This window comes from Rhinoraja longicauda, chromosome 1 (genome assembly GCF_053455715.1).
Source record: "Rhinoraja longicauda isolate Sanriku21f chromosome 1, sRhiLon1.1, whole genome shotgun sequence".
NCBI classification, from domain to species: domain Eukaryota; kingdom Metazoa; phylum Chordata; class Chondrichthyes; order Rajiformes; family Arhynchobatidae; genus Rhinoraja; species Rhinoraja longicauda.
The window spans coordinates 95,017,227-95,305,584 of record NC_135953.1 but is presented as its reverse complement, the minus strand read 5'-3'; the positions used below and the strand labels follow the sequence as shown (position 1 = coordinate 95,305,584).

General features: G+C 43.1%; 2 protein-coding genes across 2 annotated transcripts; one reads left to right on the top strand and one right to left on the bottom strand.

Moving 5' to 3' along the window:
• Positions 1–117,446: 117,446 nt before the first annotated feature.
• On the top strand, positions 117,447–184,489 carry LOC144595257 (2-hydroxyacylsphingosine 1-beta-galactosyltransferase-like). The gene is made up of 6 exons (XM_078402540.1): positions 117,447–117,563; positions 151,008–151,831; positions 167,644–167,786; positions 178,103–178,179; positions 180,688–180,907; positions 182,098–184,489. Exons 2-6 carry the CDS (start codon positions 151,010–151,012, stop codon positions 182,450–182,452), a joined length of 1,617 nt encoding a protein of 538 aa, XP_078258666.1. The 5' UTR covers positions 117,447–117,563; positions 151,008–151,009; the 3' UTR covers positions 182,453–184,489.
• Positions 184,490–188,543: 4,054 nt separating this feature from the next.
• On the bottom strand, positions 188,544–242,818 carry LOC144600042 (EF-hand calcium-binding domain-containing protein 14-like). The gene is made up of 11 exons (XM_078411398.1): positions 242,462–242,818; positions 239,241–239,410; positions 217,111–217,208; positions 209,151–209,246; positions 205,804–205,917; positions 202,248–202,421; positions 198,731–198,820; positions 196,605–196,800; positions 194,550–194,636; positions 190,524–190,700; positions 188,544–189,502 (listed from the first exon to the last, which is right to left on the bottom strand). The coding sequence occupies exons 1-11, from the start codon at positions 242,578–242,580 to the stop codon at positions 189,498–189,500; spliced, it is 1,326 nt and encodes a 441-aa protein (XP_078267524.1). The 5' UTR covers positions 242,581–242,818; the 3' UTR covers positions 188,544–189,497.
• Positions 242,819–288,358: the final 45,540 nt, after the last annotated feature.

Below are 288,358 nucleotides of genomic sequence, written 5' to 3'. Positions count from 1 at the left end.
CTGCAATGTAACTTTACAATTTTGGAAAGTTGTGTCATGACTCGGAAATGGCTGCTGACATCCTAGTCGCACCCAAATCAAATACACCTTATTCATACAGTGCAGCAGAAAGCATGAAATAATGTAATAGACTTACTTCTGAGGAAGCACTCAACATCATCTGGCCAAGCAGTCATGTACTTTAATGTCATTAAAAAATAATCAGTTTTAGATTACATTGGGAAGAGAATGTGTTCTTGCATGTGTTAGGTTTTAAAAATATTGTTTTCAAAGCTGCTTGAATGGGAAACTGATGCGGAGGCAATAGTGGTCTACACCATAACAGACCCTTAGATTAGTTTAAGATAGACACAAAATGCTGGAGTAACTCAGTGTGACAGTTTAGTTTAGTTTAGTTTAGAGATACAGTGACCCTTCGACCCACCGAGTCGGCACCGACCAGCGATCCCCGCACATTAACACTATCTTATACACACTAGGGATTTACACTTATACCAAGCCAATTAACCTACAAACCTGTACGTCTTTGTAGTGTGGGAGAAAACCGAAGATCTTGGAGAAAAGCCACGCAGGTCAGGGGGAGAACGTACAAACTCCATACAGACAGCACCCGCAGACAGGGTATCACAAAATGCTGGAGTAACCCTTAGTCAAGATCGAACCCGGGTCTCTGGCGCTCTAGCGCTACGCCGCCGTGCCATCCTAATCAAAAAGATTCGAGGGTTAAGAAATGAACAGAGCAAAGTTTAATATCTGGGCATATTTAAAATCATAGCCTGGTACTGAAAAATAAATAAAAAGAGAAAATTCCGGATGAAGAAAGGGAGGGGAAGGAAAAGTTAAATAACATATTTACATAACATAACATAAAGGGACATGTTGCATTTTAACATCCATATCACCCAAATTACTCAATCTATAATTACTCAAAGAATTGAGAATGACCGATTTATAAATGTCACTTTTTGGGTGTGAGGGGTTATTGTCAACATTTAAATGCTTCATGTTTTAAAAGGTACTTCTACTGATAATTGCTGGACTTAACTTGCTGCAGAGACTTTCATGGTCAATGATATGGTTTTGCATCAACTTCAAATTAGCAGGGGAGATTGATGAAAAATGCTGTGTTTTGCACTTTGCCTTGATGGTGACGTAGTTGCAGTTCACCTTCGCCATATTATTGGGTGATCTGTGCACTAGTAAAGACATATGTCATTAAGGCACCATTACGTTTCCGCAAAATCCAGGCCATTACTTACTCTTCTTTCAAATGACCCCGTTTAATGCCAGAAATTGTATAAGAGGAGAAGAATTTGTAGCCGGAGATACATGAGACTGCGGATGCTGAAGGGGGGAAGGGAGGGGTGGAGTTGGGAGTTTGTGACAGGTGGGTTGATGGATGAAGGCAATCTGTAGAAGTGTTCAGACCTGAAACATCTTTTGTTCATCACCCTCCACAATTGCTACCTGACCTTCTAAGTTCCTCCAGAAGTTTGTTTTTTGGCTTAAGAATTTGTAGCTGGCAGTATTTTAGCTGCCTTGATTCTCCAATTAGCGAAACTCTGGTGGATCCTTTGTGACAAAACCCTGTCGGCAGAAGGAGAACACATGGAGAGGCCACAATAAGGTCCCTCCTTCCGACAGAGGAGAAGAAAACATTTTGACAGCTGGGTAAACCATGCTACTTCACAGAATTGCATCTGTCAAAAACAAAATGTTTCTGAGAAATTCTGACGTATGTGCATAAACAAAACTATTAAAAATCAATTAAATTATTAAATCAATTAAACTATGGAGCAACAAACAACGTTGGAGGAACTCAGGAGGACAAGGGGAGAATTGTAGATGTTTTGGATCGAGACCCTGCACCTGAACTAAGAGTGGAGAGGAGAGCGGTGAACAAGATCTAGAGGTGATAGAATGATAACGGGCAGATGCAACCCAGTAGTGGAGGGAGGGTTGAAATGGAGGCAATCTGAAGAAGGATTCTGACTGAAATGTTGTCTATCCATCTCCCTCCACAAATGCTGCCTGTTGAGTTCCTCCAGAATTTTGTTTTTGGCTCAAGAATTTGTAGCTGTTTCAATTTCAGTTTTAGTTTAGTTTATTGTCACATGTACCGAGGTACAGTGAAAAGCTTTAGTTGTGTGCTGACCAGTCAGTGGAAAGACAATATGTGATTACAATCGAGCCATTTACAGTGTGTAGATACATGATAAGGGGATAATGTTTAGTGCAAGGTAAAGCCAGTAAAGTCCGATCAAAGATAGTCCGACTATGTGGTAGATAGTAGTTCAGGACAGCTCTCTAGTTCTAGGAGGATAATTTAGTTGCCTGATTATAGCTAGGAAGAAACTGCCCCTAAATCTGGAGGTGTGCGTTTTCACACTTCTATACCTTTTGCCCAATGGGAGAGGGGAGAAGAGAGTGTCCAGGATGTGACTCGTCCTTGATTATGCTACTGGCCTTGGCGAGGCAGTTTGAGGTATAAATGGAGTAAGTGGAAGGGAGGTTGGTGTGTGTGATGGTCTGGGCTGCGTCCACAATTCGCTGCAATTTCTTGCGATCTTGGATGGAGATGTTCCCAAACCAAGCTGCGATGCATCCCGATAAAATGCTTTCTTCCAATAGAAGATTGGCGCATCTGTAGAAATTCTATGGCGCATCTGTAGAAGTTGGTGTGAGTTGTTGCGGACATGCCAATCTTCCCAAGCCTTCTAAGGAAGTAAAGGTGTTGGTGTGCTTTCTTGGTCAACAGTTTTAATATGGGTGGTCCAGGAAAGGTTGTTGGTGATATTGGCTCCTAGGAATGTGAAGTTATCAACTATCTAGACTGGGCGCCGTCCATGGAAACTGGGGTATGTGTACCGCTACGCTTCCTGGCAGTATTTTGCCTGCCTCGATTCTCCAAGCAAAGGAAAGCCTGGTGGATTCTGTGCAACAAGATCCTGCAGCAGAAAAAGACCATGTGGGGTGGCCAAAAACAAACTGTGCAACAGAGGAGAAGAAAACATTTTGGCACCTGGGTTAGCCCTGCCACTTCACTGGATGTGTCAAAGCAAAATGTTTCTGAGAGATTTGGGCATATTTGCATAAACAAAACTTAAAACCTATTTGAACAATGGAGCAACATACAATCTTTTGGAGGAACTCAGCAGGTCAAGCAGTATCTGTGGTGGAGGGGGTGGTAGAAAGAATTGTCAACATTTCGGGTCAAGACCCTGCATGAGGACAATATGGGGGGGGGGGGGAGGCTGAAACAAGCCAGAGTTGATCAAAGGATGATGAGCTGAAGGAACCAGGTAGGGGAGGGGAAGGATGGAATTGGGAGATGGGGGCAGATGCAAGGATGATGCATCAGAAATAAAAGGCAGTTGTGGCCGGGTGGGAAGAGTAGAGAATAAAAGTGGAGACCACTGCTGGAACGTGAGAAGCAGGAACACAAGAAATTGTAGATGCTGGAACATTGAGCGAAAAACAAACGGCTGAAAACTCAACCAGTCAGTCAGCATCTGTGGAGGGAAATGGGCAGACAACATTTTGGGTCCGTTCCCTTCACCAGGCTGATGAGTTCAGAATCAGATAAGTGAGGAAGGTGATAATAGGAGTCATTAGGGAGGAGATGAGGGGCAGATAGAGCCAGAACCAGATGGGTGTGGAAGTAAGTGGGGGGGGGGGGGGGTAAATGCAACCAGGTGAAGGTGATGAAAAAGGGGGGAAAAAGGGAAGAATTGGAAGGAGAGAGAGGAGGGGAAACACACTGGAGGGTGTTACTATTGAACCATCGCTGTTTAACTTTCCACCCAACTTGCATTCATCCATGTCCTCGGGCATATCAAGACCTCTTCGCTTTTTTCTCCACTGAAAAAAGTGAGCCTAAAGCTTTGGGTGTGTTGGAACTTGTGTTGATGAATATTCAACGAGTATATCAAAAAGCAGCTTTGTTTGCTCAGACTTAAACTCTATTCAGGGCACTTGGAATTGACATGGCAATTTGGGAATACAAGTCCCTTCAGTTTTTCACTCTTATTCCATCACACATACCTTCAGTCAATTTGGCTTCCTCTTTTGGAATTTCCTCTCTAAAATCCCTATTTCAACACTTTAAAAAAATGCTCCATATTACCAACCTCTGTGCATTGTGAATTACTCATAAATACCTTCTTTTGTTTTACTTATAACAGGAAGAATGTCAGGTCATTAAAGATAAATATAACGTTGTTGATGGAAACATGGAGATCATCTGGTTACTCCTCATCTAAACACAGGTGACCCACAACACAAACTCAAGCAACGGGCTATGGTTTTAATGTCCTGCTGACAATTCATCAATTTCCAATTGTGCCCAATGGCATGAGGTGTCATTAATGTAATCATGGGGAATGTACTCAAACTCATTATGGGTATGGGGAATATGAAATAAAACATGGAGGGGCTAGAGAAAAGGATTAGAGTAATGGTCTCTCTTACAGCTCACTGCTAATTTTGAAAAGCACATCAATAGCAGTTCCATATATTTTGTACTCCAAACATTACTGATGGATCTGGATCAGGAAGTGAGCCAAAGAATGGCAGATGGAATTTAGCTCAGACAAGTGCAAAAACCACCTCTGTAAGCTTTGGTCCCAGAACCAAACTGCCCCAGGCATTGGCACAACAAGCTGACATAAATGTGCTGGAAAATAACTCAGTCTGAAGAAGGGTCTCGACCCGAAAATTCATCCATTCTTTCTCTCCTGAGATGCTGCCTGACCCGCTGAGTTACCCCAGCATTTTGTGTCTACCTTCAACATAAATGTGCTAGTCAGCTCACTTTCAAACACCTACAGGTTAAATTCTACTCCAACACATGGGAAAGTGGTGGGTGACACAGTGGCGCAGCGGTAGAGTTGCTGCCTTACAGAGCTTGCAGCGCCGGAGACCCGGGTTCAATCCCGACTACGTCTGTATGGAGTTTGTAAGTTCTCCTGTAACCGCGTGGGTTTTCTTCGAGATCTTCGGTTTCCTCCCACACTCCAAAGACATACAGGTTTGTAGGTTAATTGGCTTGGTGTATGTGTAAATTGTCTCCAGTGTGTGTAGGATAGTGTTAATATGTGGGGATCACTGGTCGGTGCGGACTCGGTGGGCCGAAGGGCCTGTTTCCGTGCTGTATCTCTAAAACTAAAACTAAAACCATGAACGTCACTTCAGGTAAAATTAAAAATAGTGGATTATCTGTGGAAAAGAATCTGTGTTACAGTTCATTCTTCCTCTGGGAGATGTACTGAGGATCTTTCATGACCTCAGTATGTCCCAGGCTCTTCATAGCCAGAAGAAAGTTTCAAGTGCCGTCAGTGATGTGGGAAATGTCGCAGCCGTATTACTCTCATCCAACAGAAGGTGAGAAGAACAGAGCTTTGTTTTGACGTTAGTTTGGAGACAGATGTCCACCAGCATAAGACAATCAGATGGAGAAACTCAGCAGTACAGGCTGCATCTGTGGAAGGAAAGGAACAAACAATATTTTGAGTCTGGACTCTTCTTCAGATTATCCAACTAAATGTCAACCCGTTTCCTCCAAATAATGGTAAAGCTCTTTTGCCCTTGTCATTGCTGCATCATTCAGTTAATAATTATGTCTCTGATAGTGGAAATGGCCTGAAATGAAGTGCCTGCTCAGGTTATATACTTGTCTTTGGAGTGGTTTGAACCCATGACAACTGCTGTAGAGGTGAGAGTATTACTACTGAGTTAAGAGCAACTAAGAAATGCCTCTCTGACCTTCCTTAGAATTAGGAAAATCAGGGGCAGGTCAGGTCAGGACCCTTTTTCAGCATTAGCATGAAGAAAGGTTCCGATCTGAAATGTCACATATCCATCTTCTCCAGAGATGCTGCCTGACCCGCTGAGTTACTCCAGCACTTTGACTTTTTGTAATTCAGCATCTGCAGTTTCTTGTATCTCCCCAGTCTTTATACATTGCTCTACACAACAGACTCCAAAGCATGCGAATGGCAATTTATGTACATTATTTGTAGAATTGTACAAAAATAGTTTTTTGAAAATAAATCACGAGTGTGCAAAATTCCAACAAGAGTGTTGAGCCAGCTATTTTGGAACTAGTGAATAAATTAAGGCTAAGACAGAAGATTCTACAATAAGTTCGGTTTGTATGTTATTTATAAACCTATAATCACGTTATATCGATGTGTACATGGACAGGTGTGTTTAGAGGGATCAGGAGGTTCCTTCACAACATTTAATTACATGGTGGTGCAGCAGTGGACCTATAGTGCCAGAGACCCAGATTCGATCTTGACTACGGATCTGTACGTCTGCGCTTTCTGTTTGGAGTTTGTACGTTCTCCCTGTGACCTGCGTGGGTTTTCTTTGGTTTTCTTCCGAACTCCGGTTTCTTCCATCACTCCGAAGACGTACTGGTTTGTAGGTCAATTGGTTTGGGTAAAGAAATTGTAAATTGTCCCCAGTGTGTTAGTGTGCAGGGATTGCTGGTCGTCGTGGACTCAGTGGGCCGAAGGACCTGTTTCCGTGCTGTATCTCTAAAGTAAACTAAACTAAAACAAAAAAATCATTTTAAGGGATTAATGCTTTTCATTGTGCTTCCCCATCTTTGCATAAATTCATGGATTCTGCGCAATTTGTGATCTAGAGTTCTCCGCTCTTCGCGTTTACGGTGACATTTTGAACTGTAGGGATCAGCAGAGCCTGTTTAAAGGTGGTAAGGCTACAGGTAATGTCAAATGCATTTAATTGTCAGATCAGCTCCCTGTGTCTCATTAATGAACAACAAATACAGGATCGCAAGATCTGTTGAATATTTGTTTCAGTCTGATGCTGACAGAATGGTGCTTCTGAGATAAAAACTCTTGGCCTAGATTTTGAGGTTAGCTGAGAACATAGTTGGGTTACCCTTGTCGGTTGAAGTAAACCAACATCTCTCTGCAATCTTCCCAGCAGGAACCTTTGGAAAGCACCAGGAACCTTTGGAAAGCACCAGGAAGAATCCTTGGTGGTGAGATGCTGCGTTTTAAAAATGGGGTCATGTGGGATGGCAAAATAAGTCTTAATCGCACAAAAGTATACACTTCTGAGACAATTGCAAACATCCAAAAGCATTAAAAAAAATAAAAGATAAAATAAAATCAATAAATGACAAAACACACTCGAACACTTTGAAAGACTTCTTAATGCTTATATTTACATTTAAACATCAAGAAACACTTGAAAAATCTAACTTGGAAATTATCTTCAAAGTAGTGAAAAAGCTTGCCTGTAAATGTATCCACGATCAGTAGCGTCGCATGGTATTCACATTCCTCTTATTCTGCATGCATAGCCTACAACCCAATGGCATGAATATTTCATGTAAACCCCCCAAACTCCTTTCTCAGCCCTGTGTGCACACCTTTCTCCTACTACCCCTGTCACCCTGTTCATTTTCCTTTCTCCTTAGGCTCATCTCCCACCTCTCCCTTCTCTTATCACCCTCTTTCCCCTCTCCCTGTCCCCAATCACCAATATTACCCCCTCAAGCTTTGTATTGAATTCCACCTCTTTCTTATTTCACATCCTCTTATCTCGTTTTCACCTCTAGCCTTTGTCATTTACTCCACCCATCTGGTAATCACAGCCCCCCCCCCCCCCTTACCTGTATCCCCTATCTGCATTAATAGAAACATAGAAAATAGGTGCAGGAGGACGCCATTTGGTCCTTTGAGCCAGCACCGCCATTCATTGTGATCATGGCTGATCATCCACAATCAGTAACCCATGCCTCCCTTCTCCCCATATCCCTTGATTCCGCTAGCCCCTAGAGCTCTATCTAACTTCAATTGGACCATCTCCGACCCTTCCGTCCCCTTTCTTGATCTCACTGTCTCCATCACAGGAGATTTACTATCAACTGCCGTCTATTACAAACCCAATGACTCCCACAACTATCTCGACTACACTTCTTCCACCCTGCTTCCTGCAAAGATTCTATCCCCCTACTCCCAATTCTTCCGTCTACACTGTATCTACGTCCAAGATGAAGTGTTCCATACCAGGATGTCTGAGATGTCTTCATTCTTTAGGGAATGGGAGTTCCCCTCTTCCATCATAGATGAGGCCCTAACATGTGTCTCCTCGACACCCCGCAGCTCTACCCTTGTTCCCCCGCCCCCTAGTCGCAACAGGGACAGAGTCTCCTAGTTCTCACCTTTCACCCCATTAACTGTCGCGTACAACACATAATTCTCCAACATTTTCACCACCTCCAACGGGATCCCACCACTACTCACAGCTTCCCATCTTCAGCCCTTCCACCTTCCGCAGAGACCATTCCCTCCGCAACTCCCTGGTTAACTCATCCTTTGCCAACCAAACCACCCCCTCCCCAGGTACCTTCTCCTGCAACCGCAGGAGATGCAACACTTGTCCCTATACCTCCTCCCTCGACTCTGTCATTTCAGGTTAGGCAGAGGTTAGGCAGAGGTTCACTTGCACTTCCTCCTTGCACCTCATTTACTGTATCTATTGTTCAAGATGTGAACTCTTAAACATCGGTGAGACTATGGGTGATCGTTTCGCTGAACACCTTTGCTCAGTCCGCCTGGACCTACCTGATCTTCCGGTTGCTAAACACTTTAATTCCCCTTCCCATTTCCACACTGACCTTTCTGTCCTAAGTTTCCTCCATTGTCAGAGTGAGGCTAAACTTAAATTGGAGGAACAGCATCTCATATCTTGCCTGGGCAGCTTACAACCCAGGGGTATGAATACTGATTTCTCTAACTTTAAGTAACCCCTGCATTTCCTCTTTCTCCATCCCTCTCCCACCCAAGTCACACCAACTTCTCGTTCTCACTTAGCAAACAGCTAACAATGGCCTTTATCATTGTTACTTTGTTTTTCTTTCATTCATTTGTTCTATATCTCTCTACATCATCGGCTATATGTCTCATTTCCCTTTCCTGTGACCTTCAGTCTGAAGAAGGGTCTTGACCCGAAACGTCTCCCATTCCTTCTCTCCCGAGATGCTGCCTGACCCGCTGAGTTACTCCAGCATTTGGGGCTACATTCCACCTATCTCTTGCCAGGCTTTGCCCACCCCTATCACTCTTTACCAGCTTTTCCCTCTCTACCCCAACATTCTGAAGACTCCATTTCCTTCTACAGATGCCACCTGACGCACTGAGTTTCTCCAGCACTTTGTTCTTCTGTTCACAGTTCTGCAGTCTCTTGTGTCTCCAACATTGTGCTTTGCCTCCAGTTTTCATTCAGTTGATGCCAATGGAGTGACTTTTTAAGGTCATGTTTTTTGCACTGGGGGTGTAACAGGTTTAGAGCTTTTGGCAGAGGATAAGTCTCTAAATGAGTTAGTTCATGTTAAGAACCAATATAACAGCATTTTAAACTAAGCAATACTGATCAGAGGATCTCATAATTGTTTTCAGCAATTCAAGAAAAAAGGACTAATTTTGTTTTCTCCAACCAACCACAGGATTCTTTACCAGCAGTAAAACATATACAGATGGCCTCTTGCCGATGTTTCAGCTCCAACACTGGGAACCACTGCAAGCACAGCTGGTTACCCAGAGCCAAGTCATTGCCAGCGACTGACAAATTTCCTTGAACATATGTATCTGCTTGTAAATGTAAAAGATTCCAACACTGGCATATGTTCTGTCAATGACTCTTATAGATTTGCTGACTTATTCCTGCAAGTTCTGGGCCATTATCTCAGTAAATGAGAGCTGCAAGCAATTATGCAATAACAACAGAATTCTAAATTTGGAATGATGTAGAATGCCATCTCATTATTCTTGGGGAGTCATTGATACTGGCCCAGAATTTTCTGTTAAAATATCAGGGGTGTCAATAGTATTCACTGTAACCTAAAGGCAAATTATGCAGAAAATTTGGGATATGGTTCAAATGTATTTAAAATCAGAAGTTGTGCTGCCTCATTTTTGGTTAAGTGTAAATTGGCATTTGGCATCTTGCCATCCTCCTCATTGTTGAAATGCATTAGACATGCCAGGGGGGGGGGCTTTCATTTTGCAATCAAAATGAGACTGACTTTGATTTGTCGTGAGAAAACTCTCCACGCTGTGCCCAAGTTATGGCCAGGGCTTGATCCACCTGAGTGACGCCTAGATAGAGCTCTTAAGGATAGCGGAGTCAGGGGGTATGGGGAGAAGGCAGGAATGGGGTACTGATTGAGAATGATCAGCCATGATCACATTGAATGGTGGTGCTGGCTCAAAGGGCTGAATGGCCTCCTCCTGCACCTATTGTCTATTGTCTATTGAACTCAGTTTGTCAAATAAAGTTTCATGTAAAATGTAAAATCTTTCATTACTGTTCACATTTTGTTTTTCTTTCGCTCACGTTATATAGTCTTTCTTTCCTTCTCCTTATTGGTCTTTTCCAGACTTGACTGTCGAACATGGTTCAGTAGGTTGCACTTTCATTTCGCAAATCATGCGGATTCAAGTGCCACTTCAGGCTTCCATTGCGGTGCACTCTTGAGGGATTGCTGCAGTGGCAGGTATTGTCGTTCCAATGATGATAATGATGATGATGATGATGATGATACTTTATTGTCATTTGCATCCAGCCAGGTGCAGTGAAATCCTTCGTTTTTGCATACAAAGTACACAAAAGATTTGCCACAAAGGCGCTGACAAAGTTACAAAAAGTACTCATCCCTTCATCTCCCACCAGGTCCCCCGTTGTTCTCGACAACGCGGCCCATCCACCTCGGCCCATGTCTCATGGCAATGAGACATGAAACCAAGCAACAGTATGGTTTCTCAACAGGAAGTACAGGACCTCAAAGTACGATTCTGATGAAGAGCCAAGGAGTATCCCAGTGTCCTAGCCATTATTTCTTATGTTAGTAATATCCCTCAAACTGATTATCAAATCATTATCATTTTCTTCATTAGATCTTGCCACACCCAAGATGGTTGCCACTTTCCCGAAGTTCTAATAGTAATAACAATAATAACTGGAATTTTAAAAAAAATAGGATTGTGACTTATAAAGCATTTTGAGAATTCAATTGTGCTAAAGGTATGTGATTAATTCATTAATTCACTCATGTTAATTTACAGTACTTGCTCTGTGATTTTTAATAATAAAAAGGGAAAATGTAGCCTACATTAGACAGCTCACCAATTTAACAGTTCTAAAGTCATACAGCCTGAAACAGGCCCTTCCGCACAATGTCCATGTCGACCGAGATGTCCCATCTAATCTAGTCCCATTTGCCCGCAACTAACCCATATCCGTCCAAACCTTTCCTATCTCTGTGCCAGTCCAAGTGTCTCTTAAACACTGTTATAGCATCTGGCTCAACTACCTCCCCTGGCAGGTTGTTCCATATATCTATCAAGCTCTGAGGGATAACATTGCCTCACAGATTACATACTACAGCACAGGAACAGGCCCTTTGGCCCACAATGTTTGTGCTGAACATGGTGTCAAATTAAACTGGATACACTGTATACACTGGAATTTAGAAGGATGAGGGGGGATCTTATTGAAACATATAAGATAATTAGGGGATTGGACACAGTAGAGGCAGATAACATGTTCCCAATGTTGGGGGAGTCCAGAACAAGGGGCCACAGTTTGAGAATAAGGGGTAGGCTATTTAGAACGGAGATGAGGAAGAACTTTTTCAGTCAGAGGGTGGTGAAGGTGTGGAATTCTCTGCCTCAGAAGGCAGTGGAGGCCAGTTCGTTGGATGCTTTCAAGAGAGAGCTGGATAGAGCTCTTAAGGATAGCGGAGTGAGGGGGTATGGGGAGAAGGCAGGAACGGGGTACTGATTGATAGTGATCAGCCATGATCGCATTGAATGGCGGTGCTGGCTCGAAGGGCTGAATGGCCTACTCCTGCACCTATTGTCTATTGTCTATAAACTGATCTCATCTGCCTGTACATGATCCATATCCCACTATCCTCTGCACTTCCATTTGCCTATCTAAAAGCCTCTTAAACACCACTATCATACCCACCTGTACCTCCACCCCTGGCAATGCTTTCCAGACCCCACCACTACCTGTGTAAACAAAAACCCCACATATCGCCATTAAACTTTCCCCCTCTCATCTTATAACTATGCCCTCTAGTATTGGACATTTCCACTCTGGGAAAAAGAATGGAAATATCCAACACTAGAGGGCAAAACCCTATCTAAACAAGAGATATGGAAGGGTAAGGTGTGAAAATGAGAGATTTCCCCCTGCCCTTACCCATACCACACCTTACCCTTCCACATCCTTTGTTTCCCCCTCTCCTGATTCTCAGTCTGAAGAAGGGTCTCAACCCAAAACATCAACCATTCTTTCTATCCAGAGATGCTGCCTGTCCTGCTGAGTTACTTCAGCATTTTGTGTCAACCTTCAGTATAAACCAGCATCTGCAGTTCCTTAGTACACATGCTTATGGATAGTGGTACTTGTACTGAACTGTATACAAAAATGAATTCCACTGTAATTTTTCCTGACCAGAGCCTCAATCCATCTTGTCATCCAGGGTTCCTTACTCCCAGCTGCCTTGTCCTTCGCTCTAACCGGAACATGTATGTCTTGAACTCTCAACCCTCACCCTTTTAAAAGCATCCCACTTTCCAGATGTCCCTTTGCCCGCAAACATCCAATTCCAAACAACATTAGCAAGTTCCTGACTAATACCATCAAAGTTGGCTTTGCCCCAATTCAGAACTTTATCTTGCGCGGTACTTATCCATAACTATTTTAAAGCTAATAGAACTGTGGTTGCTGGTCCCAAAAGGCTTGTTCACAAACACCTCAGTCACTTGGCCTTCCCAATTTCCTAACAGTAGGTCTAGCTTTACCCTCTACCTTGCAGCGTCCTCTACATATTACCTAAGGAAACTTTCATTAACGCATTTGACAAATTCCATCCCGTCTAAGCCCTTGGTACTATGGCAGTCCCAGTCTATATTGGGAAATGTAAAATCCCCTACTATGACAACCCTATTAGTTTTGCAATCTTCCCTATTAGCTGTCTCCAATCACCCACCATATTTGCCCCCCTAATTCCCTTTGACTATTTGGTGACCTTTTGTACACTCCCAACATTGGTGATCATTTTATTTCTCAACTCCATCCATATAGCCTCACTGGATGAACCATCAGTCATGTCATCTCGGACTGCTGAAGTGACATTTTCCTTAAACTATAAAGCAACTCCCCCTCCTCTTTTACTCCAAGCTCTGTCTCATCTGTAGCACCTGAACAATGGAACATTAAACTGCAAGTACTGTCCCTCCTTATCCAGGTATCTAATGGCTATAACATCCCAGTCGCTCATACCTCTCCAAGCCCTGAGTTCATCCACCTTATCTGTCAGCCATCTCGCATTAATAAATGCATTAATATATAAATGCATTTGAACCAACTGGCTTTCATCACCTTACGAACCGAGTTCCAGCCTCTCACCTGCCTCAGTCCTGCATTCAGATCCCATCCTCTAACAATCTAATTTGAATGGTCCAGTGTAGCACTTGCAAACTTACCCGCTAGGATATTGGTTCTGCTCCAGTTCAGGTGCAGTGCATCCCCTCTCCCCCAGAAGAGGTCGCAATGGTCCAGTAATCTGAATCACTGTTTCCTGCACCAACTTCTCAGCCACAAATTCACGTGCCCTGTCTTCCTTTTTTACTCCTCACTAACATGTGGCTCCGTGAGCATTGCAGAGATTACTAACCTCAAGGTCCTGCTTTTTAACCTTTTGCCCAACTCCCTGTATTCATTCTGCAGGACTTCATTCTTTTCTTACCGATGTTATTTGTGCCAACGTATGCAATGACTTCTGACTTCTCACCCTCCTTCTTGAGGATGTTCTGCTGCCGTTCCAAGATATCCTGAACTCTGGCTCCTGGGAGGCAACCCACCATCCTGGAGACTTTCTTGCTGCTGTAGAATGTCCTGACTGTCCCCCGAACTAATGATTCTTCTATCACTATGGGTCTGTCTGTCGCTACCCTTCTTTGCAGTACCACAAGGCTAGGCTAGATGCCACAGACCTGACCACCGAATGTTGTTGGAAGGAACTGCAGATGCTGGTTTAATCCTTAAATAGACACAAAATGCTGGAGTAACTCAGTGGGACAGGCAGCCATCTCTGGAGAGAAGTAATGGGTGTCGTTTCGGGTCGAGACCCTTTTTTAGACTAGTTGAAGGGTCTCAACTCGAAACGTCACGCATTCCTTCACTCCAGAGATTCTGCCTGTCCCACTGAGTTACTCCAGCTTTAGGTGTTTATCACCGAATGTTGTCTCTGTTTCCCTTTCTACCAATGCTGCCCAACCATGAAAGTGTTTCCAGCAATTCCAGCAGAAGTTGTGCTGCCTCATTTTTGGTTAAGTGTAAATTGGCATTTGGCATCTTGCCATCCTCCTCATTGTTGAAATGCATTAGACATGCCAGGGGGGGGGGCTTCCATTTTGCAATCAAAATGAGACTGACTTTGATTTGTCGTGAGAAAACTCTCCACGCTGTGCCCAAGTTATGGCCAGGGCTTGATCCACCTGAGTGACGCCTAGATAGAGCTCTTAAGGATAGCGGAGTCAGGGGGTATGGGGAGAAGGCAGGAATGGGGTACTGATTGAGAATGATCAGCCATGATCACATTGAATGGTGGTGCTGGCTCAAAGGGCTGAATGGCCTCCTCCTGCACCTATTGTCTATTGTCTATTGAACTCAGTTTGTCAAATAAAGTTTCATGTAAAATGTAAAATCTTTCATTACTGTTCACATTTTGTTTTTCTTTCGCTCACGTTATATAGTCTTTCTTTCCTTCTCCTTATTGGTCTTTTCCAGACTTGACTGTCGAACATGGTTCAGTAGGTTGCACTTTCATTTCGCAAATCATGCGGATTCAAGTGCCACTTCAGGCTTCCATTGCGGTGCACTCTTGAGGGATTGCTGCAGTGGCAGGTATTGTCGTTCCAATGATGATAATGATGATGATGATGATGATGATACTTTATTGTCATTTGCATCCAGCCAGGTGCAGTGAAATCCTTCGTTTTTGCATACAAAGTACACAAAAGATTTGCCACAAAGGCGCTGACAAAGTTACAAAAAGTACTCATCCCTTCATCTCCCACCAGGTCCCCCGTTGTTCTCGACAACGCGGCCCATCCACCTCGGCCCATGTCTCATGGCAATGAGACATGAAACCAAGCAACAGTATGGTTTCTCAACAGGAAGTACAGGACCTCAAAGTACGATTCTGATGAAGAGCCAAGGAGTATCCCAGTGTCCTAGCCATTATTTCTTATGTTAGTAATATCCCTCAAACTGATTATCAAATCATTATCATTTTCTTCATTAGATCTTGCCACACCCAAGATGGTTGCCACTTTCCCGAAGTTCTAATAGTAATAACAATAATAACTGGAATTTTAAAAAAAATAGGATTGTGACTTATAAAGCATTTTGAGAATTCAATTGTGCTAAAGGTATGTGATTAATTCATTAATTCACTCATGTTAATTTACAGTACTTGCTCTGTGATTTTTAATAATAAAAAGGGAAAATGTAGCCTACATTAGACAGCTCACCAATTTAACAGTTCTAAAGTCATACAGCCTGAAACAGGCCCTTCCGCACAATGTCCATGTCGACCGAGATGTCCCATCTAATCTAGTCCCATTTGCCCGCAACTAACCCATATCCGTCCAAACCTTTCCTATCTCTGTGCCAGTCCAAGTGTCTCTTAAACACTGTTATAGCATCTGGCTCAACTACCTCCCCTGGCAGGTTGTTCCATATATCTATCAAGCTCTGAGGGATAACATTGCCTCACAGATTACATACTACAGCACAGGAACAGGCCCTTTGGCCCACAATGTTTGTGCTGAACATGGTGTCAAATTAAACTGGATACACTGTATACACTGGAATTTAGAAGGATGAGGGGGGATCTTATTGAAACATATAAGATAATTAGGGGATTGGACACAGTAGAGGCAGATAACATGTTCCCAATGTTGGGGGAGTCCAGAACAAGGGGCCACAGTTTGAGAATAAGGGGTAGGCTATTTAGAACGGAGATGAGGAAGAACTTTTTCAGTCAGAGGGTGGTGAAGGTGTGGAATTCTCTGCCTCAGAAGGCAGTGGAGGCCAGTTCGTTGGATGCTTTCAAGAGAGAGCTGGATAGAGCTCTTAAGGATAGCGGAGTGAGGGGGTATGGGGAGAAGGCAGGAACGGGGTACTGATTGATAGTGATCAGCCATGATCGCATTGAATGGCGGTGCTGGCTCGAAGGGCTGAATGGCCTACTCCTGCACCTATTGTCTATTGTCTATAAACTGATCTCATCTGCCTGTACATGATCCATATCCCACTATCCTCTGCACTTCCATTTGCCTATCTAAAAGCCTCTTAAACACCACTATCATACCCACCTGTACCTCCACCCCTGGCAATGCTTTCCAGACCCCACCACTACCTGTGTAAACAAAAACCCCACATATCGCCATTAAACTTTCCCCCTCTCATCTTATAACTATGCCCTCTAGTATTGGACATTTCCACTCTGGGAAAAAGAATGGAAATATCCAACACTAGAGGGCAAAACCCTATCTAAACAAGAGATATGGAAGGGTAAGGTGTGAAAATGAGAGATTTCCCCCTGCCCTTACCCATACCACACCTTACCCTTCCACATCCTTTGTTTCCCCCTCTCCTGATTCTCAGTCTGAAGAAGGGTCTCAACCCAAAACATCAACCATTCTTTCTATCCAGAGATGCTGCCTGTCCTGCTGAGTTACTTCAGCATTTTGTGTCAACCTTCAGTATAAACCAGCATCTGCAGTTCCTTAGTACACATGCTTATGGATAGTGGTACTTGTACTGAACTGTATACAAAAATGAATTCCACTGTAATTTTTCCTGACCAGAGCCTCAATCCATCTTGTCATCCAGGGTTCCTTACTCCCAGCTGCCTTGTCCTTCGCTCTAACCGGAACATGTATGTCTTGAACTCTCAACCCTCACCCTTTTAAAAGCATCCCACTTTCCAGATGTCCCTTTGCCCGCAAACATCCAATTCCAAACAACATTAGCAAGTTCCTGACTAATACCATCAAAGTTGGCTTTGCCCCAATTCAGAACTTTATCTTGCGCGGTACTTATCCATAACTATTTTAAAGCTAATAGAACTGTGGTTGCTGGTCCCAAAAGGCTTGTTCACAAACACCGCAGTCATTTGGCCTTCCCAATTTCCTAACAGTAGGTCTAGCTTTACCCTCTACCTTGCAGCGTCCTCTACATATTACCTAAGGAAACTTTCATTAACGCATTTGACAAATTCCATCCCGTCTAAGCCCTTGGTACTATGGCAGTCCCAGTCTATATTGGGAAATGTAAAATCCCCTACTATGACAACCCTATTAGTTTTGCAATCTTCCCTATTAGCTGTCTCCAATCACCCACCATATTTGCCCCCCTAATTCCCTTTGACTATTTGGTGGCCTTTTGTACACTCCCAACATTGGTGATCATTTTATTTCTCAACTCCATCCATATAGCCTCACTGGATGAACCATCAGTCATGTCATCTCGGACTGCTGAAGTGACATTTTCCTTAAACTATAAAGCAACTCCCCCTCCTCTTTTACTCCAAGCTCTGTCTCATCTGTAGCACCTGAACAATGGAACATTAAACTGCAAGTACTGTCCCTCCTTATCCAGGTATCTAATGGCTATAACATCCCAGTCGCTCATACCTCTCCAAGCCCTGAGTTCATCCACCTTATCTGTCAGCCATCTCGCATTAATAAATGCATTAATATATAAATGCATTTGAACCAACTGGCTTTCATCACCTTACGAACCGAGTTCCAGCCTCTCACCTGCCTCAGTCCTGCATTCAGATCCCATCCTCTAACAATCTAATTTGAATGGTCCAGTGTAGCACTTGCAAACTTACCCGCTAGGATATTGGTTCTGCTCCAGTTCAGGTGCAGTGCATCCCCTCTCCCCCAGAAGAGGTCGCAATGGTCCAGTAATCTGAATCACTGTTTCCTGCACCAACTTCTCAGCCACAAATTCACGTGCCCTGTCTTCCTTTTTTACTCCTCACTAACATGTGGCTCCGTGAGCATTGCAGAGATTACTAACCTCAAGGTCCTGCTTTTTAACCTTTTGCCCAACTCCCTGTATTCATTCTGCAGGACTTCATTCTTTTCTTACCGATGTTATTTGTGCCAACGTATGCAATGACTTCTGACTTCTCACCCTCCTTCTTGAGGATGTTCTGCTGCCGTTCCAAGATATCCTGAACTCTGGCTCCTGGGAGGCAACCCACCATCCTGGAGACTTTCTTGCTGCTGTAGAATGTCCTGACTGTCCCCCTAACTAATGATTCTTCTATCACTATGGGTCTGTCTGTCGCTACCCTTCTTTGCAGTACCACAAGGCTAGGCTAGATGCCACAGACCTGACCACCGAATGTTGTTGGAAGGAACTGCAGATGCTGGTTTAATCCTTAAATAGACACAAAATGCTGGAGTAACTCAGTGGGACAGGCAGCCATCTCTGGAGAGAAGTAATGGGTGTCGTTTCGGGTCGAGACCCTTTTTTAGACTAGTTGAAGGGTCTCAACTCGAAACGTCACGCATTCCTTCACTCCAGAGATTCTGCCTGTCCCACTGAGTTACTCCAGCTTTAGGTGTTTATCACCGAATGTTGTCTCTGTTTCCCTTTCTACCAATGCTGCCCAACCATGAAAGTGTTTCCAGCAATTGGTGTTTTATGTCAGTTCTCCAGCATCTATAATGTGTGCTTTCATTATTCTTAAATCTGCTGAGTTAAGATATAAGGATGCCTGCTCTGTTGAGAGGCTATGAGCTTATAATAATAATAATAATAATAAGCATTTATTTTATATAGCGCTTTACCAGGTGCTCAAAGCGCTTTACAAAAACAGTCATAACATAAAAACAAACAGACAAACTATCCTGACGGAGAAGCGGCGAACAAACAGCGCCAGCGTCCTCTCACGTCAGGGTCCGGCAGTAGACAACAAAAAGCACAGGACACACAGATACAATTTGAACACAAACAGCCATCATAGTGATTGCTCCAGGCATACCCTCACTGTGATGGAAGGCAAAGAAAAGTCATTATCTCCTCCTCATTCTTCTCCCGTGGCGCCACGAGGCGATCGAGGCTCCCAACTTTTGAAGCCCCCACCGGGCGATGGAAAGTCCCAGGGCCGAGCCGAGCAGGCCGATGAAGGTCCTGAGCCCCCACCGGGCGATGGAAAGGGCCGCGGCCGAGCCACGCAGGGCGATGAAGGGCCTGCGGGCGGGTCGATCGTACCTCGCACTCCAGGGCGGTCGAAGCTGCTACGGCTGGAGCTCCCGAAAGCCGGTCGCCAGCCAGGGATCTGCGAGCTCCCGATGTTGCGGTCTGCAGGGCCCACGGCTGAAGCCTCCGAGATGGTAAGTCCAGGCCCTGTGACCGGAGTCTTCAAGGTCGATCCCAGCTGGAGGCCGCCGACTCCACGGTGTTAGGCCGTAGCGCGAACGGAGACACGACACGGTAAAGGTCGCATCTCCGTTGAGGAGGAGATTAGAAAAAAGGTTTCCCCCACCCCCCCACCACCCGCCACATAAACAGAGTTAAAAATAGAACAAAACGTACATTAAACGATGACAATAGACAAAAAAAACCCAAAAAAAGACAGACTGCCGGTGAGCTGCAGCTGCAGAATGCAGCCACGCCCCTTAATATCTTGAACAATCAGCTACATGAAAATTAAATAATGTAACTGCGCAATAACATTTTTGAAGCAAGGGAGTCAGGTGAATCATTGCGGAAAAAAATGTATCCCAGTTACTAAGTGTATCGCCAAAGTGCAAGAACATTTTTACCCAAACTGGCTGGAGATTGGGAAAAAACATGCATGATAATACTACATAATGTGAGAATAGTACTCTGCCACCACACCACAAGACTTGAAATAGAGGAAATAACTTCCAGACTATCATGACTGGAAAACCTTATTTATTTAAATATATCTAATAATTGACGAACCACCCTTATTAGTCATCATTTCAGGCATGGAGCCCAGTTGAATCAGTAAAAAAATAACCTTAAGGTGATGTCAAGGCGATTGCACACACAATATTTCTTCAACATGTATGAATTACGTTTAACTGGGATTGAAAACATTTCCCAGAACAGAAGAAAAAAATATTCATAAAATAAAACTTTTCCTCTTTCGGCATATCTATTTTAAGTTCTTATGTTGTGAATTACGATCTCAAAATTTCTTAAGGATTAGCTTGCTCCCAAAGGATTTGTTCAAACTTGTTCGTTCAAAAAAAAGTCCACATAAATGAATAAGATTTGTGAATCTCAATGGATAGAAGTTAAAGAGTGAAGCACTTTATATATTTATATATATATATATATATATTGTTGCCAAATTAGATATTTTTGGAATTATATTGAGACAGTTGAAGAATGTATTCCCTAAATACTATGCAGGAGAGTTTCTGCTGTAAAGATTCATTGGCAAATAATACACTTTCAGCTGTCGATAAACCCACAAAATATGACTGGAAAATTGGACAGCACCTGCAAGGAAGATCTGGCAGGAAGCTTGTCACCTGCCCTACACTCAGTAATTAACGTAACTGATCATAAAAGTTACCCCACTGCCTTAGAATAGAGAAACGTTTCTCAAAAAGAACTTCACAATGTGGGGTCATTTGAATGATGGTATAGGAAATTTGGATTCAAAGCTGTCTGACCAAAGGAAACAAAGGGTAGTGGTGGAGGGTTGTTATTCTGGCATGGCATTGTTAGTCTAGCAGTAATCAGTGCTGGGACATTTGTTGTTTGTGATATGGCCATCACAAAGTCTAACAGGGACTTCCGCTCTAAGCTGGAGGATGGGGCGGATGTTCAGCAACTGTGGCAGGGCTTGAATGCCATCACCTCCAACAAGGCAAAATCAGGGGGCAGCTCAAGCAACAGCAAAGCATCACTCCCAGACCAGCTCAATGCGTTCTACGCACACTTTGGTAGGGAAACGCCGACGTGCCTTCCCGTAGCCCCATAGCTCCTGATGGTATTACAATCACAGTCACAGACGTCAAAGATCCTTCGGGAGGGGGGGGGGGGGGGTGAACCCTCGGAAAGCGTCTGGACCTGATGATATACCCAGTCGTGTTCTTAAAACCTGTGCAGACCAACTGGCTGGAGTTTTTGCGGATATCTTCAACCTCTCATTAATGAGATTCCAAGCTGTTTTAAGAGGGCATCAATAATATTGGTGCCCAAGTACGGTGACATACCTCAGGTGGCACTAACGTCCTTGGTGATAAAGTGCTTTGAGAGATCAGTTATGGTACATATCAACTCCTACCTCAACAAAGAACCTCCTCTCCACACCGACCAGCGTTCCTCGCACATTAACACCACCTTACACACAGTAGGGACAATTTTAGATTTATACCATGCCAATTAACCCTACAAACCTGTACGTCTTTGTAGTGCGGGAGGAAACCGAAGATCTGGGAGAAAACCCACGCAGGTCATGGGGAGAATGTACAAACTCAGTACAGACAACCACCCATAGTCAGGATCGAACCCAGGTCTCTGGCGCTGTAAGGCAGCAACTCTACTGCTACGCCACCATGCCATCGGGTCTCTGCCCATCCCTCTGCAACTGGATCCTGGACTTCCTCGTCAACAGACCACAGTCTGTATGAATTGGCAGCAACACTTCTTCCCTGATAACCATCTGTACTGAAGCACCTCAAGGCTGTGTGCTCAGCCCCCTGCTCTACTCACTCTGTATTCACGACTGTGAAGCTGGACACAGTATGAAGTCCTTCTTCAACTTCTATTCTCATTTCCTTGACTGATTAAGGTGAATGTGCAAAAAGCCTTCATCAACACCCTACCTACCTGTAACACCATTTTCAGAAAGCTGTGCACTTGTACTCCTAGATCCCCCTGCTCTTCCACATGACCCAAGCAAGACCCTATCATTCACTGCGCAAGTCCTACCCTGGTATCACTTCCCAAAATGCAACACTTCACATGTAAATGCATTGAGTTATCGAGTCATACAGCACGGAAACAGGCCTTTTAGCCCAACTAGCCCTTGACGACCAAGATGCCCTATCTGCACTAGTCTCACTTTCTTGCATTTGGCCCATATTCCTCTAAACCATATATCTGTCCGAATGTCTTTTAAATATTGTTATAGTGCTTGCCTTAACTAGCTCCTCTGGCAGCTTGTGCCACATATCCACCACTCTTTGGGTGGAAAAGGTTGCCCCTCAGTTCCTATTACTATTCATCTTTCCCCTCTCACCTTAAACCGTTGTCATCTGGTTCTTGATTCTCCTATTCTGGGTAAAAGTATGTGCATCTACTCTATCTATTCCCCTCATGATCATATACACCTCTATAAGATCACCCCTCATCCTCCCGAGGTCCTAGCAATGAAGTTCTAGCCTGCCCCACCGCTCCATATAGCTCAAGCCCTCAAGCCCTGACAACATCCTCGTAAATCTTCCCTGCACTCTTACCTAAATTATCTCTATTTTTCATTCCTCAGCCCTCTTACCCAGCTGATCAAGAGTTCATAAGTGACAGGAGCAGAATTAGGCCATTCGGCCCCTCAAGTCTACTCTGCCATTCAATCATGGCTGATCTATTTTTCCTTCTTAACCCCATTCTATTGCCTCTCCCCATAACCCCTGACACTAATCAAGAACCTGTCAATCTCAGCTTTAAAAATACCCACTGACTTGGCTTCCACAGTCTTCTGTGGAAGAGCCATTTGTAATTCTCGATAACCATCTTCACAGTCTATGATAGCACTTACTTTAGTGAAAACTGCAAACTTACTAATTAAATCGTTGATATTGGTGACAAACAGCAATGGTCCCAGCACCTGTCCCTGAGGAACACCACTAGTCACAGACTTCCAGTCCAAAAACCAACCTTCAACCAGCACCCTCTGCTTCCTACTATTTAGCAAGCTCTCTTTCTAGAAGTCAAGGCATAATTATCAATGCATTTAACAGAATCACAGTGAAATGGATCTGAACAATAGACTTTTATCTGTGTGTCAAAATCCCTTTTATATTGAAAGGAACAAATTGAAGGAGATTCACCCGAGCGAACTTAACGTTTGTCATCTTGCCTTGAAAATGTATTTATTTTTCAGAGAAGCAGCACATCTGGTTTGATCTGCCTCATCAGTGATGGTTTGAGGCAGGTTTTCTGCAGCATTAACTTGGTTATTTTCCACAGAAATTATAATCATATGCAGGTAATAAAATAAAATGAATAACATGATATTCCAGATGTTTGAGTCTCACCATATGTTTTCTGTTGCCAGCTGACACTGATACTCAGACTGTGCAAATACTTTGACAGTGGACTACATGGGACATTTAAAATCCAAAAGCACAACGTGCCATTGCAAACTGTAAAAGATGTAATAGATTCCTCAATGTTTCCGAGTTCCAAAACAAACAAGCTGCTCAGAGGGACCTATTCTGATACATGGAACACTGTTAAGAAAATAAATACGCCAATACACAAACCAATGAATTTTGCAACTGTGTAACAGTGAAAATATTTAAAAACCAAAATTGAAGATCTTGGCCTGTGTGTGCGTGTATGTGTATTTTCCAATGCACTAGCAGCTTAAATCATATATAAGGTATTGAAAAAGGTCAGTTGAGAATATCTCAGTGGAAATTAATGCATATTGTTCAATATCAGCAAAAATGCATTTCATGGCAATTTCAGTATATCTTCCTACAGGTGCTTAAGATCAAAAATAAATTAATTAAATTTATATACCTTACTGTGCAGGTCTCAGGTTACCTGGTTGAAATATTATAGCTGTCATTGACTGCACGAGGGCTTATTGAAACTGAAATGTGATCACATATATTTAGAATGGAAGAGCTGGACTAGATAAGGTTTTATTCAAATGCTTTGTTCCTTCAGCCATTTAGACCTGAGTGAAATAATAGTCTGATTACATTTTTATGTTATTTAATAGGTTGCTTTCATTGCTAATGAAATATCACAAATCCATTTCTCCAAACGTGTTGCAGCAGGGGTGGCACGGTGGTGCAGTGGTAGAGTTGCTGCCTGACAGAGCCAGAGACCCGGGTTCCATCCTGACTATAGGTGCTGTCTAATGGAGTTTGTACGTTCTCCCCATGACGGCGTGGGTTTCCCCCGGGGTCCTCCGGATTCTCCCTCACGCTGTAATTGTACGTTATTTGGCTTCGGTAAAGATTATAAATTGTCCCTAGTGTGTAGGATAGTGCTAGTGTATGGGGTGATCGCTGGTCAGAGCAGACTTGTTCTGCCAAAGGGCCTGTTACCGTGCTGTATCTCTAAACTAAACTAAACTAAACTAAACATGGATTAAAAGAGTAAAAAACCAACATACCATAACATCAGCATTGAAGATAGGACTGTGCCCATAGGTGGTCTCCAGCCTTGTATCTGTTGGGGTAAATAGAATGGGAGAAAACATACTCAGAGTAGGTTTCACTCAGAACAGAGACTGCTCAGCATTAACATCCTTCATTGGTGTCCAGGTATGGACATTGTGTGCCACATGCCCACATTGGTGTCCAGGTATGGACATTGTGTGCCACATGCCCACATTGGTGTCCAGGTATGGACATTGTGTGCCACATGCCCACATTGGTGTCCAGGTATGGACATTGTGTGCCACATGCCCACATTGGTGTCCAGGTATGGACATTGTGTGCCACATGCCCACATTGGTGTCCAGGTATGGACATTGTGTGCCACATGCCCACATTGGTGTCCAGATATGGACATTGTGTGCCACATGCCCACATTGGTGTCCAGGTATGGACATTGTGTGCCACATGCCCACATTGGTGTCCAGGTATGGACATTGTGTGCCAAATGCCCACTTTTTCCATTCACAAAGGAGTACCCCTCTTCCTTCACATATTGCCTGACGACGAACAAAGTAAATGGTGCTAGCTCAGCTTTAGAGACCTTGACTTGAGCTGACCTCAGCTTTAGAGACCTTAAGTGCCATCAACTCTGTATTGCTGGCTTTGTGCAGAGGAGGGTTTCATTTATTTATTGCAAGGATCTAACTACTGCAAAAGGCATGGTGTTTTGCAATAAATAAGTTTGGCACAAATGGGCACGGTGGCGCAGCGGTAGAGTTGCTTCCTTACAGTGCCAGAGACATGGGTTCGATCCTGACTACGGGTGTTGTCTGTACAGAGTTTGTACATTCTCCCCATGACCTGCGTGTGCTTTCTCTGGGATCTCTGGTTTCCTCCCATATTCCAAAGATGTACAGGTTTGTAGGTTAATAGGCTTGGTATAATTGTAAATTGCCCCGAATGTGTGTAGGATAGTGTTAGTGTACAGGGATCACTGCTCGGCGCGGACTTAGTGGGCTGAAGAGCTTGTTTCCGTGCTGTAGCTCTAAACTAATCTAAATTAAACCAATCACTTAGGATTAATGTATTTTTTTAGCTATGACAGAATCAGCGACCTTGTAACTTAACGTGATATCTCATGTTATCTTATTTTCAGGAAGACGAAAGTTTGGATTCAGGTAGAAGTGAGAGCAATTTAGTGAACAGTTGACCAAGTGGAAGCTTCTAAACAGCAAGCACAGATATATAAAATCTGAAGAAATTGCCATGGGAGGAGAATTCCAGAGAATGGGAACATAATATTGGAAGTGTGTAGAAAGGAACTGCAGATGCTGGTTTACACTGAAGATGAACGCAAAGTGCTGGAGTAACTCAGCACTAGCTTGAAAGTAGATAAATAAAGGATGTATAAAACCATATTCTGCATGTTCACATCTTTTCCCCAAATCCCTTGTAGTAGTCGTAAGAGGAGTGGTCAACTGAGCCCCCGAGGGACCAGTCAGTGACTGTATTGATCCCAATAATTATGAGCAAGGAGCTGAGGGAGGGGGGGGGGGGAGGGGCAGGTCTGGTCAGGGGTGGGAATATGAAAATGGAGGAAAGATGGTGGATTCATAGAATTGAAGAGCTGGACTTCAACTAACGTTTTGTTCAATTTGCAGCCCAGCTGGTTGCTGTCTGGGAAACAGGGTTGCCAATGTAAAGTCAAGCCTGATGTTCAAGTTTGTAGCCAGGGAAAAGTATGCAGATATTGGCAATAAAACAAGCTGCTAGAGAAACTTAGTTCTTTAGGCAGCATCTATGGAGGGAAAAGGAGTCATGACGTTTTGGGTTGGGACCTTTCTTCGGTCCGATGGTGATACAGAGAGAAAGGGAGGGGGAGAGATTGCAAGGAAACAGAGTTATTGGAGTAAAGAGGTTACAATGGGTGAAAAGGATGCAGGAGAACGAAATCATGGGGAGCAAAGGCTGCAGGGTCGAAAATTGCAGGGGGACATATGGCCAGGAAATCTCTTCCCTCAGAGGGTGGTAAACATGTGGAATTCCCTCCCACATAAAACTGTGGTGACTCAGTTGCAGGATTAAATGCAAGTAGGATTATAGATAGGTTTCTAGACGCAAAATACATCAAGACATTTGGAAAAAGAACAGGAATATAACATAGAGATAGCTCATTCGTGTTCATAACAAACATTGGAGTAGGATTAAGTAGCATTATATTTGAGGAAAGATTGTCAGCCAGTGCATGGGAGGGTATGAAAAAGGCAGGGAGGTAATAGGCAGAACTAGATTGGGTACCTTGAGGAAAGGGGGTGGGGGGGGGGGGGGGGGGGGTGGGGAATGATTTGCAGGTGGAACCAGTAAAGGGAGGGGAAGAGGCAAGGATACGTGGGAGGAGACAATGGGAGTTTTTCATTATACCTGGGTACACGTGACAATAAACTAAACTGAACTGAGTAGGGTGGGTTACCCAACATTCGAATGTTCAATGTTTATACAATTTAGTTATAAGCTACCCAAATGGAAAATGCACTTCTATTGTAAGTTTGGCCTCGCTCCAGCAATGGAGAAGGCCGAGAAGAGACATGTGAGGGAGTGGGAAGGAGAGTTAAAATGACATACAATCGGAAGCCTGGGATGCCCATTGCGTTAAAGCACAGGTGCTCCATAAAATGGTCGCCTCGACCCCACTTGGTTTCACCAAAGTAGAGACTGTATATTGTGAGCATTGAGTGCAATGGGCCAAATCGGAAGAGCTTGGGAGACACAGTGGCATAGTGGTAGAGTTGCTGTCTTACAGCACTTGCAGCACCAGAGACCCCAGTTCGATCCTGACTACGGGTGCTGTCTGTACGGAGTTTGTACGTTCTCCCCGTGATCACATGGGTTTTCTCCGAGATCTTCGGTTTCCTCCCACACTCCAAAGTTGGTTAATTGGCATGGGTTTGTATACTTGATATGTGTAAATAGTCCTGAGTAGCCTGTGTGTAGACTTGTATTAATGTGCGGGGATCGCTGGTCGGTGCGGACTTGGTGGGCCGAATGGCCTGTTTCCATGCTGTATCTCTAAACTAAACTAAACTAAAAGAGTTGCAGTTGGGTCATAGAGTCATACAATGGAAATAGGCTTATGATTGGCCCATGTTCCTCCAAACTTATCCTAACCATGTACCTGTCCAAATGTTTTTTAAACCTCCTCTGGCAGCTCATACCATATACCTCCACCCTTTGTGTAAAAAGTTGCCCCTCAGGTTCCACCATAAACCTATGTTGTCTGGTTCTTGATTTCCCTTCTCTGGGTAAAAGACTGTGCATTTCCCCTATCTATTCCTCACATGATCCTACGCACCTCTATTAGATCGCTCTCTAATAGTGTTGCACGGTGGTGCAGCGATGGTGCTGCTGCCTTACAGTGCTTACAGCACGAGAGACCTGGGTTCAATCCTGTCTACGGATGCTGTCTGTACAGCTGTGTGAGTACCACCACCTTTACAAGGGCTATTAATGATGGGCAATGAACATAGTCCTTAATATTGATGCCCACAACCTGAAAAGGAACTAAAACATCTTAAACTCAACACAAAGACATGATCAGTAAGCTCTTAAATAAAACAGATACATTTGCTGCTTAAATAAAACTGTTATTAAGAGAATACTCGTAGTTGAAGGCAGTAACTGTTATCTAAACAACAGTAACAACATTAACTTGGCATCATACCATGCAGGAGTACATAACATTTACGTAACATGTACGACCAAAGGCGTGCTGGTTTGTAGGTTTGTGGAATGTAGGTAAGGCACAGGAAAGTGGGACTAGCATGGTCTGCCCCATGTTGCATGGCTCTATGACTTAATGTTATCCACAGTAGTAAAACGTTTATTAAAAAGTCAATCAAAATCCTTCATCACTCACAGAAACCTTTGAGCGATGACGGACTTTGATAGACTTTTATAACAGAGGAACTGTTTGATTAACCTTCAGCCAGGTTGAACATAACTTCCCGACTTTATTTCTTTGCCTTCAGAAATAAACTCTTGGTCGGTTTACTTTTATGATACAGGTACTCTTACATCTATATACATCAGATGCACAGTGGTGCAGCGGCAGAGTTGTTGCCTTACAGCACCAGAGACCTGGGTTTGATCCTGACTACAGGTGGTTGTCTGTGTGGAGTTTGTACGTTCTCCCCGTGACCTGCGTGGGGTTTCTCCGGGATCTCTGCTTTCCTCCCACACGCCAAAGACATACAGGTTTCTAGGTTAATTGGCTTGGTATAATTATAAATTGTCCCTCGTGTGTAGGATAGTGTAAGTGTGCGGGGATCGCTGGTCAGCGTGGACTCAATGGGCCGAAGGGCCTGTTTCCGCGCTGTATCTCTAAACTAAATTAGGTCCTTCAAACAAATGTTCTGAGCAATCAGCCAGCACCATCCAATGATCACATCATGATCTCCACCACACATGACCGACTCCTCCTCCCTCCTTGCTGCTTTCCTCTGAGTTTTCTGATCTTCACTGATTGCCCACAGCGGTCTCTGGTTCAGGCTTCCCAGTGGGCAGCTAGCCAGTCACTCCATGTGGCCTGCAGACATGCTGGAAACTGGCTAATAAAATTGTTTAATTTGGCAGGATCTCGGAACTCACAGCATTTTTGTGTTTTTCTCCACCCATGCGAAAATGAGTGGACGAAAACACAAATATATTGTAAATGCAGAGACCCTGTATTTACAATGTTCGGTTCCACACCCAATTCCCCTTGGCTTCAGTGAACCTTTCTATGAATGAATGTTCCAACTACAGCAGGCTCGGTTAGGAGGCAGAAGCGATCCGTATTAATTCAGACAAATGCAAATTAGATAGATTATTGGGGGGAAAAAAAGTGTTGGGGCATGACGTCCTAGTAATTTGAGAGTCGGGAAGTTTAACAAACTTGGCAGGTGTATGTGATCTTGGGCATTGCTCTTTGCAAGCTGTCCAGCTCCAAGAGCAGGTGTTAAAATACTGTGATGGACCATTGCAACCACCACCTAACTCCACTCTCATTGAAGATAGACACAAAAAGCTGGAGTAACTCAGCGGGTCAAACAGCATCTCTGGAGAAAAGGAATGTGACGTTTCGGGTCGAGACCCTTCAGTGTTTAAATTTATACAACATATTTATGAGCCTATTCCTAAGGGTCTCACAAAAAGTCGACTAGACCTGAACATAGTAAGTACGTAAGTGTTGTAATTTAAATTGAACTCTGAGGGAGTGGTGTCCAGGGTTGTCTCTGCTTGCCTGCAGAAGGTGCCGACTGCCTTTGCTGCAGATCTGACCCTATTGTCACAGTCATAAGTCAATAGGAGCAAGTGTCCAACCCAAACTGGGCTTCTGAAGTAAGTTTTCTGGCTTTCAGCTCCTTTAATGGCCTTGAACGTAAAGCTCCCTCTCTCTCAACTTTGATCATAACTTGATCAGAGCAGAAAAGATGTATGAGGATGATGGCAGGATTTAAGGGACTGAGTTATAGGGAGAGATTGGCCAGGCTAGAACTTTATTCCATGGTGTAGGAGGCCAAGGAATATAAAATAATGCGGGGGTAGTCAGGGTGCATACACATTCATTCGAAGCAAAGCATTTGACAAGATTCCACATGGTAGGCTGCTCTGGGAGAGTAGATCGCATGGGATCCAATGAGAGATGGCTGAATGGATAGAAAATTGGCTTTGTGGAAGGAGGCAGAGGGTGATGGTGGAAAGTTGCTTCTCGAACTGGTGGTGTGCCTCAAGGTTTGGTGCTGGGCCCATTACTTTTTGTCATCTACTTCAATGATTTGGATGAGAAGTACATGGCAAGATTAGCAAGTTTGCAGATGATACAAAAGTGGGTGGTATTGAAGATAGTGAAGATGGTTGTCGAAAATTACAGCAGGATCTTGATCAATTGGGGAGGTAGGCTAGGAATGGGCAGGTCCTACACAATGAATGATAGGTCTCTGGAGAGTGTATTAGAGCAGAGGGAACTAGGAGTGCAGGTACATATTTCCTTGAAAGTGGCATTACAGGTAGATACAGTGGTCAAAAAGGCTTTTGGCACAATGGCCTTCATCAGCCAGAGTATTGAGTATAGAAGTTGGGAGGCCATATCACAGTTATATGACATTGTTGAGACAACATTTAGACTATTGTGTTCACTTTTGGACACCATGTTATAGGAAAGATGTTATCAGGTTGGAATGGGTGCAGGGAAGATTGTTGAGGATGTTGCCAGGACTCGAGAGCCTGAGTTATACGGAGAGGTTGAGCAGGCTAGCACTTTATTCCTTGGAGGATGAGGGGTGATGTCATAGAGGTGTACGAAATCACGAGAGGAATAGATGGGGTCAATGCACAGAGTCTTTTACCCAGAGTAGGGAAATTGAGAACCAGAGGACATAGGTTTAAGGTGAGGGGGGAAAGACTTAATAGGAACCTGAGGGGTGACCTTTTCACACAAAGGATGGTGGGTGTATGGAACGAGCTGCTGGAGGCGGTAGTTGAGACAGGGACTCTTGCAACGTTTTAGAAGCATTTAGACAGGTACATGCAAAGGACAGGTTTAGAGGAATATGGGCCAAATGCAGGTAGGTGGGATTAGTGTGGATGGGGCATGTTGGTCAGCATAGGCAGGTTAGGCCAAAGGGCATGTTTCCATGCTGTATACTGTAGCACTATGGCTCTACTCCCTGAACAGTTTCATTGTCCTTAGCTTAGTTTACAACCCCCAATGTGTTTTATTAGTTTAGATTTTAGATTTTTTAGATTTTTTAGATGTAGAGATACAACACGGAAACAGGCCCTTCGGCCCACCGAGTCCGCGCCGCCCAGCGATCCCCGCACATTAACACGATCCTACACACACTAGGGACAATTTTTACATTTTACCCAGTCAATTAACCTACATACCTGTACGTCTTTGGAGTGTGGGAGGAAACCGAAGATCTCGGAGAAAACCTGAGTCTCAGGCGCTGCATTCGCTGTAAGGCAGCAACTCTACCGCTGCGCCACTGTGCCGCCCCCTACCTATCTACTGTAATAATTTTCCCCGGACCTTCTCACACCAGTTCTCTTCCTGAACTTTGGCTTGTGGCTCATCAAAGTCACTGAGAGTGGATTCAAAAAGTGGGTAAATGCACTAGCACATAATCCCAGGTTTTCTTGCTGACCACAGATGGAAAATAATCTGTTTAACTTCCCATTATTTGTTTCCATATGTGAGTCTCTGGTTAAGCATGCAACATTGGAATATTTTCTCTGAGGAGTCTAATTAATAACAGGGCGGAAGGAATTACCCAGTTTTGAAGTGGATATGAATGGAAAGCGAGAATTACTCTTCAAACGCGTAGAAAGACTGGTCAATGGGAAATAAGAGGAAATTATTTTTTTTAAGTTTCCAAATCTAAGTCCTTAAATCTGGAAGCATTAAGAATAAAGCACTAGAAATTGGAAGCTTATGTAGGGGAAATCATTATGACCTTGGAGAATATATTTGAATTCAAAAATAGGTGGATATTATTTAGGAATTCAGAGGTAGAAGAAAGGAAATACAGGTGGATTTATGTGTTCATGATAATGTGAAATGCAAGGAAGTTTTTTCTCTGTAGCCAAAAATTATACAAATTTCAGTTGGAACACCAACAGTATGAGATTCTGCAACCTCTCTGGATGGAAGCACTGATCAGGGGATAGAGATGAAGGGTAGTCCAGTTCTTTCATGGCAAGCCTATGTTTCCAGCCTGTCAAATCGAGGCGAGTCTCCTGAATCTACTAGTGGGCACATTGAGTTTCTGTTTTTTGAGACTATGCACTACAATATTGCATCTCACCTGCCAGAAACCAAAAGCTTTGAACTGCTTTGACTCCTTCAGTCACAATGGTAAAAGTGGAGATGTTTATTGATTATTGCACAATGTCTTACAGGTTGTGGTAGAGTTGATCCTGTGGTGGTGCAGTGGTAGAGTTGATCCTGCCACCATCAACTCTGCGTTGCTGGCTTTATGCAGAGGACGGTTTCATTCCTTGCAAGGATCTATCTACTTCATTAAGCAGGGCAGTGTTTTGCAATAAATAAGGTTGCTACAAATCGGCACGGTGGCGCAGTGGTCGAGTTGCTTTCGTACAGTGCCAGAGACCCTGGTTCGATCATGACTACGGGTGTTTGTCTGTACGGAGTTTGTATGTTCTCCCCGTGACCTGCATGGGTTTTCTCCGGGATCTCTGGTTTTCTCCCACACCCAAAGACGTACAGGTTTGTAAGTTAATCGGCTTGGTCTGATTGTAAATTGTCCCTAGGTGTGTGTAGGATCATGTTAATGTGTGGGGATCGCTGGTTGGCACGGACTCGGTGGGCCGATGGGCCTGTTTCCGCGCTGTATCTCCAAATTAAATCAAACTAAATTTTTGATTCCACATTGAAGTGAAGCAGTCCACATCCACGTAGCATGACCCAGGCAATATTCAGGTATGCACTGGCTGGTTTTCATGTTACTTAGATGCCAAGCAATGGCCATCTCCAACAAGAGCTCCACCAATCCTGGATTTACATTCAATAATGTAACCATTGGCTTACTCCCCAGCGTTAATTGATATGAAACAACTAGAACTGCCAAGCACTGGCTAGCAAACCAATATGGCTCAGAGGCTGGGTTCCCATAAAAGTAAGTAATTTCTAACACTCCAAAGCATTTTCACCATCTACCAATCAAGCATTTGATGAATCATCCAATGTAATCCAAATGTACAGTGATTTTAGATCACCAGCAAGCATGCACAGACCTATTCCTTTACATTAGTCTAGAATTAATACAGGTCATGTTATTCATTTCACAATGTTACATCCATTCCATCCGTACCATACAGGGCAACAATCCGACCAACCCTTGCTCACACACTCTGAGTGATCAAAGATAGACACAAAAAGCTGGAGTAACTCAGCGGGTCAGACAGCATCTCTGGAGAGAAGGAATAGGTGACGTTTCTGGTTGAGACCTTTCTTCAGACTGAGAGTCAGGGGAAAGGAAAACAAGAGACATAGATGGTGATTTAGAGAGATGAATGATATAGAGATATATAACAAATGAAAGAAGGATATGCAAAAAAGTATGGATGATAAAGGGAACAGGCGAATGTTACCTGTGGCCTAACTGAAAACGAGTTACAGACAATGAGACCCAACAAGACGGCTTGGAAGCTAGTACAACAACGTTTGTGTGGGAGGGGCAGAGAGAGAGGGGATGCAAGGGTTACTTGAAGTTAGAGAAAACATAATTTACACCGCTGGGTTGTAAGCTACCTGAGCGGAATATGGCGTGCTGTTCCTCCAATTTGCGTTTGGCCTCACTCTGACAATGGAGGAGGCCTAGGACAGAAAGTTCAGTCTGGGAATGTGAAGAGGAATTAAAGTGTTTGACAACTGGGAGATCAGGTAGGCCCTGACAGACTACGCTTGGTCTCACCATCTCATTGTCTGAAACCCGTTTTCATGAAATGGCCTGTTCCTTTTATCAACTTTTTGTTGCCTACATTAATGTCTTGGCTCTGGATGCAGAAATCTGTGGTGAGCTTCAGAGATATGAACACCCAAGTAGTTGAAGTTGTTGACTCTCTCCACCACCGGCCTGTTTGTAGATCCTCAGCCTCCCTGTTCTAAAGTCAACAATGAGCTCCTTAGTCTTACTGGCATTGAGAGCAGGTTGTTGTTCTGGCACCATTCAATCAGGCAATTGATCTTCCTCCCAAACTGAGACATCATTATCCATAATTCATCCACCATGGCACTGTATGATACAATAGGATAGAACTATATTTACCCCAGGAAATTGGTCTGCCAAGTCATAAAATACAAGAAGATACATGAAATTAAAGAGACGAGTGGAAAGTCCAGGATTGGGAATGTGCAAAGATTGGGGTGGGAGAGGGAGGGGAGTCAGTCTACCCCATGACAGAAGGGGGAGGAATTGTACAGTTTGATAGCCACAGGGAAAAAGGATCCAAATATGGAGTTGGATCTGTGTGCGGTTACACCATCACGGATAGAGAGTGAGTAGAGCAGGGGACTGAGCACACAACCTGCGGGTGTGCCTGCACTGATGATTATTGAAGAGCAAGTATTGCTGCCAATTCTTATTGATTGTGTTCTGTTGGGGTATGGGGAGAAGGCAGGAACGGGGTACTGATTGAGAATGATCAGCCATGATCACATTGAATGGCGGTGCTGGCTCGAAGGGCCGAATGGCCTCCTCCTGCACCTATTGTCTATTGTCTATTGTCTATTGATGACAAAATCAAGGATCCAGTTGCAAAAGGATACACAGAGATTCAGTTCCCTGATCTTGGTATCAAGTTTGCAAGAGATGACGGTGTTGAACGGTGAACGATAGTCTGTAAACAATAGCCTGAGATATGTGCTTTTATTTCCCAAGAAGTCCAGAGCAGAGAACCAGCAAGATCTAACCCTCCCCCTCTCCCTTTGATTTATTATGGCAGTAGGCAAAATTGCAATGGAACCAGCTTCTTACCGAGGTAGGTGTTGATTTGCACCACAATCAACCTCTCAAAGCACTTCATCTTAGTGCCTGAGTTGTTAGTGCCTTGGAGGTCAGATAAGGTGAAGGCACTTCATTGATGCAGTATTAACCTGGAATACTAGTGGATTCATTCTAATAGACATTTCAATCTCAGGTGCTCAGCAAATGTTCCAAGTGCAAATGCAGAAGGTTTAAGTGCTCGCATTAAATGATACATTAAAGAGAGCATGCCTGGCAGCACAGCGCCACCAAATGTTTGAATGTGGAACTGCTGATACAATTATATTCTATACGATGAATTGAGCACAGACTTTCTCCTTTGCCCTCACCCATCTCCTTCTCCCCAACTCCCCGCAAAACAGCAAAAGTAAGTGGTCTGGAGGTGAGGGATTTCCCACAGGCAATATATATATATATATATATATATATATATATCAATGGCCAAATGCTGCTAGAGCTGCTCAACTTTTCATTTTAACAGTAACTTGCCTGGTACCAGGGTCCAAGATGTCTCGGACCGATTGCTGGGAATCCTAGAGAGGGAAGGGGAGTAGCCGGGCGTGGTTGTGCATGTCAGCACAAACACCATTGGGAAGAAGAGGAAGGAGGTTCTGCAATGTGAATTTAGGGATTTAGAAAGAAGGCTGAAAAGCAGGACATCTAGGGTGGTTATCTCTGGTTTGGTTCCAGGGGATCTGAATGGGTGGCTGAGGGGCTGGTGCAGGGGGCAGGGATTTAGATTTATAGACCACTGGGATCTCTTCTGGGGTAGGGGTCAGGGCCGTTTTTACAGCATTATGGGTCCCCGGGCAAAGCAGTGTACTGGGGCCCCTACCGTTACTCTCCCCCACCCCCCTTTCCCTACCAGCCCCCCCCTATCGTGCCGGCGAAAAGCACTTACCGAAAAGCACTTAGCGATGGACTTAGGGTGCTACATTATTGCGAAAAGCACTTACAGATCGCTGTGAGAAGCACTTAGGGATGGAAAATGTTGCAAAAAAAGCACTTATTGAACCTACATTTTTAAAGTAGTATTAATTTATTGCAAGTCACTTAACATACACAGATCAGCATGGGGCCCCTATGCTCGTGGGCCCCCGGGCAAGTGCCCATCAGGCCCATGCGTTAAGACGGCCCTGGTAGGGGTGACCTGTACAAAAGAGACAGGTTGCACCTTAACTGGAGGGGGACCAACATTCTGGCAGCCAGGTTTGCTAGTGCTACATGCGTGGGTTTAAACTGAATAGCGAGGGTGGGGGGTGGGGGGGGGGGGGGGGGGGGGGGGAGGGGTTGACAAATTGGAAGTATAAGGATGGAGTTAAAGGGGAAGAGAGTACAAGAAAAGTTACAAAAGGCACCCGAATTAATGGGACGGAAAGTTCAAGAAGGGATAAGAGAGCGGAGTCAGGTGAAATAGGAACCGGTGTGAGAGGGGAGGTGAATACGGAATTAAAAGTGTGATACAGGTGCTCCTCAGCTTACGATGGGGTTTCGTTCCGAGAAACCTATCGAAAACCGAAAATATTGTAAGTCGAAATGCATTTAATACACGCGATCACATGCCCGGAAGCGAGCTGCGGCTCGCTATGGGTCACTGCCGTTTGCACCATCGCAAATTGAAATATAGCAAGTCGAAGCATCGTAAACCAGGGAGCATCTGTATACGAATTAGCGAAGTATAAGAAATAAAGTGGAGGAGCTTGGAGCTCGGTTAGATATTGGTGGGTATGATGTTGTGGGAATTACAGAGACATGGCTGCAAAAGGATGGGAGCTGGGAACTGAATATTCAGGGGTATACGTCCTATCGAATAGACAGACAGGTGGGCAGAGGGGGTGGGGTAGCTCTGTTGGTAAGGAATGAAATTCAGTCCTTTGCAAGGGGTGACATAGAAACAGAAGATGTAGAGTCATTGTGGATAGAACTGAGAAATTGTAAGGGCAAAAATACCTTAATGGGAGTCAACTACAGGCCCCCAAACAGTAGCCTGGATATAGGGTGCAAGTTGCATCAGGAGTTAAAATTGGCATGTAACAAAGGTAATGCTATGGTGGTCATGGGAGATTTCAATATGCCGGTAGACTGGGAAAAATCAGGTTGGTACTGGACACCAAGAAAGGGAGTTTGTGGAGTGCCTCCGAGATGGAATCTTAGAGCAGCTTGTACTGGAGCCTACCAGGGAGAAGGTAATTCTGAATTTAGTTTTGTGTAGTGAACTGGATTTGATAAGGGAACGCAAGGTAAAAGAACCATTAGGGGTTAGTGACCATAATATGATAAGTTTTAATCTGCAATTGGAGAGGGAAATGGTAAAACCAGCAGTTGAACAAAGGGGACTATGGAGGCATGAGGGAGGAGCTGGCCAAAGTTGACGGGAAAGGGACCCTAGCAGGAATGATGGTGGAACAGCAATAGCAAGAATTTCTGGGAATAATCCAGAAGATGCAGGATCGTTTCAATCCAAAGTGGAGGAAAGATTCTAAGGGGAATAAGAGGCAACCATGGCTGACAAGGGAAGTCAAGGACAGTATAAAAAAGAAAAAAGACACATGCATAGCAAAGATGAGTAGGAAGCCAGAGGATTGGGAAATGTTTAAAGAACAACAGAAGGTAGTTAAAAAGGCAATATGGGGAGAAAAGATGAAGTAAGAAGGTAAGCTAGCCAAGAATATAAAGGAGGATAGTAAAAGCTTCTTTAGGTTTGTGAAAAGATTAGTTAAGACAAATGTGGGTCCCTTGAAGACAGAAACAGGTGAATTTATTATGGGGAACAAGGAAATGGCAGACGAGTTGAACAGGTTCTTTGGCTCTGTCTTCACTAAGGAAGTCACAAACAATCTCCCAGATGTACTAGGGGACAGAGGATCTAGGGTGATGGAGGAACTGAAGGAAATTCACATTAGTCAGGAAATGGTGTTGGGTAGACTGATGGGACTGAAGGCTGATAAATCCCCAGGGCCTGATGGGCTGCGTCCCAGGGTACTCAAGGAGGTGGCTCTAGAAATCGTGGACGTATTGGTGATCATTTTCCAATGTTCTATAGATTCTGGAACAATTCCTGTGGATTGGAGGGTAGCTAATTTTATCCCACTTTTTAAGAAAGGAGGGAGAGAGAAAGCAGAGAATTATAGACCAGTTAGCCTGACATTGGCGGTGGGGAAGTTGCTGGAGTCAATTATTAAAGATGTAATAGTGGCACATTTGGATACCAGTAACAGGATCGGTCCTAGTCAGCATGGATTTACGAAGGGAAAATTTTGGTGGACTAATCTTCTGGAAATTTTTGAGGAAGTTACAAGTAAAATGGACAAGGGAGAGCCAATGGATGTAATGTATCTGGACTTTCAGCAAGCTTTTGATAAGGTCCCACACAGGAGATTAGTGGGCAAAATTAGAGCACATGGTATTGGGGGTAGGGTATTGGGGGTAGGGTATTGACATGGATAAAAAATTGGTTGGCAGACAGGAAACAAAGAGTAGGAATTAACGGTTTCCTTTCAGAATGTCAGGTAGTGACTATTGGGGTGCCACAATGCTCAGTGCTAGGACCACAGCTCTTCACAATATATATTAATGATTTAGATGATGGAATTAAAAGTAACACTAGCAAATTTGCAGATGCGGCAAAGCTGGATGGCAGTGTGATCTGTGAAGAGGATGCTATGACTTGGATGCAGGGTGACTTGGACAGGTTGGGTGAGTGGGCAGATGCATGGCCGATGCAGTATAATGTGGATAAATGTGAGGTTATCCACTTTGGTGGAAGAACAGGAAGACAGATTATTATCTGAATGGTGTCAGATTAGGAGAAGGGGAGGTGCAACGAGATCTGGGTGTGCTTGTACATCAGTCACTGAAAGTAAGCATGCAGGTACAGCAGGCAGTGAAAAAAGCTAATGGCATGTTGGCCTTCATAATGAGAGGAGTTCAGTATTGGAGTACAGAGGTCCTTCTGCAATTGTACAGAATCCTGGTGAGACCATACCTGGATTATTGTGTGCAGTTTTGGTCTCTTAATTTGAGGAAGGACATTCTTGCTATTGAATTATTAATGGATTGGACAAGCTAGATGTAGGAAACATGTTCCTGATGTTGGGGCAGTCCAGAACCATGGGCCACAGTTTAAGAATAAGGAGTTGGCCATTTAGAACTGAGATGAGGAAAAACTTTTTCACCCAGAGAGTTGTGAATTTGTGGAATTCTCTGCCTCAGAAGGCAGTGGAGGCCGACTGATTGTATGCATTCAAAAGAGAGTTAGATAGAGCTCTTAGGGCTAGTGGAATCAAGGGATATGGGGAGAAGGCAGGTACGGGGTACTGATTGTGGATGATCAGCCATGATCACATTGAATGACGGTGCCGGCTCGAAGGGCCGAAAGGCCTACTCCTGCACCTATTTTCTATGTATCTATGTAAGTGAAAATAGCAGAAACACGCGAGCAAGTCACATGTTTCCCTGGTGTGATTAATGGTGCAGAGTGTTCTGGGTTTGTGCGCTGAAATGTAACTGAACAAAATGAAACAAAACAAAGTAGCAAATAAAGCAACGTAATCATGGCACATTAGGCAGCTGCTGCACAATGTGGGAGTTGCCAACATGGTATTTTAAGACTGTTCTTTGCAGAAAATAACTTATGGAGCCTGTTAAATTTAGACAGAGATGGGGGACTTTTCAGTGTGGAATTAGGATTTAGTATCAATGTTCTTGTTGCAACTTAGAGGTGGTGGTGAAGGAGGGTCAAAGCTATGGTGCTAAATCAGACCCACCCCGGACTATAGGTTCCGACAACATTGGAAGGAGATGCAATACCTGTCCCTTTACCTCCCCCTTCGACTCCATCCAAGGACCCTGACAGTCTTTTCAGGTGCGGCAGAGGTTCACTTGCACCTAGGGTTGCCAACTGTCCCGTATTAGCCGGGACATCCCGTATTTTGGGCTAAATTGGTTTGTCCCGTACGGGACCGCTCTTGTCCCGTATTAGCCCCGTGGGGCGCTGTAGGCCCGGACGCTGTAGGAAAAAAGCTGTATATAAGGGCATATAAGGAATCAAAACAGTGGACAACCCTTCAATGCACTAACCATAAATATCCATTGAGGCTCGCAGTTTGCTGGCCACGTAGATATTGGCGCTGTGTGGCCTCAGGAGATCCAGTGGCGTCTGGATACTTTGGATGTTGAGCCAGGCTGCAGGTTTCTCACCAGGGCCAGGGGATATAGATCACCCATTTGGCTTAAACGATGATCTTGGAAAGAATGGAACTTTGAAAATTGATTTCCACATTGTGAATTACCTTGGGTCCATCCATGATCAAAACGTTTGGTCTCACCTGGAATTTTTTGCCATCATTATTTTTTTGGTCCCCTTATGAGGTGGGCACAGTGGCGCTGGGGTAGAGTTGCTGCCTTACAGCGCTTACAGCGCCAGACACACAGGTTCGATCCCGACTGCAGGTGCAGTCTGTACGGAGTTTGCACGTTCTCCCCGTGATCTGCATGGGTTTTCTCCGAGATCTTCGGCTTCCTCCCACACTCCAAAGACGTACAGGTTTGTAGGTTAAGTCGCTTGGTATAAATATAAAATTGTCCCTGGTGTGTGTAGGATAGTGTTAATGTGCGGGGATCGCTGGTCAGTGCGGACTTGGTGGGCCGAAGGGCCTGTTTCTGCGCTGTATCTCTAAACTAAACAAAGTGGTTGGGATGCGGAATGGGGGTGCAGATGAGGAAAATATCTTCTTGTCCTGGTGATGGTTTCTGTGTCATTGGTAAGCTATCCTAGCTTTTGCTGCCCTGCATAACTGATAGACTTCAAAGATGGGCTCATGATGGTGTGGGTATTGCCGTTGCCAGGTACCTGCTGGGGTGACAGCTGAGATTGGCAAAGCTTGCAGGAGAGCAAGGCTGAAAGAAAGCAGTCGTTGGCCTTCTCACATGAATTCTACACAGAATTAACATACTTCATCATTCTCCGTAAACCTTTTCTTTATTATGCCAAGTTTATTTCAGAGCCACTGTTAAAGTCAGATTTAACTGCAATAAAACTTTATACCATCTAATACAAACATCACTGTGGGTCATTTATCATTTCTCTGTGGAACAGTAAAATTTCTGTTTCAATCATGGCATGAAACTCTCAAGAGATCAGGCTGAGACAAATGAATTTTGAAGTTATTTAATAAATATTAAAGCAGTAAGCAATGTCCCAGTGAACTGCATCAGAACGCAGAGATATGAAATGAAGGATAGAAGCAGCAGGTTGAAGCACTTTCACTGGTCTGCTTATTTTCATCTATTCCAGTGGCTAAACAAATGAATCTACTGGGTAGCTAAATCAAGACATGTAGATCAGTCTCAAGTCCCAATCGCTGTTAAATAGCTTAATGTAAGCCTGAGACAGAGGCAGAGACACTAATTTGGTTCAATGCTTGAAAAGAACACGCATTTGGGAACAATACTGGAGAGTGGGTGATGCCTGCAGAACACATTGCATCAAGAAGTTGCAATGCATTGATGAAAAGAAGTTGGCTTCCCTTAGGCACAGAGATTTAACTGTAATTAACACATGCATTAATAGCTTTGAAGATTTCCCCTTTCCTTCTTTCATTATTAGAAGGAAGGAACTTGCACTTATCGCATCTCACCAAACACCTGAAAGCCAATTAATTACTTTTTGAAGCACAGTTCACTGCTGTGACATTGGCAAGCAGCACTCTAGCACTTGAAAGGCAACGTGGTGAAACGAAACAAATCTGATTAAAATGCTTTCACTTCCCTTTCAAGTTGTTTTTTTCTCTTGCCAATGTTGATTTTTATTTTAGGAAACAGATAATACCAGTTTTAAGGTCATACAGACGAGGGATTTGATTTAAGGTTACTTCCTTCCTTCAGGTAGCATTTTTTTAACATAAATTTGCCTAAAAATATAGCATCATCTTACTATAGACAATAGATAAAGGACAATAGGTGCAGGAGGAGGCCATTCGGCCCTTCGAGCCAGCACCGCCATTCAATATGATCATGGCTGATCATTCTCAATCAGTACCCCGTTCCTGCCTTCTCCCCATACCCCCTGACTCCGCTCACCGTCCGGCGCGGCCTGGAATAGGCCGCGGGATTTTCTCCGCCCGGCGGGGGCTTCAATGTCGGGAGCCCCGACCGCCCCGACGTGGCAACTTCAACAGCCTGACCGCGGGACTCTCTACCTTATCTATGCCTCCTATAATTTAATATACTTCTATCTGGTCTCTCCTCAACCTTCAACACTCCAACGAAAACAATTTAAGTTTGTCTAACCTCTCCTTAAACCGAGCAGCCTCCAATCCAGGTAGCATTCTGATTAAACTCTTCTGCATCCGCCCTTTGTCATTAGCTTCCCCTTGCATTCACCTTCCCAAAGTGTGCTCGGATTAAACTCCATCTACCATTTCTCCACCAATATCTGCAACTTGTCTATATCTTGGTTTATCCATTGACAGCTTCCTTCATTGTCCACAATTCTGCAAACTCAATAACTAACCTATCTACATTTACAACCATGTTGTAGTGGTCACAGATCTCCAGGCAGAATAACACCCTTCCACCACTACGCTGTGTTTGCCTTTGGGTAAACTGGTTCTGAATTCAAACCGCAAGTTACTGTGGGTCCATGCATTTTAATCTTCGGGATCATCCTACCTTGAGGGACTTTATCAAATGACTTACTAAAATCCACTGTCCCAGTCTCATCAATCACCTTCATTATCTCCAAAACCACAATCAGATTAGTAAAACGTGACCTGCTGCTGTCAAAGCCATGTTGATGTTCCCTATTTATCCCATTCTCTTTCGAAGACAAATAAATCTTATCCTAAAGAATCCACTGCAATAGCTTTTTTTCCACTGATGTGGGCTCACTGGCCTATAATTTCTGGGATTATCTCTACTTCCCTACTTAAACAAAGGAACAACAAAGACTACTCTCCAGACCTTTGGGACCTAAGCTGTGGCTAGAAAGGATACCATGATCTTCATCAAGACCCCTGCAATCTCCTCACTTGCATATCTCAATAACTGGGGATAGATCCCATTAGGCCCTGAGAAACTATGCTGGTTCAAAGGACCCAACAACACGTCGTTCTGCCAGAGCATATTATTGTACTCAACGCTGTTCTCACTGTACTCATTCCAGTTCAGTTCAGTATAGTTTATTGCCTTTTGTACTAAGATACAGTGAAAAGCTTTTGTTGCTAGCTAACCAGGCCTTCTCCTTGGTGAATACAGATGCAAAGTCCTCAAAGTTTCTCATCTACATCTTCTGACTTAGAGCATAAATTACTCATTTTATCCCTGAGTGGTCCCACCTTTTCCCTGTTGGATTTTTGTAAGTCTGACTTGCAAATTACATTTCATGAGGCTTGTTGACTCTTTAACTACCTGCTTGAGTTCTTCCTGCTTGCTTTATATTCCTTAAAGGCCCTGTCTGATTTCATCTTCCTAAGCTTAAAAATGCTTCCTTTGTAGCGACCATAGAGAGTGGTCCTGGTCGTCGAACCCTCAGATTGGTCAGCAAGGTCACGTGTGGGCGCGACCGTAGGGATTGGTCCAGAGAGCGACATCGCTGATTGGACAGCGTTGTCATGTGCGCTTTTGGCGCCCGAAAAGAGTTAGTTCGGAGACGTCTTTGAAGAAGACTGTGAGTTTTTGATGGTTGTCCGTTATCTTGTTAAGAAACCTTTGTAATCGAATATTGCTGTCGCAATAAACTTCTTCAACAAAGAACAAGTTTCCGGACTCGCCATATTGGTGACCCCGACGTGATCTGGGCGATCACCGACTATGAGCGAACACGACGCCCCGTTGTTGACTGCTGCGCATGGCACACCGGAGTTAAGCGCAGTAAGCGTCCACCTTCCGTCATTTTGGACACATCAACCACAATCTTGGTTTGTCCACACCGAAGCCCAGTTTCATTTAAGAAACATATCGACAGACGCGACGAAATATTACTACCTCGTCAGCGCTCTATCGCCGGAGACGACCACACGCGTGATGCGGTTCATCGTAAATCCTCCTGCGGAAAGCAAGTACGAGGCCATGAAGGCACTGTTACTACGAACCTTCGGGTTCCATAGGCATGATCGCGCTAAAAAACTTCTGCACCTACCGGATCTCGGAGATCGACTGCCGTCCGTTCTCATGGCCGAGATGATGACGCTAGCCGGTGAACATACGGATTGCCTCATGTTCGAGCAGGCATTCCGAGAGAAGCTTCCCGAAGATGTCAGACTTCTGCTCACGGATTGTTCTTTTAAGGACCCCGAAGCATATGCAGAAAAAGCTGATGCGCTCATGGCGGCCAAATCGAAGGGAAGCGGTTCGATCAACAAGGTCTCGACATCAGCGACCACGCCACAGCGACATCAAGATGGCGCCGCGTCTCCCGCCAGTCCTCCAAAAGCCCGGCAAAAAGATCCGCACAAGCGCGGCTGGTGCTATTATCATCTACGATGGGGTAGAGAATCCCGCAACTGCCGCTCACCTTGTACTTTCGCGGGAAATGCCTCGGCCGATCGTACATAGGGGCAGTTGCGATTGGCCAGAACCGACGCCTCTACGTCCGAGATCGATTCACGGACACAGAATTTTTGGTGGACACGGGAGCCATTGTCAGTATAGTGCCACCGACCGACCTTGAGACCACATCGGGTAAGACAGGTCCTACCCTCATCGCGGTTAATGGCAGCCCCATCCGCACATATGGTACGCGGAAAATGTCCCTGGTTTTAGGCCTCCGCACGTATGAATGGCCATTCATTATAGCAGACGTCAGACAAGCGATCCTAGGCGCAGATTTTCTCTGGGCCTTTTCACTGGTCCCTGATGTCCGCGGTAACGACCTCCGACCCTCCGCCAGCGAGGAGCCCGTCGCTCCGACAATCGCCTCCCCGCCCAGCCCTACTGTCCAGGCCGTCGTCTCGTATGCTGAGGTCCTGGCGGAGTTTCCAGAGCTGCTCATCCAGCGTTTTGACGCCCCTTCGGCCAAGCACGGCGTGGTCCACCACATTCGCACCGAGGGCCCTCCCGTTTTCGCTCGGGCCAGGAGACTACCGCCCGACAAACTGGTGGTGGCGCGGGCGGAATTTAGGAAGATGGAGGAAATGGGCATTGTCCGTCAGTCCGACAGCCCGTGGGCCTCGCCGTTGCATATGGTCTCCAAGGCATCTGGGGGGTGGAGACCATGTGGCGATTATCGGCGTCTCAATGCTGTCACCACGGCTGATCGCTACCCCATACCGCACCTGCAGGACTTTTCGTCTGGGCTGGAAGGAGCGGTGGTGTTCTCCAAGATCGATTTGGTGCGAGGATACCACCAGATTCCCGTGCGGCCGGAGGACATACAAAAAACTGCCATGATCACTCCGTTCGGGTTGTTCGAATGGTTGCGCATGCCTTTCGGTTTAAAGAACGCGGCACAGGCTTTCCAGCGACTGATGGACCGTGTGGGTCGAGGTTTACCCTTTGTGTTTATTTATTTAGACGACATCCTGGTCGCCAGCCCCTCAGTGCAGGAACACCAGGTCCACTTGCGGACTGTGTTCCAGCGGCTCCAAGACCACGGGCTCATTATCCAACCCTCCAAGTGTCAATTCGGCCTTCCTTCTCTCGATTTTCTAGGGCACAGAATCACCCTTGCTGGCGCCACCCCTTTGCCCGAGAAGGTGGAGGCTATCCGGGCATTCCCCAGGCCCACCACAGTAAAAGGGCTGCAGGAGTTCGTAGGTATGGTTAACTTCTACCATAGGTTCGTTCCGGCAGCTGCGCGGGTCATGCGCCCGCTCTTCCAGTGCCTTGCGGGTAAACCGGTAGAGTTGATATGGTCCCCGGCCGCAGAGTCGGCTTTTACAGCAGCTAAGGCAGCCTTGGCAGACGCCACCATGTTGGTCCACCCGAGCGCCTCCGCCCCCACGGCCCTGACGGTTGATGCGTCTGACGTGGCGGTGGGTGGGGTTTTGGAGCAGCAGGTCGGTGGCCTTTGGCAGCCCTTGGCGTTTTTCAGCCGGCAACTGAATTCGGCTGAGCTGAAGTATAGCGCATTTGACCGAGAGCTTCTGGCCCTCTATTTAGCTGTTCGTCATTTCAGGTATTTCCTTGAGGGCCGCCCATTTGTGGCCTTTACGGACCATAAACCATTAACATTTGCATTTTTCAAATTGTCTGACCCATGGTCGGCCCGCCAGCAGCGGCACCTGACTGCCATCTCCGAATTTACCACCGATGTCCGTCATGTTGCGGGTAAGCTTAATGCCGTTGCTGACGCCCTGTCTAGGCCTGCTTGTTCCCCCATTTCGGCGGTGGACTGCGAGGTGGATCCCCAGGAGCTTGCGGAGGCACAGCTTCTGGCGGATACCGCCTCGGCATACCAGTCCACCACTTCGGGGTTGAAGTTGGCTCAGGTAGCCTGCGGGTCGGAAGGCACAAAAGTCTGGTGTGATGTTTCCCTTCCCCGTCCCAGGCCGGTAGTGCCGCCCTCCCTTCAGCGCCGGGTTTTCGATGCCATTCACGGGCTGGCGCACCCGTCCATCCGCTCCACCTCTGCGTTAGTAGCCGCTCGGTTTGTCTGGCATGGCCTGCGTAAACAGGTAGCTGGTTGGGCACTTTCCTGCGTTCCCTGCCAGACCGCTAAAGTCCAGCGCCATGTCCAGCCCCCCGTACAGGAGTTTGAGGTCCCAGCAGTTCGTTTTTTCCACATTCACGTGGATTTAGTCGGGCCCTTGCCTTCCTCCCGGGGCTACACCCATCTCCTCACGGTGGTGGATCGGTTCACCCGGTGGCCAGAGGCTTTCCCATTGTCCGATATCTCGGCAGCCTCTTGTGCCAGGACTTTGGCCCTCCATTGGGTAGCACGTTTCGGGGTTCCGGCGGTTATTACCACCGACAGGGGGCCGCAGTTCACTTCGTCCCTCTGGGCCACGCTAGCCGAGCTGTACGGTTCCCGGTTACAACACACTACAGCGTACCACCCCCAGGCTAATGGGCTTGTGGAGAGGTTCCACCGTCAACTCAAGGCGGCCCTCAGTGCGAGGCTTGAAGGCCCGGACTGGGTAGACCAACTCCCCTGTGTCCTTCTGGGCATCCGGACTGCTCCTAAGCAAGATCTCGGTGCTTCGTCCGCGGAGCTAGTATATGGCTCGCCACTTCGAGTACCCGGGGATTTGCTTCCGGACCCCTCCGACCAGCTGCCTCTAGTCCCATCAGTCTTAGCATCGCTCCGGGCACGGGTGGGTTCCCTGGCCCCAGTTCCGACTTCACGTCATGGGTGTCCCATGGTACACGAACCGCCTTCCCTGAAGGACTGTGAGTTTGTATTTTTGCGAAAGGATTCCCATCGTGCCCCGTTGCAGAGGGTCTATGAAGGGCCGTTCCGGGTTTTGCGTAAGGGGACGGTTACTTTCACCTTAGACGTGGGCGGCAGGAGTGAGCTCGTCTCGGTGTCCAGGCTCAAACCTGCACACTTGGATCCGGACCAACCAGTCCTGGTCGGCCAACCACCTAGGAGAGGCCGGCCTCCGGCAGTTCCGATCAGTCCAGGACCCCCCGCTCTGGCTTTTCCACCAAGTCCGGAATCCCCTGCTCCTGTGGTTCAGGCTGCCCCTCTCCTTACTCGTTCTGGTCGCGAAATCCGGCTCCCTGCTAGGTTCCGTACCTCGGGTTCTGGGGGGGGTCATGTAGCGACCATAGAGAGTGGTCCTGGTCGTCGAACCCTCAGATTGGCCAGCAAGGTCACGTGTGGGCGCGACCATAGGGATTGGTCCAGAGAGCGACATCGCTGATTGGACAGCGTTGTCATGTGCGCTTTTGGCGCCCGAAAAGAGTTAGTTCGGAGACGTCTTCGAAGAAGACTGTGAGTTTTTGATGGTTGTCCGTTATCTTGTTAAGAAACCTTTGTAATCGAATATTGCTGTCGCAATAAACTTCTTCAACAAAGAACAAGTTTCCGGACTCGCCATACCTTTATCTTTTTATCCAAATTTATAATTTCCCTAGTCATCCATGGGTCCCTTACCTGACCTTATCTTCCCTCCTTACAGGAACATGCAGGTCCTGAACTCTGATTAGCTGGATTTTAACTAATGATTCCCATGTGTCTGCTGTGGATTTATTGAATAACAGCTGCTCCCAATTTACTCTCCCAAGCTCCAGCCTAATAATGTTGTAATCTGCTTTTCCCCAATTTGTTATTTTTCCCCAAGGTCCAGACTTATCTTTATTCATAACTTATCTTATAAAGTGATCAGTTCCCAGAATACTCTTCCACTGAAACATCAGTCGCATGGCCATGTTTGTTCCCCAACACAAGATCCAATATGGTTACATCTCAAGATGGTTTGAATGCTACAGTTCCTTCTTATCCCACATGGATAGGAATGGATCTTGTGCAGGGAGAGGAAATTTAAATGGCATCATATTTGGCCCACACTGTGTTACTTTATGTTCTATCCTGTCTTCTGAAAGGACTATGTAATACCTTCCCAATTTCTCTGGTTTCCTACACTAGTCTACTGATGACAATTGTGAGCTCATGGAACAATCTGCATATTGCAGCCCTCAGGACTCAACATCTAATTCAAATTGCACTAAACATTATTCCCTTATCATGTATCTGTATGCTGTGAATGGCTTGATTGTAATCATGTATTGTCTTTCCGCTGACTGGATAGCATGCAACAAATAGCTTTTCACTGTACCTCGGTACATGTGACAATAAACTAAACTGAATTGAAATAACCAGCTTTTTTCTCATAGAAAGAATCCTACTGAGATGCATCACAGCTGGATGTGGCAACTGCTCTGCCCAATCTGCTGAGTTTATACAGCACTTCGTGCCATTTTATCTTAAAACTAGGCGATGGTGTCTCTGGTCTGCACAAGCGAGCCCTTCTTCACTGGTTAACGCGACTATTGTTGCAGCTCACGTTGTAGCCACTGGGGACAGCGCTTTATTCAGGCCGCCACCACCGACAGGACGCGTTCGGTCACCGTGGGGCTCCCTGCTCTCTCACCCAAAGTGGAGGATTTTGGCGACTCTGAGGGGAAGGAGGAGGAAGTAGCGGCGGTCGACTGGAGAGCGGACAAAGTCACCACCGACAACAAGAAGCAGCAGCAGGTGCGAGGAGAGGGACCCCCCGGTAACCGAGTGTGCCCTGTCGTTGGCGGCGGCCTGAAGTAAGTGCTGTCTCCAGGGGCTACAACGTGAGCCACAACAACAGCCGTATCACTGGACCATGTGGTGGGTGCAGAAGGGCTCGCTGGCGCTCCTTGTGAGTTAGGGCTGGCATTGGAAGTCGGGGCTCCGTAGGTGGGCGAGCCGGAGGTGGATCGGCAGGTCTGTCTGCTCTATCTGAAATGATCTTAAAATGAAGGTTTACTGTACCTCATAATTCTTAAAATCTCCAACATAAAAAAAGGCATTCAGAGACTTGTGCAGGTGTGGAGGTGAGAATTTGGATTCCCACCTTGACAAACATTTGTAGTAAAACTTCTCAAACTAGTGAGCTTTGGAAAAGCTCTTAGTACCAGTTAATTTACAATTGATAAAATACCTGTAATTTATTTATTTTTACATTCTATCGTCTTATCAGCTGGGGGAGCAATTCTCCAGTGTAGAAGGAAGACAGGAGCACTAGGTGTCTTCCCCCTCAGGCCTGAAGAACAACGGCTCTGTACTTCATACTTTGCAATCATTCAGCTGACTGTAAACTTTAAGAGATGACAGGTACAAATACGCATCCGCTGTATATTCCAAAGACGTACAGGTATGTAGGTTAATTGGCTTGGTAAATGTAAAAATTGTCCCTAGTGGGTGTAGGATAGTGTAAATGTGCGGGGATCGCTGGGTGGCGCGGACCCGGTGGGCCGAAGGGCCTGTTTCTGCACTGTATCTCCAAATCTAAAAATCTATATTTCAGATATCATAATATTGGAGATGAGTAACTGAATTGCAAGATTTTTAAACGTATTGAGCGATACTTTGACACTGATTCCAGTGAAATTATTATTTCACGTAAAATAGCAGTGAAACACCAGCATCTTTATGATTATGGTACTGGGGCATTCCAAGCTTGTCCCGTGATAAACAATCTGTAAGCAGGTAATGTGGACCTTTACCGAAGGAGAACATTTTCTAAATTATACATTTTAATTTAACACTGTGCATGATGAATGATTTACCAGCACCAAGCTGTTTCTCAGTGAGTTAGTACTTATCAAAAGGGTAGTTCCATTGGAGTAAATATTACACCAATTATCATAAGCATGGACTATTGAAGGAATAATTCAGTCATGATGTCTCTTATAGTTTGCTTTCAATGGCCACTTCTGGAAATCATGAGATGAAATGTCTAAGTGGTTCCTGAATGACAGCCTCATTTGTTCACACTCAACTGAATAGGATTCAACCCAACCCTTAAAAATAGTTTTGCAATGACTCTGAATTATTGAAGATCCAGTGGTGTTAACGTGTGGACACACAGCACCATCAACATCTCATCTTCCACGGCTGTCTGCTCGGATAGTGCTGCCTTTATAATTTCCACAACAATAAAAACAACGGAAAGTGCAAATCAGCAGAAAGGTTTCATTTAGTTTAGAAATACAGAGCTGAAACAGGCCCTTCGGCTCACTGAGTCCACGCCAACCAACGGTCACCCATTCCCTAGTTTTATCCAACACTCTAGGAACAATTTACAGAAGCCAATCAACCTACAAACCTGCTCGTCTTTGGGATTTGGGAGGAAATCAGAGCACCCGGAGAAAACCCATGTTGTCACGGGGAGAACGTACAAACTCTGTGCAGACAGCCCCCGTAGTCAGGGTCGAACCCGGGTCTCTGGCACTGTTGGGCAGCAAGTCTACCGCTGCACCACTGGCATAAGTTCTGGTGCAAAATTCTGTTTCGTGCAAACTATAAGAGAATACAATTACAATAACAGAATAACCTAATGAGTCAAGTCAAGTCAAGTCAAATTTATTTGTCACATACACATACACGATGTGCAGTGAAATGAAAGTGGCAATGCCTGCGGGTTGTGCACAAAAAGAATTACAGTTACAGCATATAAATAAAGTTAATAAGTTACTATTAGTGTCGACAAAAATTTAGTCTCTGGGGTTATAAAAGTTGACAGTCCTGATGGCCTGTGGGAAGAAGCTCCGTCTCATCCTCTCCGTTTTCACAGCGTGACAGCGGAGGCGTTTGCCTGATCGTAGTTGCCGGATGCCAGACCGGAGTTGTAAGCAGCGGTGCGAGCATTCAAGGCCACGCGAATAGACCTGTCCACCCAGGGTTTTTGGTTAGGGAAGATACTGACCCTTACCGTGGGGATGATGGTATCAGCTATTGTGGCAATGAAGTCCGTAACCGCTTCCGCAAACTCATTTATGTCTCTGGAACTTGCTTGGAACATGTTCCAGTCGACTTCGCTCAGTGCATCCTGCAGCATGGCCTCTGAATGGTCAGCCCACCGCTTTACGTCCCTCGTCACTGTCGCTTCCCGTACTATCCGTTGTTTGTACTCCGGCAGCAGGAAAATGGCAGCATGGTCAGATTTCCCAAAAGGAGGGAGAGAAACGGCCTTGTAGCCTTTCCTGAACGGCGTGTAGCAGTGGTCCAAAGTTCTTTCCCCCCTGGTGACACACGTGATGTGTTGGTAGAAGTTGGGCATGACCTTTTTGAGATTTCCCCTATTGAAGTCTCCAGCCACCAGCACAGCCGCATCAGGGTTCTTGTTTCGGTGTTGACACAACACATCGTGTAGGGTCGACAGTGCCACGTCGGTGTCCGCATGCAGTGGGATATAGACGGCTGTGATGATCACCGAGCTGAACTCCCGGGGTAGATAGAATGGTCGGCATGAGATAGTTAGATGTTCCAGGTCCGGCGAGCAGGAACGAGAAAGCGTCTTAATATTTCCAGGATTACACCAGTTATTATTGGTCAAGAAGCAAACTCCTCCACCCTTGGATTTCCCGGATTCTTCCGTTCTGTCCGCACGGAAAACAGTGAAGGACTCGGATGGGCAGATCACCTGGTCAGGCACCAGCGGGGTCAGCCATGTTTCAGTCAGACAAAGGATGTTACAGTTCTTTATGTCCCTCTGGAATCTGATCCTTGCCCTCAGGTCATCCAGCTTGTTCTCCAGGTTGGATTAAGAGTGAGAGTTCTTGGCAGCACCTATGTGAAAGGGGTGTGAAAGTGGTGTTTGGTTCAGAAGTCAGATGTCAGTGGGGAAGAAGCGGTTCTTGTCTGGACATCTGAGCTTTGAAGGTGTGCGCTGTCCATGAAGCACTAATTTATAGCAGTTATATATGCACTGATCCAATTTTATTCTCCCCACATCCCATCAACTCCTCTCAGATTATATCACTCAACTTTATACTTGAGCACATTTACCATGGCAAATTAATCTTCAAAACCCTCAAATCCTGGGAATGTGGGAATGAGTGCAGACTCCAATGTGACAGCACTGAGGTGAATGAATGATACTTGATTATCACATGCGACGTGTCACAGTGAACTTCTTTGTTTTGCACACCATACACAACAAAGTATGCAAAGAGTCACCACATAGAGGGGGCCAACAAAGTTACAAAGTGTTCGATGCAGTCCCAATGGTCCCTTTTTGTTTTCGGCAGCTCCCCCACTCCAGGTCCCTCTTTATTCTCTCGGTGGTGCGTCCTCCAGCACTCACCGTGAACCTGCCCCACCTCCAGCACTCATCACGGACCTGCCCCACCTCCAGCACTCACCGTGAACCTGCCCGACCTCCAGCACTCACCGTGAACGTGCCCCACCTCCAGCACTCACCGTGAACCTGCCCGACCTCCAGCACTCACCGTGAACGTGCCCCACCTCCAGCACTCACCGTGAACCTGCCCGACCTCCAGCACTCACCGTGAACCTGCCCGACCTCCAGCACTCACCATGAACCTGCCCGACCTCCAGCACTCACCGTGAACCTGCCCCACCTCCGGCACTCACCGTGAACGTGCCCGACCTCCAGCACTCACTGTGGACCTGCCCCACCTCCAGCACTCACTGTGGACCTGCCCCACCTCCAGCACTCACTGTGGACCTGCCACACCTCCGGCACTCACCGCGAACCTGCCCGACCTCCAGCACTCACCATGAACCTGCCCCACCTCCAGCACTCACCACGAACCTGCCCGACCTCCGGCACTCACCGTGAACCTGCCCCACCGGCACTCACCGCGAACCTGCCCGACATCCAGCACTCACCACGAACCTGCCCGACCTCCGGCACTCACCGTGAACGTGCCCGACCTCCAGCACTCACTGTGGACCTGCCCCACCTCCGGCACTCACCGCGAACCTGCCCCACCTCCAGCACTCACTGCCACCGAGTCCTTGGATGACATTGCATAGCTTGCCGGGAGCTTCGGATCGCCTTCCTCACACATAGACGACCCGCCCCACTCCTGGATGACCCACCTCACTCCTCAATGACTTGCCTCACTCCTCAATGACCCGCCTCACTCCTCAATGACCCTCCACACTCCTCCATAACCCACCCCGCTCTCGGCGGTTGCTCACAGGTCCATCCTCGCCCTCGCGGTGCGGTTCCAGCCGACGTCCACACCGGGAACACTCCCGGCCACGCTGCTCGCTGGGATTGAACGAAGATTGCTGGTACTGTGAAGCAGCAGGTCTACTAGTTACGCCCCATGCTATGTCAACAAAGTTTAAATGGCCTCCGAAATGTCAAAATGAATGGCAACACTAGATAATTAAATTGAAAACCATTCAGGCTTGGCTGGGCATTCTCCATGATAGCTGCATGCATTCACTGTTTGGATTTGTACGTGTGCTAAGCTCTTCACAGCAAAGTTACAGGAAACTGCTTGTCTCTCTTGAATTAACAGACAAACCACTAGAGGGAAGCAAGATATTGGGCCAATGGGAGAGCCAGCAGCACCCTATACTCTCTGCACAGAGCATTACCTTGCAGCAGGCTCCTGTGAAGAAGTTCACAAAGTTCACAATGATCAATCAACTATATCAATCATAATAACGAGTAATTAAATGCAAATCGATATCAGCTTGAAAATGTCCACCATTTAAACATCCACACCGATGGCTCTCCAACAGGCCTCAGGCACTAAATCATCTCAAATCTCTCATATGCAACTTTGAGAAAAAAACCTAAATGAGAGACCACTTCCTCATCTTCACGGAAAAGATATATCGGAATGGACATGCAGAATTAGCTCCTGCACGATTAGAGGGAGAAGAACGGTGATATTTACCTATGTTTGGTGTGTATCACACAAAGAGGCCAAAGCAAATCTGAGTTGTGTTTGACTCCAGCATGCAGTATGGTGGAGTGCCACTTAACGATGTCCTGTTAACTGGGCCTGACCTGAATGACCCACTGCTCGGAGTACTCATACGCTTCAGAGAGGAAGCCATTGCCTTCACAGCAGACATTTTACTGTCTTTTGGTGCAACTTCAGGATGCAGTTCTCTAGGACGTTGGTTAGCAGCACAGATAGCTACAAGGAGATTCAGCATTGCCTTGGCAGACATTGGCATAAGTGTTTGATGAAACAGTTGCCTAGTCTATGCGCGGTCTCGCCAATGTAAAGGAAGCCAAATTGGGAGCAGCAAATTCAGTAAATGAAGTTAGAGGAGGTACAAGTGAACCCTTGTCTCACCTGCTGCAGTTCCTGGATGGATCTGAAGGGGGAGATGTAGGGACAGGTTTAGTTTAGAGATACAGTGTGGAAACAGGCCTTTCGGCCCACCAAGTCCATGCCGACCAACGATCACTGGTTCTATGTTGTTCCAGTTTTGCATCCTACACACTAGGGGCAATTTAGAGATGTCAGTTAACCTACAAACTTGCACGTCTGCATGTAGTCCACTAAAGGTGGCAACACAAGTAGATGGGGTGGTAAAGAAGGCACATGGTATGCTTGCCTTCATTTGCTAGGGGCATTGAGTACAAGAGTCAGGAAGTCAGGTTGCAGTTCTCTTGTACTTTGGTTAGGCCACATTTGGAATATTGCATGCACTTTTGGTCGTCCTATAATAGGAAAGATGTGGAGGCTTTGGAGAGGGTGCAGAGGAGGTGTAGATGGGCAAACAAAGATTAGCAGGGATATGGTGAGCTGACTGCTGTTCCATTTCTGTGCTGGATGATTCAATGACTCCATAACTTTATTGGTTAAGCTACCCAAATCCTTTCGCAATCATTGTCAATAAAGATTTATCAGACTCAGCTACCAAATGAACCAACGAACCATGGGGTCAAAAAACACGAGTCAGATGATGCAGAATCCAGCCCATCACTCAAACTCAATTGCATGCTTATCTCGCAGCTGCACTCAGCCTTTGTGGCTCTGCAATACCTATGAAACTCAAGGCCTGTGTCCCAGGCAACACAGGACTGTGTGAGGCGACACAGGACGGAAGGTGGTGCTAGGCCTCAGGCTGTGGAATCTGATGCCCCACTCCAGCTCTTTTAACTCACTGACGAAAAAGGCCTTAGTACAGTCTCTGAAAAATTAAAAAACTATTCAAAGAAAAATAATAGGAAATATAAACCGATTTAAAAATATCAAAATATGAAGTAAAATAAAAACAAGCTCTGCATTTGGCTTTACAATGAAGGTCAATTGTCCTTTCAAATGAATGGGGTTACGTTATGTACAGACTGGCAGAAACCTGAGGAGCACGATGCTTAAAGCTTTGCCCCTGGATCTAGTTCTCCAGTTCACCAACAAAAGATAATTATGTTTAATTTTACCAGCTGGTACCTTAACATTGCTGATATGGTACAGTGCTGGAGCTACCTGTAATGTGAATGTACACACAGCTAATGTAAGCATCTGGATGCGTACTGTTTCGTGAAAAGCCTTCTTGATAACCATCTAATTAATTATCAGCTTCAAAAAGGTTTTGCATGGTGCGAGAAATTCATTCTTGCAAGGAGAATAAATAATAGCCACTTTCACAGCTGACACAAATGGGACTTACTGCGGGTGTGTGACAAGCACAGATAAGTGTGACCTCTACTCCGACTAACAACAGTGTGCTTTCAGTTACCAACATTATATTCTGAGGAAAGCTGTCCGGATGTCATGAAGGAGTTTCTGTTTCATTTGGATCTGACTGGAGAATTGCTGGAGAAATCTTGTATTGTTCTTCATAACAATGCCTGTAACATATTGTGGGTTGTTTGTAACAGGTAATGGGGGCGAGGATTTCGCATTGTGCATGAAATGGGCAGTAAGTTAGGGCTAACGGAATCAAGGGATATAGTGAAAAAGCAGGCGCAGAGTACTGATTCTGGATACCCATTCCTTCTCTCCAGAGATGCTGCCTGACCCACTGAGTTACTCCAGCATTTTGTGTCTACCTTCGAGTTAAACCAGCATCTGAAGTTTTTTTTCCTGCTGATTCTGGATGATCAGCCATGATCATATTGAATGGCAATGCTGGCTTGAAGGGCCGAATGGCCTACACCTGCACCTGCTTTCTATGTTTCTAAATTGACAGACTATTTCATCTGCACATTAACTGTGTGTGTGTTTGTGGCTCAAGTCAAATTTAGTGGCTGGCTCAGTTGCATCAAAGTGGCAAGCTGGAAGATGTAAAATAGATGCTGCATGCAAATGATCAGATTGGTGTTGGAATGACCCACAGGCAGACCTGTTCATGATCTTACAGCCAGTACAGGACCCAATTTCATTGGTAAGCTGCCTAACACCTATTGTAAATGATTGGGCTTGTCACCCATCAAGAGGTAGGAGGCCTTCATTAACAGTTTTCAACTCAAAACAATCATATTCAGGAATACAATAGTTGGCCAGGAATTGATTTATTCCTCACAAATATTTTGAATGGAATTTATGATTATTTGCATAATATAGGAGGTATTTTTAAAACGAATCCATCCTGTGGGAGTCAGGGTGAATCCAATAACACTTATTAAAGTTACACCTACATGATGTTACATTCAGGCCAATGATCCATGAGCCTTAAAGTTGGAAAAAAAAGTGCAACTGGTGGAACTCAGTGGGTCAGGCAACATTCGTGGAAGGAATGGACAGATGATGTTTTAGATTGGGACCTGAACGAAAATGTCTCCTGTCCATTTCCTCCCCCAGATGCTATCTGACCCTTCTGAGTTCCTCCAGTACTTTGCGTTTTGCTCAAGATTCAGGCATCTGCAGTTCCTTGCATCTCTAAAGTTAAAGGAGCTTTTCAATGTGTGGAAATATCAGCGGGGAAGCTGCCAGGGGAACTGTTGGTGTTGCGCATGCTCAGCAATATCAGGGCTTCCACCCATGTGTATGTAAACACAGAATTTGCTGCCAATGATTTGCTGCTGGGCAACGGGTAAGAGAACTGTGTACACCTCTGAACACAACACTACAGTAAAGATGTAATTACTCGAGAGAAGGTTTGTGAGGTGTTGCCAGGGCTGGAGAATTTTACTTATTGCGAATTAGGAATGATTGGCCCAGCTCTTCAGAATAAAAGAGGGAGATTTAATTTGGTAGTATAAAATTATGGGAGATAGATAGATTAGAAAGGAAGGATATACTGGCAAAGCAGCAATAGTCAAGGGCAGAGTGTAAAATTATTGTTACATTTGGAGAGGATTGAAGGGTGAAATAATTGCATAGATATGGTGTTGGAGGTCTGTAATTCACTGCCTTAAAGAGTGATGGGGCAGAACCTTTAAAGCACATTTGAAAGTGTTTGGACATATAGTACATTACAGAGGGGTTAAGATGTATTCTTAGAGCTGAAAAGAGGGATTAGCATAACATCAGTTGGACTGGGTGGCCTTTTCAGTGTTGCTATTTTCCATAATTTTAAGACTGCTCAGCTTCACCCCTCATCGCAGTTGGTGCACGCAAGTGTAAAGGGTGATTGGAAGTGACATTACCACAGTATTTTTAACAAGTGTAGTGCTAAGGAGTATTAGAGAAATTTTTGAATTGACTGAAAGGTAAACATGGGAACAGGCTCTTCAGCCCACCACATGCACTCTCACAACCATGGATCACCTGTTAACACACTAGTTCTATGTTATCCCATTTTAGGAGCAATTTACAGAGGCCTATTAACTTACAGCCCCACATGTCTTTGGGATGTGGGAAGAAACCAGACAACTCAGAGGAAACCCAAGCAATCACAGGGAAAACATGCAAACTCCACATAGACAACACCTCAGGTCAGAATTGATCTGGGTCTCTGGCACAATGAAGCAGTGGCTCTACCAGCTGTGGCAGTTTGCCACCCAAATGGTTGAATCCACTCAGGAAGGAAGACATGCAAGCTGTGCAGGAAGGAACTGCAGATGCTGGTTTAAACCAAAGATAGACACAAAATGCTGGAGTACCTCAGCGGGACAGGCAGTATCTCTGGAGAGAAGGAATGGGTGATGTTTCGGGCATTATTATGCAATCCTGTCAGCTCCAAGACCTTGTTGCATTAGGTCTTCAAGCCAGTGTGCAAAGCCCAACCACCTTCATTTGTATTGTCAGTGATCTTTTTCAAACATTCGGTGAGAAATGGGAATGTTTGCTGATGATTGCATGGTGTTCAGTTCCATTTGTAATTCTTGGTTAATGAAACTATTTCTGCCAGAAAAACATTCAAGTATAGGGTTAAAAGTCACAAGTAAGGTTCACATTAAACAGTAGATTCCTGAAGTTAGAAATCTGCAATAAAAACAAGAAGTGCAGATTTGGCAGCATTTGTGGGGAGTAACATTTCAGGCTACTGATCTTTAATCAAATGGTCTCAGATCAATGTCCTTTCATTATCACCCGAAATGTTGATTCTGTTTCTCTTTTCATAGATGTTTCCAAACCTGTTGAATATTCCTGCAGTTTCTGCTTTTCTAGAGTTTCCTTCTGAGGTGTTCGGGTAATGTTGATGGGGTAAGCTTTCAACCCACTGAAAGTGGAGGCATTTTATCATATCATATCATCATATCATATATATACAGCCGGAAACAGGCCTTTTCGGCCCTCCAAGTCCATGCCACCCAGCGATCCCCGTACATTAACACTATCCTACACCCACTAGGGACAATTTTTACATTTACCCAGCCAATTAACCTACATACCTGTACGTCTTTGGAGTGTGGGTGGAAACCGAAGATCTCGGAGAAAACCCACGCAGGTCACGGGGAGAACGTACAAACTCCTTACAGTGCAGCACCCGTAGTCAGGATCGAACCTGAGTCTCCGGCGCTGCATTCGTTGTAAAGCAGCAACTCTACCGCTGCGCTACCGTGCCTCTTCTGACATTTAATGCATGTATTTACCACAGCATATTCTCATCACTGTTTTTACTAGACTAGATATAGTCTATAGTAAGATATAGTTTATTCTAATTTTATGTTTCATGAAGAAATATTTCGCGCATGCCTTTCGAATTATAGAATGGTTGCGGCCCAGAAGGAGAACATGGGGTCTGAAGAAGGGTCTCGACCCGAAACGTCACCCATTCCTTCTCTCCCGAGATGCTGCCTGACCTGCTGAGTTACTCCAGCATTTTGTGAATAAATCGATTTGTACCAGCATCTGCAGTTATTTTCTTATACATGGGGCCTGCTGGGTCTGTTGCAGCTACTCACTGGTTCCCCAGCTCTGGCTCTCCCTCCATTGCATAGCAAACATTTCATTGTAGTTCCCTCTTGATGACAAAGTTCATATCTACCCCACCACAATAGACAATAGACAATAGATGCAGGAGTAGGCCATTCAGCCCTTCGAGCCAGCACCGCCATTCAATGCGATCATGGCTGATCACTCTCAATCAGTACCCCCGTTCCTGCCTTCTCCCCATACCCCCTCACTCCGCTATCCTTAAGAGCTCTATCCAGCTCTCTCTTGAAAGCATCCAACGAACTGGCCTCCACTGCCTTCTGAGGCAGAGAATTCCACACCTTCACCACTCTCTGACTGAAAAAGTTCTTCCTCATCTCCGTTCTAAATGGCCTACCCCTTATTCTTAAACTGTGGCCCCTTGTTCTGGACTCCCCCAACATTGGGAACATGTTTCCTGCCTCTAATGTGTCCAATCCCCTAATTATCTTATATGTTTCAATAAGATCCCCCCTCATCCTTCTAAATTCCAGTGTATACAAGCCTAATTGCTCCAGCCTTTCAACATACGCAGGCAATGTTCATTCAGATTCCAACTGCACACTACGTAAAAAAGATTTCCCTTGGGTCATTCCTAATTCCTTTACCCTTTATTTACACCTGCAAATTTTGGTCCTCGGAATTATGCAAAACTAGGGAGACCTGATAGCAGTGTGTAAGAGAGGCAGTGAGAGACATAGATTGGGTAGACAGTCTGAACCTTTCTCCCAGGGTGGAAATGTCCAAGACTAGAGGGCAGAGCTTTAAGGTGAGAGTGGTAAAGTTTAGAGGAGATGTGCGGGCTAAGTTACACAGAGAGTGGTGGGTTTCTGGAACAGATGGAGGGGGCAGATATGATGGTGGTGCTTAAGACGCTTTTAGATAGGCATATGAATATGGAGGGAATGCACCTCTCAGCTTAAAGCTATGCCCTCTAGTCTTTGACATTTCCACTCTGGCTTGCACTTGCAGGCAGAGGTTAGTCTAACCTTGACGTCATGTTCTGCATAGGTATTGTGGACCAAAAGACATGTTACTGTGCTGTGTGTTCTATGTTCTATCTCTCTGAAAATGCTCAAATGAACTGGGACTGCCAGTTGTCATACTTAACTAAAGAGCAATTCATTCAATATTGGCACAGTGGTCATACTGCTGACAGCAGCCTGTAACTGGAAGCATTAGGCTAAGTATGTGGTGATTCTTGAAAATCACATAGCAGGAGGCACAGAAATGCTCACATCTGAAAAGTGACACAAGATTGTACCTAGAGCTCATGAAGAAAAGGCATGCATGCAGGCTATTGTTTTCAAAGATAGTCATCACTTAGAGGTGAAACATTCTGCGGGATGACCAAATTGAAGCAGGCATAAATCATTCTGTCCCTCGTTCCTGATCTGTTATTCAATAAGATCATCTGATCTTGTACCTCAGTGCAACCTTTCTGCACTAATCCCATAACTCTTAATATCCCAAATCTCTCTCTTGAATACATTCAATGACTGAGCCTCCATAGCTTTCTTAGTGGAGAATTAATTACCTATCCATTGGATGAAGAATTTCTTCTCAGCCTAGACCCAAATTACCATATTTAAAGATTATGAGCTTGGCGTCTTGGTAACCCAGCCAGGAGTAATGCTATCCCTGCATTTACCCAGTGAAGTCTTGGAAGAATTTTTGAATGTTCCAAAGAGATCGCTTCTCATTCTGTGAAACCCTGCAGGCTATAGGCTAAGTCTGCTTGATCTCCTCTCACTGTCCTAGATCGCTACTTATTTTGAAGCCTAAAGCCACATTAACTGTCCACTTCCTGGCATGTGCATCATTCCATGGAACCACATTTGTCCTGTGCCATACATTTCAGTTTAGTGCCTCATGCAACAGGGATGTTTTTATTCATGGAGGAAGCACCTTGTGTACTTTGACTTTAGTGTGGAGCAGATGGCACCCCAGACACTGGGCTTTGCCACCAAGGTGCAGGCTGCCATTGACTGCACTCATATCCTGGGCTCCCAAAAGAACTCAGAGCTCTTTATCATAGGAAGTGCTTCCAATCCTTATTATGCAAGTAATAGTTGTTCATGTAAAGAGTTTTCTCAAGGGCAATGCCATGTGTCCTGGGAGGTGATATAACTCCTCCATCCTGAGGGAGTCTGCACCACCAGATATTCTCAGCGGAAACAATTGGCTTGAGGGGGACAAGACAGTGAGTTGCATGTGAGCACTTTCACCGCTCCGAGTGAGCATTAATAGAAAACAGACATGAAACAACAAAGAGAAACACGAGAAACTGCAGGTCTGCAACTGAATCTTGAGCAAAAACAAAGTGCTGGAGACCCTTAGCAGGTCAGGCAGCCTTCTTCAAACTTAATGCAAGGCGGGAGAGGGGGCGGGGGCAAGGGGGGTTGGTGTAGCTGGAGACCCTTAGCAGGTCAGGCAGCCTTCTTCAAACTTAATGCAAGGCGGGAGAGGGGGCGGGGGCAAGGGGGGTTGGTGTAGCTGGAGAGGTGAGGGGGTGGGGGGGGGGGGGGGGGAGGAGGCAGTGCAGTGTGAGGCAGGGCCCGGTAAGTGATAGATGGATAGAGGTGAGAGGGGGAATATGCTTGACAAGATGGGTGGAGTAAGTGACAAAAGCTAGAGGTGAACAGGGTGTGTAAAGCCGGAGGGGGTGATATGTTATTTCTTAGTTTAGGTTTTGTTTTGTACTCTACTGTCATAGTTTACTTATTCTGAAATTAATCTCTATTTTGATATGCTGAATGCTGATGCTGCTTGTGAAGATTCGCTATTCACATTACCTTTTTACCCACATTTGGCAACGTTTTAATATTTGCTTCATGAATGTTGAAATTAATACTATGTGATTATGCAACAATGGAACAAATGATTGCAGCTGCTAATTTCCCCCTGGTGATATTCAACAAACATGTTTTAACAGCAGCGGGAGAGAAATAGCTGGAAGTGTAATAAAAACAGGAGTTGCTGATCTGACAGGAGTAATAGGTGTCATCAATTGAGTGCTGTTAACTTTTTTTGGTATCATTCTGTGACGATGTCAGCACTTTTGAATGACAAGCTATTTCTTGGACGCAAATAAATGCTGTCTAATAAAACCAGAATGAAAATTTAAGGGTATTCTGTCCTGTTAGATCCCTTTTGTACCACTAATATACCAGTCTCACCTGATTGCAATGCATGATTAAACTGATGAAATAAATCTCATAGTGAGATTAAATATATCTTGTAGCAACCGAAACAGATGATGAAGCTTAAGAATTAAAAATAAATACTTTACCATGAATTAAAATTGGTAGGATAATGTTTTTGATTGCATGCATTGAATACTTAATTTTGAAGATAAACACGCCTTGGAACCAATGAAGATGGCTTCAAATAATATTTAAAATAACAAAGAATAAGAGTACATGGGATTGATTCCTTGGTGGAATGTTTCCTGATCTGTATTTTCCAATAAAAAGAGAACACTTGGATAATGTTCCTATTTTAACAAACTTTAATACAATTTGGTTTCACAGTGAGGTATTGGTATTATTAAAGGTTTGAATTACTGTAATGTTGGCTGGTACTGACTAGCTGGAGCAAAATGATAAGCAAGAATATCATTAAGACCACATATTCCTAAATTGATAGTAGAAAGGAAGACACAAAATGCTGGAGTATCTCAGCGGGTCAGGCAGCATCTCAGGAGACAAGGAATGGGTGACGTTTCGGGTCGAGACCCTACTTCAGACTGATGTCAGGGGAGGGGGCGGGACAAAGATAGGATGTAGTAGGAGACAGGAAGACAGTGGGAGAGCAGGGGAGGGGGAGAGGAAGGAGAGGGACAGAGGAACTATCTGAAGTTGGAGAAGTCAATGTTCAGACCTCTCGGGTGTAAACTGCCCAAGCGAAATATGAGACGCTGTTCCTCCAATTTGCGCTGGGCCTCACTATATCTAAAGTTGGAAAAGTCAATGTTCATACCGCTTGGGGAGAAGTCAATGTTCATAGGAAGATACTGGTAAGCAGTCTTGATCCATCCAGATGTATACTCGCTCAGAGTGAACCAACAGAATATCAGTGCTGAGCAGAGCAGGAGAATTATATTCAGTGAAATGAAATTGGGGTAGGAATGGAGGAGGGCAATATTTAGCAGGTAGAAGAATTAGTTCTTTGCGATGAGTACGTTTTGAGAATTTTACCTACGTCAAAATGGATCCAATTGGAAAAGAATCCAGATGCATCATGCCAGCTTGTCTCATTTTTTGTCTTTACAAGGTTATCTAGAAGCCTATACCATGTGTCAGTGATGCAGACTAGATTCTGCATGGGAAATAAGGATATATCGCAGAGGGGACGGAGGTGGTCAGAGGCAGGAGCAAAGTGGAGTAAATTGCAGAGTACAATTTTGGATGCTGGCTGATATTAATTTAGACTTTAGACTTTAGAGATACAGCATGAAAACAGGCCATTTGGCCCACCGAGTTCGTGCTGACCAGCGATCACCCCGTACACGAACACAATCCTACACATTAGGGACAATGAACAATTTTACTGAAGCTAATGAACCTATCAACCTGTACATCTTTGGAGTGTGGGAGGAAACCGGAGCACCCAGAGAAAATCCACGCGGTCACAGGGAGAACGTACAAACTCCGTACAGACTGAACCGTAGTCAGGGTTGAAACCAGGTCTCTGGCATTGTAAGGCAGCAACTGTACTACTGCTCCACTGTGCCACCCCAAATGAATGCAAAGGCAATTAATGATTGCTATTTTATTGCTGGTTCCTCCAGATTTATTTTTAGGCTTCCTTCTTTACAAGTCAAAGATGATCCTCCTTACCTATTGGTAGCTGTACCTTTCATCATTACAGAGCAAGCTGATATACTCCATTGAAGCTCAGTGTGTTTTAAGAATCTGTTCATTTATCATTCTGTTGAGCTCCATTGTATCTGGTTTCCCCAGGGAACTGGGGATATGGAAATAGGTTAATCAGGTTTGAAAACACAAATATCTTTTGTGCCCTTGTAGCCAAGTTCTCTTCTGATTAGAAGTAGAAATCTTGAGGGTATATGAATGTATTCAAGAGAGAGCTAGATAGAGCTCGTAATGATAGTAGAGTCAGGGTGTATGGGGAGAAGGCAGGAACGGGGCACTGATTGAGAATGATCAGCATTGATCACATTGAATGGCGGTGCTGGCTCGAAGGGTCGAATGGCCTCCTCCTGCACCTATTGTCTATTGTCTATGGGTGGAGCTGAGAAATAAATAGGGGATGATCACCTTGTTGGGAGTGTACTCTTGGCCCTTAAATAGTCTACGAGAATTAGAAGAGCAAATGTGTCAGGAGATTGCAGGCAGGTGTAAGACGAATAAGGTTGTTATAGTACTTATCTCGCAGGGGAGAATCGGTGGTCACGATGGCCAATCTCCCAGGACAAGATTATCCCATTACACCTCGGGTGTGCTGATGCCTACCATGTCCCAAACATCCTCGACTGCAGTGTGAGGGACTGCATTTGGGTTATTTTTCTTTCTTTTTTTATAGGATTGTACAGTGGTGCAGTTGTAGAGTTGCTGCCTTACAGCGCCAGAGACCCGGTTTCGATCCTGACCACGGGTGCGGTATGTACCGAGTTTGTACGTTCTCCCTGTGACCACGTGGAATTTTGAGGACTTGACCCAGAGTAGAGAAATCAAGAATCAGAGCACAAAGGTTTAAAGTGAGATGGGAAAGATTTAATAGGAACCTGAGCTGTAACTTTTTCACACAGAGGGTGATGGTTATATGGAACGAGCTGCCAGAGGAGGTAACGAGGCAGGTACTATAAAAATATTTAAAAGACATTTGAACAAGTACATGGATATGAAAGGTTTCGAGGGATATGGGACAAACATGTGAGTAGTGCAGATGGGGCATTGTGGTTGGCACGGGCAAGTTGGGTCAAAGTTGATTCCGTGCTGTTTGACTCTATGACTCATAATGTTTTCCCCTGTATATAAACTTGTGAGAGCTGCTGCTGACCTGGAGGAACCATTGTGGTGGGCATAGATCAAGGACATTGAGAGAGTGAAAATCTTTGTGAGGTGTCTTCTTGGAAGATCTGATCCTCAGGTTATAAGAGATAGGAGTAGAATTAGGCCATTCGGCCCATCAAGTCTACTCTGCCATTGAATCATGGCTGATCTATTTCTCCCTTCTAACCCCATTCTCCTGCCTTCTCCCCATAACCTCTGACACCTGTACCTGCGATGGGCATATGATGCCAGAGTCATCGGAATCCTGAAATGGTCACATCATCCTTCTGCATCTTCCTTATGCTCTGACTGCTCCATGGAAAAGCAAACTGCATTCTGTCTGGTTCTATCTAGTACTGAAGCATGGGATATTGCTTATGCACTGGAGATCGGTCTCCGGCCCCTGCTTGGCACATAACCCTCTAAACCTATCCTATCGATGTACCTGTCCAAATGTCTCTTAAATGTTGTCATAGTACCTGCTTCAACTCCATCCTCTGACAGCTCGTTCCATGTACACACCACACTTTGTGTAAAAATGTTACCCCGCAGGTTCCTATTAAATTTCCCCCCCCCTCACCTTAAACGTACATCAACTGATTCTCGATTCCCCTACTCTAGGCAAAACACTCTGCATTTACCCCATCTATTTCGCTCGTTCTATATATGCACCATCCACTGTATGAAGAAATTGTCCCTCAGGCCTCTTTTAAATCTTTCCCTTCTCATCTTAAACCTATTGCTCTCTAGTTCTGGACTCAGCTCTACCCTGTGAAAAAGATTGTGATTGTTTACCTTATCGATGCCTCACATGATTTTGTATTACTCTGTAAGGTCACCCCCTCAGCCTCTTGCACTCCAGGACAAAAAGCCTCTGTGTAACTCAAGCCCTCAAGTTGTGATAAGATTCTTATCTCGACTTCTCAAGGTTAGTTTAGATATACAGCATGGAAACAAGCCCTGCAACCCACTGAATCCACATCGATCATCGATCACCCATTCACACTAGTTCTATGCTATCCCACTTTCTCATCCGCACCCTACAAACTTGGGGAAATTTACTGAGGCCAACTAACCTACAAACCTGCATGTCTTTGGAATAAGGCAGGAATCATATCATACACATACAGCCGGAAACAGGCCTTTTTCGGCCCACCAAGTCCGTGCCGCCCAGCGATCCCCGTACATTAACACTATCCTACACACACGAGGGACAATTTTTTTATTTTATTTTTTACATTTACCCAGCCAATTAACCTACATACCTGCACATCTTTGCACCTCTATAATCATCCGGAACAATCAGAGGAAACTCACATGGTCACAGGGAGAATGTACAAACTCTACACAGACAGTGCCTGAGGTCAGGATCAAACCTAGTCTCTGGTGCTCTTTAATGTTAAGAAATTTCTCAGTCTCTTTTTGAGTTAACTCTTTAGATTTCAGAGACACAGAGTGGAAACAGGCCCTTCGGCTGACTGAGTCTGCGTCGACCAGTGATCACACCATTCACTAGCATTATCGTGCACACTGGGGACAATTTTACAATTTACAGAAGCCAATGAACCTACAAAGCTGTACGTCTTTGAAAAAAAAGGATAGGTGATTTTTGATTAGGACCCTTATTCCGACATTGGATGAACTTGGTGAGCCAGGCAGCATCTGTGAAAGGAAATGGCCAGTTGACCTTTCGGATTGAGACCAATCATCGGGACTGAAAGAACAGAGTGGCGATACCCAGTATAAAAAGTTGAGGGGGAGAGGGGGGAGAGGAGTGGCAAGAGATGGAGCCAGATGCAGAGGGGTTGTTTAGCTGTTAAGAATTAGGTAGGGGAGGGAAGGGTGGGGGTAACAACAGAAGCTGGGAGGTAGACTAGGAGGTTTCACTGTCGTCCGGTTGAGGTTCACTGTCTGTATAACTTGTTATCACATTCCCCACAGCGAATAAAGGGCCATTGTGGGCTCCACCTTTTCTTGATCATTGTTGCTTTTTGCATATCTTTCATTCGTTTGTTCTATGTACCTTCTGTACCTCTCGTTTTTCTTTCCCTTGACTTTCAGTCTGGAGAAGGGTCTCGACCAGAAACGTCACCTATTCCTTTACTCCTAAGATGCTGATTGACTTGCTGAATTACTCCAGCTTTTTGTGTCTATCTTCGCTGTAAACCAGCAGAGAGTCATAGAATGATATAGTGTGGAAACAGGCCCCTCAGCCCAACTTGCCCACACCAGCCAACATGTCCCAGCTACACTAGTTCCACCTGCCAGCATTTGGTCCATATCCCTCCTAACCTGTCCTATCCATGTACCTGTCTAACTGTTTCTTAAATGTTGGGATAATTCCTGCCTCAACGACCTCCTCTAGCCATAAGGGCCACATCTAACTCCTCTTAAATATAGCCAATGAACTGGCCTCAACTACCTTCTGTGCCAGAGAATTCCACAGACTCACATAGTTCCTTCCTATTCAGAAGCTGGGAGGTGATGTGGAGATAACAGAGGACTGCCGATCTCTGCAGGGCTTATAAAGGAGGCATGAAACCAAGTAAGGGAAGGATGGTGGGCGGATGGGAAGCGTGGGAGGAGAGCAAAGGAGATCCAGTGGGAGTAGTGTGTGGGTGATGGGCGGATGGGAAGGGTGGGAGGAGAGCATTGGAGATCCAGTGGGAGTAGTGTGTGGGTGATGGGCGGATGGGAAGGGTGGGAGGAGAGCATAGGAGATCCAGTGGGAGTAGTGTGTGGGTGATGGGCGGATGGGAAGGGTGGGAGGAGAGCATTGGAGATCCAGTGGGAGTAGTGTGTGGGTGATGGGCGGATGGGAAGGGTGGGAGGAGAGCATAGGAGATCCAGTGGGAGTAGTGTGTGGGTGATGGGCGGATGGAGAAGGTGGGGGAGGGGAAAGGAAAGGAAAGATTGTAAAAACTGAGGGGCAGTGGTTGGAAGAGAGAGGTTTGTGAAAGGGCTGAGGTAGATTAGAAGGAGAGGATAAAAAGGAGAGAAGGAGAGAAAAAGGGACAGATGGGGAACAGGCTACCTGACCATAAAATTGTTTGGAGAAACCTCAGATATTTAAGTAAATCATGTAAATGTAACTGTGAGTTGTAATATTAAATTGAGCAACTAATGTTTGAGGATCAACTTCCCTTGAATGTACTGTAGGCACACATTCTATTTGAGTGTGGAAAGTGGGGCATTGGAACCATCATCCCAACCATCTTGCAAATTACTTACATTTCACACCCCACCCACTCACAATTCCTCGCCACACCCACCCACAGGCATTTCGTGTTTCATTTTTCAGGGCATGATATTATAGTCTCTCAATTAGTCTCCTTTCATGGGATTGATTGTTTGTGCATGTTTCTCTGTGCTACTTTTTTTGGAATTAGGTGCATTCATAATGATGCAGCAAATTTCAAGAAAAGTAGCACAGAAACATGCAGAGTCAATCCTATGAAAGGAGGCTAATTGAGAGACTATAAGTGAGGGGATAAGAATAATCTTCTCCATGGCCAATTCCTTACTTTTGTAACAGAGACAAGATCTGATTAACAAAATGTCACCACTAATGCATGGAGGCTACTGAAATGTAAATGTTGTCTCCATGTTTATGCCCAGAACATAGGAGTTATTGTGATGTTACCCTGACATGAGACTTCAATCTGAAAAGATTGTGGATTTTTGTGGTGGCTTCACATTCCTAAACCCTATCCCTTACACATTTTGTGGGGAAAGCTTTAGATTCCTCTCCATTCTCTGTTACAAATTCTTAAAATGTCTCCACACTCTTGATAATGTAACTTGTATGGAACTAACATCTACATAAAACTGCACAAGAAACTCCTCTGTTGGTATTTCTTTGCATATCGTGATGTGTTTCTCAGTCTTCTCAGCCCATTTAATAACAGTGATAACTATTCACTAGACATGAAATATTTTGGCAGATCTCTAAAATGTGATAATATGCTACTGTATTATAAAACAAAAATGTCCTACTTGTTCTCAAGTTATTTAAAAATGTGCGTAGATTTTAGAGTTCATCCTGAATTATATTAGAAAGTCACCCATTTCACAATAGGCATTGGACAAAGTATTTTTGACAATAATGAAATTACAATCCAATTCTGATCCAGTTTTGTAAAACCCATCTGGTTGTTTTTCCTCATGTCACATTTAAAAAAAAAAAAGAATTGGCAACATAAAACAAATAAATATTTATGGAACTTTATGGCTGCCCACTCCAGTTTAAAAATTATGTTTCAAAGGTTTCAAAGGTTTCAAAGGTCTTCTATTGTCACGTGTACCAATTAAAGTACAGTGATATGCGAATTACCATACAGCCATACTAAAAAAGCAACATACAACTACATAAAAGTTAACATAAACATCCACCACAGCGGATTCCCCACATTCCTCACTGTGATGAAAGGCAAAAAAGTCCAAACTTCTTCCTCTTTATTCTCCTATGGTCGGGGCAGTCGAACCATCCGTCGGGGCCATCGAGGCTCCTGTAGCCGGCGGTCGAAGACCCCACGTCGGGGCGGTCGAATCTCCTGTGACTTGGAGTTCCCGAAGTCGGTCTCTGACTAGAGACCATGAGCTCCGTGATGTTAAGTCCATACGTACCCATGGTTGGAGCTCCAAAGTCGATCCCCGGCAAAGGGATCGCGGGCTCCACGATGTTAAAGTCCCGTAGACTCCCCACGGTGGAGCTCTCCAAAGTTGGTCTCCAGCAAAGGCCGCCAACTCCTCGATGTCAGGCCGCAGTGCGGACGGCGATACGATATGGAAAAAAATCACATCTCCGTCGAGGTAAGAATTTATAAAAAGTTTCCCCCAACCCCACCCCCCACATAAAACAAGCTAAAGAACACTAAAAACATGCATTTAACACATACTATTAAAACACAAAGAAAGAAGGGACAGACAGACTGTTGGTAAGGCAGCCATTGCCGTGTTTGAACTACAATTGGCAAAACACCAGATAAAGGGGGATAGTGACAATGCCTGCAGTTCCTGACCATCCACACTCACCAGGCCTGAGCGTGAAGAGCTTATCTTGCTCGGCCTCCGCACCCTGAGGCTTGGCATCAAGGACTCAGCCGCACGTTATCATCAGCAGACTCAGTGCAAAAGCCTATTTCAGAAATTTACCCTTGAAAGATTTTGATAGGAGGTCGAACTGGAATATCTGACCTTCAGAGGAATATTTAAAAACAATAAAAGAATGTGTAAGAAGGAACTCGTTTAAACCGAAGATAGACACAAAAAGCTGGAGTAACTCAGCGGGACAGGCAGCATCTCTGGAGAGAAGGAATGGGTGACGTTTCAGGTCGAGACCCTTCTTCAGACTGGTCCAAACCATAAAAACAATGAAAAACATTATATCAAATTAAAATATGTAACAATGAAAGCACTCCTCTGCTTCCTCATCCACGGGCCTGGAATCTCCTCTGATATTGTTGTTCCAGCATCAGATGCCTTCCTGCAATGTAATGCTGATGAAGCCCACTGAGAGCAGGACTGAACTGTTGCACTCCTGGAGAACAGCAGACCAAAGCCTGCTTGGTTCACCCTGGTATGTCACCTAACATACCTGGTATGTCAGCTAACATAACTGGTATGTCTCTCTGGTATGTCAGCTAACATAACTGGTAACATAATTGGTATGTCAGACCAAAGCCCGCATGGTTCACCCTGGTATGTCAGCTAACATAACTGAATTTAAGATGATAAGAAATTATGGAAATGGTCCCCGACAGAGGAAAGGGGAGGGAAAGATCTGTCTGGTAGAGGAATCATGTTGAAGGTGGCAGAAATTGCACGGTACGATCTGTTAAACACTGAGAAACATACACTCTGTGTTGGAGAACTCAGTAGAGTTAGACAGTGTCTCGAAGGACATTAATAAGTGACATTTAGGGTCGGATTTTTTTTGTTGTAAACTAGCATCTGTATTTCCTTGGGTCTCTCTGTTGAACATTGAGGCTGGTGATTGGGAAATGAAAACTCTATCCTTGCTTTGTCTGAGGAGAGGAACTGAGAGCAGAGTTGTGGAAAATAGATGGGATGCAGTAAATAACTGTCGACTGCGTTAGAGGCGGGTTATGAGGGAGAGATAGATCATCCATGATTGAATGGCGGAGTAGACTTGATGGGTCAAATGGCCTAATTCTGCTCCTTTCACTTACAGATCATGCCCTCAAGACCTGGCAACATTCTCATAAATCTTCCCTGCACTCTTTCCAGTTAGAAAGATCGTTCCTGTAGCAGGGTGGCCAAAACTGACCACAATACTCACAATCAATCACAATCACAATAATACTTTATTAGCCAAGTATGTTTAGTAACATAAGAGGAACTTCATTTGCCATACAGTCATAACAATAAAAGGCAACAGGACACGCAAAATACATTTTAACATGAACATCCACCACAGTGAGTCCTCCACATTCCTCACTGTGATGAAAGGCGAAAAAAGGTTCAACCTTCTTTGTTCTCCCGCGGTTGGAGGCCTCTAACCTTCCGTTGGCGGGACGATCTTGACTCCCGTAGCCAGCGGCGGGCCTTCCTCGACGGGGCGATCAAGCTCCTGCATCGGGGGGGATCTCAGCTCTCCCGCGCCGGAGATCTACCCCGGTTTGGGACCAGTCGAGCCTCATGCAGCTTGGAGCTCCCGACTGGTCTCACTCAACCCAAGACTGCGAACTCCTTGATGTTAAGTCCGCAGACCGCATTGGAGTGTCGATCCCAGGCAAGGATTCGGCTCAGATGATAAGTCCACGCATCTCCGGCAAGGTAAGAGAATGAAAAAAAGTTTCCCCTGACCCCCTCCCCCACCCCCCACATAAAACAAACCAGAGAACTTTTACACAAACTTTTAAAACACACTAAAAATAACAAAAAGGGGTTCGAAAAGGACAGACAGACTGTAGGCGAGGCAGCCATTGTGCGGGGCCCCTTGGGGCCCTACTCCAAATGTGGCTTCACCAATGTCTTGTACAACTATGCCAAAAGTCTTCTTGATCTATCTATATACCTATGATGCCACTTTCAAGGAACATGTACCTACAGGGGTGGGTTTAAATTAAAAAGTGGGGGGTGGAGTCAACAACATGGATGCATATCCGTGCAGCTAATGGGAAAGAGAGTGTAGGAATGGTCACGTTTAAACTAACAGGGCAGGGGGATGGGACCCAATGCAAGGAGGCAGAGGGCCATTAAAGGAGGACAGAAGCAAAAGCTAGAAGGGAGCTAAGAGAAACTAACCTGAAAGCTTTGTGCATTAATACAAGGAGCATTCAAAATAAGGTGGATGAATTGATTGCACAGTTAAGGGATGTGATATAGTTGGAATTTCGGAGACAGGGTGACCAAGGCTGGGAGCTAAACATGTAGGGGTATTTGATATTCAGGAAGGATAGACAGAAAGGAAGAGGGTGGGGTGGCATTGCTGGTTAAAGAGGAGATTAATGCAATAGCAAGGAGAGACATTAGCTTGGATGCTGTAGAATCGGTATGAGTAGAACTGCAAAATAGCCAAGGGCAGAAAACGCTTGTTGGAGTAGTATACAGAACACCAAACAGCAGTAGGGCAGTTGGGTATAGCATCAAGCAGGAAATTAGGGATGTGTGAAGCAAAGGTACAGCGGTTTTCATGGGTGACTTTAATCTACATATAGATTGGGCCAACCAAATTGGTAACAGCGCTGAGGAGGAGGATTTCCTGGAATGTATAAGGGATGGGTTTTTAAACCAATATGTAGAGGATCTGACTAGAGGGCAGGCCATCCTATTGTATAATGAGGAAGGATTAGTTAGCGATCATGTTGTGCAAGGCCCCTTGGGCAACAGTGACCATAATATGGTGGAATTCTGCATTAGGATGGAGAGTGACACGGTTAATTTAGAGACTAGGGCCCTGAACTTGAATAAAGGAGACTTTGAAGGTATGAAACGGGAATTGGCTAGGATAGACTGGCAAATTATTCTTAAAAGGTTGACAGTGGAGATGCGAAGATTTAAAGATTGCATGGATGAACTCCAGAAATTGTTCATCCCTGTCTGGTAAAAAAAGAGAACTGGGAAGGTGGCTCATCCGTGGCTGACGAGGGAAGTCAAGGATAATGTTAAAGCCAAGGAAGAGGCATATACATTGGCCAGGAGAAGCGGCAAACCAGAGGACTGGGAGAAATTTAGAACTCAACAGAGGAGGACAAAGGGGATATTTAAGAGGGGGGAAAAAGAGCATGAAAGAAAGCTTGCGGGGAATATAAAACTTGACTGTAAAAGTTTCTACAGGTATGTAAAAGGGAAAAGATTAGTGAAGACAAATGTAGGTCCCTTATAGTCAGAGACAGATGAATTTATAATGGGAAACAAGGAAATGGCAGAACAGTTAAACGAGTACTTTGGTTCTGAATTCACGAAGGAAGACACAAATAATCTCCCGGAAATACTAGGGGACCGAGGATCTAGTGGGAGGGAGGAACTGAAGGGAATCCACATTGTCAGAAAATGGTGTAGGTGAACTGTTGGGACTGAAGGTAGATAAATCCCCAGGGCCAAATGGTCTGCATCCCAGAGTACTCAAGGAGGTGGCCCTAGAAATCGTGGATGCTTTGGTGATCATTTTCCAATGTTCTCTCGACTCTGGATCAGTTCCTGTGGACTGGAGGGTAGCCAATGTAACTCCACTTTTTAAGAAAGGAGGAAGAGAGAAAATGGGGAATTATAGACCAGTTAACCGTACATCGGTAGTGGGAAAGATGATGGAGTCGATTATTAAAGATGTTATAGCAATGCATTTGGAAAGCAGTGACAGGATCGGTCAAAGTCAGCATGGATTTATGAAGGGGAAATCATGGTTGATTAATCTTTTGGAATTTTTGGAGGATGTAACAAGTAGAATGGATAAGGGAGAGCCAGCCAGTGGATGTGGTGTATCTGAACTTTCAAAAAGCCTTTGACGAGGTCCCACACAAGAGATCAGTGTGCAAAATTAGAGCACAGGGTATTGGGGATAGGATATTGACATAAAGAGAACTGGTTGGCAGACAGGAAGTAGAGAGTGGGAATTAACGGGTCCTTTTCAAAATGGCAGGCAGTGATTAGGGCGGTGCCGCAAGTTCCCAACACATTAAGCTTCCTGTCTGTGTAATCTGTTGTAAATGCTGAGGCTGTGGACATGCCCAGCAAGCCAGACTATATGCCTAGCATAAGAAAAATTAAATTAACTATGACAGGCAGAAAAGGCCAGTTCTTATACAGCCAAAGTGAAAATGTGCACTATGTTAAGTTAGCTTGATATTGTCCAGAAGGTGTTGTTCCTCAACCAATCACCCAATTTGCATGGTTTTCTTCAGTTTATATGAGACTATTTTGTGAACCCTGGGTGCAGTAAACTAGATTGGAAAAAGTTCAAGTGGATCTCTGCTTCACTTGAAAGAACTGTTTAGGTTCCTGAATGGTGTGAGGGCAAAAGAAGAAAGGACAGCTACTGCATGTCCTTTGGTTGCATGAGGAAAGGCCATAAGACAGTAACTAGTTACTGGGACAGGAGAACTGACAAAGGAGTTACTAAGAGAAAGATCACTACGAAATGCCGAAAGGAGAGGATAGTGGAAAATGTATTCGGTGGTGGAATTTTGTTAGAAATTGTGACGCAAAATGAGAGGCTATGGACTTGTAATGAATATTCATGGCTGGTCTAGCTAAGAGAGAAATATCCAGAAAAGGATAGAAGAGTCTGAGATGAATCAGGTAGAGAAAAGTGCAGGGTAGAAACTGGCAGTATAAATGACAGGATTTTTAAGTTCTATGTTAGTGTATGCTCCATTTACAGCCACAGGAAGGATGCCTTTAAACTGGAAACAGGTGCAAAAAAAGATTCACAAGGATATTACCAGCATGTGAGGCTTTGAATTATAAGAAGTGGCTGAATAGGCTTGGACTAATTTCTTGGCATGTAGAAGCCTGAGGGGTGACTTCGAAAGGCATATGAAATCATGAGGGGCATGAATAAGATGAATGGCCACAGCCTTTTTCCTAGGGTAAAAGAGTCTAAAATTAGAGGGCTTAGGTTAAAGATGAGAGATGAAAGATTTAAAAGGGACCTGAGGGGCAACTTTTGCAATACAGAGGGTGGTGCATATATGGAACGAGCTACCAGAGCAAACCCTAGAGGTGGGAATAATTATGACAGATAAAAGGCACTTAGACAGGTACAGGGACAGAAGGGATTGGAGGAATATGGGTCAGGTGTAGACCGATGGGATTAGCTTGGTAGGGGTAAGTTAGTTGGCATGAATGAAATAGGCTGAAGGGCCTATTTCTGTGCTGTACAGCTCTCTGACTCTGAATGTAGGAAGCAGCACCAGTACTGTTAATGATGTAACAGAAAAAATAATTGGGGGTGGTGAAAGAAAGGGTGCTCTATATATCCACACCTTAGGCCGAGGCAAGTGCCCCGGGCTACACTTTTTTAAACAGGCGTTTTTCACATCTGGAGCCATTGTGCACTACTTTCACTTAATAACAGTGTTTCATTGCCAGCAAATGGCCAGAAAGACTTCCTAGCAGATGGCAGATAACTCAAAAATACATTAAAGTGCACTTTGTTTAGCAGGCAATGCTACAAACATAAAATATTGTATCTTATATGTCCCTGGTATATTTTTTATTCAGTTGCATATTTGATAAGAAGCTAAATGAACAAAATGACAAATCAAGTACTTGCAGCACAGTCACAGCTATAACAACACAAAAACCAATGATAAGTTCCCCAAGGACAATAAATTTGGGTCATGCAGCGTCTTTTGTTTGTATAGCCTCTTCATAAATTCTGAACATGTAAATATACATTAGCTTCAAGCCTGCAACAGAGAATGTAGATAAAAGTTAATAATGATTTGTATGCTTCAATTAAGTTTAAAAATAAAGTTTATCTTGTGCCTCCTTCCATCATGTTGCTATGTGAAAAATCTGGCAGTTTTACAGAGGCGGGCATCAAAGACACGCATGAATAGAATGCGTTTGGAGGGATATGGGCAAGGCTATGAATCTAGAAATCAATGAGACTCAATTTTTTGCATGCACAAAACTATCCTGACTATCCCTAATCAACCTCTGTCTTTCCAAATGAATCCATACCTTATCCCTGAGAATCCTCTCTAATAACTTTCCTACCAAAGATGTTAAACTTAAGGGCCTGTCCCACTTAGGCGATTTTTTTGACGACTGCCGGCGACTGTTAAAATCGTAACAGATCACCGAGCTTTTCTTTTACCCGACGACAATGACCACGACAATGCCGAGTCAGGTCGAGATTACAGCGTCTTCGGAAACATCGCGAAAATTCCCACACTGTCAATGCTTCTTTGGTGTCCTGGTTTAACCATATAACCATATAACCATATAACAACTACAGCACGGAAACAGGCCCGTTCGGCCCTACCAGTCCACGCCGACCACTCTCTCTGACCTAGTCTCATCTACCTGCTCTCAGACCATAACCCTCTAATCCCCTCTTATCCATATACCTATCCAATTTACTCTTAAATAATAAAATCGAGCCTGCCTCCACCACTTCTACCGGAAGCCCATTCCATACAGCCACCACCCTCTGAGTAAAGAAGTTACCCCTCATGTTACCCCTAAACTTTTGTCCCTCAATTCTGAAGCTATGTCCCCTTGTTGGAATCTTCCCCACTCTCAAAGGGAAAAGCCTACCCACGTCAACTCTGTCCGTCCCTCTTAAAATTTTAAAAACCTCTATCAAGTCCCCCCTCAACCTTCTACGCTCCAAAGAATAAAGACCCAATGCCCTGTACAATTTTAACATTACATCCCAACTTCTATATTCGATGCTCTGATTTATAAAGGCAAGCATACCAAACGCCTTCTTCACCACCCTATCCACATGAGATTCCACCTTCAGGGAACAATGCACAGTTATTCCCAGATCCCTCTGTTCCACTGCATTCCTCAATTCCCTACCATTTACCCTGTACGTCCTATTTTGATTTGTCCTACCAAAATGCAGCACCTCACACTTATCAGCATTAAACTCCATCTGCCGTCTTTCAGCCCACCCTTCCAAAAGGCCCAAGTCTCTCTGTAGACTTTGAAACTCTACTTCATTATTAACTACACCACCTATCTTAGTATCATCTGCATATTTACTAATCCAATTTGCCACACCATCATCCAGATCATTAATGTAAATGACAAACAACAGTGGACCCAACACAGATCCTTGGGGTACTCCACTAGACACTGGCCTCCAACCTGACATACAATTGTCAACCATTACCCTCTGGTATCTCCCATTCAGCCATTGTTGAATCCATCTTGCAACCTCACTATTAATACCCAACGATTTAACCTTCTTAATCAACCTTCCATGTGAAACCTTGTTTTCGCTGAAATCACTGACAAGTCGGTAAGTACTTGAGAGTTTTGAACTATAACACCTTGTATGGGTTACTTAAAAACCAAGCTTCACTGTAACAAGGAATAAACTGGATTTACTTCCAGTTTACTAATAGCTGTATTAAAAATATATATATTTAAAAGTGGTTCAGTGGATTTTTGTGAAAAGTGTGTGGGCATTCTTTGAAGATGTAAGGGAGATGCATATCTGGTTTCTGGGTTGCATATCTGGGTTTGGAGCCCACTTTAAATGTAATGGCTGAGGCCCAAAACATCGCGAAAATTCCCCCGCTTACCTAACCTTCAAACTGTCGCCTCCAATCTACCTGTCAAATGTCCTGACGGTAAATAAATTTGTTAAACACAAGCATTTTATGAATTTACTTATTTTAATATTATGTGCTTCTAAATGCATCTTAAGAGAACCTATCAAACCTGGGGACAGCAGGCGACAGCGACCGCAATAAGCAACGATACCTGGCGACAAGCCGGCAATCGCCTTAAAATCGCCTAAAGTGGGACAGACCTTTTACTGATCTACAGTTCCCAGGTTTCACTTTGCAGCCATTCTTAAATAGAAGTAAACCATTAGCCACCCTCCAATCCTCTGGGACATCGTCAGTGATTTATATATCGCAGTTAGCTTTCCACAGAGTTCTTATATATTCCTGATCAGCCCAGGAGTTTTATCTACCTTCATACATCTAAGGACATCCAGCACATTCACAACTGTAATATGGACTGTCCTCAAGACATCTCCATTAACTAACTCAAGCACCACTTTGGTTTTTGAGAGGTCCAATTCTTTATCAAGTTACTTTTTTTCCCTTAATATACAGTTCCACCACCGATCTTCCGGCACCCTTGGTTCCAGAGCCTTGCTGGATTATTCATTTTGCTGGACCAACAGAGGTCACAGCCTTCGAGAGGAGTCAAATGGTACCAGAATAGTTTGCCTAGGCCGCAGTGGAGCCAAGATACCGGCCCACAAATCCGGCCTTGGAAGTAGGCTGTGCGAACGGATCTGCTGGCTCTGGACAAGCCGAAGCTCCAGAGCCTCGACCGCCGGGGGCAAATCTAGTGACTATTAGGGGACCTATAGTGCAATATGATCATCCTTTTTTTCCTCAGCTCCACCTATGTAGCCTCATTGGACGATCCTTTGATAATGTCATCTCGGATTACTGCCATAAAATTTGCCTTAATCAGTAAAGCAAGTCCCCTCTTCTTTTACCCTCAACTCTATCTCACCTATGACACCTGATATTGGATGTGAACTGGCTCAAATTCAATGGAATAGGTTGTTTGCAGGCAAAGGAATGTCTGGAAAGTGGGAGGCTTTTATAAGTATGATGACTAGAGTTCAGGCTTGCATGTTCTTGTTAGAGTGAAGGGCAAGGCAGGTGGGTGTAAGGAAGCTTGGATGATGAGAGAAATTGTGGCTCTGGTCAGAAAAAGAAGGATGCATTGGACAGGTGTTGGCAGCTGGGATCAAGTGTATCCCTGAGGAGTTTTGGGAACTGAGGAGCATACGTAATCAGAAGGGTAAAAAGTGACAGGAGATAGCTCTGGCAGATAATATTCAGAAAAATCCAAAGAGATTTTATGTACATTGAGAAAGAGGATAACTAGAGAAGGAATAGGCCGCCTCAGAAACCAATGCAGTCATCTCTATGTTGAGCCGCAAGAGATCCTCAATGAGTATTTCTCTGCTTTATCTTGGAGAAAGATATGAATACTGAGGTACTTGGGACAGTCAATGGAAGTGTCTTGAGGACAGTCAGTATTATGGTCGAGAAGATGCTGAACGTTCTAAGGTGCATGAAGGTAGACAAATCTCCCAGGTCTGATCAGATATATGCGAGGACACTGTGAGAAGCTGTAGAAGCAATTGCAAGCCCTGGCTGAGGTATATGAATCATCATTAAATACAGGCGAGGTGCCGGAAAACCGCTGAAACTGTCTCTCTTCAAAAAAAGGCTGCAAGGAAAAGCTAGAGATCTATTGTCCAGTGAGCCTAGCATCTGTAGTAGGCATGTTTCTGGAGAGTGTTCTGAGGGTTAAGATATATATGCGTTTGGAAAGACAGGGGTTGATTGGGGGTAGTGAGCATGGTTTTGCATGTATGAGATCATTTCTTCTGAAACGGATTGAGTTTTTTGAAGAAGTAACCAAAAAGGTGAGGGCAAAGCCGTAGACGTTCAGCAAGGCAATTGATAAGTCTGCTCTGGAAGGTTAGATTACATGGAATCAAGGGAGAGCTAGCCGACTGGATAGAGAATAGTGCTGGAAGGAAGCACAAGGTGATGGTGGTCGTTCCTTGGACTGGAGGCCTTTGACTAGTGGTGTGCATCAGGGACTGGTACAGGGCCCATTGCTGCTTGTGATTTATATCAATAATTTGGATGAGAATGTAGAAGTCATGATTTGGGTGGTACAATGACACAGTGGTAGAGGAGCTGCCTTACAGCACGAGAGACCCAGGTACGATCAGGACGATGTGCCTCGGTGATGGTTTTGGCTGTACGGAGTTTATACATTCTCCCTGATCTGCGTGGGTTTTCGCCGGGTGCTCAGGTTTCCTCCCACTCTCCAATGATGTATAGGTTTATAGGTTAATTGACTTCTGTAAGTTGTCCCTAGTGTGTACGATAGTGTAGGATAGTGATAGCGTACGGGATAATCGCTCTTTGGAATGAGCTGCTGGAGGAGGTAGTTAGGCAGATACTAGATGTTCAGACAGGTACATGGATAGGAAAGGTTTTGAGGGATATGCACCAAATGCGGGCAGGTGGGACAGTCGTGGCATGGACAAGTTGGGACAAAGGACCTGTTTCCGTGCTGTATGACTCGATGACGTGTCCCATGGAATACTCAGCTGCCAATCCTGTCCCTCCCTTAGTCAGGTTTCCATAATAAAGTTAGTCGCACATCACATTCCATGCCATGAGTTTATCTGCCTAACTTGTCAGGCCTATAGTGTTGAAATAAAATCAATTTAATCCAACCATCTTTCCTCGCTCCTTGCCATCTCCTGCCATCCTGTCCACTGAACCTGCTGTCATTGGCTTCTTTATAGACCTCCAGCCTACCTCACATTTATCTTGGAACAAATATTCTATTTAATCAAAGAGTTCCAGATTTCCTTTACAGTTTATGTGAAGTTAATCCTTACACTACTCCTGAATATTTTGTCCTCTTGTTTTGGATTCTTTCAATTGAGGAAACTTTAATCTATTAAAAAACTTTTAATCATCTTAAATACTAGAATTAGCTTTGCACTTATTCTTTCATTTCCAAGTGGATATAAGGCTAGTTTATGGGAGAAGGTAATTTGAGAATTTTTACAAAACAGTGAAGGTCAAAGATGCACTTAGTTACAATACATCAAAGTGCTACCACCAGTGGTAGGAGCTATTAATCAAAAGACATGTATCCAATAACACTAGAGTACACTTTCTTTATTTTTGAAAGCTCCATTGTAAGGAAATGTGCTCAAAAAATCCAGTCTTATAATTTGCTTCCCTAATGGTTTGTCAAAGCTATACCAATATATTTGAGACAAGTAGGTACATTTCCATCACTGATAGCTATAGAACTGAAGTGGTGCAAGGAGAATGGAAAATCCACCGCAGTGAAGAGATGCCCATTTTGCATTGTCTAATGCTTTAAAACATGAGCAATGAAATACACATCACAGCAAGCGATAATTAGCTTATGCAAAGTAATGCTCAACTCCACCTGGGCATTTAACCACAATTGGCATGAAGGGATTGGAAAGATGCTCACCCGGAGAGCAGGGGTGCAGGCCAGGCTACGGAGGGCTCCACAAAGACCAGCCCTACCAAGCGTCTTTCTCGCAAATGTCCGGTCACTCTCCAACAAGCTGGATGAGGTAAGGCTATGGAACAACACCCAGCGATCCCTGAAAGACTGCTGTGCGATGATCTTCACGGAGACGTGGCTCAAGGCGCTGGTTCCCGACGGGGCTGTGGAGCTCAAGAACCGGTCACTACATCGTGCTGTTAGAACAAAGGACTCTGGTAAGAGCAGCAAGGGCGGAGGGCTCTGTATCTACATTAACAATGACTGGTGCACCAACCACACTGCAATAGAGAGCTACTGTTCCCCAGACCTGGAGTACCTACTGCTTAAATGTAGGCCATTCTATCTGCCTTGGGAGTTTACTGTGGTCATCATTACGGCCGCATACATTCCCCCACAGGCACAGCTGCACTCGGCCATCAGCAAGCAGCAGGATGCCCACCCCAACAGTGCCTTCATTGTTGCCAGGGACTTTAATCAGGTCGACCTACGAGCTGCGCTCCGCAAATTCCACCAGCATGTGCAGTGCCCTACCAGGGGCTCAAACATGCTGGATAAAGTGTACACCAACGTAAAGGACGCCTACAGAGCTCTCCCGTGCCCACCTCTGGGACAATCCGATCACCTCTCACTGTTTCTACTGCCCGCATACAAACCCCTCATCCGCAAGACCAAACCTACAATTAAGACGGTCAAAATATGGCCCGAGGATGCCACCCTACAACTCCAGGACTGCTTTGATCGCACCGACTGGGACCTGTTTGCACAACAGGCCACCTGTGGTTCAGAGGTAGACTTGGAGGAATACACATCCACTGAGCTCTCCTACATCAACTGCTGCGTGGAGAATGTCACAGTGGATAAGGAAACAAAAATGTTCCCAAACCGGAAACCATGGATGAACAAGGTGGTACAGAACCTGTTGAGGGCACGCAACAATGCCTTTAAATCTGGTGATACTTCAGCATACAGTGTTGCCAGGTCAAACCTGAACAAAGGTATAAAAAGGGCCAAAGACACCCACAGGAAACGGGTGGAAAACCACTTCAACACCACGGACACCAGAAGCATGTGGCAGGGTGTCAGGGACATCACTGACTACAAGAGCAGACCTGCCTGCCCCCACAGCGATGCCACACTGGTCAATGAGCTTAACACCTTCTTTGCCCGCTTCAAAACTGGCAAAACCACCTTGAGTGAAAGAACCCCAGCCAAGGCGGAGGGACAGGTGTTAACATTGAGCACACAGGAGGTACAACGCGCTCTGCGAAGGGTCAACCCATGCAAGGCTGCAGGCCCGGAAGGAGTTCAAGGAAGGGTACTTAGGGACTGTGCTGAACAGCTGGCTGAGGTATTCACCAGGATCTTTAACCTGTCGTTATCTCTAGCTACGGTCCCCAAGTGCCTGAAGTCGGCTATCATAGTTCCGGTGCCGAAAAAAACAAAGATCACCAACCTGAACGACTACCGTCCGGTTGCCCTAACTCCTATAATCATGAAGTGCATTGAGAGGCTGGTCCTCTCACACATCAAATCCAGCATCCCTGCCTCACAGGACTCACATCAATTCGCATACAGGGTAAACAGATCCACAGAGGACGCCATCTCTCTGGCTCTTCACACTGTCCTGACTCACCTGGAGAGACAGGGCACATACGTAAGGATGCTATTCATAGACTATAGCTCTGCCTTCAACACGGTCATCCCCACCAAGTTCATCACCAAATTCCACCAGCTAGGCCTCAGCTCGTCGTTATGCAACTGGATCCTGGATTTCTTGCTGGAGCGACCGCAGGCAGTGAGAATGCCACACCTGTCCTCCACTATCACCCTGAGTACCGGCACACCACAGGGCTGTGTTTTGAGCCCCATGCTCTACTCTCTGTTCACACACGACTGTGTTCCTGCATTCAACACCAACACCATTGTCAAGTTTGCAGACTACACAACGGTGATCGGGCTGATCACCAACGGTGATGAAACAAACTACAGAGCGGAGGTGCAGAACCTGGTGGACTGGTGCTCAGATAACAACCTGTCCCTAAACACCTCCAAGACCAAGGAGCTGATCATCAACTTCCAAAGGTCACATAGTGGGGAATATGCTCCGATCTTTATCAACCGGGACAGTGTGGAGAGAGTGTTCAGCTTCAAGTTTCTGGGCACTCACATTTCGGAGGACCTAACATGGTCTAATAACACTGCTGCGCTGGTCAAGAAGGCGCAGCAACGACTGTTCCACCTGAGAACACTGAAAAAGTCTGGTCTGCCCCAACAGCTGCTGCCGACTTTCTACCGCTGCATCATAGGGAGCATCCTAATGCATGGCATCCCTGTGTGGTATCTCAGCTGCACGGAGGCAGAGAGGAGAGCTCTTCAGCGGGTAGTCTATATTCAGAAGATTATCGGAACACATCTACCAGCCTTGGAAGGCATTTATAACACACGATGCCTCAGGAAAGCCACCAGCATTCACGAAGACTCCTCACACCCCTGCAACAGTCTGTTCGAACTTCTACCATCGGGCAGACGATACAAGGCCTTCTACGCCCGCACCTCCAGACTCAGGAACAGCTTCATCCCCAGGGCCATAGCTGCTCTGAACCGGTCCTGCGGAGTCGGATGGTCACATCGCACAGCGACCCGGCACAGACCTATTTGCACTTTATTCTGTTTTAAAACTGTTTCTAATTTTGTTTCTCTGGGTTGTCTAAATTTATGCGGATTAGCTAATTAATTTATTGCTTCGTATGGAAGTCGCATTCCCAATCTCGTTGTACCCCTGCATCAATGGCATTTTTCCATTTTGGCATTTGAAGCTGGAAGCAGTCCCGGTCTCTGGACATTAGGAGGGCAGGGATCACTGGTATCTCGTAGACCATGAGTCCCCAAATGGAACTAGGTTAGATGGGGCATCTTGGTTGGCATGGATGAGTTGTGTTGAAGTGGCTGCTTGGATGCAGTACGACTCTCTGACTCCCAAAGCAGACGCATTATTCTGAGCTCTACCAAGGGAAGAGTTAACCAGATGGACGGAGGAAAAGATTCAGGGATAGGCTTAAATCCTCCTGGAAAAGAAATGCAACATCTCCACTGACTCTCAATTACCGCTCAAAGTGGAGGAGGACTGTCCAGAATGGCACTGAGAGCTTCAGGGCTGTGTTTCAGGAATACATGGAACTTCAGTGTAAATGGTGGAAGGAGCATGCCGCCTGACAAATTGCACACACCCGTATCCCATCGGGCTGTGGTGGAGTCTGTGGGTCCCAGCTTGGCCTCATCAGTCACATCAACACACAGAACCAGAATGTGAGCAAGTCATCCTCAGTCCCAAGGGGATGCCTGCAAACTGACACTGCCTTTCATTCTCCGGAAGCAGCTCGCTGGTGCTGTCATTTCATAGGTGCTGTCGTTTCAAGATTAAAACAGAAAGGGATTTCACACTAATCTATTAAGCATTTTAATGTTTTTCTGCACTAGCAATTCCTAAACTACAATTTCTCCTACAGTATCTCCTATTTTCATTCAAGTATTATTAATTTAAAAGTCTCAGCTTGGTAATTTAATATCACTACTTGATTGCAACAAAATATCAATTGTGCAATCTAAATTAGTATCCTACTTTATCTTGGGAGTTCATGACTAGAACAGCTTGCTTAGTTATACCGCTTAATGTAAATGTAAGTTATCTGGAGAATCAGCAATGGGATGGTTCTACTTATTGAAGGAAGGATAGGAAATGAGAGAAGAGTTGTGCTAAAATATATTTTGTTGCTTAGTTACATGCCAATAAATTGTACCTGCTTGATGCAATCTATTCACAGATAACTGAGTAACAAAATACATCGGTAAAACAGTGATCAAAGTGCTGTGTGATCTAAATTAGGTCATTCTATCTTACAAAGTTATAGAGTTGACAGTGTGAAACAAAATCCATGCAAAGCCATAGATTGTCAACTTTCTAAAGGGAAAGAGCAGGTTTAATTTTCCATTATGAAGGATATGTCATTAAGGACATGTCATATCCTTTTGCAAACAAACATTCCTGCCATCCCACAAAACTAGAAGTCAACCAACCAGCATTTCGCCAATGAGCTATCAAAGCTTTGTCCAAACATTGAGAAAGATATGGTCAGTTAAATTTAAATTTTAAAAACGGTCCTTTGAAAAAGAACACTGCAGCATTAAAGTGAATTCAATTGTTTTGTGTTTGGGCATCAGGTGTCGGATTCACATAAGCATGAATAATGGGCTTATAATCAGCACAGCTCTTAAATCATTAACTAAGCAACCGTTGGGTCGAAGAACATTGTCATAAATAGAAAGAGTATTTTGTAATTATCTTTGTCAAATGAGTACATGAATAAATGCTATCTTTTACTACCTGAAGGAGAATGTTATGTCAATAATTCTGCAAGTTTTCTTTGGAGATTTGAGGATGAAATAAAGGTCTAATTGCACAATAAAAGGCATTTAAACATTTAAAAGGCTGCTGCCTTAAGTGCGTGAACCTCAGGAATGTAAATAACATATTATTGAAAATTATAAAAGATTTCTAGCATGCATTTCTAAAGATATTGTAAACATGATCCAGGAGCTTACTAATATAAATGACATTCCAGTCTCTCCCTATTACGCTCCCTACACAATGAAATGTTTGTGCTTTGTGGGGATGGTGCTAGTGAATGCACAGAATTTTGCTTGTTCTTTTGGAGAAAGCTCAACCCACTCGGTATAATTGTAATCACCAGTTTATCTAGGTTAACCCTTGAAGTATTTGTTATTATTTTTACTTCATTGACAATGGGAAATTCCATCTTATTCTTCAGTGTGAGGGTTACACACTAACAATGGGCTTATTCTCCAAGCAGAGTTTTATTTGATGCCAAGTGAATACTGATATTGTTCACATTATTTTCAATTAAAGGGACCTAAATCATCTGAACTGTAAAATTGAGTTTGAAATTAGGGGCAGATAAGATTCACCTCTTCGGCTGTCACATGCAACGAGAGTTGGGATGGAGGATGACATCAGTGTTGGGGGTTCAAGTGGATCTCTAAATATTGTTTTGTAAAATGCTGTTGAATCTGCACCATTGGATGCAGTAACCGGACAGGCCAGCATATGATCTTTACAGTTGAGATTTTATTATAATTTTATAAGGGCCTTTACGAGCTTCTACAAGTTTTTATAGAAGGCAACCGGCTTTAAGAGTGGGCTTATACACTACAAAGGCTGTGCACATGATACTGTGCAAATGTCCAGAACCAATGATCAAGAAGTTAATTGTAGCAGGCAGAGCTGTTTATTCAGCACTGCTCAACCCACTAAATTCCAATACTATGCACTTAATGAAAGCACAAAATTGTAGCAAGAGTGTGCTTCTCAGTGCTAGAGATCTAGGTTCAACCCTGGCCTCATGTACTGTCCATGTGGAGTTTGCACATTCTCCCTGTAACTGTGCGGGTTTCCTCCAGATGCTCCACATTCCTCTCACACCCAAAGGCAGAAGGTTTGTAGGTGAATTGTCCTCTGTAAAATTGCCCCTAATGTGTTGGGAGTGGATGAGAAAGTGGAATGACAAAGAACTACTGTGAACAGGTGATCGATGGTCGGAGTGGACTCAGTTTGCTAAAAGGCCAGTTTCCATGCTGTATCTCTGAACTAAATCATGCTATTTGGTAAACTGGATTGTGCAATAGCAGATCCATTACATGCAAATTAGGCATTTGGATTTGAAAATTCTTGTGCAATGATGATTTCATATTCTTCCAAGATAAAAAGGTTGTGATGGTCCAGCCAGCACTTTATACTAAACATGTGTGGAGAGTCTGGCATTCAGCAAAGGAAATCATTAACCCCAAATAACTGCACTTGTTTAAAGCATTGCTGAGCGAGTAGCATGCTCTTCAGAGCTTGAATTAAAGATATTCTGGATGTGAAAAAAAAGGTAAAATTTGCTATTTGAAAAAGACATGAGGAAGTAATGGGACTTGAACTAAATCGTTACTGGAGTCTGCACCAGTTAAACAGGCTAAGGGTCTTTGGTTTCTGCATTTCCTAATCTTCAGCATGAAACATTGGAAGCAGAGGGCACCTCAACCTATCATTTGAGAGGAGAAGGGGAGATGAGATGGGCCCATCCTGCTGCAGTACTCATGGAGCTCCAGTCCTGCTTTAACTTGTTAGCAATGCTTGAGGAGATTCTGCATTGCCCATGCAGCGGATACAAACAGAGTGCAAATCATGGGACAAGCAGAATTACTTATTCAGTACTGCTGAACAGATTAATTTCCATTATTGTGTGTGAATATTGTCTGCCATAAATAGAGAACATAGAAATGTACAGCTCAGGAACAGGCCCTTCAGCCCACTATGTCCATGATCCCAAATTGAACTAAAATCTCCTCTTCCTGCATGTGATTCATATCCCAACATTCCCTGCATACCCACATGTCTATCCAAAAGCCTCTTAAACGCCACTGTTATGTCTGCTTCCACCATCACCACGGTTCTAGACACCCGGCACTTTGTGTAAAAATATACTTGCCCCGCACATCTCCTTTAAACTTAACTCCCTCTGACCTTATAGCTATGTGCTGTGTATTTGACATTAGCTATTTTTTTTTACATTTCCACACAGGGAAAAAGTTTTGACTGTACTATCTATAACTCTTATAACAATATAAACCTCTATCAGGTCTTGCCTGATTCCCTTAATATCTAAAAATCTAATGATGTTTGTCTTCAACATACTCAGCAACTGAGCTTCCACAGCCTATTTCATAAGAGAACTTGAAAGATTCTCAAGCCTCTGGGAGAAGAGATTTCTTCTCATGTCTGACCTGATAAACCAACTCCTTAGTCTGAGACCCTGACAGCTGAGTCTAGATATCACAGCCAAGGGAAGTATCAATTCTGTATTTACCCTGTGAAGAATTTATGGCTTTCTGACTGAATACATGTCTTTCAGCAAACTTCCCAAACTTTTGGAATGACTTTCACAGGCATAGAACATAGAACACATCACAGGAACAGGCTCTTCAGCCGGCAATGTCCGTACCAAACATGATGCCAAGACCAACTCTTATCTGCCTGCACATCATTCATATCCCTCCATCCCTGCAATTCCTGCCTGCCCAAAAGTCTCTTAAATGCCACCATCTCCACCACTCCATGCAGCAGCTTCCAGGCACTCACCACACTCTGAGTAACAAACTTGCCCCCACATCTCCGTTAAACTCTGCTCCTCTCACCTTCAACCTATGCCCATTGGTATTTGATATTTCCCTGCAGTTGAAGACAGTGAGAGCCTCCCCTTTAAGAAGGCCAAGTGTCACAGGGCTAGTTAGTCTCATTTGGAAGTAGCAACTAATGGAGTTTTGGTCCAGGGTTTTGTGTCAATGTCATAAACAGAACAGTTAGTACTGCTAGGATGGTACAATTGTGATAATGGTAGCAACACAATTCAAATCTCTAAACTAAACTAAATAGAATTTGATGGGAATAAAATCCTTGAGAGCACAAATGGGAGGATGAATGAAAAATAAAAAGCAGAGACTAGATATAAATATATGTTCTTATGATTGTCAGGATGTAACTTGTGACATTCCACATTGATCTGAGATGGAACATAATTGTTCACAGACATACAAGCAGAATAACATCCTTCCACATTTATTCTTTCTTTCACTTTTTCTGACATTCTTCTGGCAATTATCTTCCACGTGTTCCCTCATTCAGCTTATGTCTATGCCTTATTGAAATCTATCATTAGTCTCCTGCTAGTGTTTATGCTTTCAAATTTTGTTTTATCAGTAAATCTAACAAATGCTCTGTGCATCCAAGTCCATGTCAATAATTTATATCAGACAAAGAGGCACAGTGTGGTGCAGTGATATGAACCACAATTCCACAGTTGATGCATTACAGCACCAGGGACCAGGGTTAGCACCTGACAACGGGTGCTGTCTGTATGGAGTTTGTATGTTCTGCCTGTTACTGCTTGGGATGCTCTGGTTTCCTCCCATATTCCAAAGATGTACAGGTTTGTAGGTTAATTGGCTTTGTAAATTATCCCTTGTTTGTAAGATAGAATTAGTGTAAAGGAGATCACTGGTCAGTATGGACTCCCTGGACCGAAGGACCTGTTTTCACGCCGCATCTCTAATCTAAACTAATTAAACTAAACGAAACTAAAACTGTGTTCTTATCACCAACCCTGGGAGTTCCCTTTTACAATTTCCTCTGGTCTGTATAACGCCAGTTCATTATTATTCACTGTTTCTTGTCACTTGGGCATTTTTCTATTCATTTATTCCACATTGATCACACTTCCCTTATTGACTCCCTCTGTTGTTTCATTAAACATCTATTAAATTGGTTATACATAATTTGCCTTTAACAAATCTATTCTAGCTTTTCTTAGTCAAACCTCACTTAATTATGTGATTACTAATTCTACCCCCGATTAATGTTTCCAAAAGCTTGCCTGCTGCTGAAATTTTCCTGATACATCTTTGTGAATTAGGGTGTACCATTTACAATTCCTTAGTTTTCAAACACCACTTTTATATTTACAGCTGAGTGAAAGATTTTGTCCAGGATTTGTGCAATTTTCACCCGAACCCTTCTCAGTATCTTAATTTTCTAATTTCAATGAAATTAAGGAGGGCATTTTAGACCTAAAGGTGTAAGAAAATGGGGAAAATGGAACCCTGAGTTTCAATATTGCTTTAGTGCACGTGTGATCTTGTTAAAGGCGCTTATGTCATTTCCAACATTGGGTACCAAGAGATTTGTTAAGCAGTTACTTACCACATTAAACGTCCTCTAGGACTTCTTAAAGTGGTTTCATGGTACCTTGATAGTTTCATCCACACTGCCCTGATGGCAACTGTTTGGGAGTGAGCATTCTGTTGATTACAAGCACAATTAAAAGGATATGCATAAAATTTTGGGATGCTCATTAAATTTAATTGCTCATGGAGCTGCAATAAACACATCTGAAACACATTGGTGGAATTACATAGAAACATAGAAAATAGGTGCAGGAGGAGGCCATTCAGCCCTTCAAGCCAGCACCGCCATTCAGTGTGATCATGGCTGATCGTCCACAATCAATAACCCGTACCTGCCTTCTCCCCATATCCCTTGATTCCACTAGCCCTTAGAGCTCTATCTAACTCTCTCTTCAATCCATCCATTGATTTGGCTTCCACTGTCCTCTGTGGCAGAGAATTCCACAAATTCACAGCTCTCTGGGTGAAAAAGTTTCTTCTCACCTCAGTTTTAAGGATTCTCACCTCAGTTTTAAGAATTCTAGGATATGTTGACAAGACTTTAACATCATTCAAGAAATGTTCTACTGATTTCTCTGCGAACAATGGGAAAGAGTTTGCCTAATTATTGGTACCCTGCTGGTGGTTTATTTTGGTCTGAATAACGATTAGGAGAAGACTTTTGTGGTTGGTGTTGATTTGATGGGCAATAAGGAGGAAGGATAAAAATGGCAAGGTAAGGGAACATTGGATGTTCAGAGAGGTTGGAAATTTTGTCAAAAAGAAAAATGAAGCATATGTAAAGTTTAGGAAGATGAAATCAAACAGGGCTTTTGAAGAAAATAAAACAAGCAAAAAAGAACTAAAGCGGGAATTAGAAAGGCCAAAAGATGACATTGGCAAATCAGATTAAAGAAAATTCGAACAATTATATCATCTATCTATATAGTAAAACTCTCATTTGTTTTGTTTGTTTACAAGATAGCATAACATTTTTAGGCCCACCTTATTCACCGTCGTCGCTTTAATGGTAAAAATGGTAGTTTTATTGAAATTGGTGTTATATTCTTAAAGTTATTCACATTTTAAAGTTTTTTAAAACCATCACTTGCGCAGTTGGGGCTGGTCCTCACGTAAGATGGCCGCCAGACCAGCACCTATATGTACGTAAAATGGCCGCTGGGTGACTGCGCAGTTGGGGGGAGGGTTGTAATTTTCGTTCAGCTCCCACTTCCCGCCAGATGCCCGTTTAGTTCCGCGGCCCGAGTGGGGGGAGCGTCACCGCCGCCACTCCAAACCCCGGGCATCTCCATCATGGCCGCCGCTCCGACCTGGAGCCCCCGTCCCGACATCACCGCTCCAAACCACGGGCGTCTCCATCACTGCTACGCCCCAGAGCCCCGCTGATCCATCGCGCCGCCGCCGCTGCTTCTCCTTCCCGCTCTAAACCCCGGGCGTCTCCATCATGGCCGCCGCTGCTCCCGCTCTAAACCCTGGGAGTCTCCATCATGGCCGCCGCTGCTCCCGCTGCCGCTCTAAACACCGGGTGTCTCCATCATGGCCACTGCTGCTCCGCTGCCACTTTAAACCCGGGCTGTTTCTATCGCTGCCGTCACCACTGAGCCCCAGAGCCCCCGCCCAGCCATCACCACGGCCGCCACTGCTGCTCTAAAACCCGGTCGCCTCCATCGCAGCTGTGGCCGACGAGACTTCAGCTCCCGCTCAGCATCACCGCTACTGCTGCCGCTCTTAGCCTCAGGCGTTTCCTTCACCGCTCAGCCCAGGATCCACCGCCGAGCAGTTAAAGGTCAGACTAATTAGACGAAGCAAACCCGTTGGGCCCAAACCCCTCCCGCAATCGCGCAGCGCCGACCCCCCTCCCCCTTCCACTCCTCTACCCTCCACTCCTCCCCCCTCTCTCCCCCCTCCACTCCCCCCTCCTCTCCCCCCTCCTCTCCCCCCTCCTCTCCCCCCTCCTCTCCCCCCTCTTCTCCCCCCCTCTTCTCCCCCCCCTCTTCTCCCCCCCCTCCTCTCCTCTTCCCCCGCCTCTCCTCTTCCTCCCTCCTCTCCTCCTCTCCACTTCCACCCCTCCCTCTCCTCTTCCCCCCTCCCTCCTCTTCCCCCCCACCCTCCTCCCCTTAAAAACTCCCCCAAACCTCCCCTGCATTAACTGAAATTGAGTTAAGGTTGTTTTAAAGAACCCCCCTCACGTACTCCATCCCCCCTCCACCAACTTTATGTCCCCCCCTCCCCCCTCACGCACATAATCTCCCCTCCACCCCTTTTATCTCCCCTCCCTTCACCTGATCAATACCTATCTCTTTTTAACATCATGCCAAGAGGGACGAAGACCGAGGTCATGCAGACCTCCGAACCCTTCTGAATTTGGCAGAAAGCTTCCGCCTTCTTATTTCATTTCTGCCATTCCGATTTCGCCTCACATTTTTCCGGAAAATACATGCCTTGACACTTGCCCCACCGCTCGCCCCACCCCGCCTCGCCCCGCTTCTTGCCTGGCCTCGCAGCTCGCCCGGCGTCACCAGTCCAGGCCGGGCCTCGACGTTCACCGAGCTTCTCCTCGCCGCTAGGCTCACTGGGCTGGGCTTCGAAGCTGGCTGGGCCTCGACTCATCTCGCCACTTGCCGGGCCTCGCCTTGCCACTCACCGGGCCTCGCCTTGCCACTCGCCAGGCCTTGCCTTGCCACCCGCTGGGCCTCGCCGTCTGCCGGGCCTTGCCGCTCGCCTCGCCTCGCCATGCGCCAGGCCGCTCCTCTCAGCGGGCCTCACCTCAGCTCGCCGGGCCTCACCACTTGCCGGGCCTCAAATTGCCGCTCGCCTCGCCACTCGCCGGGACTCTCCGGGCCTCGCCGGGCCCAGGCCTCGCCTCTCGCCGGACCCGTGCCTCTCGGGCTCAGGCCTCGCCTCGCCTTGCTGCTCCCCGGGCCTCGCCTCACCTCGCCGCTCCCCGGGCCTCGCCTCACTTCACCGCCCGCCGTTCCTTGCCCTGCCGCCCGCTGGGCCATTGTGATTTGCTGTTGAAGACCACTGGAGCAAGTATGTCTTCAATGAAATTAGGTAAGTGCAGTTTTAAATGAAACCTGTTTTTCATAACTTAGTCATACATTTTATGATCATTGTTCTTTTATTCAATATCAAGAGAATTGGGATATGTACGGAATGGAATGTGTAGAAAAAACAAAACAAAACAATTTTTTCACAAAATGCTGGAGTAACTCAGCAGGTCAGGCAGTATCTCGGGAGAGAAGGAATGGGTGACGTTTTGGGTCGAGACCCTTCTTCAGACTGATGTCAGGGGGGCGGGACAATGGAAGGAAATAGGTGGAGACAGGAAGATAGAGGGAGATCTGGGAAGGAGGAGGGGAAGAGAGGGACAGAGGAACTATCTAAAGTTGGAGAAGTCGATGTTCATACCACTGGGCTGCAAACTGCCCAGGCGAAATATGAGGTGCTGTTCCTCCAATTTCCGGTGGGCCTCACTATGGCACTGGAGGAGGCCCATGGCAGAAAGGTCAGACTGGAAATGGGAGGGGGAGTTGAAGTGCTCGGCCACCGGGAGATCAGTTTGGTCAATGCGGACCGAGCGCAGGTGTTCAGCGAAGCGATCGCCGAGCCTGCGCTTGGTTTCGTCGATGTAAATAAGTTGACATCTAGAGCAGCGGATGCAATAGATGAGGTTGGAGGAGGTGCAGGTGAACCTTTGTCTCACCTGGAAAGATTGTTTGGGTCCTTGGATGGAGTTGAAGGGGGAGGTAAAGGGACAGGTGTTGCATCTTGTGCGGTTGCAGGGGAAAGTGCCCGGGGTTGGGGTGGTTTGGGTAGGAAGGAACGAGTGGACCAGGGAGTTACGGAGGGAATGGTCTCTGCGGAACGCAGAGAGGGGAGGGGATGGGAAGATATGGATAATAACCTTTATTATTTTCAATACTCAGATTCATTATACCTCAATGTTCAAATTTCAATGAATCAAATCTCTCCTTATAATTTAATCCTTTAATCATAATCTTTTAGTAGTATTCCTACTTGTGTGACATACAGATCAAATACAATACTTTAGATCTGGATATGGAAATGTGCAATATAACTTCCCCCACATTATTAATCTGTTCTCTGATATTTCTATTGTTTTGAATTGCTTTCAATTGTTTGTGATATCTGGGCAATCAAATCAATTCACTACTCCACATGAGCAGTTGAATTGGCCAGGCATAGAAGGCCAACAAAGTGCTGGAAGATGGGATGCATACAGATGACTACCTGCTCTTGGGTGTGGACATTGTGGGCTGAATGTTGTTTTTCCGAGCTACGTATCTGACTCTGTCTCAGCTCTCACCATTTTGAAAATATCGACATTTATATTGCATCTAAAGTGAATTATTTCACCTTTTCCAACATTTATCTATATTTACCGTAGCGTTATTTGAGACTACATACTTGTTGTGGTGACCGTATAAGCAGTGGTCACTCAAAAGCTAATGGGGCGTAACTACAAAAGCATGACCCATAACATGAGTGACACCACTATACTAATCTACATCCCCCCTCTTAAAGAATCAACAACGATACAGACCCATAAACTAAGCACGTCATGTATAACAATTGATGATAAACTGGAGGAAAGTTAAACATAGTCCGGATACTTCACAACCGGCCTGCAAACACGACCAGCACGTGTACGACAGAGACCATCTCCATTCTTCTTATCCGGGGAGAGAGCAGGTGATTCCACAGGTGAGGGAGATTGAATCAACGTCCCTGGAGACAAAGCAGGAAACTGTGGAACAGGCGATGAATATGGAGGCGAAGATGGAACAGGCAGAGGAGCTGTTGCAGACATGGATTGTTGTGCTGGCAAAAGCATGCGAGTGCCACTAGGCGCAAACGGAAGCGAACTTATTCGATCTGGATAATACGGAGGAGGAACTGGCTCGTTCACAGGCAGGATGTGTCGCCTGTTACGTCGGTAGCTACCACCATCGGCACTAACGATATATGAGCGTGGCTCCAAAGCAATTCCAGAAATTACTCCGATATGGTCATGGCCTCTGTTAGTCTATAAGCGGACCACCTGCCCTTTGGTCAGCGGTGGCAGTGGCCTACTTGTCTTGTCAAACCATCGTTTTTGAATGTCATGCTTCTGTTGCAACCTGGATTAAACCTCCTCCGGTGGAAACACTTGTGGGACTAAAGCCCGATTGGCTACAAGCACTGTGGCACGGGTTTGCCTTGACAATAAACGTTGAGCATGTCAACCCACGATGGGGTCACGGGAGATGTTGCGTAAGTTAAGCAGATCCAGGAATATGTCCAATGTTGCTCTGTGCGAACGTTCCATGAGCTGTTTAGCACTTTTGACAGCCCGTTCAGCCAGCCCGTTAGACTGGGGATATTGTTGTGCTGCTGGTGGGGCTGCTGGTGATGTGGTTAAAATTCCAGTGTCTAGCGAACTCCCTGAATTGTTGACTGTTGGAAATAAGATTTCTGTGTTTTTCAGCTTCTGGAAGACAGCTAAACAGATAACGTTGCAGCGCGCTCCCGAGTCGACTTTGAGATAAAGGGTTTTGCCACTAATGAGCAATACGACCTTGGGATCTAGCTGTTGGTGCACTGAATTATACAAAGCATGTATATCAATCTCTGCACTTTCGCCAGCTGTTTGTACAACCATGAGAACTGGGTGTGAGAACTCAGAGATTGAACCTTCATCATGGGCAAACGAATTGACTGACTGTCTCGTTTGAAATCTGTTACTGCGTGATCGACAACACTTAATGAAATGGTTTCGTTTGTTGCAGAATCAACATAGTTTTCCTTACGCAGGGCAACGATCACGAACCGCAGGTCTCCAATTGGAGGTGTGGGTTCGTATCCCACTTCTGACACCATGTTGTGGTGACGGTATAATAACAGAAGCCTTACACCTGGATAACGATCCAAAGACTTTATTAACTACATAGCAAGCACGACCTCACGCCTGCACGTTCCACTTACACCCACCCGAATCTCGCAAGCAGTGGTCACTCAAAAGCTAATGGGGCGTAATTACAAAAGCATGATGCATAAAATGAGTGACACCATTACATTAATCTACAATACTCATGTACTTCCTGCTCCCTCTCACACACATTACTGTTTCCTCAAGTTAACAAAATAGTTGTTCAAAGAAACAAAAAAACTAGCAATGTGAAAATGAAACGTTATGAGGTTCTTCATGGCAGTAATGCTAAACAAGTCAGAGCATTTGTTTAGTTTAGTTAGAGATACAGCATGGAAATGTTTGGCTGTTTGGGTCAGAAGCATAAAGATCTCTATTCACCCGGACCAGCTGGCATGTAGGCATAGGAAATGATAGGAAATGGAAGAGGATTTTGGGAAGTAAGAACTATTTGGCTGTGCAGTTCAAAATGACTGACCAAAAGATCAAAGGGCAGAAAAGGCACTGCACCCCAAAGCTGCTACTGAGAATGTCATTCTTCTTATTGATATGTACTATGTCTTCAACTACCAGCAGCCATAGCAATACAATGGATGAAGCAGTCAGGCAATGCATTAGAAGCAAGACCTATGCGATTTTTAGTTTCTATAAGATGGATATCTTTGATAAGTGAAGATATTCATCTATAAATATTTTCTTGGCTTTATAAAATATTGTTCTGTAAAACGCCATGACAATTATTTCCAGATCATTTTTTATCATTTAGAAAGTTCAGTTGAGTGCTTTTAGTTATGATTCATCTTGTGACACCAACACTATTTGTGGTTTAAGGAGGAATTGGATCACATTAGTCCTTATAAAAAGTTACTTTTAGAGAATTACCAATGATCTTGAAGCATGTTTTTCTTGCAACACTATTTCAAAACAAGGATCCTTCAACTGAGCCTGTTTTGTTGAAATGTCATTGATCTGAAACACTAACTCAGCTTCTCTCGCCAGATTTCGTCTGATCTGTTGAGTATCCCTAGCATTTTTTAATCTTGTTTGAGGTTTTTCAATCTGCAGACTTTTACTTCACATAATGGAGTGAGAAGACAGTGAGAAAGGGTGAATGAGAGAGGCACTGATTATTTCAGAAAATTCAGGATGGAGTTGCATAAATATCTGGAAAATAAATTGAAATGGATGTAATATTTCATTCACATTAGATAAATGAAGGAGATTACAGAGAGTGGTAGTTACTGCCTGGTCCATCACAGGTTCTGATCTTGCCACCATTGAGGGAATGTATGAGAGGTACTGCCTCAAAAAGGCAGCTAATATCATTAACTGCTAAGGCCACATTCATTTTGTTGCTGCCTTCGGTAGGAAGGTACAGGAGCCTGAAAACCATAACCTTCCAGTTCAAGAATAGCTTCATCCCAACAACCACCAGGCTCTTGAACATTATACAACATTGTACAAAATCATGAGAGTGTACAAAATCATAAGAGGAATAGATCAGGTAGATGCACAGAGTCTCTTGCCCAGAGTAGGGCAATCGAGGACCAGAGGACATATCATATATATACAGCCGGAAACAGGCCTTTTTGGCCCACCAAGTCCGTGCCGCCCAGCGATCCCCGCACACCAACACTATCCTACACCCACTAGGGACAACTTTTACATTTACCCAGCCAATTAACCTACATACCTGTACGTCTTTGGAGTGTGGGAGGAAACCGAAGATCTCGGTGAAAACCCACGCAGGTCACGGGGAGAACGTACAAACTCCTTACAGTGCAGCACCCGTAGTCAGGATCGAACCTGAGTCTCCGGCGCTGCATTCGCTGTAAAGCAGCAAATCTACCGCTGCGCTACCGTGCCACCCTTGACATAGGTTCAAGGTGAAGGGGAAAAGGTTTAATAGGAATCTGAGGGGTAACTTTTTCGCACAAAGGGTGGTGGGTGTATGGAACAAGCTGCCAGAGGAGGTAGTTGAGGCTGGGACTATCCCACCATTTAAGAGACAGTTAGACAGGTGCACGGATAGGATTGGTTTGGAGGGATATGGACCAAGCGGAGGCAAGTGGGACCAGTGTAGCTGGGACATTGTTGGCCGGTGTGGGCAAGTTGGGCTGAAGGACCTGTTTCCACACTGTATCACTCTATGACTCTATGACCAACTGTGAACGTCTATGTTCTATGAACAAAAAAGCTTTTCACTGTACCTCAGTACACGTGACAATAATAAAATAAACTAAACTATAGAAACATAGAAACATAGAAAATAGGTGCAGGAGGAGGCCATACGGCCCTTCGAGCCAGCACTGCCATTCATTGTGATCATGGCTGATCGTCCACAATCAATAAGCCGTGCCAGCCTTCTCCCCATATCCCTTGATTCCACTAGCCCCTAGAGCTCTATCTAACTCTCTCTTAAATCCATCCAGTGATTTGGCTTCCACTGCCCTCTGTGACAGTGGAAATAGACTGTCTTCGGTTTTCTGTTGTTTATTACACATTGCCTGTACGTATAGTGTGTGTGCAGACCTGTTATGCTGCTGCAAGTAAGAATTCCGTTGTTCTATTGTAGGTACATATGACAATTAAGCAGTTTTGAAATAGTCTTGCTCCTTTGGTATATTATGTTACTCGCCCATCTGAAGATCTTAAGTTACTTTGCTATTAATTTTTAAATAATTTTACGTAGTCAACCTCTAATTATTTGGTTTGAATGGCTGACTTGACTGTTTTTTGTTTAAACTACTGAAGTCCATGTCACATTTCTGTAAGCATACTTAGGTATCCAGCAAAACAAAGGGTAATAACCAGCTCTTATTCACCAATCTTCACTCCACTTCTCAGAACCAGACTCTGACGTCACATATCTTGATCTACGTGACATCACTGTTGCTATGAGATGTCTTGATCTGCTTATATTTCTAAAGTAGATGCCAGTGAAGCCAGAGAGCTGGTGTCATTTGGTGAGCTGAACAATATCTCCCTGTGCTTCACAGTGAAGCCTTTATAAATCATTCATCCAAAATGTCATGGAGCCTAACTGTTTTCTTTCCTATCTTTCGGTTCCATTTGTCCTCACCCTCACAGACATATACTGTCTTGCAGTTGAAAGCCATTTCCCATTGCTCTCTGAAGGCAAATTGAGTCTCTAAGAATTCATTTTCGGTGGCTGAATAAGCAAACCATAAGCAGAAATGTAGATACAAAATTACATTAAAATGTTCAGAAACAGATCTTTCAATCAAAATGTTTACTTTCCACATGATTTTCTTTCTGTCCTTAATTGTCTAACCCTATCAGCTTTTAGTTTAAGTTTAAGTTTCAGTTTTTAGTTTTAGATTTAAAGGTACAGCGTGGAAACAGGACCTTCGGCCCACCAAGTCCGCGCCGGACAATAATCATCCACGCACTAGTTCTAGGTATCACAAAATGCTGGAGTACCTCAGCGGATCAGGTAGCATCTCAGGAGAGAAGGAATGGGTGACATTTCAGGTCGAGACCCTTCTTCAGACTGATGTCAGGGGAGGGGGCGGGACAAGATAGGATGTAGTTGGAGACAGGAAGACAGCGGGAGAACTGGGAAGAGGGAGGGGAAAGAGAGGGACAGAGGAACTATCTGAAGTTAGAGAAATCAATGTTCATACCTCTGGGTGTAAGCTGCCCAAGTGGTATATAAGATGCTGTTCCTCCAATTTGCAGTGGGCCTCACTATGACAATGGAGGAGGCCCATGACAGAAAGGTCAGACTGGGAGTGGGAGGGGGAGTTGAAGTGCTACACTAGTTCTATGTTATCTCAGTTTGGCATCTTACACACTAGGGACAATTTACAGAAGCCAATTAACCTATAAACCTGCGCATCTTTGGAATATGGAAGAAACCCAAGCACCCTGAGAAACCCCACATGGTCACAAGAAGAAACTGCAAACTCCTTACAGACAGCTCCTATAGTCAGGATTAAACCCGGGTCTCTGGCACTGTAAGGCAGCAACTCTGCCGCTGTGACCTGATGCTGCACAAAGTATGAGCTTCTGTTCCTTTCTGCTTAATATGCTTCAGAAGCTTTACTTACTGGAAATGCATCAATATTATTTGTCTTAACCATTCTCTTTATTAGTGAGCTCCATGTTTTCACTTCCCTTTTTAATGAATAGTTCTGAATTCTCTAATTGATAATTTTGGTGGTTATCATGTACTGATGGACTTGTACTACTCTTTTCCATAAATGGAGACACTTTAGTATAAGGTGCAGTGCTGCACAGAAAAATTCATTTCGGCCCACAATGTCTGTGCTGAACATGATGCAAAGTGAAACTGTTCTCGCCTGCCTAGTTTTGATCCATATCTTTCCATTCCATGCGTTTCCATGTGTCTCTCTAAAAGCCTTTTAAACATCGCTATCATATCTGCTTCCACCACCACCCATGGCAGCATATTCCAGGCACCCATGACATTCTGTGTAAAAAACATGCCTTTCGCATCTCCCCTAAACTTTCCCCCTCTGATCTTAAAGCTATGCCCCCTAGTTTTTGACATTTCCAACCCGAGAAAATGGTTCCGGTTGAATACCCAATCAATGCCTCTCGTAATTGCATATAGAACATATTGTACTGTATATAGAACACTTTAGAACATGGAACGGTACAGTTCGATGTATGGCCCACAAAGTCTGTATTGAACATGATGCCAAGACGAACTCTTATATGCCTCTTCTCCATCCTTTCCAAAGTGCAACACCTCACACTTGCTGAAATTAAACTCTATCTGCCATTTCTTCACCTATTTCTGGAGCTGATCTATATCCCGCTGTATACTCTGACAACTTTACTCCATGACTCCATCAATCTTGGTATCATTTGCAAATTTACCAATTATCTCATCTACGTTTATGTCCATGTCATGTATATGTGTATACTGTATATACCACAAACAACAGAAGTCATTTCACTGTGGCACAATTAGTAGAGCCACTGCCTTACGCTGCCAGAGACTGGGTTCGATCCAGACCTTGGGTTATGTCTGCGAGGAGTTTGCCCATATTCGATTGACCCATGGTTTTCCTGCAGGTGCTCTGGTTTCCTTTCACATCTCAAAGATATACAGCTCTGTAGGTTAATTGGCCTCTGTAAATTGGTCCTAATATGTCGGGAAAGTGGGATAACATGGAACTAGTGTGAACGGGTGATCAATGATCGCCGTGGACTCGGAGGGCCGAAGAGCCTGTTTCCATGCTGTACCTCAGAACTAAACTAAACTCCACTGGTCACTGACATCAAGCCTGAATATTGCCCTTCCATACAACTCTGTCTTCTATCAGTAAGCCAGTTAAGAAGCCATATGACAAAGTCATTGTTAATTCCGTTCAACTTAATCTTCTGGATTTGCCTACTATATGGGCTTTATCAAAAGCCTTACTGAAATCCATGTGAACTACATCAAGGGCCCTACTCTCATTGATCACCTTTGCCACTAGTTTTTTAAACTAGTAAGGCATGACCTGCTGTGTACAAAGCCATGTTGACTGTCTCTAGTAAACCCATTCTCTCTCAAACGGGAGTAAATTCAATCCCAAAGGATCCTCTCCACGAGCTTCCTTACCACTGATGTGAAGCTTGCCATCTTATAATTTCCTGGATTCTTTCCACTTCCCTTCTTAAACATAGGAACATGTTTAAGGAACATAGGAATAGCTAATAAACATTAGCTAATAAACATTAGCTATTCTTCGGTCCTCTGGGACCTTGCTAATGACGAGAGAAGATGCAAAGATGTATAGGCTATTCTCGAGTCCTCCGGGATTACAGAGGAGCTACAGAGGATATAAAGATCTTCATCAAGGCTCCTGCAATCTCCTCTCTTGCCTTTCTCAATAACCTGGGATAGATCCCATCATGCCCTGGAGATTTACCTACCTTATTGGTCTTCAAGAGCCCCAACACCACCTGCTCCTTCATCTCAAACTGCCCTTTAGTTTTAGTTTTCTACTTTTAGATGTACAACCTGGAAACAGGCCCATTGGCCCACTTAGTGCATGCCGACAATAGTCACCAATACACTAGTTCTATTTTATCCCAGTTTCTCATCCTACACACATGGGACAATTTACAGAAGCCAATTAACCCACAAACCTGCACGTTTTTGGAATGTGGGAGGACGCCCATGTGGCCACAGTGAGAATATGCAAACTCTGCTTCGACAGCACCAGTAGTCAGGATCAAACCTGGGTACCTAGTGCTGTAAGGCAGGAACTCTACCTCTGCCCCTCTCTGCCACCCTGCCCTTGCATATTTAGTATTCTCCACACTGATCTTACTGTCCGCCTTGTCCTTATCCTTGGCAAAAACAGATGCACAGTACTTTTTTGACTCCAACCACAAATTTCTCCCTCTATCCTGAGCAGTCATAGCTTCTCCCTGTTTATCCTCTTGTTTAAAATGTAGGTTTGAAAACACTTGGAATGTTCTTTAATCCAACTTGTCAAAGCCATAGGTAGACACAAAATGCTGGAGTAACTCAGCGGGCAGCATCTCTGGAGAGAAGGAATGGGTGATGTTTCGGGTCGAGACCCTTCTTCAGACATGCCAAAGCCATGTTATGGCCCGCTTTGGCCCTTCTTATCGCCTGTTTGAGTTCTTTGCTCCATGTTTTATATTCCTCAAAGATGCTGTCTGATTTCATCTCCTTAAATCTTGCATATCCTTCCATTTTCTTTATGATTAAATTTACAACCTCTTTGTTCATTCACGGTTCCCTTACATTGCCATCCTTATACCTCCTCCTTACTGGAACATGCCAGTCCTAAACTTTGAACAACTGGCCTTTAAACGACTCCCACATGTGGAGTAACCCAATAACAACTAACACCAGTGTACTCGACTAAGCCCATGCCTAATAATGTTGCAATTTCCCTGACTCCAATTTAATACCTTTCTGCAAAGTCCAGACTTATCCTATTCAAAACAATCTTAAAAAGTACGGAGTTGTGCTCCCTATCACCAAAATGCTCTTCACCTGAAACGCCAGTCATCTTGACAGGCATGTTTCTCACCAAAAGATCCAGTATTTTCCCTTCTCAGGTTAGTCTAGCCACATACTGTTTCAAGATACCCCCTCGGGTATACCTAACAATTTTTCCCCATCAATGCCTTTGGCACTGAGCCAGAGGAGCAAATATGCCAGGTGCAAGCAGCTGCAGGACTCATAAAACATTGTTGCAGTCGGGGATTTTAACTTTCCCAGTATTGACTGGGAATGTCATCGTGCAAAAGGTTGAGATGGGGCAGAATTTGTCAAATGTGTTCAGGAAAGTTTCTTCAAGCAATATGCAGAGGGCCCTACATATTTCTAGGGCCTGAGGAAAGGCAGACTTCCTAGACTAAGGAAATTGGGAGGGGCAAGTGAATGAAGTGTTCATGGATGAGTCTTTTGGCATCAGCGACCACTGTTCTATTAGGTTTAAGATAGTTATGGATAAAGACAGGGCGGGCCCATGAGTTAAAATTCTACATTGAGGCAAGGCCAACTTTGAAGGTATTAGACAGAAACTTGCCCAAATTGATTGGAGGAAAAGGAACGTCCTGAAATTAGGATGTTTTAAAAAGTGTGCTGACCAGAATCCAGGATCCGCATGTTCCTGTTAAAGAGAAGGGCGAGGTAAGTTGGCGTAAGAAAGCTTGGATGATGAGAGAAATCAAGGCTCTGGTCAAAAGTAAGAAGGAGGGATGGGCACCTACTTTAGAGGAGTATTCTTTGCATGACCCAATTCCATCAAATTAAAGGATTTTTTTGTTTAATATAATGACATCACAACAGCTGCATTGCAGTATTTAATGGTTGCGTGCAAATTCTCGTATGATTCATATATCAAACAACTGTAGCCTTCAGGCACCAGGATGCATCACTGGGAGAAAAAGTGTGTATTACTGTTTATGTTCCTGCAAAGTAGAATTTGAAAATGGCACTTTATTCTATGGGACTTTGTCATTTGAATGCATGTCGAGTTTATCGTTTTTAAATTTTTTGGCAAGACTATCATCAACGGCAACATCACATATTTCTGCCATTGTAGAATAAAGCTTCTATTCACTGGCACATTCCAAACCATCTTTATGCTTTCTTACATCTAAACAATAGTGACAAAAGGCAAAATGTGTATGGTTTAAAGCAATACATTACATTTTGAAGGAAATTTTGGAGAACATAATGTGCAGTCAACACTCCACGGCACGTTCTGAAAACAGGTTAGTTGTTGTTACCAAAAGGCGGCAAGAACAGGAATGATCTAATTAGATACATGCAGCAGGAAATGCTTAACTCATGGTGAACAAAAAAGATTAGTCCTATAATTTGACAAACACGCTGCAAAGAACCAAAAAAGTCAGTGATTAATTTTTCAAACAGGTTATAAACTAATAAGAAATCCTGAAGCATTTGTTTATAACAATATAATCTTTTGTCTGGACCCCTGAAATGTGGCAATGCCATCAAAGTGCTAAACATTAAAATAAAATTTATTCACCAACCTGTCAGAATATTCATAAGACCAGACTTCCCCATCCAAGATCTTTTACTGTGCTAATGGCTTGACATTAAATTTTCCAAAATGCAATGTCATGGTTTTGCAGCAGGCAACAGGATGAAGATGCTACAATCAAAGGGAAGATTAAGTTAATGAAGTTGTCATGGGTGTGATCTTTGAATTATGAGAAAAAGAGAATTCGGAACACATTTCAGCAATTTACCGAGGAGCTAATCTTCTGGAATTCTTTGAGGATGTAACTAGGAAAATTGAAAGGGGAGAGCCGGTGGATGTGTTGTACCTTGACTTTCAGAAAGCCTTTGACAAGGTTCCACATAGGAGATTAGTGGGCAAAATTAGAGCACATGGTATTGGAGGTAGGGTACTGACATGGATAGAAAATTGGTTGACAGACAGAAAGCAAAGAGTGGGGATAAATGGGTCCCTTTCAGAATGGCAGGCAGTAACTAGTGGGGTACCGCAAGGCTCGGTGCTGGGACCGCAGCTATTTACAATATACATTAATGACGGATGAAGGGATTAAAAGTACCATTAGCAAATTTGCAGATGATACAAAGCTGGGTGGTAGTGTGAACTGTGAGGAAGATGCTATGAGGTTGCAGGGTGACTTGGACAGGTTGTGTGAGTGGGCGGATGCATGGCAGATGCAGTTTAATGTGGATAAGTATGAGGTTATCCACTTTGGTGGTAAGAATAGGAAGGCAGAGTATTATCTGAATGGTGTCTAGTTAGGAACAGGGGACGTACAACGAGATCTGGGTGTCCTAGTGCATCAGTCACTGAAAGGAAGCATGCAGGTACAGCAGGCAGTGAAGAAAGCCAATGGAATGTTGGCCTTCATAACAAGAGGAGTTGAGTATAGGAGCAAAGAGGTCCTTCTGCAGTTGTTCAGGGCCCTAGTGAGACCGCACCTGGAGTACTGTGTGCAGTTTTGGTCTCCAAATTTGAGGAAGGATATTCTTGCTATTGAGGGCGTGCAGCGTAGGTTTACTAGGTTAATTCCCGGAATGGCGGGACTATCATATGTTGAAAGACTGGATCGACTAGGCTTGTATACACTGGAATTTAGAAGGATGAGAGGAGATCTTATCGAAACGTATAAGATTATTAAGGGGTTGACACGTTAGAGGCAGGAAACATGTTCCCAATGTTGGGGAAGTCCAGAACAAGGGGCCACAGTTTAAGAATAAGGGGTAGGCCATTTAGAACTGAGATGCGGAAAAACTTTTTCAGTCAGAGAGTTGTGAATCTGTGGAATTCTCTGCCTCAGAAGGCAGTGGAGGCCAATTCTCTGAATGCATTCAAGAGAGAGCTAGATAGAGCTCTTAAGGATAGCAGAGTCAGGGGGTATGGGGAGAAGGCAGGAACAGGGTACTGATTGAGAATGATCAGCCATGATCACATTGAATGGCGGTGCTAGCTCGAAGGGCCGAATGGCCACCTCCTGCACCTATTGTCTATTGTCTATTGAGCTGTGAACAGAGTTGATTGTCAGTACAGTGTCATGGTGTGAGAAATATTTACATTTAAATAAAAGCTTTCACGGGAACTTTAATCATCCATACAGTCAGAAAGAGGTACGTATTTATATCTGTTGGCTTCCATATCTATTTTGCTGTTGCAAGTAAGAATTTCATTATTCCATTTCAGGACACATGACAATAAATCACTCTTGACAATATGTGTATATGTCATGTTTACCATTCAGATTAAATCTTTGCAAGTACAGAATGTTGAGGTTATATTGTCATACAAGAGTTTGAAATATTTCACATCATATCTTCAGTAATCATTTGTCGTGCTTGTTTAATTTGAATAATATTTTAAGAGCTCTGGGTTGTGGTGTTCTGTGATCCCTGACTAGTTTTGTGCCATCTAGACAGATTCAAATTGAACACAGATTATAGATGTAATAAAAACTACAGGTAGTTCTGCTGCAACACGTTTTCACAACATAAATTGTATGTGACGCAAGTGATGAAGCAGGGAACATTATATGCATTATATGGCTGAATAGGTTATAACGCGATTTCAATCAGAATTACCTATTCATGCGGGGGGGAATTAATTTAGACTATACGCTATGCTCTATTTTCTTTTCATTGATTAGTGTTTGTTATCAATGATTTTATACTCTTAGTTTGATATGATACCTTAAAACTTTCTGTATGTTAGAAAACAGCTTCCTCACCTATGCAGGCAAGGCTCTCCTTTCCCATTTACCAGTTTGATATTGAACATTGAGAATGAAAACTATTTTGACGGAGTTTTTCTTGTGTTTGGAAAATGGTGATTTTCTAAAATTAGCATTGGTGATGTGCTACAAATTAGATTTCATGTTTTATTGAACCACCAAACCAATTATACGTATGTTTAGCATACATACAATGCTATGGATAAAGCTAACATCCAATTGTAATCTCTGCCAGAAAGATTGTCCTGGCAAAAAAGATATGGAGGGAATTCTTCAGTCTGAGGCAGAATCCTGAATCAGAACATCGTTTGTTCATTTCCATCCAGAGATGCAGCTTGAGATCCTCCAGATCTAAGAATACCAACTCATTCAAACAATGCAGAAATATATTTCATGCTATCGCAACATATGAGTTGAAAACAATTGAAAATGGTTACAGTGAGCCATTTCAGTTACTGGCTCAAAGATTCAGTCAGTGATATGTTATCAGGACAGATTGTAGTTACTCCCTGACATTCATCCAGCATGGTCAAAAAATTAGTTTTAGATTTATTATTGTCATGTGAACCGAGGCAGAGTGAAAAGTTTTGTTTTTATTATTCCATCAGATCAGATAATACCATACATAAATACAATCAACTCAAACCCAAGATCAAAGGGGAAGACACAGTTCAGGATATACTGTAGTTCTCAGCATTATGCCGCTTCAATTCTATAGGCTAGGTTCAATGTCAGCAATGGGGTAGAGGTGAATCGGACAATACCTTAACTTATGGAGGGACTGTTCATTTTGAGGCAGTTTTTGTTTCCTAACTAGTGTTTCCTGATCCACCCTAAGTTACCTTTCATTCTCAGCTGTGTTTGATGCCAGCAGTGACACTACTTGATGAAGGACTGGAGAGGTTAGGCATAATTTCCTTGGGAGCGGAGGACGTTAAGAGGGGACATGACTGGAATGTATCAAATTATGAAGGATATTCATGGGGTACACCGTGGGAAATCTTTCTTCTTATCAGAGGTGAATAAAACTGGAGAATGTAAATTTAAGGTAAGGATAAAGAGATGTAGAGAGGATCTGAAGGAAACCTTTATCATCCAGTGTCGAATACCATGTCTGCACTGCCAGAGAGAGTGGTGAAAGCAGAGTTGCTGACAGTATTTGAGAAGGGTCGAGATGAGCACTTAAATCACTTAGGCAAAGATGTTCATGGGCCAAGTGCTGGAAAATGAGATTAATACAGATGAGTTCCCACTAGTCGACATAGATGTGATGGGCCAAATGGCCTGTTTCCATGCTGTATGACTCGATGACTCTATGAATGAGTACATCTTTCAGCTGCATGTTGAAAAGAGCACTTAATTATAGCATAATCTTTGAACTTTGGAAAGTACTTGTGCAGCTTGTAGTCAGTTCTAAAGCTACTCGATCAGGTTTACCAGCATTGATAGAGCATCCATTTAAATGGAATGAACATAACCAACTTATGTTGGATGGGATTTCTATTTTTTATGGTGTCAGGGCAGAAGTAGGCAGCATATGAACAATGATGCCATGAGGTACAAGTCTGATATCAATACACCAAGCATGCTTGACATGAACAGTGCATTGGGAGGGCTCTGTCTGGTTTACCCATGGGCATGATTTTAACTATTAACGATTGCTATGGTAATTTCTCCAAATTAAATTAATTGTTGCCCAACTTGCACATGAGAAATGATTGGCCAATTCAATTTCTGTGCTTGTCTGCTATAAAGGTACATTACTTTCAGCTATTTAAATACATTTGAAATACTTTGTAAGAAATGTGAAAGCTCATCGTAACATAAACTTCCTCATGAAATATCTACTAATGCAGCTGAGAGATGAACATACCAAAATAAAGTTAATAAAATGCTTATTGAGCTTTATGTTATTTCAGTAGAGGCAGCAGAAATAAGCATCAATATAATGAAATGTTAATATGGGCTGAGGCATACTTCTGTGAGAACTAACAATGAACTATTGATATGTTAAGGATTATGCTTTATACCAATGAACCTTTCATCATAACACTGGACACTTGTCCAGTTTCTTTGCCTTTCAGCCTAGAAAATAATTAGTCATCACCCTATAATATGTTTTCCTTTTACTTTACATTGTGAAAGAAAAATGGGTCTTGTTATTAAGTAATCATCAGCTAACTGTCTGACAATTTGAGGAAAAATTCAAGTAAATTTCTCTACTTACCCCACCATTTAACAATAAGCTAATAACAAATAAGCACACAAACATTTTACTCTTCCAAGCAACAAATTTTTAAACGTCATTTACATCATATTCTAAGATTAAAGAAAGGGAAAAACAGAAGAGTACAGAACAAGAACAGGCCCTTGGACCGACGATGCTTGTGTTGAACATTATGCTAAGTTCAACTAATCTCTTCTGACTGCACGTGCTCCCTACCCTTCCATCCCCTGCATATTCATGTGACGGTCTAACATCTTGTATTTAAATATTGCCTTTCAAAATCTCTGAGCTTTGATTGTACCCTATTTGGTATAATCTGCCTGGATAGCAATCAAAACAAAGTTTTTCACTGTATTTCATTACACGTGACAATAATAAACCAATACCAATAAACTATTGTCACAATATAATATTGGAAACATAGCAGCAAATTTGTAAACAGCAAGATCTCTCCAAAAGCAATGTGACCTGTTTTTAAGTTATAGTTATTGGCTGGTTCCCAACAGAATTTCTGGGTTTCTTTCTTAATTAGCAGGGATGTCAGTTGCTCATGTTGAGACTATGAAAAAAGGTTCCTAAGGTCTATTCTAATCAAGCTATCTCTGACAATTCCAATCGTTTCCATTGCAACCCAATATCCTGCTATGAAATCATATATGGCTGCCATGCTGATGCTGTTTCAAAGTTGTCCTGCAGTTTGAATTTGCAACATCCTGAGAATGGCATTGGCTCAAATGGAGAGATACTGCTTCCTTTCTCTCAGACACTCAATCAGTACTCATTAGATAAAACTTCACTATGCCATCTCAAGCAACCGCAGTAAACATCTGGGTTCTCCAAACCAAGGCTATTTGAGGTTGTCCTCCAAGATTATATGAAATGAGAGTTTGTGTGGGAAGGAACTGCAAATGCTGGTTTACACCGAAGATATACACAAAATTCTGGAGTAACTCAGCAGATCAGGCAGCATCTCTGGAGAAAAGGAATAGGTGGCGTTTTGGGTCGAAACTCTATTACAAACCTACTGACTCCGACAGCTATCTAGAATACACTTCTTCACACCCTGCCTCCTGCAAAGACTCGATCCCCACTCCCAATTCTTCCATCTCTGCCGCATCTGCGCCCAAGATGAGGTGTTCCATAACAGGACATCCGAGATGTCCTCATTTTTTAAGGAACAGAGGTTCCCCTCTTCTATCATAGAAGAGGCACTCATACATGTTGCCTCAGTATCCCGCAGCTCCACTCTTGCTCACCCCTCCCCCCCCCCCCAGTCGCAACAGGGATAGAATCCCTCTAGTTCTCACCTTGCACCCCATCAGCGGTCACATATAGCACAAAATCCTCCAACATTTTCGCCACCTCTAACAGTATCCCACCACTAGTCACATCTTTCCATCTCCACCCCTTTCCGCTCTCTGCACAGACCGTTCCTGCACCTCCTCTCTCGATTGCATCCAGGGACCCCGACAGTCCTTTCAGGTTAGGAGAGGTTCACTTGCACCTCCTCCAACCTCATCTACTTTATCCGTTGTTCTTGGTGTGGACTTCTATATATCGGCAGGACCTAGCGCAAACTGAGCAATTGTTTAGCTGAACACCTATGCTTAGTCGCCCTTGGCCCACACGATCTCCCGGTTGCTCCCCATCCCATTCCCACACAGACCTTTCTGTCCAGTGTTTCCTCCACAGTCAGAGTGAGGCCACACGCAAATTGGACAAAACAGCATCTCATATTTCGCTTGGGCAGCTCTCAGTGGTATGAATATTGATTTTCCTAATTTCCAGTAACCTCTGCATTCCCTCTCTCTCCGCCCCTCCCCTACGATAATCGCCCTGCCTGTTCCACTGTTTCTATCTATATATTCCTTCGATATCACCTCTTCCACATCAACAATGGACTGTTGTGGGCTCCACCTTTCCTTGATCATCTGTGCCTGCTCTGAATTGTGCTGAACCTTTTCATACTTCTAGTTTCCCTCTCCCTTTACTCTCTGTCTGAAGAGAGGTTTCGACCCGAAATATCATCTATTCCTTTTCTCCTGACCTGCGGAGTTACTCCAGCATTTTGTGTCTAACTTCTTGAAATTATTGAACAGCCTTGCAGCAAAAAAAGCTACTGAGAAAACTCAGGAAGAAGATGGGATGATGGCAGAAATGGACAAGGCAGGCTGGCATAACCATCAATTGTAATTATTAAACCGATTCATATTTGTGTTATTATTCGTTATTCATTCTCATCTAATCTTTAGTATTGTAATCCGCACGGAGATGGCCGATTGGACCAATCAAATCAGAAAGTTATACAGCACAGTAACAGGACCTGTTTATTCGTCTATGCCAAGCAAGTTGCTTAGCTCTCTCAGTCTCCTACACTTCAGAGAAAAAGGCCCAACCATCCAGCCTCTCCTTATAACTCAAATCCCTCAGACCCAAGGCCCAGTCTGAAACTAAACCCTCTTCCACGACCCTCTTGTCTTCTATTTTCAAGGCATCCGGTAGCTGAGCTCCCCCAGGATCCCATGCGATCTAACTTTCCGGACCAGTGAACTGTCTGGTACCTTGTCAATGGGCATGTGAAAGTTTATGTAGGCAAACTTTCACTCTTCTTTATCAGGTGAGGGAGTAGTCAACAATCATTCTTCTTAATCAGGTGAGAGATTAGTCAACAGTGCAGAGAACATCAATCTTCTTGATCATCTCTAAAAAACTCAATCTGGGCTCCAAAGTTTCTTCCACACTGGTGCCAGATGTGTAGGGATACTGCAGTTACAGAGATTCTTAGTTTTGAGACTCTCCTTTAATCTTTGCTTACTTCATTCTAGCATCTTCCTATAAGCAAACATTTTGTGCGTACACTAAACAGGACGATCCAATGCTTGCTGTTCACGATACTGTGCATCAATGTAGAAACATTTTAGGGATGCTCTAAGACCATGAGATAATTTGACCGCAGTCAGCTCTCCATAAAGAATCGGTTTTGTTATTCTGCGATCAGACATTTCTCTAACGTGTCCCGCCCACCTGATCTGTGATCTGCAATCCCCATCTACCAACACTCTCCTCCGCCTAGCAGAGCTGGTTCTTACTCTTAACAACTTCTCCTTTGACTCCTCCCACTTCCTCCAAACCAGAGGCGTAGCTATGGGCACTCGCATGGGCCCTAGCTATGCCTTCCTCTTTGTCGGGTATGTCGAACAATCCCTGTTCCGGGCGTACACCGGCCTCATCCCCAAACTCTACCTCCGCTACATCGACGACTGTATTGGTGCTACCTCTTGTACCCATGCAGAACTCACTGACTTCATACACTTCACTTCCAATTTCCATCCTGCCCTTAAATATACCTGGACTATCTCCGACATCTCCCTCCCGTTTCTGGACCTCACCATCTCCATCGCAGGAGACAGACTAGTGACTGACATCCACTATAAACCCACTGACTCGCACAGCTATCTGGACTACACTTCTTCCCACCCGGTCTCCTGCAAAAAGTCTATCCCCTACTCCCAATTCCTCCATCTATGCCGCATCTGCGCCTGGGATGAGGTGTTTCACACTAGGGCGTCAGCGATGTTCTCATTCTTCAGGAAACGGGGCTTCCCCTCTTCCATTATAGATGAGGCTCTCATTAGGGTCTCTTCTACATCCCTCAGCTCTGCGCTTGCTCCCCTCCCCCCACTGGCAACAAGGACAGAATCCCCCTCGTTCTCACCTTCCACCCCACCAGCCAGCGGATCCAACAAATCATCCGCCAACATTTCCGTCACCTACAACGGGACCCCACCACTGGCCATATCTTCCCATCCCCTCCCCTCTCTGCGTTCCGCAGAGACCATTCCCCTCCGTAACTCCCTGGTCCACTCGTCCCTTCCTACCCAAACCACCCCATCCCCGGGCACTTTCCCTTGCAACCGCACGAGATGCAACACCTGTCCCTTTACCTCCCCCCGAAACTCCATCCAAGGACCCAAACAGTCTTTCCAGGTGAGACAGAGGTTCACCTGCACCTCCTCCAACTTCATCTATTGCATCCGCTGCTCCAGATGCCAACTTATTTACATCGGCGAAACCAAGCGCAGGCTCGGCGATCGCTCCGCTCAACACCTGCGCTCGGTCCGCGTTGGCCAAACTGGTCTCCCGGTGGCCGAGCACTTCAACTCCCCCTCCCATTCCCAGTCTGACCTTTCTGTCATGGGCCTCCTCCAGTGCCATAGTGAGGCCCACCGGAAATTGGAGCACCTCATATTTCGCCTGGGCAGCTTGCAGCCCAGTGGTATGAACATCGACTTCTCCCACTTTAGATAGTTCCTCTGTCCCTCTCTTCCTCTCCCCCTTCCCAGATCTCCCTCTATCTTCCTGTCTCCACCTATATCCTTCCTTTGTCCCGAAGGGTCTCGACCCGAAACGTCACCCATTCCTTCTCTCCTGAGATGCTGCCTGACCTGCTGACTCCAGCATTTTGTGAATAAATACATTCGATTTGTACCAGCATCTGCAGTTATTGTCTTACACTACTGAAATAATTTGCAGGTCATGTGGAAGTGGTTAGACACTCTAACATGTGTGCTGTACACTGTTCATGTCTCATGAAAATGGATGGGCATGACAGCAATACATCTTCAGTTAGGTCTTTATACTGATCCCTCTTTATTTCCACACTTTACTTCTCAGTTTTCTAAAAGCTGGGCTGACTTTTGCTATCCTGTTGTTTACTTTGTGATTAATGTTGACTGAGAGAATGCTGCCAAGGTATGTGAACTTGAAAATATTTGACCATTCACTAGGATATTTGGTTCTGTGCACGGAGTATTTGGTGCAGGTTGGTGCATAATTTCTGTTTTCCTTGTGCTCTTTGTAAGAGCCAAATTTGCCACAGGCATGGCCACTTTGTCTAAGCTTTTGTGCATATCAGCTTCTGAGTTCGTATTAAGTGCACAGTCATCAGCAAAGAAGTCCCCTTCTGGTGGATTCTTGCACTTTGATTTTGGGACTCCTTAGGTTAAAAAGAGCACTGTTCATCCTGTTTCTAAGGTTGATTCATTCTTTATCAGGTGAGGATTAGTCAACAGAGTAGAGAACATCATATTAAACAATGTAGGGATGAGCACATGGCCTTGGTTCACATCACTAGTGGCCAGGAATGTCTGAAGATTCTCCATCATCCATTGCTCTTGCCATCATATCTTCATGGAGTGGCATATATCAGATTTAGGCAGTCAGGTTCAAGCAAATCCTTCCTTGGGTATAAGAAGTATAGGAGTACACTTTAGAGGACAACTTCAATAATACAATAAATTAATTATCACTATTAGGTAACCAGGCTATAATTGTGCATATTTTAAATGCATGGGGCAACCAAAACATTATCCAAAGTAGATCATAGTTGCTGAGGAAGAACTATAGTTAATGTTATGCAGTGTACAAGAGCCTGATGGATGCTGGGAAGAAGCTGTTCTTGAACGAGAAGGTCACAGTTCCCAGGCTCCTATACCTTCTTCCCAATGGTAGTAACAAGACAAGGGCGTTGCAGAGTGGTGTGGGTTTTTGATATTAGCTACCTTTTTGATGCAATGCCTCTTGTAGATCCATTCAATGTGGGGAGGTCACCACCTGGGATTTATGGGTGATGTCTACCACTGTCTGCAGCCTCCTGCGTTTGCTGGGCATTCGAGTTACTGAACCAGGTCATGATATATCCAGTGAGTAGGCTCTCTACTATACATCTGTGGATGTTCGATGGAGTATTAATCGAAATACCGATTCCCTTAAATTTTCTGAGGAAGTAGAGTCTTTGGTGAGCTTCGTTTGTGATTGCAAAAATGTGTAGGGCTCAGGACAGATTTTCAGCGATATGCACGCCCAGAAACTTGAAGCTGTTGGCACTCTCCAGTCATTGTGTCAGTTTATTTTATTTTTGTTTAGTTTAGACATACAGCGCAGAAACAGGCCCTTCTATGCCGACCAGCGATTGCCGCACACCAACACTATCCTATATACCCAAGGGACAATTTACAATTATACCAAAGCTAATTAACCTACAAACCCGTATGTCTTTGGAGTGTGGGAGGAAACTGGAGATCCCGGAGAAAACCTACGCAGGTCATGGGGAGAAAGTACAAAACTTCATACAGACAGCACCCATAGTCAGGATCGAACCCGGGTCTCTGGCGCTATAAGGCAGTAACTCTACCGCTGCGACACCGTGCTGGCCAAACAGGTGAAGACAGGTTAATGGATCCTTGGCTACCTTTTCCTGAAGTCAACAATCTACTATTTGATGTTCCATACATTGACAACAAAATTGTTGTACCTGGCACAATTGCATCAGATTATCGAATTGTTTCATGTACTCTGTATCATTAGCCGTTATTCGTCTAACAACAGTGATATTGTCCATCATGGGCACAGCCCACCCCACTATCGAAAGCATCTACATGAAATGTGCTTTGAGAAGGCAGCATCTATCATCCTCACCATCTGGGGTGTCCTCTCTTCTCACTGACCTGTACAACCCTAAGGAAAAACAAGGAACTGCAGATGCTGGTTTACAAAAAAGACAAGGTGCTGGAGGAATTCAACAGGTCAGGGAACATAACTGGAGAACGTGTGTAGGTGATGTTTTTCAGACACAACTGGCATGTTGGAGCAGCTGGTAGAGCTGCTGCCTCACAGCACCAGAGACCCGGTTCAAACCTGATCTTGGGTGCTGTCTGTATGGAGTTTGCACGTTCCTCCTGTGACCACGTGGGATTTTCTATGGGTGCTCCGGTTTCCGCCCACATCCCAACGATGTGCAGGCTTGTATGTAAATTGGCCTCTGTAAATTTCGGTGATCTATGATTGGTATAGGCTCACTGTGTCAATGGACCTGCTTCTTCGCTGTATCTCTAAACTAAACTAAACCCCAATCCTACCTTGGCAATGGAATATTATGGGCCACCTCTTGCACAAACATGGACGTGTTCTATTTTGTTGCACCTCACCATGCTTGTGTATATGACTACAATCTTGACTCAAAATTCCCTCCTTCCTACTCCCCATTTCACTCTCCTCTCCCCCATTTCTATCTGCCCCAATCCCCTCTCACCCCACACTCCTCTCCTTCACTTTCATTCCCCTCTTCCCCATTCATTTCCCTCTCCACCCATTGTCTTCTCCCCATTCCCACCCTTATTCCCTCCCCCTCATTTCCAACCCCTCCCCCCTCCATTACCCTCTCCATTCATTCCTCTCCTCCTCCTCCCCGTTCCCCTTTCTCTCTCCCCTCCCTCACCCCCATTCCCGTCTCTCCCCTCCCTCACCCCCATTCCCGTCTCTCCCCTCCCTCACACCCATTCCCGTCTCTCAACCCACACCCCCATTCCCCTTTCCCCTCTCTCACCCCCATTTTCTCCTTCACCCCATCTCACCCCCATTCCTGTCTCTCCCCATTCCCTTCCTCACCCCCTTTCAACCCATCCCTCCCCTCCCTCGCCCCCATTTCTCCCCTCCCTCACCCCCATTCCCTTCAACCCATCCCTCACCTCCAACCCCATCTCTCCCCTCCCTCACCCCCAACCTCATCCCTCACCCCCAACCCCCTCTCCCCTCCCTCACCCCCAACCCCATCTCGCCCGTCCCTCACCTCCAACCTCATACCCCAACCCCCTCTCCCCTCCCCCAACCCCTTCTCTCCCCTCCCTCACCCCCAACCCCTTCTCTCCCCTCCCTCACCCCCTTCTCTTCCCCCCCCCCCCCCCCCCCGTGCTCTGGGTAGTTCGGCACGCGTTCTCGCTGACGTCAGTAGAGGAGGGAGGGGCGAGGGGTGGGAGCGCGCGCGCTTGGACGGGACGAGGCGACGGGCGGAAAAAAGTACCGGAGGAGCGCGAGCGGCGGCGGCGTCAACGGCAGCGGCGCGAGGCGGAGCGCGAGCGGCAGCCGGTAAGTGCGCGGGCGGCCAGGCAGGCGGGCAGGCGCGGACGGAGCCGTCTCCGGCCACTGGAGCCGCGGGCAGTGAGCGTTGGGGGAAAGAGTGTGCCCGGCGCCAGTTCACGGCTCGACACGAACCCGGTGGCCGGAGACCCTCTTAAAAAAAAATCAAACTCAGCGCTCATGAAACAGTAGCAGCTGCATCATCGCCCTCCCGCTCCGTGCAAAGCACCGCTCGCCCGAACTGCGGGGCGATAAACAAGAGTTTACTTAGTGCTTGTAACAGGTGGTGCGCCGCGCTGGCGCCATGTTCCTGCACCTGCACGGGATGGGGGGGGGGGGGAAGAGAGTTCCCTAGGCGACAGTCCCCATCCCTGCCACCAGGTAATCTTACAGTCGGTCCATGATTGCACACCGCAAAATATGTTTGCATTGTCACCCGTAACAAAGTGTGCACTCCACTAGGAGAGTGCATCACTGTATAACATCAATGCAACTTGCGAGGAGTTGTGCAGGTTGTATTATCTGGAGATCGATGCTGCTGGTGAACAGCAGCTGTCCCGTTAAGCTACAGGTTCTCTGTTGCACAGTCGACGTTGAGCCAACATGCTTTCCAGCAACTGCAACGTTCAGAGTCAACAAGTGGCAACAATGTTAGGAGTACTGAACAATATTTTGAATAAGTAGAAACAAGAAACTGCAAATGCTGTTTTATTAAAGCAGACGCGGTGCTGGAGTAACTCAGCGGGTCAGGCAACATCTCCTGAGAACATACATCGGCTACGTTATGCTCCGGGACACCTCTTCAGACTTATTAACACGCTGTTTTCGATCTTTTTTAATATGTCTTTTACGCTGAGCTTAATTTGTAAAAGGACATGTTGGAAGCCGAAGAAATTTCATTTGAAGGCAACATTATTTGAGACTTGGATTTTCTGATCCGATGCTCGGAATTGCGCCGCTCTTTTGGTGCTGGTGTGCTTTGGAAAAGGGTTTTAACCGGCATGAATGAAATCAATATATGTTCAATGTCAATTAGGCATTAATTCCCCTAACCGCGTGAATTATTACCATGAAATTAGTTTGTAGTTCAAACTACAGTTATTGTAGTTCAATAACTAACTTTTTATTGCCCTGCTCGTGTTGTCTCTGTGATTGTACATTATGACTTTACTTATAAGAAAATAACTGCAGATGCTGGTACAAATCGATTTATTCACAAAATGCTGGAGTAACTCAGCAGGTCAGGCAGCATCTCGGGAGAGAAGGAATGGGTGACGTTTCGGGTCGAGACCCTTCTTATGACTTTACTTATTTGGTTTCGTCGGCGAGTTGAACGCCCCAGTTATTCAATTCTGTAGGAATTCATTCAAAGATGATTCTTTCCTCGGTCCTTCATGGTAGCGTTTGCTGGATGGTGACCCACGCTTTTCTTTCCCGTTCCACACTTAGAGTACATGAAGCCATTTTTAGAAAAAAAAATCACAAAGTACTGGAGCAGCTCAGCAAGTCAGGCAGGATATCAGGAGACCATGAATAGGTGACACTCTTCTGACTAAAGCAATTTGTAGAGTAGGCTTTACTCCCAAGCATAAATAATAATTGAATCTACAAAAATGGTTTGAGGTTGGTTATTAGTTCCACTTCATGACTTTCTCTACACATACAGTACTGGGAGCTGCAGTTGGACTGTAGGCAGTGCATTATGAGTTCTTACCTTGTGTAGTTTTTCCCCATAGCTTCTGGATCTTTTGCTAAATGCCTCAAACCTGCCAATGGAAATGGTTTCCATTATTTAAAATGTTCATGTTCATGTAAATGTTTACTGTATGTCGTGTTGTTACTTGCGAGCAAAGCACCAAGGCAAATTCCTTGTATGTATACATACTTGGCTAATAAAATGTATTCAATTCAATTTAAAAATGTGATAATCCCTGTTCCATATTCATTTATATCTTTACCCATTTGTGCCTTCCTGCATGTTCAGAATCAGACAAAATACACCAGCTAAGTTGTATTACATTTTGGCATATTGTATCTTCATGAATTTTGTACCCAGGAGCCTGTGGATTATTAATCTCTCTTACCTTCCAAGATTTTTTTTTGCACACAAGCTCTCTTATCTGTGATCTTATTTGTTTACCATATGCACAGAGCAGTGGGAAGACTAGTATTTATTGTTCATTCCTACTTGCTTTCGAGAGACTGGTGACTTGCCTTCTATATTCTGTAGTCCTGTGTGTCTGGTTTCATGGAGGTTTTGGATGAGTAGAGTTGGACTTCCTAAGGTAGACACGAAATGTTGGAGTAACTCAGCGGGACAGTGTCTGCTGTACTTGGACTCCATGATAGAAGTTCTGGCAAGTGATGCTAGAGTTGCCTAGACAAGTAATCACTGCATTTTGCAGATACAACAGACTGCAATTATAATGTACTGGTAGTGAATGGAGTTTAGAGCAATGGATAGAATGACGATCTGACAGACTGCTTTTACCTGAATGGAGTTGAGCCTAAATACTATTAGAGCTCACTCACCTTGCTTGGCATTAAACGTGTTCCAACACACTACTAGCATTTCTTCTTTTGAAAAAAGGATTTAGAAAATCAATAGCCACAACATTTGAGACAAGTCCAATTGTTTCTGGTGACCCACTAATGGTAATATCAAGTGCAGATAATTGGATTCTCGAGGAAATAATTTCTTAAAGTTCTTTATGATTTTAAAAGCATATTAAGTCTCCTCATCTGTAGAACAACAGCCCCAACATTTATCCATCCATGGAAAAGTCGCCTCTATTCAATTGTCTCTCTTAGTTATCCACGCTAGCCTTCAGAAGCCTTCAAGTGTCCAGAACCAGATGGAATAATCCAACTTTGTTAATTTTTGGTAGAGTCTGCCCTCCTGACGTTTGACCATTGCCTAGTTTTTAATGTGATAAGGATGTTATTTGCTGCAGGCAGCCCATGCCTGAATGTAGTCAAAGTCCTGCTGTATGCAGTCATGGATTGTGTAATTTGCTGAGTTGCAAATGGAATTAAACATTGCTCAGTCATAAACAGATGTCCTTGTTTTTGTGATGTAAGGTAGTTAATGAAGTAACGGAAGTAATTCGACCAAAAGCGCTGTATCGCCGAGTTACTGTAGCAGTGCTCTGATTTTGAGATGATTGGCCTCCATCAACCACAATTATTTTAATTTAGGAGTGGTTTCATTCAAATTTCTATTGTTTTAATCTTAACAGTGGTCCTTCACGCTGCATTCACTAAAATGCTGCCTTTATGTCACTCTTGCCTCACCTGTGGAATTCCTTTTTAGTTTATGTATGGACAAGTCTGTTTTGAAATCGGGAGTCTTGGTTGAACCTAATTAGTGTATTGGAAAATATGTTGTTGATAATTGCCACTTAATAGCATGACCATTCACATCTTCTATCCTGATAAAGACATGGCTATCTGGTCAGTGTTGCTGCTTCAATGCCACTCTTGGTGCATGAACGTCACTCTAAGTGTGATTCATCAAAAAGCATGTTATAGCATAGTGTAATCTAGTATAGATTCCCTGCATAAAATCGTGGTTGTAATTGGCTAGAATGCAGGTGACCCCTGCATTATGTGGAAGGGGGTGTTGCATTCCCAGAAACGGTCCCTATCATGACTTTTCCATTACAAGTGGCCTTGTCATCTGTGCATGTGTCAAGAAATGCATTTTAAAACAAAATTTGTTAATATACTTATTTTTACAAGTTTTGGAAGAGTGAATTTTAACTCAAATTTTGGGGTATTTTGTGAATTCTTTGAGGGAAAAATGTTTGTAACCTGAACAGCTATAATGGGGTGGGGGGCAAGGGGGGGTCACAACTTTGGAAACAAAAGCAAATGTTTCCAGTCAAAAACCCTTTATCTGAACGTGTAATGAGCTGAATTGAATTTATCCTTTTTGTGACTTATTGAAAGAAAACTGTCTTTTAGAATGTATCATCAACATTTCTGGTTATGAATGCATTACCTCAACTTTTGCAAATCAGGTGTTAGTGTCAGTCTTTGAGGATGGGTATATTCCTGGATGCTGCTCCCCATCAGCCATTTAATTGTCTGTCACCATTTCTTATAGACCATGGCAGAATTGATCTTTGATATTATCAGTTTGGATTGCTTAGCTCTTTCTATTACATGTTCTTAATGGCTGTTGAATACATGTCCCGGACAGTTTTGCCAACTTTGTATGTTTTGTTTAGTTTAGAGATACAGCATGGAAACACTTTGGCCCACCGAGGCCATGCAGGCCAGCAATCAATCTTACACAAATTCTATCCTACAGACTAGGGACAATTTACAGAAGCCAATTAACCTACAAACCTCCATGTTTTTGGAATGTGGATATGAAACTGGAACACTCGGAGAAAACCCACAGGGAAAATGTAAAAACTGCGTACAGATAATACCTGTAATCAGGATCGAACCCGGGTCCCTGGCGCTGTAAGGCAGTATCTCTATTGATGCGCCATTGTGCCATATGTACATGCACCTGACACTGCTCATGGCATGTCCTTCTGCATGCCCGATCATTCTGCCAGGCCTTGTCCCTTATTGGTGAAGGGAAGGATATGTTGGGTTGCAAAAGTTTCTGATTGTGGTGGAATATTATTTTTGTTACTGATGGCTCATAAGATCTAATGGATCAATTTAGAATTATAGTAGCATCACGCAACACAATGTTAACTTTGGTATGAAGACAGGATTTTTGTCTCCATAAAGGATCTGCAATAGTTGTTTCTATCAAGGCAGTCATGGATTGATGTATGTACTACTTGGAATATGACAATGACAATGGTGTAGGTGTATCCCTCTTGTGTTTGATCAGCCCTGGTAATGACATGGTCACTTGATCAGTGGTAATGCTCCAATGCATTCTTGGTGCATCAAAGTCACCCAGACTCATCAAAGAGTGTTGTAGAACATTGAGATCTAGAAGTACAGGTTGCATATGGTATGCTTGCCTTCATTGCTAGGGGCATTGAATATAAAATTCAGGAAGTCATGATGCAGTTCCATAGGACTTTGGTTAGGCCACATTTGGAGTATTGCGTGCAGTTCCGGTCACCCCATTAGAGGAAAGATGTGGAGGCTTTGGAGAGAGTGCAGAGGTGGTTTACCAGAATGTTGCCTGGATTAGATGGTTTCAGCTACAGGGAGAGGTTGGATAGACGTGGATTTTTTCCTCTGGAACGCTGGAGGTTGAGGGGATAGTTGATAGAAATATATAAAATTGTGAGGCATAGATAGGGTAGACAGTTGGAACCTCACTCTGAGGTCTGAGGTTCCCACCTGTTTTAAGAAGGCATCAATAATACCAGTGCCCAAGAAGAGTAAGGTGACATGCCTCATTATAATTATCTCATTATATTTACAGTGTACTATGTTTACATATTCTGTTGTGCTGCAGCGTAAGAATGTCATTGTTCTATCTGGGACACATGACAATAAAACACTCTTGACTCTTGACCACCACTAGAGGGCATAGCTATAAGGTAAGAGGGAGAAAGTTTAATGGAGATGTGCGGGGCAAGTTTTTTTTTTACAGTGGTGGTGGCCAGGAACACATTTTCAGGGGTGGTGGTGGAGGCAGATATGAGAGAGGCATTTGAGGTTTTTAGATGGGTGCATGGAATTGCAGGGAATAGAGGAAGATGGATCATATATGCAAGCAGATGAGATCAGTTCACCTAGACATGTTTGACACAAGCTTTGTGGGCTAAAGGGCCAGTTCCTGTGCTTGCTATTCTCTGTATTATGTATTCCCTGAAAGTGCTGATTCAGATGGACATGGTGGTGAGAAAGGTGTTTGACATGCTTGCCTTTGTGGGGAAGGGTATTGAGTACACAAGTTGGGACATTGCAATGCAGCTATGCTAGCTATTAGTGAGATCTTGATGTACTATGTACATATCAGTTGTTGGAAGAATGTCAAGAAGAGATTCACCAGGATGTCACTAGGACTTGCAGGCATCAAATAATGGGAGTGGTTGTGGATTTGCATTTTGTTCTTTGGAGTGTGGGAAGCTGAGGGGTGACTTTATTGGAGTGCACAAAATCATGAAGGGCATGGAGAAAGTAATTGCTTACTCTTTTTCGCTGGAAAGGGAATTCTAAACTTAGAGGGCAGAGGCTTAAGATGAAAGGAGAGATTTAATGGTGATCTCAAAGTTTTCACTCGGAGGGCAGTCCATGTCTGGAATGAGCTGCCTGAGGAAGCTATAGAATAGCTACAATTATAATACAATAGATACAATTATGACTTTCAAAGGACATTTGGACATATATATGAATTGGGTTAAGAGCGCTAAGGGCTAAATGCAGGCAAATAGGGCTAGCCCATAATACAAACTAGGGCAAGTTTGGCCAAAGGATCTGTTTCCTTAGTGTTTACTCTGACTCTAACCAGATTGCATTCTGTGCCTTTGCTACATGTGCCTCCAGTCTTATTTAATTTAGCATAGTTCTGATTTGTCAACTATGGGAGTATGGTAGATATTGCTCAGTCGGTTTCCTTGCTTGTCTGCATTCATGGTAGGTAACTTGTGAAGTCTAGTGGCAGTATTGAGGATCCTTGGGAGAATGCTCTCCTGGCTGCATGCCAGAATGCTGCCAGTTCAGGTGGTTCATTAGCACAGGACATAACCATAGATTGTGATGAATTTTGGGGATATTGGCTGTAAAGTAGATTTTCAATATGTGAAGATGGACACAAAATCCTGGAGTAACTCAGTGGGACAGGCAGCATCTCTGGAGAGAAGGAATGGGTAACGTTTTGGGTTGAAACCCTTCTTCAGACTGATATTTTCAATATGTTTTCAATATGTATTTTTAAGATGTGACTTGGACCATCTGTTGGCCTCTGATTTCCAGACCAGCACCAGTCGCCTGATACTTCTGAGGAGGACTTTGCAAGGTCGATTGGGTGGTGAATGATTTTGCCTTATCAAAATCTGGTGCCAAGGTCAACATGAAAGTCTCTAAGTTACTTTGGAGAGCAGTTAACAGGCAATTTCATCACTATACTTCTGAATCATTGGCCAAAGAATGAAATGATAGAGACCTTTCACCAGCAAGCGCTAGTGAGACAATGTTCACGACAATGTTGCATTTTCATTTTTTATCAATTGCATGTTGAATTGACTGAAATTTAAATTTCTGAGCTGCATGGTCTGGATGTGAACTTTCTCCAGACTGTTAGTTCCGGCCTCTGGATTACTTGTCGAGAAATGTGGCCAGTAACTAGCACTACTCGTATTGGGCTTTCTATAGCCCCGTATGTGAAGAAATAATGCAATGTTCTTTATGCTCCCAGTTATTCACACAACTTTCTATTTAGGTTTTTGCCAGTAAATGTCTTTTATTAATGGCTCCAAACAATTTTCTTTTGTTCTGGATTCGAACAACAGGAAACCTTGTTGAAGTAAGCCCGATATTGCATGGCATACCACACAAAGTTGCACGACTGTTCGCAATTGTACATCAAGACCCTCTGATAATAAGGATGAATGTGCTCTTACGGCATAAAATAGTGTCTATAAATCTGAAATTGCTGAGGGTTGGGTAAGCAGGAGATTTCTACCATAAATGTGGAGATAATAGGAATTGAAAAGTTACTTTTCAATTGGCTTTGCTATGGAGATCAATCAATCTAACTGTAAAAATGTTATTGTTAAAACAAAAATGAAATGCAGGAACTTAAAAAAAAAAAAAAAGAAGAATACCATTATCTAATGTGGAGCATTGGTTTCACTGACCAAGAGTTGTGGGTGAAATATGATTTGAATATGAATAGTTTTTTCAGATATCTTCAGGTTAAGGACTATGTGAAAACGTACATGCAACACTACAACACTGCAAGTCCAGATAAACTTGACGAATGTTTGAATAGACATGCATATACAGAGAAGGTATTTATTCACAAAATGCTGGAGTAACTCAGCAGGTCAGGCAGCATCTCAGGAGAGAAGGAATGGGTGACGTTTCGGGTCGAGACCCTTCTTCAGACTCGAAACGTCACCAATTCCTTCTCTCCTGAGATGCTGCCTGACCTGCTGAGTTACTCCAGCATTTTGTGAATAAATACCTTCGATTTGTACCAGCATCTGCAGTTATTTTCTTACACTGCATATACAGAGAAGTTGATATCCTACATTTACAATGTTCTTCAAAACATCAACTCCCCATCATCTGAGGTTTACAGGTGTGCATGGGAAGATGAGATGGGTCAACAAATTTCCAATGATACATGGGACGAACACATATCCACTCTCAGGGGCCAGCGTAGGCACAGGTGGGAGCGGCCGGGATTGAGGATGCCCATGACGACGAGGCTGGGCCACCTGCACGGGTTGACTGATGTCCAAATGGGCCGGCTTAAGGTGAGCCACCGACACAGTCTCGCGCCGGCCCCCTTTGTCCAAAACGAACTTGGTAGGCCCAGTCTGCAGCACCCGGAAAGGGCCCTCGTACGGCCGCTGCAGCGGCGTCCAGTGAGCGTCACGACGTAGGAACACGTACAGACAGTCCTGGAGACCAGATGGGACGTGGGGACGAAGCACCCCATGGTGAGACGTAGGGACAGGAGAGCGCGTGCCCACCTTCTCATGGAGGTGCTGCAGTGTGGACGAGGACGGCTCCTGCTGTCCGTGCGCTGAAAGAATAAAATCGCCCGGAACTGTGAGCGGAGAACCATACATTAGTTCCGCAGAGGAAGAAGTTAAGTCCTCTTTTGGATCCCAAACAAAACCCTCGCACCGTGGAAGGCCCCGGGAACTGGCGAATGACCTCCATCTTGTCCGGGAGCGGGACCGCATCATGCTGGGTAACGCAATGACCCAGGAAATCGATGGAACTGAGGCTGAACGACATTTGTCCAGATTGATGGCCAGGTCGTGCTCGCTGAGCCGCTGACAGAGCAACCGGAGGTGCACGCAGTTCTCCTGGCTAGAGCGACTGAAAACGAGGGTGTCATCCAGGTAAATGAAAACAAAATCCAGGCCGCGGCTCACTAAATCCATCAGGCACTGGAAAGCCTGCGTGGCGTTCTTAAGACCGAAAGGCATGCGGAGAAATTCAAACAGCCCAAAAGGAGTGATGATGGCCGTCTTAGGCACGTCGTCAGGGTGAACTGGAATCTGATGATAGCCCGCACCAGGTCGACTTTGGAAAAGAACTTAGCCCCAGCCAGATGGGCGTTGAAAGTCCTGCATATGCGGAACAGGGTACGGATCCGCAGTCGTGGCGTCATTAAGTCGTCTGTAATCCCCACAAGGCCTCCAGCCTCCGGACGCCTTGGGCACCATGTGCAATGGGTATGCCCATGGGCTGTCGGAGCGTTGGACAATCCCCATGGCCTCCATCTGGCGGAACTCTTCCCTGGCGATACGGAGATTGTCAGGGGAAGTCTGCGCGCACATGCGGGGACAGATATTGTCCTCTTGCATCTCGTGGAGTTGCGCGTGCCCTATAAAACATTGAACTGGGTGGGGTGAGCAGTGCCAATAGGACATAATAGATGGAAAGGGACTGGAAGCGATCGGTTCAGCCCAAAATAAGGCTAGATGCTAGGTTAGTCCAGTCGGGATGGCGTTATTAACACAGCAAACTGCCAGCACACATGTTCACTCTCATCTCTCTCCACAACCCCTGCTGGAGAAACCCCATGGACTGGGCAGTGCCAGACCCTGTCAGTCTCAGTGCCGAGGGTTCGGCCAAGGAGTGGCCTAACTCTCGGGAGTTGCCACACCCGCATCTGCAGTTCTTTCCTACATATTTAATCTGAAATTAGGTTAACATATGCAAGGGAGTATGAGCACTTGGGTAAAATATTGTTTTATAACTTTGAAGTTCATTTAAAATTTAAAGCATTAGTGTATTTTAGTGACTTTACCTACCTATTGATTATTGTTTAGTTCATTATCACATATCCCGAGGTACAGTGAAAAGCTTTTGTTGCATGCCAGCCAGTCAGCATAAAGACAATGCATGATGTTACCCATGTTATTTATGGAGGTATTAAAAGTCATTGCAGTAATTATCTCTGGTGTTTTAGCTTGATGCATGATAATTTACATTTCCTGGTTGAATGCACCTGAACCAAAACACTAATCTGAGTTATTACAGATGGATGTGGATTGAAAATTACTAATGTATGGCATACTCAATTTACCATTGTTTGTGAGTAAGCATGAGGATTGTCATGTACCCATTCAGAGAAAGAGGAATTATGTGTGATTTCCACTGGGATTAGTGTAATAGGTACTTGATAGTGAACTGACCATAGACTTTGAGCCATATTGATTTGTGCAAAGATGCACAGATATTAGGTTAAAATACCTTCATGCAAATATGCTGAAGATGTTATAGCAATGGAAATTAATGTGTTGTTTTCCTTAAAAATAATATCTGCTAGATCCCTTTCCTTGTAGTTGTACCCTATCTGTACAGACTGATTTATTTTCAATCTTAAACAGTGTTTCCATAGTATATTTATAAAATATTGTTCCTGAGACCCCCTTGCCTTAAGGATGTTCTCTTAATTGTATAATCTCTTGGTGGTTTTAGCCAATTCTTCACCTTGAGAGGCTAATTCTAAGTTATCATTTGGTATCTGAGCATACGTTTCCCTCTCCCCTGACTCAGTGTGAAGAAGAGTCTCACTCTGAAACACCACCTATTCCTTTTCTCCTGAGATGCTGCCTGACCTGCTGAGTTACTCCAGCACTGTGTCTATCTTTGCTGTAAACCAGCATCTGCAGTTCCTTCCTACACAAGTTAGAGTGGCTTATGTCCAGGGACTTCAAAGTAATATTGTGAACTTTTGTATTTCATTCGGAAAGCATGTGCTCTTCAGCCTTCTAAACTTGAGCACCCATTTGTACTTGATTGAAAGATGGGGGTTTAGCAGCTGCTTTTCGACCTGCAACGTATACAGGTATCACAAAATGCTGGAGTAACTCAGCGGGACAGGCAGCATCTCAGGAGAGAAGGAATGGGTGACTTTTCGGGTGGAGACCTTTCTTCAGACTGATGTCGGGAGGGGGCGGAAAATAGATAGGATGTAGTTGGAGATAGGAAGACTGGGTGAACTGGGAAGGGGGAGGGGAAAGAGAGGGACAGAGGAACTATGTGAAGTTAGAGAAATCAATGTTCCTACCGCTTGGGAGTAAGCTGCCCTAGCGAAATATGAGATGCTGTTCCTCCAATTTGCGGTGGGCCTCACTATGACAATGGAGGAGGCCCATGACAGAAAGGTCAGACTGGGAGTGGGGGGGGGGGGGGGGGGAGTTGAAATATTGAACCACCGGGAGATCAGGTTGGTTAAGGCGGACTGAGCGAAGGTGTTGAGCGAAACGATCGCCGAGCCTGCGTTTCGTCTCACCGATGTAGAGAAGTTGACATCTGTTACAGCGGATATCTATAGATGAGGTTGGAGGAGGTGCAGATGTAGTTGGAGATAGGAAGACAGTGGAAAGACTGGGACCTTGGATGGAGTCGAGGGGGGAGGTAAAGGGACAGGTGTTGCATCTCCTGCGGATGCAGGGGAAAGTACCTGGGGAGGGGGTGGTTTGGGTGGGAAGGGACGAGTGGACCAGGGAGTTACGGAGTGAATGGTCTCTGTGGAAGGCAGAAAGGGGAGGAGATGGGAAGATATGGCCAGTAGTGGGATCCCGTTGGAGGTGACGGAAATGTTGGAGGATAATTTGTTGTAAGATGGAGGCGCAGGCAAGTCCCAAGAAAACAGACGTGGCTGTGGTAGTGAGTCTGAGTATCCTATGCAATATATAGGGTAATCTGACCCAATGACATGTCGAATAGTCATACAAAGTCAGAAACTGTTAACACTACAATTAATCAAACTTACTACCTTGTTTCTGAAGATTATAATGCTTGGAAAAACCTTTGATTTCCATTAAATAAAATGAAATGGCCTTCCCTTTCACAGCTAATCCTCTCCATTAGAGTTAATAGAGAGTTGAACCTGCATTAGGTCTAACGTGGAAGGAAGCTGTCTCTGCCGCTGGATTCCTTCGGGAGTTCAAGGCTCAATTGTATTCAAAATCCAAGAGTTCTGAAGTTCCTCAGCTTCCCTAAACTTGATGAGGGAAATACCAGCAGGTCCATGCACAATCTACTTGCACAATCTCTTGTTGCCAGTTAATGGGCACTCTTAATGACATTGAAGAAATGTCATGAACAGTAAGAATTAATGAAGTATTCTTGGATCTGCTAAATATGGGAACATCCATTTAAGGTTAAAGCAGAAGTAAAATTACAAAAAAAACTGTCAGTTACATTTGCAAAACAAAATTAGTTTCAGTGTCACAAAGTTTGCCAAACAGTAATTATGGTTTGGTGTAAAATTTAAGGCATTTCACAATGCAACCAATTGAATTTTTTTTTTAACCACTTTAGGCAAATTCTTTTGGTTACATTAGAAGTTCACAAAATAGTACAGCGTGTCCCGGAGGAGCCAATCATTATTAGCAACTTCACGACTTTGCATGTAAGACTGCAAAGTTAATCCTTATCAATATTGACAAACCTCCAATATTGGAGGACTTCATTGAATGGGTTACCAATGGAAAGAATATGTACACACGTTATGATAATTATTCTTTCTTGTCGATCACATAAAATGATTAGGAAAGATTATCCAGCTATGGCTAAAAGTTTAGTTTGATTTATTGTCACATATTGGGGTTTGAAGGGAGAGATAGATCAGCCATGATTGAATGGCTGAGTAGACTTGATGGGCCGAATGACTTAATTCTACTCCTATCACTTATGAACTTATGACCTTATGTACAGAGAAACCTTTTGTTACGTGCTAACCAGTCAGCGGAAAGACTATACACGATTACAATCGAGCCCTCCACAGTTTACAGACACATGATAAAGGAAATAACATTTAGTACAAGGTGAAGTTTGATTAAAGATAAGACTTTGGGGGAAAAAAAAGTTGGGAATGGGGAAAAAAGAAGTTGGGAATGGTGTTATGAACAAAGAAATGTCTAAAATTGCCAGAAAAAGCTGCAAGCCTAAGGATTCGAAAAGTTTTAGAATTGTACAAAAGGTAAAGAGGAGAAAATGGAGGACGAAACCAAACTTGCAACGAACATCAAAATTAAAGCTAACATCAGTGTGCTAGCTTCTGTACAAACATGAAGAGAGAATAGTAAAATAGGATTCCTACAGTCAAAAACGGGTTGTTATAATTGGGCACAAAGTTTAGTTTAGAGATACAGCACGGAAACAGGCCATTCGGCCCACCAAGTCCGCACCAACAAGCGATCCCTGCACACTTAAACTATCTTGCACACACTAGGGACAATTTTAGAGTTATACCAAGCCAATTAATCTACAAACCTGTACGTCTTTGGAGTGGAAGGAAATCGTAGATTTCTGAGAAAACCCAAGCAGGTCACGGGGAGAACATACAAACTCCGTACAGACAGCACTTGTAGTCAGGATCGAACCTGGGTCTCGGCCGCTGTAAGGTAGTAGCTCTACAGATATGCCACTCTGCTGCCCTAGGAAAGTAACGATAGAAAAATTAAACAAGGAGGACAAGGATATCCTCCAAGATATGTTGAATTAAGAATAGAGCGAGAGGGAGGAATTGAAGGAACCTAGTCTCAGTAAAGAAATGGTACCAGGGAAATTAATAAGACTGACTATTGCTGTGGTCTGATAATGTACATCCCAGAGTTATAAAGTGACCCTAGAAATGTGGATATTTGGTCATCTTCTACCTGAGCACAACTTGCAGTTTGGCGAATGACATTTGTAATTAAAGAGGGAGAGAGGAAAGTACAGCCTAATGTAAGTAGTGAAAAAAATGTTAGAATTGCTGATGGAAAATCTGAGAAGGACACACATAGAAAGCCTTAATGAAATTGGGCAAATTTTACATGGGTTTATTTAAAAGAAAAGACCATGCTGAGAAAAATCTAGTAGGTTTAGTTTATAGTTGTAATTAGCAGAATAAATAAGGGAAATCCAGTGGATGTTGATGGATTTTCAGAAAGTTTGTGACAAGATGCTACATAAAAGACCGGTTGCAAATGGCATGGATTGAGAATTGGTTGACAGATAAGAAGTGGATTGGGTATAAATGGGTCTTTTTCTGGGTGATCAGAGGTCACTGGGATGCCATAGGGCCAATGCTTGCGCCCCAGCTATTCACAAGGCATATCAATGTAACATCTCAAAGTCTGCTGAGCACACAAAGTTGTGAAGTGGATACGAACAGGTTTCAGTATAGAGATAAATTGGGCAAATGTAGTATGAGCGTGACATTTTGATTCTAAACATAGAAAGATTATATTTTCTGAATGTTAATGAATTGGAAAGGGGGAGGTATAACAAGACTCTGTCCTTGCCACCATTTATGAAAGCCAGCAGTTTGGAAGACACATTTTATGTTGACCTTTATTGCAAGGGAATTTAAGAGCAAAAGTGTCTTGCTGTGACTAAATGGGGCTTGGTGAGACATAATCTGGATTTTTGTGCTTGTTTTCATTTCCGAGAAAGGATGTCCTCATCGTGGAGAGTGTGGAACAAAGATCTATAAGATTGATTCCTTTGATGGCAGCACTGATGTAAGAGGAGAGATTGGATTAATTATAATTAGCTCTACATTCATTGGCGTTTACAAGAATGCTAGGGGATCCCACTGAAACACACATTATTCTTAAAAGGATGGGAGAGTTTAGTTGTCAATAGCTGGGAAGTCTAACGAGGATGATTGAATTTGAAAATAGATATGCCTGGTTGATATGAAATTTCTTCACTCCGCTTCAGTGGAATTCTCTACAGTGGAAGGCAGTGGAGACCAACTCAATCAAGGAGGCAGATAAACTTGATGCTAAAGGCAACATCACAGTCTGGTTTGGGAACAGCTCTGCCCAGGACAGGAAGGCCCTGCAGAGAGTAGTGCGTTCGGCAGAACGCACCATGGGAACTACACTCACCCCCTGCAGGACCTATACATCAGGAGGTGTAGATTGAGAGCAAGCAAGATTATGAGGGACCCCAGCAATGGACTGTTCCAGCTGCTATGGTCAGGCAAGCGCCTCCGCTGTCACGCTGTGAAAACGGAGAGGATGAGACAGAGTTCCTTCCCACAGGCCATCAGTTAACTATTATAACTCCAGGGACTAACTTTTGTCTTCTCTGTATTAACTTTAATTTATATGCTGTAACTGTAATTCTTTTTTTGCACAATCCACAGGCATTGCCACTTTCATTTCACTGCACATCGTGTATGTGACAAATAAACTTGACTTGACTTGATATTAAGTGGATGATCAGTTGTGATCGGGTTGAATAGTGTGGAGATTTGTAGGGGAATGCCATTTGGCCTTATTTTATGTGCATGCTGATTTTTTTTGTTTGCTTCACAGCTGTAAAATGCAATGTTTCCAGCAGACGATTTCCAATTAATTCCTTTCAAGCTGATGCAATTAATCCTATGTTAGAAAATTGACCAATTCATGAATTTTTGATTGTTGGCTGCAATCTGTTTAACAATCTTAAACATTTAAAGCAGATTCAAGATGCCTGAATGTAAGAATATACCGTATTAGTAATCAGACAAGTGTGATGCTAATCTAATTAACGGAAATTAAACTAGGACAGTGAATGGCAGGGCCCTGAGGAGTGTTGTAAAACAGGGATGTAGCTATCTAACTGTAGCTTTCTAAAAGTGGCGGAAAAAGGTAAATAGGGTGGTGAAGAAAGTTTATTGTCACTTGCCTATATCTCTCAGGGCATTGAGTACGTTGGTTTGTCATCTTTATAGCTGTTGCTGCAACCACATGCAAACATTGTGTGCAGATCCAGTCACCATCTTTAGATGGGATGTAATTAAGCTAGAGAGGATGCAGAAGGATGTTGGAAACTCGAGAGGGCTTGAGGTATAAGGAGAGACCTGATGGGCTAGGATTTATTTACTTTGGAGCATAGGAGGCTGAGAGGTGACTTTATCAAATATTGTAAAATCATGAGTGACCGAGATGAGATATGATGGATGGTAAGTGTTTTTCCCAGGGTCAGGCAGTCCTAAAGTAGAGTGCAGGTTCTTAAGGTGAAAGAGAAAGATTTATAGGCGAATTGAGAGTCAGGATATTCACATGGGGAATGGGAGGTATATTGAATGAGCTGCCACAGGAAGTGGTAGAGATTGGAATAATTACAATGTTTGAAATACTTAGACATGTAGGAAATGTTTTGAGGGATATGAGGGTAAATGCAAGCAAATTAGACTTGCTCAGGTAGGCACCTTGGTTGGCATGGATGAGTTCGGATGAAGGGCCTGTTTCCATGCTGCAACTATAACTCGATGACCCTATGGAGCACGGTCTGGAGTGTACATCACTGGAGGAAGTGCTCGTGGTGGGATTTGTAATAAATTACTGTTCTCCCAATAGAGGAGAAAAAAAATCTGTATCAGAAAGACTATACTTTACCCAAACGCATCTAATGCACGAAACAATAGTCGTGGAGAATTTACAGTGATGAATCATACACAAAAGTATTCTTTGCATTTTCCAATGAATGGAAAATTATTGTCAATGTAACTGTTGTCTCTAACATATTGCTCGTCCATCAAATAATTTCAAACTATCAAGTCGATTCAGTAATGTGGTATTCCCCCACTCTTTCTCCACTACTTTGACTACGAATGTGCTGCTTCCTGCACCAGTGTGGAACTTGTAAATTTCATCAACTTCATTACCAACATAAACCATTTCCAACGCCTTCTCCCCTTTTGTGATCTTTCCGTATCTATCACGGAGGATAAACTATCCATTGATATTTATTTCAAACATACTAACTCCTACAGCTGCCTATATTCTTGTAAGGGTGCAATCTCCTTCTGTCGATTCCGTTTCATGCAGGCAGAAGAGATTACTTTAACGTGGCATCATGTTACGCATGGACATTGTGGGCCAAAGGGCCTGCTGTACTGTTTTGTCTCCACCATTCTGGGTCTCCGCCACATCTGTTCGTGCGATGAGGCTTTCCATTCCAAGACATCTGAAATGTTCCTTTTCAGGAAATGTAGCTTTCTCCCCCCCCCCCCCCCCCTCTGACATTTCCAGCACTTCTGCTTTCACCCCATCATCTCCCTGCAGACTGAACAGCTACCGAGTTACCCTAGTCTGTGTTTTTCATGACTTCAGCCTCTGCATTCAGTACATCATTCTTCAACATTTCTGCCAGCTATTAACATGATCCCACTACCAGCCACATTTTCTCTTCTCTGCCTCTTTCTGTTTCCACAGGGACTATTCCTTGGACTCCCTGTTTTGTTTATTTCTGCAGACAATTTTCCTTGCAACAATAGGAGGTGTAATAACTGTCCCTACATTTCCTCCCCTAGCTCAATCCACAAATTTAAACAGGCCTTCCAGGTGAGCCAGAGATTCACATGTACCACCTCCAGTCTAATCTATTGCACTTGGTGCTTTCGATATACCACGACATCTGTGAAATGAAGCACAGACTAGATTACTTCTTTGTCAAGCAACTGAGCTTTGTCCACAAAAAGGCTAAAGCTCCAGGTTGAAAACTATTCTAATTCCCCTCCCCATTCCCACATTGTCCTTTTTCGTCTGCCTCCTCCACTGTCAGGTTGAGCCAAATGCAAAGTAGAATAAACAGCACTTTGTATTCCACCAGGATAGTCTGCAATGCAAAGGCATAAATATTTGAATCCTCTGATATCTGGTAACCTGTTGATCCTCTCTTCCTTTCTCTCTTCTACAGATCTACCCTTCCACAATACCCCATCTGCCTATCATCTGTGTTCAGTGCTCCAGATGTGACCTCCTTTACATCGGCGACTACAAGGGTAGACAAGGCGACTGTTTCGCCAAACCCTTATGCTCAGTCCGCTAAGACCTGCGGTATCTCTTGGTTGCTTACTCTTTTAACTCCCCATCCCGTATTGATCTTTCTGTCCTGGGCCACCTCCATTGCCAGAGTGAGACCACACATAAATTGGGGAAATATTGATAGTTTGTATTCCATTACTATGAAAATTGTATTCCCCAATATTTAGGGTGCATCCCCCTTTTTACCCCTCTCTTTCCTGTGCTGCCTTTTTCCACCCGCACTCCACTTCCCCAGGTGCTTACTCATTTCTTCCACTATCTAGCCCCTCTCCACCCACATTCCTCCCTCCAGCTTTGCCTTTCACTCATCTTCTCTTGTTACAGTCCTTTAATTCATTTTCATCTCTCACCTTTGTTCAACCATCTACCAAACAAACCCCCCTTTCAGCAGTGCTCACCTATCACTTGCCAAGCTTTATCCTGCTCCCATCTCTTTTGCAGCTTTCTCTCCCTACCACAAGCAGCCTGAAGATGGATTCCAGCCCAAAACATTGTTCTATCCATCTCCTCCAGGGATGCTGCCTGACCTGCTGACTTCCTCAAGCACTTTGTGTTTTACTCACACACTCCTATCACTGGGTCCTATTTTCCCTCCTCCCACTGTTCCCATCTGTCCATCATCTCTCCCTTATTAATTCGATTCATCCTTTCTTCTCCGGTACCATACTTCCAAAACCCGCAGCCCTTTGGGTCTTCACATCCTCCCCCAGTCTCAGTTGATATGTTCACCCTTTCCTCCTGCACTTGATTCCATCTGCCAAGTAGCCTCATCACACCTATTACTTGTTCCATCCCTCCACCTCAACTCTACTGGCTACTTCCCTCTGGTCTTTCAGTTTAGACCCAAAACGTCGACTGTCTACGTCCCTCTACCGATACTGCCTGACCTGCTGAGTTCTTTTAGCAGTTTGTATTTGTGCTTAAATAGGTCTCTTGATTTTTTTTAAAGCCTTGCCTACATTTCATAAGTGTTTCCACGGACATCTGGGAAACTCCACAAGTCATGAAAGGCACTTTGTAACATTTTTAATTGCCAATGTCCAGTTGGTAAATGTCACTTTGCGACGTATATTGTTGTTGCATGTTTAATTTAGTTTAGAGATACAGCGCGGAAACGGGCCCTTCGGCCCACCGGTACCAGCGATCCCCGCACATTAACACCCACTAGGGACATTGTTTACACTTACCAAGCCAATTAACCGCAAACCTGTACGTCTTTGGAGTGGTTAGAAACAGAAGATCTCGGAGAAAACCCATGCAGGTCACTGGGAGAACGTACAGATAGCACCCATAGTCAGGACTGAACCCGGGGTCTGACTCTGCATTCGCTGTAAGGCAGCAACTCTACCACTGCACCACCATGACCACCATCTCCTTCATGTGTTCTCTCCTTTTTGTACTGGTAGACATTGGTGTTTTCAGCCATTTTGCCCTCGCTTGCAGCGTGCTATCAGACTTCTGCTTTGCAATTAATGAAACCAATTTAGAACGATATCTCTTGATCTCTATTTAATAAATGTAATTGCTTCCCAGATCTCTAAGCTGTGAATTACTTTTATTCCACACAAAATAGTGTTATTGTTTCATGATAGCAAGGATCTCTTATCAAATGACTAAAGAGACTCACTGAAGGCGGTTTTTTGGGAAAGTGGATTTGTAATAGTCAGTTATTCTTCCTTCTGTAAGAATGATTTTTTTAAACTTAAATTTCAGTTTTATCAGTTTGTTTCCTTGTCATTTGGCTGTGATTTGTATTGAAATAAATTGGTATTTATATAACCGTGCAAAGTCAGTTGTTGCTTCCTATTTATATATCCAATTTTTGGAAGTCAGTCTCATTGCTTTTTCCTGGATTGTTTTCAGAACCTGGATGTTGCCCTTGGACTGAACCTAATAGGAATGACCAAGTTTCAGTGAAGTCAGGCTTGAGGGCCTACCTCAGTTATAGTATCCAAATTACTGTGAATGCTGCTGCAAACATGTTTTAATGTGCCTCATTTCCTTATTTTCATTGGCACTATTAATATTTTCCGTTTTTAAGGTGGACTATTGCTTCGAGGCCACTTTTTAAAATTCCAGTCATCGTGATCTTTGCTCAATTTTGCTTTAATTTCTTTATGCATCTTTCGTCATCCCGAATGCTGTAACTTTGGCAAGTAGGCAATTTTTCTGTTGGGTTCTTGTCCGAACACTTTCTGCTGATGCTCTCATTTTATCCTTTAATGAATTCGACCAGTTTACAATGAGACATCTGTTGTACGAAAAATCACGTTTGAATTTGGAATCTTAGTGGCTATTTTACTTATTTTAAACTCCCTATTGAATAATTGAGCTAACTCTTACACAAATGTTCATGGACTTTTAGTGGTTTATTTAAATCAAATATGCCTCGCCCCATGGTCTGGGACACATTGCTGAAGGTAATAATCCTGGTCAAACAGAAATGTGCCACCTTTCTTGCATGTGCTTCTATCGTATTCCAAGCCATTAGAAATTTTCTCTCTGTGGCACGTTTAATCTCTGCTCCTTGACAATTACTCCCAAGGAGACATCAAAGGTGGTGTGCTTTGGCTATGTTTGCATTTGGCTTCAACATTTGGGGAAAATTCTGATGTTGAGAAAGATTTTGAGAGTAACGTTTTCTCTTAGTTACTTGTCACCAGTTGACCATTTTCAGCAAATTTGTCCTCTTGCATCTTGTGGAGTTGCGCTTGCCCTATAAAACATTGAACTGGGTGGGGTGAGCAGTGCCAATAGGACGTAATAGATGGAAAGGGACTGGCACAATTTTGGTGGATTTGATCACCAGTGCTTGGGACACAAGATGTCTGTTGTTGAATAGATGCATCTGTCTGATTTGAACAGGTAAATTGATGTGGCGCTCCCAATTTTGGGGCTTCCAAATTGACCAAATAGTTTGTCTTTTCCAGTGCATGATATTTGGTTATCCAACTGCATTGCAGAAACAACTGTATGTTGCCAACAGCACTGGGAACTGCTAGAAGACTAGTTCCTTGCTCTTTAAAGCTAAGACATAAATATAGGTTTTTTTAAAACACTATCTGCTATAAAAGATGATGAATGGCAAATTTGCCTCCCTGAATACCAATGTTGGATGAAGGGCAGTCATTAAAGGCAGGTGGTTGGCTTGTTCGGAGCACATATGTAACCATTGCCAATAACTGTTGCTGAGTGGTGAATTGCAACTGTGTTGCATTCTTTTGGATAATTTGTAAAAAATATTCAAAAGGATGCAACACATTACATAATGTTTTTTGCACTGCACACAATTTAAATACAGGTGCTCCAAAGTCAATTCTAAATACAATTTAAAGCTTGGCTTTGCTGCTCCCGACATATCCATTGTGCAAGAACTGATGTACTTGATATCTGCGATCCTGAGAATTATATTCTGCTGTGGCATTATGAACTATGCTCCTAGATGGCTTTCTCTACATCTTTCTGTTGCAATTATGCGCCTGAGCAGCAAATTTCAGTTGTTTTAAAATTTTTGTTTGATATTCTGTCATTTCTTAAAGTGAAATTCTGTTGTGATGAATAGTTTTGGAACTTTATAAATAAGATATACATTAATAATAATCATTGGTAGAATGGAATCCTGACAGCCACAAATGGGTATATGCAAAAGGAGCATTGTAGGGCATTGCTTACTCATAGAGTAAGTGATTTAAAAAAAAAAATGCTTAATTAGTGGCTGCTACTTTTTGGTAAATTGAGAAAATCAGATCTTTTAGAAGTAACATTGTTTTTAAACAAAACTTGTTTTTTAACAGCTGCCTCAAAGCCCACCAAAAAGCAGAAACTCCTGATTCAGATTGTATGGTCATAGAATGAGGGTGGGATTCATTTAAAAGTTCAATTTGTAGAACTAATTCCAGGATGGGGTGCGGGCAGAGTTGACAGCAGAATAAGCAAATGCAAATGCTGGAAATCTCTTGCATCTTCTCAATGAAAATTTCAAAATGTCGAGGAACCAACGAGAGAACAGGCCATTCTAGACTGGGTATTGAGTAATGAGGAAGGGTTAGTTAGCAGTCTTGTTGTGCGAGGCCCCTTGGGCAAGAGTGATCATAATATGGTAGTTCTTCATTAGGATGGAGAGTGACAAAGTCGATACAGAAACAAGTGTTCTGAACTTAAAGAAAGGTAACTTTGAGGGTATGAGGCGTGAATTGTCCAAGATAGACTGGCGATTGATGCTGAAAGGGTTGACGGTGGACATGCAATGGAAGGCATTTAAAGGTCGCATGGATGAACTACAACAAGTGTTCATCCCAGTTTGGCAAAAGAACAAACCAGGAAAGGTAGTGCATCCGTGGCTAACAAGGGAAATCAAGGATAGTATTAAAACAAAAGATGAAGCATACAGATTAGCCAGAAAAAGTAGCATACCAGAGGACTGGGAGAAATTCAGAGTCCAGCAGAGGAGGACAAAGGGCTTAATTAGGAAAGGGAAAATAGATTATGAGGGAAAACTGGCAAGGAACATAAAAACAGACTGCAAAAGCTTTTATAGATATGTCAAGAGAAAAAGATTAGTTAAGACAAATGTAGGTCCCTTGCAGTCGGAAACAGGTGAATTGATCATAGGGAACAAGGAGATGGCAGACCAATTGAACAAATACTTTGGTTCTGTCTTCACTAAGGAAGACATAAACCGTCTGCCGGAAATAGCGGGGGACCGGGGGTCTAAAGAGATGGAGGAACTGAGGGAAATCCAGGTTAGTCGGGAAGTGGTGTTAGGTAAATTAAATGGATTAAAGGCAGATAAATCCCCAGGGCCAGATAGGCTGCATCCCAGAGTGCTTAAGGAAGTAGCCTCAGAAATATTGGATGCATTAGTGATAATTTTTCAAAACTCTTTAGATTCTGGAGTAGTTCCTGAGGACTGGAGGGTAGCTAATGTAACCCCACTTTTTAAAAAGGGAGGGAGAGAGAAAACGGGGAATTATAGACCAGTTAGCCTAACATCAGTAGTGGGGAAAATGCTAGAGTCAGTTATTAAAGATGTGATAGCATTACATTTGGAAAGTGGTGAAATCATCGGACAAAGTCAGCATGGATTTACCAAAGGCAAATCATGTCTGACGAATCTTATAGAATTTTTCGAGGATGTAACTAGTAGAGTGGATAAGGGAGAACCAGTCGATGTGTTATATCTGGACTTTCAGAAGGCCTTCGACAAGGTCCCACATAGGAGATTGGTGTACAAACTTAAAGCACACGGTATTGAGGGTTCAGTGTTGAGGTGGATAGAAAATTGGTTGGCGGACAGGAAGCAAAGAGTAGGAATAAATGGGTCCTTTTCGGAATGGCAGGCAGTGACTAGTGGGGTACCGCAAGGCTCAGTGCTGGGACCCCAGTTATTTACAGTGTATATTAATGATTTGGACGAGGGAATTGAATGCAACATCTCTAAGTTTGCGGATGACACGAAGCTGGGTGGCAGTGTTAGCTGCGAGGAGGATGCTAGGAGGCTGCAGAGTGACTTGGATAGATTAGGCGAGTGGGCAAATGCATGGCAGATGCAATATAATGTGGATAAATGTGAGGTTATCCACTTTGGCGGCAAGAACAGGAAAGCAGAGTATTACCTGAATGGTGACCGATTGGGAGAAGGGGAGATGCAACGTGACCTGGGTGTCATGGTGCTCCAGTCATTGAAAGCAAGCATGCAGGTGCAGCAGGCAGTGAAGAAAGCGAATGGTATGTTGGCATTCATAGCAAGAGGATTTGAGTTTAGGAGCAGGGAGGTTCTGCTGCAGTTGTACAGGGCCTTGGTGAGACCGCACCTGGAGTATTGTGTGCAGTTTTGGTCTCCTAACCTGAGAAAAGACGTTCTTGCCTTAGAGGGAGTACAGAGAAGGTTCACCAGATTGATCCCTGGGATGGCGGGACTTACATATGAGGAAAGACTAGATAGACTGGGCTTGTACTCGCTGGAATTTAGAAGACTGAGGGGGGATCTTATAGAAACATATAAAATTCTTAAGGGGTTGGAGAGGCTAGATGCGGGAAGATTGTTCCCGATGTTGGGGGAGTCCAGAACCAGGGGTCACAGCTTAAGGATAAGGGGGAAGTCTTTTAGGACCGAGATGAGAAAACATTTCTTCACACAGAGAGTGGTGAGTCTGTGGAATTCTCTGCCACAGAAGGTAGTTGAGGCCAGTTCATTGGCTGTATTTAAGAGGGAGTTAGATGTGGCCCTTTTTGCTAAAGGGATCAGGGGGTATGGAGAGAAGGCAGGTACAGGCTACTGAGCTGAATGATCAGCCATGATCATATTGAATGGCGGTGCAGGCTCGAAGGGCCGAATGGCCTACTCCTGCACCTATTTTCTATGTTTCTATGTTTCTATACTGGAAATCTAAAATATATTTAAGAAAAGCTGGGGATGCCTGGCATGACATATGTTACTCTTCTAACAGGTGTCTAACTAAATGTTTCCAACATTTTAAACTTTCATATTTTCAAAAAGTGAGTTATTTAATTTAAAAACAATTTTTTTTTTTGTGCAATTTCAATTACAATAAATCTCATAATTCCTTCAAATTTCCTTGAAGTCAGGTTTGAGGGCCTACCTCAGTTATAGTATCCACATTACTGTGAATGCTGCTGCAAACATGTTTTAATGTGCCTCATTTCCTTATTTTCATTGGCACTATTAATATTTTCCGTTTTTAAGGTGGACTATTGCTTCGAGGCCACTTTTTAAAATTCCAGTCATCGTGATCTTTGCTCAATTTTGCTTTAATTTATATTTGAAGGAATTATGAGATTTATTGTAATTGGATACTATAACTGATTATAGTAATTTGGATACTATAACTGAGGTAGGCCATCAAGCCTGACTTCAAGGAAATTTGAAGGAATTATGAGATTAATTTCAATTACAATAAATCTCATAATTCCTTCACATTTCCTTTGAATCCTGACTTGTATGTCATTATCGTGCACGGCTATGACATTTCTTCTGAATGGCAAATAAGACTAGAGAAATACAGCGCGGAAACCAACCCATTGGCCCACTGAGTCTGCGCCGACCAACAATCGCCCCGTGCGCTAGCACTATCCTACACTCGGCACGGTGGCGCAGTGATAGAGTTGCTGCCTTACAGCGAATGCAGCGCCGGAGACTCAGGTTCGATCCTGACTACGGTCGCCATCTGTACGGAGGTTGCACTTAAGGAGGTGGCTCTAGAAATAGTGGAAGCATTGGAGATCATTTTTCAATGGTCTATAGATTCAGGATCAGTTCCTGTGGATTGGAGATTAGTGGACAAAATTAGAGCACATGGTATTGGGGGTAGGGTACTGACATGGATAGAAAATTGGTTGACAGACAGAAAGCAAAGAGTGGGGATAAATGGGTCCCTTTCGGAATGGCAGGCAGTGACCAGTGGGGTACCGCAAGGTTCGGTGCTGGGACCCCAGCTATTTACGATATACATTAATGACTTAGATGAAGGGATTAAAAGTACCATTAGCAAATTTGCAGATGATACTAAGCTGGGGGGTAGTGTGAACTGTGAGGAAGATGCAATAAGGCTGCAGGGTGACTTGGACAGGTTGTGTGAGTGGGCGGATACATGGCAGATGCAGTTTAATGTAGATAAGTGTGAGGTTATTCACTTTGGAAGTAAGAATAGAAAGGCAGATTATTATCTGAATGGTGTCAAGTTAGGAGGAGGGGGAGTTCAACGAGATCTGGGTGTCCTAGTGCATCAGTCACTGAAAGGAAGCATGCAGGTACAGCAGGCAGTGAAGAAAGCCAATGGAATGTTGGCCTTCGTAACAAGAGGAGTTGAGTATAGGAGCAAAGAGGTCCTTCTACAGTTGTACCGGGCCCTGGTGAGACCGCACCTGGAGTACTGTGTGCAGTTTTGGTCTCCAAATTTGAGGAAGGATATTCTTGCTATTGACGGCGTGCAGCGTAGGTTCACTAGGTTGATTCCCGGAATGGCGGGACTGTCGTATGTTGAAAGGCTGGAGCAATTAGGCTTGTATACACTGGAATTTAGAAGGATGAGGGGGATCTTATTGAAACATATAAGATAATTAGGGGATTGGACACATTAGAGGCAAGAAACATGTTCCCAATGTTGGGGGAGTCCAGAACAAGGGGCCACAGTTTAAGAATAAGGGGTAGGCCATTTAGAACGGAGATGAGGAAGAACTTTTTCAGTCAGAGAGTGGTGAAGGTGTGGAATTCTCTGCCTCAGAAGGCAGTGGAGGCCAGTTCGTTGGATGCTTTCAAGAGAGAGCTGGATAGAGCTCTGAAGGATAGTGGAGTGAGTGGGTATGGGGAGAAGGCAGGAACGGGGTACTGATTGAGAGTGATCAGCCATGATCGCATTGAATGGCGGTGCTGGCTCGAAGGGCTGAATGGCCTACTCCTGCACCTATTGTCTATTGTACGCCCTCCCCATGACCTGCGTGGGTTTTCTCCGAGATCTTTGGTTTCCTCCCACACTCCAAAGATGTACAGGTATGTAGGTTAATTGACTGGGTAAAATGGAAAAAATTGTCCCTAGTGTGTGTAGGATAGTGTTAATGTGCGGGGATCGTGGGCAGCGCGGATTCGGTGGGCCGAAGGGCCTGTTTCCACCCTGTATATCTAAATCTAAAAATCTACACTCGTAGTCGGGATCGAAGCCGGGTCTCTGGTGCTGTAAGGCAGCAACTCTACCACGGTGCCACTGTGCTGTCCGTAAACCTGTTTCTCACAGACAGTGAATATGGCAATATATGATTGTGTCCAAGTTGCTGGTGAGTCCAGCTTGGGGCATGTGTGTAGTTCTGCTTGCTCAGCCAAAGGAAAAATGTCATGAGGCTGCAAGTGCTGTAGAAAAGATTTGCAAGGATATTACTGGCACTGTAGAGTTCAAATTATGAGAAGAGGCTGGATAGGCTGGGATATTTGTTTTTTCCTGGAGCAAGGGAGGTTAAGGGTTGCCTTACAGAGTTATATAAAATCGTAATGGTGTAGATGAGGCAGACAGACATGCTTTTTTTTCTCCCCCTGTACTGGGCTTGTCACTTACTGTACATTCAATAGCTCAGGAATATCATTTAAAGAATTTCAGAATTTGCAACTAGTCAACCAATTAATTGTTTTTGTTAAGGATTTTATCATGTGATTTTTAAAAAAATTGCTGGACTTCAATGAATTGAAAGCTTTTTAATCCTGTTCTGGATATCTATTTCAATTGATGTTTTAAAAAGGGGAAATGTTTGTGATTGTTGAAATCTGATAGTTTTTGCTTTTTATGCTTGCAGAGCATATCTTCTGAAAAGGTCACTATGCCTTTTCAGTTCTGACTCTTGGTCTCTGCAGCAAATGGGCAGCTCACTAATTAATTGCACATTTTACAGTTGTGGATGGAGGCTTATTATACAGTGGCCTTTTACCAGAAATTCATACTTGCATTGTTTTTTTCACCCACATCATTTCTTATCCACCTCGCTAAAGTTTTTTAAATAGCTGTGGACACCTACTTCAAATACTTTCACAGGTTTTACAGTTCTGATATGTTGCGATTAAATACAAGATGCAATTAAAATCCCTTACATCTGTAATTAGAAATTAGATCAACATAAAATTATAATTATTACTACTCAAAACAAACCAATGTTCAGTGCATTTGCATTAGATTTAAATAATTTTCATAAATGTACAAAAGTGTGTGATTGAAGGTTAACATTTACACAATTAATACTCGACTTAATCCTCAACTTAATACTCAACTTAATCTCTGAGAAACTTACTTTTGCTGCTGCCTCAATTCCAAAGTTGGTTTTGACTAACCATCTAATTGAGAAGCAGTCTTTCTAAAACAGGATTGTTCAAAAACAAAATTATGCAAAGATGTGACCAAATAAATTATGCAGAGTACAGTGTGAATTTTTCCATGCGAGGGTTGGAAAATATTCATAAGTTGAGAGGCGATGGTGGGCCAAAATGCAATAGGTCATCCGTCCAAACAGAATCATTTTGTCAATGGCCCAGCAACTTTGGAGGAGTGTCTCAATTCTAACCCATGGTCCCTTGCTTACTCATCTTTGACTTAAAGCTCTGTGCGATACCACACTAGGCAGGTATGCATTTTCTTGTACCCAGATCGATTCCTTTCATAATACATTAGCCAATATTGTTCAACCTCATTCTCTTCCCATTCTCCATCATTCTGCCACGCCGAGCTCTGCTGATGACTTCAACCAACCCAATGAAAAATAAGTGTTGAGGTAATATATTATAAACCTGCAATTTTTATCAAATCAGCAAAATAAGAAACTAAAAATCTTGTGAAAGGTCCTGAATATGTTCCCCTTGCAGTTAATTAAAATATCAGTCAAATTTGATTGCAAAGTCATATACTTGGTAAATCTTAGTCTCTGTGAATGGAAATGAGTGCTGGTTGTCTTGCCCCATAATATGATAGTAGGAACTAACATTCATCTCATGTTCTCAAAGTGTTTGCTCATGGAACAGTTGTTTAACATGAATAAAGCATTGGAGTAAAATTTATTATTTGTTTTGAAATCGACTACAAATTATTTTTGGATGCTTATTCGTACATTGGTTAAATTGTAGTCCACAATTTAGATGCAAAGTGTTGAACTATAAGCAAGGAGGAATGACAATATGGATTAAAGATAATGTAGCAGTGTGAGAGGCAAGACATTTTGTAGATTCAAGCATGATTAAAATTGAAAAACAATTAGGATGGAGGAGCAGGAGGAGACTGGTTTGCACAATAGACTGGCTGCATTCTCAACTGCAATTTATTGCTGTTGTACGCAGAGCAATTGCCAAAGCAAATTGTAATGTTTATGCTGCATCTAAAGAAATAAGTAAGAGGAGTTGGAGACATACTAAATTTCATAAGTTCTAGGAACAGAATTAAGCCATTCGGCCCATCAAATCTATTCCGCCATTCAATCGTGGCTGATCTATCTTTCCCTCTCAACCCCCTTCTGCCTTTGACCCATAACTCCTGACACCCGTACAAATCAAGAATCTGTCATAGAGTGATACAGTGTGGAAACAGGCCCTGCTCACGGTGCTGGGAGATCAACAAGTTACAGAGTGTTGATGATCTTCCAGCAGCATTTGTTGCCTGTATCCATGTGAACAGCTGGCAAATCAGAGAGTCCTCTGTTACAGAGCTGTTTGGGATGAACCATAAGGACCCTTGGTAGTAAAGGTGAATAGAAAGAAGGGAATGGAGAATTGCTGCAAACGATGGGAAACTCAGAATTTATGTGATAGATTGATTTGGTTTAGTTTAGAGATACAGCATGGAAACAGGCCCTTTGGCCCACCGAGTCAACCAATGATCCCTGCACATTAACCCCATCCTACAGACACCAGGGACAATTTTACACATATATCAAGCCAATTATCTTGCATACCTGTACGTCTTTGGAGTGGGGGAGGATACCGAAAATGTCGGAGAAAACCCATGCGGTCACAGGGAGAACGTACAAACCCTGTACAGACAGCACCCATAGTCGGGATCGAACCTGGGTCTTTGGCGCAGCAACTCTACCGCTGAGCCACTGATGATGTGGTGATGTTCTCTTGATCGGTGGTGTGTATAATGAAGGAGGACATTATATCATGAACAGCAAATACAATACAATACATTCTTCCAGTTAAGTGTTTTGGTCTCTTGGATTGTGGAAGAACATGTGAAAGGGTGAGCCTAACATTTCCTATACTTGCAAAAAATGGGTACCTTTGGAAGGGAAAGGCTGTTTCAGATTGAGCTGCAATATTGTTGGAAAAATCTGTTTGTTCACCCCAACTAGCCAAACACAAAGTTAGTCTGTGGATTGTGTAGGAAAGAATGAAGTGAGGTTAGTTTTGTAGCAAATTAAATGATCACATTTGAGATCATCATGATGATGCAGGTTAAGTGTTTTTTTAATTGCAAGTCATTTTAGATGCACTGATGTGTGATTTTTCTTCATCTCAAATTCTCTCCATCTCAATGTCTTTTGCTTTTCTCTCAGGCTATTTTTCTTCGCTTCACTAAAGATTGTGCACCTTTGTTGTGCAACCTTTTTTTCATTGCACAGGCTTTTGGGACAAGCTCGAAGCACTTCAAGTGAAACATGTAAATGTAATAAAAAATATAGACCATTATTATTGTATGCAATTCTTTAGGCTGAACATTATTTATTGAGGGGGAAATAATTTTAAGTATTTTACATCATACTTTGGAAGTTCAGTGCCCAGAGTTAAACATTTATAAACAGAATCCATAATAGAAAGGGAATCTCTCCTGAGATGCTGCCTGACTTGCTGAGTTACTCCAGCATTTTGTGAATAAATACCTTCGATTTGTACCAGCATCTGCAGTTATTTTCTTATAATAGAAAGGGAAAGTATTAGAACTTGGAACATATTACAATAAAGGGCATGAACAGACCCTTTATTTAGCTCACAATGTTTGTGCCCAACATGATGCTCGGCTGATCTCATCTGCCTGCACATGATCCATATCCATTCTTTGCACTTCCATGTACCTATCTAAAAGCCTCTTAAACGTTGCACTCGTATCTGCGTCCACCACCACCATCCCAGGCAAAGCATTCCAGGCCCCAACTATTCTCTGAAAATTTGGCCTGTACATCTGGATTAAACTTTCCTCCTCTCCCCTTTTCGCGATGCTTTCTATTGTTGGACATTTGCACCCTAGGGAACATAATCTCTGACTGTCTACCCTATTTATGCCCCTCATACTTTGATAAACTTCTATCATCTACCCTACCATGTTCCAGAGAAAATAACAAGTTTGTCCAAACCTTTCCTCGTGGCTGAAACCCTCCAATGCAGGCAGCATTCTGGTAAACCACTTCTGCACCTTCTCCAAGGCCTCCACATCTTTCCTGTAATGGGTAACCATTGTAATGGGACTTCCTGACTGATACTCAAGGCCCCGAACAATGAAGGCAAGCATAACATGCGCCTTTTTTACCATCCTATCTTCTTGAGCTGCCACCTTTAGTGAGCTATGACCTTGGACTCCAAGGTCCATCTGCACATCAATACTGTTAAGGGTCTTGTCATTTACTGTATATTCTTCCCTTGCATTCAACCTCCCAAATACAGCACCTTACGTTTGCTCATGTTAAACCATCTGCCATTTTCCTGCCCATTTCTGCAGCTGATTTAAATTCTGCTCTATTTTCTGACGGCCTTCCTCACTGTTTGCAACTCCTCCAATTTTGGTGTTGCCAGCAACCTTGCTCAACAACCCACCTACATTTACATCCAAGCCATTTAGGCAGTGGTCCCAGCACAGATCCCTGCGGAACTAAACTGGTCAGAATTCCAGCCAGAATATATCCCTTCCACCACAACTCTCGTATCTAATGCAGAATAAACCAGTTTTGAATCCATGCAACCAAGTCACAGACTCCTGTGGATTTTCATCTTCTGGACTGGCTACCAAAGATCGGATTCACAGGCATCTGATATCTTGCATGATTTATACCTGCACATTGCAGCGCAAAAGTTAGGAAAGTGTTAGAACATAGAACATATTACAATAAAGGGCATGAACAAACCCTTCAGCCCACGATGTTTGTGCCCAACATGATGCTCGGCTGATCTCATCTGCCTGTACATGACCCATATCCCTTTATCAAAATCCATATCTACAATTTCCACTGCCCTACCTTCATCAACCTCCTTTGTCACCACCTCAAAATAAATTCAAATCAATATAGTAAGATATGACCTGTTGCGAGTAAAGCTGTGCTGGTTATCCCCAATTATCTCATTCTCTTCCAAAATTAGCTCATTCTCTTCCAAATCGACGCACATAGTTCTGCTGTTAGTGTACGTGCTGAAATTGCCAGCTAAATAGTCATTGGACTATTGATTTGCTGAAACTTAAATTCTGTCTTTAAAAGCTGCCACAGTTCAAGCTGCCATTCAATTTGCAATATTTGACTTGATCATTTCAGTTGGTGCGAATGTGAATGTTGGCCCCAGTGGTTCTGCAAAATAAATGCTATGGTTATTTTATTAAAGTATGTTTGGGTTAAATTTTATGTGGCTGGTTATCCACTCGTTTTGAAGTCCTCACTGCCATAGCTGATATGATGACCTCTAACTAAGTTTCTAGGGATAATCTCCAATCGATATCTGATTTTTGCGTTTGTTTGATTGTTATCATATGAGTTGATGGCAGTGTCTCGGGTTAGAATGGTTAGAATGAATAGTACGGCTGTCCATGGTTATGGGGAGAAGGCAGGAGAATGGGGTTAGGAGGGAGAGATAGATCAGTCCTGATTGAATTGGGGAGAAGACCCGATGGGCTGAATGGCCTAATTCTGCTTCGATCACTTATGACCTTATAGCCTTAAGGCTTCAAGGAGGGTGACAACTTGCAGAAGGCTCTTTACATTAAAACAATTATAGTTTTAAGCATAGAAGTACAGTTCTAGAAGATTAAAATTATAATTTTTGATTGTGTCACTAAAACAAAATTGGGTAATACTCTTCATAAAGAGTATTGCTGAAGTATGCCATAAAAACAAAATATGTTTAGTTGGAAGAACTGGTCTTTGTGGGCTTGAGCTGTATTGGAGAATGTAAACTAACCTGTGTTGAGGTATTTTTTCAGTAGCTGTGTCCTTTCAGCCCTTGTAGGTGAGCTTTCAAACACTAGCATAAAGGAGGATTCTGGTATTCTAACCATTCTACTTTTTTCTACTGATGTAGCATGGAAGCAGACCCATAGGCCCGAGTCCATACCAACCAAAGATCACCCATTCACACTCAGTTCCATGTTATTCCACTTTCTCATCCACTCCTTACACATTGGGGGCAACTTGAAGGCCAATTAACGTAAAAACCTGCATGTCTTTGTCCGCGCCCAACTCAATCATGCAAACATTTGAACTGATTCACTCTTTTTAAGATATCGCTGTATAAATTGTTGGTCTGAAGAAGTGTCTTGGCTCAAAACATCACCGATTCCTTCTCTCCAGAGATGTTGCCTGTCCTGCTGAGTTACTCCAGCATTTTAGATTGTTTAGGCAACTCAACAATCTAAATTATTGAGATGTCTGATGATAGTTTGGATATTTAACCATATCTGCACCAAAAAAAAAAAAATGGAGTTAATCTTATATTGACTTGTGGGGAGAACAAAAAAAAAATATATAAATATAAAATAAAGTATATGTGCGTTGTGGATATGACGTATATACAGACTTTCATCTTTATTCCTATCTTTTACAGCATTAGATTGGACTTTATTGCCTTCTACCACAGTGAGGAATCCGCTGTGGTGGATGTTTATGTTAACTTTTATGTAGTTGTGTGTCTTGTTGCTTTTTCTTTAGTATGTATGGTAATTTGCATATCACTGTACCTTAATTGGTACACGTGACAATAAAAGACCTTTGATTATATAATTATTAAATGTGTGAGCAAACCATGTTGGTACTAACTTTGCTATTGTTGTATTTTCAGCCATGAAGTTGTATTTCCAAATCCTGACTCTACTTTGCTGCTTTGTGAAAATATCAAAGGCTGCCAAAATTGTGGTTGTGCCGCCGATTATGTTCGAAAGCCATCTCTACATTTTTCAGACCCTCGCTAAAGCGTTGCACGATGATGGACATGAGATGGTGTTTGCCGTATCAGAAGGTAGAGAGATCCCTTCGTCGGATTACTTTAGATTGCTGCGGTATCCAGGCTTCTTCAACAGCACAACAGCAGATGATTTCTTGCAGTCCAAGATGAGGAATATTTTCTCTGGAAGGCTAACTGCTCTGGAGCTCTTTGATATTCTGGAGCATTACTCAAAGAACTGCGATATCATGGTTGGCAGCCATAGTTTCATTGCTCAGCTGAAAGAAGAAAAATTTGACTTGCTTTTGGTGGACCCAAATGAAATGTGTGGCTTTGTGATAGCGCACCTTCTGGGAGTGAAGTATGCTGTCTTTTCCACTGGCCTTTGGTATCCAGCAGAAGTCGGTGCTCCAACACCACTCGCCTATGTACCAGAATTCAACTCCCTCCTTACAGACAACATGAATTTGATGCAACGGATTGCAAATATTGCAGTGTACTTAGTATCTCGCTTTGGTGTGAATTTTCTGTTCTTGCCAAAATATGAGCGAATAATGCTGAAGTACAAAATTGAGCCTGAATGCTCCATGTATGATTTAATTCAGGGTTCCAGCTTATGGATGCTGTGTACAGATGTGGCACTTGAGTTTCCTCGGCCTACATTACCAAATGTGGTGTATGTGGGAGGGATTTTGACCAAACCTTCAAGCCTCCTACCTGAAGTAAGATTTGTTCATTCTTTCACAGCTTGAAAGTTCTGTTGTTTAAACCAGCATGTCGTCAAAGAGGAATGTGGTTCTTAAAGGCTCAAAATGAGTTTGAACAATGTAATAAAAGATTATAAACTGCCACAATGATGCTTATTGAGGTTTCTAACAGATATAGGATATAGACTTCTCTTCATTTATATCTCATGGATGGAGTACCTTGAATGCACAGTGTGACAGTATCACAAGGTTTAAAATATGTTTAACACATTTCAAGTATGCTTTTGTGTAGGAAAAAAAACTGCAGATGCTGGTTTAAATCGAAGTTAGACACAAGATTCTGGAGTAACTCAGCTGGTCAGGCAGCATCTCAGGAGAGAAGGAATGGGTGACGTTTCGGGTCGAGACCCTTCTTCAGACGACTTCTGTCTGAAGAAGGTTCTCGACCCGAAACGTCACCCATTCCTTCTCTCCCGAGATGCTGCCTGACCCGCTGAGTTACTCCAGCATTTTGTGTCTACCTTCAAGTATGCTTTTAGTGAATTGTTAATTGAAATCTAAAAATTCTATTGTCACTTAATGAATATGTGGAAATAATTGGTTTACCTTTTTTCTGTGCACCTTGCAATCCATATATTGAAAGAGCAGTCGGTTATGGTGAAACCACGTGCCGTTTCAAATGTTGCTGCATTCGTGTTATTCCTTTTACAGATCATTATTGCTTGCAGAAAATGGATAAATTAACATACCTGATTTGACGCATGGTTGTATCCCCATTTTAATCTATTTTAAATCTCATCCATCGTGTTGCCCATTTCCTCAGCCCAGCATTGAAATATTGAAGGTATGGCTAGTCGTAGGCGATGTGCGTTGAGGTAGACGTTTATTGTAAGATTAACAACCGTGACAACCAACGCACCAAACGACAGACAACCATAAATCTTACTGTCTCTCTCGGAGTTCTAAACCAGACTGCCCTGTACCTTTTCCTGCGCACCACCTCACCTCTTCTACCAATCAGAGGGTTCGATGGTCTGGACCAATCCCTGTGCCCCTACATGACCCCCCCCAGAACCCTCGGCGCGGTACCGGGCAGGTGCCCGGACCACCAGAGCGGGTGCGGAGAGGAGAGGGAGGCCCCACCGGGGGTGGGGACGGGGAAGCCGGCACCGCGGGAGGAGGGGGAACTGACGGAGCCGGAGGCGGCAGTGGCAAGGCGACCGGGGGAAGAGGAGTCCCGAACGGGGGCAGCGAGGGGGAGAACTGCTGTACGGGAGCCGCGGCCGGAGGGCGGCCACGGCGAGGAGGTTGAGCCGCTGTGACGGGCTGGTCTGGGTCCAAATAGGCAGGCTTGAGGCGGGACACCGAGACGACCTCTTGTCGTGTGCCCACTTCTAACGTGAAGGTGACTGTGCCTTTCTTCACTACCCTGAACGGACCCTGGTAAACCGGCCGGAACAGGGGACGGTGGGCATCGATGCGCCGGAACACAAACTCGCAGTCGCCCAAGGCCGGCGGGACGTGTGAAGGGGGATCCCCGTGACGAGAAGCAGGGACCGGGGCCAGGGACTCCACCCGCGCTCGGAGTGAAGCTAAGAGTGCTGGCACGGAGGGAGGGGGGGTAGAACATTGAGGGAGAACGTCGCCTGGTACCCGCAGGGGCGAGCCATAGACCAGGTCTGCCGAGGAAGCTCCGAGATCGTGCTTCGGGGCCGTGCGGATACCCAGGAGAACCCATGGGAGCTGGTCGGCCCAGTCGGGGCCGGACAGGCGGGCAGTGAGGGACGCTTTAAGCTGCCTGTGGAACCGCTCCACCATCCCGTTGGCCTGGGGGTGATAGGCGGTGGTTTGCTGTAATCGGGACCCGCACAGCTGAGTCAGAGCCACCCACAGGGACGAGGTGAATTGGGCGCCCCGGTCAGTAGTGATGACGTCCGGGACGCCGTAACGGGCAATCCAATTTAGTGCCAGAGCCCGCGCGCAGGAGGCTGGTGAGATGTCGGACAACGGGAGCGCCTCTGGCCACCGGGTGAACCGCTCGACTACCGTGAGGAGGTGGGTGTAGCCCCTGGAGTGGGGTAATGGGCCGACGAGATCCACATGGATGTGGAGGAATCGGACTGCGGGGACCGTGAACTGCTGGACGGGGGGCTGAGTGTGCCGGTGTACCTTGGAGGTTTGGCACGGGATGCAGGAGCGGGACCAGGCGGCCACCTGCCTCCGCAGCCCGTGCCAGACAAATCGAGCCGCAACCAGAGCCGAAGTGGCCCGGATGGACGGATGTGCCAGGCCGTGAATAGTATAGAAAACCTGGCGCCGCATGGAAGTGGGCACTACCGGGCGGGCGCGCGGCAGAGAAACATCGCACCAGAGTTTGGTACGCGTGGGACCACCGGCTACCTGTGCCAACCGCAACCCCGAGGTGGTGTGGGGGTACAGGGAGGGGGTGTCTTCCAGGCGCTGAGCCTCCGCGAGCTCCTGGAAATCCACCCCGGAACTTACCTCGGCAACCGGGGAAACCGCCGGTCTGGACAGGGCATCCGCCACGGCGTTTAGTTTTCCCGCAATGTGCCGAACGTCGGTGGTAAATTCCGAAACGAAAGTGAGGTGTCTCTGCTGGCGGGCCGACCACGGATCGGAAACCTTCAAAAAAGCAAACGTCAGTGGCTTGTGGTCAGTGAAAGCCACGAAAAAGCGACCCTGTAAAAAATAGCGAAAATGACGGATCGGCAGGTAGAGGGCCAGGAGTTCCCGATCAAAGGCACTGTAAGCTATTTCGGGGCGAGTGAGCTGGCGGCTGAAAAACGCCAAAGGGTGCCAGAGGCCGTTAACCTGCTGTTCTAAGACGCCCCCCACCGCCACGCCGGAGGCATCGACGGTGAGGGCGGTGGGGGCAGAGGAGCGCGGGTGGACGAGCATGGTGGCGTTCGCGAGGGCCAGCTTGGCCACCGCGAAAACCGCGTCGGCAGCAGGGGACCACACGAGCTCGGTGGGGTTACCCGCGAGGAATTGGAAAAGGGGGCGCATGATCCGGGCTGCCGCCGGGACGAATCGGTGGTAAAAATTCACCATGCCTACAAATTCTTGTAACCCTTTGATAGTGTCGGGGCGGGGGAAAGAGCGGAGAGCAGCCACCTTCTCGGGCAAGGGAACGGCACCGGCCTGTGTGATCCGATGACCCAGGAAATCGACTGAGGATAGTCCGAATTGGCATTTGGACGGGTGTAGGATCAGACCGTGGTCCTGCAACCTTTGGAATATGGAGCGCAGGTGGGACCGGTGTTCGTGAGCCGACCGACTTGCCACGAGAATATCGTCCAGATATATGAACATAAAAGGCATACCCCGACCCACATGATCCATGAGGCGTTGGAACGCCTGGGCGGCGTTTTTGAGGCCGAAAGGCATCCGCAGCCACTCAAAAAGCCCGAACGGGGTGATCGTGGCGGTCTTAGGGATGTCTGCAGGGCGAACCGGGATCTGGTGATACCCTCGGACTAAGTCCAGTTTTGAGAATACCGTGGCACCCTCTAGGCTGGCAGAAAAATCCTGAATATGCGGGATCGGGTATCGGTCAGCCGTGGTGATGGCATTCAGACGTCGGTAATCGCCACATGGTCTCCACCCCCCAGATGCTTTTGGGACCATGTGTAACGGTGAGGCCCACGGGCTGTCTGACGGGCGTATGATCCCCAACCGTTCCAAAGTGAGGAACTCTTCGCGAGCGACTGCCAGCTTATCAGGGGGAAGGCGTCGGGCTCGGGCGAAAACAGGCGGTCCCTCCGTAGGGATGAAGTGCACGACTCCGTGCTTGGCGGCAGGTGTGTCGAAACGCTGGACTAGGAGTTCCGGGAATTCAGCGAGTATCGCAGCAAACGGGTCGGAGGTCGTGGTGACGGCCTGGACGGTCGGGCTGGATGACACAGAAACCGAAGGAGCGGGGGGGGGGTCAACGCTACTGGACGACTGCTGCGGGCTCTTCCCGCGGACGTCAGGGATCAATGAAAAAGCCCAAAGGAAATCCGCTCCCAGGATTGCCTGGCCTACATCTGCGATGATGAAAGTCCAGTTGTAGGTCCTGGAACCAAAGGACAGGGACATGTCCCGTGTTCCGTAGGTACGGACAGGTCTGCCATTCACCGCAATGAGTGGGGGGCCGGTCTTACCTGATCGCGCTTCCTGGCAGGATGGAGGCACAATGCTGACGATCACCCCGGTGTCCACGAGGAAAACGGTATCTGTATGTTGCTCCGCAAGGTAGAGGTGATGGTTCTGGCCGATCGAGATTGCCTCTACATTTGATCGGCCGAGGCATTTCCCGAGAATGTGCAGGGGCTTCTACAGTTGCGTGCCGCTGCTCCCCACCGTCTATGAAAGAAACACCAGCCGCGCTGGTGTGTTTCTATGTCGCGGGCCTGTTTCAAAATGGCTGCCGTCGACGTAGCAGCTTGGCGGGTTTTTTGAAAAGTGGCGGGCGGATGGGCGCCATCTTGGCCGCGCGGTCGGTCGCTCACCGGTGTGGAAACCCGATTTACTGAGCCGGGGCGCCTCGCCTTTGCCGCGACCAGTGCGTCCGCCTTTTCTGCGAAATCCATCGGGTCCCCGAAAGTAACGTCTGCTAGGACTACGCGGACGTCCTCTGGCAGCTTCTCGCGGAATGCCTCCTCGAACATGAGGCATTTGGTGTGCTCTCCCGCTAGAGTCATCATCTCCGTCATGAGGACCGACGGCGGTCGGTCCCCGAGCTCAGGTAAGTGCAGGAGTGTGCTGGCCCGCTGTTGTTGGCTGCGGCCGAAGGTTTTCAGCAGCAGCGACTTGAGGCCCGTATACTTGCCGGTTTCTGGCGGGTCGGTGACGTACTGTGCGACCCGTGCGGACGTCTCCGACGGCAGGACGCTCAATAGATGGTAGAACCTGGTCTCGTCCTCCTGTACTCCCCGGAGGTGGAACTGTGCCTCCGCTTGGGCGAACCACAGGCGTGGTTGGTGGGCCCAGAACGGGGGCAGATGAACGCTGACTGCGTTCGGCGTCGATGCCTCCCGATGGGACATCTTGGTGATCTGTGATCACGTCGGGGTCACCACTATGGCGAGTCGTAGGCGATGTGCGTTGAGGTAGACGTTTATTGTAAGATTAACAACCGTGACAACCAACGCACCAAACGACAGACAACCATAAATCTTACTGTCTCTCTCGGAGTTCTAAACCAGACTGCCCTGCACCTTTTCCTGCGCACCACCTCACCTCTTCTACCAATCAGAGGGTTCGATGGTCTGGACCAATCCCTGTGCCCCTACAAAGGGAAATTTAAAAACAGGATCCATGTTTTTTAAATTAAAAAAACAATCTTGCACTGTACTGCATTCCTAGTCTCAAAAATGGTAAGTGAGCATATTAAAATACTGTAAATTGCACTCTTTGTATTGATATTGCATTAACGTCCACTGTATCTTTTTGCTCACTCATCACAAAGCCAGGCCAGTGAAAAGAATTCATGTAAAATTTCTGTATGCTGGCTGCAAGCTAATTTTTCAGTCTTTACCTGGCACCATTTTATTATAATTCCATAACAAAGAATGGCTTTAGCTGTTTCTACATCTCCAGCATCTTGTACGGTTGAGGCAAAAAGACAATGGAAAATTACATTAATTACATAGGATTGATTCCTCTATTCGCTTTCATAAAGATCTTTTCTCAACTGGTACTGAAATACAAGCATTTAAAGTGTACGAAAGAACTGCAGATGCTGGCTTAAATGGAAGGTAGACACAAAATGCTGGAGTAACTCAGCGGGACAGGCAGCATCTCTGGAGAGAAGGAATGGGTGACGTTTTGGGTCTTGACCTGAAACATCACCCATTCCTTCTCTCCAGAGATGCTGCCTGCACGTTGTGTTACTCCAGCATTTTGTATCTACCTTCCATTTAATGTGTACCTTGTGCGTGAATAATAGCTTCAAAAAATTTATTTTTCTGTGAATTGCTTTTTTTATACAGCAGTAAAATTATAAATGTAGCAAAATATTCTAGAACTATAAATCGTAATGAAAAACATTTTTATTGTAGGTTAATAGATAGCAAGGGACTCCATGTTTTGTATTTGACAAAGGTGCTAGTAAGGCATCGTTTGATTGAATGAAGGATATTGATTGTTTGAAAGATACAACATGGAAAGGGGTCCTTTGGTCAGTGTGCACTCAGTGGGCCATCGATCACCCATTCACACTAATTCTGTCTTATCCTACATTCGCCTCCGCTCCCCACACTGGGGACAATTTATTGAGGCAAATTAACCTTTAATATGGACGTCTTTGGGATGTGCGAAGATAACAGAGCACCCATGTGGGTCACAGGGAGGATGTGCAAATTTCCCACAGACAGCACCCAGTGGTGGCACAACTAGTAGAGCTGCTGTCTCTCAGCACCAGAGACCCGGGTTTGAACCCGACCTCAGGTACTATCTATGTGGATTTTCCATGTGTGACTGTGGTTTTCCTCCAGGTGCTTGGGTTCCCTCTCACATCCCAAATACATGTGGGTTTGTAAGTGAATTGGCTTCTGTAAATTGCTCCTGGTATGTGGGGAGACGATGTGAAAGTGTGATAATGTAGAACTAGTGTGAATGGGCGATCGATGCTTGACGTGGACTGGGTGAGCCGAAGGGCCCATTTCCATGCTGTATACCCAAGGTCAGGATTAAGTCCGGGTCTCTGGCAATGTGAGGTAGCATGTCTACCAGTAACACTAAGAGAATGTATGTTCCCTGGCTTATGGATTTTAAAACATTTTTTAAAATTTGGGATATTGGCTTCCTTAAATCGTTTAAAAAAAAAAAAAGCTACATTTCTTTTGCAGTGAAAAATTTGGCAACTTCTGTTTTTTAAAATCATGTTGATGGCTAGTCAATAACCAGTACAAAATCTTAATTTAGCAGAAAGACACAATACTGGTGTAACTCAGCAAGTCAGGCAGCATCTCTGGAGAACATGAATAGGGTAGAGACCCTTCATCAGATCAGTCTGAAGAAGGGTCCTGACCCGAAACATTTTCAGGTCGAACCCATTTATGTTCTCCGGTGATGCTGCCTGATCACCTGAGTTAGTTTAGCATTGTCTTTTTTTGTAATCAGCATCTGCATTTCCTTGTGCCTCCAACCTCTTAATTAGGCAGTTTCAGTCGAATGTGACAATCTATGACAAATTTGAAAAAGGGAACAAATTGAGAGTGAAAGAAATATTACTGAAATCTGATAAAAATGGATTAATGATGACTCTCGTGTTTTTGGGTCATGAGTTAACTGTCAAAATGGTATTAAAATTTGAGGAATAGTACTTCTGATAGCAATGTAATATTTCCACATTTAACTGAAAATCTACGGTTACTCCATCTTGTAGGTCATTTAAAAAAAAAATAATGATAGTGAACAATTGTGGTTGCCAAGTGAATAATTTTGATGCAAAATCTGACCCATTGTTGTTATTTTATAATTTACTATTCACTCACTGTATCTGTACTGATAGTATTATTGAAGTAAGTGACTCCTAAAAGTGGCTTATCATTATTAGACGTGATATTTGTATTCATTGATTTATGAAGGAAATAGTATTCTTATCTGTGTGCATGGTGGGAGTGGAAAAGCATTCTTTAGTCTTGTGGCTTTTCCTAAAAGAACAGGGTCAAGGAACTCTCAGTTGGAATGTAGAAAAGGTTTTTGTTTCAGTTGTTTGCATTGTGTAATATAGATACGGTCAGTGTGGTGCTGCCAGTTAGTGTCACCCTGTGACTAGCTCTGTAGTTACAGCTGTGCATTCATTAATAGTTTGCTGTTGTAGCAACACTGATCCTATAGTTGGAGTTGAATAACTGTTGTGCAGCCTGGTAGTTTGTTTTGTATTGTGATCTTTTATCCCCAAGCCCAAATTTTGCTTTCTGATTTTGCTTAAAATACTTTGCATATGTGCAAATGGTTTTGAAGTCCTAGTTTTTTTTAAAGTTTCCTAATATTGTTCAGCCTTTATTACTGAGATCCAGGACTTTTGTTCTGAATTACCAACTTTTTTAGTTATTGACACACTTGATACTACTGATCAGTACACTTTCTTTCCACCAAAATTAATTGGCCATCCTTGGATCAAGTGCAGTTTCATTTGAGCTGTTTACCACAAATGAAACTAAATGCATGTTAAGAAAGTCAGCACTTTTTTGCCAATGAATCAATATGTAAGAGGGGGAAAAAATGGATGTCTGTGTGGTGGATTAATGGTTTCCTACAGTCTTCAGCAGTTGACATACCGAGTTGTGATGTATCCAGGTAGGATGCTTTCTGTGGCACATCATTAGAAATTGGTAAGAGTAATTGGAATTGGGCACAGTGTGTGAGGGACTAAAGGCATTGGTGTGCTTTCTTGGCTGTATTGTTGATGTGGTTGAACCAGGACTGCACAATGAAGCAGTGGTAGAGTTGCTGCCTTGCAGCACCAGATACCCACGGTTGATCCTGACCATGGGTGCTGTCTGTACAGTTTCTTCATTCTCCCTATGACTGGGTTTTCCCCAGGTGCTCTGGTTTCCTCCCACAATACACAGGTTTCTGGGTTAATTGACTTTGGTTAAAATTTGAAAAATTGTCCCAAGTATGTAGGAAAGTGCTAGTGTACGTTGAACACAGGTCGGCAGGGACCCAGTGGGCCGAAGGGCCTATTTCCGTTCTTTATCTCTAAAGTCTAAAGGACAAATTGTTGGTGATATTTGACCCTAGGAACTTGAAGCCCTTGGTTATCTCATGTTAGTGGCCAATATCCATTATATGCCATGCCTTTCTCAACTGCACCTTCGATCCTGCTTCCTATAAAGACTATAAACCATTTCCCAATTTCTCTGGACTCCTACACTACACTGAGGACAATTGTATGTTCATAGAACAGTCTGCACACTTGGAGCCCTTGGGAACTAACAAGGAGCAAAGAGGTCCTTCTGCAGTTGTACAGGGCCCTAGTGAGACCGCACCTGGAGTACTATGTGCAGTTTTGGTCTCCAAATTTGAGGAAGGATATTCTTGCTATTGAGGGCGTGCAGCGTAGGTTTACTAGGTTAATTCCTGGAATGGCGGGACTGTCATATGTTGAAAGACCGGAGCGACTAAGCTTGTATACACTGGAATTTAGATGGATGAGAGGGGATCTTATCGAAACGTATAAGATTTTTAAGGGTCTATTGTACTGCAGTTCACTCAGCAACTCTGGATTGTCACCATCAAGGTTCATCCTTCCGTCTTGGTAGTGGCACATGAAAGTATCCCAGTGTCTTGTAATTCACAAGCTTGTCTTGAATATACAATAGAGCCTGATCATGATGCCTCTCATCAATCATGATATTTGGATCATCGATTGTTCTCCGTTCTCTTTGAAGGTAGTCTTCAGACATTGAATTCTTGAAGCGATCCCATAATTGTCGAGAAGAGTTGATCTCAACAATCGTCAGCAAATCAAACAAATCTCTCATTGGTTCGAAAAGTATTGTCCGCTCAGCATCTTCCATCATCTGTTGCCAATGGTCGTCAGTTTGCAACAAACCTCTATGCAGACATCTTTGAAGGAAGGAAGAATATGTCCGTCATGCGTCCTCGATGAATCGAAGGATACTGGCCCTTTTACGTGATGGAGAAGCAGTCTCAAGTAGTAGAGGTCACATCTTGGAGAAATGGTATGCACTCGTCCCAGAACGTTGGCTTCAAAAATACCTGGAAGATCTTCCACTATCTTCCCAAACTTCCTTCTTTGCCATTTCTTATTGTTCCATGTGTAAAATCGGGGCACATCAGCGTATTTTCAGTGTTCTTGCAAATTGATCTCGAGAACACAATTCCATGAATTCAGTTAAAGTTGTTCTCGTGATATCCTCATTTCTCACCAGCCGACCAGCATCGACTCTGATGACGACTTGTTCTTGTGGTAGATGTACCTGGAGTCGAATGACAGCGGGGCGTCTCTCATGAGTTGGAAATCCAAGAATTTTAATCCCACTGCTTCCGATGGACCTATGTATCTGCCAGTAAAGTACTGTGCAATTTTGTCATCCCTGTTAACTCCAAAAATTGCTTGATCACTCCCTTTCAAGGTGTACTTGAACACGTATTTGACCGACTTTACAGAGGAGCATATCTCAACGTTGATGTGACATTTGAACAACTTCAAGAGTTGAGCATTACAGGGCACCACCCATTCAGAAGTAATAGGTTGATCCCGGCGTCCTTCTTGATGTCCCTGAAATCCTCCCATATCCGGAGATCGTCTCCTGTACAGAGGATGTGACTCATCTCCACACCTTGTGCTTTCGATAAACGGCTTTGGGAATCTCTTTCTGCATCTTCCATTCTTCCAACAAGGAGAGGTGAGGTCGCAGTATGGTTCATGAAGAGACCTCCCAACATTTGGTTTTACAAATTCATAATTTTGATGCCCAAAATTCAGAAGTTTACATCAAATTCATAATATGGCATGTAATGTAACTTTTCAGCAAAAGAAAGTATGCACGCCAAATGCGCACACGCGTTGCGCTACATTCATGTGTGAAAAACAACTATTATTTCCAACAGTCTGTAGTTCATATCATATCATATCATATATATACAGCCGGAAACAGGCCTTTTCGGCCCTCCAAGTCCGTGCCGCCCAGTGATCCCCGTACATTAACACTATCCTACACCCACTAGGGACAATTTTTACATTTACCCAGCCAATTAACCTACATACCTGTACGTCTTTGGAGTTCTTGGACTACATGTACAATGTCAGACCTTCTTCTTCTTAAGCCCTTGGCTCTTCTAGGGAGCATCGGCCATTGACAAATGTCCTCCACCTCACTTGGTTGTTGGCGGTTCTTTCGAGATACAGCATTACCTGCTTCACATTTGAATTAAAGATGCATATTTTGGTGTTGATTGAGATGTATTTTGAACTCCAGATCTTCCTGAGCATGTTAAACACCACCCTAGCCTTATTGATTCTGCTTTTCATGACTGCATCTGCCCCTCCGGTGGTGTCCACAACACTGCCTAGGTATGTGAATGTTTCTACCTCCTCCAGGGCAGTGCTGTGCATGAGGATAGGATACAGCAATGGGAAAACATGGAGTGGGGAAAATGAATGACAATGTCAGACCTATCATGAGTATATTCTGGTACTTATAGAAAGATTATTGAACAGAAATACTTTTTACAACAAATAAAAAACTTGTTTTGTTTTGTTTTTTCTATTTTGGTTTTTCCGTACACATCCCAATTCTCTTGATATTGAATAAAAGAACAATGATCATAAAATGTATGACTAAGTTATGAAGAAAGTTTCATTTAAAATTGCACATACCTAATTTCGTTGAAGACATACTTGCTCCAGTGGTCTTCAACAGCAAATCACAACGGTCCAGCGGGCGGCAGGGCGAGGACCGGCGGGCAGTGAGGTGAGGCGAGGCCCGGGGAGCGACGAGGTGAGGCGAGGCCCGGGGAGCGGCGAGGTGAGGCGAGGCCCGGGGAGCCAGGGTCCCGGCGAGGTGAGGCCCGGTGAGCGGCGAGGCTCGGGCCCAGCGAGGCAAGACCCGGCGAGCGGCGACGCGAGGCCCGGCTAGCGGCGAGGCGAGTCCCGGCGAACGGCGAGGCAAGGCCCGGAAAGCGGAGAGGCCCGGCAGGCGACGCCGGGTGATCGTTGATGCTGGTGAGGGGTGGGCCGGGCGCTGCGCGAATGCGGGATGGGTTTGGGCCCAGCGGGTTTGCTTCGTCTAATTAGTCTGACCTTTAACTGCTCGGCGGTGGATCCGGGGCTGAGCGGTGAAGGAGACGGCCGTGGCAGAGAGCGGTAGCAGCAGCGGTGATGCTGAGCAGGAGCTGAAGGCTCGTCGGCAACGGCAGCGATGGAGATGACCAGGGTTTAGAGCGGCGGCCGCGGTGATGGTTGGGCGGGGGCTCCGGGGCTCTGGCGACGGCAGCGAAGGAAACGCCCTGGGTTTAGAGCCGCAGTGGGAGCAGCGGCGGCCATGATGGGGACCCCCGGGGTTTAGAGCGGCAGCAGGAGCAACGATGGCCATGATGGAGATGCCCGGGGTTTGGAGCAGCGGCGGCCTTGATGGAGATGCCAGGGGTTTAGAGTGGCAGCGAGAGCAGTGGCGGCCATGATAGAGACGCCCGGGGTTTAGAACGGCAGCGGGAGCAGCGGCGGCGGTGTGATTGCTCAGCGGACCTGGAGAGTAGAGCGGCGGCCATGATGGAGATGCCCGGGGTTTAGAGCGGGAAGGAGAAGCAGCGGCGGCGGCGCGATGGATCAGCGGGGCTCTGGTGCTTGGCAGTGATGGAGACACCCGTGGTTTGGAGTGGTGATGGCAGGGCGGGGTGGAGCGGCGGCCATGATGGAGTCGCCCGGGATTTGGAGCGGCGGCGGTGACGCTTCCTCCACTTGGGCCGCGGAACCAAACGGGCATCTGGAGGGAAGTAGAAGCTGAACGAAAATGACAACTGCGCAGTCACCCGGCGGCCATCTTACGTAAGTGTAGACGCTGGTCTGGTGGCCATCTTACGTGAGGACCGGCCCTCAACAGCGCATGCGCTGGTTTTAAAAAACGTTAAAATGTGAATAACTTTTAAAATATAATACCAATTTCAATAAAACTATCATTTTTACCATTAAAGCGATGGCGGTGAATAAGGTGGGCCTAAAAATGTTGCGCTATCTTGTACAGTTTTGGCTGAAGTTCAGTCACAAACAAACAAACAAACGAGAGCTATAGTACATAGATGGTACCAAAGGTTAACTATTAATTTTAAAGTCCAATTTGTACCTAATAAACTTTTTTAATCCTTTATACATTTTTTCTTCTCTGGAAATTAATACCCATGAAACAACAACAAAATCATGGTGAAATCATATAAATGCAATAAGTTTTGTTATCATTTGATCTGCTTTTAATTGATTCTCATTGAATCAAATTATGATATGTAAATTTCTGGGCAAGAATGAACGAGAATTGTCCTGTTTTTAAAGTTGGTTATACTATATTTTATCAGAAAGTGCCAATGTTGATGTATTGAATTATTAAGAAGTCAGTATTGTATTGTTTGTATTCAGTCTTTGCCCAAGCTTCCTCATTTACTACTATTTAATTAATATTCTGCTTCAAACATCTATTTCCTTAAACAAATGTTGCAGACTTACCAACTGATGTAGATGAATATTAAACACTTTAGTTACTAGCTACATGCAACAAGATAATGATAACATTCAGGCATGGTTGATATGTGATAGTGTGGCCTTTTGTTTTCTGTCCAACTGTAATAGCAGGGATTGAAATTTGCACAGACCTGGGGATGATGGTGGCGAACCTGGATTAGAGGGTATTAGCTATTAGGAGAAGGGTTGGACAGACCCGGGACCTCTCTGGAATGCAGGGGGTTATGGGAAGACCAGATAGAAGTATATAAAATTATGAGGCGCATCAATAGGGTAGACAGTCAGCACCCTTTTCCCAGGATGAAAATATCAAACACTAGACGGGATACCTTTAAGGTGAAATGGGCAAAGTTTAAAGGAGATGTGCAGGGCATGATTTTTACACAGGATGATAAGTGCCTGGAACATGATGCGAGTGGTGATGATGGAGGCACATAAGATAGTGACATTTTAGAGGGATTTCGATAGGCACATGGATATGCAGGGAATGGATATGGACCATGCGCAGGCAGTTGAGATTAGTTTATTTTGACATGTTCGGCATAAACATTATGGGCTGAAGGTCCTGTTTCTATGCTGTAATGTTTTATGTTCTACAATAAGTAACTACCTTCCAAAAGGCTTTCTCCAAAAAGGAAAGAGTGTACCTACCGAGTTAACTGTATGTTTGTGTTGTCATTTGTGAGCGGAGCACCAAGGCATATTCCTTGTATATGCACATACTTGGCCAATAAACTTATTCATTCATTCATTCATACCTTCCTGTATCATTACATTTACCGTCATCCATTATCCTGGTGAATCGTCAATGGCCAAACTAGATCAGCCACACATTATGAATATTCATTCCCTCCACCAGTGCCATCACAAGTGGCTGTAGTATAGATTTTTTTTTTTAGATTTTAGAGATACAGCCAAAAACAGGCCCTTCAGCTCACCGGGTCCGCGCCGCCCAGCGATTCCCGCACATTAACACTATCCTACACCCACTAGGGACAATTTTTACATTTACCCAGCCAATTAACCTTCAAACCTGTACGTCTTTGGAGTGTGGGAGGATCTTCTCCGAAGATCTCGGAGAAAACCCACGCAGGTCACGGGGAGAACTTACAAACTCCATACAGTACAGCACCCGTAGTCAGGATCGAACCTGAGTCTCCGGCGCTGCATTCGCTGTAAGGCAGCAACTCTACCGCTGCGCCACCATGCCGAGCAATGCAAAATGACACATGCAAAATGCAGTTTGGTGATGTGAGGGTTCATTGTCTTTGGAACTGTTTTCAAGAGGTGATGGAAACAATGGGTTTGAATATTTTCAAGGGAAAGGGAGACAAATTCTTTGTATGGAAGGAGATGGAAGGTTATTGTGGGTAGTTGGGAATATAGGGCAGCCATGATCTTGCATTGCAGAGCAAGCTCTCTTATGCTAAATGGCCCACTCATGCTTCCGAGATGTTCATAGCGCTAAGGTTGTACAAAGTTTCAGTCTTGATTTTTGTGAGGATATACACCTTACCTTCCTTCAGGTTTCGAGATTTAAATTTTTTGAAGATGAATAATTAAATTGTTTATACAATCCATTTTAAATTACTTTTAGTTTGCAGGTCTTCATATAGTTTCTGTTCTCTGCAGTTGTGAAAATATTTAAATTACAGTGAATGTACACTGTATGCGATTAATGTCAAATGGCAAGCAATATAAATAAGCATCATCTTGCTTTGTACTTGCCACAGTGGAAGAAATGTCCTATAATTCAATGATGCACAGTAATAATATAATTTTAAATGTGTACTCTGGATTCTGCTTGTATATTTCCACAGAAATTGTTAAATTGGAGAAGTATAGGATGCAGAATAAACTAATTGACAAGTGCAAGTTTTTTTTAAAGTAATGTCTTATCAATCTCACCTAGACCCCTCCCCAAGTTTCTATCCAATTGCATTTGAAAGTTACTTTTGAATCTACTTCCATCATTGAACTCTGCATTTTATTTTTCTTTATGTCACTGAAGGATCTTTTATGGCAAATCTGTGTAGTCTTGAGCTACTAACTCCTTTGCCACTAAAAACATTCTAATTTATCAAAGTTCTTTCTAACATTAACCAATTTTATTAAAATTTTCCTCTTCAATAAAGTGGCATACAGTTTTCCAAAATCGCTCCTTGGTACTATCCTCATAGAATCGCACACCACAGAAACGGCCCTTTTTGGCCCTCCTTCTCAATGCTGACTGGTGATATCTATCCATGCTAATCCCATGTTTAAACCAAATCCATCCACACCTTTCCAAATGTCCGTTCAAATGTCTATTAAAGTTTGTAGTTGTTTCTGTCATGGGCTGAACCATGCTGGAGTTGCTGCCTTTGTCCCTGCTCTCATCTGGGCTAAATGTGGATTGCCAATCGTATTTGCCTTTTTCTCTCTCACATTGGGTAATGAGGTTTTATCTGTACTTGGCTTCATCAGACATGCTGGCCTCAGAACATTGCTGATCTTAACAGAAGGCAGAGATGACATTTGATAAGTATAAATGACCTGACATTTTCTTTATTATGAGATGTTCTCCAGTGAAATAAGTATTTAATTTGTACTCATTTTTTTAAACATTAATTAGGACTTCATGAACTGGGCAGATGGTGCGAAAGAAGAAGGCTTTGTCCTCGTATCGTTTGGAGCCGGTGTGAAATATTTGTCGGATGAAGTTGCACATACATTGGCAGGAGCTTTGTCGAGACTCCCTCAGAAAGTGATCTGGAGGTATGAGATAAAGTCGAGAATTCGATGGGCTATCTGTGGGTATATGGATTGGGATAGAGTGGTGTCAGAAGAAACAAAAAATAGCTCAACAGAATTGATTTATTACTTGGACTTTGTTCTCATAGTCATAAAGTGATACCGTGTGGAAACAGGCTCTTCAGCCCAACTTGCCCACACCGGCCAACGTGTCCCAGCTACACGAGTCCTATCTGCGTTTATCCCATATCCCTCTAAACCTGCCATATCCATGTACCTGTCTAATTGTTTCTTAAACGTTACGATAGTACCTGCCTCAACGACCTCCTCTGGCAGCTCGTTCCATTCATCCACCACCCTTTGTGGAAAAACTTGCCTCTCTCAGATTCTTATTAAATCTTTTCGCCGTCACCTTAAACCTATGACCTCTGGTCCTCGATTCACGTACTCTGGGCAAGAGACTCTGTGCATCTACCTGATCTATTCCTCATGATCTTATACACCTCAAAAAGATCACCCCTCATCCTCCTGCGCCCCAAGGAATAGAGTCCCAGCCTACTCAACCTCTCCCTATAGCTCAGATCCTCGAGTCCCGGCAACGTCCTCGTAAATTTTCACTGTACCCTTTCCAGCTTGACAACATCTTTCCTGTAACATGGTGCCCAGAACTGAACACAATACCCTAAATACTGTCTCACCAATGTCTTGTATAACTGCAACTTGATTTCCCAACTTCTGTACTCAATACTCTGACTGATGAAGGCCAATGTGCTATAAGCCTTTTTGACCACCCCATCTACCTTCGACTCCACCTTCAAGGAACTATGTACCTGCACTTCTAGATCCCTCTGCTCTACAACATTCCCCAGAACCCTACCATTCACTGTGTAGGTCTTGCCCATATTAGACTTCCAAATTGCAACACTCACATTTCTCTATTAAATTCCATCAACCATTCCTCAGCCTACCTTGCCAACTGATCAAGATCCTGCTGCAATCTTTTACAGCCATCTTCACTATTTGCAATACAACCCATTTTAAAATCATCAATCTTGCTAATCTTGCCTTGTACTTTCTCATCCAAATAATTAATATAGATAACAAACAGTAACGGGCCCAGCACTGAACCCTGAGGCGCACCACTAGTCACAGATCTCCAGTCTGAGAAGCAACCTTTCACCATGCTTCCTTCCATGAAGCTAATTTTCTATCCAGTTGGCTATCTCTCCTTGGATCCCATGCAATCTAACCTTCCAGAGCAGCCTACCATGTGGAATCTTGTCAAATGCTTGGCTGAAGTCCATACATACAACATTTACAACTCTGCCCTCATCTACCTTTCTGACCACACCTTAAAAAAAAAACTCATTCAGATACGTGACACGACCTCCCTTGTACAAAACCATGCTGACTATCCTTTATCAGCCCTTACCATCTAAATGCATGTATGTCCTATCTCTCGGAATACTCTCTACAGATTCCAACTACAGATGTTAAGCTCGAAGACAGACACAAAATGCTGGAGTAACACAGCGGGACAGGCAGTATCTCTGGAGAGGAATGGGTGACGTTTCGGGTCGAGACCCTTCTTCAGACTGCCTTCAGTCTACCTTTGATTTAAACCAGCATCTGCAGTTCTATCCTACACAGATGTTAAGCTCACTGGCCTATAGTTCCCAGCATTTTCCCTGCAGCCCTTCTTGAATTGAGGTACAACGTTTGCCATCCTCAGTCTTCCAGCACCTCTCCTGTATTTAAAGACGATTCGTAAATTTCATTCAGGGCTCCTCCAATTTCCTCTAGTTTCCCACAGTATATAGAATATTCTGGGTATTTATAAAAATACACACCACACTAACTTGGAAAGGTGTTATTTTCTAAAGTTTAGTTTACAGATATAGTGCCACCGAGTCCGCGCTGGCCATCGATCCCCTCACACTTACACTACCCTACCCACACTAGGGGCAGTTTACAATTATACCAAGCCAATTAACCTACAAACCTGTACGTTTTTGGAGTGTGGGAGGAAACCGGAGATCCCGGTGAAAACGGGGAGAACGTACAATCTCTGTATAAACAGCACCCCTGGTCAGGATTGCATCCGGGTGTCTGGCGATGTCAGGAAGAAACTACAGCTGCGCCAACCTAAAGGATGTTTCTCAACAACATATATTTGCAAAACAAGTTTGCATTTAGGACTAAAGGCTCCACTGGGTGTTGGGAGCTCAAATGAAAGATGCTAGAGGGAGTCTATTAAAGAGATCTAGAAGCATCCAGATGAGATTGTAGAACAGTGTATATCGAAGAGCAGTTAAAGTCAGTTACTAAGAGTGATGTCATGGTGTAGTGAAATTTAGCATGCGGAAGAGACAGCAGCATTCTGGACTATAAACAATCTGGGGGGTTTAGAAAGTATGGAGCTTTATAATACACATTGGAGTTGATGTACGCACAAGGGCTATGGTAGCACCAGGAAAAGTTGTGGAGATCAAAAGTATGGTTTTGCTAAAGGAATGAATGCTAATCTTTTTCTATGGAATTGCATAACCTACAAACCTGTACATTTTTGGAGTGTGATAGGTAAAAAACATACTTTGTAACCAGATATTTGGTTCATCTGAATCGTATCAAATTAAAAAATTTAAATTATGTCGTTTTGGCAACCAATTAGCATTTTATAGATTAGAGCACTGCATTTTTTTTACATAATGTGTATTTTTATTTTTTAAATGTGCAATTTGCCCAGGCAAGTGAAAAGTGGATCTTTTTTCTTTTTGATGCGCAGTCAACACCAAGTAATCAGCATACTGTGGCTGTCATTTATATTCACTTTCCTTATTTATATTTTATTTGATGTGTAATGGATATTGGGTTACTTTAGTTTCAAGAATGGAGCTTAAACCTCCATAACGTTAATTGATTCCCTAACAGATCCATTTAAACCTGAATGAGTCCTATGAAAACATTGTGATTGTGCTGTTTTTCTTTTTGAAGACCTGTTTCATATGAAAATCATTTAAAGGTTCAATATTTATTTTAGTTTGTCATGTAAAATGCAGATATTTTGGTACATGCATTTCCTACAAAATCTAAAGTGTGCCCTCTACTGTTTATCAGGGGAGTTGCAGTACCTGCTGCACTATTTGTACTGGGTACTGGATCACATGAATACTGCGTAAAATTTTAATAACTTGATTTCCAAGACTAGGTTAACCTCCACACATTAATCTAACTTTTTCAAAATGTGGTTCAAGTCGCAATGCTTTTTCAGCTAGAATAAAGCAGAGTGCTGGGAGATAGTAACATTGCCAGAGAAACATAGAAAATAGGTGCAGGAGTAGGCCATTCAGCCCTTCAAACCAGCACCGCCATTCAATATGATCATGGCTGATCATTCAAAATCAATACCCTGTTCCTGCTTTTTCCCCATATCCCTTGATTCTGTTAGCCCTGAGCGCTAAATCTAACTCTCTCTTGAAAACATCCAGTTTATTGGCCTCCGCTGCCTTCTCTGGCAGAGAATTCCACAAAATCACAACTCTCTGAGTGGAAAAGTGTCAGTCCTGAATGGCCCACCCCTTATTCTTAAACTGTGACCCCTAGTTCTGGACTCCCCCAACATCGGGAACATTTTTCCTGCAGCTAGCCTGTCCAATCCCTTAAAAAGTTTATGTTTCTATAAGATCCCCTCTCATCCTTCTACATTCCAGTGAATACAAGCCCAGTCGACTCATTCTTTCATCGTATGTCAGTCCCGCCATCCCTGGAATTAACCTGGTGAACCTATGCTGCACTCCCTCTCGTGCTGTGACATTACAATACTTGTTTCTAATACCTGACTACAATTCCAGTCTACAATTTAGGATGTTAACTTTTTTCTCTTGCATTTTATTCCCCTTTTCTGGCCTACTTCGGTTCTTCGAATCATGTCAAATCTGTTCACAACTATATATGTTTCTAAAAGGTTAAAGAAAATTGGCGGAAATAAAACACAAAGTAGTGTGAAAGAAAAGTAACAAGTGAGCGTAGAGAGGGGAAAAGAAATGAAAACAACCTGATGTCTTATTTCCTCTTTCTTATTACCTCCTGTCCAAAAAGTCTATTTAGTTGATTCCCATTCACTGTGAGGAAAGTAGGGAAGGAAAGGGCATTGATAAATAGATGTCAACCTAACTACGCTGCATTGGAGATAATTTTTTGTAGTATTGTGAAAATAATGATTTAATGTGATTATCCCTTTCTGAAATGCACAGATAACCTAGAATATGTTTCAGGATGAAATGGAAGATCTGTCTGATTTTCAACAAAATCTTGCATGTAGTAAAAGGATTTTTTGAGAAATGGTTGATAATGCAGTGTTGCCATCTTCTGGTTGGTGTGGCATATTTCATTCATTGGCCATAATGTTTACTTTCTGTAGATGAATCATGGAAGTATAGGGCTAGAAATGATTGATTATCAGTCCATTGACAGGCCAGCTTGAAGGTTCAGGCTCATTATTGTCGCATGTAACGAGGTACAGTGAAAAGCTTTGTTATCCATGCTATCCAAACAGCTCAGATATACGATACATAAATAAATCTTGTCTAACTGAAGTACGATAGAGCAAAGGGCAAGACATGGTGCAGAATGTAATTCTCAACATTGTAGTGAGTTCACAAGTTATAGGAGCAGAATTAGGCCATTCGGCCCATCGAGTGTACTCTGCCATTCAATCAAGGCCGATCTCTGATTATTATTGGTTCTAATAATAATTAGTTCTATAGACAAAAAGTCCAATGTCTTCAATGGGGTTGGGGTGAATCGGACAGTACCTTAGCTTATGGAAGCCCGATAACAAAGGCGACAAAGCTGTTCCTGAGTCTGGTGGCGCTCACCTTCCAGCTTCTGCCGGATGGGAGTAGGGAGAGAAGGAAAAATGACCAGGGTAAGACAAATCTTTTGTTATGTTTGCTAATTTTCTGAGGTAGTGTGAAGAGTAAATGTAGTCAGTGGTGGGAAGTCTGGTTTGTGTGATGGACTTGGCTACATCTACAACACTGCAGTTTCTTGCGGTATTGGGTAGAGCTGCTCTCAAACCAAGCTATGATGCAACCCGACAAAAGTTTGTCACTGGATACATACTGAATTTCCTCAGTCTCCGCCACCACTTGCATCAATATGGCTGGTCCATGACAGATCTTCTGTAATATTACCGCCAAAGAACTTGAAGCTCTCAATCATTTTCACTTCCGCACTATTAATGCTGATTGGGGCATATACTCCACTTTCTACTAACTATGCTGCACATACTTTTATGTATTTCTATCGGGTCTCTCCTCAATCTCTGAAGCTCCTGAGAAAACAATCCGCGTTTGTCCAATCTCTTGCGGCATTTTACATTTTCCTTGAACCTCACCCCCTTTGATCTCTTGTTTTCACACTTTGCCCTTTCACATCTCTATGTTTCCCTCTCCCGTGATTCTCAGTCTGAAGAAAGGTCTTGACTCAAAACATCACTCAATCCGTCTCTCCAGAGATGCTGCCTGTCTCGTTGAGTTACTCCAGCATTTTATCTATATTCGGAGTAAACCAGCATCTGCAGTTCCTTCCTATGCACTCTTCTTGTGTCTTATGCCCTCTAATTAAGACAGCACACTGGGAAACATTTCTGTGCTCTCTGCAAAGCCTTCCTGTAATGGAGTGATCAGAATTCTGCATCATACTCTAAACATGGCCTAATCAAAGTTGTATAAAGCTGCTGTGTGACACTTGCTCAATGTCCCTCAGGCAATTGTTTAGTTTAGAGATGCAGCATGGAAACGGATTCTTCAGCCGACCATCAATCACCAGTTTACACTAATTCCATGTTATTCCATTTTCTCATCCACTCCGTACACACTCGGGGCAAATTATAGGAGCCAATTAACCTACAAACCCACACGTCTTTGGGCTGAGGGGGGAAACTGGAGCAAACGTGCAAACTCCACACAGACGGCACCCAATGCCAGAATCGAACCCGGGTCTGTAGCTCTGAGGCAACTACTCTACCAATTGTGCCACTGCTGCCTCTAAAGGGGGAAGAAAGCGAGTGAAAATGGAATAGGTGAACGTGTGAAACGACATGCACACACACCTTCCAGCTCTCCTACACTCTTACCTTTCGTTGTTTTCTCTTCCTTTCTCTTTGTTAATGTCTCCCATCCCATGACCCCACTTGGTTCCATCTGCCGATCCTCTTGCCCATCTGATTCCACTTGTTTCATTCTGGCAATCTTTCCTGTTCCCCCTGTCCTAATGCAGGGGTTTGACCTATAATGTCAACTTCCTCGTTTTTCCCTCCACAAATGTTTGGCTGCTGCGTTCTACGCATGTTCTGTTTTTTTCTGTTCCAGATTCCAGCATTTGCATTCTCTTTTGTCTTCATCTGTTCCTGTACTTTTCCTCTTCCCATGACTGCCAACCAAATCATCATAACTACTGATATGATAGGGAATGCAAACTTTTAATTATTTTATATACCTGACTTTAGAACCATGGTAAGTTTCTAAGGAATTTGTGTGGCATTTTGAAGCAGAACCAGAATAAACATTGCACTCCACATTTGGTTCCAATCAGGTTTTGAATATCTGTGCCAGTTTTCCTTTATTGAAATTCTTGACCAAAGCAGCTTAAATTTCCACAAATACGGTCATTTCATCCTTTTATTATAGTTTCCTGTAGCTTCCCCATAGCGAACCGGCCAGTAATTTCCTGATTTATCTGTTTATCTTCATTGTTCGCTGTGTTCTATTTTGGAGGGCTATTTCCTGAAACAAGGTAAAAATTGAATGGATTGAAAGATATAGCATGGAAACAGGCCCTTTGGCGCATCAAGTCCATGCAGATTGTCGGATCACTCGTTCATACTAGCTCTGTTATCCTACCTTCGCATCAACTCTCTGCACACCAGGCACATTTTCAGAGGATGATTAACCTACAAATCTGCACATCTTTGGGAAGGAAACCAGAGCACCGGGAGGAATGTCCATACAGTCACAGGGTGATTGTGCAAACTCCACACAGACAGCACCCAAGGTCAGGATCGAACCTGCGTCTGGGCGCTATTGGGCAGCGGCTCAATATCTTAAATATCTCAATAGCTATGACAATCTTAAACTATTTTGTTGAGGTCATTTAAAATCCATATGATCACTTCATGGAAATTTCAGTATTTAATCATATTTTGTGAAGAGGCACAACACAAGTGAGGGAATCATCATAACAACATTCCTCTCCTTTGTGTTCTAGAGTCATAGAGCTCTTAAGAACGCAAACAGTGCCTTCAGCAAAACTTGCGCATGCCAACCAAGTTGCCTCACAGCTGGTCCCACTTGCCTGTACTTGCCCCATACCCCTCCAAACCTTTCCTATGCATGTACTCGTCGAAGTGTCTTTCAAATTTTTTAATTGCTTCAGCCTCTATTACTTAATATGGCAGTTCATTCCATATCTATGTCCCTCATAATTTTATACAAGTCTGTAAGGTCAGCCCTCAGCCTCCAATGTTACATGGAAAAAAGACCTAGCTTATTCAGATTCTTCTCCAGCTTATTATACTTGTAAATCTTTTTGCAGTTTAATGAGGGCGATCAGAATTGTACGCAATACTTCAAATGTGGTTATACCATGTCCTTGTACAGCTGTAACATGACACCCCAACTCCTGCACACAATATCACACACTATTTCTGACTTTATTACTTACAGCTCTCTGCCCTCTAAAGCCTCCAACCTTATCGTTCCCCAGCCCCGCACGGCCTGATTTTATCTTCTCCCCAAAATCCACAAACAGAACTGTCCTGGAAGACCCATTGTTTCTGCTTGTTCATGTCCCACCAAATTAATTTCCATATATCTCGACTCCATCCTATCCCCCTTGGTCCAATCCCCCTCTACATATGTCCAAAACATCTCACAAGCTCTTCATCTCTTCAACAACTTCCATGTTCCAGGCCCCCACTCCCTCATCTTTACCATGGATGTCCAATCTACACCTCCATCCCCCACCAGGAAGGTCTTAAAGCCCTCCGTTTGTTCCTCGACTGCAGAACCAGCCAATTTCCGTCTACCAATACTCTCCTCCACCTAGCAGAGCTGGTCCTTGCCCTCAACAACTTCTCCTTTGACTCCTCCTATTTACTCCAAATTCAAGATGGAGCTATGGGCACTCGCATGGGCCCCAGCTTTGCCTGCTTCTTTGTATGGTACGTCGAACAATCACTGTTCCAGGCTTACACTGGCCCTATCTCCGAACTTTACCTCCGCTACATTGACGACTGCATCGATGCTGCCTTCTGCACCCATGCAGAACTCATGACTTCATAAACTTCATGACTAATTTCCATCCTGCACTCAAATTCACTTGGGCCATCTCCCGACCGTTTCCAGATTTCTACGTCTCCATCACAGGAGACAGACTATTGACCGACACCTACTACAATCCTACTGACTCCCGTAGCTATCTAGACTACACTTCTTCCCACCCTGCTTCCTGTAAAGACTCTATCCCCTACTCCCAATTCCTCCGTCTACATCGCATCTGCGCCCAGGATGAGATTTTCCATACCAGATCATCGGAGATGTCCTCATTCTTTAGGAGACAGGGGTTCCCCTCTTCCATTATAGATGAGGCTCTCACTAGGGTCACCTCGATATCCCGCAGCCTCGCTGTTGCCACCCCTCCCCCCACTTGCAACAAATATATAACTAACATGCTTCTCTGGAAGGTAGGTTGCTTAAAGATATCAAGATTTGAGGATTCAATTAATAGGGTAAAGCATAACCAGTGGATGTTACGTTTTTGATTAAAAAGATATTCATAGAGATGACACCCAGAAGATTAGAGATTATGCATAACATAGTATAGATAGTAGATTAGTTAAAAGGCAAAGGGTAGTAAAAATAATGAATGAATAAATGAATAAGTTTATTGGCTAAGTATGTAGACAAACAAGGAATGTGCCTTGGTGCTCCGCTCGCAAGTAACAACATGAACATACAGTAAATAATGAAGAATAAAGCATAAAACATCAAAACATTAAGAACACAACATTATGGTTTAAACATGTGAGTGAAATAAACCAGAGCAAAAAGAGACTACAGACTTTTGACTGTTGAGTAGAGCTACTACTTGCGGAAAAAGCTGTTTTTATGTCTCGCTGTGGCTGCTTTGACAGTCCGGAGTCGCCTTCCTGAGGGAAGTGCTTCAAAGAGTTTGTGGCCAGGGTGAGAGGGGTCAGAGATGATCTTACCCGCTCGCTCCTGGCCCTTGCAGTGTACAGTTCATCAATGGGGGGGGGGGGGAGGTTGCAGCCAACAACCTTCTCAGCTGATCGAACAATTTGTTGCAGCCTCCGGATGTCGTGCTCGGTGGCTGAGCCAAACCAGGCCAAGATGGAGAAGGTGAGGATGGACTCTACGATGACAGTATAGAATTGGACCATCATTGCCTGTGGCAGATTGTGTTTCCTCAGCTGCCGGAGGAAGTACATCCTCTGTTGGGTCTTTTTGACTGTGGAGTCAATGATGGACCCCATTTAAGGTCCTTGGAGATGATGGTTCCAAGGAGCTTAAATTACTCCACATTTGTGACTGTGGTGTTGTTGATGGTGAGTGGGGGGAGGGGAGGGGGAGCTCTCCGAAAGTGTCCAATCAGTACCACTGTCTTAAGAGCATTTAAATGAACATTTTCAAGTTGGCAAGCTCTAACAGCTAGTTAGTCTCAGAAATTAGTGTTCTGGTCCCAGCTGTTTGCAATCTGCATTAATGATTTAGTGAAGAGGTACGTTTTAATAATATAAAAGGCATGTGGCAAGGTAAGTTGTGAAAAGGATATTGAATATAAAGGTTAAATCAAGCTCCGCATGCAAAATTTGATAACATCTGTATTATACAATCCATTCTGAATTCTTGAAATGATGTACTTGTCTTAATAGAATGTCGAGAACTGGATTTTTCAAAGGTGATTTTGTTGCTAGAGCCATAACACATTTCTCCCAGTTATGATTTTTATATGAATGCAATCTTTTGAGGAATAATTAGTGTATATGGTACAAAATTATAACGTACTGGAAAACATTTTGGTAAGAATTCAAATTATAGAATTGTACTGATAAAGGTGCTTGTGTTCATTCCTAATAGGCAATTTCTGATGCTTATCAGTGTACTAAAGGAATTTAAGTAGAAAATGTTTTCTTGTATAATTATGAAATCTGTAGAAGTAATAGAATTTTACATTCACACACCTTTTGTAAGTTTTAAGTACAAACATTTGCTTTGAATCAGCATTGCGACATGTGTAATTATTGTTATGTTCCACAGGTATTCTGGAAAGGAACCGAGCAATTTGAGCAACAATACAAGACTTGTAGAATGGGTGCCACAGAATGATTTACTTGGTGAGGTGGCCTCCATGAGAGATTGAGGGTGATTATTCAGTTGAATAATCTGTTTCAGATTTTCATCTGATTTACTCAGAATCCATTTCCCTTTCAGAATGTTATTATTAAATCTACTTTCACCTCACTTTGGACAACTAATTGCAGATTATAATTCATTTCATAACTGTTTTGGTTCATTTCCCAGTTTCCTTAAATTTATTCTATTGGTTGCATGTCATCGATCTTTATGATTTTGAACAGTTCTTTTAAATTTCCCTTAACCATCTCTCCAGTATGATCTTGTTTCCAAGTCTCTCCACGAAATCCCACATTCGGGTACCATTATAGAAAATCACCTTTGTGTCCCTCTGATTGGCAACCAGTACTGCCCCATTATTCCAAAATGGCACTAAACCAGAGATTTGAAGCATTTTAAAATGACTTTCTTGCCTTTGAATGTTTTTTTAATGAAGGTTCTAAAATTTTTAAATATCCTTTGCAAATTGGCCATCTGCCTTCCAAGTCTGGGTATGGACACCCCTTGGTCTTGAGTCCAGTGCATCAACTTCCAAGCTGAATTAAATTGTATTTACTATTTGCCTGAGCATACCACCTATCTGAACTTTTTTTCCCCTTTCACTTCTATTCACTATAGTTAGTAAGAATTTGAGTTTTCTTTGCAATTTTTCAAAATTATGCTCTGCATACAGAAGCCAATTTCTATTTTAAGCTTAGTGGTTTGAATATTGACAACCTTGTTGCTACATTATTCACTTTGGTCTTGAAGGACTACTAGTCACCAATGTTCTACTTTCTGTCTGTCCATTAGCCAATTGCATATCAGTGTTGTCATTGTTTTAATGTTGTGAACCTCGATTATCTTAATACAGCTGAGATAATTATCCTGGAGCTTACAATGCTGAGGATTGACCTTTACAGAGTGACATCAAGGAAGTGCCAGTGTAAGGGAGTCAAAAATTAGGCAAAGAGTGAAAGTGAGAAGGGTAAGATTTAAAAGGGACCCGAGAGACAAGTTGTTCCGCACAGAGGATGGCATGTGTATGGAACCAGAGATAAAAGTGGGTATAAGCTGGAGTCCTGAAAAACCATCCAGACCCCTGTTGATTGTGGTAAGGCTTGCATGCAACGATGGGCTACAAAATGAAGTAGTGCAGTAACACTGGCAGCAAATGTCCCACATCAGCGAGCTCCATGCCTCCTATACTTGGTTTGAACAGAGCATGTAGGAAAAGATTTTTACTGTCTACCATGTGTCTGCCTCTTGTACGCAATTCTCAGCAAAAACCTGAATGTTGTCCATTATTTCATGTGAATGGATACTGCGTGCTGCTTTGCATGTAGCTTCATATGGAAAGGAGCACTGCACTCATCAGTGGGCTTTACCATTTCTGATTTGAAAGGTGACTGATAAAGCAGTTTAATGTGGCTGAGGAACAACTGCAAAGTTATTTTAGGGACTGTGATGACTACACATGTAGTCATCTTCCTTAATAAAAGGTGAGGCTCCAGTCTTACTTTAGTTTAGAGATACAGTGCGGTACAGGCCCTTTGGGCAACCGAGTCTGTGCCAACCAGTGATCCCTGCGCATTTACACTATCCCATACACGCTAGGGGCAATTTACAATTATACCAAGCCTATTAACCTACAAACCTGTGTTTTTGGAGTGTGGGAGAAAATCCATGCAGGTCACGAGGAGAGCGTACAAACTTTGTACAGACAGCACCCGTAGTCAGGATCGAACCCAGGTCACTAGTGCTGTAAGGCCGCAGAACTACTGCGCTACCATGCTGAGCAGGTTTTACTGTGTTGTCACTCTGATGCTGTACTGTTTTGGCTTGATTTTTGTGGACTTTCATTTCACCAAGTGACTTTGCCAAAAACGGGTTTGTGAGCACATTATTGGCTAATGATGGTAGACAGGTTTGAACATAGAACAGTACAGCACAAGAATAGGCACTTTGGCCCACAATGTCTGTGCCGAACATGCTGCAAAGATCAACTCTTATCTGCCTGCACATAATTCTTATCCCTCCATTCCCTGCATACCATTTGCTTTCGCATGTTACTATGGTATCTGCCTCAACCAGGGCAGTTGCAGGCACTCGCCATCCTCTGTGTATAATTTTTTTTAATTGCCCTGCAGACCTTCTTTAAACATTGACCCCCTCACCTTAAAGTTGTGCATTCTCGTATTTGATTTTTTTAATCCTGTGGAAAAAGGTTCTGACTGTCTATCCTATCTATGCTTCTCATAATTTAATAAACTTACATTAGGTTTCCCTGCAACCTCCGGCGTTTCAGAGAAAACAATCCTCGTCTCCAACTTTTCCCTGTATCTAATACCCTCTAATCAGGCATCACTCTGGTAAACCACCTCCATACCCTCTCCAAAGCATTTTTATTGGCAGTAATGTATTTTGAATTGCATGTACTTCCGTTGAAATTAGATGTTATATTTTGCTGTTCTGGAATGAAGCTAATAGTTTTATTTATGCATCTATAGGCCACCCCAATATCAGAGGATTTCTAAGCCATGGGGGTCTAAATGGTATATTTGAAGCGATGTACCATGGTGTTCCTGTAGTTGGAATTCCCCTTTTTGGTGATCACTATGACACAATGACCCGTGTGCATGCCAAAGGGATGGGCATCTCATTAAGCTGGAAAACAATGACCGAAGATGACCTGTATGATGCATTGGTGACAATAATTACTGACCCACGGTAAGAGATAATGACTTGCAATATTTTGCAAAAGTGTAGAAGGCACATTGTTGAAGGCATTTGCTGAAGGCATTTGCTTATTTTAAAATGTGAACTAACAACATCAAAGGTAGGCATCTCAAAAGAAAAAAAACATTTGATCCTAGCTGTCTTCAGAGTTGCTTTGCAAAAAAGAACATACAGTGAAACTAAGCCAGACATTATAATGGTAGGCAGTCTGAAGTAGACGTTTGTCCATTTCCCTCCACAGATACTGCCTGACCCATTGCATTTCTTCAGTTTGTTTTTTTGTTTAAAAGTAGTAGAATTGTCTCGTTGCGCAGCCAAATGCTGCCAGTAATTACACAATAAATTATTCTCAGTCAAACCAACAAAGGTATTTGCATCATATCAATAAGAACATAAAGTTGAGCTCTGAAATTCAATTATCCTTTTAATGGTTGAGTTGTTTGCAGAGTTCTACATCCCTTTTGTTTTTTGGCTATTTGGTGGTGAGCTGAAATAAAGTATCCAAGTAAAAAACTGTATTGGAGGTTCCTAACTTCATACTAATCTTTCAAAGAAACTGCTAGTATCAGTCTGAAGAAGGGTCTCGACCCGAAACGTCACCCATTCTCTTCTGAGATGCTGCCTGATCCGCTGAGTTACTCCAGCATTTTCAATGAAACTTCTTCCATTAGCACCAATGGGACGACGGTAAGGTGGGCCTAAAATTGGCACGCTACCGTGTACCGTTTTGGCTGTAGTTTAGGAACAAACAAACAAACGAGAGTTTTAGTATGTAGATGTAGGGTTGCATTGCAGTGCAAGAGCATGACAAACAATTAGAAACTCTTGTGTTTGGATGTTTTACCAAATACTAAGTGCAAGACATAATTGCCTTAATAGCAATAATTCAGGTAGAGGGTCTATTCTGTATGTTTTAAATAAAAGATCTAGCTTCATAATTTTAATTTGTTTTCTCTCGGTGGTGGTTCATATATGGTACAAGCTGCCAGAGGAGGTAGTTGAGGCAGCTACCATAACAGCATGCAAAAGACACTTGGGCAGGCTGAGAAGGATGTGGACCGAATGCAGCTTAGATGGGGCATCTTAGTCTGCAAGGACAATTTTTGTTGAAGGATATTTTTCCATGCTCTGTGTTGTAAATTATTATAGTTTATTGATGAATGCATTGCTGTCTTTTTTAGCTACAAGCAACGTGCAGAAGAGTTATCTCAGATTCATAAGGACCAACCAGAACACCCTGTAAGCCGAACCGTTTATTGGATTAACTACGTACTCCGTTACAGTGGAGCACAGCATCTTCGCGCTGCTGTTTATAATGTCCGGTTCTACCAGTACTACTTGTTGGATGCATTACTGCTCGTTACAATAATTATTGTTGTTGCATACAAGATAGGATTTTTGATAGTAAGTCTGATCGCCAATAGGTTTTCATCTAAATTATTGCATAGTAATGCTAATGGATACTGCAACAATGGAATATCAAATGGTAAACATCGGAAGAATGGTCACATCAAACATGAAAAGAAAATGAAATGAATATTCCATAATATTGGGAAAGATTTAACAGTTAACTGTACTGTTGGTATAATTCCAGCTGTGTAACACATTACTGACAGCATTTAAGAAAATAACTGTGTTAATGTGCTCCACTATTTAACTTCATTTTGCCTAAAATTCCAAGCGCTGACTAAAGGACCGATGAGCACAACTTAAAATGCAATGCTGTACATTTGAATCTTGGTATTTCTGCACAAATTACTTTTGGCACTGAAACATAAGGGCCTTAATTCTTGAAGCCTTTTATTATGAATTTTTATAAACTGTTTTGTGATTTATTAGTGACTTGTGTGCCCCATTTTTTTTTAAATTAAAAAAAGATGAAGGCTTTGATACTTAGTAAAATTGGTTCTTTTTTTTCTGTTTCAAAGTTCTCTGAAGATTATGTTACCCAGGAATGTGCTGAATAGTATGCAAATGCATTTGTGATGTTGGTATACTCAGTTATTTTACCTAATTAAAGATGTTTCCTTTGCTCTGATGAATGCCCCTTTTCCGATGGAAATCTTGTGGTTGGATCTCCTGCCTGTAAAGAATTGCTTTGCTTTTTTATCATCACTATGATTTTAATGGGCACAAATTCAGATATCCCTCCCATACACAGCCTTCGCAGAATCAAAGATGGTACGAGTTCAAGAATTATCAAGTGTTACATAAGTGACCTAATTCAAGGTTTTGTTTCAGGTTTTCAAACAAAATTTCTAATTGTGTAGTTGATAAGTTAAATAACAAGAATACATGGTTTATCTTTTATAATTCACATATATGGAAAATGATGCGCCGTTATTTACAACACAAACTAAACAGTAGATTTATAATTGCACCATCCTTTAATGTGACTTGCTTGGGGAATGCTTCATAAATCCCATTTAAAAATACAGCATCCCGTGATGAGTATCAATGTTTCCGCATCACTTTACACTGGATTTTGGGTGCAGCACCTTTTTCTCCGGCATCATTTATGAACTCAATTCAAAATTACGAAATGCCTTTTAAATTGATCTTACAAATTGAATTAATGTGTACTAGGAATTAATTTGCCACATAGGTACAAAAAGAATCACAGGGTCTAGACTCCATCAAGAATGTCGTGGATAGGCAAAATTGGTTTATTATTGCTCGATATCATTTTAAATACCTACCTTTTATTCTGTACCTGCCTTGATGCCCAAGGCCAATAAATGTGAAATAGACACTTTTAACTGCCCATCACTTGCCAAAGTATTTTTACATGGTCTTTATATTTTCCCATCAGGACATCGGTGAATATTTGTTGGTGCTTGTTACTTTTCAACAGTTTCATGTTGGCAGCTTTTTGCTGTTCTTTTGAACGTATCTGGGGCACACAATTCACTGTTTTGTAACTACTATACTTCAGCCCTGTGCTGTTTTCCTGTTTGTCATAGTTTGTCCACTGTGTGACGTGTTTACTGACAAATGAACTAGCCCTGCTGTGAGTGTATTTTTTTATTTATTCTAATTGAAGTTCATGTGTTTGACAAAGGAACTAAGAGTGCCTTGTATCCAATGTTACTGTTGTCCCCTTGATTCTGACCCAAATATAGACTATTTTTCTATCCTACTTGGAGCCGCAAATGGTCGCTGACTGTAAGGAAATTGATGGGAAATGAACAGCTAATAGCTTTAAATAATCTAACAAAGGAAAGTTGTTGTAAATGTATTTGCACTACTTTCATTTCTGTTCACAGCCCTGTACAGTACTGTCATGAAGTGGCCATAGAGAAAGCAGGTTCTCTGCTTTGAGGCGATGAGTGGTGGGGTGGTTTTAGCATTTCTGTATGCAGATGTGTTGACATAGAATAACAGATGCAATGTCTTCAGGCTGTAGCATAGCTGGGCTAAAGCTGGGAAAAAAACAAGCAATGAGCACTGATTGCACATGGCCTGGAACCTTTTCTTTTTATATGTATAATATAAAAATGTAAATGCCTGTAATATCAGCTACAGTTTTAAGTATGAGCACTGTCATCTGTTATTGCAATAAAGTTAAATGCAAAACGTTGAATAGGTGTTTGGCTTGAGGTTATCACATTGTACACGAGTTGAGATCATTTGCTGATATATATTGCTATAATATTCAGTCTTTGCTTGATTCTTACTTGATCTTCTCTTTGAATAGATATTTGTTTTTATTTACTTTAGAGGTATAGCAAGGAAACAGGCCCTTCAGCCTACCAAGCCCATGCTGACCATCGATCACCTGTTTGCACTAGTTCTATGTTATTCCATTTTCTCATCCACTCCCTGCACATTAGGGGCAATTTAGAGAGGCTGATTAACTTTCAAATCCACTTGTCTTTAGGATATGGGGGAAAATGGAGTCACTGGGAGAACATACAAACTCCACACAGACAGCAGCCGAGGTCAGGATTGAACCCAGGTCGCTGGTGTTGTGAGGCAGCAGCTCTAATTACATCTTTGAGGTACTTAAAAGAAACACACATTTTACAGTTGTACAATACATTGGTGAGGCCACACTTGAAGTATTGTGTTCAGATTTGGTCACCCTGCTATAGGAAAAATGTCATTAAGCTGAAAAGAGTGCAAAGAAGATTTACGAGGATGTTGCCGGGACTTGAGGGGCTGAGCAGTAGAGCGTGGTTAAGTAAGCTATAATTTTAATCCTTGGAACACTGGAGGCTGAGGGGCAATCTTAGAGAGGTATAAGATCATGAGGGGATAGGATGAATGCACATTCTTTTATCCAGGGTAGGGGAATCAAAAATAAGAGGACATACTGTATGTTGAGGTGAGAAGGACGAGATTTAATGTGAACCTGAGGGACCACCTTTTCACTCTGGTTAATGGTATATGGAACGAGCTGCCAGAGGAGGTGGTTGAGGCAGATACCATAAACATTTAAAAGACACATGGATTGGAAATGTTCAAAGGAGTATGGATTAAATGTGGGCAAATGAAATGAGGTATGTTGGTCAGCATGGATGAGGGGCTAGAGGGCCTGTTTCTGTGTTGTGTGAGCGAACACACAACCTCCATGCTTGCAGAATTATTTGATTACTGATGGGTTATCCTTGGATCAATGATAACATCTCTGTCCAGGTCCCACTCAATGTGAGCATGTAGCTATGCTTGATATTTTGTAAAAGCACCAATTTAATTTTAAAACTGATCAAGAAAATCACCAGCCTTGGATGAGGGGCATGGCAATGCCTGTCTGACAGTGTGCTCTCTGCAGCAAAATTTAATTCGTTTTGTTGAGTGTGAGAAAATGGACCCTTCGGCCCAGTGTGTCCCGGCTGACCATTGATCACACATACACTAATTTTACCCTACACACTAGAGACACTTTCCAGAAGCCAATTAACCTACAAACCTGCATGTCTTTGGAGTGTGGGAGGAAACCAGAGCACCAGGAGAAAATTTGCACGATTACAGGGAGAACGATTACAAACTTCACACAGACAGTCAGGATCAAACCCAGGTCTCTGGTGTTGTATAGCAGCAACTCTACTGCTATGCCACTGTGGTGCCCTTGGCTCAATATTCCTCCATGGTATTGTGAAGTTTGCAACAAAAAAAAAAGGTTAGAGTGGGTGCATCCTGAATTCCATAGACCAAGTTGACAGGCACATAGATATACAGGGAATGGGAGGATATGGATTATGTGCAGGAAGAGGAGAGTAGTTTAACTTGACATTTTCTCATGGGCCATAGGACCTGTTCCTGTGTGGTACTGTTCTATGTTCAAAAGCAGTAAAAAACATTTTTTAAAGATACGGCATGAAAACAGTCCATTCAGCCCAGGCCAACAATCAATCATTGTTCATACTAGTTCTGTTATCGCACCTCTTCATTCATTCCCTACACATGAGAGGCAATTTACAGAGGCCAATTAACCTACGAACCAGCACATCTTTGGAATCAGGAGGAAACTGGAGCGCCCAGAGGAAATGCATGTGGTCACAGGTAAAATGTGCAAACTCCACACAGACAATACCCTCAGTCAGGATTGAACCCAGGTCTCTGGCGCTATGAAGCAATAGCTCTACCAGCGGCGCCACTGTGTCATCAGCTAATGGAGTCATGATCAACGCAAAGGAAGATGGTGTTTCTCTTGGTGGTTCATCTTCTTTTGCTGCAGAAATTCCACGGGACAGTGTCCGAGATCTAAATATCTTCTATCATTTCATCACTGGCTATCCTGCATTCTAAACATCCTAAGGTCAGCAGTGTCAGGATAAGGTTTACTGATGATTGCACAAGGTTCACTTGAATTCAGTGAACTTCCACAGAGGAAACTATTAAAAATTCCACTTCAATTTGTTCCCTTTCTAATTATTTGTAATGTAGAGGTAGATTATGACGTGAAAATCAAGTTAATTTTAACCTGTTTTAATCCTTATCACGACAGTAATCTGACTTCTGAATGATAATGTAAATTAAAAAAATTAGGAATTTTCTTCATGTATATTGGTACAGTTGGTGTTCTTTTTGAAGTATTCAATTAATAGATTATTAACTTGATAAACTGAGAGATGATCGAACTTTGAACAATATTGAAGAGTTTGTGTGAAGGGAAATCGGAAACCTTCCTTGCATATTAACTGGAGATACAGCTAGCAGTTCCTGAGCACTACGTAAAATAGTAAAGCACCTAGTTATTCAATAATAGTGTCTCTACCCATTTTTCTTTGGATATTATGACCTGTTAATCAAATTTGTACTCTCTAATTACCAAGTTACAAGCCAAGTATTTTAGTTGTATTTAAGTTGAAATCGTAAATACACAGAATTTTTGGAAATGGTTATTAGATTGCAAGTTTACCTATCTTCACAATATTAAAATCTGGCAATTCATTTGGTTGAAATTATCATACCTCATTTGTAAAATAAATGGTACATGAAGATTTCTGCTTTTGTGTTACTTTTGCAATTAATATTAGGTGAAATAGCACATTTTATGTAGTTCGTTATTTTTGTTTTTCGGGATCACACTCCAAAATTGTCTCAGTTTACTGCAAGAACTACAATATCACAGAAAAAAAAGAAGTAAAGTTGTACATCATTTTCTATATTAGTTTAGTTTTATTTAGTTTAGAGACACAGCATGGAAACATGTCCTTCGAGTTCAGGCCAACCATCGATCACTCATTCACACGAGTTCTCTGACATCCTATTTTTTCATCCACTCCATACACATTGGGGGGAACCTTTACAGAGGTCAATACAGACCGCATGATTTTAGGATGTGGGAGGAAACCGAAATAGCTGGAGGAAGCCCACTCTGTCCCAGTGAGGACGCCACACAGAGAGCACCCAAGGTGAGGATTGAAACAAGGTCTCCGACACTGAGGCAGCAGCTGTGTCACTGTCACCTGCTGCACGATTTTTATCCAAACACATGAATGAATCAAGTTCAATCTGATGTTGCCTCAAAATGCACCCAAATGGATATTGGCACTATTTAATAGAACACAGAGAAAGTGAATCAGTGAAGCTTTAATGCAAAAACAGTAGAAATTTTGATAGATGGTGGGGATCAGACTTAGACGAAGGGATTAAAAGTACCATTATCAAATTTGCAGATGATACTAAGCTGGGGGGTAGTGTGAATTGTGAGGAAGATGCAATAAGGCTGCAGGGTGACTTGGACAGGTTGTGTGAGTGGGCGGATACATGGCAGATGCAGTTTAATGTAGATAAGTGTGAGGTTATTCACTTTGGAAGTAAGAATAGAAAGGCAGATTATCTGAATGATGTCAAATTAGGAGGAGGGGGAGTTCAACGAGATCTGGGTGTCCTAGTGCATCAGTCAATGAAAGGAAGCATGCAGGTACAGCAGGCAGTGAAGAAAGCCAATGGAATGTTGGCCTTCATAACAAGAGGAGTTGAGTATAGGAGCAAAGAGGTCCTTCTACAGTTGTACCGGGCCCTGGTGAGACCGCACCTGGAGTACTGTGTGCAGTTTTGGTCTCCAAATTTGAGGAAGGATATTCTTGCTATGGAGGGCGTGCAGCGTAGGTTTACTAGGTTAATTCCCGGAATGGCGGGACTCGTATGTTGAAAGGCTGGAGCGATTGGGCTTGTATACACTGGAATTTAGAAGGATGAGGGGGGATCTTATTGAAACATATAAGATAATTAGGGGATTGGACACATTAGAGGCAGGAAACATGTTCCCAATGTTGGGGGAGTCCAGAACAAGGGGCCACAGTTTTAGAATAAGGGGTAGGCCATTTAGAACGGAGATGAGGAAGAACTTTTTCAGTCAGAGAGTGGTGAAGGTGTGGAATTCTCTGCCTCAGAAGGCAGTGGAGGCCAGTTCGTTGGATGCTTTCAAGAGAGAGCTGGATAGAGCTCTTAAGGATAGCGGAGTGAGGGGGTATGGGGAGAAGGCAGGAACGGGGTACTGATTGAGAGTGATCAGCGGTGCTGGCTCGAAGGGCTGAATGGCCTACTCCTGCGTCTATTGTCTATCAGTGGAGAGTATAATGGTTCTGGACTCCCAGGGAAACTCACTCTCCATTGCAGGTGTGTGTGGGTTTTTAAAAGATGTATTTATGAGTTTGTTGATTATTAATTATGGAAGTGCAACCCATAAGCGTTTCATCAGTGTCACATACACCATATCACTTTTTTAAAATGTTCCATTTTATTTGAGGTAACAACTACTTTTATTGTCATTACTTGTTAGAACTGTTAATTTTTACATTATACACTTCAGAGATGTTTGAAATTGCCTTTATTAAACATGCATTGTGAACTAAAATATGAACCACTAAATGTATGGTATTGTTTGTGACATGAGGCTGCTCTACTTTCAACCTGCAAAACAAAGGCTGGGCAAATGAATTTTTCATAACAAACTAGATAATTTCATGTTTTGTGACAGCATTCAACATTTTTAGTTTAAAGGAAAAGCTTCATCACAGTTGAATTTCCTCAAATTAATGCAAAACATTGTGGTTGTTAGTCTGGCTCTAAGCAGCAGAAAGTAAGGGCATTGTAGATGTCTGTCCTGAAGCTGGAGGATTTCTTCGCTTTACTCTGTAAAAAATTAATAAAATGATACATAAATTCATTCCTCTATAGTCTTGTTTGATTACAAAATAATATGCACTTAATAGCAACCTTTGTATGCTGTTTTCATCTTTTTGATTAATGATGGTTCAGTGGTTTACTCAGACATTGAATAAAACAAAGGCAACTAAAACTATTCAAACAAAAATATAGCTCTGCCATTTTTCTTCCATTCTCAGCCCTGGCCTCCTGGCCCAATTCTAAAACTTGGGGTATTTTGCTTGGCTGCATTCACTTACATAAAACATAGAAAAGTGCAGGAACAAGACCTTCAGCACACAATGTCTGCCCAGGTCATGATTTCAAGTTAAATTAATCTCATGATCCATATCCCTCCTTTCCTTGCATGTTCATGTGCCTAATATGCTACCATCATATCTGCCTCCACCAACAACCCTGGCAGCACATTACAGGCACCCACTAAGGTGCAACATGTTCTCTGGAAAAGATGAACAGGCGATATTTTGTGTTGGAATCCTTGCCAGTAGGGCATTAACTTGCCAATTGAGCATTTTTTTGTCGGGAATGATGGCATATAGACACATGCACACATAGGCAGATGTGCAGTTTAAATTTACATCATGTTGGCGTAGACATCGTGAGCCAAAGGGCCTGTTCATGCACTATATTGTTTTATGCTCTAAGCCATTAGATCATTAAGTTTTCCGCCCAACTGTGTGAAAATATCATTGAAGATGGTCAGAGCAGTGATGTTCGGAGCAGGTCCTGGTTCATTTGTAGTGTAGTTCTGATAAACTACACAAGCTGTTGCTGTAAAGAATAGTAAGTCTGACTCATATGGGCACAGCACATTTAATCATCCAATTAAAAGGAAAAATATTAAATAGTACAAATTAATTCATAAATACAAAGAAGATATGATATAAAATATAACACTTCATTTTCCACAAATCTGTCTGATTACATTAACACAATCAAATGAGCTGTCGTAAATTACGGGAAAGCTTAACCATTTTACAATTGTTACCTTGTAATCCTAAAGCATTGACCATTTCCATATAGGTGTATCTGTCATCGTTGTTTACATCAAACTTTTTAATTTCTTGTCCAGGTGGTGCCCATGTTCCAAGGTTACTCATGAGGTCCTCATATGTCAGGTAACCACGCCCACGCCAGTCTGCTTCATAGAAGAAGGAGCGGAGTGCTGGAAGAAAGCAATGAATATTGATTGATCAAAGATAGACATGAAAACCTGGAGTAACTCAGCAGGACAGGCAGCATCTCTGGAGAGAAGGAATGGGTGACATTTCGGGTCGACCCTCTTCTTCAGACTGGTTAAGGATAAGGGAAACGAGAGATATAGACGGTGATGTGGAGAGATCAAGAACAATGAATGAAAGATGCAAAAAAAGTAGCAATGATAAAGGAAACAGGCCTTTGAAAGCTGTAGGGTGAACACAAGACGCTAGTGTGAAGGGTGGGGATAGAGAGGGAATGCTGGCTACTTGAAGTGAGAGAAATCAATATTCACAGCTGCCCAAGCAAAATATGAGATGCTGTTCCTCCAATTTGCGTTTAGCCTCACTGACAATTGAGGAGACCGAGGACAGAAAGGGCTGTGTAGGAATGGGAAGGAGAATTAAAGTGTCCAGCAACCGGGAGATCAGGTAGGTTCAGGTGGGCTGAGCGAAGGTGTTCCGCGAAACGATCGCCCAGTCTGTGTTTGGTCTCGCCGATGCATAAGAGTCCACATCTTGAACAACGGATGCAGTAGATGAGGTTGGAGGAGGTGCAAGTGAACCTCTGCCTAACCTGAAAGGACTGTCAGGGACACTGGACAGAGTTGAAGGAGGAGGTATAGCAACAGGTGTTGTACCTTCTGCGGTTGCAGGGGAAGGTAATTTGGGTGGGAAGGGATGAGTTAGCCAGGGAGTTGCAGAGGGAACGGACTATGTGGAAGGTGGAAAGAGGTGGAGATGGGAAAATGTGCTAGTGGTGGGATTCCGTTGGAGGTGGCGGAAATTTCGGAGGATTATGTGTTGTATGCGATGGCTGATGGGTGGAAGGTAAGGACACTTGTGACTAGCGGGAGGGGGAACAAGGGCGGAGCACCGAGCAGACATGAGTGAGGGCCTCAATTATGATGGGAGAGGGGAACCCCCATTCCCTAACGAATGAGGACATCTCGGATGTCCTAGTATGGAACACCTCATCTTGGGCGCAGATGCGGCATAGATGGAAGAATTGGGAGTAGCGGATAGAGTCTTTGCAGGAAGCAGGGTGGGAAGAAGTGTAGTCGAGATAGTTGTGGGAGTCAGTGGGTTTGTAATAGACGTCAGTCAAAACATATTTCCTGTGATGGAGACTGTGAGATCAAGAAAGGGGGAGGGAGGTGTTAGAGGTGGTCCAAGTAAATTTGAGTGCAGGATGAAAATTGGTGGTGAAGTTGATGAGTCCATGAGTTCTGCATGGGTGCAGGAGTTAGCTTCGATGCAGTCACCAATGTAACGGAGATAGAGTTTGGGGATAGGGCCAACGCCTGAAACAGGGATTATTCAACGTATCGAAAATATTTTGGGAAATTATTAATGGATAACGGGTAATGGATAAAGTTCATGAGTGATAGGAGCAGAATTAGGCCATTCGGCCCATCAGTCTGCTCCGCCATTCAATCATGGCTGATCTCTCTCCGTCCTAACACCATTCTCCTGCCTTTTCCCCGACCCCTGACACCCGTACTAATTACAAATCTATCAATCTATGCCTTAAAAATATCCATATGGCCACCATAGCCTTCTGTGGCAAAGAATTCCAAAGATTTTTCATTTAAGAAACTCCTCCTCATCTCCTTCCTAAAGGAACGTCCTTTTATTCTGAAGCTATGGCCTCTGATCGTAGACTCTCCCACTAGTGGAAACATGTTCTCCACATCCATTCTATCCACGCCATTCACTATTCAGTAAGTAAAGAATAAAACAAGAATAAAATTAAAATATTATAAAATCTGAAATGCATATCTGTATATTCAGTGGTTAAATCATAAGCTGACCATATGCAGAAATATGAGGTTAAGAGGGAAATGCTACATAATTTAGGGATACAGCATGGAAACAAGCCCTTCAGCCCAGCAAGGCTATGCCGATTATTAATCACCCTTTCACATTAGTTTTATGTTATCCAACTTTCACATCCAATCCTTGCACGCCAGGGGCAATTTACAGACGCCAATTAACCCACAAACCTGCACCACTTTAGGATGTGGAGGGAAACCAGAGCACTTGGAGGGAACCCACAGGAGGAGCATGCAATCTCTGCAGGGAATGTGCAATTTCTAAGATATATGTGACCAGGCTTCTGCTCTTCAATGGAAGAATGTATAATTTCCCCGGTGTGGGACGAATAAAGGAATATATTATTAATAAAATCATTGGGATATTGTACTAAATCGAGAAGATCAACCATTCTATTATTTGAAATTGGTGTCCATTAGAGAGAATGTTGGTAAATCACCTGAGATGTTAGTCATTGTCAGAGCATTTTTTGAACTATGGGTATACTTTATGTAACACACTCTAATTATGAGAATGGGTCATTTCTCACGATTGGATACAAGACATTATCTTTTCATCACTAGGTACTGGGACTTCTTTAAGTCTCTTGAAAAATGATTTATAATTGCACATATATTGCTGTTCTTTGAGACATATCACAGAAAGGGTAGGTTTGTAGGTTGCCTCCTGATTCAGGGACAGTTACTTCCCAGCTGTGTTCAGGCTATACAACCATCCTACCACCAACAAGAGAGCTGCCCTGAGCTATCATTTACCTCACTGGAGATTCTCGGACTCTCTTTAATTGGACTTTATCTTGCACTGAACATTATTCCCAATATCCTGTATCAGTACACTGTGGATTGCTTGATTGTAATCATGTATAGTCTTTTTGCTGACTGGATATAGCATACAACGAAAAAAGCTTTTCACTGAACCTGGGTACACATGACAATAAACTAACCTCAAAAAATATTTGTCGTCCCTGGAAAGTTTAATCAGATCTCGCACTCTTTGAATGGCTTAAAGCATAGAACAGCCATCAGGTCTTTCAGATGTAACCTGCATCCTATGTTTGTTATTTAAACAAATGAGCAAACCCTGCAACAGATTAGCAAAGGAATGTGAACTCGAGTCCCCACTGTGACACCTAATAATTTGCTTCTTTTACAAATGCAGTCTCAGCATGATGATTGGTAAAAATATCTAGTATGTCCTAAAATAAAAGTATGTTCTCCAATTTCTAGATAGCACACCCAAGAAAAACTAAAATCAATTTAAAGTATCTAAAATAACTTAATTGAATTAATTGAGTGGCACGCAGTAGACCTGCTGCCTTACTGCGGCAGAGACCTAGGTTTGATCCTGACTATGGATACTGTCTGCATGGAGTTTGTGCGTTCTCCCTGTGGGTTTTCTCCGGGTGCTCTGGTTTCCTCCCACACTTGAAAGATGTACATGTTTGCAGGTTAATTGGTTTCTGTAAATTGTAAATTGTCCCTAGTGTGTAGGGCAGTGCTAGTGTACGGGGTGATCACTGGTCGGCACGGACTCAATGGACAGGAGGGTGTTTCCACACTGTATCTCTAAAGTCTAAAAGTCTCAATAGAAATATTTACTTACCTCTCTCTGAGCATCTAACCTTTTCCAGCACTAAGTTAAGCTAGCACAGCTCAGATTGTGTATCTCCTTGCCTAAAAGCTTGAATATCTGCAACTTGTCCCAGTTGCAGTACAGCAGTTCCTACTGGGCATTAGTCTACTCTACAAACTACACTCAGGAAATGTCCAAATTAAGGGCAGATCTGTTAGTAGATCTGGAAGAATCTCAGCAGATTTGCCCGAGTGTTAAACTCCAATCAAGGAACTATTTATATTTGCACATATTTTACTGCAGTTTCAGACACTGCTTATGGAAAATGCACTGGTTTCTGTAAGATTTCTTCAAGACACTTTTATGTGCTGCTATGTTGTCACAGAAATAAATGTTAATGTATTTCTCACCTTTCAGATTTGTTATTGAAGGAATCAAAATTACATTTCTTGCAGTAGTTGCAAGGATGGTTTCCTCTGTGGTTGACGTATGGTTATCTGCAAATAAATTAATAGTTCGATCGTGTCTTCAAAATACAAAACGCAAGTTTGGAAGTCCAGACAGTTAAAAGTAAAACTAAGGAACGTGTACCATTATGTTAGCACTGTACCAAGTTTTCCCAATACTGCATAAAGCATTACTGACCTGGATAGTTTGTAAATATTATAAACCAAAAATATAAGACTTTCATGTTACTTATTGTTATCTGAAATACAATTATAATAATCTGAGTCTGAAGTTCTCACAGAGCAGGTAACTGGTATATTTTGCAACCTTGTGAAGTGGGCTAAGTGAATAATTTTCACGTTGGCAAGTTACAAACTGGGGTAGCACAGGGATCAGTGCAAGGCCTCAATTGTGAAAAAATAATGTTAATAATGAAGATGAAGGGACTGAGTGCATGAAAGCTATATTTGCTAATAATACCAAATGAGGAATGCGCAGAAGTTATTCAACGGTAAACAGATACTCAAAATGAATAGGTAAAAATTTGGTAGACTGGAGTGTAATGTGGGAAAATGGGAGTATCCACGATGGTAGGAATATGGAAAAGCAGAACACTGTTTAAGTAAAGAATGAGTCTGAATACAGAGTGATCCAAGTGTCCTCCTATATGAAACCCAGATAGTGCATAGACACAACGTGAAATTAAGAAGTCAAAGAGAATAATGGTCAACTAAAGGGGGACTGAAGAAGGGAAGTCATCCTACAATTATGCAGTGCATTTTAGAGATGGCATTTTGAGTACTGAATATCCTTATTTAAGGAATATTTGCTCTGGAGGGAGGACAGAAAACATTCGTGAGATTGATTCGGGAAGGAGGGACTGTCATGTATGGAAAGGTTGAGCAAGTTACGCCTGGACTCACAAGAATTTAGAAGAATGAGAGGTGATCTTATTGAAGAATCTGGGGGTGTGACAGGGATATTTCTTGCCGTGGGTGAATCTAGAACAGGGAAGTATCATTTCAGAATTAGAGTTACTCATTTAAGGTGAGACCAGAAGGGATTTATTTTCTTAGATGTTCGCGATTTTTGAATTAAGGGAACTGTTCAGGCTGATTCACTGAATAAATTCCAGGTTGAGATTTATCTATGGGGAGCCAATGTTACGTGTAACATAAAACCATAGAAAATAGGTGCAGGAAGAGGCCATTTGACCCTTCGAGCCAGCACTGCCATTCATTGTGATCATGGCTGATCATCCACAATCAGTAACCTGTGCCCAACTTCTCCCCATATCCCTTGATTTCACTAGCCCCCAGAGCTCGATCTAACTCTCTGTTAAATTTATCTAGTAATTTGGCCTCCACTGCCCTCTGTGGCAGAGAATTCCACAAATTCATAACTCTCTGGGTGAAAAAGTTCCTTCTCACCTCAGTTTTAAATGGCATCCCCTTTATTCTAAGACTGTGGCCCCTGGTTCTGGACTCCCCCAACATTGGGAACATTTCTCCTGCATCTAGCTTGTCCAGTCCTTTTATAATTTTATATGTCTCTATAAGATCCCCTCTCATCCTTCTAAACTCCAGTAAATACAAGCCTAGTCTTTTCAAACCTTCCTCATATGACAGTCCCGCCTTCCCAGGGATCAATCTCGTGAACCTACGCTGCACTGCCTCAATTACAAGCATGTCCTTCCTCAAATTAGGAGACCAAAACTGTGTACACAATACTCCAGATGTGGTCTCACCAAGGGTGTACACAATACTCCAGATGTGGTCTCATACAACTGCAGAAGAACCTCTTTACTCCTATACTCAAATCCTCTCGTTATGAAGGCCAACATGCCATTGCCAGTAACAAGCAGCAAGTGTGGAACCAATGACAAGATCAAACCTATCATGGCCTTATTGATTGTCAGAGAAACTTCCAGGGAACATTTGGTCAACTCCAGCTCTTACATTCCTCATCCATTATAGTTCAGTTCAGAGATTATGTATAAAACACATCCAAGGAGTTACCTGGTTTTACATCTTCCTCTTGACTTATTAACCATGGGATTTTGTTGGTGTTCAGTTGCTGAGGCGATTCTGTGATATTTTCCGCTTGCAAATGGGCCATGATTGATGCTGGCTGATCCGTCTGATTCAAAGCATCTTCAGTTTGATAGATCAGATCCCTCAGCTGAGAGATCTGTCGGTAATTGCTGTTCAAATTCTATGTGTGATTAAAAAAGTGGTAAGGATTTGAACACGGTAATCCAATAATAATGGACTTAAATTCCAACTGCAATCGGGTGACACAAAAATAATTCAAATATTTTCAGTCTAAGGTGCATGACAATACTGTAACATCAGTGCTCAGGACATGGAGCATGTTATAGTTGAATAGTGGAGCAGGCTCAGGCATTGTGCCTCCCAATCCTGCTCCTATATCTTATGTTCTCATATTCCTGAGGTAGTCCTCACCAGTTATACTGCTCGCCTTCATGGGCTATAATCCAGCAGGAAACAATTTGGAGATAAATTGAATTATGATCATCACTAATCCCAGAGGAACATATTTTCTGATGGCCTGGGTGAGGTCTTCTTCTTCTTCAGTAGCTCCATTTGAAAAACTAAAGCACCATCGAGGTCAAGTCTGATTTTATACATTGAAAGTACTCAGTTATCCCTTTCCCTCTAATGATAGAGGGAAGCAGTGATGCTACTTAAAATTGTCAAAACATTTCAATTATAAAGAAGGTGACTCCTAACATTAATAATTATAGTCTTGACAGCAAGTCAATGCACCGGCACAGAAATTTGTACCACCTATTTGCACATGAGTCGATATGTATATAATACATATATTAAATTAATTACAATGAGAAAATATGTCAATGCAGAATAACAAATCCTTAAGAGTTGCAGTTTGGATGCCGTCATCTGTGGAATGCAAGATTTGTGGTTAGATTTACAGAAAGCAAGCAATTTTAAGAAATCTGGTTTTGTTTAGCTTTGCCGAATCCATTACTTTGAATTTATTTGTTTCTAAATTACAACATAGTGGATTTAATTGGCTCTAAAACACTTTGAGATGTCTTGAGACTAGAGATTGGAGCAGCAATTGGCTGGCAATTGGTGCAGCATGCAGTGCTTCTGCCGCACAGCTAGCTTGCTCCTCCAATGACCCAGATTTAATCCTCACTTCAGTGTTGTCTGGTAGTCTAACAATATACTCATTGTGACAGTTTTCTCCCTGTAACTGTATACAATCCCCCAGGTATACCCCCAGGTGACACGATTTCCTCCCACATCCTAAAGACATGTTAAATTGATCGGCCAATTGACTGCTGCAAGTGGGTGGGAGGAGAATCAAAGGCAGTTGATGATGTGAGAGAATAAATTACAGGGAACTAAGTAGGCAAAGGGGATTCAAGGCATTGCTCAGAGTCAACGTAAGTGGATGAACTGAGTGGCCTCACATATCTTGAGAAATGTATGTGAAGTATATGATTAGTAGACAGATCATAAGATTCTAAAACATAGGAGCAGAATTAGGCCATTCAGCCCATCGAATCAGCTCCGTCATTCAATCATGGCTGATTCATTTTTACCCCTCCACCCCATTCTCCTGCCTTCTCCCCATAACCTTTGACAGGGAGGTTTTGAACGAACACCATTTTTCCCTCCTTTGAAAACTGTAGGCATACAAACAGGCTCATCAAATCAAAGATAGACACAAAAAGCTGGAGTAACTCAGCGGGACAGGCAGCACCTCTGGAGAGAAGGAATGGGTGATGTTTCGGGTCGAGACCCTTCTTCAGACCCGAAAGGTCACCCATTCCTTCTCTCTGGAGATGCTGCCTGTCCCGCTGAGTTACTCTGATTTTTTGTGTCTATCTTCGGTTTAAACCAGCATCTGCAGTTCCTTCTTATACAGGCTCATCAAATCCTTGTTTTAACCATATTAATTTCTAAAATTACATTAAAGGACATTCTTTCCACTTAAAGTTAACCTACATTGATTTTATTCATCTGAACAAGACGAATACAGTTACAGAAAAATATGCAATATTTTAATCTCTATTTTTTTTTTAAAGCTTTGCAGATTGAACACTTTACATCTGTGTCAGAAAGAAAGAAAGCTAGATAACAATACTAACCCGTTCCAGCCGACCTTGGTGAGATTTCAATTTTGCTGAGATGTTGATCAGTCTTACCAGTGATTCTTCAAATTGATCCAACTCAGTGGTCTAAAAAAAAAAAAAGACTAAACCTTAGAATTTACTGAATATGGCTGAGACACTGCACGACTTGGGTGTTAATAATATTATTTTTCATATGTGCACAAGTTTATCCGTATATGTTCAAAATACAATCATGTGACAAATTGGAAGTTTCCTGCAACACACCTAAATCGATGAAGGAGTAATGGCTTCCGTGGAAAATATCCACTGTATAGAGGAATATAACAGGGGAAAAAACATAATGTAACTAGTAAATAGAGCTAGGTCAAGATAATGACTGGTCTGCCAGACATCCAAGTATATTAACAATTAAGGATTAAAAATATATTATTTGTTCCATTACTGGAAATAAAGTAAAGTTGCAATACATTATGAATACAATGCAGGTATCAAATCCCCCCTTCTTCAATATTAAGGATTAATGCTAGCAGCTTAATTATTTTTGCTGCACAATGAAAATGGTCCTGATAATTTGGCTCTGACATGGACTAGATGTTGGGCTATGTCCTCAACAGACAGGGCAAGTGGTTACTTTAAGTACAACGTCTTTCCTTACATGTGTCAAAGCCAGCTTCTATCTTTCACTCAACACCATAAATGCAACATATGAAACAATCCTGTTGTTATGACAGTTCTAATTATTTTTTCTTCCTGATTTACTACATCACATCTTCCCTACTGCCACAGTCAAGGAATCTATCCAAGCACCAACAACTATTTCCACACTTGTACCTGAGCCTACTTAACATGCTGAATCAGCAGGTTTGTGCCCTGTTCCCGCCCGGCCCTGCAAGTAAAATAGCCAATGAGTACTTGGACAGTTTGATATCAGACGCAGTTACTAAAAATGTCAGAACGCGATTGGAATCCATTTCACCCTAAATTATTCATCTTTAATCATGGCACAGAGGCAGAAAAAGCAGGAAATTATCCTTCAATGTACCTGAAAGTTAATAAAGAAAATTAGGAAGCATCTTAGTTTGAGAATAAACCATGTAAGGTAGAATTTTAGCAGTCGTAAAAGAATGAACAAATAGCTTTAGGAAGTCTGCCAATTTAGTGGAGCCATTGGTTCAGGTCTTTCAAAACTCAAAGTTTAAGGTCGGTAGCAATGGAATGTAAAACTCCAAATGTTACATCTGTAATTTTCCAGCATCTGCAGTCCCTTGTGCCTCCAAATGTGACACCATTGTTCAACAAGGAAGGAAGACAAGAAGAAAGTAACTATTGACTTATTAGCTTAATTTCAGTCACTGGCAAGATCCTGGAGTCTACAATCATGTACAAAAGAAAAGCTTAATGCAATCGAACTAAGTCAATATGGTTTTATGAAAGATAAAAGCAGTTTGAAAGATTTTCTCAAGTTTTTAAGGAACTTAAAGCAGAGTTGATAGAGCGTAAAGTGTCTCTGGATTTGAGAAAGCATTTGACAAGGTGCCACATGAAAGGCTGATGGGCACGATCAGAGCACATGAGGAAATGTGTTGTTATGGACAGAAGATTGATTATTGCTCAGAAGACAAAGGTGGAATAAATATGTATTTTTCAGCTGGAAGGACATAACTAGTGGAATGCTCAAGGATCAGTTCTTGATTCTCAATTAATTAAAGAGCAAGGGAAAGAGTTTGTGTGGTATCCAAGGTTGGCTCTGACCCAATAATAGGTGGGAGGGCCCACTGCGATGAGGACAGTTGGATTCTGCAACATGGATTGATTGAGTGAGCGAATAACTGACAGGGCAAGTTAGCTTCGGGGAAAGCGAGAGATTCTGCACTTTGGTAGGAGGAATCTAAGGGCAGCATATTATCAAATTAATGATCGCGCTCAGATAAGAAGTGTAAGAAAATAACTGCAGAAGCTGGTACAAATCGAAGGTATTTATTCACAAAATGCTGGAGTAACTCAGCGGGTCAGGCAGCATCTCAGGAGAGAAGGAATGGGTGACGTTTCGGGTCGAGACCCTTCTTCAGACAGATAAGAGATCATTGATATCCTGAACATATCAACATTATGAAGGAAGAGGTATCGGAGATCTTTGGATTTTACTTTAGAGATACAGCACGGAAACACGCCCTTCAGCCCAACTAGTCAGTGTCGACCAGCGATCACCCCGTACACCAACTAATCCTACACACTGGGAACAATTTACAATTTTACCAAAGCCAATTAACCTACAAACTGTACATCTTTGGAGCGTGCGAGGAAACCGGAGCACCCGGAGAAAACACATCAGGTCACAGGGAGAATGTATAAACACCGTACAGACAGCACCTATAGTCAGGATCAAACTCAGGTTTCTGGCGCTGTAAGGCAGCAGCTCTACTGCCGCGCCACTGTGCCGCCCTTGAGATGCATAAAAGTGGATATATTCTCACCTACCAGTACATTGTGGGAAGGAAGACAAGATGGGGCCCTGGCAGAGGTTTTTGTACCATTATAAGCCATGGGTAGGGTATTGGAAGACTGGAGGTTAGCTAATATTTTGCCTTTATTAAGAAGGGTAGTAAAGGCAAGCAAAGCCTTACATCAGTGGTAGGTATGTTACTGGAAGGGATTCTGAGGAATAGGATTTATTTGCATTTGGAAAGGCAAGGAATGATCAGGGACAACCATGCCTTTGCTCCTGGGAATGATGTCTCACAAGTTTGATTACGTTTATTTAAGAGGTGACCAAGAGGATTGATGAGGGCAGAATTGAAGATGTAGTCTGCCCACAGGCAGTGCTGCAATGGATCAATCAGCCTTATTAAATGGTATAGCAGCTGTGAAGGGTCATGTAGTCTACTCCGGCCCCCAATTCATTTTTGTGAATGCACTGAAGTTTTCCACAGAGCTGGCCTGCCTTTCTTTACCTGTTAAATTTATTGAAGTTTGGGAAATTTGGCTAGCCAGGGTTAAAACCACTGAATTTGCTGGCTCATGACCTTGGTGTAACATTGAAATGATCACCACAGACCTGGATGTGGGGAGAATAACCAAATCTGTCACGGACCCATTTATTCCAGATGTAGGCAGGTGGGAGCGAGGCTGAAAGGCTTTAGAATTGTTTTAATCATCTCCTCTCACCAGATAGATCCTCATACCTTCTGGGGATTCAGAATGACTTCCTACATTGGGCACAAACTCAACCTCAGTCACGGTGATTATTCTCAAAATAAGCAAAGAAACAGGAAAACAATCAATCTCAAGTGACAGCGAAGTTTCTGTAAGTCAAATAACAAATTGGTGGAAGAATTCAGTGAGTCAGACAGCATCTGTGGAGGTGAAATGGACAGACAGCATTTCAAGTCAGGACCTTTTTTTCCCCCCCAGAGGTTTCTATAAGAACTGAAGCAAATGATCAAGAAGGACCAACCATAACTACACATCGTGTTACAGTGAAATTACACAAACAAGGTTTCACAACTTTGAATAAAGAAATCTGATACTAAACCTGTGAGTTTGTTAGCTCTGTTACAGAATGTAGACTTATTTCCATTGTTCTGAACTTGTCAGTGAGATGAAATGTGAGGTTTTGAAACTCATGGATTTCATCCTTCATTCTGAGCAAACTGGAGACAGTAGATCCATTCAGCTTGTGCATAAATCTATAAAGCCTCGACAGGTCCTGTGGAAAGTACAGAAGTGTCAATATCAGTTCGGCTCGCCCTGTTGTCAAACAAAACATTGAGGCTAGGTGCATTTGGCATATGTACATTGGCAATCTTCACTTCAGTATGAGCCATGACATTCATTAGTGAGGTTTGACAGGGTATTTTATGTTCATAAAACCCAAAACAAATGTGTTTTCATTCTGCACTTCTCAATCAATATCCATCCCAGTTTACTCTAATTAGAAAACAAAATGATAAAGGGGACAGAATCCTGAGAACAATTAGAGAAGAGTACAAATTGCAAGTTGAGGTGCTTATCCACCTCTATGCCACTGTGCCACCCCAAGTTTGAAGCTGATCTTTGCTGTAGATGCATTGGTTAATCCCATGGTTTACATGTCTTCTTGGTGCAAGTAGAAGATGGTAGTCAACTAGTCTGTCTATTCCCTTCACAGATGCCATTTGAGCCACTGAGTTCCTTCAACATTTCGTGTTTTACTCCAGATTCCAGCATCAACAGTTTCTCATTTCTCCAGCCAAATATGACTCCTGTCTAATGTCAACAAAGATTTAATTGAAGTAAAAGATTAACAGTATTTCTCTTGGCATTTTTCTGCAGTGTAGATTTGTGAATCTTCAAAATCTACATGGACTTTGAAAATGGACAAAATCCACACTGTGATTTGGGGAAAGAGCTCTTCAGCTACTAGGAGGTGGTGGTTGACGACCCAGATGATTAATAACCCTTTTAAAAATATCAGAGAGACTCCTGTAGCTATCATCTTTCCTCCTTTCTTGAAGTCAGATGTAGGTGATGAGGCTGTGAATATGTGACAAACTCTTCTCTGCAAAGGTTTAGACTTCAGCTGGAATATCGAACTACAGGGACCTTGTCATTATATAGGAAATGGCCTTCTTAACCTTTTGTTGGTCAGGAGTGGCAGCAAAGCTGGCCTGGAAAGGTTACAGTGAGATAGTGTCAAGAGCGCTTAGCCAAGTGCAGAGTCACGGTTGAGATCTTTGAAATTTCCTTTGAGCAAGCTGCTCTTTCTTTAATGAATTCACCCCCATTCCTGGCAGGTCAGTGGGGAGGTCTTGGTATTGGGACTGTAGATATGGCGCTGAAGAACCTGCGTAGGTCATTGCCATCAGTGAGTTGTTGAGGCTCCTGCCTCTCTCCATCCATCATCTGTTCTTAAGATCCAAGGTTTTGGGCTGAACCTCTGCCTTCAAATGCTTGCTTTACTGCTTCTCTTCCCTTGAGAAAAGCTGGAATTTCTGTTTTAGTCGCAGAATTAGCTTTTTATTCTCCTAGTCGTTCTCATCAAACCAATCTTGATTATTCTTGGTGGAGAAACCTAGTCTCCCCCCCCCCCCTGGGTACTATTACGGTGGACATCAGATGATGAGCTGTGGATACTTTGATATTCCTGTGGGTTGGACATTGATTGCTTGTCTTGGAGATGCTGCCTGAGAAGAGCTGGAGTCCATGAGAGCTTCAACATTGATCTACTTTGTGGCAGCTCTTTTGTTGATGTTGATGTTTTGGGAGCAGGTTAATAGAGCAAATTAGGTAGTTGTCAGTCCAGTAGTTATCAGTGCCCGTTATGGAAGGATCATGGTTGTCCCTCATTCAGGTAATGATGTAACCCAGTGTCAGTTCCTGGAATGGGGAGGAGGAATGAAGTGAGTTCACCATCTTGTGGCCATGCTCCATGTATTTTGTCATGAGAAAGCCCTCACTGAACGTAGCCTTCTCCACTCTTTTCTTGCTGATCACATCTTGCCAAATGTTTGTGCTCTTTCCCACCCTGGCAACGGATTTGCCCAGGATGATCAGTTTGTCGCCCTCTGGTCAGAGTTGTGCCCTCCTTGGCCTCGTGTGAAGCTTCCAGAGTTGAGGGCATACCTGCTGCAGAAGGTAGTGGACTGCTGCCTTGATCTTAAAACTGGCTGTGTCCTTTCCAATATGCCTCAGTGTGGTAATGTGAAAGTCAAAGCATCTGCATTTCTGAGCTATGAGTGAAACCTAGTGCTGTTGGGGCTGTCCAAAAGGGTCTTGAACCTCATGCTGAGAAGTGGAAGATGACTGCACATGGTTTCTTTTAATGCGGGGTATTTGTTGCACACAGATGATACATGATAACAGGAGACCAGGCTTGGTTGATGAGTAATAATGTTATACATTAATGGGCATATGTGCAGGTGCTGCTCAGCATGTTCACATTTGCTCGCAAAAAAACCATCCCTGACTCTAGTTCTATCCACATATGTAATTGCATCCCTGGTTCTAACCAATAATCTTAGCGCAGCTGTCCTCAACTCTCATCTCTGAACACCCATCTAACCAAACTAGAGTAGGGCAGCACAGTGGTGCAAGAGTAGAGTTGCTGCCTTACTGTGCCAAGGACCTGGGTCTGACTATGGGTGGGTATGTACAGAGTTTGTACGTTCTACATATGACCACGTAGGTTTTCTCCTGGTGCACTGGTTTCCTCCCACATTTCAAAGATGTGCAGGTTTGTACGTTAGTTAGCCTCTGTAAATAGTCCCTAGTGTATAGGATAGAACTAGTGTACGAGAGATCGCTGGTCATTGCAGACTCAGTGGGCCGAAGGACCCGTTTCCATGCTGTATCTCTGAACTCAAACTAGATGGATGAGGTTTTTAATCTGACTCACCACCATCACCTGATTACATTGTTCAAGCTTTTATGTTTGCTCCAGGATGGTGTCAGATGACAAAACCGGATCTGGAGTGGTGAAGTTCCAGACAATGGGGATTATTAGGGTTGAATACAGTAAAATACGTGCCAATAATTTTCTGTGCTATTTGAAATCCAGTTACAAGTGTATACTATGTAATGTGAAGGGCCATGCCACAGCAATAGTCTACTTTATCATAAAGTAATTACCTTTTAATTTGTGAGCTAATATTTTATTTGGCAATTTGATTAAATATTAAGTAACAATCACTTTTTACTCTGAAAATGTATCTCCACATCAGAGTTGAAGGTAAATTCCTTCTGTATGCAGGCTGCAGACTAAACGACAGTGTACTGTGGTAACTGATCCACAAAATACTGCCATCACAGCCACGTTTATCATCCAATTATACAAACATATTTGGCAATCATTATGAAATCCCTTTCTCAAAACATTTATAAAAAGTCTGTCAAAGTATTTAAATAAAAAAGAAAACTTTTTAATGAAGGAGGGATTACCATTTTTCTCAGAACTGCATGTAATGATTACAATGCGTGTAATGTAATGCTGAAACACGAGCCCATATCTTTGCATCAAAGTCTATTCATGCAGGGTTTTCAGTGCTTAAAATGTATTCCATGGCTAATGGTGATAAAATTAAGGGTGCAAAGATGATGGATAATGTCCTTACCTGATTACCTGTTGGCTTAATTTCCACCCATTTGTTTAATTTTTCACATCTAGCCTGCAGTGATTTTAGATTTTCTTCGAAGCGAATAATGCTCTCTTGTGTGATGTTAATTCTCTAACGGTGGATTCGGTTAAAAAAAATGACAATGTCAATAATGACAAATAAATGACAAAGAGAAATGAAAGCAAGACAAGATGCATTTAGTAAATGATTAACAATGCAGAACTTCACATTAATATACATAACATTGTTGAAAAACAAGAGAGGAAATTAACCTAATATTAATTTCAGAAATAATCAACCTGTCCTGCAGGGAAATCCAATTTAGAAATTCATTCTTTGATCCGATGGGCAAAATTTTGAACCACATGCATCTTGTGGCATCTCTCAACAAATAGCCTTAGGGCCAGAAGAAACGTAGAAACATGTAAAATATTGTTGGGGCATGGAATTATGTCCTTCAGATCTGCTGAATCTTTATCAAATTACCATATTCCACTTTATTCCCGTATCCCTTGATGCCATTTATGCTTAGAAATCTAACTACCGTCTTCTTAAATAAACTCTGTGACTTGGTCTCCACTGCTTTCGGTGGTAGAAAATTTGCAGGTTCCCACCTTCTGAGTGAAGACATTTCTCTTTATTTCAGTCTTTATAATCCTCTTCTAATTTCTAATACTGGGACTCCTAGTTCCAGACTCGCCAGCCAGGAAAAGCATTCTCCCTACACCTGATCAGCCTAGCCTCATCAGAATTATGAACGTTTCCGTAAGATACCTTCTCATTCTACCAAATTCTCATGTATCGTCAAATCAGTTTCTTATTATAAAATAGAGCTGCCATCTCAGAAATCTGTGCGGCGACCACTCGATAAACATTCTTTATGTCTCTTCCCAGCAACCTCACACCCACACTCAAATCCCATAAATTTAATGTGCTTGCTTCATCATGATCAGATTCTCCCCTAAAAATCATCAAATTCCCAACTAATCAGCATTGTCAATGTTTCCTCGGCTGTCCCCTTGATCAACTTCCCAAAACTCTCTAAACCACCTCAGCACCCACATTCTGAAGATTTCTATATCAGCAGCTTCTTACTTGCTCTTCAATTAACATACACACTGCACTTTGCTTCTGAAATTCAGTCCCACATACTTCAATGAAATCATATTTCAGAAGCAAGTTTCAATATTCGTGTAGAAAATGTTTTTAGTCCGGGGAATCCTGGAGAAATTTGTGCCTCTTCTTGCCTGAGATCAGTGCCACATGAGATGTGAAACAGGAAGCCATTTGCCTAATTGGAAGAGTGTAACAAATCCTATGGCATTCACTTATCTAGGTCATCCACTTAAACTGGTACAGCCATCAGGGCGTGGACATCTATCTACAGCATATAATTTCTATGATTCAATAGCTTATTAAAGATGAGGCCCGATTAAACTTTCATACATGAAAGATGTACTTAATTTTGTTTTGACAATTCATTTGCTCTTGTACAAGAGATATCTCTGCCTCTAGATTTTTCAAACTTTTATTTAGTTTTCCATCTCTGGACAAGTCCACCCTTAATTGACTTTGACAAAGTGGTAGTGATCAAGCTTCCTGCTTTGATGCAGTCCTGCTGTTGAAAGTACTGCAACAGCTCTGTTGGGTAGAGGTTTGCGTGATACAAAACAAAAAGGGTTTACAAACTGGCGCTATATTTCCAAGTCATGATTCTGGGTGACCTGGAGGGAAACATACACATAGTGGGTTTCCCATGTGGCTGCAGCTCTTACTGGTACAGTTCTAGGTCTTGAGAATGTGCTGTTGGAAAAGTTGAGGTGAATAACCTCAGTTAATTTTAAAGAAGGTATACACAGTGCACTGATGGTGGTGGGAGGAAAGAACGTTTGGGGTGATTGATGAGGTACAAATCAGGTGAGCTGCTTGCCTTGGAGTGCCCAACCTTATTGGTTTGTTGGGTTGCGCTCATCTGGCTGTGGGAAGATCATTCCATCATATTCATGATCTCTGCCATATAGCTTTGAGGTGTTTGGAATTTAGTTTAGATTAGTTTAGAGATACAGCGCAGAAACAGGCCCTTCGGCCCACCGAGTCCATGCCGACCAGCGATCCCCGCACACTAGCACTATCCCACACACACTAGGGACAATTTACAATTAACCAAATTAATTTACAAACCTGTACATTCCTAGAGTGTGAGAGGAAACCAGGCATCCTGGAGAAAACCCACGCAGGTCACGGGGAGAACATAATACACCGTACAGACAAGCACCCATAGTCAGGATTTAATCTGGGTCTCTGGTGCCATAAGAGAGCAACTCCACCGCTGCGCCACTGTGCCGGCTGAGTCACTAGCTGCAAAATGCTCAACTTGCAAGCAAAACCTGCTTTTGTAGACAAACTATGTGATTGTCCCCTTGAATTTCTGATCAATGATGATCCCCAGGCTATTGATGGCAAAGCACCTCATGATAGTAATGATCTTCAATGGCAAGAGCGGGTGAGTAGACTCTCTCTCTCGGATTGGAGATGGTCATTGTCTGGCACTTTTGTGACAGGAATGTTATGTGTCACATATCAGCATGTGCCTGAATACTGTTGAGATCTCATTCACAGCGATGCTGCAACTGGAGTGGAGCATTGTGTAATTGTCAGTGAAAATCCTCACTTCTGACCTTATGATATAAGGGAGGTAATTAATGGAGCCGCTGAAGATGGTTTATCATACAATGTAATCAGTCACAATATGCTACTATGATTCCTGCAGAATTCGTTGATGGTGTAGTGTTTCTTTAACTCCTATTGAATGATATAATTAATTCATAGGTAACTGTGAAGCCATCCCCAGAGTGGTAAAGCCTGAGTGAAGATTCAACAAAACTGAACAACTGTTCCTTGTGCAAGTTGGCTCTTTTGTAGTGAATGAAAGATTCAGTTACGAGTTTAAATTTCTTGCATTGAGGTAGTGCATGCCAGGATGCAGAGAGAGGTTTGTGGTTGCATTCCTTGAGGCTAGCAATAAGAGAATGCTGAAGGGAATATGTGGCGGGGAAGTTTTATGTGCACACTGCCTCTGCTGGAGATTTCCCTTCAGAAGGCCTCTCTGAGACTGACCCTTCATCACCCACAGGCAAGGCTGTGAAATAAACATGGTATTAAACCAGACACCTGAACCAACATTTTTTAATGCCAAAATGTATACATTTTTAATGCCAAAGTATTTGGAAACAAGTCAATACATAAAATTACTTCATTTGATTTGTTAGCTACAAAGAGGTTTTCCATTTCAGTTTTGTTTTTGTAACAGCATTGATAGGCAGTAAATGTTTGTACCAACGTACCTGATCTAGCACCTGTATTTCCTGCAAATTGTGCTCTGGCCTTTCAGTTGAAGTCCCATTTTTGTCTTGAGAAACTAAGCCTCTAATCTCTTCAAACTGTAAAAGAGGGTATTGGAAAGTTCAATGGAAAGCAACACAACCAGAAAAATCACTTATTAGACAATAGACAATAGACAATAGGTGCAGGAGTAGGCCATTCAGCCCTTCGAGCCAGCACCGCCATTCAATGCGATCATGGTTGATCACTCTCAATCAGTACCCCGTTCCTGCCTTCTCCCCATACCCCCTCACTCCGCTATCCTTAAGAGCTCTATCCAGCTCTCTCTTGAAAGCATCCAACGAACTGGCCTCCACTGCCTTCTGAGGCAGAGAATTCCACACCTTCACCACTCTCTGACTGAAAAAGTTCTTCCTCATCTCCGTTCTAAATGGCCTACCCCTTATTCTTAAACTGTGGCCCCTTGTTCTGGATTCCCCCAACATTGGGAACATGTTTCCTGCCTCTAATGTGTCCAATCCCCTAATTATCTTATATGTTTCAATAAGATCCCCCCTCATCCTTCTAAATTCCAGTGTATACAAGCCCAATCGCTCCAGCCTTTCAACATACGACAGTCCCGCCATTCCGGGAATTAACCTAGTGAACCTACGCTGCACGCCCTCCATAGCAAGAATATCCTTCCTCAAATTTGGAGACCAAAACTGCACACAGTACTCCAGGTGCAGTCTCACCAGGGCCCGGTACAACTGTAGAAGGACCTCTTTGCTCCTATACTCAACTCCTCTTGTTATGAAGGCCAACATTCCATTGGCTTTCTTCACTGCCTGCTGTACCTGCATGCTTCCTTTCATTGACTGATGCACTAGGACACCCAGATCTCGTTGAACTCCCCCTCCTCCTAACTTGACACCATTCAGATAATAATCTGCCTTTCTATTCTTACTTCCAAAGTGAATAACCTCACACTTATCTACATTAAACTGCATCTGCCATGTATCCGCCCACTCACACAACCTGTCCAAGTCACCCTGCAGCCTTATTGCATCTTCCTCACAATTCACACTACCCCCCAACTTAGTATCATCTGCAAATTTGCTAATGGTACTTTTAATCCCTTCGTCTAAGTCATTAATGTAAGTCATTAATAGCTGGGGTCCCAGCACCGAACCTTGCGGTACCCCACTGGTCACTGCCTGCCATTCCGAAAGGGCCCCATTTATCCCCACTCTTTGCTTTCTGTCTGTCAACCAATTTTCTATCCATGTCAGTACCCTACCCCCAATACCATGTGCCCTAATTTTGCCCACTAATCTCCTATGTGGGACCTTGTCGAAGGCTTTCTGAAAGTCGAGGTACACCACATCCACTGACTCTCCCCTGTCAATTTTCCTAGTTACATCCTCAAAAAATTCCAGTAGATTTGTCAAGCATGATTTCCCCTTCGTAAATCCATGCTGACTCGGAATGATCCCGTTACTGCTATCCAAATGCTCAGCAATTTCGTCTTTTATAATTGATTCCAGCATCTTCCCCACCACTGATGTCAGACTAACTGGTCTATAATTACCCGTTTGCTCTCTCCCTCCTTTCTTAAAAAGTGGGATAACATTTGCTATCCTCCAATCCACAGGAACTGATCCTGAATCTATAGAACATTGAAAAATGATCTCCAATGCTTCCACTATTTCTAGAGCCACCTCCTTAAGTACCCTGGGATGCAGACCATCAGGCCCTGGGGATTTATCAGCCTTCAGTCCCATCAGTCTACCCAAAACCATTTCCTGCCTAATGTGGATTTCCTTCAGTTCCTCCATCACCCTAGGTTCTCCGGCCCCTAGAACATTTGGGAGATTGTGTGTATCTTCCTCAGTGAAGACAGATCCAAAGTAACGGTTTAACTCGTCTGCCATTTCTTTGTTCCCCATAATAAATTCCCCTGTTTCTGTCTTCAAGGGACCCACATTTGCCTTGACTATTTTTTTCCTCTTCACGTACCTAAAAAAACTTTTGCTATCCTCCTTTATATTATTGGCTAGTTTACCCTCGTACCTCATCTTTTCTCCGCGTATTGCCTTTTTAGTTAACTTTTGTTGCTCTTTAAAAGAGTCCCAATCCTCTGTTTTCCCACTCTTCTTTGCTATCAGCCATGATCGCATTGAATGGCGGTGCTGGCTCGAAGGGCTGAATGGCCTACTCCTGCACCTATTGTCTATTGTCTATTGTTATACTTCCTCTCCTTAATTTTTATGCTGTCCCTGACTTCCCTCGTCAGCCACAGGTGTCTCTTACTCCCCTTAGGGTCTTTCCACCTCTTTGGAATAAATTGATCCTGCAACCTCTGCATTATTCCCAGGAATACCTGTCATTGCTGTTCTACCGTCTTCCCTGCTAGGGCCTCCTTCCAGTCAATTTTGGCCAGCTCCCGCCTCATGCCTCTGTAATCCCCTTTGCTATACTGTAATACTGACACTTCCGATTTTCCCTTCTGCCTTTCCATTTGCAGAGTAAAACTTATCATGTTGTGATCACTGCCTCCTAATGGCTCTTTTACCTCTAGTCCCCTTATCAGATCAGGATCATTACACAACACTAAACCCAGAATTGCCTTCTCCCTGGTAGGCTCCAGTACAAGCTGTTCTAAGAATCCATCTCGAAGGCACTCTACAAACTGTCTTTCCTGGGGTCCATTTCCAACCTGATTTTCCCAGTCTACCTGCATGTTGAAATCTCCCATAACCACCGTAGCATTACATTTTTGACACGCCAATTTTATCTCCTGATTCAACTTGCACCCTATGTCGAGGCTACTGTTTGGGGGCCTATAGATAACTCCCATTAGGGTCTTTTTACCCTTACAATTTCTAATTTCTATCCATACTGATTCAACATCTCCTGATTCTATGTCACCCCTTGCAAGGGAATGAATATCATTCCTTACCATCAGAGCAACCCCACCCCCTCTGCCCACCTGTCTGTCTTTTCTATACGTTGTGTACCCCTGAATATTCAGTTCCCAGCCCTGGTCCTCTTGTAGCCATGTCTCAGTGATCCCTACAACATCATACTTGCCCATGACTAACTGAGCCTCAAGCTCATCCACTTTATTTTTTATACTACGCGCATTTAAGTAGAACACTTTAACTTCTGTATTCACCTCCCCTCTCACATCAGTCACAATTGGCCCTGCCCTTAATTTCTTTTCCCTTCTAGAACTTCTGTTCCCATTCTTCCGAGAGTCTTTTGCAATATCTCCTGTATTCCCTTTTTTTTTACCTCATCTTCATATTCACAATTTGTCAACCCCTCCCCCCCACTACTTAGTTTAAAGCCACAGGTGTCACACTAGCAAACCTGCCTGCCAGAATTTGTTTTTGAGGGAAAGATTAATGGAACAACAAGTAAGAATTAGAACATACAGATTAGTTGAAAATACAAAAGATATTCTGGACTCAAATATTTTTGGTGCTTTACTCACTTCAGAATCATAAATGTTGACCAAACATCCAGTTAGGAAACAAAATGTGCATCCAGATGTCAAACTCATAATGTGCTACCTACCATTTTGCTAAAGGCTCCTGGGCATGGTTCTCACCCACTCCTGAAGTGGTCTCTCTCTGAGAATACTGGTGGCAAATGCCAGCTCAAGGTCCCCTTTCCCAAATTGTTTAGCAACTGACCACAGTAAAGACCCTGCATGCTCTGGTAAGTCTTTTCAAGCAGTTAACATCCACAATAGTCTTTGGACATGCAAGATTCTGCTTCAAATTAAAAAGAGTTGTTGATTAGTCAATCAACTCCATTGTTGTTATATCATGCAACAATTTAAGTGGCAGAAATTGAGTTAAGTAGACCCTGGACTTTTTTTAAATCCTGAATTCCTTTGATCCTCCAATGATATTAAGCTTGTTTACTGTTTATTGGTAGTAATAAAGCAATATCTGAATTGATATTTGTGGTCTTAACATAAACTTATGACTTTGAAGATTAAGTATTCTTGAGTCATAGTCACAGGGTGGAAACAGGTTCTTCGGCCCAACTTGCCCACACCGACCAACATGTTCCATCTACACTATTCCCTCCTGCCCACGTTTTGGCCCATATCCCTCTGTACCTGTCTAAACGTTTCTTAAATGTTGCAATAGTACCTGCCTCATCTACCTCCTTGGGAGCTCATTCCATACACCGTGTGTACACCCTGTGTGTAAAAAAAGTTACCCCACATGTTCCTATTAAATCTTTCCCCTCTCACCTTTGAAATCTTTGACGGATTGATGAGAATATGGGAGGAATAAAATGTGATTGGTGAGGAACTGATGCAAAAAGGAAAATTGACTATGGTCAGAAAGAAGGGTCTTGGATATGATACGTGAATTCAGTTTTACTTCCCATTGATGTAACTTGATCTGCCCAATGTTTTCAGCATTTCTTGGTTTTATTTAGGTGTAATGGTCAGTACAGACTGTGTGGCCACTGGGCCAGTTTCCTTGCTGTGTGACTCCACAACCCTAACTATTGCCTGACCTGCTGAGCATTTTAGACATTTCTGTTCTACTTTTAGATTTCAGGAATCTGCAGGGATTTAAAAAAAAATTGGTCACTATAATAGATTGGTTGACCATGTAAGCTATAACAGTGAATTACATCCAACCCTCACATTAAATCAATTTTAAATTCTTCCTGTTCATATGCGAATCAAGAGTTAACCTGTTCCCTGGCCATCACCTGGAGCATTGATTCAGTCTTTCACTCTCAATGGATCCTGTTTGGTCTGTACTGAATTTCCAGCATTTTCTGATACTGCAGATTATGATCATCTGCTCCGTTCTGCATCCCTCAGTGTTAGCATTGTATTTTCCCTTCTCTACAGCCCTCATTTGTCTTCTATATGCACCCCTCTGGACATTATTCCAGAGTCCATGTGAGGGGTGACCTAGGATCAGAAGATGTAGAGGCATTGTGGATAGCACTGAGAAATTATAAGGGTAAAAAGACCCTAATGGGAGTTGTTTACAGGCCCCCAAACAGTAGCCAGGATATAGGATACAAGTTACATCAGGAGATACAATTGGCATGTAAGAAAGGCAATGCTACGGTGGTCATGGGAGATTTCAATATGCAGGTAGACTGAGAAAATCCGGTTGGTACTGGACCCCAAGAAAGGGAATTTGGAGAATGCCTCGGAGATGGATTCTTTGAGCAGCCTGTAGTGGAGCCTACCAGGGAAAAGGCAATTCTGGATTTAGTGATGTGCAATGAACCGGATTTGATAAAGGAACTCAAAGTAAAGGAACCACTAGGAGGTAGCGACCACAATATATGTTTTAATCTGCAATTTGAGAGGGAGGAGGTGAAATCAGGTGTGTCGGTATTCTAGCTGAACAAAGGGGACTATAGAGGCATGAGGGAGGAGCTGGCCAAAGTTGGCTGGAAAGGGACCCTAGCAGTAATGACGGTGGAACAGCAATGACAGGAATTTCTGGGAATAATTCGGAAGATGCAGGATCTTTTCATTCCAAAGAGGAAGAAAGATTCTAGGGGAAGAGGCGACCGTGGCTGACAAGGGAAGTCAAGGACAGTATAAAACTAAAAGTGAAGGCATATAACCTTGCAAAGATTAGTGGAAAGCCAGAGGATTGGGAAGCTTTTAAAAAACAACAGAAGGTAACTAAAAAGGCAATACGGGGAGAAAAAATGAAATACGAAGGTAAGCTAGCCAATAATATAAAAGAGGAGAGCTAGAGTTTCTTCAGTTATTTAAAGAGTAAGGAAAGGGCAAGAGTGGACATTGGACCGCTGGAAAATGATGCAGGAGAAGTGATAATGGGGAATAAAGAAATGGCAGAGGAGTTAAATAACTTTTTTGCATCAGTCTTCACAGTGGAAGACACCAGCAGAATGTGCCTGAAATTCAAGAGAGTCAGGGGGTATAAGTTAGTGGAGAGGCTATTGCTGGGGAGAAGGTGCTTGGGAAGCTGAAAGGGCTGAAGGTGGATAAGTCCCCTGGACGGATGGACTGCACCCGAGGGTTCTGAAAGAGGTGGCTTTAGTGATTGTGGAGGCATTGACAGCGATATTTCAAGAATCACTAGAGACAGGAGAGGTCCCAGATGATTGGAAAATTGCTCCACTGCACAAGATGGGAGCAAAGCAGAATAGTGGGAACTTTCGGCCAGTCAGTCTGACTTCACCGGTTGGTAAGACTTTAGAGTCCATTATAAAGGATGAGGTTACGGAATACTTAAAAGGTCATAATAAAATAGGCTGATGTCAGCATGGCTTTGTGAAGGGGAGGTCTTGCCTGACAAATTTGCTGGAATTCTTTGAAGAAGTAAATAGCAAGACAGACAAAGGAGAGTCATAGATGTTGTTTACCTACATTTTCAGAAAGCCTTTGATATGGTGCCACACGGGAGGCTGTTAAGGAAGATAACAGCCCACGGTATCAAAGGGCAGATACTAGCATGGATATCAGTTTGGCTAGATGGCAGAAGGCAAAGAGTGGCAATAAAGGGTGCTTTGTCTGGTTGACTGCCAGTGACTTGTGGAGCTCCGCACGGCTCGATGCTGGGGCCGCTACTCTTCACGTTGTATATTAATGATTTGGATGAGGGGATTGAAGGCTTTGTGATCAAGTTTGCGGATAATACGAAAATAGGTAGAGGGGCAGGTACTGGGGAGGAAGTAGGGACTCTGCAGAAGGACGTGGATAGGTTTGAAGAGTGGGCAGAGAAGTGGCAGATGGAATATCGTGTAGCAAAGTGTGGAGTCATGCATTTTTGTAGTGGGAATAAAGGCTTCGACTATTTTCTAAACAGGGAGAGAATCCAGAAATCGGAGGTGCAAAGGGACTTGGGAGTGCTGGTGCAGGATTCCCAAAAAGTTAACCTGCTAGTCGAATCGGTAGTAAAGAAAGCAAATGCATTTATTTTGAGAGGGCTTGTATACAAAAAACAGGGATGTAATGCTGAGGCTCTATAAGGCACTGGTCAGGCTGCATTTGGGATATTGTGAGCAATTCTGGGCACCATATCTGAGGAAGGATGTGCTGGCTCTAGAAAGGGTCCAGAGGAAGTTTACAAGAATGATCCCAGGAATGAGTAGGTTAACCTATGATGAACGGTAGACAGCACTGGGCCTGTACTTGCTGGAGTTTAGAAGAATGAGGGGGACCTCATTGAAACGTACAGAATAGTGAAAGGCTTGGATAGAGTGGATATAGAGTGGATGTTTCCACTTGTGGGAGAGTCTAGGACTAGAGGTCATAGCCTCAAAATTAAAGGAGATACTTTTAGGAAGGAGATGAAGTAGAATTTCTTTAGTCAGAGGGTGGTGAATGTGTGGAATTATTTGCCATAGAAGACTGTGGAGGCTAAGTCAGTGGATATTTTTAAGGCAGAGATAGATAAATTCTTGATTAGTATGGGTGTCAGAGATTATAGGGAGAAGGCAGGAGGATGGGGTTAAGATGGAGAGATAGATCAGCCATGATTGAATGGCAGAATAGACTGGATGGGCCGAATGGCCTTTCTGCTATCACATGATCTATCAAGTTATTCCTGCCCGCTCTTAAATACCTCCAATAGCACTTTTGTCATGTTGACAATCTTGCTTTCCCCCCCACCATTAAACATCCATTCTCTATTGTCCATTTACTTTCCACTCCCACCATGATATTAAACACAACTTTTTCATTGCAGCTCTGATGTTGTTATTGTTATAAAAAGTTAACTATTTCTCTCTTCACAAATGTTTGTTCTACTTCGTATCCCCAGTTTTATTCAACACTTTAGCACATGCTTTGCTTCTGCTGGGAAGAGTGATTAGCTCCTCTCTGATAACAACATCAAATACTCGACGAGAAGAGTTGAAGTCCAGCAGTTAAGAACCTGGATCCAAAGATGTTCTAGCTGATTATGACTCAACTAATGAGTTGTATCTTGCATGATTTAAGGAGGTTACCTTCTTATATAGATCCTCAAGTCTGTGGTTCAGGTTTGCATTTCCGTCCATTCCGGTCCCTTCACTGTGAAGCTGGTTGTCAATTCGTTGACTAGGTTCTAATAAACAGCAACATAACAGATAAAACATGTTTAGAGATGCAAGGAACTGCAGATGCTGGTTTACAAAAAACCCACAAAAAAGCTTGACGAGGGCAGAGCTGTAGATGTTGTCTATATGGATTTCAGCAAAGCATTTGACAAGGTTCCACATGGTAGACTGCTCTGGAAGGTTGGATCGCATGTGATCAAATGAGAACTAACAGACCAAATAAAAAATAGGATTCACACAGCAGAGGGTGATTGTGGAAAGTTGTTTTTTGGTCCGGATACCTGTGACTAGTGGTGTGCCCATTCAGTGCTCGGCCTATTGCAGTTTGTGGTTTATTTCAACACACAAGACATAATTAGTAAGCTTGCTGATGACACCAAAGTGAGAGGTAATGTAGATAGCGAAGATGGTTATCAAAGATTACAGCATGATCTTCAGTTGGGTATGTGAGCAGAGGAATGGTTAATGGTGTTTAATGCAGGACCTTCATAGTAAATGGCAGGATTCTGGTGAGCATTGTAGAACAGGGATCTAGGAATTCAGGTACAATGTTCCTCGACATTGGCGTCACAGTTAGATCAGGTGGTCAAGGTGGCCTTCATCAGTCGGGAGCATTGAGTATATTGAGTATAGAAGTTGGGATAATATATTACAGCTTTACAAGGTGTTGGTGAGGCCACAGTTGAAGTAGTGTGTTCAGCTTTGGTCACCCTGCTATAAGAAAGATGTTGTTAAGTTGGAAACAGTGCAGAGAAGATATATGAGGATGTTGCCAGACACAAATTGCTGTGGTACCACAATGGGTCGAGCAGCATCTCTGGAGAACTTGGATAGGTGATATTTCAGGATGGGATGCTTCTTCAAACTCATCTTCAAAAACATGTTTAGAATCTCTTAAATAGTGAACAGAGGAAAAAAAAATCAATTCATGATCTGAAAGACTGCAGTGCACTTTCGCAGTTACCTGTTGTCATCCGAGAATTTTGCCTGAACAGTCTGTGACCCCTAGCGCTTTGGCCGGTAGCGCTATGTTTAAAGCCCATAGTGCTGTGGCCAGTAATGCTATGTTTAGAATCCATGGGGCTGTGGCCGGTAGCGCTATGTTTAAAACCCATAGGGCTGTGGCCAGTAGTGCTGCTTAGAATCCATAGTACTGCAGCCGACAGCTCTTTGTTTAAATTCCCATGCTCGCTCGGATGCAGTCCCCTGCCATTGGTTCTAGTTTGAATTTGGGAGCAGCGCTATTGACCAGGACTTACCGGCAGTTATTTCAACAGCTAATTTCTTACTTGTATAAAGGCAGGCGCCAGTAAGTCAGAAGTTAGTTTATGTACGAGAAGGGTTCACCCAGGGGCAGGGAGGCCGGGGAGGGGGGCCAGGAGGCGGGGAGACGGAGAGACAGGTGTGCAGCGGTAAAACGGACGCCGCGCATACTAAGACAAGTATTGTTTTTGTTCTCTCTTGCCATTGAAACTGATTTGTAACTAAACAGACGAGTGAGACTTTTTCTGTTCTACTAGTCAGATCCTTGAACCTGTTCTCTTGGAACAACTGGTACATAAATGACCAAAGGTATACAAGATTGGTATCTCAAATACTTCTTTCCAAAGTTTAATGTGGAATTTAGAACCCAGTGGTCTGTAAGCTGCAGGCAAGTTCTTTGATGTACACATTATCAGGACATATGGGCCTGATTGTAGAAGCTATTCATTTTTTTTTTTTTGTTTCTTCACAAAACAAACCTATATTTACATTTCAGTTTTATTTCAGCAAAACACCCCCTAAACACTTCACGACAGCATTGCAAATAGAAGCTTGTTAAAAGAGGTATGTTTCAAGGCATGAGTTAAAAGTTGGAAAATTAGGTAAAGGAATGGAGAAAAAATGTAAAGCAGTTCCTGCGCTTTGGGCCTTGGTAGTTAAAGGAAGATCAGGTGCAATGAAGGGATCTTACCTGGGACAGACACAAGGGCAGAAATGGAAAATAATGGCATGGGCAAAAATTGCAGTCATCAAGGAGGATAAGACCATGGTATGATTTGATATCACTGATACGAATTTTAAAACAAGGGATTGTTTAATTGGGAACTAAGAGAGCACAGGTCAATGAATAAGCTTAATGCAAAGTGGCCATTTGATATGTAACCAAAGTTACTCAACATTAGCTGTAGGAATTGTTGAGTAGTGCAAGCCAATTCTCAAGGCTGAACCATCAAGGGGGCTTTGTTCAATGATCATTCATCCACATTCATTGTAAAGCAAATATTGTGGGAAAAGCAAGAGTTCAAGAAAGTTCAAAGTTCAGAACTGTTCAAGAAAGGAACGGTTAATGTTTCAAGCATAGGATCCAAAATGTGAATAGTTTCCTATTTCCAAATGCTGCCATCTTACAGTGCACTCCATAATGTTTGGGACAAAGACCCATCATTTATTTATTTGCCTCTGTACTCCACAATTTGACGTTTGTAATAGAAAAAAAAAATCACATGTGGCTAAAGTACACATTGTCAGATTTTAATAAAGGCCATTTTTATACATTTTGGTTTCACCCTGTAGAAATTACAGCAGTAATTGAATTATTAAACAATAGACAATAGGTGCAGGAGTAGGCCATTCGGCCCTTCGAGCCAGCATCGCCATTCAATGTGATCATGGCTGATCATCCACAATCAGTACCCCGTTCCTGCCCTCTCCCCATACCCCCTGACTCCGCTATCATTAAGAGCTCTATCCAACTCTCTCTTGAAAGCATCCAGAGAATTGGCCTCCACTGCCTTCTGAGGCAGAGAATTCCACAGATTTACAACTTTCTGACTGAAAAAGTTTTTCTTCACCTCCGTTCTAAATGGCCTACCCCTTATTCTTAAACTGTGGCCCCTGGTTCTGGACTCCCCCAACATTGGGAACATGTTTCCTGCCTCTAATGTGTCCAATCCCTTAATAATCTTATATGTTTCAATAAGATCCCCTCATCCTTCTAAATTCCAGTGTATACAAGCCTAGTCGCTCCAGTCTTTCAACATACAACAGTCCCGCCATTCCGGGAATTAACCCAGTGAACCTACACTGCACGCCCTCAATAGCAAGAATATCCTTCCTCAAATTTGGAGGCCAAAACTGCACACAATGCTCCAGGTGTGGTCTCACCAGGACCCTGTACAACTGCAGGACCTCTTTGCTCCTATGCTCAACTCCTCTCATTATGAATGCCAACATGCCATTAGTTTTCTTCACTGCCTGCTGTACCTGCATGCTTCCTTTCAGTGACTGATGTACAAGGACATGCAGGTCTCGTGGTACTTCCCCATTTCCTAACACCACCATTCAGATAATAATCTGCCTTCCTGTTCTTTCCACCAAAGTGGATAACCTCACATTTATCCACATTAAACTGCATCTGCCATGCATCTGTCCACTCACACAACCTGTCCAAGTCACCCTGCATCCTCATAGCATCCTCCTCACAGTTCACGCTGCCACCCAGCTTTGGGTCATCCGCAAATTTGCTATGTTACTTTTAATCCCTTCATCTAAATCATTAATGTATATTGTAAAAAGCTGCGGTCCCAGCACCGAGCCTTGCGGTACCTCACTAGTCACTGCCTGCCATTCTGAAAGGGACCCGTTAATCCCTACTTTTTAAAATTATCTACCAGCCAATTTTCTATCCATGTCAGCACCCTACCCTCAATACCATGTGCTCTAATCTTGCCCACTAATCTCCTATGTGGGACCTTATCAAAGGCTTTCTGAAAGTCCAGGTACACTACATCCACTGGCTCTCCCTTGTCCATTTTCCTAGTTACAGAAGATTAGTCAAATTCCAGAAGATTTGTCAAGCATGATTTCCCCTTCGTAAATCCATTCTGACTTGTAACAATCCTGTTACCGCTATCCAACACACCTGAGCAATTACAAATACCTGTGAAGCCATGTGTCCCAAACATTATGGTGTCCTGAAATTGGGGGACTATGTATAAACACAGCTGTAATTTCTACATGATGAAACCAAATTTTTTTTTTTTTAAAAGGCCTTTCATAAAATCTGACAATGTGCACTTTAACCACGTGTGATTTTTTCTATTACAAATCTCAAATTGTGGACTACAGAGGCAAATAAATAAATGATGGGTCTTTGCCCAAACATTATGGAGGGCACTGTAAATCATTCAACATTTTCTCCTTTTATTTATTTTCAGTGCCCATGGTATTATGGTTTTATTGCTTCAATTAAAAAGCACTGACAGGTACATAAATCTGGAAACTATAAGATTTCATTTCACCGGAGGTATCAGATGCAGGTTTACCCCCCTCCCCCTCCACGAACAGAATTTAGGGACACCACTGTTCCCTCCTACATACCCAACACTTACAAAAAGGTCATTTTTAAATCCTTTGAATTTGTTTGATCATCAGAGCAAAAATAAACATCCAATTTTACCACAGGCAAGATCCCAGTTCCCTAGTTCATACAGAGAATATACGACAGAGGTAACAGAGTTTAAAGTTAATCTCCCATAAATTGAAAGTTAGTGAAAGTTAGTGCAATACATCTCCATGTTTGAACCATGTAAGAACAGGTGAGTAGGTCCACCAGTGGGCCTTCCACCAGGTGTAAGAACAGGTGAGTAGGTCCACCAGTGGGCCTTCCACCAGGTGTAAGAACAGGTGAGTAGGTCCACCAGTGGGCCTTCCACCAGGTGTAAGAACAGGTGAGTAGGTCCACCAGTGGGCCTTCCACCAGGTGGAAGAACTGAAGTTTGCAAGATCTGATCCAACATCTAACTGTTTTACATAGTAATTGGTTTTCAGAGTGGACTACAGTGAATGATAGGCACCTCACTTGCTCTCTTCATTATACTGTTTGCTTGTAGAAACCACATTTTTGTTATCTACAAAGTAAAACCGCTGGGAGGAAGTTTACATTCAACATTTAGTATAAACTGTTAATTAATTCTTCGACCCACTTACTAATTATATTATGTTTGATCTGAGTACACAGTTAGCACTACTTAAATGAGCACTTTTGCTTCATTTGGGTGTCACACGATTTAACACTATGTCAACTGGTACTGCATCCCTTACTGCCAATAGGATGTGGCCCCACTTATTTAGTTGATCAATTATGTGTCCACGTGCAGGTGTCGCTCCTCAATGACCGAATTATGGAACTGGAGCGGCAGCTGGATGACCTGCGGTCCATCCGGGGAGACAAAAGCTTCCTGGACATGACCTAGTCAGATCTTCACTCCAAGAGTGCAGGAGGTGCGACGGGAAGGGACGGAAAGAAAGGATGAAGCTGATGCAGGAGACCTCAGTGGAAGTTCCTCTTGCAAACAGGTACACCCGCTTGAGAGCTGTCGGGGCAGACGATGCTTCCAGTCCGAGTGGCGGACAGGTCGGCGGCTCCAATCCTAGCGATGAGACTCAACCGGTGAGGCCGATGTCAGGCAGAGTCATAGTGGTGGGTGACTCCATTGTCCGAGGTGCAGACAGGAGATTCTGTGGCAGCAGGCAAGACTCGAGCATGATGTTGCCTCCCTGGGGCCAGGGTCCAAGATGTCTCGGACCGGCTTCAGAACATCCACGAGGGAAGGTGATCAGCTGGAAGTGGTTGTGCACCTGGGCACAAACGGCGTCGGGAAGAGGAAGGAGGTTCTGCAATGTGGGTTTAGAGAGTTAGGAAGAAGGCTGAAAAGCAGGACTTCGAGGGTGGTTATCTCTGGATTGCTTCCAGTACCTCGTGCTGGTGAGGGCAGGAACAGGGAGATAGGGGATCTGAATGTGTGGCTAAGGGGTTGGTGCAGGGAGCAGGGATTTATTTTTATAGACCACTGGGATCTCTTCTGGAGTAGGGGTGACCTGTACAAAAGGGACGGGTTAACTGGAGGGGAACCAACATTCTGGCAGGCAGGTTTGCTAGTGCTACACGGGTGGGTTTAAACTAAATAACAGGGGGGAGGGGATGACAAATTAGGAGTATAAAGATGGAGCTAAAAGGGGAAGAGAATACAGGAAAAGTTATGAAAGATACCCAAATTAATGGGATGGAAAGTTCAAGTAGGGATATGAGAATAAGGTCAGGTGAAATAGAAACCGGCGTGAGAGGGGAGGTGAATACCGAATTAAAAGTGTTATATATCAATGCGCGAAGTAAGAACTAAAGTGGATGAGCTTGAGGTTCAGTTAGAAATTGGTGGGTATGATGTTGTAGGAATTACAGAGACATGGCTGCAAGAGGATTGGAGCTGGGAACTGAATATTCAGGGGTTTTTGTCCTATCGAAAAGACAGACAGGTGGGCAGAGGGGGTGGGGAAGCTCTGTTGGTGATTCAGTCCCTTGCAAGAGGTGACATAGAATCAGAAGATGTAGAGTTATTGTGGATAGAACTGAGAAATTGCAAGAGTAAAAAGACCCTAATGGGAGTTATCTACAGGCTCCCAAACATATTGGGTGCAAGTTGAATCAGGAGTTAAAATTGGCATATAACAAAGGTAATGCTATAGTTGTTATGGGAGATTTCAACATGCAGGTAGACTGGGAAAATCAGGTTGGTATTGGACCCAAGAAAGGGCGTTTGTAGAGGGCCTACGAGATGGATTCTGGAGCCTACCAGGGAGAAGGCAATTCTGGATTTAGTGTTGTGTAATGAACCGGATTTGATAAGGCAACTTAAGGCAAAGGAACCATTAGAAGATAGTGACCATAATATGATAGGTTTTAATCAGCAATTTGAGAGGGAGAAGGTAAAATCAGATGTGTCAGTATTGCAGTTGAGCAAAGGGAACTATGGAGGCATGAGGAAGGAGCTGGCTAAAGTTGATTGGTAAGGGACCCCAGCAGGGATGACGGTGGAACAGCAAAGGCAGGTATTTCTGGGAATAATCCAGAAGATGCAGGATCATTTCATTCCAAAGAGGAAGAAAGATTCTCAGGGGTGTAAGAGGTGACCGTGGCTAGCAAGGGAAGTCAAGGACATTATAAAAATAAAAGAGAAGACGTATAACATAGCAAAGATGAATGGGAAGCCAGAGGATTGGGGAACTTTTAAAGATCAACAGAAGGTACAGTCCCCTCCATAATGTTTGGGACAAAGACCCATCATTTATTTATTTGCCTCTGTAGTCCACAATTTGAGATTTGTAATAGAGAAGAAAAAAAATCACATGTAGCCAAAGTGCACATTCTCAGATTTTAATTAAAAAACATTTTTATACATTTTGGTTTCACCATGTAGAAATTACAGCAGTGTTTATACATAGTCCCCCCATTTCAGGGCACCATAATGTGTGGGACATGGCAATGTCATGTGAATGAAAGTAGTCATGTTTAGTATTTTGTTGCATATCCTTTGCATGCAATGACTGCTTGAAGTCTGTGATTCATGGACATCACCAGTTGCTGGGTGTCTTCTCTGGTGATGCTCTGCCAGGCGTGTATTGCAGCTATCTTTAGCTTATGCATGTTTTGGGGGCTAGTCCCTTCAGTTTTCTCTTCAGCATATAAAAGGCATGCTCAATTGGGTTCAGATCGGGTGATTGACTTGGCCACTCAAGAATTGAACATTTTTTAGCTTTGCAAAACTCCTTTGTTGCTTTAGCAGTATGTTTAGGATCATTGTCTTGCTGCAGAATGAACCGCTGGCCAATGAGTTTTGAGGCATTTGTTTTATTCTTGTTTCTCAGTCTCATAATGGCTTCTTTGACTTTCATTGGCATAACATTGGTCCTCATGTTGATAAACAGCAATAAAATTTTCCAAAGGTGATGGAAAGACTGGAGGAGACTAGGTGCTGAGAGCTCTCTTATACCTGCATTTAGGAGGCAATTAAACACACCCGAGCAATTACAAACACCTGTGCAGCCATGTGTCCCAAACCCTGAAATGGGGGGGACTATGTATAAACACGGCTATAATTTCTACATGGTGAAACCAAAATATATAAAAATACCCTTTAATAACATCTGACAATGTGCACTTTAACCACGTGATTTTTTTCTATTGCAAATGTCAAATTGTGGAGTACAGAGGCAAATAAATAAATGATGGGTCCCAAACATTATGGAGGGCACTGTAACTAAAAAGGCTCTAAGGGGAGAAAAGATGAAGTATGAAGGTAAGCTAGCCAAGACTATAAAGGAGGATAGTAAAAGCTTCTTTAGGTATGTGAAGAGGAAAATATTAGTTAAGACAAATGTGGGCCCCTTGAAGACAGAGCAGGTGAATTTAATATGGGGAACAAGGAAATGGCAGATGAGTTGAACAGGTACTTTGGTTCTGTCTTCACTAAGGAAGACACAATCTCCCAGATGTACTAGGGGACAGAGGACCTAGGGTGATGGAGGAACTGAAGGAAATTCAGATTAGTCAGGAAATGTTGGGTAGACTGATGGGACTGAAGGCTGATAAATCCTCAGGGCCTGATGGTCTGCATCCCAGGGTACTCAAGGAGGTGGCTCTAGAAATCATGGACGCATTGATGATCATTTTCCAATGTTCTATAGATTCTGAATCAGTTCCTGTGGATTGCAGGGTAGCTAATGTTATCCCACTTTTTAAGAAAGGAGGGAGAGAGAAAGCAGGGAATTATAGACCAGTTAGCCTGACATCAGTGGTGGGGAAGACGCTGGAATTGAATATTAAAGATATAATAGCGTCGCATTTGGATAGCAGTAACAGGATCGGTACAAGTCAGCATGGGTTTACGAAGGGGAAATCATGCTTGACAAATCTTCTGGAATTTCTTGAGCGTATATCAAGTAAAATAGACAAGGGAGAGCCAGTGGACTTTCAGAAAGCCTTTGATAAAGCACAGGAGATTAGTGGGCAAATTTAGAGCACATGGTTTTTGGGGTAGGGTACTGACATGAATAGAAAATTGGTTGGCAGACAGGAAACAAAGAGCCTGGATTAACAGGTCCCTTTCAGAATAGCAAGCATTGACTAGTGGGGTACCACAAGGCTCGGTGCTGGGACCGCAGCTATTTACAATATATTTTAGTGATTTAGATGAAGGAATTAAAAGTAACATTAGCAAATTTACAGATGACACAAAGCTGGGTGGCAGTGTGAACTGTGAAGAGGATGCTATGAGGATGCAGGACATGGACAGGTTGGGTAAGTGGGCAGATGCATGGTAGATGCAGTATAATGTGGATAAATGTGAGGTTATCCACTTTGGTGGCAAGAATAAGGCAGATTATTATCTGAATGGTGTCAGGTTTGGAAAAGGGGAAGTACAATGAGACCTGCATGTCCTTGTACATTAATCATTGAAAATAAACATGCAGGTATAGCAGGCACTGAAGAAAGCTAATGGCATGTTGGCATTCATAATGAGAGGAGTTGAGTATAGGAGCAAAGTGGTCCTTCTGCAGTTGTACAGGGCCCTGGTGAGTTCACACCTGGAACATTGTGTGCAGTTTTGGTCTCCTAATTTGAGGAAGGACATTCTTGCTATCGAGGGAATGCAGCGTAGATTCACGTGCTTAATTCCCGGGATGGCAGAACTGTCATATGATGAAAGAATGGAATGACTGGTTTTGTATTCACTCAAATTTAGAAGGATGAGAGGGGATCTTATAGAAACATAAAATTATTAAGGGATTGGACATGCGAGATGCAGGAAACATGTTCCTGATGTTGGGGGAGTCCAGAACCAGGGGCCACGGTTTAAGAATATGGGGTAGGCCATTTAGAACAGAGATGAGGAAAAAACTTTTTCACCCAGAGTTAGAATTTGTTGAATTCTCTGCCTCAGAAGGCAGTGGAGGCAGATTCACTGGATGCATTCAAAAGAGGGTTAGATAGAGCTCCTAGGGCTAACGGAATCAAGGGATATGGGGAGAAGGCAGGAACGGGGTACTGATTGTGGGTGTCAGCCATGATCACATTGAATGGCAGTGCTGGCTTGAAGGGCCGAATGGCCTACTCCTGCACCTATTGTCTATGTATCTATCTATGTATTATATGCGTGAGAGAAAATAAACATGGATGGAAAGTATTCACATAGAAATCAAACTGAACCTTTAACACCCACAAAACACATGGCAGTTAAACAGTTCAGCATTGGGTACAGTTGCATATAAAAGTATAATTACCATACTCACTAAAGTCCAACAATCTCAATAGCAGAATATTACTGTTGCATTCTTTTGAAATAGATAGCCATCTCTAACTCAATGAGCTATCTGTCTTCAGTTAGTCATCATGTAATGTAATCGTCATCTTCTTGTGTTTTCCCTGCAAGCTATCTAATAAAAGACTCTTTACATTGCCTACTCGGCTAATAAAGCTCTATTGATTAATCCAGTACCAGGGAACAAAAGTCTCCTTCTTCTTAAAGCAGGTCTCAGATATCACCATTCCCACACTGGCTGAGCCTTGCAGGGCTGCAGAACAAATGATCCTACCTGAATCCAATCTTTTCTTTGTGGCCAAATAACAGACCTAAAATCATGGTTTCTGTAATAGATCCTTACAAAGATATTGAAATAGAAACATTGGTGTCTTCCTAATCAGGTCAATATTCATTTCCAGACTTGCTCCTTTCCTTATAATAGTTCAACTACACTGTTGCCGTTAAGTGGGTTTGTCTAATGACTACACGAGTTGTTTATTAATTGAAAAGCTAAAAACCCCAAATGCTGGAAATCTGAAATCCTGAAAGTGCTCAACAAGTCAGGCATTATCTGCGGTGAGAATAAAACAGAGTTGATGTTTCATGTTAACCCACTGCAAATATGGAGAAATCTCAAACATTAACTTTACTCTTGTCCCACCATAAATGTTGCCTCACCTTTGAAACATAGGATTATTAAGGGATTGGACACGCTAGAGGCAGGAAACATGTTCCCAATGTTGGGGGAGTCCAGAACCAGGGGCCACAGTTTAAGAATAACGGGTAGGCCATTTAGAACGGAGATGAGGAAAAACTTTTTCACTCAGAGTTGTAAATCTGTGGAATTCTCTGCCTCAGAAGGCAGTGGAGGCCAATTCTCTGGATGCTTTCAAGAGAGAGTTGGATAGAGCTCTTAATGATAGCGGAGTCAGGGGGTATGGGGAGAGGGCAGGAACGGGGTACTGATTGTGGATGGTCAGCCATGATCACATTGAATGGCGATGCTGGCTCGAAGGGCCGAATGGCCTACTCCTGCACCTATTGTCTATTGAAGTATATCCAGCATTCTCGTTTATTTCAGATTTTCAGATAACGAACACAAGAAAAAATGCATTTATTCACAAAATGCTGGAGTAACTCAGCAGGTCAGGCAGCATCTCGGGAGAGAAGGAATGGGTGACGTTTCGGGTATTAGAAACACACCGTAATGATGAAGAGTCTTCTACCTAAACTATTAGCACTTGTTTCTCTCTCCATTGAGAGAAAGGGATATCTCTCTCTACGGATACGGTCTTATGTGTTCTATGTTTCTAGCATTTTCTGATTTTACTGCAAACTGCAGTTCAAATAGTCATAGAATGTCAGTATGGAAACAATCCCTTTGGCCCAATTTGTCCATGCTGACCAAGTTGGCATCCTGGGCTAGGCCCATTTGCTCACATTTAGCCCATATCACTAATAATCCGTATGGTCTCAAGCATCTGCAGTTATACAATATTATATTGTCTATTGTCTATTGGCACGGTGGCGCAGCGGTAGAGTTGCTGCCTTACAGCCAATGCAGTACCGGAGACCAAGATTCGATCCCGACTGTGGGTGCTGGCTATACGGAGTTTGTACGTTCTCCCTGTGACCTGCGTGGGTTTTCTCCGAGATCTTTGGTTTATAGACAATAGGTGCAGGAGTAGGCCATTCAGCCCTTCGAGCCAGCACCGCCATTCAATGCGATCATGGCTGATCACTCTCAATCAGTACCCCGTTCCTGCCTTCTCCCCATACCCCCTCACTCCGCTATCCTTAAGAGCTCTATCCAGCTCTCTCTTGAAAGCATCCAACGAACTGGCCTCCACTGCCCTCTGAGGCAGAGAATTCCACACCTTCACCACTCTCTGACTGAAAAAGTTCTTCCTCATCTCCATTCTAAGTGGCCTACCCCTTATTCTTAAACTGTGGCCCCTTGTTCTGGACTCCCCCAACATTGGGAACATGTTTCCTGCCTCTAATGTGTCCAATCCCCTAATTGTCTTATATGTTTCAATAAAATCCCCCCTCATCCTTCTAAATTCCAGTGTATACAAGCCTAATTGCTCCAGCCTTTCAACATACGACAGTCCCGCCATTCCGGGAATTAACGTAGTGAACCTACGCTGCACGCCCTCAATAGCAAGAATATCCTTCCTCAAATTTGGAGACCAAAACTGCACACAGTACTCCAGGTGCGGTCTCACCAGGGCCCGGTACAACTGTAGAAAGACCTCTTTGCTCCTATACTCAACTTCCTCCCACACTCAAAAGACGTACAAGTTTGTAGATTAATTGGCCTGGTAAATGTAAACATTGTACCTAGTGGGTGTAGGATAGTGTTAATGTGCAGGGATCACTGGTTGGTGCGGACCCGGTGGGCCGAAGAGCCTGTTTCCACGCTGTATCTCTAAACTAAACTATCCAGCATTTGTAACGTTACTTTAAAAAAAAATTGTTGTCTTTGTTCATTTCCCTTTATCAACATACATCCAGGTAGGTCAGTTATGATTAATAAGTAATCATCACCCACTTTTGAGTTATGGAGCCATACAACATGGACCATTTGGCCCACCATTTCCAAACTGACCAGTGGGCACCCATCCACATAGATCCCATCTTCCAGCATTTTCCCCATAGCCTGTGTGTTGAGACAGGAATTGAGGGGAGGTTGGGAGGGCTTGCTCCAATCTTACCAAGTTCTCAGGATGGTGCCAGATGACTGGAATATTACATGCTTGTTCAAAAAAGGGAGAAAAGAATAAACCTGGCAAATTGCAACACAATGGTAAACGCAGGGGTAGTAATGAGAGACAGAAAGTGAGCTTGAAAAGTTTGAGGTGTTTTTTGGAGTTGGCAAGTATAAAGAGAGGAAACTTCAAGAGCAATGGCATTGGGAATGGTTTGATGTGGTTATCTCTTGGATCATGGGGCATGAAGAGAAGGGAATAAACTGAGATGGGTTTGCATTTGTTAAATAGATTATTGGAATATAGAATAAGATCTTGGCTGCCTTGTTCTAGACACCTCACCTAAGGGTCTGAAGAAGGGTCTCAACCCGAAATGTCATCTATTCCTTTTTCTTCAGAGATACCTCCTGACCCGCTGAGTTACTCCAACTTTTTGTGTCTATCTTCCACCTAAGGGCCACATTTTTCCCCAAATCCAATCTTTCCAGCCCTGTTAGAATTTTGTAAGTTCCTAATCCACCTCTCATTCTACTAAAATCTACAGATCTTAGATCTGTATCTAAGAATACAAACTTTGTCAACCTAATCTTTCTTCACTTAGAAGAAATTGGTCTCATTGGTCTCACGGGGCTGTTTAAAGTTGTGGAATAACTTGCTTACTCCTGTACTCAAATTCTCTTGCAATGAAGGCCAACATTCTTACTGCCTCAGTTTCTTTCGAACATAGAACAAATCGCTTTGTACATCATCTATACCCAGCCTAATATAGTTTCACAATTACACTACCGGTTCTGTTCTCTTGCCAAAGTGAAAAGCTTTAGATTTATCGATTTTATATTGAATCTGTAGCATGTTTGCCACTTGTTCCATCTGTCTAAGTCGCCAGGTGCTGGCTTAAGAAAGGTACATCATACTCCGAGCATGACGTCAGAGGTAGATAGAGTGGTCAAGAGGCTTTTGATACATTGGCCATCATCAGTCGGGGTACTGAGTATAGAGGTTGGGACATTATATTGGAGATGTACAAGACATTGGCAAATCTGCATTTGGAGTATTGTGTTCTTCTAGACTGCTGTAGCGAAGATGTCATTAAGCTGGAAAGAGCGCAGAGATGATTTATGTGGATGTTGCCAGGACTTGAGGGGCTGAGCTACAGAGATAGATTGGGCAAGCTAGGACTTTATTCCTTGGAATGCAGGAGGCTAAGGGATGATTTTATAGTCATAGCGTCATACAGCATGGAACCACGCCCTGCAGTTCAACTCGTCCGTCCCAACCAAGATGCCCCTGTAAACTAGTTCCATTTGCCTGCGTTTGGCCCAGATCCCTTTAAACCATCATTAAAATCATGAGCAGAACTAAAAGGGTGAATGCAGAGTCTTTTACCCAGAATAGGAGAATTAAGAACCAGAGGTGAGAGGGGAAGTTTTAATAGGAACCTGCAGGGCAGCGTTTTCACACAGAGAGTGGTGTGTACATGAAACAAGCTAACAGAGGAGGTAGTTGAGATATGGAATGTAACAGCATTTAAAAGGCACTTGATGGGTTCATGGATAGGAAAGGTTGAGAGAGATATGGACCAAATGTGGGCAAATGGAACTAACTTAGATAGGGTATCATGGTCAGCGTGGATAAGTGGGGCCGTGGTGCCTGTTTCCTTGCTGTATGACACTAGGAGGTTTCTTTGCATCCTCCTTGCAATTCTCACTCCCACCAGTTTACTGTCATCTGCAAACTTTAAAACATTGCATTCTGTTCTCTTTTGCAAATCATTGATATCTCATTGAGAGGGGATCTTATAGAAACATATAAAATTCTTAAGAGATTGGACAGTACTAGATGCAGGAAAATTGTTCCCGATGTTGGGGGAGTCCAGAACAAGGGGGTCAGTTTAAGAACAAGGGGTAGGCCATTTTGGACTGAGACGACGAAAAATTTCACCCAGAGTTGTGAATCTGTGGAATTCTCTGCCACAGAAGGCAGTGGAGGCCAATTTACTGGATGCGTTCAAGAGAGTTAGATATAGCTCTTAGGGCTAATGGAATCAAGGGATATGGGGGGAAAAAGCAGGAACAGGGCACTGATTTTGGATGATCTGCCATGATCAGATTGAATGGTGGTGCTGGCTCGAAGGGCTGAATGGCCTACTCCTGCACCTATTTTCTATATTTCTTTGTTAGGAATGGCTGAGGCCCAAGCACGGACTCCTCTACTACTCCGCTAGTTAGTATCTGGCACCCAAGAGAAACCTGTTCATTCCTCGTCCATTTCATTTCTGTCAATCAGTTGTCAATCCACAGAAATACATTACCTCCAATAACATGCATTTAAATTTTAAACACTAACCTATTATGTGGGTCGTTATTAAAGGCTTTTTGTTCTCAGCATTGAGAAGTGTTTAGAAGAATGAGGGGATACTAGGATAGGGGTCAAACCCCCAAGTAAAAAAAGTAATAAAGTGCAGGAAAATGTTCAGAAAATTAATATTCAGTTGACGTCTTGGCTGTTGAGTGAAGCAGAGGCTTTGATGCACGAATAAGCATGGAACTAAATATTTTGAACAGATGAAATGATATTGACTTATTCTATTGGTTCATTTGGTTCTTTTTCTCTAATAACTTTAATGAATGCTGCTGAACCAATTTGCATTTTAGCTGGTAAACACTGGACTGCAGCTTGTGTAGTTTCTCTCAATGGGAGACCAAGCAGATTAAGGAATCTCTACAGTGGCGTGTACAACAGCACAGTGTGGATAATGGAAAAGACCCAAAGGCTGGGAAGGGAAATAAGGCTCAAGCACAAACAATAATGATTTGATGCAGGTAAAGAGAATATTCTAATGTAACATAATAAAAACATGGATCACATTGAACACAAGGATAGCAAAACATCCACTGCAATTACTTCTGATCCTTTCACTTCCAAGTCACAATTTCAATGGGAACAGTCTAAGGCACCTAGCCATAACTACAGTCACAGCAAATCTTTCCTTTTAAAAACTTCTCAAATACATATGTACTTTCAATTTTCTTTATAAATCTTTTCTTCTACTCGTACAGATGTTGATGTCAGATACTATCAGGACTGATTACTATTTGCTACTTTTAAAAACATTGGGATCTATTGTTTTTTTTAGCCTAAAAGTTCAAATTTGGTGTAAAATGATATTATGAAAATTGATAGCAATTTGAACATTTCTGAAATTCCTCATTCAGAATAAGTTAATTATCTTCACTCTGGATCTCAAAGTTGTATCATATTTGTCAATTACTATACAAATTAATTGTTATCTAGAATTTACATAAAGCAATACAAATGGTGCTAGGAAATTGGATTTCACTCATTTTAATGTTACACAGGTTCTGTTTTTCTCACTAATGATAATCATCCTCCAGAGGTTGGCCCAGAAAATGTTTGAAGTAAGGTTAGGATGACTTGCCCGCAGAGGCACACACTAAAGCAGAATCCCAATGCCTGAATTCCCAATGGGAATGGTTTCAACACGTACAATCCATCTTGAGTTAGATCTCCCTTCACACAATATACTCATGAAAAATGGGCACTAACCAATCCAGTTGCTAAGCATCTTCCGACAATTTAAATTTGAATGTATGGAAGTACTTTGTAAATGTAAGATTGCACGATTTGGGTTATAAATATGGAAAGTATGAGTGCTTTTCCTTCGGACGCCATCAGTTACCAATGTCAAATGAGATAACTGTTGCTACATTTCAAGCAACTCTACAGATTGATTCTAATTACATTTCAGAATCATTACACTGCTCAACAGGCATTTAGATAAAATCATTCTGCATTACAAACTCATTTATAGGGTCTGAGTAATAAAGGCATATGCACAGAAATAGAGTCTTCAGTCCTTCGAGTCCAGACCAACCATCAATTCACACTAATGCTACATTTAGAATCATACAACGCGGTGCAGATCCTTCATCTCAATTTGCCCCTGCCGACCAACATTCCCCATCTGCAGTAGTCTCATATCTCATATCTCTCTAAACCTATCTTATCCACATATCTGTCTAAATGTTTCTAAAACGTTGTGATAGTACCTGCCTCAACTACCTCCTCCAACAGCTCATTTCATACACCTACCACCCACTTTATATAAAAAAGTTACCAGTCTGGTTCCTATTAAATCTTTCCCTCCTCACCTTAAACCTGTGTCCTCTAGTTCTTGATTCCTCTTTTCTGGGCAAAAGACTGCATTTTTTCCTCTCGTGTTTTGTACAACTCCATAAGATCACCCCTCATCCTCTAGCACTCAAAGGAAAAAAGTCCTAGCCTGCTCAACCTTTCCCTATAGCTCAGGCCCTCGAGACCTGGCAACATCCTTGTAATCTTCTCTGCACCCGTTCCAGCTTGACAACATCTTTCCAATAACATGGTGACCAAACCTGAACACAAGTGTCTTAATGTGGCCTCACCAATGTCTTATTTAACTATAACACAACCTCCCTACTTCTATACTCAAATTATCTGACCGATGAAGGCCAATGTGCCAAAAGCTTTTATGACCACCCTATCTACCTGTGATGCCACTTTTACTGAACTATATACCTGCACTCCTGGATCCCTCTGCTTTTGTCCCGTTTGTTTTACTTCCCCCACATTCCTATCAAGTCTCCTAGATTCTACTACTCACCATGTGCCAATTTACAGTGCTCAATTGACTCCCAACCCATGTGACTTTTGGGATGTGGGGGGAAATGAGAGCACCGGGAGAAAACCCAAGTGAACCGAGGGAGAACTTGCAAACTCCACACTGACAGCACCCAAGGTCAGGATTGGTCTTGGGTCTCTGGGCTGCGACTCTACTAGCTGCACCAGTGTGCCATGCAATCACACTTCCTTTCTGAATTCACAGACAAAAATGACCATTGTTACTTTCAGAAATCCCTCACGCTTGTATTCCGGAGTGAGAAAGGAGTCTCCAGTTTGAAGCCTTAACCTTTACAAAATTCCACAAATAAACTAAAATGTCTCTCATGTAATAAAGAATGGGAAGCACAATGAGGCAGCTAGGATTGCTTCACAATCCTAATCTCGAGTGCAGTTTGCACATTCCCGCTGTAAACCCGTGGGTTTCTTCCAGGTTTTCCAGTTTCCTCCCACATCACAAAGTGGTGCTGGTTGGTAGATTAATAGGTCACTGTAGCTTGCCCCTAATGTAAGGGTGTGGTAGAATTCAAATGGATATGAGGGGGGAATCAGCATAAAATAAAATATAGATGGAGGTTGATGATCAGCATACCCTCAATGGACTGAAGGCCTATCGCATGGCTCTCTGACTTGATATTTCATCACATGGATAATTCCTATGAAAAACCTTTGAACAATATTTGCCAAAAGTTGCACTTGGTTAATTAGAACTGCCTTCCAAATAAACCAACCCAATCTAAGTAAATACACACCAATCATACAATAAAAACATTTTAATAATTAACATGTCTGAACTGACAAAACTTTGTACCTAGAATATTTTTATGCTTAAGGTATGTACAGGTCGTTTAAAAAGTTTTTTTAAAAAAACAATGCAGTGATGATATTTGCAGTAGAATCTATCTATCTCTGCCTTAAAATTATCTGACTTAGCCTCCACAGCCTTCGGTGGAAAAGAATTCCACAGATTCACCACCCTCAGACTGAAGAAATTTCTCCTCTTCTCCTTCCTAAAAGAACATCCTTTAATTCTGACGAAAGTTCTTTAATTCTGAATTATGCAGTTTAACTTTGGCATCATGGTTGACAGGGATACAGTGGGGCAAAAGGCCTATTCCTGCCCTGCACTATGCTTTATGTTGGATTCTATGTTAAGCAACTAGCTGATAAACTTTCATTGCTTGTAACTGTAATTTATCAATCACCATTTCATTTGTAAAGACAAGAAGTCTTTTCATAAACAATTGCAGTTCTGTTTCGTTCGTTTTAACAGCCTACTTTAGATTAAATGTAGAAAATAACTAAAGAGATGTCACTTTTCTCAGTTGGAAAAAAGGATATTTTTTTCCCCCAGAAAAACCTCTGAAAGATTGTTCTTTCTGGAACATCACTCGTTGAAAATTGTCCCACATCTGTGTGTTGATGCTTTTAGAAAATAAAAATACCCCGCATGTTTAATAAAGTTTTGATGTAAAATCGAGCTCCACAAATGTAAATGAAACCAGGAAAATAAATGAATGAGTGTTGCATTAGAAACCGAAGCTTTTTTTTTGGAGTTCTACTTTGCTAAATTTGCAAGCAACAACCTTAGGTAAGGGTGACCGAATGCAATTACTTCTCAACATTAAAGATCAAAGCATGCCTTGAACCTCATCATTCAAAAGCTGAAGCAGTAACACAGGAGAGTGATGTTATTAGAGATCATACAGAACATCAATGAATGGGCAATCAATTGACCCACTGAATCACTGTCCCTGTGCTGAAATCCCTTTGAAATCAAAGGTTGAAAAGTGGCTTAGTTTCTCAGTGGGCAGATTGTTCTTTCTGGAACATCACTCATTGAAAATTGTCCCACATCTGTGTGTTGATCCTTTAGAAAATAAAAATACCCCGCATGTTTAATAAAGTTTTGATGTAAAATCGAGCTCCACAAATGTAAATGAAACCAGGAAAATAAATGAATGAGTGTTGCATTAGAAAGGTTTAATTAATTCTGCAAGTTACCATGATATTATTCATTATTAACTTCTGAATTTATCAAAAGTGCAGCAAAAATTACCCAATGGTTGTCAAATTTTCAGACTGAAGAATGGAAGGTTATGTATACATAACTTTCCCCAATATTTTGCCCGACATTGTTTGCAGGAGACTGAAAATCATTACATGTAATTGAACTTTCAGAAAAGGACCTCCATTGAAGCTCGGATAGTCTGTGCCAATATAGCATATTCCTACTTTCTAGCCCAAAAATAAAGATGTTGCCACAACACGTGGTTTAATTCTGCTTTTATCAGACATTTCACCCTTGGTTTCAGGATCAATGCATTCCAGAGTGGAAATTGGAATTGATCTACTCAAGCCAACCATCAAGGTCAGCCGCAAGACTGACTAATGTTCTGAATTGAAGGGCTGGCCTCATCAATGAGTGGCACACCTGTCACATGTAGTGAGAGCACATTCAATTGAATTGGGTCACTGACTCTTGATTGTAAAGATGAGAGCAGATATGTGGTTTATTTTTATCTTTGTATTAATTGATGGTATCATGAGGTGTTTCAAAGAAAATTATCACTTCATTTTTAAAAGTATATTTTTGCTTGATGAGTTAATTTGGTTTAAGCTGTTTTTAATTCTCTGGTTATCAGGATCTGCTGTTCACCCACCCCGCCACGCCAGCCTGATTGGTCCATAAGTGAAAGGAGCAGAATTAGGCCATTCGCCCCATCAAGACTACTCCGCCATTCAATCATGGCTGATCTATCTCTCCCTCCTAACCTCACTCTCCTGCTTTCTTCCCATAACCTCTGACACCCATACTAATCAAGAATCCATCTATCTCTGCCTTAAAAATATCCATTGATATTGTGTGTTGTAATGTGTTACATATAATTGGTTCTGCACAGGCCCACATATAAGAGCAGCAGGGTAAGGTGGAGAGGTCGAGTATGGGTCACAGGCTGGATAGAGTACAAGCAAGCCTACTGACAGCAATACAGGCAAGTATGGATAATGGCTAATATTACAAATCACATCTAAAGGTTAACATTGTTACTGAATAGTATAACGTCTTTAAAACAAGATTAAGTGTATCATAAATTTCAGGCTGCAAAAAGCTATGAATGGAACACTGGATGAACCCTTGTTATTTTCAATTCACCAGAAGATCTCCCATGGTGCAGATGGGATGAGCCAGAGGCGATCCATTTTTATAACAGTGGGGAAGTAATCTATTGCTGGGCTCTCAAAAGTCCCTCTTGTTTTAAAGACTTTTTACTATTCAGTAACAATGTTAACCTTTAGATGTGATTTGTAATATTAGCCATTATCCATACTTACCTGTATTGCTGTCAGTAGGCTTGATTGTACTCTATCTAGCTTGTGACCCAAGCAAGTCCAACATGCTTTATCCTCATTACAAGAATAAACTGTGATGAGATTTATGATGTGTAATATTGGTAGTTGCCAAAGTACCTTAAAATAAAAAGGCAAAATGAAGAGACAATGAAAGCGAAATATAGAATTAATTACCTTTGGAAAAGATATGTTCATCAAGCTAATTAGATTTTGCTTATTTTGGAATGGTCAAAATTTTGAGAAAATGAGGGTTAATTTAGATGGAGTTCAAATATTACAGAATTAATTGATAAAACTGACCAATGGAAATGTAAGAGTTTAGTTTATGGAATTAGGAGGAAAAGCAGTTGTAGAATTTGGCTTTTTAAATGAAAAGGTTTGTAGTATCAGTAAAGCTAAAGCTGTAGGTTCCGCAGAAAGTTGCATGTTTTCATTTGGAATAATTACAAAATTTAATGAAATGAAGAACATCAGGAGGTAGGACTGAAAATGGAGGTAGCAATTATTTGAGTATGATGGTGCATTCTTTGTACATGTTATAATAATAATAATAAACATTTATTTTATATAGCGCCTTATCGGGAGCTCAAAGCGCTTTACAAGAACAATCATAACATAAAAACAAACAGACAAACTATCCTAACGGAGAAGCGGCGAATAAACAGCGCCAGCGTCCTCTCACGTCAGGGTCCGGCAGTAGACAACAAAAAGCACAGGACACACAGATACAATTTTTACATAAACAGCCATCACAGTGATTGCTCTAGGCACACTCTCACTGTGATGGAAGGCAAAGAAAAGTCTTATCTCCTCCTCATTCTTCTCCCGTGGTGCCACGAGGTGATCGAGGCTCCCAACTTTTTGAAATATCATACATTCTCAGAATTGCACTATCCAAGATGCTTTATTAGCTCTTTCAAAGAGCTATCCTATTCCCCTGAACCTTCTCCACAATCCTGCATTTAATTTGCTTTTGAAAAAGATTTGTAACAACCTGTATTTCATTATCAGTTTTGTTCAAATCTAAGGCTGGAAAATTAAGAGAATTGCAACTAAGATAATTATGTATATTGTTATACCCCATCTTGAACTTTAATCAAGCAATGGTAAAATAAGTTAATTTATTTGCATAACAGTTTGAAGTGATTGGCTTGTATCTCCACATTTTGCTTACCGATGGTTTGCTCCATCTTTATCATCTGTATTTCCTGGTGCACCCTCAGTATACAGAGAAACAAAAATACTTGAGTGGTGAGGAGGACAAAGATGAAAAAACTGTGACAAACCCATTGTGGCTGACACCAAGCAGAACATCTGCCAGCTTTACTTGCAGTATATTTTCTCCTACAATTGAAAGAAAAAATGTAATTACTATCACAATGTCATCACATTTTTGCTCCAGTTATATTGCACTCATTTGTTCCACACACCTGGCACACTAATCAAGATACAATCCAACAGTTTGCGAGTTTTGGGTTCTAAGCATTACAGGTAAATTGCTAACAGCACTGAAGTAGATTGATATATTTCACCGCTGTAGCTGTGTGCAATAACACACTGTATTACAATCAGCCTTCAGAAGCATTGCCAATGCAAGTATAATAGCTGAGACATATACGATTCCAAAATTGTCCTGGTCAGCATTCCATCTTGGACATTTCATGCACTTGAGCTCATCCATCGTCTGTTGTGTCCCCCACCACCAAACTGATAGGACTTATTGCCCTTGTATTTAAAATTCTCCATGACATGCTTCCTTCCTATTCCTGCAGCATTCTCCAGTCCTGCAGCCTTTCAATAACTGTCTACTCACCCAACTCTTATCTCTTGTGTGCATACAGCCACCACCATTCGGAGATGTGTCATCGCTTATCTTTCCCTAATTTTCTTCTTTCCTACTACTTCTCTTTAAAACTCTCCTAAATAGCCATTTACTCGACAAAGCTTTTAGTAACCAGTTTTAATAGTTTTCTTTGGTTCAGTGCCAAGATGTTGTTCCAATGTTTGGAATTGCACAATATTGCTTCTAAACTTTTAATTTCTAAAATTGGTGTTGTCATTTAAAATAGCTTAAATGGGCTCAGAAGACAAGTTAGGCAGCATCGATGGACAAAAGAAGGTTAACATTTCAGGCCAATGACTCATATCAGAACATTGACGTGAAACATTAATTCTGCTTCTCTTTCCTCAGATATGCCCGACTTTCTGAATGCTTCCTGTTTTACTGACTAAAAGCTGGTAATAATTAAGAGATGTGATTATTCAGGGGGCAAAAATATGCATGTATTTATTGGGGCAGAACAATTATTGATGGAAAAAGCCGAGTAGCTTGTTTTGGGGGGTTTTCAACATTGTTATGAACGTCACATATGGAACTGATCAAAGAGTTCCATTACTTAAGGAGCTTGTGAATGGGAAAAGGCTTGTGTATTGTTTAACGTAATCCTGACTGTTCTAAAATCCTACCTCTCGTTGTCAGTCTTGGATCTGTTTCACTTGCATAAGAGCACTCTGTTAATGACCTCATTTTGAAATTTTAATGATCCAGCCTCAGCAGCTTAGAGTGATAAATTGTTCCCAATGCGAGCCATCCTCCGCGTGAAGAAGCATTGCCCGACATGATCCTGAATGGCCAAATTATAATTCTAAATCCCTGGGTTATTTATGGGCTCAATTTCTGAGAACTGCCTGCAAGTTGATTTCTCTGTAAGTCAAAGTGCCCATTTTCTATCATTGCCCATATCCTATCGCTCCCCATACACATACTGTAATTCTTTCATTTCATTGAATAGTCACTAAACACTTCCCATAATTAAACAAATGAAACATATACCATTACCATCCATGTACAAATACCATGAAACATTTTATTAGGCAGAAGAAGGGTCTCAACCCAAAATGTTACCTATTCCTTTTCTCCAGAGATGCTGTCTGTACCGCTGAGTTACTACAGCTTTTTGTGTCTATGGTTTAAACCAGCATCTGCAGTTTCTTCCTACACATTATTAGTCATTACTAGCTTGAAACCACTCTGGGAGTGTATGGGAATTTTATTTGTACAATTGGACAGGTCATGGTTAGGAAGGAGGGATGTGGGACAAACGTAGGGAGGCAGGACTAGTGTAGAGGGGGCATCTTGATCGGTCTGGGCAAGTTGGGCTGAAGGGCCTGTTTCCATGCTGTATGACTATCTGATTTTCGTAAGTCAAGTCATTCCATCCTAGGGATTCATACAAGGATCCCAGACCAAAGGCAATGGTTGTTCTGGGTTACGAATGCCCTATCTATGTACAGCCCTTGCATATGAACATGCCTTTGAGAGGCGGGCGGTTGGATCTACCGGCCGGTGTTAGCCTGTAGCATCTTATGCCGCTGGCAACTCCAATTATAAACGGTTCAGAGGGTTGGAGCTCTGCCTTAACCTGGGAAGGACCCATAATTACCTTCCACATCACTGTCAGAATGGCCTCAAATCTTCAATATTCAAAGGATATTTAAAATAGTTGCACTTTTGTGGGATTATAGAATACCTTACAAACAAGACATTGTGCAATATGTGCAAGTTATCACGAATCACTAAATAATAATGGCTCGTGATATTGACTGAGGAGCAATTATTGGTGAAGGCAGTGAGGATAATTCACTTGCTCTTTTCTGTGAAACAACACCAAAGTTTCTTCAAGGTCCCCAAGAAAGAACAACATTTCCAACAGGGGCCAGGGCTGCATTCCCGCAGTGACCTTTATACAAGAAACGGCAGATGCTGGAATTCTGAGCAAAACACAGAGTGGTTGAACTCAGTGGACCTGAAGGAGGGTACCACCCCGAAACATCGGAGAAAAGGCCGCAAGTGTGGTTGCAAGTGGAGGGAGTGCACAACTGGGAACATCCAGGCGGGACTCGACCCAACTTGCCCGTTCTGTGTGTCAGACTACCAGAGCAAAATCAAGTTAGAACGGAGATGAGGAAGAACTTTTTCAGTCAGAGAGTGGTGAAGGTGTGGAATTCTCTGCCTCAGAAGGCAGTGGAGGCCAGTTCGTTGGATGCTTTCAAGAGAGAGCTGGATAGAGCTCTTAAGGATAGCGGAGTGAGGGGGTATGGGGAGAAGGCAGGAACGGGGTACTGATTGAGAGTGATCAGCCATGATCGCATTGAATGGCGGTGCTGGCTCGAAGGGCTGAATGGCCTCCTCCTGCACCTATTGTCTAAAATCAAGTCTGAAGAAGGGTCTCGACCCGAAACGTCACCCATTCCTTCTCTCCTGAGATGCTGCCTGACCTGCTGAGTTACTCCAGCATTGTGTGTGTGTCTACCTTTGGTGTAAACCAACATCTCTATCTGCAGCTCCTTCCTACTACACATGAAGTTTATTTTTGTTTGCAACTTGTCCCTTACCCGCTGTTCGCCGACCGACTGTCCATCGGGGACATTTTCATCTTGTTGAACTCCTCCGTCTCGCAGTCGGAGTCGTCGTTCAGCAGCACGTACTTCTCCGCTTTCTTCGGCTCCGGCATGGTGTTCAAGGCCAGGAACCGCTCACAAATCAGTGCTCAAATCTCACTCTCTGCAGGCAAGTGAAGGAAGTGTGGCCCCGAGTGAGAGCTTCAGGGAGGTTTAAGTTTGGAGATACAGCGTGGAAACAGGCCCCACACCGACTTTACTATCTATCCCACACACGCACGGAACAAACTTGCAATCTTTACCGAAGCCAATTAACCTACAAACCTGTCCGTCTTTACAGAGTGGGAGGAAACCGAGCAGTGGTGAGGCGGGAACCTAGCAGCTCCCAGGCGCCTGGTGAGTTTCAGCATCAATTACCTGCAGACCCCACCCAGCCTGTCTGTCTGTCTGTCTGTCAGGACGGGACCTCTTGCAGCCCGCACTCAATGACTCACTGTTTGCACGATACATTTGTGTGGATTGTTGGCCTATATAATGTAGATATCTTATTTCAGTTGTGCAACAAATAGTAACAAGGTTTTTACTTGTACCGAAAGGAGCCTGCTTCAAAGACAAGTAGTGACGCCTTTTATTTATTCTCAGTATACGCGGACTTTCAGGATTTGCACACATATACCGTGCCCAATGTACTTCAAAAGATAAAATAAATGGTGCAATTCATCATAACAACTTGAGACACAAGAAACTGCAGCTATTGGAATCTTGAGCAACAAAACTGGATTAACACAGCGAGTCAGGCAGCATCTGTGGAGATAGTGGACTGACGATGTTTGGGGTCAGGAAATACTTCCTACAGACGATTGCACTTGAAGATTGATTCTCCCGATGTAGGGGTGATGCTCGAGGAGAATCTTTGCCAAAGATCATTGCAAAATGTAATCTGTCTCTCCCTCCAGAAATGAATCTGATTTTTGTTTAGTGGGTAAACTGGCATAAGGAGCTGACAGTTGAATCTTGTATTCAGCATTGTTGCCAATAATGTGTCCTTTGTTTCTTGAAAGTTGTGTCACAGGTAAATATGGTGATCAAAAAAGCTTTAGGCACATTGGGTTTCAGCAGTCAGAATACTGAGTATAGAATTTGGGAGGTCATGTTGCATTTATATAACACATTGGCGAGGCCTCATTTAGAGTATTGTGTTCAGTTCTGGGCACTATGTTATAGGAAAGATGTTGTCAAGCTGGAAAGGGTGCACAGAAGATTTACAAGACTGTTGCCAGGATGTACAAAATCATGAGAAGAATAGATTGGGTAAAAGCACAGAGTCTCTTGCACAGAGTAGGGGAATTGAGAACCTAGGTTTAAGGTGAGGGGGGGACATAGGTTTAAGGTGAGGGGGGAAAGATTTAATAGGCACCTAAGTGGTAACTTTTTCATGCAAACGTTGGGAGTATGAAACGAGCTGTCAGCAGTGTTGAGGCATGTAGTATTGCAACATTTAAGAAATATTTAGATGGGTACATGGATAGGACAGATTTAGAGGGATATGGGCCAAATGCAGGCAGGCTGGACTAGTGTAGATGGGGCATGTTGGATGGTATGGACATTTGGCCCGTTTCCACACTGTATGACTCTATGATTCTATCTTATGATTGTACCAGATGTCATGAGGCCACACTATCTGTTTCCACGCTGTATCTCTAAACTAAACTAAACTAAACTAAACTGAATCTTTAATCTCTGTCTGTAGTGGATATTGACTCTCAATCAGCTTTTCCTTTTTAATAACTGCAGGAAGTTCTGTTCTTATGGTCCCTGCTAGTTTATTTTCATATTGAAATTTCCTTTTCTTTGTCAATTTTTTTGCTATCCTTAGTTCAGTTGCATAATGCTCTCTGTCTTCAGGCTTATTGCTTTTTCTGGCACTTGTAAATGATTTTCTCCTGTTATCCATGTTTGGACCACTTCTCCTGTTGTGTTTAATGTTTTGTGCCTTAATGCTAACCGTGTTTTATTCCATTAATGAACACCAATTTATTTCATTCATTGCTGATCATTGTCTGCCCACTATCATACCTTTTAAAATGGTTTAGTAATCTACCATAGCTAATATATCCCTCATTCCTTCATTGATTCCTGTTGATTCAATTGGAAAAGTTTCAGATATTACTTCTAAACAATGTAAAATTCTATCATATTTTATTGATGTTTTACTAGGGGCCCCTTTACACAAAAATTATTAATTTGCTATTTTTCTGTGTGCAGTTTGAGAACTCTCACTTCTTCAACATTCAAGGCACGGTGGCGTAGCGGTATAGTTGCCCCCTTACAGCGCCAGAGACCTGGGTTCAATCCTGACTATGGGTGCTTGTCTATACGAAGTTTGTACATTCTCCCTGTGAACTGCATGGGTTTTCTCCGGGATTTCTGGTTTCCTCCACAGACATACAGGTTTGTAGGTTAATTAGCTTGGTATAATTGTAAATTGTCCCTGGCGTGTGTAGGATAGTGTAAGTGTGCGGGAATTGCTGGTCGACGCGGACCTGGTGGGCTGAAGGGCCTGTTTCCGCGCAATATCTCTAAACTCTAAAGTCTATTCTAGAATACTATTCTACTCTACTACTCCAAATACTCTTCTGGAAATTCATCCTCTTTATTGACATTATAAATTAGATCTACCAAGTGTATATGTAGATTAAAATATTCCATGAATACTGTAATACCGTCTTGTATTCATTTCACGTTGTCTTATTTATACCACACCCTCCTTTATAGCTACTATTCGGAGATTATAAACCATGCCCATCAATATCTTTTGCCTCTTTCTGCTGATTAGCTCTACTCAAGGTGATTCCATTTTAGTTTACCCATGATCTGAGCCAAGATCCCACCCATCTTTAATCTTCTCACGCCTCTTTTTCTCATCATCATGTGTCCTTTCTGCAAAGTTGACCTTGCAACCACATTTATGGAATGACAACTAGATTATACCAATTCCTGGCTTTCTGTTTGGGTGAATTCATCCAACTTATGGATGCAGAATGCATTTACATATAGTGCTGTTAAATTGGCCTCTATAAATATTTTTCTGTTCTGCTGTCTATTTGGCTTTATTTCAGCTGCCTCTTTACTTTGTTCACTACCTTTCTAACATCTCACCCAGATTTGTTTTTCTCTCTCTCCTTATTCTCTCCTTTATGTTTCATTCTCTGCCCAGCAAGTTTAAACTCTCCTCAACATTACATGCCATTGTGAGTAATGAGTACAGACAAGCAAAGTAATTATTTGGGTGGATCTAACTACACTGTAAGCCCAATTGGAATGGGTTCAGACCTGCAGGCAAAAATTGACTCTAAAAGCATCCATGTTCAAACATGCCTTTGTGATATGGAAACACAAGAGACAGCAGATACTGGAATCTTATGCAAAACACAGGGATGAGGGAATTAAGGGGGTGCAGAGAATGTGGTCTCTATGGAAAATGGAAAGTGGTGGCGATGGGAAGATGGTGGTGGGATCACATTGAAGATGGCGGGAATGTCACTGAATTATATGTTGGAAGCATAGGACGGCATGGTGGCGTGGGGGTAGAGCTACTGCCTTACTGTGCCAGAGACACGGGTTCGACTTTGACTATCATAAGGTCATAAGAATATAGGAGTAGAATTAGGCCATTCGGCCTATCAAGTCTACTCTACCATTCAATTATGGCTGATCTATCTCTCCCTCCTAACCCCATTCTCCTGCCTTCTCTCCATAACCTCTGACACCTGTACTAATCAAGAAATCAAGAACTATGGGTGCTAGCTGTACAGAGTTTGTACATTCTCCCTGTGACCTGCATGGGCCTTTTCCAAGATCTTCGGTTTCCTCCCACAATCCAAAAATGTGCAGGTTTGTAGGTTAATTTGCTAGGTCCCTAGTGTGTGTAGGATAGTGTTGGTATGCAGGGATCGCTGGTCGGTGCGGACTTGGTGGGCCGAAGGGCCTGTTTCTGCGCTGTATCTCTAAACTAAGCTAAATGCTAGGGAGTAACCCATGGCATTAAACAAAACCACAGACGAAGGCAATGAGTTAATATGTTAAAAAAATGTTCATTTTTAACAGCTTTTTATTAATTTTGTTAAAGTTCTCCAGACTATTCAAAATTTCCCTTCCTGGTCTGGTAAAGAGTTTTGTATTAACAGAAGTGCATCAATTCTCACAAATGATTTATTTTTATTAGGCAAGAAAGCTGTGACCTGGTCTTCTGACTCCACGGGGGATGTTTTATTCAGTGTGTTTTTTTAGTGTTCTACTGCCATGGATGAAGCACGTACATGAGAAAATAATGGTTTCATAGGACATAAACCACAATAATGCCAGGTTGATGTGCACCCAACCACGAGTTCATTAAGTAGTTTATCCAAATAAACCAACGTCTCCTACTCATACATCACACGTGTAAGTCTTAACCAAGTAGGTTTTGTTTTATCAGACTATTAGAAACATAGAAAATAGGTGCAGGAGTAGGCCATTCGGCCCTTCGAGCCTGCACCGCCATTCAATATGATCATGGCTGATCATCCAGCTCAGTAGCCTGTACTTGCCTTCTCTCTATACCCCCTGATCCCTTTAGCAAAAAGGGCCACATCTAACTCCCTCTTAAATATAGCCAATGAACTGGCCTCAACTACCTTCTGTGCCAGAGAATTCCACAGACTCACCACTCTCTGTGTGAAGAAATGTTTTCTCACCTCGGTCCTAAAAGACTTCCCCCTTATCCTTAAGCTGTGACCCCTGGTTCTGGACTCCCCCAACATCGGAAACAATCTTCCCGCATCTAGCCTCTCCAACCCCTTAAGAATTTTATATGTTTCTATAAAATTATCTTATCGCACAGGAACACAGGAACAGGACAGAAATAGGACGCTTAGTCCCTGAACCCTGTCTACCCCTTCCGTGAGCTCCTGACTAATCTGTATGCTAACTCCCTCCATTGCCCACCATCTTTATAGAACGGATCAGGGGAAAATTATTTATTTCATTTGTACAATTAATTGAATCTCGGTCTACTGTTTTATGTTGGAAAAAGTTCCACACTTCTCTCATTTTCGTCTGTAAGAAGTATTTACTTCTGTGTTGAATAGCCCGCCTTTGAATCTTACCCTCTTACCCTCTAAACTGACTTGTGGAGAAAGTTTGTATTTAACAGATTGCATCCTCTCAAACCAACAGAGAGAGACCTCAATGTAATCAGCTCTTAACAATTTATATTGAAGAGAACGATAACCTTGACTTTTAAATACTGGTAAAACAAGTGAATCTGGACCGTGCCACACTGCTTCTCAGTTCCTTTTTATTTTATTCTAATATCATTTCTAAGGTTAAGATGCTCAGAGTATATGGTACTTTAAATGTGATATACACAGGGCTTTGTAGAGCTACAGCAAGACTTCCCTCCGCCTATAGACATATACAGCATGAAAGTTGGATTTGGGCTACTGAGTCTGTGCAAACCATTAAACACCCATGTATACTAAATTATTTCATTTACAATCTATTCTAATTATTTTGTTTCTAATCTATTTTATTCCCACACCCAGAATCTCTCCCACACTGCAGATTCACCCAGAGAACTCATCCCTGATTCTGTCACTTACCTGCACATTGGGAGCAATTTAGTGTAGCTTATAGAGTGATCCAACTTGCTCACACCCGCCAACAATGTCCCAGCTACACTAGTCCCACTTGCCTGCTCTTGGTCTATATCCCTCCAAACCTGTCCTATCCATGTACCTGTCTAACTGTTTCTTAAACAGTGGGATAGTCCCAGCCTCAACTATCTCCTCTGGCAGCTTGTTCCATACACCCACCACCCTCTGTGTGAAAACGTTACCCCTCGGATTCCTATTATACTTTTTCCCCTTCACCTTGAACCTATGTCCTCTGTTCCTCGATTCCCCTATTTTGGGTGAGAGACTCTGTGCATCTACCCGATCTATTCCTCTCATGATTTTGTACACCTCTATAAAATCACCCCTCATCTTCCTGCGCACCATGGAATAGAGACCCAGCCTACTCAACCTCTCCCTATAGCTCACACCCTCTAGTCCTGGCAACATCCTCGTAAATCTTTTCTGAACCCTTTCAAGCTTGACAATATCATTCCTATAACATGGTGCCCAGAGCTGAACACAATATTCTAAATGCGGTCTCACCAATGTCTTATACAACTGCAACATGACCTCCCAATCTCTATACTCAATACTCTGACTAATGAAGGCCAAAGTGCCAAAAGCCTTTTTGACCACCTTATCTACCTGCGACTCGACCTTCAAGGAACCATGCACCTGTACTCCGAGATCCCTCTGCTCTACAACACTACCCAGAGGCCTACCACTTACTGTGTAGGTCCTGCCCTTGTTTGACACAATGCAACACCTTACACTTCTCTGTATTAAATTCCATCAACCATTCCTCTGCCCACCTGGCCAATCGATCCAGATACTGCTGCAATCTTTCACAACCATCTTCACTATCTGCATAACCATTCACTTTTGTATCATCAGCAAACTTGCTTATCTTGTCCTGTATGTTCTCATCCAAATCATTGATGTAGATGACAAACAATAACGGGCCCAGCACCGAACCCTGAGGCACACCACTAGTCACAGGCTTCCAGGCCTAGAAGCAACCTTCCACCATTCTTCCACCACTCCTTCCATGGAGCTAATTTGTTATCCATTCAGCTATCTCTCCTTGGATCCCATGCGATCTAACCTTCCAGAGCAGCCTACCATGTGGAACCTTGTCGAATGTCTTACTGAAATCCATGTACAACATCTACAGCTCTGCCCTTATCGACCTTTTTGGTCACGTCTTCAAAAAAATCAATCAGATTTGTGAGACTCGACCTCTCACGTAAAAAAACCATGCTATCCCTAATCAGCACTTGCCCATCCAAATGCTTGTATATCCTATCCCTCAGAATACTCTCCAGTAACTTACCAACTACAGATGTTAAGCTCACCGTCCTATAGTTCCCAGCATTTTCCCTGCAGCCTTCTTGAGAAGAGGCACAACATTTGCCACCCTCCAGTCTTCCGGCACCTCTCCTGTATTAAGGACGACTCAAAAATTTCAACCAGGGCTCCTGCAATTTCCTCTCTAGTTTCCAACAATGTCCTTAGATATATCTGATCAGGCCCTGGAGATTTGTCTACCTTCATACACGACAGCACCTTCAGTACTTCTTTGACAGAAACACTGACCGCTCTCAAGACACTTCCATTGACTGCCCCAAGTACCTCCGTCCTACTGTCTTTCTCCTCGGTAAATACAGAGGAGAAACACTCATTGAGGACCTTGCCCATCTCCTGTGGCTCCACACAGAGGTGACCACTTTGATTCCTGAGGTCCCTCTCTCTCTCGATTTACCCTTTTCCCCCTTATGTATTTATAAACTCTTTTGGGATTGTTCTTAATGCCACCCGCCAGAGCTATCTCCTGGCCCCTTTTTGCCCTTCTGATCTCCTTTTTCCAGTTTACTCCTTAGTTCCCAAAACTCCTCCAGGGATACACTTGATCCCAGCTGCCTATACCTGTCCCATGCATCCTTCTTGTTTTTGACCAATGCCTCAATCTCCCTCGTCAGCCAAGCTTCTGTTTGCCTGCTTTGCCCTTCACTCTAATGGGGACGTACATATCCTGAGCTTTCATCAGCACACTTTTAAAAACATCCCACTTGGCCGATGTTCCTTTCCCTTCAAATAACCTGCTCCAGTCAACTTGAGCGAGACCTTCTCTCATCCCCTTAAAGTTGACCTTACCCCAGTTAAGCATTTTAACATGTGGACCCTCTCCGTCCCTATCAATAACTATCTTAAACCTAATCAAACTGTGGTCACTGCTCTCAAAAGGCTCCTCCACAAACACTTCATTAACTTGCCCTTCACAATTTCCCAATACTAGGATCCAACGTTGCCCTCTCACGTGTGGGGGCTTCTACATACTGCTTAAGAAAACTGTCCTGAACACTTTTGAGGAATTGCACCCCACATAAACCCTTCACACTATGATTTCCCAGTCCTTTGACTTTTCGGGGGTCTGTTGCACACACCCAACAAGGTGATCATCCCTTTCTTGTTCATCAGCTCCACCCATATAGCCTCACTAGACGAACCGTCCGTAATGTCACCTCTGAACACAGCTGTGACATCCTCCTTAACCAACAATGCAACCCCCCCCTCTTCTTTATCCCTCACCCCTGTCTCTCCTAAAGCTGCTGTACCCCAGAACATTGAGCTGCCAGTCCTGCCCCCTCCCTTAACCAGGTTTCAGTCATGGCTACAACGTCCCAGTCACTCTTACCTATCCGTGCCCTCAGCTCATCTGCCTTACCCGTCAGGCCCCTTGCATTAAAATACATACAGTTTAAACCAACCCTCCTTCCTCGCTCTCCGCCTTTCACCTGCCTATTCTGTCCACTAACCTGTCGCACACCACCCTCCATACCAACTTCTAGCCTCTCACGTGCCTTTGCCCTGTACGAGATCCCACCCCCCTTGCCAATCTAGTTTAAACCCTCCTGTGTATCCTTCGCAAAAGGTGCAGGCAAGGAGGGCCAACTACAGATGATTAGATTTTACAAAAGGTAAACGTGGTGAAAGGACATTGAAAATGAGGAGATCTAATGTGGCAGACCATGTGACCCAGATTCAAATCTCTTCAGTGTACGGTGAGTGACTACACAGCCAGTCTGGTTATTGATGTGATCTGGAGGGTTGGATCTAATAGTTGACTCACTATTATCATTAACAAACCAATAATACACATATAGGGAACATCTGGTGAAACGTTCCTTTGTCTGGAAGAATCTCATGGCTTGTTTTTAGTTAACATTTCAACAGAAACTAAAAATAACTGTAATAAATTCACAGTCCATAATAGAATCAGAGAGTTGACTGTATTAGTAACAATTTATTAAAGAGAATAGATTAATGGATACAACAAATTTTATTTGTGTGATTTGAAGTATTTAGGAGTAATTTTAACTCATCGTGCTCAGAAGGAACAAGACAGCGGGGCACCCATAATGGTGCAGGGAGTCCCAGGATAGACTTGTAGGCACTTGAGAGTGTTCACAGTGACTGTGGTGTGGGGTGCTGACGACAAGGAGAGGTAACAGTGTGATTGGAGAATATGCCCTCTTTATTCAATGAACATAAATGAACTCGTGTACGAGTTATGTTGTAACTCAGTGAAGAGCCTTTAAGCTACATTAAGTCCAAAAACTGTAATATTTTGCTGTTTTCCATCCCATCAAACAGAATAATTGGTATCATGAAATTAAGTATGCTTTATATACATTATTCCCCCATTTTGTGCAAGTAAGATTATACGGTCTCATTTGGTTTCTCAGTGTTAATTAGTATTAAATAGCAAGAAATTTAAGCTTTGTTTTGCAAGGAAGCATAGGTTTGTAAGTTCATAAGTTATAGGAGCAGAACTAGGCCATTTGGCCCATCGTTCACTCTGCCATTCAATCCTGGCAGATTTATCTTTCCCTCTCAACCCCGTTCTCCTGTCTTCTCCCCATAACCTTTGACATCCTTTGTGAGGGTCAATCTGTCAATCACTGCTTTAAAAATATCCAATGACTTGGCCTCCACAGCCGTCTGTGGCAATAAATTCCATAGGTTCACCAACCGCTGACTATAGATATTTCTCCTCTTCTCCTTTTCAAAGGTATGTCCTTTTGGCTTGAAGATGTGCCCTGTGGTCCTAGACTCTCCCACTAGTGGAAATATCCTCTCCACGTCCATTCTATCCAGGCTTTTCACTATTCGGTTAGTTTCAATGAGTCCCCCCTCATCCTTCTAAACTCCAGTGAGTAGTGCAACTCCAGTGCCACCAAATGTCATCGTATGTTAACCCAATCATCCCTCGGATCACTCTCGTAAACCTCCTCTGGGCCCACTCCAATGTCAGCACATCCTTCCTCAGATATGGAAATAAAAACTGCTCGCAGCATAGGCCAGTGAATCATGCCAGAGGAGGGGTGCTAAAACCTTTTTGTGTGGTGCGCCAATGATCATCTTGGATGTGGACCTGTGGCAACAAGATTCAGAAGTGCTTGAGGGCCAGGGTGCTGTGCTGCTCTCACAGTGGAATTGTTTTGACTGTGGAAAAAAATCATAAGCAAACTAACAATACACATACTGAGTGCTGAACATTCATAGTCTGGTGTGATTGTTTAATACATGAATATTGTAAGCCAATATGCCTGTTCCTGTGCTGCGTTGTTCTTTGGAAATGAGGAAATTCTGTGAGCACGAAGAGTTCTGGTGTGATCTTTTGGTGCTCACAGAATTTTCTAATGGTAAACTAATCTCCACTGCCTGCATGTCACAAAGTCATACAACATGGAAATTGATCCTTTGGCCCAACTTACCCACAGCGACCAACATGCCCAACTGCATTTGGCCCATACCCATCGAAACTTATCCTAACCATGTACCGATCCCAATGTTTTTTAAATGTTGTGACAGTCACTACCTGAATTACCTCCCCTAGCAGTTGTTCCATATACCTACCACCCTTTGTGTGAAAAAGTTGCTTTCAACATTCTTGTAAATCTTCTCTGCACCTTTTCCAGCATGACAACATCATCTTTCATATAACAAGGTGTTTAAAACCGAACACAATACCCCAAATCTGGCCTCGCCAATGTTTTGTACAACTCTAACATATCCTCCCAATTTCTATATGTGATCCGTATTCCTTCATTCCTTGCTTATCCATGTGTCTATCCAATGCCTGTTTAAAAATCCACTATCTTGTCTGCCTCCATCACCATCCATTGCAGCACCTTCCAGGCACTCACCACTCTGCAAAATAATCTTGCCCTGCATATCTCACAGAAGACGCCGAACATGAAGCCAAACCAATCTGATCTCATCTGCCTGTACATGATCTGTACCCCTCCATTCCCGGCACTTCCATGTACCGATCTAAAAACATCGTAAATGCCACTATCGTATCTACCTCCACTACCACTCTGACAATGCTTTCCAAGCTCCCACTACTCTCTGTGTAAAATAATTTGGCCCACACATCTCCATTAAATATTCCCCCTATCACCTTACAGGCATGCCCTCTAATGTTGGACCTCTGACATTCCAGAGAAAAACAATCTAAGTCTATCCAACCTCTCCCTGTAACTGAAACCCTCTAATCCAGGCAGCATTCTGATACATCACCCTCTACAGACTCCACATCTATCCAGTAATGGGGAACCAGGACTGCAAGCAATACACGAAATGCGACCTAACCAAAGTCTTATCCACCTACATCATGATTTCCTGACTCTTATATTCAATACCCCAAGCAATGAGGTAAGCATACCATACATCCGTTTTTTTTAAATATCACCCTGAATACTTGCGCTGGACCAAATTATTTTACACAGAGATTGCTTGTGCTGCCACCTTCAGTGAGCTATGAACTTGGACTCCAAGATCCCTCTGCACTTCAATTCTATTAAGTAGTTCTTGCCATTAACTGTTTACTCTCTCTTTACATTCAACCTCCCAAACTGCAACACTTGCATGGGTTAAACTCCATCTGCCAGTTCTCTGCTCATTTCTGCAGCTGATCTATATTTCATGTATCTGACAGCATTCCTTACTATCTGCATCTCCTTCAACTTTAGTGTCATCAGCAAACTTACTCACCAACCCTTCTACATTTACGTCTAGGTCATTTATATATATCACAAACAGCAGAGGTCCCAGCACAGATCCCCAAGATACTCCACTGATCACAGACCTCCAGCCAGAATATCTAAGTTCCACCATAAGTGTATGTTTCCCATGATTCACTGCACATTTATTTGAAAATAACCTGATAAATTAAACAAATGCCATACAAAAATTATTCAATGAATATTTAATGGAATTTATTTTTAAGATTCACTACTTGGTTTGTAAACCGTCAAAGTGGATCAACTGCCTCTTGTCGACCACTCGATTTCATTGAGGGAAAATTAGCCCCAAGTGTTCCACCATGTTAAAAAACTTCAATAATTGGTGAATATATTAACATTTAAATTTAAACAAAGGTAGCATTAAGTAATGTATATTTAAGTACCATATAATAAGGCAAAAAATATGCTCAATCTTAATAGTTCCCTGTGCGACAAAATATTAACATCACTTCGGGTTATATTTTCACCTCTTCTTTAATAGAAGCAAGTATGTATTTGTGACTGCAGGCATATAAATGACCTTCATTTTTAATTGTTTTGCTCAGGTTAGTGAGAAGGAAAATGTAACGTCGATATTTTATGTTTTTAACTGATACAATAATCTTAATCTACTAATCTGTTATAACAATCTGTACACCGGGTCTAAAATACTTAATAATAATGACTTGGGGGTAGAACCAGAACTGGACAAGTTAGCAATGACTATGAACTCCATGGGACCTCCCTTACAATACAATACAATACAATACAATATATCTTTATTGTCATTGTACCCAGGGGTACAACGAGATTGGGAATGCGCCTCCCATACGATGCAATAATTTAAGTAATTAACAGCAACCCAATGAAACGAAACAATTGTAACAGTTTTTTAGACAGGGTAAAGTGCAAGTTGATCTATGCGTTGTGGCCATCCGGCTCAGCAGGACCGGTTCATAGCAGCTATGGCCCTGGGGATGAAGCTGTTCCTGAGTCTGGAGGTGCGGGTGTAGAAGGCCTTGTATCGTCTGCCCGATGGAAGGAGTTCGAACAGACTGTTGCAGGGGTGTGAAGAGTCTTTGTGGATGCTGGTGGCTTTTCTCAGGCATCGTGTGTTGTAGATGCCCTCCAAGTCAGGTAGCTGTGTTCCGATGGCCCTCTGAGCTCTATGGACTACCCGCTGTAGAGCTTTCCTTTCTGCCTCCGTGCAGCTGAGGTACCACACAGGGATGCCATACGTTAGGATGCTCTCTATGGTGCAGCGGTAGAAGGTCGTCAGCAGCTGTTGGGGTAGACCAGACTTTTTCAGTGTTCTTAAGTAGAACAGTCTTTGTTGTGCCTTCTTGACCAGCGCAGCAGTGTTATTGGACCATGTTAGGTCCTCCGAAATGTGAGTGCCCAGAAACTTGAAGCTGGACACTCTCTCCACACTGTCCCCGTTGATAGAGATCGGGGCATATTCCCCGTTATGTGACCTACGGAAGTTGATGATCAGCTCCTTGGTCTTGGTGGTATTTAGGGACAGGTTGTTATCCGAGCACCAGTCCGCCAGGTTCTGCACCTCCGCTCTATAGTTTGTTTCATCCCCGTTGGTGATAAACCCGATCACCGTTGTGTCGTCTGCAAACTTGACAATGGTGTTGGTGTCGAATGCAGGAACACAGTCGTGTGTGAAGAGGGAGTAGAGCATGGGGCTCAGAACACAGCCCTGTGGTGTGCCGGTACTCAGGGTGATAGTGGAGGACAGGTGCGGGCCCATTCTCACTGCCAGCGGTCGTTCCAACTACTTGGCTTAGTTCGCATCTATCCATTTGTATCCAGAATATTTCAAAGAACGGCTTTTCTCCTCCATCCAATCCATCGTTCCTACAACATTACCTCCGGGGTTCCCCAAGTGTTATCCCTGCCAGATCCTCCCCTGTAGGGGATAAACAGTAACTTGCTGCAGTTAACATTTTCTCAGGCTTAATAGACAATAGACAATAGGTGCAGGAGTAGGCCATTCGGCCCTTCGAGCCAGCACCACCATTCAATGTGATCATGGCTGATCATTCTCAATCAGTACCCCGTTTCTGCCTTCTCCCCATACCCCCTGACTCCGCTATCCTTAAGAGCTCTATCTAGCTCTCTCTTGTAAACCAGCATCCCCAGTTCTTTTGTTTTTATAAACAACATTTGTTCCATGGAAACACAAGAGACTGCTGATACTGTAATCTGGAGCAAAAGCAAACTGCCGAAGGAACTCAAAGGTTCAGGCAGCATCTGTGGAGAATACCCTGCAAGAATAACAAATTAATTATTTACATTCTAAAATTGGAGAAAAAAATTAAAACATGGTTTGAATTGGCAGATTTGAAATAGGAAATAAACTTGATTTTATTTAATGATTGTAAATGATATGAATATATATTTTTCCAATATATTTTCATGATTCATTTTACCAATATTGATATTTTTTTTCTCAAAAGCAGCCAGCATGTTTCTCGTTGGCTAAAGCCAAAGTCCTCTTTGGCTTTTAAACTTTAGTCTTTGATTACTTCCACAGATACAGTTGTAAATCTTGTCAGATTCATTTCTAGTGGTTGCAGACCATGTTAACACTCCTAATAATTCAGAGAAACTGATCAGTCTGTCAGAACCGATCTGTTATGTTGTTCTGATGATAACCAATAGATCATCATTCAATTGCTTGAATGAACTGTGTGACCTCCATTTAAGCTGCTGCAATGGAAGGATATAATCTGCATTGCTTTATGTCATATAATATTACTTGCATAGTCTTGAAATTAATTCCTTCTGAATAATTAAAAAGCGCATTTCCAAAATGTGCAATTCAAAAGCCAGCTTCAGCCTTGTTTTGCAGGATTTACTATTATAGGGTGTCCAAATCATTATAACAATGCATATGCTGAATGTGGCAAGGCTTACATATTGTGTAGAAACAAGAAACTGCAGGTGCTGCATGTTATAATTGGCTACAAAGTGAAGTCGGGCAACACCGCATTCCTCCATGATGAGTTCAAATTAGTTTAGTTTTAGAGATACAGCATGGAAACAGGCCCTTCGGCCATCCAAGTCCATGCCGACCAGCCATCCCTGCACATTAACACTATCCTACACACACTAGGAACAATTTATATATACACCAATCCAATTAACCTACATACCTGTGCGTCTTTGCACAGGAGATACGTGGAATTACATCATCCTGATAACCTCAGGAGTGTCTGTACACATAGTCATTGTCGCAGATATCACATTGGCCTACCTGAGAGTGAACGCACAAAAGTAACTGGCCCAGATGGGTTGCTGGCTGTATTGTCAGAAGTGCATAGACCAGCTGGCAGAAGTATTCCGGGACATCTTTAGCCTCTCCTTACTCCATTCTGACATTCTTACCTGCTTTAAGAAGACCACTATCATCCCAGTGCCAAATAAAAATGTTGCGTGCCTTAATGACCACTGCCCAGTGGCTCTATCATCCCTCATCATGAAATGCTTTGAGAGGTTAATTATGGCACACATCAACTCCTACCTCCCGGACAGCCTTGATCCATTGCAATTCACTAACTGTCGCAACTGGTCCACACCAGGTACCATCTCCCTTGTCCCACACATCTCTGGAACATCTGGATAGCAGGGACACACACCTCTGCCAGAACCCTATTTATTGACGATAGACACAAAATGCTGGAGTAACACAATGGGTCGGACAGGATCTCTAGCGAAAAGCAATAGGTGTTTATTTATTTTCGACAGCTCTGTCTCCACACCACAATTCCAACCAATCTCATTGGAGCTGTGATATCTGAGGTCAAACATGAATTACTAAAGTGGTTTTAAAGCTTATTCAGGTGGATAAATCCACAGGGCCTGACCAACTGCATCCTTGGATGCTAAGGAGGAAACTGTGGATGCCCTTTAAAAGATATTTATATAATCTTTAGTCAAATACTGGAACAGGGTGGACCCGTTGGGCCCAAAGCTCTCCTGCATTGGTGTAGCACCCTCCCCTCCCCACTCCCCTCCACTCACCCACTCCATCCCCCTCAACCCCCTTGTCCCCCTCCTCCCCTTCCCCACCCTCACCCTCACCCACTCCATTCCCCTTCAACCCTCCTTATCCCCCCTCCTCCCCTCACTCCCCCTCCACTGTTAGGGGCTCTCCGGAACTCTCCCCCTCCCCGCCCCCCCCACCCTCCCCTCCCAACTCGACGCCTCAGCAGCAGCGGCAGGTCGATGGCTCAGCAGCAGCAGCAGCTCAACGGCGACAGCTCAACGGGAAGATGGGCACCCCCCCCATTGGCTGCCACTCCTATCACTTGGGCGGGTCCCATTGTGACGTTGAACGCGGCTGATGGCCAGGGCAGGTGGAAAAGGGATTTATTAAAGTTTAAAAAGGTGATTTTTACATTTTAAAAAGTGAAAAACTTAAAATATATAACAATCATTTGAACTGCGGGACAATGGTGATTAAGATGGTGCTAAAATTGTCACGCTATCGTGTGCCGTTTTGGCTGTATTTCGGGAACGTACCAAATGCAATATATGTACGCATATATATATTTATATATACACGCATATAAAATATGAGAGTTTTAGTAATATGTAGATGAAGTTCTGGTAGACTGGAGGGTAATTTGTTGGAGGGGATTCTTAGGGATAGGATTTGCCAGCATTTGGATAGACACTGACATCAAGGATAGTCAGCATGGCTTTGGGCATGATAAATTGTGCCTCACAAGTCTGATAAAGTTTCTTTAAAGAGGCAACCAATATGATTCATGAGGGCAGGGCATTGGGCATTGACGATATTGGTTTTAGCAGGGGCATTGACAAGATTGCATGAAATTCAAGATGAGCTAGCAAATTGAATTCAAAATTGGACTCGAGAAAGAAGGAAAAGGGTTCATACTGATGGATTGTCGGCAACCCAAACGGTATATGAGATGTTGTTTAGACTTTACTTTGGAGATGCAATGCCGAGGTATATTCCATATTTTGTGAATGTGCACCAAAATAGTTATAGAAGGCAGTTTGGTTAAGAACAGAACTGGTACATGTTCAATGTCTAATGCACTCAACTACCATTTATTGGTTTTTGGAGTGATGAAATATTATTACCTTTGATAGTAAGGACCTTGTGAGACATTTGAATAGGATTAAGCACTTAGTATTTTTTGGCTAAAGATACTTTCAAATATTTCAGAGTGGTCTCCGCTTAAATTATTTGTTGAAGGTGAGAATGTTCAAGGAAATTCCTCACACTCATTTGTGCAACCAGTTCATAAAGGCTAGGCTTTGACATAGGACGCAAGGCAGAGGAAATAGCAGCAAAAGCCACTTGCCCCACACTGTCATGAAGGAAGATCATGGCTGAACATCCATGCAGCACCATTTCACTAATGCATTTTCTTTTATTTCCCCAGTCTTAAAAGTTTTCATGCCCTGTTGCATTTTTCATACCACCGTGTCCCTTGGTTCTAGAAATATTTTCTAATGGGAACAGCTATGCTCTATTCATCCTTGATAAGCTAGACATGATCTTGTACAACTCTGTAAATCTCCTCAGAATACTTTTGCTCTCGGGAGAATAACTCAGTTTTTCAGTTTAACCTTGTGGCTGACCTAGCTATAGTTTTATACGACTTCAACGTAACCTCCTCAGTTTTCTATTCAGTTTTGTGATAAACCTCAGGATCACGTGCTTCATTACCCACCCTCCCAACATGCCTTAACGTTCAGTGATTTTATGCATGAAAATACACCCACTTCTCCCAGTTCACTCAAAACCTTTAGAGTTGTGCCATTTAATCTATATTGTTTTAATTCTTTATGTTATAGTATATTACTTCACATATCTCTGGACTAAATTTTGTCTGGTCTTTATCTATTCTTTTTGATTTCTCTGATCACTATAGTTTGTAATTTCTATATCCACTGTTGACTGCACCAAAATCGTCATGGTCTCGATTGTTACCCTTTCCACCAATATCCAAGTCATTAACTTGTATAAATTAAAGATAGATGTTTAAATTATGTCCATTGAATCATTCCAACCTTTTGAAGCGGTAATTAATTGCAGACTATCATTTTTTAATGTTTTGAGGATTTGTAGAATAAATATACACATGCAGTGCAGCTAGGGTTTGTAAAATACCGCTTTAAATAAAGAATGCTCCCTGCCTGGGACGTCAGTCACCCCTTATATTTCAGTCATTAACTTTTCATTAACTAATCATTGGCTCAATTGAAATTAATTAAAAAATACAGGAATTATCAGCACAACATTTGTTGCTTTAACCTGGAGTCTTCCACGAGAGTCTAATTGGAAAGGAATTATTTTACCCACAAATTTGATCCATTCCTTCCTTGAAGGTGTGTGCCTAGAAATTCGTACTGGTTGCAGGACTAAAATGTGTTCTAAAGTAGAATCATCCCATTCGGATCTGCCTTTGAAATATGGTTCTGTTCACTTCACTGTTGGTCATTTTGCTAGCACGTTGCACTCAACACCCTTACATGTATGATTTTCTGTGGGAGCCATTACATTACTAAATACAGACACTGGTGAACGTCTGTATACATCTTAATATGTTACTATTTGAATACCTGGGAATGCATTGAAACTAATCTTATTTAGTTTAGAGAAACAACATGAAAACAGGGCCTTTGGCCCATTGAATCCACCCCTCACCATCGATCACCCATTCATACTAGTTCTATGTTATCCCTCTTTCTCACTTACCACTCCCTACACAATACGGACAATTTATAGAGACAAATTAACCTACAAACCTGCATGTCTTCGGGATATGGGAGTAAACTGGAGCACCCAATGAAAACCCAAGCAGCAACAGGGAGAACATGCAAACTGCGCAGACAGCACTCGGGTTCAGATTCAAATCTGGGCCTCTGGATTTATGAGGCAGCAGCTTTACCAATTATGCCACTATACCGCCCCTGTGATCTTTGCAAACTGAGACTAAAATCAAGAGTTCTGTCCGGTCAAAAGAGATGGATGTGACGTGTAAGAGAATAACTGCAGATGCTGGTACAAATCGAAGGTATTTGATGGATGTGACTAGCAATAGAACTGTGAAACTTCTCAGGCAATTAGACAAGACCCTAAACTGCACACACTTGCTGATGTGCATGCTCTCATAAGTGTGCCTAAACTTTGATTTATGTCCACTTGTTTACAGGTTATCTCATTTGCTCCAGGAAGAACTCATTCCTAATAAGGCAAACTGAACATTCTGGGTTGACTTTTAATCCAAGCCACCAAAGGGAATGTGCCTCAAAACAGATTGGCAATCAGTTTTACAGTTTGCCAGCAGTCAATGCTAAATAAAATCAGACATTTTGTGTAAAGGGCATCTGACCTGATAACATCAGTTTCTGATTGGGCACAGAAACTAAAATGACGCCATTGCTGTGGATTTTTCAGTAGTTATTTGGCCATTTCTAAACACAGTGATGTTCACATGTCATAAGCCAAATATTCAGCTGACGATCAAATGGAATTTTGCATTCCCTTCATTGTGAACATTCAAATCAAGAACTTTTTACGCCATGAATATGAATACAAGAATATGCTGATGTTATTTTCTTCTTGGGGCTATAATTCTGTCAAGTATTATTTTACATTTTTTTCTGTTAACGGATCCATTTGCTGTGTTGCTGTTGGTTACTACAATAAATAGATCTTTTTATTTTAATTACATTAATTGCAACACATAAAGGCTTAATTACAACACATAAAGGAATGTATGTGTTTGAGTGTTGAAGAACTGCAGGATTATGAGTACATTCATTAGTTCCAACCTCTGTATTAATTTTTCCATGGTCTGAGTTAAATGAGCTGAACTATCAGGGTGTAGTTTTTTGGAGGGAATGGATGAGAAATATTCAAGTGAAACCAAGATTGTGGTTTCTTTCAGCGTACACTGGAAAAGCAGTCACAATGCCTGTCAGAATCTGCCAACAGGCCTTCACGGGGAATGCATTTATCTCCCTATTGAACTAAGTTTAAAATAATTCTACATCAATAACGCTACAATACTTGTTCTCTGAATTAGACAAGTAAAGTCGTTAAAGATGTATATGGAACTATTATGTCCTTGAAGGAGACATAAGAGTTGTAGTGAACAAAGGGCCCACTTGTATGTATAGTTTTATTACAATATTTAACTTTTTTGGTTTCTGAGTTAACCTAGAAATCTGCAAAATTGGAAGAAGGATGGTGCAAGTGATGAGTGTGCAGGTGGACTGTGGACTGTGTGTTCAGGCATGGGTCAGGGAGAGCAGCAGATGTCAGAGAACAGGAAGATATCACAAAATGCTGGACTAACTCAGTGGGGCATGCAGCATCTCTGGAGAAAAGGAGTATGTGATGTTTTGGATCAGAACCCTTTTTCAGACTGAAAGTAGAACAGGAACATTGGCAGAACATTTGAGAATCAAACTGCATTCCCTCTCTCCCTCTTTGGGGGTTAGTTATTGGTTTGATGGGACTGCCTCTTGGGGATACATTGAGATGATTATTGGGATCATACTTCCTCCAGCCTAGGTATGACCAGCTCCCAATAACCCAATTCCCTTCTCAGATTTTCAATAGTGAAAGGAGTGCTGTCCTTTCACTCCCTGATGCAGGAACAACAAGAGAGTCAAGACGTTTTATTGTCATACGTCCCAAAGTGGAATAATGAAATTCTTACTTGCAGCAGCACAGCAGATTGTAAATATATTACTCTGTAAACACCCTAATAAACCACAAAAATAGTTCAGTACATATGTGCATGGCTCTAAGGCCCCCGTCGGTCATGGCTGACCATGGGTGATGCATCCTGGTTGTTGGCTGCTTGCTCCAAACCTCGGCTAGAGCAGCGTCGATGTGTGGTCGGATGCAAGCCTGGGCGATGTCATATGAAGGACAGGCTGTTGCCCATGCAGCACGTCCCCCCTCTTCACGTCGTTGATCGATCCAAAGGAACAGCAGAGCCATTACAGTTTGGCACCAGCGCCGTCGCAGGAGCTGCCAGAACGAGGTTGTCGACAACGACGAACTGCCTTAGGGACTCTGACTCCGGATTTTTCTTGAGGTTTACTCCTGGAGCCTTTTCCATGACTGGATATGGCCACAAGTCAGTGGAGGTTTTAGATCAGAGTTTTCCCTCTCCTAGATGGACATCCTTCCCAGGTTGACAAGCCTCATCTGCCCAAGACTAATGGGGGCGGGTGCGTTTACCTTCCCGTCTATAGCACCTGCCCACTGCAGCCTTCATCCACCTTCCCAGCCGTTGTGACGCTCCACTAAAGTCAGCCATCATCCCCCACCTGTTTCACCGTTGAGGTCTTGGTTGGATTGTTCTTTGTCAAGGAGCTCACCATGGGTGACCCTACCAGGTACATAGCTCCAGATGGCATCGCTCTCAGGATCTTAGGACCACATAAGCTTCTCCACCATTACAAGATGACAATCCATAGAGAAGTGGATGTGCATATAACAAACAATAATGGTGCAAAGACAATGACAATGCCTCAAAATCTATATGGTTGAGAGCTTATTTGCTTGTAGTGGTGTTTGATAACCTGAAGATTACTGGGAAGAAACAGAACTTTATTGTCATTCGGTACAGATACCGAATGAAATTCCAGCAGTCACAATACACAACAAAAAAGAAAAGAACACAGGACACACGACCCCAACACAAACATCCATCACAGTGACTCCAAACACCCCCTCACTGTGATGGAAGGCAACAAAACTTCCAGTCTCTTCCCCCCCACGCCCACGGACAGGCAGCTCGACCCCTGCCGAGGCGACTGACACGCACAGCCCCCGCAAGGGGATGGAAGGCCCTGCGGCCGAGCCGCACCGGGCACTGAAACGTCCCGCGGCCGAGCCGCGCCGGTGATGTTAAGTCCAGCGGCCGAGCCGCGCCGGGCGATGGAAGGCCCCGTGGCCGAGCTACACCGAGCGCTGAAACGTCCCGCGGCCGTACCGGGTGATGGAAGGCCCCGCGGCCGAGCCGCGCCGGGCACTGTTAGGTCCTGCGGCCGAACCGCGCCGGCGATGTTAAGTCCAGCGGCCGAGCCGCGCCGGGCGATGGAAGGCCCCACAGGTGATGGAAGGCCCCGCGGCCGAGCTGCGCCCCGGGGAAGAGACCTAATAAAAGAAAGGTTTCCCCCACCCCCCGCCCCACCCCACCCCACCCCCATACATACACCGCCAAAATAGAAACAAAAACCATCCCAACACCGACACACAAACAAAAAAAAAGGAAAAAAGACAAACAGACTGCCAGCGAGCCGCAGCCGTTAGGCGCAGCCTCATGTGACCGACCTGGCGGTGTTGAAGAAGCTGCTCTTGAACCTGGACGTTACAGTCTTCAGGCTCATATACCTTCTTCCCAATGGCAGGAGTGAAATGAAAGTATGGCCAGGGTGGTGTGTGTCTTTGATGATGCCGGCTGCCTTTTTGAGGCAGCGACTCCTGTAGATCCCTTCGATGGTGGGGAGGCCTGTACGTGTGATGGACTGGGCAGTGTTCACCCCTTTTTACAATCTTTTTCATTCCTGGGCGTTCGAGTTGCCGAACAAGGCCTTGATGCAAGCAGTCAATATGGTCTCTACTGTGCACCTGCAGAATTTCAAGGGATTATACATTGACACACAGAATCTCTTCAGTCTTCTAAAAAGGTAGAGGCGTTGATGGGCTTTCTTTACAATTGCATCAATGCGCTAGCTCCAGGACAGATCTTCAGAGATATGCACATCCCTGAATTTGAATGTATTAACTCTTTCCCCCACTGTCTTGTCCATGAAGACAGGTTTGTGGATACTCGGTTTTCCTCTTCCAAAGTCAATACTTAGTTCCCTGCTTCTACTGACGTTGAGAGCAAGGTTGTCATTCTGACACCATTTGGTCAGTCGATCGATCTCCCTCCTATACTCATCACCATCTGTACTTCATAACAAGAGGAGTTGAGTATAGGAGCAAAGAGGTCCTTCTGCAGTTGTACAGGGCCCTAGTGAGACCGCACCTGGAGTACTGTGCGCAATTTTGGTCTCCAAATTTGAGGAAGGATATTCTTGCTATTGAGGGCGTGCAGCGTAGGTTTATTAGGTTAATTCCCGGAATGGCGAGACTATCTAATGTTGAAAGACTGGAGCGACCAGGCTTGTATACACTGGAATTTAGAAGGATGAGAGGAGATCTTATCGAAACGTATAAGATTATTAAGGGGTTGGACACGTTAGAGGCAGGAAACATGTTCCCAATGTTGGGGGAGTCCAGAACAATGGGCCACAGTTTAAGAATAAGGGGTAGGCCATTTAGAACTGAGATGAGGAAAAACTTTTTCAGTCAGAGAGTTGTGAATCTGTGGAATTCTCTGCCTCAGAAGGCAGTGGAGGCCAATTCTCTGAATGCATTCAAGAGAGAGCTAGATAGAGCTCTTAAGGATAGCAGAGTCAGGGGGGAGAAGGCAGGAACGGGGTACTGATTGAGAATGATCAGCCATGATCACATTGAATGGCGGTGCTGGCTCGAAGGGCAGAATGGCCTCCTCCTGCACCTATTGTCTATTATCTATTGTCTATTGTCAGTAGCGGGTTCTCAATTGGAGCTACGAGGCAACACTCTTCCAGCAGGTATTTTTTGTCTAAAAGTATAACATTTGTTGCTACAGTTTATATTGTTATTCTGGAAACAAGTATGTCTGCTGACTTTTGCAAATTACCTCTGTGTTGGAAATTACAACAAAAGCTGCAGGGATTAACTGGTTAAAAATATAAAACTTGCATAGACCTAGCTAATGGCTTCTGGTCACATCCAATTCTTAAAAGTGATAGATATTATACAACTTTTACAGCTCCCGATGGTTTACAATATCAGTGGATTAGACGCCCCCGAGGTTTTTGAAGTTGTCCACAAATATTTTCAGCAGTAGCTATTCAGACACTACAGGGAACACCAAGTGTTCGTGCAAATGCAGATAATGTTTGCAGCGCAGCAGGTACATTAGAAGAACATCCAACAGATTGCAAATAGTATTAAAAGATTGACAGGTGGTGGCCATATAATTAACATTAAAACATCACAATTCTGTCAATCAGAAAGTAATCTTTCTCAGCATGTCAATTAACAATGAAGCGACATGGGTTAACCCCTGCGTTTAGACAGAAGGTTGATCGTATAGAATATCCAAAGACCCTAAAAGCCTTACAATCAATTTTAGACTTACTAAATTATGTTACAGTTTTTGTTCCTGATATGCCTGATTAGCCAAACCATTGTAGATAGATGTACTCTGAGAAATGGAAGCCCTTTGCCTTTAATCCAGATAATTATGAGGCACTGGAAAAACTGATGTGCAATAAAACAAGCAATAGATCTCCCTACAACAGATCTAACAAAATCTCTTGTCGGCAAATCTCTCCCATATCTGCAATAGGTATCTGCTATAATGAAGGGGAAGAAATACAAGCTCTCAAGCACAATGCTTCATGCAATTTCACCTGAGAGAACAGAGATTTACTGCCTCTGAGCAATGTCTCACTATAGTATAACATACACTTATTGCAGTAACACCACTGTAAGGTGACAAATCTATCACAGAATTACAATTTGCATTTCTGAAAGATAGTAATAATAGTAAGAAAAGAACAGAGTCACCTCAGTTAGATATGTAAAATGGCAAACACGTTACACTGGAAAAATATATATGAAAACTATGTCTTTTCATCCTTACTCACGGGAGGTGAAGAACCATCTCTTCTGCGGACTAATGAGGGACAAAATCCTGTAAATCACTGCTATGAAATATATTACCAACAGCAATGACACTGCTGAAAGGTAAATCTTGTAGGTTTGAAGCAGGAGCAGGGTAAATTCAATTATTCCTTGAAGACTTTTGTTCATTGGAGTGCAGGAGGTTGAGGGGTGATGTTATGGAGGTGTACTGTATCTAATCATGAGGTGAATATAATTGTGAGGTGAATAGATAGGGTTAATGCACAGAGTCTTATCCCAGTGTGGGGGAATCAAAAAATAAATGGCATAGGTTTAAATTGAGAGGGGAAAGATTTAATGGTGACCTGAGGGGCAACTTTATCACGTAGAGGGTCGTGAGTATATGGAACGAGCTGCCAGAGAAATTAGTTGAAGCAAGTACAGTAACAACATTGAAGACATTTGGGCAGGTACACAGATGGGAAAGGTTTAGCATGATATGGGCCAAACATGGGTAAATCTTAGGTGGGGCATCTTGGTCGGTATGTCATCCAAAACATCACATACAGATGATGTCACCTAGTAGAAATGTTAAAAGAGGGTGGTCAAGAGTTAGAGAAAAGACACGTCATCAATTCCTCATCCTCTGTCCATGACTGATGACTTGTTCATCTGCAAATCATTGGTATGTTATTCTCGTATTGTACTTGTGTTTTGGAACCCCTTTGCAAAATAGAACCTCTGTAGAAATTACTCCTCAGAGTAATATAAAATTATAACTGTGCAAACTGCTTTGTTAGCTGGAAGTTACTCCTTGTTTAGTTTAGTTCAGTACAGTATGTCACATGTATCGAGATACAGTGAAAAGCTTTTGTTTGCGTGCTATCCAGTAAAAATAAAGACTATAGGTGAATACAATCAAGCTGTCCACAAACCATAGATAAAGGATAAGGGGTACAACGTTTAGTGCTAAGATATAACATTGAAGTCCAATAAAGTCTGAAGTTCAAAGGTCTCCTTTGGGAGTTTTTGTTTTGGAGGGGTGGGGGGAACTGTTTGAAATATGATTATTGACAGCTAAACCCATTTGGAAAAGCTATTAATGTAGTGAGGCAAATTAATCTTGGAAATATAGTTTGATAAAACTCTAGAAGGAATACCCTCAACACCATGGGTGCTATTTATAATGAATGAATGAATGAATAAGTTTATTGGCCAAGTATGCATATACAAGGAATGTGCCTTGGTGCTCCGTTCACAAATGACAACACAAACATACAGTTAACAATTAAGAATAAAGCATAACCACATCAAAACAATAAGGATACAACATTACGTTCTAAACATGTGGGTGAAAATAAACCAGAGCAAAAAAGGGACTACAGACTTTGGTTATTGAGTAGAACTATCGCTCGTGGAAAAAAGCTGTTTTTATGTCTGGCTGTGGCTGCTTTGACAGTCCGGAGTCGCCTTCCAGAGGGAAGTGCTTCAAAGAGTTTGTGGCCAGGGTGAGAGGGGTCAGAGATGATCTTGCCCGCTCGCTTCCTGGCCCTTGCAATGTACAATGGGGGGAAGGTTGCAGCCAACAACCTTCTCAGCTGTGCGAACGATCCGTTGCAGCCTCCGGATGTCGTAAGGAATTAATATTTACACATTTTGTCTTCTCCACAACTAAGCAACAATGTATCAAAATTCATTTTGTAATTAGATAGGGCCTTACTAATGTTTTTGAAAAACATTGTGGTTATTCACATAAAACAGTAGATGGCAGCAAGACACAAATATTACAATAATCAAACCTGCATTATCTGTATTCAAAATTATTCTTATGCTTGTCAAATAAATATTTTACAGGCTTCCTGTCATTGCCTTTATTCTAAGTGAATTGACACATGGTTTTCTTTCCCTGATTCGCTGTGACAATCAATTGCTGCAAAAAGGTTAATTTGCTCAGTGATAGTCTCAAGCAATCATTGTGTCTTAATATTCACATTGTATTCAATGGATATCATTTGAATCATTGTTGTTACCACAATGATTCATCAACTCGACCATGGAATGATTGGATGCCAATTAGTTAGGGCAAGAGATTGTAAAACTGGGAAATAGGTGCATATACTGGCACTTTTCAAACAATCAAGCATGAATATGGAATATAAACAGGAATTGTTGTAAATACTATAGCTTCAGGGACTACCTTTACTTTTAAAGAAATAGAAACGGGAGAGAAATGCATTGATACCTGCATCTTGAGTCATCACCATGACTAAAAACAAACAAATTTGTGGAAAATGGAAGCATTGTTTTGCTATCGGTATGAACCCATTTGCTGATGACTCAGTTTAGCCACCAAAGTCCCATTTATACTTACAAGATCTTGGTCATGAAAATAATTCTCACTTCATTAAAAGTCATGTTTAGGTATAGATTTTTTCTGAATGATCTGAGTCCTGATTTAAAACAAAAATCAGTTAAAGTCATGATGGAGTAAAGATAAATATGGACAAGTGTTGTTCAATCAACAACTGAAGAGTACAAGAAAAGCTAGCAAGGCCAGAAATCTGCTGCCAAAAGTAATTTCCATAAACTACAGAAGCATTGAATGTGTATCATCTCAAAAGTTGGAAATTATGTTGTTATTTCTTGCTTACAAAAATCAGAGTGAATTTTGAGGCATTTGGGAGTTGGGTTTCTAAGGGGAAAAGCCTAGGTTTCAGTTTAGTTTATTGTCACGTGTACTGAGGTACAGTGAAAAGCTATTTGTTGGCTGTTAACCAGTCAGCAGAAAGACAATACATGATTACAATCAATGCATTTACTGTGCATAGTACATGATAAGGGAATAACGTTTAGTGCAAGGTAAAGCCAGCAAAGTCCGGTCAAGATCAGTCCGAGGGACATCAGAGGTAGATAGCCATTCAGCACTGCTCTCTGGTTGTGGTAGGATGATTCAGTTGCCTGATAACAGCTGGGAGGAAACTGTGCCGAATCTGGAGGTGTGCGTTTTCACAAATCTATACCTTTTGCCTAATGGGAGAGGGGAGAAGTGGGAGTGGCCAGGGTGCGACTCATCCTTGATTATGCTGCTGGCCTTGCAGAGGCAGCGTGAAAAGTTGTGGGAGAAGTCAGTCAGTCAAGATGGAGGGTGGAGTGGAGTCATATCCAGCTCCCATGTATTGGCAGACCACGCAAATACATTGAGATAGTGGGAGTATTGGCGTTGTGGTTGGATTGAGCTGGGGTAGAGGGCTGGATCAGCTGTGCAGCCCTATTCCTCTGTGAATGATCCACCTCATGCATGAGCCACATGTGTGCAGATGAAAATTATTGATTGGTATAGTTTCCGAACCCACGCTACATGCTGTTGGATGCCACAGCTTGTGTCCAGAAAATTGTGCCTTGGTGTGTCTAATATATTGACCACGTTGAAGGAAAATTTGTAGATTTTGCCATCAAGGCAATAAGTCGTTGATTTTCTTTCATTAAAATTTGCATTAGAAATTGAATGGAAGACCACTCATAAATACTGCACTCTTGAACAGAATTCCAAGGACAGTACCACTGATTCACTGATTAAAATACCTCTAATCTTTCTATCCATCTTTAGTGGTAGACAATGGGTCGATTTGTGTAGGATATCCATTCCTTCTATCCAGAGATGCTGCCTGTCCCGCTGAGTTACTCCAGTATTTTGTGTCTATTATGGGTAGATTTCACAAGTTCACACCATTACAATGATTGCCACCAGATACCTCAGTGCAACTACAATAAAGTGCACAAGGGTGGAGCCAGATATCATTGACAGCAACTTTTCTTTTCTTCACATACACTGGCACGAGAAGTTGCAGTCAATTTACCTGGAAACCATGGAAACCACCAGAGCCTTAGTATTACTGAAAAACATTTCAAATGCTATCTGTTGACATGGCAACTTGATGTAATAACTCACAATGCTTACTGACCGGTGAAAGCCAGTGGTCTCATGTCTCCATCCTGCTGTGCCTGCAGCAGGTCCCCGTATGATCCTCTGTGGGTAAAGAATTGGGAAGCTGGTCATCGAAGTCCAGAGCACACCTGACCATTAGTGTAACAGCCATCATCGCAGAAGAGCCCGATTATGCTCTTCCCATGACAGAAAAGCGATGTACCCTGGCTTATCATCAATCAAAACTGTTAAAGAGATTGGATGTTTACCCATGCCTCTGACTTGCAAATATTTAAAAATAATCAAAAAACATTATTATTTTAAATAAATATTAAAAAAATGTAACTAGAAAAGGAAATCACAAACCAATTAAATAATTTAAGTGAACTCAATTACATCAAAAAATAAATACAATAATTAAAGCATTTAAATAAATGCTCTTATTCTTCCATTGAATTAAAATGCTCTTGTTGTTCCATCATTGGACGTGTAGTGGGAAGTCTGCAGAGGTTCACATATCCCTGCTGGATACCACACGGGAGCCAGAATTTGGACACTCTCAGCAGATCCTTGGGGTTCAGGCAAGAGCCTTCAGCTCCCTTGCAGTTATACAGGTAAGTGCCTGCATTTTTGAAAAGCAAAATAGCTGCAGACGATGGAACCGTGTGGGCAAAGAGAATATTTAAAATACATAGAAGATCGGGAAGCATCTTTCCAAAGAGAAACAGAGATAACATTTCAGGTTAAAGACCGTTCATCTGAATGGGGGGAAAGAATAATAAGTTAAAGTGCCAGAGAAGATAATGAGGGATATATAGTACAAAGGGAGTATCTCTAATAAAGTGGGGACAGAATTGCCAAGGAGAAGGAGAATTTACCGAGGAGAAGGATATTGAATTATGTGAGGTAAGCGAAACAAGTAGAGTAGTGATGGAAATTAGGAGGATTAAAGAAGAGGAGGTACGGACACTTTTGAAGAATATAAAAGTGGATAAGTCTCCAGGTCCTGATAGGATATTCCCTAGGACATTGAGGGAAGTTAGTGCAGAAATAGCAGGGGCTATGACGGAAATATTTCAAACGTCATTAGAAACAGGGATGGTGCCGGAAGATTGGCGCATTGCGCATGTTGTGCCTTTGTTTAAAAAAGGTTCTAAAAGTAAACCTAGCAATTATAGACCTATTAGTTTGACGTCTGTGGTGGGAAAATTAATGGAAAAGATACTTAGGGACAATATATATAATTATTTGGATAATCAAGGCCTGATTAGAAACAGTCAACATGGATTTGTGCCTGGAAGGTCATGTTTGACTAATCTTCTTGAATTTTTTGAAGAGGTTACCAGGGAAATTGATAAGGGCAAGGCTGTGGATGTTGTCTATATGGACTTCAGTAAGGCATTTGACAAGGTTCCACATGGAAGGTTGATTAAGAAGGTTAAATCGTTGGGTATTAATAGTGAGGTTGCAAGATGGATTCAACAATGGCTGAATGGGAGATACCAGAGGGTAACGGTTGACAATTGTATGTCAGGTTGGAGGCCAGTGTCTAGTGGAGTGCCCCAAGGATCTGTGTTGGGTCCACTGTTGTTTGTCATTTACATTAATGATCTGGATGATGGTGTGGCAAATTGGATTAGTAAATATGCAGATGATACTAAGATAGGTGGAGTAGTTGATAGTGAGGTAGATTTTCAAAGTCTACAGAGAGACTTGGGCCTTTTGGAAGGGTGGGCTGAAAGATGGCAGATGGAGTTTAATGCTGATAAGTGTGAGGTGCTGCATTTTGGTAGGACAAATCAAAATAGGACGTACAGGGTAAATGGTAGGGAATTGAGGAATGCAGTGGAACAGAGGGATCTGGGAATAACTGTGCATTGTTCCCTGAAGGTGGAATCTCATGTGGATAGGGTGGTGAAGAAGGCGTTTGGTATGCTTGCCTTTATAAATCAGAGCATCGAGTATAGAAGTTGGGATGTAATGTTGAAATTGTACAGGGCATTGGTGAGGCCGAATCTGGAGTATGGTGTGCAGTTCTGGTCGCCAAATAATAGGAAGGATGTCGACAAAATGGAGAGGGTACAGAGGAGATTTACTAGAATGTTGCCTGGGTTTCAGCACTTAGGCTACAGAGAGAGGTTGAACAGGTTGGGTCTTTATTCTTTGGAGCGTAGAAGGTTGAGGGGGGACTTGATAGAGGTTTTTAAAATTTTGAGAGGGACGGACAGAGTTGACGTGGGTAGGCGTTTCCCTTTGAGAGTGGGGAAGATTCCAACAAGGGGACATAGCTTCAGAATTAAGGGACAAAGGTTTAGGGGTAACATGAGGGGGAACTTCTTTACTCAGAGGGTTGTGGCTGTATGGAATGGGCTTCCGGTGGAAGTGGTGGAGGCTGGCTCGATTTTATTATTTAAGAGTAAATTGGACAGGTATATGGATAGGAGGGGATTGGAGGGTTATGGTCTGAGTGCAGGTAGATGAGACTAGGTCAGGGAGAATGGTCGGCGTGGACTGGTAGGGCCGGACAGGCTGTTTCCATGCTGTAGTTGTTATATGTTATATGTTATGTTAATAAGTTGTAAAGTTCATCCAGTCCATGAGCATTTCTTGCAGACCTCTGGCATTCCTGTAGAGGATTTTGGAAGGAAGAATTCTGATGTTTTGGGAAAGATTTTCTCTCCGCATAGTGTTTTTTAAATTCTTCTATTTGTAAAGTCCTCGTGTACATAATTCACATCCCTGTGGGTTCCAAACAAAGCCTGTCAAATGAAACAAACATGGTGAGCTGGATTGTTGTGCTCAGTACGTGGCTCTTTATCAATAAAAGAAGTGACGGTGCGAAAAAGGTGCAAAAAAGATTGAATAACTTGAGAACAGAACTATGACATGGGACTTAGCAGATCAGGGACTTGAAATGGGAAGGAAGAGTCAAGAATGTTTTATTGTCATATGTCCCAGATAGAACAATGAAATTCTTACTTGCAACGTGCAAATGTAAGATTATGCAAACACGGTGCACTGTAAACAATATAATATACAAGTAAACAGTTGTGTGTGTATATATACATTTACACACATTTACATACATACATATATACACACACGCACATATATATATGTACATGCACACATACATCCACATAAAAAAAAAATAATAGAGCAAAAAGGCTGAATAGTGGCAGATATCTTTGTAATTTAGAAAGGACTTGGTAAGATAAGTGGAGAGAAAATGCTTCTAATTGCAGAGAGTCCAGAATGGGAGGAGTTAAATCACTAATGAGTCTGATGGAAATTCAATGAGAACTCCTGAATAAAATGGAAACTATTTAGAGCTAGCTGTCATAAGAATTTTGGATGGGTCAGGAAAGCAAACTAAAATTTCAGGGGAAGCTCGATAAACACAGGGAGTAACAAAAATAAGTTTCCAGAGCCAGAAGATATGAGGTGATAGAGTGCTCATGGGCTTAAGAACACCAACTCTAGATGACTAGCAATACTCGATGATGGACGCTCCAAGGAGTAAAGGATAAAGGATCTTTGAAGAGCTATCCTTTGACAAAAATAACTTAACTAAAAGAAAGAAAGCAATTCTAGAAGGCAGACCTTGAAGAAAGCATGTGTTAATTCTAGAAGGCAATACAGCAAGTGCCTCAGAAAACGGAAATGTGGCAAAAGATTCATGAATGACATGAGTAGGAGAAAGTTAGTTAAAAATTTTAACTGTTTACTGTATGTCATGTTGTTACTTGCGAGCAAAATACCAAGGCAAATTCCTTGTATGTATACATACTTGGCTAATAAAATTTATTCAATTCAATTCAATTCAATTCAATTCAAATAGACAGCGAAAAGACATTTTAAAAGCATACCATCCTTTTTGTTGATATCTTGTTGAAGTGAGCTGCTACTTCTCAAGGTAATTGTGAGATTATCGTGACAAGTAAAAGAAAACATGTTTTAGAGAGTACTAAATTTAACACATTAAGCAATAAATGCCTTTCACACCAATCTTCTGCAAATAATTAACTTACCATGCACAATGAATCTGGGCCCTATTGCTGCTTGCTGCCAAAAGATAGTCAAACTGGAATCCTTGCAGTGTATCACTGTTTATTTCAGCGCTGCACTATGGAAAAGACAGTTTCTTGGAGTGAAACATGATTCTGGCCTTTATGGGGTCATAATCACATCACTCCAGATATTAAACCGGGTGGTCCCTGGTTTGAGTGACTATTGGGTCAAGTTAGAGGGCAAGGCATTAACTGGTGGGGCTTATTCACAATCAACATCAACTGGATAAGGAAAGTCGCTGGGGTATTTTGCTCATGCAGTACAAGGACCAGCCATTGCTGGTCAGTACCTGGACAACTGTCCTTTCATTGTGCACTGAAGTCAAGTCTCATACTTACCCGGACCAGACTGCACAGTACCAGCCCTCCACCCACTGACCTTCCATCCCTGCCCCTCCCATTCCATCAACCCAGACTCACACATCATTGCTCTTCAATGAGCAATAAAATAATCAACAAGATTATTATATCAGTACAGTCACAGCCGACATTCTTTCCAACTGAGGTTGTCCATGGAGTTCCTACAAATTCTGAAATTATAGTAACCAACAGCATTAACCAGTTTCCATGATTTGTTACATTTCTTGGGCTGTTAAAATGAGATACAGTGTAAATGTGCTATTAAAATGACTTTTTTTATATAGCAAATTCAAGTCAAAAGAATTTTCTCACAGATAGGAAGTTAAAGCTTGTAGAATTTCTCCTCCACAGCTCATTGGCATTCACTCCCCAGAATGACAGTGATTAATGTTACTTTAATTTCCCTAAGCAGTGGCTTTAGATTCATTTCACCATAATGGTACGGAATGCATAGCTTTCTCCTCATGGAAGTAAAAACTCAAACACTGAAGAGCTGTGTTGTATCATCAAAACAGGCACTTTTATATGTAAATAAAATATTCATCGAAAGGGAGAAAGATGATGGAATAACTTTATTTTTTTCTATGTTGTAACTATAAAATAATTGCAGTATTTCTCATCCTGAAACAGTTAATGCTAGCTTTCAGACAGATATTTACAGATGCACTGTGTACGTGTTTTGCCACTGGCTGTGACATTTTACAGTTAGAATAACCTTTTCCTACATATAGACACAGGCTGTATTCTGCCAAAAGATTTCATCTCAGACTTGTTTTTGTTTTAAAGAACATCAGTTTTCATCTAATGTATAGTAATCCCAACATGTGGAAACATAGCCTAATTTGTAATAGTTTTGCTAAAGTGGAAATGTAATACATATTTCTCTTGAATTAGAGACAGGAAAGACATTGTCATGGAAGGGACTCTTAAAGGTTCCTCGGTGGTTGAGTTTTGCACTCTACTTTCCTAAACCTTTCTAGGTATAAGCTAAAGCATAGGGAGTGTCATCCCTATAGAATATTTTCCAATTCATTGCACAGGACTCAACAGCATTAGTAAAACCCAAGGATTGTACAGGCAAGGAATGGCACATGAAGAGGAGCCCAACAGAGGGCCGGTGAGGACGAAGGGGGGAGCTGGTGGGAAGCCGCCGAGAACAGAGGGGGCACTCGGTGGGAAGCCACCGAGAACGAAAAGGGTGATCCCATGGGGGGGAATGCCGAGAACGGAGCGTTTACCCGTTGGGGGCGCCGTGAATGAAGCAGGACCCAGCAGGGGGCTGCCTGCTGCCTGGTTTGCCGCTGCGAGGAAATCTGGTCTGATCAATGAACATTTTGTAACATTGTCGGTGCTAGAAACGTGGTGACTCTTTGTGTACTGCCTGGGTGAGGTTTGCTGTATGATGTTACCAGATTGTCTGCAAAAACAAAGAATGTCACTGCACCTATGTACACGTGACAATAAAGTATCATTGAATCATTGTATCAAGAGAGGAATCCTTGGCTTTTCTTTGAGATTTTTAAATGTTTTTTGGACCATTTCAGGCTCTGTGGGTAAGTATGCTGGTAGAACTGGCATATTTTTCATTAAAAGATTATCCTATTTACAGAAATATCAAAAGTCTCTAAAAGGGGATATTTACATAGAACAGAACAGCACAGGAACAGGTCCTTCCGCCCACGATGCCAAATTAAACTTTTTTTGCTTGCAAGTGATTCATATCCCTCCGTTCCACGTATATTCACGTGCCTTTACAAAAAGCTTCTTAAACACCACTATCATCTCTGTTTCAATCCCCTACCCCTAGCAATACATTTCAGGCCCCTACCACTTTCTACCTAAAAAAACTTGCCCCACACATTTCCTTTAAACTTTTCCCCTCTCTCCTTAAAGCTGTGCCCTCTAGGAATTGACGTTTCCACCCCGGGAAAAGATCATGCCTTATCGATGCCTCTCAGAAGTTTTTAAAACTTTTATCAGATCTCCCCTCAGCCTCCGACTCTCCAGAAAAAACAGTCCAAGTTTGTCTAACCTCTCCTTTTCAAACCTAATACCTTCTAATCCAGGCTACCCTCCCAGTAAATCTCTTCTACATCCAAATTGTTTCTGTAATGGGGTGGCCAGAACAGTACACAATACACTAAATGTAGCATTTTCAAAATTTTATAAAGCTGCAAAATGACTTCTTAAATCTTATATTTAATGCTGTGACTGATGAAGGCAAGCATACCATGTGCATTCTTGACTATTCCATCTACTTTGGGGAGCTGTGGACTTGCACCTAAGATCCTTTCAGTACATCAATGCCATTAAGGCTTTTGCCATTATCTCTATACTTCACCCTTACATTTGATCTCCCAAAGTGTAAACACCTCACACTTATCTGAATTTAACTACATCTCCACGCCCAGAACTATAATTGATCAAAATCCTACAACAGTAGGAGATGAGAACAAATTAAAGAAAGTAGGATTGAATAGGACTAAGAGTAGAAGAGACAAGGACTGAGTGTGGAAGAGACGAGAACTGAGAAAGAAATATAAATCACGAGGAAATTAATGAAGAATATGAATTAGTAAAGAGCCCAAAAAGCAGAAGGACTGGTTCGCACTATGGTGAAGGCCTCGTGTGGACACATCCAGCTCCTGTTTCTGCAACCCTTAAATAAGAAGTGGAAATTGGGGGCTTTGTAGGTTCAAATGAAGCTCTCTGAGAATGCTGATTCCTCCTATGTGTATGAAATCAAACCTTCTGAGAGAAGAGAAAGAAGAGATTGAGAAGCAGTCACTACTGCAAAGCCAAAACCCAAGCTCACATTGATACGGATTAAATTAGTAAGAGAGAAGCTTAGAAAGATTGCTTCATCTATCCAAAATGTAGAAATCTCTTGGTGGGTGAATATTATCGCATAACCATTATCCCATTCCTTCTCTCCCGAGATGCTGCCTGACCTGCTGAGTTACTCCAGCATTTTGTGAATAAATAATTATCGCATAACCCATGGAAATAAGTCACTCTTGACAATCCTCAAATGTTATAAATTGATGATAGATGCAAAAAGCTGGAGTAACTCAGCGAGACAAGCACATCCATAAATTGATAATTGACTTGGACCAAAATACCCTTAAAATTAAAATTGATCTTTTTTAATCTTGCTTATTTTTTTAAGACATTGTGCGATGACTTTCTCCAGGTAGAAATTCATTACTTATTCATTTACTTATTTCACACTGAGCTTCCATTTTAAAATGTGTTGCAAGACAATTCTTTGCAGTGGATGCATAGAACAAGACAATTCATCATGGGATGCAGATTTAAGCACAAAATGCAAGTCCCAGGGTGATGTTGACTATTATTTATAATTTTTTTGGGGGGGGGGAAGTATGCATCTAGCATTTTGCGTAAAGCCAAAGGCGGCAAATATTTGGAAGTTGCCCTCACTACTTGTCTTTTGAGAAACTGCTGCTGTATTCTGACATCTTTCCAGTCTCATCATACTGCATGATAAACAAAAACAGAGCTGGAAGGAAAAAAGACTTTGAATTAACATGAAAGCTGAGCAAATGTGCGATATAAAAATCAAACAGGAAGCATATTGCTGGAGTAATACATTTATTTTCATTCATTATTCAATCATTTTACTTCTAATGTTTTTCTTTATTATATTTATTTAAATCCAGATTTTTATGAGTCATGCATTATTGCTTTCCCTTCATGCATTGAACATAGAATTGTACAGCACAGGAACGGGCCGTTTGGCCCACAATGTTTGTGCCAAGTTAAACTGAGCTCATCTGCCCGTGCATTATCCATATCACTCTATTCCCTGCACTTCCATGTCCATCTGAAAGCATCTTAAACACTACTATTGTATCTGCCTCCACCACCACCCCTGGCAATGCGTTCCAGGCCCCCACCGCTCTGTAAAAATATGTGCCCCATACATCTCCATTAAATTATCCCCCTCTCACCTATACCCTCCAGTGATAAATATTTCACCCTGGGAGAAGGGCTCTGACTCTCTACCCTATCTGTGCCTCATAATTTGATATACTTCTATCAAGTCTCCCCTCAACCTCTGATGTTCAAGTGAAAGCAATCCAAGTCTATCTAACCTCTCCCTGTAATTGAAACCATCTAATCCAGGCAGCATTCTGGTAAACCTTCCCTGCGCCTTCTCCAAGGCTTCCACATCCTTCCTGTAACGGGCCGACCAGAACTGCACACAATGCTCCAAATGCAGCCAAACCAAAGTCCCATAAAGCTGCATCATGGCTTCCTGACTCTTATATTCAATGCCCCTAGCAATGAATGCAAGCATACCATTCACCTTCTTTACCGACAACAAAATTAAAGGCATGTCCCACACGAGTCATTCCTTCTCCTTGTTCCCATCCAGCAGAAGATATAGACCCTTCTCCTCGGTACCCAGCTGCTCCTCCCTTGCTCCCCCCCCCAGTCGCCACAGGGACAAAGTCGTCCTAACCTTTTACCCCACCAGATGTCGCATACAACACATAATCCTCCGACATTTTCGCCACCTCCAACGGGATCCCACCACTAGTAACATCTTCCCATCCCCACCCCTTTCCGTCTTGCCCAGGGACCGCTCCCTCCACAACTCCCTTAGTTAATTCATCCCTTCCCATCCAAACCTCCCCCTCCCCAGGTACCTTCCCCTGCAATCGCAGGAGATGCAACACCTGTCCCTATACCTCACAAGCAACAAATTGAAGCATCAATAATTCCAGGAATAAACAGAAAGAGAGAATGCTGGAAACATTCAGCTGGTCAGAGAGCCATCTGTGGAAAGAAAAATAATCATTATCTCAGTGGGATAACATAGAACTAGTGTGAATGGATAGTCGATTGTTGGCATGGACCTGGTAGGCTGAAGGGCCTGTTTCCATGCTGTATCTCTAAACTAAACTAAAACTCTCGACATTCACAAAAATAATAGGCTGGAAACAGTTGCCAAGAAATGTTTAGAGTTCCATTGATATTTAAAGGTCTACTGGATGACTACATTAGGTAACAGCATAAATATTTCCAGTTCAATAGCAAAGTAAGGGAAATGTAAATGCTTAAAAAAATACTGCCAGTCACACCATTTGAAGCTGGATTTCATTATCTTTTTGAAAAAGATTTGCATGGTTGCAAGTGGAAAGTGGCTGTTTATTTTTCCGACAATGGAACTCACAGAAAAGCTCCAGTTATACAAAATATGCTGACTGTCAATGGAACTGTGACAGTCTCACAATGGCGCTTATTAAGTACCATTTCCAGAGTTATCCATGTAAATTGCATAACACAACACACCAGGAGTCCCACTATACATACTTCAGTTTGCCAACGAAAAAACCCATTTATAATTGCTGAATGATGAGATACCGTAGAGATTTACTCTATGTGGTTCATTTAATGTTCTTTTATATTTTTCCTAAATAGAGAGAGCTTGCAGAATCCTGCAGAAACAAGGACCTGAGTGTCCTTGTAGTTGATACATTGGACGTTAGCATGCAGGCACCAATGTAAAGGATGCCTACAGAGCTCTCCCCTGCCCACCCCTGGGACAATCCGATCACCTCTCACTGTTTCTACTGCCCGCATACAAACCCCTCATCCACAAGACCAAACCCACAATAAAGACGGTCAAAATATGGCCCGAGGATGCCACCCTACAACTCCAGGACTGCTTTGATCGCACCGACTGGGACCTGTTTGCACAACAGGCCACCTGTGGTTCAGAGGTAGACTTGGAGGAATACGCATCCACTGTGCTCTCCTACATCAACTGCTGTGTGGAGAATGTCACAGTGGGCAAGGAGATAAAGATGTTCCCAAACCGGAAACCCTGGATGAACATGGAGGTACAGAACCTGCTGAGGGCACGCAACAATGCCTTTAAATCTGGTGACACTTCAGCATACAGTGTTGCCAGGTCAAACCTGAACAAAGGTATTAAAAGGGCCAAAGACACCCACAGGCAACGGGTGGAAGACCACTTCAACACCACGGACACCAGAAGCATGTGGCAGGGTGTCAGGGACATCACCGGCTACAAGAGCAGCCCTGCCTGCCCCCACATCGATATGGCACTGACCAACGAGCTTAACACCTTCTTTGCCCGCTTTGAAACTGGCAAAACCACCTTGAGTGAAAGATCCCCAGCCGAGGCGGTGGGACAGGTCTTGCAACTGAACACACAGGAGGTACAACGCGCTCTGCAAAGGGTCAACCCACGCAAGGCTGCAGGACCGGATGGAGTTCAAGGAAGGGTACTGAAGGACTGTGCTGAACAGCTGGCTGAGGTATTCACCAGGATCTTTAACCTGTCATTATCTCTAGCTACGGTCCCCAAGTGCCTGAAGTCGGCTATCATAGTTCCGGTGCCGAAAAAAGCAAAGATCTCCAACCTGAACGACTACCGCCCGGTTGCCCTAATGCCGATAGTCATGAAGTGCTTTGAGAGGCTGGTCCTCTCACACATCAAATCCAGCATCCCTGACTCACTGGACCCACATCAATTTGCATACAGGGCAAATAGATCCACAGAGGACGCCATCTCTCTGGCTCTTCACACTGTCCTGACTCACCTAGAGAGACAGGGCACGTACGTGAGGATGCTATTCATAGACTATAGCTCCGCCTTCAACACGGTCATCCCCACCAAGCTCATCACCAAACTCCACCAGCTAGGCCTCAGCTCGTCATTATGTGACTGGATCCTGGACTTCCTGCTGGAACGACCGCAGGCAGTGAGAATGGGCCCGCACCTGTCCTCCACTATCACCCTGAGTACCGGCACACCACAGGGCTGTGTTCTGAGCCCCATGCTCTACTCCCTCTTCACACACGACTGTGTTCCTGCATTCGACACCAACACCATTGTCAAGTTTGCAGACGACACAACGGTGATCGGGCTTATCACCAACGGGGATGAAACAAACTATAGAGCGGAGGTACAGAACCTGGTGGACTGGTGCTCAGATAACAACCTGTCCCTAAATACCACCAAGACCAAGGAGCTGATCATCAACTTCCGTAGGTCACATAACGGGGAATATGCCCCGATCTCTATCAACGGGGACAGTGTGGAGAGAGTGTCCAGCTTCAAGTTTCTGGGCATTCACATTTCGGAGGACCTAACATGGTCCAATAACACTGCTGCGCTGGTCAAGAAGGCACAACAAAGACTGTTCTACTTAAGAACACTGAAAAAGTCTGGTCTACCCCAACAGCTGCTGACGACCTTCTACCGCTGCACCATCCTAATGCATGGCATCCCTGTGTGGTACCTCAGCTGCACGGAGGCAGAAAGGAAAGCTCTACAGCGGGTAGTCCATAGAGCTCAGAGGGCCATCGGAACACAGCTACCAGACTTGGAGGGCATCTACAACACACGATGCCTGAGAAAAGCCACCAGCATCCACAAAGACTCTTCACACCCCTGCAACAGTCTGTTCGAACTCCTTCCATCGGGCAGCCGATACAAGGCCTTCTACGCCCGCACCTCCAGACTCAGGAACAGCTTCATCCCCAGGGCCATAGCTGCTATGAACCGGTCCTGCTGAGCCGGATGGCCACAACGCATAGATCAACTTGCACTTTACCCTGTCTAAAAACTGTTACAATTGTTTCGTTTCGTTGGGTTGCTGTTAATTACTTAAATTATTGCATCGTATGGGAGGCGCATTCCCAATCTCGTTGTACCCCTGGGTACAATGACAATAAAGATATATTGTATTGTATTGTATTGTATTGTAGGAGGGCAAATGGAATGCTCGGCCTTATTGCAAAGGAGTAGATCACAAGGGTAAGTCTTGCTGCAACTCCACTAGGCACCAGTAAGAACATACCTGAAGGACTTAATACAGTTTTGGTCTCACTGATGTTGGAATATCAATTGATTTGGGTCAGTTGAGAGAAGGTCCACTTGGTAAATGTGAAACACAGAATGCTGGAGTAACTCAACAGGTCAGGCTGCATCTCTGGAGGACATGGATAGACAATATTTTGGGTTACGGATAGGAAATATTTCAGGTCAGGATTCTTCTTCAGTCTGAAAAAGAGTCCTGACCCGAAACGTTGAAGAATCCTGACCCAAAACGTTGCCAATCTAACAAGTATTTAATCTGACAACTGGATTACGCACTGATTCTGATCTCCTGAGTGATTTAGGTGGAGAGTCAGTTTGTGGCTCTGAATGAGAGTCAAGTTCAGGATTATTTATCTTTGTTTCTACTCTCTTTGGAGAATCTGATTTTACATCTCAACTTGGAATAATACCAAAGTCCGACAGATCTGCTTTTTGATGTATGCAAGGCACTTGAAATGATTCATCCCTTGCTGCTTGCAGCCCAGCAGTATGAACATTGACTTCTCTAACTTTAGATAGCTCCTCTGTCCCTCTCTTCCCCTCCCCCTTCCCAGTTCTCCCACTGTCTTCCTGTCTCCACCTACATCCTTCTTTTGTCCCGCCCCCCCCCCCCCCTTACATCAGTCTGAAGAAGGGTCTCAACCCGAAATGTCACCCATTCCTTCTCTCCAGGGATGCTGCCTGACCTGCTGAGTTACTCCAACATTTTGTGGTACCTTCGTCATCCCTTGCTGGGATCATATTGTTTATGTGCACACTTCAAACACGTCCTCCCATTTCCACTAAGTACCTCTTGGTACCACACACTTCAATTATTGTTCCCATCTCCCATTGGTTTGCTTTGTAAGGGGGCTGAGAACAGGAACCTGATCATGCATATTGAACCTACGTTCTTATTGACTTCCACCATAATGATGTTTCTGATCAGATTGTTTGCGTTGAAACTTAGAAAACAGGTTAAGTAGAACCAAACTCAGTCTAGTTCTGAGCGTTCTTTTAAATAATGTAATTTGCATTAAAAAACATTTCCATTCACACACATTACGAGGTAAAGGTTTCACAGTTTTTGTCAAAATTCCTCAGTCGGCCGATGAATCTCATGGACGCCATCTTGCCCCCTAGACACAACACAAAGTTTACCTGGCAATCTCTAGACCATTCGTGCAGCTGCTGTTTTAAACTGCAGTCCCAGGCATAGAAGGATCTGCAGTCTATCGTGCCCAGTTCACAAATAACTGCGACACAGCTCTGTATTTGCCATTTAAAATGTTAAACAATATTGCATCCTGCAAAATGGTCCTGCACTGAATTTAACGGTTTAGTTAACAAACTTGATCCGATCCATTTTGCCATTTGTAAGATATTACAGTAGTGGCAAGTAGACAGAAACAAAGACAGGTTTTCAGTCAAGCCGTTGCAAGTGTGGGTCTTTATTTTTACAAAAGTACACTGCGCATACTCACACATATATTCACGAGACTGATAAGATAATGAACATATCTCATGACACAAACTACACCTTTCTGGTACTCAGTTCTTAAAGATACAGTTACCAATATATACACTACATCAACTTTATCCATGGATAGTTTAATTTCTTTTATAGAATCTGTCTTTCCTTATAAAAGTAAATATATTTGTTAAAAATTCTAGAGTATGTAAAATTGGTTGTTAAAATTGACTAATTCTTAATATAAAAGATCTTCAGATCAAAATAAACTAAACTGTTCCCATGTTATATTAAACAATGGCATTGAAAATTATTGTCCTAATTATTTTCATGATTTGGCCCTTGGTGTTGAAAAGATATACGACACACTAACCTAATTGGGTCAGGCAGCATCTCGGGAGAGAAGAAATAGGTGACGTTTCGGGTCGAGACCCTTCTTCAGACTGACTTTGTGCAGACTCAGTCTGAAGAAGGGTCTCGACCCGAAACGTCACCCATTCCTTCTCTCCCGAGATGCTGCCTGACCTGCTGAGTTACTCCAGCATTTTGTGAATACATCGATTTGTACCAGCATCTGCAGTTATTTTCTTACACTAACCTAATTATTGGTCAGTGCTATTATTGGTGTGATGCTTTGTCCAGCATGTTCCCTGCCGCTGCTGTCAATGCTGCTCTCTCTGGCAGCATGACAGTCCCAGGCATAGAAGGATCTGCAGGTCAATTGAGCAGGTCAATTGCAAATGCTTGTTATGCTCTCTGCTCCCTATTGTTCTACTGTCACAATATTTTTCTGAGTGCGAAAGAAAGTTGATGAAATTTGAGTCTTCGATTTTTTTTTGTGTGTGACTAATTCTGTATTATGGTCTGTTGTTACTTTCTTCCAATTTTTTTCCTCTGCTTGTGCTTATACTTAGAATTAAAAAAAATATTTTTTAGATTTAGAGATACAGCGTGGAAACAGGCCCTTCGGCCCACCGAGTCCGCGCCGCCCAGCGATCCCCGCACATTAACACTATCCTACACACACTAGGGACAATTTTTACATTTACCCAGTCAATTAACCTACATACCTGTACGTCTTTGGAGTGTGGGAGGAAATCGAAGATCTCGGAGAAAACCCACGCAGGTCACAGGGAGAACGTACAAACTCCGTACAGACAGCACCTGTAGTCAGGATCGAACCTGAGTCTCCGGCGCTGCATTCGCTGTAAGGCAGCAACTCTACCTCTGCACCACCGTGCCGCCGTGCCACTGTTCCTTTGTCAACAATGGTCAATATTTACCTTGCATGTATGTACATCCCTGGTGCATGATCTTTGACAGTGAGATTTAACAAGCTATTTGAGCAGGAGAACACACCAAATAATCTAAGTGTGACCTCACCTAAAATAAAATCTGCATTTGGGGGTCATTGGATAATGAGAATGAGCTGAGAGCAGCTGAAGAATTTATTTTCCTGCTGCCCACTAACAGAAGTTTGGATTCAGCACTGGTTTACTCACAGAAGATAGAGGGTTGCAGTGGAAGAGTGTTATTCTGGCTGGAGGTCAGTGACCAGTGGGGGTATGTGCTGGGACCTCTGTTGTTTGTCAGAAATTACAGTTTTGTTATAAATGACTTGGATGTAAATGGAGAAGGGTTGGACAGTAAGTTTGCAGGCAACACAAAAAATGGTGAAATTGCAGATAGTGAGGAAATTTGTCAAAGTACACAGCGGGATAGAGATCAGCTGCAGAAATGGGAAGAGAAATGGCAGATGGAGTTTGATAAGACCACGTATGAAGTGTTTACCAGAATAAAGAAGGCTTCTGACACAATTCCTTACATGTCTTAAGTTATTTGCGCTTGTGGCTGGGCAGCAAGGTAAAAGTGGTTCCTGACTTGGTCAATAGTTTTATTTATCCTCCCCTGTCCCCCATACACCTTCCCACCCCATCCACTGTGCTGTTTTAACTGTTCACACATCCTTTGTGTCACATAAATCTTCTATGTTTTCTGATGATTTCATTGTCTTTCCATTTATATAGAACATAGAACAGTACAGTAAGGAACTAGCCTTTCGGCCCAATGTCCATGTCGACAATGATGTCAAGATAGACTGATATCCTCTGTCCCATCATTTGTCTTTTGATGTCTGCCGTTTTAACCCTTCTATTCTTAATAATGTTTCATATCATTTTTTTCTGGTATGTGCAGTAATATTTGTTCTAGTCCTTTTTCATTTGCCCTATTCCTTATGTGTTTGTCTCCTGCAATATCTTCTGCCCCTGAGAAAGAATAATAATAATATCTGATTAATTTACCTTTTTGATTTCTTCACATAAGCTATGCAGAATGTCAGGGAAGAAGGAAGGAGGTGAGAAACCTTCACTATAGTTCAAGCAGGCTTCACTACTGCGTCATTTTCATGGTATATCATGTCAAGGTTTTTATCTATAGTGCCTTTTATCATTTTAAATTAACAACCGATTTAGCCACGTAAGCTAACAAATTTATTCACCACAGTTCCACCTTCAACACCATAAACCCAACCAAAGTCATCACCAAACTCTTGGACCTAGGAGACAGTACACCCTCTGCAACTGAACCCATGACCTCTTGACCCATAGACCATAATCAGTGAAGATAGGTAACAAATATCCTCCACAATAATTGTCAACACTGATGCCCCACAAAGATGTGTTCCCAGCCCTTACTGTAGTCTCTATAGACTCATGAACAATGGCGGAATGCACAGGATGCAGTACAAGAAGGGGATAGAGAGCTCAGTAATGTGGGTCAAAGCAACAACCTCTTCCTTAATGTCAGTAAGATGAAGAAGCTCGTTATTGATTTCGAGAAACACGGTAGTGCACACGCCCAAGCCAACCTCTACGAAATTGAAGCGGGATTGGTTGTGGGGATGGTTGAGAGCTTCAAGTTGCTAGCTGTATATATCACAAACAATTTGTCCTAGATCAACCACATTGAAGCTATACCCAAGAAATGCCTCTATTTCCTCAGAAAGCTAAGGAAGTTCAGCATGTCTCCAATGATTCTTACCAATTACTGCAGATGCACCATAGAAAGCATCCTGTTGGGAAGCATCACAGCTTTGGGAACAACTCTGCCCAAGACTGCAGGAAATTGCAGAGTTGTGGATATAGTCCAGTCCATCACATAGACTAGCCTTTCCCCATCGACTACAACTATACTTCACATTGCCATGGGAAAGCAGCCAACATAATCAAAGACCATTTTCACCATTCTCACTTTTCTCTCCCATTTGGTAGAAGATACAAAAGCTTGAATGTACTTACCAAAAAGTTTAGGAACAGCTTCTTCTGTTATTAGACTACTGAATGGTCCTCTCATAAGCAAGTGAGTGGTCCTGATCTTCAGACCTTGCCCATGCTGACCAACTTGCCCCATCTACACTAGTCCCATCTGCCCACATTTGGCCCATATCCGTCTAAATCTTTCCTATCCACATATCTGTCTGAATGTCTTTCAAATGTTGTTATAGTACCTGCCTCAACTACACCATCTGGCAGCTTATTCCATACACCCACCACACTGTGTGAAAATGTTGGTCCTCGGGTTCCTATTAAATCTTTCCCCTCTCATCTTAAACCTATGTCCTCTGGTTTTTAATCCCCTCCTCTGGCTGAAAGTTTCAGTACATTCACCTCATGATTTTATACACCTCTGTAAGATCCTCCCTTAGCCTCCTTTCCTGATAGCTCTGGCCCTTCTGTAAC

Excerpts from the sequence above, each read along its gene's own strand:
- LOC144595257 (XM_078402540.1), top strand. The coding sequence starts at position 151,010 with ATGAAGTTGTATTTCCAAATCCTGACTCTACTTTGCTGCTTTGTGAAA. Across the intron at positions 178,180-180,687 it reads GCCACAGAATGATTTACTTG|GCCACCCCAATATCAGAGGA; the intron begins GTGAGGTGGCCT and ends ATGCATCTATAG. Across the intron at positions 180,908-182,097 it reads ACAATAATTACTGACCCACG|CTACAAGCAACGTGCAGAAG; the intron begins GTAAGAGATAAT and ends TGTCTTTTTTAG.
- LOC144600042 (XM_078411398.1), bottom strand. The coding sequence starts at position 242,580 with ATGCCGGAGCCGAAGAAAGCGGAGAAGTACGTGCTGCTGAACGACGAC. Across the intron at positions 196,801-198,730 it reads ACCAAGGTCGGCTGGAACGG|AATTTGAACAGCAATTACCG; the intron begins GTTAGTATTGTT and ends AATCACACATAG. Across the intron at positions 194,637-196,604 it reads AGAGGAAGATGTAAAACCAG|ATAACCATACGTCAACCACA; the intron begins GTAACTCCTTGG and ends ATTTATTTGCAG.